At 43.4% G+C, this 288,358-nt stretch overlaps 2 protein-coding genes across 5 annotated transcripts in view; one reads left to right on the top strand and one right to left on the bottom strand.

Annotated features, from left to right (window-relative positions):
• Positions 1–49,515, bottom strand: part of slc25a26 (solute carrier family 25 member 26) — an 82,948-nt gene extending 33,433 nt beyond the window's left edge. For all 4 annotated transcript variants that reach the window (XR_013935288.1, XR_013935289.1, XR_013935290.1 and 1 more), the window contains exons 1-5: positions 49,360–49,515; positions 46,812–46,968; positions 44,662–44,786; positions 37,414–37,518; positions 36,053–36,100 (exon numbers count right to left, since the gene is read on the bottom strand). Coding sequence is in view for 1 of the 4 variants with exons in the window: in XM_080461677.1 (XP_080317803.1) it covers positions 36,053–36,100; positions 37,414–37,518; positions 44,662–44,786; positions 46,812–46,968; positions 49,360–49,392 (468 nt within the window). In the remaining 3 variants the exon portion in view is untranslated. The remainder of the gene's footprint in view (positions 1–36,052; positions 36,101–37,413; positions 37,519–44,661; positions 44,787–46,811; positions 46,969–49,359) is intronic.
• Positions 49,516–106,440: 56,925 nt separating this feature from the next.
• On the top strand, positions 106,441–273,388 carry magi1b (membrane associated guanylate kinase, WW and PDZ domain containing 1b). The gene is given in 24 exon segments (XM_080461088.1): positions 106,441–107,265; positions 182,084–182,200; positions 214,346–214,465; positions 217,554–217,796; positions 220,870–221,095; positions 224,139–224,221; positions 225,035–225,070; positions 228,880–228,937; positions 229,896–230,011; positions 232,865–232,984; positions 235,498–235,683; positions 236,118–236,777; positions 248,883–248,914; positions 249,313–249,354; positions 251,213–251,307; positions 251,309–251,460; positions 255,288–255,379; positions 257,434–257,626; positions 260,173–260,550; positions 263,208–263,411; positions 266,265–266,358; positions 267,788–267,878; positions 268,567–268,710; positions 271,464–273,388. Coding segments are annotated over 24 exon segments (3,969 nt in total). The 5' UTR covers positions 106,441–106,967; the 3' UTR covers positions 271,653–273,388.
• Positions 273,389–288,358: the final 14,970 nt, after the last annotated feature.

Here is a 288,358-nt window from a genome sequence, read left to right as displayed (position 1 = left end):
TTTCTTTATGGAACATATTGGAAATGTTTCAGTGCTGATCAAAGACGGATTTTTTATTTTTTTTTTATTAACTGAAAGCGTTTAAAGGTGATGGAAATGCAGCAAACAGATTCTGTGGGATTTTTAGATTTTGCACGAATGAGCAAAGGTTATATTTCTTCTCCCCAAAAACGACAATGAGCGCAAAAGAGAAAGACAGATGGCTTCAGGAGAAGATCTGGAAAGAATGATCTGCCAGTGATTTATGGCCGACTCTGACACCTCTGGCACACGTGTGTGTGTGTGTGTGTGTGTGTGTGTGTGTGTGTGTGTGTGTGTGTGTGTGTGTGTGTGTGTGTGTGTGTGTGTGTGTGTGTGTGTGTGTGTGTGTGTGTGTGTGTGTGTGTGTGTGTGTGTGTGTGTGTGTGTGTGTGTGTGTGTGACAGATTGATTAAATAGATGAGACATTTCTCGTTAAGGTAATACTGAGAGCAAAAGTACCTCCGAACAAGACTCTCTTCGACATGCTGCAACACGCGATTGTTTATTTGAGCTTCAGAATCACTCACACAGAGGTGGAGAGTGAGCGACTTAATGACGGCAGTGCTGCAGCGTTGGTTTTTCCAGTGCTAGAAATGCAGTCTGCTCATCTCGTCGACCTCACAATGTAGTGCTTTGATCGGATGCTGGTGTAACGATGGGAGGAGATGACAGAGGGGATAAATCTCGGGGCTGAATGAGAAACGACGAGGACTGGACCGGTAATCCGTCGCTGCTGTGAACGTCCGAATCAAAAACCCGAACATACGGATTTTGATAAAGCTTGGCAGTGTGTGAACGTCCAACAGCAAGTGATGCGTCACTGCCACTGGCAAGCACCAACAACATAAGACAGGACTCCTCTAAACTGCTCAGAGCGATGGGCTCGTTTCCACCTTTTGTGTTTGGGCCGGTGTAATCATGGAAACAAAACATGTGCATCGCCTCTGCAATGTGTTGATCGCACTCCTTCAAACACGAGTGGAGAATCTCAGAGCAGCAGTTCCAGTGGGATTCCACCTCTATGGACATAATATAGCAGCATGACGACATTTGTGTGCATGAGATGTCTGCAAGTGTGTCTGTGATGATAGTGTGTAAACACATGTGAGTGTTGTGCAAAGCAAAACTTACTCATATGTGTATCTGCACTCCTATTTTGCATATGTAATGTGTTTGATTTGCACATATTGAGTTTTGTGCATATGGGTCACAAACGGCTTCGAGAACTTCTTTTTCACTATGTTTGGACAGCAAGTTCTTTTGGTTTGCTTTCATATAGGATCACTCACTGGTTACAAATATAATATGACAGACCCTATATAGAATTTGACCTGCCAGAAATGAGCCTGCAAGGCAAGACAAGGGGGCAAAAACAATACCCAATGAAATAAAATCCAGTTTGACAAGTCCGGCTGACTGAGAGGATTGTCTGGAGTGGCGGTGAAGACAGCGATTTACAGGTACACACAGATCTCAGTACACACAAATTCAGATCTCATTTGAGGCAAATAAAATATACACACAAAACGAAGATGCAGATACACAACTCTCCACATGTTACTCTCCTTCCATGTCGGCACCTTCACACACCGAGTACGACACCATGTTGAATATGATAGTACCAAACTGGGAAATAAAGTGGTACAATAAATGAGTAGAAGCCTTGTGTTGAGTAAGATAAAGGTTTGGTGTTCCCCCTGGATGCCTTTAAGGAGCGCTCTACTTGTAAATTGTTGCAGGTGCTGAACTGAAAGTTACCAGGAGACACTTTTTTTTTTTTTAATAAGCGTTGGCCAGCGGGGCAGAAGACTGCCTTGAAAGTTTACACCATGTTCAGACCTCAGCTACGTAATGGACAGACTAACGTCGAGCAACACGGGCAGCCAGGGTCATCCTACGCTGGGCTGGCATGAGGGCGGCCAGGCAGCATGAACCGCACTCGCTGTAAACCGGTGAAAATGTGTCAGCCTCGTGTAACGCCTCAGCGAACATTGGCCCGTTGAGCGCCACGGCGTCGAGGGTTTTTAGAACTTCTGTTAAAACAGGGAAACAGAAGATTTGGTTTCAGACGAGCAAAAGTTTCTCATTAGTTTACAAATACTGCGGCACAGATTCACTACTAAATATACACTGTTAAAATATACTATTTAAATGATCGGTTAGCAGGGGGGAGAGTCTCCCCCTCGGGCCAGAGCAGCGTTCATGTTTATGTTCACTGAAAACGACTGAGGTTTCCCTCTGCCTGCCAAGACTTTCCAAACACACTCCGCTGCAGCTTCAGCCAATCAGCATGCAGCTCCGGCTCCGGATCGCAGCGATAACTGAGGAGACAAACACACCCAGTGTGTTTAACGTGTTGAGGTCCGCAAACACGATCTGCCACTTCACATTGTGAGGGAATTCACATGCTGAACATCGTAAAAGTTACAGAGGCAATCATCTCCGGCACTTGTTCATTGAGTTATTTATTTGTTATTTAGGAAATGCAGTAATTTACCTTCTTTCAAGGAAGTTGCACTAACACAGGAGGCCCAAAATTACATCGTCTCATATTGTTTTGATTGAGCCATATTGTAGGTTTATGGTATTGCCTCATGTCATGTATCATATGCAATCATCTCGAATGTTGTATCATTTTATATTGTGTAATGTCTTATTGTGTCATTCTGTGACATGTATTTTCAAGTTGTATCATATTGTACTGCGTTGTCTCATGCCGCTTCGTTTCATGTCGTATAGAATCATGTTGTATCCTATCTTATTGTGCCACTTCATATCATATTGTGCCTTGTCATACAGTATAAAATCGTGTTGTACAATCAAGCGTATTGTGTTGTATCTCATCGAGTCGGACTGTATTTGGTATGTCCATGTGGCGTTGTGTCTCCTTGTGTCGTGTCCTTTCGTATTGCATTCTTCAATGTCATGACGTGTAACTTTATATTGTGTTTTTTCGCATCCTTTTACCCATCATATCGTATTGTGCCATGTCATAGCCTTTCAAATTGTATCGTATAACGCAGTATCATATCATATTGTATTATGCTGCTTCTTATCATATAGCATTGTTTCATATTGTGCCACATTGTACTGCAACGTGCTGTAACATATATTATATCGTACCATATCGCTTCACATCAAACCATATCACACTGGCAGGTCAGTCCTTTTTCCTTTTGACTCACTATCAAAACTCCATATTCTACTACACTGGCGATGCTCCTGCGCCGCCAGAGTGACTGCTCCCTCTTTGTGACACGGAGCACTCTTTTTGCACGATAAAATAACAACAATTGACGACTTTGTGAAACTGCAGCACAAAGAAAAACAATGTGCTCTGGAGGCTCAGCAGCATCTGCCTCACAAAACATCTGTGTCATCCTCTGTGTCTGTCCTCCGGGGAACGGATTCCACTGCTGGGAAACACACAGCTCTCACACAAACCTGCTCTGTGTCATGTGTACGCCTCCTGTTTTTTGTATAAATATATTGGCGTGCTTAATAGCGTTCCCACTGGTGTGTGTGTGTGTGTGTGTGTGTGTGTGTGTGTGTGTGTGTGTGTGTGTGTGTGTGTGTGTGTGTGTGAGCATGAAGAGTGGCATTTAATCCCTCGCTGGCTGTCGTGTTTTGCAAATGATCGGAGGTGACAGCGCCACTTGCAGTGACTGTCAGGTGGAGTATTATACGAATATGGGGAATAAGTCTGCTGTGTCATTCTGCTGACAGTGCTCGTGTGTGTGTGTGTGTGTGTGTGTGTGTGTGTGTGTGTGTGTGTGTGTGTTCCTGCCAACTGTATTAGTGCTAACTTTATTAGTATTCAGAGAGGCTCCGGGCTGTCACAGGTCCTTAGGCACTCAGTGGAGGGCAGGAAAAACACATGTCAAAATATATTCATATTGAGCCTGATTGCAGGCAGGCCAGTTGGCTGCAATTTGACAAATGACTTTTAATAGGTCAGACTGTAGCCTCTGCATACTGATGAGCGTGCAGGAGGGAAATGGAGAAGGAGATGGATATCAAGAGACAAGCAGACAAATATTTGAATGGTTGAAATAACAGAATGAGGGGTAAAAAAAAAAAAGATCCTCTTTTCCACTGGAATCCTGTCTGGGGAAAAAGGAAAAAGTACCTATTTGCTCAATTTTCAAATGTTTTTCAACAAAGTATTCAGCTTCTGTATGCGAGAAATCCAAAAAACACAGCAAAAACCTGCCAAAGCATGTACTCAATCAAACACACTGCCAAAAATATCCTATATATTTATATAGCAAATGTTTAACTTCTACTTAATAGTGACATGTGCAATAGAAAATCTCACTTAAACCACGGCCAAAAAACTAAACGCCACAATGGGACATTAAATTAGCTATTCAACACATTTTCAAGTGCAAATTGATTAAACCAAAAGAAAGTTGGCAAAAAAGCCATCGCCAACACAGAACTTACTACGTCATAGTCTGACAGGGCAATCGCTTCCTCAATAGATGTCTGTGAAAGACCCCTGATTAACTCCATCTTCTTCTTTGCACGACAAATATGTCATTTTATGACTGACGAGTAGCATAGTGGTTGTGTCATAAAGTCAACTGCTCTATTACAATGTGCACAGTTTCCGACCTGAAGGAAGAGACACTTTTCAAAAGCTTAATGACTTTCATACATTTATAAAAATCAGTTTGGAACAAACGGGAAGTAAAATGTGAGCAACCAAATATGGTAATCTGCCCTATAAAGCAGGGGTGTCAAACAGCCTGCAAAAGGCTCTAATCCAGGCGCCAGACCGCCAAGCAAAATTGTAAAGAATTCAAAGAAAATATAGATTTTTAAACAAATTTCTTCAGAGTAGCAGACACAACACAACACTGAGAGCTGAGCTGAGATATCGGTATGAACGCCATCTACCTTGTTGCTATCACACTCGCCTCAAAGCCATTTTGTCACGGTGAGTTTGTAAAAATGTGCCTAATGCAACAGCTACTTTTTGACATTTCACTGTATTTTGCACAAGAAGGCCTCATTAAAATGGATTTTATGTTGCAATTGTAGTCAGTTTTGGAAGTAATTGTTTGTTTTTTGCAAAAATACTGACATTTTCATCACATTTATACAAAAAAAAACCTTAAAGTTTAAAACTAAAGGTTATTATGACACTATTTTACCAATCTGGCCCACTGAAGATGAAGTTGGGATGAATGTTACCCCTGAACTAAAACACACCTCCTATAAAGGGTTAAAACATAAAGCCCACAGGCCAAAATGGGCCCATTCGAGGTTCCTATCCAATCAGGGAGAAAAAACATGTGAAATGTAAAGTATTCTTAGGTAAACATTAGTTAGAAAATTATAATAAATGCAGCTGATGGAATACAATATGAATGTTTTCACACTGTGTTATGAGGAGAAGGGAACATAACTGAACAGAAGACGGGAACGCCGTTGAGTGCTCCACACTTTGTGGAGCGTAAAGCCGCAGAAACTTAATCAAGAGCAGCTTTTTGTGATGCACTCAAACATATTCAGACAAACTAGCACAATTCTCTAGTTTATTAGGTAATTTTGGTTTTCATTTTTCTCTTCATCCTGCATTGCTTGTTTGTCCTTTTTGAGGTGGGGAGATTTATAAGGTATGCAGTTTGTTTGACTGTAAAAGGGGGGTTTATGACCGTCACCCTAAAAATATAGGAAAACTTTACAAAATTGAATTTTTCCTGCATTAATGCAGTACTTCTATAAATGATAAATTTCTATCCATCCGTCTTCTTTCCCTTCTGGGGGGGGGGGGGGCTCAAGCTGCTCCCAGAACTTTTTAGTCTTTTAGAGTTTAAACTTTGGTTCCCTCGACATTACTCATTAATAGATACTTCAAACATTCCAAAATCGAGAATAGATTTGATGATTTCATTTAGTCATTACCAAGGCAGTAAAAAAAAAAAAAAAAAAAAAGAACCTCCAGAAACACTTTCAGGATTATAATATGACACTTTAGACACAAACAACCGCTGCGGGTAAAGGAAGTGTGGCGCAATCCTGCATAAGTCACCAGATGTGGAGAAAGAGAGCAAAAGTTTAATGAGTCAGAGAAGTACGCCAGATCCTCGCTCAGTACTCGATGCTCAATGATCATTTCAAACCTATTCGACAGAAATCTCTAAAAATCTGTGATTTTAATGGTTGTAAATGTACCGTTTCTAAACTGACTTCATGCGCATCCACTTCAATTCCATTTATACACAAATTAAAATCAACCATGGCTCCTTTTGAACCTTCATTTTTGAGAAATAGTGAGTCACTTTGGAGTTGTGATTGGAGGAGGAAAGAGAAGCAGATGGTCGTCAGATGGTGAAGCAATCAGCAGAGAAGAATCACTATTGGCCGAACAAGACACACACACACACACACACACACCAGAAAAATATAAAAGTCAGCAGAGCAAAGCCTGCAGTCTAAGTCCACATTTATTACCTGCTAATGCAACAGAGCTGCGCACTGAATTCACTTTCCAAAGTCGCACGCACGCACGCACGCACGCACGCACGCACGCACGCACGCACGCACGCACGCACGCACGCACGCACGCACGCACGCACGCACGCACGCACGCACGCACGCACGCACGCACACACACACACACACACACACACACACACACACACACACACACACACACACACACACACACACACACACACACACACACACACACACCCACATTCCTTCTGCCTTGTGTCACCAAAGTATGACGGAGAGGAGAGAGCGGTGACACGCTGATAACAAAAAGATCAGCTTTTTAATATGCTGCGAGTCAACGGGGTCATAAATCATGTCAGGGAGGAAGGTGGAGGTGAGCGCTTCTCCTCGCACCTGTGCCAAGGCTTTTGGGCAAGAAAAATAAAACTCCAGAAGACGCCGGACCTGTTGGGATCGTCTGTGCAGATACGTGAGAACGAGATGAGCGTGCCAGAGAAAATGACAAAACAATCAATACATAGTGGCACAAGTGGATCAACATAACACACACACACACACACACACACACACACACACACACACACACACACACACACACACACACACACACACACACACACACACACACACACACACACACACACACACACAATTTCTACTGAAGTATAACTGATGGTTGCTGTGTTTTGCAACACTTTAATTAAACAAAGGGCAGCAATTACCTCCAGAAGATAATTCCAGAGTGTGTGTGTGTGTGTGTGTGTGTGTGTGTGTGTGTGTGTGTGTGTGTGTGTGTGTGTGTGTGTGTGTGTAAAGGTACACACACCTCACTGCACCCTTTAATCTTAGAATTAATTTACCAGTACATTTGCTTTTAACACGAGAGATTTCACATGCGACAGATGAAATACATTTGATAAAAGGCGACAATGAAATGTCGTTTTATCGTCTATAGTCCGCAACTGTTGGGTCTGTCACTCTGTATATGTGTCATTTATAATGTGTTCATTATTGCAAGATATTCACTTTTGAAACTGTGTTTTAATTAGATAAATAACACTAATACGATTCACTAGTTTTATTTCATGGCTTGTTTTTAGGCTATGGAATGTCGTCCCCCAGACCAACAGATTATGCAGTTCGTCACTTTAAAAACCACAAAGGCCCCATTTTCAAGTGAAAACACAAAGCTTTTGTTGCATATTGGGTGTCTGTTTACACGACAACGGTGCTAGAAGCCACTGAAAACGGAGCATTTTGAAAACACCTCCCAAATGTATTGTTCGCCCCCTGGTGGTTGTTCAAAGTATAATGCAAAAAAAATTCAGACTAAACCACAAACAAACGTTACTAACAAAAGTAGGTAATTCTATAAAGCCGATTGTTGTGTGAGATAGTTTCCCCTCCCTTTGTTTGGTCAACTAAAGTGGTTAAAATCAAACTCACTTCTTCTAATTTCATGTTGTGCGTTACATATTGTAATATCATAAGTCCAAGGCTTTGTGTTTTAGTTATTTTCCTTATCATTCCATTTTATCCTGTTTTAGTAATATTTAATGAGTATAATATTAAATATTCCGCGCTTTTTTTCCCAAGAAAAAGATTGTATTCAAATTGTATAGCAACGTGCCAATTTAAACTTAGAAGACTTATACAATATGTAACAATCTTTGTATTGACTAAACCAGATTTAAGAGAAAATTACCTTTCGTCACGTCATTCATCGATTTATTTGCTCACATCTTGTTTTGTTCTGCTGTGTTGGGCGTGCCCATCTTACATGAGGACTAATAATTATATGACTTTGTGTATCTATCTTTGTATGAGCATGGGTGTGTGTGTGTGAACACTGTATAGACATGCGATGGGAGTGTGTGTATTTAAAAAAATTTTTTTTGATATTTCTTCTGAAGCCCTTTTGATTGCATCAAAAATGGGCCTCAAACATAAGGTCTGTGGGCCAAGTGTGGTCTGATCTGACCTGTGAGGGTGACACCGTTTGAAGGCGTCTGAAACCTAAAGCTGAACAGTGGATGGCCGTTGATCTGTTGTTTTGCAGCAGTGGAAGTGAGCGACCCGCGAGTTGGACTAAATTGGCCTGAAACTCATAATATCTGGTTTTAATTGGAGAAAATATGCTGAAGGATGCAGAAATCATGCACCCAAAGAAGCAAAATGCAAGTGGTTATCAACTAAACATCCGCCGTTGGTGAATGTTTCTATTGAAATATTTTTATCATCTTTTTTTTCATCATCTTTTTCCCGCTCCAAACCAAGAAAGATTAAACAGGGTTGTATGCGAGATAAAATGAGTTTGATGGATTAACTGATTGATTGTCGCAGCAAACGATTGCAATGCTCTGGCCAAAGATCAGATCTGAGTCACACTTCCTCATGTATCACCCACAACCAGTTTAACAGTATGTGACAAACAAAAACCAGACAGACTGGAAATGGTAAGATAATGGTAAGATTAATTAGCATATGCTCCCTTCTAGCCCTTTTCAAGCATGTTAAGCCTTTTTTGTATTGTTTGTGTTTTTTTGTCTGTAGAAATATAGTATTCACTCGTTCATTCAACCATTCAATAGGCCCCATATGCACGAGTTTCAAGAAAAATGCTGTGTTTTCGTATTAGAAGTTTTGCGTTCTGCATTATTTTTGGAATAGTTTCTTTTACTAGTACAACAAATTAGTGTGGTTTTACAACCTTGTCCATTGATTGCTAAATTCAGGGTTCCCAGTGCCTCTGTTGCTTTAACCGCCGTACAGAAGGATATCACTTTTACTTCCTTACCAGCGAGACGTGGTCTATTGTACTGGAAATCGGCTAAATATCCATCAATGTCACAACAGCTTAGAAACACAATGTTCTTTCTAAATCTTGAGAAAATTAAATATAGTGTTAGAGGGTGTGCTAACACGTGGTTCCACAAATGGTATCCATTTATTTGTTGTTTCAAAGGTTTGCAGATGCTTCCCAATTCCAGGACTTGATAAGAAACATTAACAATGGCGGGTACAGGGACAGACGATGAAGTAGGGTTGCTATCACAGTGAATCAACTATAAAACAATTCCAGGACAATATGGACTGGGGGTCATGACACTCTGGAGCAAAACATTGTTCTTACTGTCTGTCTACTTGCGCGTGTGTACAAGATCACTTTACTACCGCTGTGGTGCTTATGCACAGTTGCAACGTTTCAGAAAAGTTCCGTTCCCCCCCCCCCGTTTCCACAGAGACTGAATTGGAGCGTTTTCTAAAAGTTCCACCTTGGAAGCTGTTTTCAAAAAGTTCCACCTTGGAAGCTGTTTTCAAAAAGTTGCGTTTTGAGTGACTCCGAGCACCGTTGTCATGTAAACAGACCCCCAAAACACAGCGAAAGTTTTACGTTTTCACTTGAAAATGTTGTCGTTTAAACAGGGCCAAAGTTATATCAGAAGATTTTACTTGGCAGCAGTTTTTGTTTTTTTGTAGAAAATATGGCTGCAACCAACATCATTATGTAACCCAATTGTATGTGTACCTATTTTACTGTCTGTATTTTTACCTTACCTTTTATTTTTTAATAAGCATATTTCTTCTTCTTGTGTTTGAAACTGTGCTATGCATAAGTTTATTGATCGTCTTCTCGTACTTGTTGGTGGAGGTGTGACTTAGGAAATGAATGTACACGGTCTCTATTCAAATTGTGTTTCCTGTTATGTATATTTGAAATATAGAACTAAAACCAAGGGACTAAAAATAAACTGCCATGAACACACCCAACACTGTTTACTGTGAATGAGGCTGGATTGAGGTGGTGACGCACGATGTGAGTGTGTGAGTGTGTGTGTGTGTGTGTGTGTGTGTGTGTGTGTGTGTGTGTGTGTGTGTGTGTGTGTGTGTGTGTGTGTGTGTGTGTGTGTGTGTGTGTGTGTGTGTGTGTGTGTGTGTGTGTGTGTGTGTGTGTGTGTTTTGGAGGAGCACACCTCTCGGACAGAGAAACTCAGATCCTTTTAAATAAATACACAGACAAGTAAAAAAGGTAATTGATGGAGGGAGCCTGATCCTCCTGTGTATGGCCTCATCGGGGAGGCCTTTGTGAGAGAGTGTGAGCGAGTGTGATTGCGCCGCCCCCCGCCGAGTGCTCTCACAGTCGAAGCAAACGCACACCTATCCAGCCTAAACCTACACGGCGTACTTCCCCCCGTGCTCATCTCAGCACCACAAAATCTAAATTTGTCACAGATTAGGTGAGAGCTGGAGGCCATGTGCTTTGTTTACGTCCTCCTGTCCCTTTAAGGCCCGTACGGTGGAAGCATGAGGAGCGTTCGGCCCTGAGCGACTCGCAATCACTCATCCAAACATCTCCAGCTCGCTCAGCGAGGAGCTGTAAAAACCGGCGCGAGTATGACTGCACTTGCTGAAGAATTCCACCTGACAGATTTGAATGCCAAGGGCGGCGAGGACTCTGTGTGTGTGTGTGTGTGTGTGTGTGTGTGTGTGTGTGTGTGTGTGTGTGTGTGTGTGTGTGTGTGTGTGTGTGTGTGTGTGTGTGTGTGTGTGTGTGTGTGTGTGTGTGTGTGTGTGTGTGTGTGTGTGTGTGTTTAGACAAGCCAAAATAGGGTGAGGTTTGAGCCCCGGCACATCCTCCACCAGCCAATAGAATCACAGCTGGCCCCCGGTTCCCATAGGCAGACGCAGCCCGCCGAATCTCGGCACAGGGCAGCGCTACTCCAGACAAATTAAGACTTGTTCTGCAGTGAAGGGGGGCGGACAAGGAGCAGGAGAGGAAAAGCCTGAAGGTGGTGTTGGTGGTGGATGAGAGAGAGAGAGAGAGAAAGAGAGAGAGAGAGAGAGAAACAGTGCGCTGGCAGAGATTCAAGTCAGCAATTCCATCGACATGAGAGAAATAATTCCCAGAAACTCTGGATAATATTTATGTTGTGCCAGAGGTTTTTTTTTTCTTTTTTTTCTTCCTCCCACCTGTGTGCAGCTCGTTGCTCCGAGCTGGACTCGAACAGGCCAGAACACAAAGGGAAAGCAGACACCTAACGCTACTCTTTCCCTTAACAATCCAGCATGCTTCTTAATGAGCACGAGGAGCCATCAGGCCCAACGCAGAACGTAATAACAGTATTTCAAGGCATGTAAGCAAAGATTATGATTTGTGTGACAGAACAAAAGACCACATATGAAAAAAAAAGAGTGTATTCTTTCACCGAGTTTCAACCATGACGGGCTGATGTGTCACAGCCACTGATGGATGACGGAGGCGTCAGAGTGCATATTAGCCAGTGAATGGTGATGTGGTGCGATACAGGATGCCCCGAGGGTCAACCAATTAGCTGTTGACAGGAAGAGAGATGTATAGCGGCCTCAGGATGTGTCTGAAGCCGCGAGTCAGACGTGGGAGAGTGGACTGAGGGAAAACATGCTGGTGCTGAGGGCTGAGGCACCGAGGAGGAGGAGGAGGAGGAGGAGGAGATAGATTGTGGCGGCTACAGAGCAGCTTGGGAAAATGTGAAAATAATGGGGATAATTGTGTAAAATTCTGAATTGTAATGATTTCAAGTTAGCTTAGAATAATTACAAATTCACGCAATTATATTACTTCAATGATCAAGTTGCATACATACATACATACATACATACATACATACATACATACATACATACATACATACATACATACATACATACATACATACATACATACATACATACATACATACATACATACATACATACATACATACATACATACATACATACATACATACATACATACATGAAAACAGGGTCTTATCAGTTACAAGCTCTCTGGCTCCAGTTCTTCAGGCAGGATAAGGTCCCATCTACACAACAACGTTTCAAGTGAAAAGGCATTGCTTTTGCGTTTACACAGCAATGTCTTATAAAAGATGTTCATTTCCACAGAAACACTGAAACAGATGTAGTTTTCCTGTAGCACCACTAGTGAGTGCTGTTGGTTGTTTTTGTAATGAAACCACACACTCGGGGAACAGTGAACTAAAAACATTAACAATGGGGAGTACAAGGAGATTTGAATGGAAGTTGGACTGTTATTCCAGGTGACTCGCAACTATAAAACCACCAAGTCCCAGGACTGGGAGCCATGTCACTCTGGAGGCCGCCATTGTTGTTATTGTCCATCTACTCACTACTAGTAAAATTTCATGAAGATTTGCATTTTCAACCGTGTCCACGGCGACGGAGTGAGGAGCTGTTTTCAAAACTTTTCTTCAGGGGCTTTGAGCACTGCTGTCGTGTAAACAAGGCCGAACAGTTCCCCAACAAACGCAGCAAAACTCTGAAACCTGGGAGTGAGCAGGCAATATTAGGAAGCTGTTACACAGAAAGCTTGTGAAATTCCATTACGATCAGTGTGAGTATTTCTAAAAACGTGCACACTGACGAGTGCAGAAACAGCGACGCTGCAGAAGCGACACACTTTTGCCATCATTTACCTTATGAGAATCACTGGGGCAAAGTTAATCTCAAATGTTTAAAAAAGGCAAATATTGTTTTATTTCCCAATAGGTGCATTAACATTTTCAGAATGTAGTCAAACTTCGTTGCACTAAAAGTTGTGAAAAGCTTTTAGAGTAATATTACTTGTGCTTTTCGCTTTGCTGGTCGTGCCTAATCGAGTTTACACTCGCCTGTTTTGGACATCTAAACTGGAGCCTGCTCCCCTGCAGAGAGCACATAATCTTTTGGAGAAAAGTATTTGCATCATAAGCTTTAAACCATGTTCTGAGATCATTCAAATAAAATCCTTTGAGGTTGAACTGACAGACACAGCTCTTGGGGTTTTTATGACTGTCAGCATCGCAGTAAAAGAAAAGCCAGTTCAAGCATTGAACTGCGTAATGCAAAACTGTGTTTGCACTTTGGTCAACTGAAGTATTTTATGCTCATAATGTACTAGGGTGCCATCAACAAATACCAGTTATCCCGAGGTTCAGAGGAAGGGAAAGCAGCAAGATTTTACAGTACGTGTCAGTGTCTAAGATGGAAGTATGTTATACAGAAATATACAGTTAAACAACCTCGGCAATGTCGTTAAAAAGAAAGGAAGCAAACTGGAATAAATAAGGCACATGGTAGAGGTGCAGACACACACACACACACTCCAAGTTTTCTGGGAGCAGAGCCCAAGGCAATAAAATGCAGACCAGAGTCATTCCAGTTAACCAATCGCAGCCTGAAACCCAGGTGAAAAGTTTCTCTTCTTGTTCTTTACCAACAGACACGCGCACATAGGCATGCACGCACTAAGACACACATACGTGAACACCTTATCATTTGGGAATCAGACAAGCACAGCTAGAGAAGTTGGGAGTAACAGAATCTCCAGAAAAGTGTTGACTGGCAATGACGCAACAAGTCTGGACACACACACAGACACAGACAGAGACACACACAGACACACACACACACACACGCACACACACGTACGTAACAGTCAGACCACACCATGTATGGACCCGATCAATCCGTTACATGCCTGGACAAAAGGCAGATCATCATAAGGCCCGGCTGCACCATCATTAAGTGGAAATCATTTCCAACACTTCGAACAGTCTTCACTGTGATAGCTTTTCACTATGTCAGTGCTTCTTTTCAACAGAAACAAAAACTAGAGGCTGAAGAACCCTTGACATTTACAAGAGGTGTCAAACTCACTTTGGTTAGAGGGTGCAAACACGGACCACTTTAGTGTCCACTGGCCAGGCTAGTAAACCAGGAAAACAATACCATAATATCCTTAAAGTACAGTCGAGTCCAAAGCTTTAACATAAAGGTATCAGTATATAATGAAAAGGTTTGTGTTTATTGAACTTAAAAAAATAAAAAAGATCTGAAGATCCCTTTAATGGGACTGGGTGTCTATTGACCGTGAACCAGATAAAGTGGTCACTTCATTCAAATTGAAAATTCCTATTATTATTGCAATACTCAACAAGATTATTGAACAGCTATAAAGGAAATATATAATTTATTGGACCTCAGTTCAGTTTTTTGCCAGATATTTGCTGAAAATGTCGACGTGTCATGATGAAGATGAATTTGCTATTTTTGCAGCCCAACTTGAGAAAAGTGTCAGTTTTTTACTGCAGGTTTTCATGGAAAGCTGGCAGCTGAGATTCTAAATGCCACTACTTATATTGATGAATCTCAAATATGGCTTGATACTGTTCTTAGCAATAGCTGATGACAAGTTTGAAGAACTGCTTTAATTGCAGCTCAGATATTCAAGGGTTCAAGGGTATAATGTGGATTTGGATACTCATTCAAATATCTAAAAGAACTCATGATTAATACAGTTGGATGGAATACAATTGAATGGTAAACATCCTGTTATAGCATTTGCCAGGTTATTTACCGTCAATGACAAGTTGAAGCTTATGGGAAACTTACCAGATCACCAAAGTCCGTCGGCCTCTAAACCATTTAATATCTAATAGAATGGCATATAAACTATTCTAGTCTGGGCAGAACTAGTTACTTCAACAGAAATAAAAGCTTTCTTGTTATGGTTACGCCATCTACTTATTTAACTATAAAGATCCGTAAATGGCAAATCCATCATGGATTGGACATTGACCTTAAGAACATTGGAGCACATCAAGAACCCATTTCAGCTAAACTGCTGGCTCCCATACGGAGCAGCTTCATCTAACCATAAGGGTAGATGAGTGTTGAATTATGAATTGGTTTGAACTCCTGACCTCTTCAGCGGTTGAATGAGGTAAATGCTTGTGGTTTAGGTGACACTTTATACCCCCCCCCCCCCCCCCCCCCCCCCCCCCGATAGACATTCAGCAGTGACATCACGACGTAACCTCTGACATTCAGGTGGTCTGTTCCAGATGCTTGTGGGTCGTAAGCTCCTCTGCTATAGCATGATAATGGTTGTGGCTCTGGAAACAGGGGCAGACACATTGCTGGTGGGGCAGGAGTAAGTCATGGGAGCAGGTGTCGTTTCTGGATAGTCTCATATGACTGTCAGGGTGGGAGGAAAAAGGGCAGACATTGAAACGGCAAGCTACAAAACTGCAGGACACATGGGAATGTGATAGAAAAATGCCATTCGCTGGCAGCTGACGTAACAAGCGATCATATGTTTTGAATTTTGAATTGAATGCTAATGTAAATCCACAGGAATTTCAGAGGCCATGTTTTTTTTAGGAGGATGAGGGTAAAAACGACAAGGAAGTTCATCTTTGGGTCTTGTTATGAAAAATAGTGGTGCTGGTAAAAGAAAAGTGAGGTTAACCTCTAATTACCCTGCGCTTCCTCGTGTGTCTTTTGCTCGGCACTGATCCCCCCCCAAACTCTTAATCTTTCCTGTCATTGCAGGATAAAGTAAAAAGAAGGCATCCATCAGTCTTTTTCACACAGGGTTGTGTTGGTAGTATAAAGTAGACAAGCCATAACATTGTGATCCTTCGCTACTTTTTCAAGCTCATCTGAGGGGTGAGGAAGCCATTCGACGCCAAACTACGAGATATCAACTCTCCAGAAGGACCTTGGTTGAGATCACTGTCCTCGTCCCAGTTGGCCATACCCAGTAGGAAACACTGTGGCTCAGTTGGAAGTGTGTTCTCTTCCAATGCCATGACTAGAAGATTGATCCTCTCCATGTTTAAGTGTCTTTGGGCAAGACAGTGAACCTTGCACTTTGCATGGTGGCTGTCGCCATTAGTGTATAAGAGTGTTCATGAATGGGTGAATGTGGTGCATCATGGTAAATGGGTTGAGGCACAATGTGCTAGGGACGTGACCTGAAGACGTCCTAGTCTGATACCTGAATCAATTCGACGAGCTTTCAATGTGGAGGATTGAATTCCTCCAAGATGACTGACAAATCAATTTCCGAGACAATAAAAAAAAAGAGGTTTATTTTAGCCACTAACTTTTTCAGTCATGACACAAAGAGCCTCTGTGACGTGACTGAAAAAAAAAAAAAAAGACTTTGCCTTTTGGTTCATCTCCCACATCACAGTCTGGCACATCAACCACATTACTGCTGCTACCTAAGACACTTCTCTGCTGATTCAGAGTGAGTCTGATTGAAAGGGTACTTCGTGTAAAGGTCTCCTGTTTGATGCTGTGACTTTCTAATAGTCTGGCTGACTGAGATGGGTGTTACGGTAATTGGGCAGTTAAAGTATTATGTCACTTTAATAGCTGCTAAAATCAAGCAGAACAGGCATCCAATTCAAACTAAATCTGCATCGCAAGTATGGCCGCCGGGGGAATAATGCATCACTCTTGATTTCTCCTACCAACACCAACGTGCAGGAGCACACTCCTGACACTCATTTCCTTCCACATGACATCCAAAACATAGCTGTCCCTTTCCTTCGTTCCAAACTCGAGACACACACACACACACACACACACACACACACACACACACACACACACACACACACACACACACACACACACACACACACACACACACACACACACACACACACACACACACACACACACACACACACACACACACACACACACACACACACACACACACACACACACACACACACACACACACACACACACACACAGTTCCTTGCCAAGCTGTCGGAGCTGCGTGTTATTAAAAACACATGTGGTGCACCAAAGGTTTTCTGCTTGGATTGAGACAAACATGCATAAAGTTGTGGGAAGCAAACACAGCCCCGGGACTCAGAGAGACAGGCAGACTAACAAGGCCACCGTGGTCATGTCTGCAGCACTCACGCAGACACACATGCAGCGAAAGGAAAGAGAACATGAAAACAACTCGGGCTGTCAGAGTCTACTGGGTCATTTTCCTAATAAAACAAATGTCTGGCATTAGACCGTGGTAATAAGTCTTTACACGAAAAATGCTGAAATGCATGGAGAATCCCTGCATTATGAATTACACTCCCAAATGATAGATTTGAGTGGATTGAAGTGTTCAACGGGGACAAACGTGCTTAACTTCTGTGTGTGATCCATGGGTCTCAGTGGCACCAGGTTCCAATGCATCATTCTGTGAACGGAGGAAAGCACAGAAAGCCGTGCACTGTTCCTCAGCCAAGTCCGCACTGAGCAAAAAGCACACGCGATGGTCTGACAGCATGGCAGCCCACTCCTTAAGCCCATCTGACTGCAGAAGCCATCAATGGGACCGCATGTTGATCTAAGGAAGGTCACTGAGGGTTAGTCAGATTTGCAGCAGACATCCCGTTGCCAAGATGCACGTCAGGGGGACTGGATATATAAGGTGCCTTGGTGGGTGGGTGGGGATTAGCAATACTCCAGATGCAAACCAGCATGGATGTATGAGGAATCATAGAAGAAGAAAAATGCAAAGATGCAATTATATTCACACAAGCGCCCTAATGTGAATGACAGGTGCATCCAGGCACTGAGACAGAATCCCATTCATCTGTCGTCTGTAGTGGCGGTGGGAGTAGAACCATTAATCCCTGGAGTGGCGTCTGTGATCAAGTGATATGAATCATCCAGTGACGAAGAGGGAGCCTGAGAGGGTCATCACTCTTCTAACAAGGGTCGTCTCGACCTGCAAACAACTCGGATCGGGGCAGCGCTCGAAAACGATATTCCATAACTCAAGCAGGTAGACCAAGAGGAAAAAGACGCATAACATTTGGACGGACAGAATGGACAAACAAATAAGGCTCTGGGCTCTTTATGGCTGGAGGCAGCTGGAGTCTGCGTTTGAAAGCCTAGAGTCAATGGGGCAGGTCTCTGTGTGCCTACATCCATATATCTATATCCACATACCTGCGCTGTCTTTAAATTTTTAAACTTTAAATCGCCTACACCTTTGAATGTTCGTGTAGATGTGTGTGTTTCAGGTTACCTCTGTGATTGGGCTGGCAATAGGTCTCGAATGGAGCCCGAATTCTTTGTAATCCCCTGATCTGGTACGTTTTAGCCAATCATGATTATCAATTGGTTTCTTTTTTTTAAATAATTGTAAGGTTGTAGGATAAGGACCCAGATAAAATGCACCTCAGCCTTCTAGAATACCAAGACTCAGGTAAAACAGTAAAGGACAAAGTCTGAGATCAGGACAGTATTTCTGTCGAAGTTTACTTTTTTTTAGCAAAGGCTGTGTAAGTTTTCTTCAGGTACTCCAACTTCCTCCACCAAATCTAAAGACATAATTCTTAGGATACTTGTTGAAAATGCCCATAGGTGTGAGCATTAGTGGGACTGATTGTGTTCCTTTTTTTTCTCAACCCATCTGCCATTCACTCAGGGCTATAAGTGGGGAATAGTTAGATGGATCGATGGATGGTCACTAGCTGTCACTTCTACTTTTAAATCTGTTCAATCAAAAGTGTAAACTAATATCAATCTTTATGTTGGTCTTATTAGGCTGAAACACCTCACCCGATCACATTAAACCTTGTGCTCATCAGCAACCTTCAACACTCAAAGAGAAATTAGACCCCACTGAACAGGGTTTTAACAAAAAGGCATTTATACAGGGGATTGAACCCACAACATTGAGATTAGAAGACAATCTAAAAGCTGTGCCACATCCACCCAATGGTCACAACTGCTCACAATATTTCTCCATATTTTGGGCTGCTCACGCTTCATTTTGATTAAAGATGATCGCTCAGTAGCTTAGTAGTGGACACTGCTGCTTGATTGTGAAAAGGTTGTTGGGGTCAGCGTGTGATCAGAATATGCAAATTACCCTAGTGGTAGGCTACCGGAAGGTTCTACCCTGTCAGAGGTAATTTACATATAAACGAATCGCCAAACAGAAGTAAATTGTTATTTACGGGTTGACAATTACTGATCACTAGCGGTAGGCCACCAAAGTAATGGATTACTGGAGTAATAGATTACTAAGGTAATGTACCAAGTGTAAGTTATGCAAAGCTATAAAGGTTGATTGGAGTAAATAGTCAGTTATCGGCCAACAGCTTTGAGCTAAAAAGGGTCGCCTGACGGGAGGAACCTCCACGGGGTCCAATCGCGAAGGCGGTCCACCAGTGGCACGACCGGTCAACAGGCGTGACGGGTCACTCCTTTGTTGACAACTGCGGGTCAGTGGCGTGACCTACCGAAGCGCCTGTGGACCCACAGGAGGCGACTCGCTGGAGTAACCGGGGAAAAGCTCAAGCTGCGAAGGCGTCACAAATGGCTATTGACCTATCAATGAACAACGGTACTTGATTACGAGTGATGATTAAATTACGGAGAGCAACCTATGATTCAAGTTATCAATGAAACAAACCTGCGATTTGTAAGTCAATAACTGAGGGGAGGCTGAATTACTTCGGTGGAGTGGACCACCGAAGGTGATCTGCAAGTAATTTAGAATGGATTGTTAATCAAACAAGTTTGGTTATTTATCTAATAACAATCGGGAGTAATCAAGGAGGAGTTGGAATTAATTAAGTAAAGTCGGGGTTTACTAATTAAATACAATGAGTTATTTGAATGAGCTAAACCATTGAAATTGAATTAAATGCAGTTAGGATTATTAATTGGATAAACTTGCGCTTTATGAATTAATAATACTGGATAATTGGATGCTGAGATGCACGAAAACCACTTAAAAATGATTAAAAGCACTCTTGAGTATTAATTGAATAAATTGACTAATTTATTAATTAATAAAGCATACAAATTATCTATCTGCAACAAAAATAAATGAACAATAGCTTAGAGACAATTCAAGTTGTGATTAGGTTAACTGGGTAACAGATCAATCAATAATAGTGCGGGTAATTAACCACAGAAAATGCGATGGAACACTTAAAATTATTTAAAAGCAATGCGGGTTATTCCCGTGGAAAACCTGCATTCATTCGCCAACGCCTCCTAGGTGTGTTAAATTACCCAAAGCGTTAAAATCATTGAAATTGATTTAAACCATTCAAACTATTAATCAATTGAATATTACCGTTACTTAATCAAAGTCGGGGCACCAGCTGAAGTTAGGGTCTTAAACGAAACATCAGTCTTAAAAAAGAAAGTTCAATTAAAATGTTTAAATTATTATTTCTGATTGAAATGATAATCGCAATTTAACTGAAGCGGGAAAGGAAGGCTGTAAATCCGAGCACTGACTGTTACAACCAGCAGTTGTCGCTGAAAAGCACACAAAAACCACCAAGAATCGTTCAATTCAACTATTAAGTGTTTATTAACAAACGTCTATTCCTAAATCATCAATCTATGAATCACATCTAATCAATAAACATCAAGCAAGATCTCATAAAACAACACAATACAAAACAAAGCCAGCTAATAAAGTGTGTGTGTGTGTGTGTGAGTGTGTGTGTGTGTGTGTGTGTGTGTTCGAGTGTGGGGGAGCGATGTGTGTGAGTGGGTGTGTGTGTGTTCGAGTGTGGGGAGCGATGTGTGTGTGTGTGTGTGCGGGTTTGTGGAGCGAAAGGGGCGTGACTTGGTGAGAGGGTAATGACCACGAACGTCCACCAGAGGGAGGTAGACGTCGGCGGTCCGGTGTAATCACCCGATCTGGCCACTAGGTGCGCGTCGGCGCGCGGGGCAGTTGTGATGACTTAATGCAACCACCAGATGGCGGTACGAGCGGTTGCAATTACCCACGCGACTACCAGAGGGCGCCAAACGGCTCGGCGACCCGGCGAGGAAATCGATGTGATTACCCACCCGGTCACCAGAGGCGCTCGGCGTGCTCTGCCTGGGATAGCGTGACGTCACTGAGCTCCGCACGGGCCGTAGCCGTCGGGAGCGCGCCGGATTCCTTGTGGCCGAGAAATCCGAGCCGCAGTGAACTACACACGGTCCCAGGGACGCACTGAAAGGAGGCGCTTGGAGGCAGCGGCGGCCGTACCGTGCGCTGGTTAGTGAACAGGGAAACAGAGGAGAAGAGGAGAGAGAGAGAGGAGAGAGGAGGGGGTGTCTGACTGTGTACACTGACGCGACCGCCTCAGCTTACACGTACAGAGTCCAAAAACGGCTGTTCAGGCAGATATGGACTCTGGGAGCAGAAGCGTGAGCTGAGGATGAGGAGGCTCGCGCGTGCGTGCGATGATTCGCGTGGATGGCCGTCCACGCGTAGACACAAAAGTACTCAGAAACAGGGATCGGCGTCCCAAAGTTACAAGTACCAACAATAAACACACAGCAATAATAATATCACGTTATTCTAATTCCTGCCCAGACTCTAAGCCTTACTTGGTTGGACGAGGGGGAAACGTGCTTCCGTGGCCAGGTGAAATCCGTCGATTTGTGGCCGCGGGCGGTTCTCTGGCGTCCCAGAAAATAGAGACCTGACGTGGACTACGGAGGGGAAACCCGTAGTGTGATCCGAGGGGCGATCAGCAGCTTCTTGCGATGAGGGGGGGAGTGAAGAAGCGATGCTCAGGTCGGTCTGCAGACGAGCGTGCGGTTGCAGCGCGCGCTCGGGGTCCGGAGGATGCAAACAAAAAAAAGGAAGAAAAAAAAAGAAGGGGAAACCAAAAATAAAGGGAATTCCCGCTTTTCTTGAGCTCGTCCAGCGAGGTGAAGAAAATTCAGGCCCGGTCCAGGTGCGTTAACACGAGGCGCTTTGTCTCCTTACGAAAAGGTGCGTCTGGGTTGACGCGATTTCGTTTTGGAAGAGGCTGGATCTCTTCCCGGGCCTGAATTTATACCGTTATGATGTCTTCCGGGCTCCCCGCGGCGTTGGCCGTGGTTCAGCCAATCCACGCGGGGTTGGCTTGCGCGTCACCGGGCCGGTGACCCGGTGATGACGGGATTTTGGGTCCCCCTGCCGTCGAGCTGCAGTGCCGCAGCTAGAGGAGGGGGGACCCGGGGGCCCCCCAGGGGGGGGTCATGTGATCAATGGCGAATTTTCCAGGGTTGAGCACATGGTTTCTTTGTTCTCAAAGAAACGTGGCTCACCCCCCTCCTCGCCCCCCCCCCCCTTCCTCATGAGGGTGAGTGAACAAAGGATTTTGGCTCCAACATCCCCCCTTTGTTCCGAAGAGTGGGATGCAGGTCACAGTCTTTGGAGCAAACCTGGGCCGAACAATCCATAGAATCTGTGAACGTCCCCATGTCCTGTGAAACATACTGTCCTTCTCTGTCCACCAGTTCACATGTGAGGTTATTTCCTGAGCAGGCTGGGCTAGTCTGGGCAGGCTAAGGCTAGTCTGGGCAGACTTACTATTTCTATTCTAACTATCTAAGCACACATACATTTCATTTCTTAAGGGTCGTCACCAGTGAACATGAAAGAGGTAGGAAAGGGACAGGAGAGTGAGAAATAGGAAGGGAACGGGTGGTTAGGAAAAGGGTTAGTAGGCCGTGCCTTCACCTCTTGGTTGGGTGAGGGCTGGCCTATTGTGTGTTTGTGGATGGGCCCACAAAACGTGGCGAGACCAGGGTCAGGGAATCCAGTCGGGCCTGTAGTTTCTGGATGTACTTGTACATCGCGTACGCCACTACGGCCGTGATGATCCAGCCACTGAGCAACATTCCGAGCGCTGCCATGCTGATGGGATGGTCTTGGTATGGGTGTCCACCTGCCCGCCTAGGGAAAGTGGCTGAGAGCCCTGTGGGCTTTAAATTGAATTTAATCAATTTGGTTCCCTCAGCCAGAAGCTGGCTTTGGAGGGTGGCATCAATTGTGAAATTGTGCCCGACGAATGCATCCATCATCTCAATCTCCACCTCGTGTCGGTCGGCATCGAGATGATGGAGGATTATGTCGTCAATGTGTACTGTAGCCCCTGGTGGGACATTGAGGAATATTGTTTGATTGGGCAGGGTGAGCTTGGTGGCTATATCATGGCGGTCGTAGGACATGGTCGCTTCAGAATGAGGTGTGTTGACGAGCCATCGACTACCTGCTCTCTCTACTCTGGTCTCGGTTCCTTCATCTTTGATGGACAAACTACCTTGACATTTCTGCTCCGGGGCGTCTGCCCTCAGCCCACATAGATAGTTGGTGACATCTCTAATGAAAGGGTTGCTGGGACAGATCCAGTGAATGTCTTTGGTGTTTGTGCACATGCTGAGATTGGGGACCAGGTAGAGTGAGGGGTTGTCGTCGTGGTAGGCGAGTGTGGGTGGCGTTCGGAGGTGTACGTGTGTGTTACCCTCCCAGAATCCCACATTCAATACGGTTTTTAAACGGTACACATTCTGCTTTTCAATGATTGGTAGGTTTAGGATAAATCCTAACTCTAGGTTCTGTGGGTTCACAGAGATCGGAATAGCACTGCCGAGACTATATGCCAGATGTACCTGTGAAGGTTGTACAACAGTGGTGGTAGTGGTCTTGAGAATCTGTTCAACCAGTGTTAGTGGAACTAAGTACGTGGGGATCTTCCCGGTACTGAGGCTACTCACGGAGGAACTGACTTCTCTAAGGAGATCTTGCATAAGATCCCTGACTATTCGCACATACGTTATGTCCTCACTGACGATACTTGACAAGGTTGTTAAGGCATGCAAGGTGTTATTGATTAAAGCAGAATGCAAGTTTACAGTGAGTATGGTTCCCTGAACCGTTTTGGTCAAGCCTTGTAACTGTTCACTCTGTATTAGGAGTCTCTGTTGGATTTCCGGCATTTCTTCTTCGAGTTCCCCGACATGTCTCTGAAGGGCCTTCAGGCTGACCGAGTTGGCTGCGGAGAGGCCAATCGAGAACAGCGAGCCGATGCCTGCTGCTGCGGAGAGCAGTGCACCGAGGAACCGCTTGGGTCGCTTACCGTCGCTGAGGTCTTTCTCAGTGACCATGAATTTGTCCAACTGTTCAAGCATGTGAACCGTTGCCTGTTTCGCATGCTCGATGGTGTCGGTGGTCTGGATTCCGCTTAGCCTTCCCTCAGTCAGCTGGGGGGGCTTGCGGATGTGGTTGCGGTATACATCCCAGGGGTCTAGGCGCACGTAGAACCTCTGGGTGTATAAGCCGCACCGGGTGATGAGAAGTCCAGGCGACCCCTGAAGGATGATGCCCGTTGGGGGGCCTGGTTCAACTATCACCATGGATGAGGTGACTCGGAGGCTGAGCAGGATGCCAAAAAAATCCAAGGGAGATCCATCCTGGAACAGATGAAGCGGAGAGATGTGATCACTATTGGGGAGTGGATGGTGGTGGCAGGGTTAGTGCATGCAGGGTGTTATTTGCATGCAAGTTGCCAGGCCCTACTAGTGAGCTTGTTATTGGTCTTGGCCGAGAAGTTCTCCCCCCTCGCTTGGAGGGGTTTCAACCTCTCGGCCCGGGAGACTGAATGGCTTGAATGGTTTGATCTGATTTGCATGGACCCATTTGTATACCGGGGGTTGTCTTGGCTTTGGGATCCTGATCCGGTAAGCCACCGGTGACAGTTTCCCCACGATTTCAAACGGGCCCGACCACCTCGGGAGGAACTTCCTTGAGGTCCCTGCGGGATGAGCATATTTGAAGTAGAACACCTTGTCGCCCACCTGGTACTCCTTTGGGGATGCAGCGCGATCATAGTAGGCCTTTGCCCCCTGAGCGCTGGCTTCCAAGTTTCCTTGGGCCCAGGAGAAGGTGGTTTTAAGGTGTTCCCGCAAATCGGTCACGTATTGATGTGCAGTGTAGGCTGTGGCCACACTGACATCTTCGGGGTGGTACAACAAGTGGAGTGGAAGGGTCATTTCCCTGCCGGTCATCATCTCAAAGGGAGTGACTCCTGTGGAGCGGTGCGGGGTGGACCGAATGGCCATGAGCACCAGGGGGAGTTTCACGTCCCAATCCTTACCATTGCTGCTGACATACTTCCTGAGCATGTGCGTGATGGTACGGTTGGCCCGTTCAACTTGACCAGATGACTGGGGGTGGTATGCCAGATGGAATTTTACCTCCACTCCTAAGATGTGGTACAGGTTTGTCATGACTTGGGACGTGAAGTGAGTACCTCTGTCGGAGTCGATGGAAAGGGGAAGTCCCCAGCGGCTGAACACGTGGTTCAGAAGGAGCACAGCGGTCGTGGTGGCTGTGTCGTTGGGTGCTGGGAGGCACTCGACCCACTTGGTGAAGGAGCAAGTGACTGTGAGGAGGTATTTGTTACCTCTGGCGGACTTGGGGACAGGTCCGACCCAGTCTACTTGCAGGTGCGACCACGGGAAAGTGACCCCCCTCCTTTGGAGTGGGGCTCGGTTCAGTGGTTGTGACGGTTGGAACTGGCAGCAAACTAGGCAGCTCTGGACGTATAGTTTGGTGTCATGGGCCATGGTGGGCCAGTATGCCACCTGCTGGAGGGTTTGGAGGGTTGCGTGGGAGCCGCGGTGGCCACCCACCGGTAAATCATGTGCGTGTGCTAACATGATTCCCCTGTGGTCGGTGGGAACCACCCAACGGGTGGGACCCTGGCCTTTAGTGTGAACCAACAAGCCCTTCTCTAGCGTCAGGTGTGGCAGCTCGCGGAAGAAGGCTTTCAGTTCGGTTGGGCTGCCCGCTGGAGCTTGTGGGGTCCCGTCCGTGTACAGGTCCTCCACCAGCTGTCGGACAATCACGAGCACGGGGTCTTGTTCCTGCATCGCGATCAGGTCTGCATCACTTGGCTTGCGTCCGAGGTGAAGTGTCTGTGCGTCAGCGTCGGCACCCTCTTGCCTCTCTCGCGCTTGCCTGCGGGTGATAGCGTTGACCCCACACGGTTGAGGAGGGAGCCACTCGTGTCGGAATTCCCAAGGCCTACCCTGTTCTGCCCCCAGCTTGGCTAAGCGATCAGCCTCATCATTCCCAGCTTTGTCGGGTCCTTCAACTTGGGAATGACCCTTGACCTTTTTCCAGTACACAGTCATTCCCTTGTCAGTGACGAGCTGGTCACATGTCAAAAACAGCTCGGCGTGTTTGACGTCTTTGTTCCGGGCATTCTTCATGCCATTCGCTTTCCACGTGGGGAAGTGCGAAATGAAGCTATGGCGGGCATAGTTCGAATCAGAACAAATCACCAGTTGTCTGATGGATTGCCCAGCTGCTTGCTGGAGGGCGATGACCACTGCTGCGATTTCGGCGTACTGACTGGTTTTCGGACCCAGCTGGAAGTGATCAGGCACCTCGCTTCTGCCGACCCAAACAATGCCCACGCCTGCCCTCATTTGGCTGTCGTGGTGGAAAGAGCAACCATCGACATAGACTTTCGGCATGCCGTCACAGATGTTTTCATCATGGTAATGATGATTGGAAGGGAGGGTCTGTGTCTTGACTTGGAGAGGTTGGATGTTGGACTGTCCCTCACAGTCACAATGTTGGCACGCAGCCAGACCTTGGCCCAAAGCCATTTTGTGGTTTTGTGCGTATTTAACCTCGATGTCATAACCTTGGAGTGCCATCATCCAGGCCGCGATGCGGCTGTTGGACACGCGTCCTTCCCTGAGACGTTGGCTGTTCAGGAAAGAGACTGGTTGATGGCAGGTTTCGATTGTCACCTTCTGACCCCCAATGTAGCTGCGGAAGTGCTCCACAGCCCAGACGGTGGCGAGGAGAGATTTCTCACAGTCGGAGAACTTAATCTCTACACTGCTAAGAGGTCGGCTGGCGTAGGCCACGACTCTCTTGTCTGTGTCGTACTTCTGTGCCAGAGCCGCGCTCAGGCATTGAGCAGAGAACCCTGCCTCAAGGAGGAACTCTTTGTCCTTATCTGGGTACGCCAGACAGGGTGCCACGCAGAGTTTCTCCTTCATGAGGCGGAAGGATTGTTCTTGGGGGGCTCCCCACTCAAAGGCCTTGTCTTTGCGGAGGAGTTCTGTGAGGGGTCTGGCAATGTCCGCATAATCCTCGATGAATTGACGGGAGTAGTTGCAGACCCCAAGAAAGCTCCTCAGTTCTGACACATTAGTTGGGGCTTTGATGTCTTGGATGGCGCGAATCCTCCCCGCTTGGGGTTCGATTCCGTCAGCGCCAACTGTTAACCCCACGTATTCAACCCTGGTACGGCACCACTGACCTTTGCGAAGTGCCAGTTTGGCGCCTGCCGCCAGGAGCTGGTTCAAGACGTGTCTTATCTCGGCTAAATGCTCCTCAAAGGTGCAGCTTCTCATGAGGATGTCATCCACATAGATGAGGTTGCCTCGGGCGGCGGCGTCACTCATCGCTTTGTGGAGGAAGATGTTGAACTCAGATGGTGAGTTTGAGTAGCCGAATGGGCACCGGTTCCAGGTGTACTGGCGGTTGCCAAAGGAAAAAGCAAGTTTGTACTGGTCAGATGGATCCACTTTCATGGTCCAAAATCCATTTGCCACGTCGACTGTGGAAAAGAAACGAGCACCTTTTACTTTGGCCAGCTCCTGATCCAGGTGGATCATGGGCCAGCGAGAAAGAGGAACCTGTTTGTTCAGCGGGCGATAGTCGATGGTAAGCCGCCATTTACCAGTGGGTTTTAATACTGGCCAGATTGGCGAGTTGTACGTCGAGTTGCACTCTCGGATAATGTTCTTCTCTCGCAGTTTGTCAAGGATCTCCTGGATGGATTCATAGGCAGCCAGCGGGATTCTGTACTGGCGTACGAAGGATGGTGGCGCCATTGGGTCGGTAGGAATGCGCACTAGGTGAAGGTCTGTAACCCCACAATCATGTGCATCCCTAGCAAAGATCGCTTGAAATTCGCGGAAAACATTTCTGAGTGCTTCTCGTTGTTCCCGTGTCGTGAGAGCATCTGCTTTTTCAAGTTGCTGCTCAATCTCTGACTCAAAACCAGAGTACGGTTCCTCCGGTGCAGACCCTGGCTGCCCACCGGGGTTCTCAGCACTTTCTGGTTGAGTCGCCAGCGCGTACACTATCATGTCACCTTCGGTGCTGAGGGTTGAACCACAGATTGCCTCCTGTGCGAGGGCTTCGTGACGAGCAATGGTGATCATGCGGGTGGGGAACGTGTACAACACCTTGTCGAGTGTCTCGTCCCTGATGAGGGATGGAGGTAGGTCGCCAATGACGGGCACCCTGAGCTCGAAGTCGTGAAATGAGCTGTCGACCAAGACGCCTAGTGGTTTTCCCGCATTCACCTGAACCGGATTGTGGGTCAGGTTCTGGACTAGCAGGTAGGCTGAGCGGTTGGTTAGCTCTAGAAGGGGTGTGCCACAAATTGTCAGGCAAAGGTCAGAAAAGCACGGTAAGGGTTGAAAGAATGCTTGTGGGCCAAGCATCCTCTGCCCCTTGAGCAGTGCGAGACGGATTGGGAACCCGGCTGTCCGTGCTGGAATTGTGGCTTCCAACTCACTAGCAGCGTGACACGCCTGCGGGATCGTCTGACCGGATGCCATTTGCTCCGGCTCGGTCGTCAGATGCTGCGTGTCCGCGCTCGCCAGTGACCACAAAACCTGGTTCACGGCGTCCAGCTGGACTCCAAGCCTGACAAGGAGATCCGCTCCTATGTGACAAGGAGGGCGGAGCTGCGGGACGACACTCATATAGTGCATGGCTTTCTTCTGCCCTATCTGCACGGAGAGGGCACATACACCAGTTGCTTTGATTAGTGTCTGCGGCGACCCTGCAGCAAGCAGGCGATGGCTGTGCTGCACTTGGACAAGGAGTGCGTTGTGTTGGCACAGATCCTTTAGAAGATCGGCATCAATGGCAGATTTCTCTGACCACAGAGCCAAGAGTGTCTCTGGGACCAAGGTCCCATTCAGGTGTACCCCCCCCACGATGTGGGGATTGTATAGTGGAGATCCATCGTTCGCCAGTGCGCATAGGAATGATGGATGCTCTCTCAGAGACTGATAGCTCCTAGACTGCCGCGACTGCTGGCCGTCAGGGAGCATGACAAGAGGGGTGTTTGAGCCAGATTCTTTGGAAGGCGTACACATGGGATTAGAACTTCTGGACTCGATGGCAGCGTTCATGCTGTCAGAAGAGGGAGGGTCCATGTCTGGACCGATTCGAGTCGGGTTGCGTACTTGGGCCCAAAGGTACCCGCGACGGCAATCGATCAGTGGGGCTAATCGGTTAAGGAGATCTTGGCCAATGAGTAATGGTTCTGTGTCCAGCGTGGTGACATAGATGGGATGCACCAAAGACATCTCTTGGAAAGTGACATCCACCCAGACGCGTTGGGTGATGGGTGAAGTGTCCTGAGTGAAGCTTCTGATGTTAATGCTGCAAGCTTCGACCTGCAGTGGCTTTCCAAGAGACAGCAGAGCTCTCGCAAGCTCGGCGAAGGTGGCTGAACACATTAGGCTTATTTCGGACCCGGAATCTAACAGCGCGAGGGCGTTTACACATCCTCCCACCACCACGGATGTGTAGATGCGGTTGGCGTTCTCTCGGTGCACGAGATTGCCTAAGAAAGTCAGGAACGGCAAATCGGTGGACTGGGAAGCTGTCGTTCTTGAACGTTCTCCCGCCTCACCTGTTTCTCCCCCCCACCCGACAGGTCTTGAATTCATTCCCACAAACTTTTACTTTGAGGATTTTTACCTTTTAATCAGAGCATGCCGAGATAAGCTTACAGGTTTTCTTTGATCCGCACAGCAGAGGAACCTTAAATCAGTGAAACACCAGAGACGTCGCAACAAGTAAAGCTCACAAAGGTCACACAGAGAACTCAGTTAAATTAGGAGCTTTTGAAAATGTCCTTGACAAAATCAGGAGGTAACCATATAATCATTTGGCAGAAACACAAGGTCTTTCTTTGAACTCACTGCCGATTCAAACACACAAACACTCCTCTCTGGGTCAAGTTATGTCAAGGATCAGCTCTACGGAGGTCAATGGACAACAGGTTCTCTCATCCATCTTCAACTACTCATTGATCACTGAGTCAACAGATAAGGTAGCACCAGTAGCCCGCACTCTTCAAAACACAGGATGGCATATCAAAAGGCAAGCCATGCCGAGCCTTTATAGATATTTTTGATTAATTAAAAAGTAGTTCTTGTAAGACTGTAGCTGAAAACTGCAACGCAAAGTCACTCCAGTCCTCCAGCCTGTGGGTATTCCACTCCAGTTTCAACCAACAGCCTTATATTTTCTTTGGTTCCCAGTGCAGTCTTGTAATATTTTCCATTTTATTGAATTTATTCTTGTTAAGCTGTTCTCGGTGTTAAATTTATTTAAAAGAGTTATTTTACTGTCTGGCTGGAGGAGACTAATGGCAGCTGCTCTGACAGGGGCCAACTTGAAAACACAAAGCAGGAGGAAGCCGTCATTCGTTTACACGTGTCACACAAATCCTGCCTTTACGTACGCAGGAGAAAATAAACAGCCTTTGCTTCCCCTGCCTTTCTTTCCTCTCCCACCCCCTTTCTATTCCGTCTGTCGTATGAGGGTGTTTAAACCTGAGCCTCCATGGATCAGCGCACACTGAGGCAGGATATTAGAGTGATTCCCCTCACCTCTCTCTTTGAAACCTGCATCAGCAACAGTTGAAGGGAAAAAAAAAGAAACTCCTTTCTAGATAAAGGGCTATGCAGGGGTCACCTCTGCTCTGCTGCATGCCAGCTGAGGGGGGGGGGGGGGGGGGGGGGGGGGTTGTTTCCCCTTCAGCATTGCAGCAGCAGCAGAAACCCCTCACTGCTGTGTATGGGCCGTGATGGTCATAACTCAATGTACGGTCCAACGGCAACTGAGCTGAGAGTAAACATTGATCCACAAACACTGTGTGCAGAACCACACACAGCTTCTCTTGTTCAGAAAGTAATAAATAAGAGACACCCAGTGAGTCAGAGAGATGAACCGACACCGACTGTGTCCATACTTGTAGCGCTGTTTTTTTTTTTTCTAATTAAAATTGAAGCTGATAATAGAAAACAAAACAATCTCACTCTGATCACAGGTTGCTTTACTCTCACACTCGATTTTTAAACATAATACAAGCATAATGGTTCTACAGAAAGTCTCCCTCTCTAAGTCTGCAGGTGTTTTTGTCTTTCCATCATCACCTATTATTGCTTGTTTAAATGTTGGGTGTTTCTCGGTAAAGGAGCCCTGAAGATGATGATATTTGTTTAAAAAAAACTGAACTGAATGGGAAAATGAAGGGACAAAGGTAATCATGACCGATACTACTGACTTTCAATCCACCCAAAGGTTGTTTTTTTAGCATTCTTCAATACAAAGCATCTTTGAGTTATCGAAAACCTGCTCGATAATTACATTTTTAAAAGTATTATTATTATTGTTATTATTAGAGAGAGCAATGCAGTGGTGTGTTGGCTACTCTGCCTTCACCCATCATTACCTGGAATCAGCTCTGTCCTTCAAGAATTGGATGAAATGGCATTGATGACTGATGTATGGATTAATGGAGTTATTATGGACAAGACATTAAACCCAAGATGAATAGAATATTTTTTAAAGAAGGCAAAACTAGTCAAAAACATAACATAATATAAGTTGTAAACTTCATAGTAACTTTGTCCTGTGAATGAAGAACACACTCAAACAGACAACTTTTTTTTTTTTTTTTAATTGATTCGCACATTACTATTTGATAACTTCTGCATCGGTGATGTCTGCCAGACTGAATGTAATAAGGTGGCGTTTTTGTAAACATCTCAGAAGCCAATCACAAAGCTCAAAAAATGTAAAAATGGGTCAAAGAAAAAAAAAGAAAAGAAACTCTTCTGTTGCATTCATCAATTATGATTTTCTCTTCTGAACGAGACTACGTGCTGCGTTAAGACTTCAACTGCCAGCACACCAGCGCTCGGATTGAAGGTGGACCAAGACTGAGTTTATACGCAATCCAGGTCTGCTGTTTGTTGTGCATCACAGTTTGGATGTTGGTTTGTTTGCGATTCCACAAATGGGCCGTAAGCGCTGACCGCTTACTCATGGAAAGACTTTAATGACAGTTGTGAGCGCACCTTCAACTCATATTTCTGTCCTGTCAACAGTGACAAACACTGACACATGCATTTCTCATAACTATAACTCAGGAGACTGTTTGTATAATATAAATCAAAAGTTATTTGCCAAGTTTGCAAAGCTGGTCCTTAAAATTCGTACATTTTTACATCTCAAATCTTGTTGGCCGCCGCTCTTATGACAAATGTTAGCTTAAGAACTTCTCACTTGAAACGTTGTCATGTAAAGAACACATCATTGAGTGTATGTTTCAGAAAAGTTTCGCATTTACACGCAACGTTTTGAAAATGATGTCTGTTTACAAGGAAACGGCACAAACGCAGAAAACTATATAGTTAGCATGTCGGGCTACCAGTGGGTACTGTTTGGTTTTTTTGGGGACTGGGAGTCATGACACTCTGGAGGCCGCCATTGTTGTTATTGTCCGTCTACTTGTGGGTGCGTGGAAGAACTATTTACGACGGCTGTGATGTGCACACGCAGTCGCGTCATTTCAAAAAGTTTGGCTTGGGTGTGTTTTCAAAAAATTCTACCTTGGGAGCCATTTTCAGAAAGTTGCATTTTAAGTGGCACTGAGCACTGTTGTTGTGGAAACAGACATCCAAAACACAATGAAAGTTTTCTATTATTACTTGAAAATGTTGTTGAGTAAACAGACTTGGACTGCAGTTTCTGCAGCGTTTAGCGTCCCCGTGCTATTTGATTAGCAATAAAGGAGCTTGGTTTCCGTGTTACATCTGGGACTGAAACCATTGCTGCAATACCTGGAGGAACAGCATGATCTTTGATTAAAAGATGGTAGTTAATGACTTCTTTGTTATTTCAGCTCAAGTACTAAAGTATTGAACCTTCTTGCCTCGAGTCAACAACTATTCATTGCCAAATCCAGTCATTGGAGGGTAAACAAGTGGCTTTAGGTAAGTTGGCGATGCACTTATCACTTGTTTAGAATGTCTAAGAAGGTAGTAAACACGAAATGTAGAACTAGAATAGAAAATGATCGGATGTTCAGAAATCAATTTAATTTCAGACCAACTCAAACTGAGTGAGACAAGGTTTTCTTTAGTCTAGACCCCCAAAACAAAAGTTTCCAGAGTGAAAGAAACTGCAGCTGAGGTCGACCGGGAGGATTATGGTGAAAAACCTGACAAAGACACTCTGTAGTTCATCTCGTCTTCCTCTTGTCAGCCGTCTCTGAGTCAAAGTGGAAACATTTCCAAAAGGAACCACAGCTGTGGAAACGTCAGAGTCCGTGATGTGTCATCTGAACCGCCGGTATCAGTTTAAGACCTGAGTTAGCGGCTCTTTCCTCGGGCCCGAACGATCTGATGGAGGAAGCTGAGAGGGGGATCAGCGGGGGGATTGTGGAGGAGACGGATAAAGGGGAAACAGGGGCACGGTGAGGGAGGAGCTTGGATGGAGAGGTGTTTCATAAGCCCTGCAGCCAGATCCTGGACCTCGGCAAGAAACTTTGAGATCAGATTAAGGAAACTATATGCAGCACTGGAACTGCAAAGACAGCCTAATATTGAACTTCACTCTTGCTTTGCTGACTCAATTACCTTCATTGTCTGTGTGCTTCTCGAGTTAAATGTTCAAAAACGGGGAGGAAGTGGCTTCGGGACTGTGTGTGTGGGATATCTGTGTTATAGTCAATTAGACAATGCTCAAGGTGCCTGAGCCGACGCTGTCGGCTTCACTTACACTCGTCATTCCTACAACCCTCATACCACCTCGCTGCTTAAATTACTATCTAATAACCCAACGCAGGCTCATTACTTCGGCTCAAATTGTAGCAGTTTGGATCAAATTTGTGATCACCTCACAGCTCTTTAGAGCAGGAAAAATAAAGGGCCTGCCATAAAAAACTCACTAACTGCAGTGCATAAATGTCATAAGGCTGGATTGGTAATGATGAGAGAGGGAGAGGGAGAGAGAGAGAGCGAGAGAGAGAGTAAGAGAGAGAGAGAGAGAGAGAGAGAGAGAGCAAGAGTGCTAATCTTAGCACGCCATCTAGTGCCAACACTGAGTACAATCCACAATGAAGAGGAGAGGAAAAAGACGATGTCACACAACTAGAGTCACGATCACAATGGGATGATAATCCTGCGTGTTTTCATGAGGTGATCACATATCACCAGTCTCATATGTGAGACCTCAATGCGTTACTAAAAGTGCAAAACAAATTCTGACTGGGGTTAATTACCAGTACTTAGTTGTTGGTTTTTTTCAAGCGTAGGATAAAGTCATTTTTCACTGCACAATTTTCCTCAACCCAATCTGAATCTCATCGATTTCTCGCTCCGTTCAGCTGGAACCCGAAAGATGCCGACTCAGCAGACGACTTGACAGGTTCTTTTAAAGAAAGGCTTCACCGCGATCAAGATTAATGTGGTGCAAAAGCAAAAAGAGTTTAATGCCTATTAGTGGATGGGTTTAGAGAAGTGTTTTCAGGTACAACTTAAGGCCCCCGGTGGGCAAACCTGTGAAAGGTGCACTCTTCCCTCAAACTTTTCCCCACATGGATCCTCACACATCCTCCACTAATGTGACACCGGGAACACCTTCTAACAGCTGTATGATGAATATATAGCATGGAAAAGGAGGATCCCAATTAGTGAGGCGGCAGGAGAGGGGCACCACGTAAACAAACTTATCTTGACAGAGTCTGCTGGCCGAAGGAAGGCGATGGGCGGAAAGCGACGGAGGCCGGGAGAAAATGAATTACCTTCCTGACACACGTCAAAGCCAATCACCGCCGAGCATCCTTCGCCGTTCCCCCGTACCCAAACCCCTGCCTCCGCCGCCGCTGCCGCCGCCGTGTTTCATCTGCCGGTGTTAGTATGCACACGAGACGCGCGCCAGCCTCCAAATGTATTCATTTATTCAGAGCCCCTCGGAGAAATCACAGTGTCTTGTTGTCCTTTTTTTCCCCGGCTGTCCAGATGGAATTTGCGTGAATAACATCAGTTTAGTGAGGCAGAAAATAAGTACAGGCTAGCACAGCAGAGGGGGACTAGATTACGCCCTAGCACCCCCCCATCCCACCCCACAAAAAAAAAAGAAAGAAAAAAAAAAAAAAGAATGGTGTCACCTTCATATACTTCTATTTCGCTTTCCCTGTTATCTTTCCCAGAACTATTAAAACTTAGCGGGTGAGGAAAGCTGAGAGAGCGCCACGATTATTTTGTGTTATCATGCACTGCAGGTGCAATTAAACAAGGGAGGGATCATGAATCAAAGAACTAAAGCAGCTTTTCCATTACAAAAAGGTGAGCAGGCCATCAAGGGAGTGCAGTCATTTGCTCATTTATCCCCGTTTTGTTTTGCATTTATAACGCAACTAATTGCATTAATTAATCAGATGTACTTCTAAGAGGAGCCGGTGCATCTCCAACAAGTAATTGACTGAGATGGAAAGAGAGCGAGGAGAAAAAAAAACTGTAAATCAATATTCCCAACTTCAATAAACCCCAAGAGAAATTAAAATGTCTTCAATCAGATGAGTGGAAAGGCTCGATATCAATCCAAGAAAAGAAAAAAAAAAAAGATCAAAAGACGGCTTTTATTGGATGAATTGCTGTTTCTAGTATAAACTACTGAAATGGATTTTAGGGGGAATTTGTAAGATGCACTTTGCAATTACCTGAAACAGTTGTGAGATCTGCTTTAGTGCAAGAATTATAGGAAGTCATCACTTTCGCTGCTGGATGACACAGAAACAAAGAAATGAAGAAGGAATTAAAGGCAGAGAGGGGAAACACTCACCTCTCTGAGGACTGTGCTGCCGTATCCTCTGTACAAGCCTCGAACTCCCTGCACCAAAACACATTCATCACAGATACATTCAGGAGCTCATTCAGGTTGATTAATTCAGTAAATGTCGGTTTGCCTCAGTTTAAAAAAGGATAAAACGAGAATTAAATTTACGGCAAAAACACAAAGAACGCAAAAACAAATATTTCTGAAGATCCAATACTTCATTGCAACAAATGACCAGAGAGAAATTCAAGTTTAATAAATCTGGTTATTCTCGTGAGTTCAGCCTTCATTGCCTCCAATGGCGTCCTGCATTCAAATTAGTCCTGATAGCTTTGCAGAGTTGTATTTAAGAAAAAAAAAAAAGAATGTATACTTCTCCAACAATAAACCTCTAATGTGTCAAACCTTTTAAATTTAGGTTACATCTTAATATCCTTCTGATGGCGGGATTGACTGGATTTATTTGTATTTTTCATCTGTAAAATTGTCCAAAAAATGCCCAGTGAGTGAGTGTTTCTGCAACATTCACCCACATAAAGTCATTGCTCACACATTAGTATTAGTTTTTCAACTGTGCACGTCGTCTGTGATTGGCTGGTGGTGCTGCAGAAGTCATGATGAGTTCATGTATGTAAAGGTCTATTTGTCATCCTCCGGTTAGTTTTTGAATTTACTACATGATACAAGCTGTCTGGAAGTTATTATGATATGCATGCATGCATGCCAGAACTTGACCGCAGGTTAAATAGGAGCTTGTTTAACAGTTAGATTCTAAAGGTTAAATCAAAGAGGGGATTAAGTTGGGGAGTAGGGTCAGTAGTAAAGAGTTATAGTAAGAACAAGTCGAAAGCAACTTCTGCACATTGATGAAATCAACAAATCAACATTTGCTGTTGACAGTTAAAATGTGACTGCTGCATGTTAATGCTACAGCACAAACAATTATTCAAGCAGCATCTGGTTTCAATAAGTATTTTAGAAATTCTTTGTGACAAATTGGACTCATACTTCCAATAAATACATAACAAATGAAAAAATGACCAAGTTAATACAAAGAGAGAGACAGCATGTCTCTCTCACATTCTTTCTTTTTGTTCTAATTACTCTTACTGCCACATTAGCAGTGTTTCATAGGTGGACCATTACTTTTTTAAACAGCCAACATCACCTGTGCCATCAGAAATTGCTTGAGTGTGTGAACTCCTGTAATGTGCCTGCATGTTCTATTTTAAGGCTGAATTTATTTAAAACCTGGGTGATCGTCAACTACAAACTGCCTTCTGGCTGATCAGTTAGACTCGGAGTGTGTAATAATATCAATAACCATGAAGAAAGCTAAAAGTGTCATTTGGCTTGTCACCACACACCTCCTCTCTGAGTGTAGCCAGCAGCATGTTGTAGGTGGAGGATGAGGGACAGGCTTGTGTCCTCTGTTTGACCACCTCCGTGGGCACCCGGATCAGACACGCCACCTGTAGGACGAAGGCAACACAATCGGATGAAAAAAGAAAGACAGGTAACACAATGTCTCGTTTAATTTGCTTTTAATATACTTGTATTGTTATGAGAAATTGAAAAATATGGGGAATTGTCACACAGCGTAAACACCTTATATGCACATGCACGCACTAGAATTTACAGATTTTCCTTCTGCAGCACTTCTATGTTTGTCTCCACGGAGGAGACAAGCAATTATATCGCATGTGTAAGTAACCACAACAGCAACACACACACACACACACGACTTTCCCTTTGGCATCCTCTCACTGTACATGACATCACCTTCTGTATGTTTTCACTGCGTGGCAGCCGGCCATGATATGGCACCGTGTGAGGAGAGCAATTACATCAAGCTGGCAGGCTAATGGCTGCTTTGGTTTGGTTGCAATAGAGCCAATTAAAGTGGGACGCAGAGTGGGCTCGTCGCGAGAGCAACAGTTGTCGCGTCTGTAAAAGGTCACCGGGCCGACTGTATCAGTGTCCCGGACTCAGTGCTTCCATCGAAGGCAACTGATGGATCCCGGCACACATGCACACCTCAGCAGCCACACTCCCTGCTCAAGTTGCAGCCCATCCGCCATATGTCAACAAAAATATGGACTGCCAACAGCTAGTGAAGATAGACATGAATATTTATGCTTCATAACTCCCATCGTCCTACAGGCAGACAGGCGGGCAGGCACAGCTGCCCACCTGGCGACTTGATTTCCCATTTATCCTGCATCGGAGTGGAAACGCCGGCTAACGGCAAGCAATCTTGCAGAGCGATTGGTGAGCCGCCTCCCCCTGCTGTGACTCCCCTCAGTCACACAGATGCCAGTCTGCCAGTGCCACCCTCGCTACGGTGCCGCTGCGCAGGGTGGGACGCAAAGGAAGAAAGAGTGATGGAGGCACTTGCAATAGAGATGAAATGCATCCTTTTCCCTTTTCCATACTGATGCAGAGTTTGGGCAAAGAAGTTGTGGCGGCGGTGGGGGGGGGGGGGGGGGGGGGACACCTCTTGCTTCTCTCCAACATGCTCAGCCGGGCTGGGCAATGTGGAATCTTCAAACTTTTTTGCCTCTAAAAAAACAACAGAATATTTAGGGTTTTAGACCTTCACTCTAGACTTTCACCAATTCTCAGTCCTTCGACAATTATTACATCAACCTCAATGTCAGTGTTGAAGAACAAAACCAAAACAACTTGACTGAGTTTCTATGAGACGTTCACTGATTTGAGATCAGAATGACAGCGGTCCACTCTGACCGAATCGTGGTGCAACACTACCACCAAGTGGAGACGCTGGCACCTCCTCCAACTACGTCTATGTGTGAGATCTCATTTCAGTGGACTTATCATTGACTACACAGTGTGCGTCGTATTTGCCCCCAAAACAATCCTCCAAAGGGCCGGTTTAGGCAGCTAAATGGAAAGAAAGTGGCTATGACAAGTAATTACGGACGTAATTGGATGGGAGACTGGGCGTTAAAACGGCCTTTCCTCCACTGTCACGGCAGCGGGAAGGTTGGGACGAGAGGAAGATTATGCCAAATAAATTAGAGACATTGTTTTTAGAGGAGTAATTTCAGCAGCATGAGGTGGAAAAAAAGAACTCTGTGATCTCATGTTTAGAAGAGAGCTATGGGAAGACAGACATCTGTCTCCTCACCTACTTTGTCCTTGATTCGCATTGCCTTCCTCTGGCATGGAAACATATTATGAATCCATTGGCAGTCTTTTGAAATTCCTGTTTCCATTTATCTTTATTTACAAGCTGTTGGATTCGTCAAGCAGCCTTCATTAGGAGGCCGCCTGCTTGTGATTGAAGCCTTTCAGATTCCGGCAGCCCGTTGTCGTTAATCCAAATGTCTGAGCGTGTTTTCAATTTCTGGCGCCGGACCGCATGAAAAACAAGGTACGGGGCCGACGCTCAATCATGGGGCAAACCGCGGGAAGGAATGGGAAATTAGCGGAGACTCACAGCACATTATGGGCATAGCCAGTGAATCAATCCACAGGCGGGACTCATTAAATCCCCAAACTTCTTCTCCCCTCATCCACACTTTCAGTGCTCATGGCCATCAAAACACAGTGGTCAGTCAGGACCAGCATTTCCATTTGGCACCAAGACAATAACAACAAGTTAGAAAAGCACACAGGCTTCAACTATTTGGTTTTATTTGTAATTACGAGTGGCTGAGAATTGGGAAAATGTTGGGAAATGAGCAGACTCTACCTCCACCCCCCCTTTTGATGAGCACAAGGTCAAATTTGTTATTCCAATTCAAAAGTTAACAAGCAAGACAAGCGCAGAACCGCGGGGTTTAGATTTTGACGCTCAGGATGCGACAGCGCGCCAAGAAGCCTGAAATAAAAGAGACGACGAGAGATAAAGGACGGAAGAAAAGGTCATGGAGAAAAAGGGAAGGGATGAGGACACTGCATGTCTCCAACTCTGAAACAACAGCCAATAAATCACCGAGCGTGTCGCCACTCGATGGCGATGCATGGATTATTTCTCAGTGCCAAGTTAAGTGGCTGCCAGTTTCTCCCCCCCCCAAACACCAACGTCACCCAAAGAAAAGTCCTCCCTTGTGCACGCTCTTTCTTACTGTCCCCCTATCTTGTCATGTCACACTGTATTTTCCAGTACATCCTCCCGTAGACGAGTGGCGTTGAAGACGGGAGGAGGGGGGGCGATAGGGGGGGGTGTTGTAGATGCGAGAAAAGCCCGCCGCCTGGCCTTGACAAATGAGCTTTCAGGGCAGACGTCGAGCGAATGGGAATGAAGATAAATCTGATCTAATGGCTGGATAACAGCCTGCTAGAGCCTGACAGACGCCATCAGCTTACACATTCTTTATGGGAGCGTCCTGCCACTGCAGTCGCACAAACACCGTGACACTCGGCCTGTTGGGGCGGGCGGGAGGATTTCTCTCATTGTCTCAACCCTCGTCGGTCCTTTCTCTCTGTACAACTTCTGACCCGCCCCCCCCCCGTGCTGTCCTTCTTTCTGTCTGTCCTGCTTTTCTTTCAAAGTGTGGCCATGCATGCATGAAGTAGGTTAATACAGAAGTGGGATTAATTATGACGTTTGAAAAACAAGTTTCTGAGGTACGTCCACCTGCGATCCAGAATTCTAATGGAGGATTTAATTAGTTCTTGGTATTTAAATTTAAAAAAAAAAAATTTCAAAGCAATTAATTCCTGTATGTTGTAATTCTCAAAAGCATTTCGTATAGGGATGAGCACTGTGATGGGGCTTGAATGCTTTGTGGCCCCACTGAAGAACATCTGCTCAACAGTAGACTTGACTCTAAAGATAAAAACTGCTTCGACTTAAGACTTCGCTTCTTTGGATTCCTTTTTCAAACTTTACGCAGACTCAAATGTGAGCCACGTCTCCCTCTGGCAGAACCAGAGCAGACGTCCACTGAAGTCCACATCTTGTAAGTTAGTGCCAAGTCGTCCACAGAGGGAGGCCCCCCTGATGAAATTAGCAAAGCAGTTAGTCGCATAAAGCTTCTGCTGCGGAGTGGAAACAGTTGGTAAAACACAACTAAATGGACTCTTGAGGAATGGATCATGAGTCGGGGACCAGATAAGAAGTTGCTGACTTGTGAGTGGGAGTCTGACCACACCGTGAGAGAAAGACAAGCTGGTAAACGACTCCAACACAAACCGAGCCGACGCAGATCAATGTGAAAAATAATGCTGATGAAATTCTCCTTTATTGAACGTTCACGATTTGCTTCGGACAATGAGAGTCAGGCCCCATTTACAAGATAACGTGAAAACTGATCATTTTTGCATTTTGGTTTCAGAAAAATTTCACATTTACACACCGACATTTTCACAACGATGCTCTTTTACACATCAATGGAAGAATCGCTGAAAACTATATAGTTAGCATGTAGGGCCACGTGTTGGTCCAGTTGTTTGCTTTTTTAATGAAAGACACACACATGTGCACAGAGAACAATACACTATACACATCGACAATGCCAAATACAAGGACATTCTTATTGACAGACGATTAAGTTGGATTCTTATTACAGTGACTCTCAACTATAAAACTACCAAGTCCCAAGAGAAAATGGACTGGAAGCCGTGACACTCTTGGGGCCGCCATTGCTCTTATTGTCCATCCACTGATATGTAGAAGAACTATTTACTGATGCGCAGTAGCCGCGTATCAGAAAGCTTTTGTTTTCCCCGACCCTCAAAAAGCAATGGAAGTTTTCCCTTTTCACTTGAAAGTGTTGTTGTACAAACGGGGCCTTAGTCAGAAGTGAGAGATGAGGTAATCTAATCCTCTATTGATGACTTGCAGGATGAACAATTATTACTTCTCCTTCTCGATGCTAAAAGAGGTTCCAGCAAATGCAGTTAACTGCAAATTTACACCGACACATCGAGCTTGCGTTTCCCCCTGAAGCGCTGCCGCACATTTGAGACACATCCCACCAGCAGCTGGCTGCACTGCAGACATACACACCAAACTGAGGAAATCAAGTAAAACACAAAGCGCTCAGACAAGACGCACAGAAAAGAACGTGCTTACTTTCGAAACTAAATGTCACATGTTGACGAGGGATTGAATTCCTCTTCATAAATTCTTCATCACGTTATAGCTAAAGGCAGAACAAGCCAGAAGTCAAGAGGCACAAATGCATAAAAACCACATAAAACTGAACACAAACAAAGTGATGCCCAGCAGTCACTGAAGACATTGGCCCCTAATTTTACTCTAATTACCCTCACAAATACCCATGCATGCCCTCAGCTGTTTCTGAATGTAATATAAAAAAATATGAAGCCCACTAATGAAAGATTTAATGGTATAAACACTGAAAACAACTTGGACTGGTCTGTAATAACATAACGTTTAGTATACAATCGTGCATGTTGCAACGTGACGATCAGACAATGTGAATGAGGACAAGATCACCCAAACGTTTTATAGATGACCGAAAGAATGAGAAATAATGATTGGATTATGTTTTTGCAGACAAAACTGTCATTTAAATATAGCCTAATATCAAACATGTCAAAGCCAACAGGTTTGAAGAGGAGAAGGAGGAAGACTAAGGTTATGAAAATCAACACCATCCAGAACTCCATAACCTTGGAAAAGGAAGCCCTTCTTTTAGCTGTCGAGTCAGATGTCTACTGATGGTGGTTCTGAAAAAGATGTGTGGGCAAGAACTGCTCAAACTAGATCTGCTTTTCTTTTGCTAAGACCGATATGGAGATCCACAAACTCAAGTCTTAAAATCAAGCTGAAGATTGTCAATAGCGACATAAAAGCCGTCAAGAGCTGAAGGGTAACCAGAAACACCAGATTAACTCAAGATCGTTTGGAGTGGCACATTTTTGTGGATACCCTTCGTTCCTCTCAGGAGCGATGGGGTGAAGTAAGTAGTAATAATAAAGCAAAAAACCAAAAGCAAGATACTGACACAATAAACTCCAGCACTCAATCCAGTAAATTCAAAAACTGTAAAATCATCCCACATTTTACCAGAGGCATAGGTGGTGGGTCAGAAAACCAGGACAATTGGAAAATAAACCTGCACCTCAATGTTGTTATTATCGTCACTTAATCATTCAGAGCAAGCAACAAAACAATAGCTTCTCATTTCCGCTGTGCTTTAGGCAGTTTGGCTTGGTCATAGTACAAGGAACTTCACCTCATTATGTCATCAAAAATGGTAGATTGGTATTAAACTACAGCGTAAAGACACTGACACAGACAAAGGTCTCGAACGGTGTGTTATTGTCTGTAGCATCTGACAGAAACAGTCAACTTTATTATAATGCAACAGGCTCAACAGTAAACTATTCTGGATTTGACTCATTTTCTGTGTACTCACCAACAAGTTAAACAAATGTCCATTGCAGCTGAAGCTTCCGCCACTATTCTGATGCAATACGTTTTAATTGAAAGTCGTTCACAGTGACTGAGGAGAACCCGCCTCGTATGTGGCAGCTCTTGCATCACGGCGCAAACGTTCAGGCTCTGCATACGACTCGGGGCATGGCGAGGGTAGGCCTTTCAAGGCTAAGCCTCAGGATTACTGTCTTTGAACAAGACGCACCCAGATGCCAGAATGTGGGGGGAGTGGGGGGGGTTGGGCGCCGCCCCGGCTCTGCTCAGCTCCGCTCGGAGGATTTGGGCCTTTGATGTACTCAAATCCAGAACGGGGTTAAAGGTAGTCGCAACCTCTGCCTGACCTTTCACATCCATGTGCACCATGTCAGCGATGAGGAGCTTCACAAAAAAAACTGCTCTGATTGTTAAGTGCTATCTGGATCGACTAATGCGGGAAGGAGGCTTGAAACAATATGGGACACCTTCTGAATGCGAGCTTGTCTGTGGGGTTCGAAGGCGTGGAATAATCCCCTTCCATAAACATGCAAAACTTGGCCAGATTACATCTCTCCAAAAAGTCATGAATACTGAAGACCGAGCATTTCGCAGACAGCCTGGGGTACAGCGGGAGGGGTCCCCTTCTTTCCATAAACTGCCACTTCTCTGCGGCTCCCCTTCGTGCCACTGTGAATACCCATCGGCCCCCATGTGGCTGGAATGACTATGGGATGCACGGCCAATGACGGGGGAAGGGGAGGTGGGGGGGGAGGGATGGGCTGAGGAAATTGCGCTGCTCCTTGTTGGTTTCGAGCCCAAATTCCCCGGACTAAATTGGCAGAGTCTGGGGGTCTGAGCTGGGAAAGTAGATGAGTCAATAGGCAGTAATGAGGTCTTATTTACCCAGCTGGTGGGGTGCTGGGGGGGTGGGGGTTTAGGGACAGGCCCGAGGAAGCCCCCTTAACTCACCCAGCTGGACCCTGAGGCCAACAGCCAAAACCACATACTCACCTCCCCACAACCTCCCCTTCAAAAAGTGGCCTGTGAAATATAAAAGGCAATAACATTAAGAGGCACATCGTTTGGGGACAAACAGTGGTGGGAAAGAAACAACAAGGGCAGGAAGACAGGGAAGTAATAACAAGTGCTTAAGACAGCTGGGGCTGCTGAAGATGGAAAGAAAACACGCAAACAGAAACTCTTCCAAACTCGTGTGAGAAGAGATGGGATGCTGGGAGGGACGAGGCACGGGAACACTCACGATTTCTCCCAGGGAGGCGGCCAGCATGTGAGTGACAGGTGCCGCGTGGTGCGCCGTCGCCGCCACGGCTCCGCCGCTGCCGAGGAGGGACTTGGTGCATTCGTAGGTGACAAAGAAAGCAGCGGCTGAAACCAAGCAGAACCACAGCCATTTAAGGCCCATTAGTCAACCAGCATAGAGCAATTAATATCCCTCACTACCACTGACAGGGGGGAAGCCGAGGCGTGTCTGTGTGTGTGTGTGTGTGTGTGTGTGTGTGTGTGTGTGTGTGTGTGTGTGTGTGTGTGTGCACTTATAGTAGATGTAAAAGCAAAGAAAGTGAAGTGTGTGTGTGTCATGAAAAAAGAGTTTCCAACTTGGACTAAAAATGATTACTGTCGACTTTAAATTGACTGTAGATCTTTGTGTCTCACCTACATTACGTTTTTGTAAATATTCTTTCATTCATGGATACGAATGACAGAAGGACTTTTTGAGTCACTGTGTTTTAATTGAAGCTCTGGTGCAGAGTCCAACCTGTAAACCAGGAGTATCAAACATGGCGAATAGGCTAAACTGGCCGGCAAGAGGCTCTAATCTGGTCCGCCAAGCCACCAAGAAAATGGTAAAAAAAAAATATAAAATTTCAAAGAAATCATTGATTTGATTTTTGCCGGTTTTGGTCAATCAGCTTAATGTTTGACACCCCTGCTCTCCACAGTCACTCCAAACAAATACATTTAGACAAACACACAAATCATAAGTTCATGACTAAAATGCTCTAAACTGCTCAAAAAAATGAATCTTCAAAATCAAAAGTGCATTAAACCATCAAAAATAAGTCAAACAGATCGCTTCATACGCATCTAAACCTCAAGACTGTTTATTAAAACCGCTCTAAAATAAGATCAGAATATTTGTGTAAAAACCTCCCATACTGATGTCTTGAAATTGTGATTTATGTCTGAGAAAAGAAATATTTGGGTCACAGTATTATTATTAAAAAAATAAATAAAAAAATAGCCAAATGTCAGCACACCTGAGGAGCTGGAGCACGACAGTGTTTTGATATTTTTTTCTTCTCCGGTGGCTGATTAATATTCTGTGACGAACAAATCAAAGCATTGGAGTTTGGTTTTAGCTCGAAATGACAAAGGAACGTTTTCTGTCAAAGCTGGAAAAGAAAAATGCACACGCACACACAATTCCTTTACAGACTTGTTGTGGTTGTTTAATCGTTTGTTGTTAAGAGTTTGAAGTGAATTCAGGTTTTGTGGTTATAAGATAACAGTGTGTTTTTGTTGGATAGTTTTTGGGATCAGAATTGACTTACTGGTTTTGTAAACCAGTGAGCAGGTTATCAAATATTATGCAGGTAAATCTGGGATGTTGTGGGCGGACATGAGCTCTAATTCTTGCTTATAAAGAGAATCAATTTCAATAAATGATCTCTGCAGACCTTCTACATCTAAATCATGTTTATTCAGAATAACTGATTTCAGATTAAAGAACGTGTTGATTTCTTCGAGAAATATCATAATAAGTATTTATTTTTCACTTTAAGAGAGCTTCTTAGTTGACATGTTGACGTCACAGTTTATCAAACATAGAGTCTTACTGTCAAAAGTTGTTGTTTTTGATACACCTGAGCGATTAAAGTGGTTAAGCGTTGATCTGAAGCACCTTATTTTCTAAATTCATGTATATGAAGATTTAATGTTTCCCTATTAGACATGATTGAGTTGTGATTTTCTGAACATATTTCAATCATGAAAATTGATTTCAGTCGTAAGTTGTTTTGTATTTTGCCTGTTTATGTCGACATTTATGAAACGTTTTAATGAGAAATGACTTTTATGGATCACAAACAAGCAGACATTTTAATCAGGTCTGCTTATTTGGTCACATGATTGCAAAACGATGAAGAAATAACTCCAATTTGTGCGAACTTGTGTTGAAATTTGGACTTTAACTCCTTAATTGGTGTGAAGAAAATGACTCCATATGGTCGAGCTACAAAAACAACAACATTTGACGCGAGAGTTATTCTGAAAATATTACAACGAGCAGAGTACAAACTCCTCATTGGCGATCTGGGCTGTCTGCTCTGCACCTCTGGGAGCAGCAGTTAGCAGTGGAAGTGTATTCGAGTACTGCGCTGACGGGCTTACCGTTGGGGAAGGAGCCGACAGCGGCAGATGGGACTCCGGCGTAGATGCCCCTAAAGCCCCCAGCCTTGTAGAAGCCCTGCTGACTCTGAAGTCTGGTCTTAATGGTGTCCAGGGGGAACAGGGTCAGATCCACACACATCCCCGCGCAGCCCCCAGCCTGGAGAGAGACACACACTCTGTGAGACACCTCCATACAATATACACCTGTGTATGTACCATATGCACCAGAGCTCTGCTCTTTCATATACACTGAACAAAAATATAAACCCAACACTTTTGTTTTTGCTCCCAGTTTTCATGAGCTGAACTCAAAGATGTAAAATATTTTCTATATACACAAAAGACCTATTTCTCTCAAATATTTTCGACAAATCTGTCTAAGTCTGTGTTAGTGAGCCGAGATAATCCATCCCTTCTCACTGGTGCAGCATATCAAGATGCTGATTAGACAGCATGAATATTGCACGGGTGTGCCTTAGGGTGGCCACAATAAAAGGATAAAACTCTTTAGAAGACAGATGAACCGGAACCAGAACAAAAACAAGAACTAGGATATATTATTTTAACATTGTTATGCAGCCAACCCTAAAATGGTCTCCCTATGTGCCATATATATATTCAGACAAATGACATAAAATAGATGTGTTGAGCTCTTACACATTAATCATGATGTAAGCTATAAAAACAAAGACAACTTGTTTCTTTCAGTCAAAACAGCAGACACACAAAAATGTGTTGTCATAATGAGCCAACAATGTGTCTGTAATTATGGACTCCAACCTCAAATTCAACAACCACATTAAGACAAAAACAAAATCAGCTTACTACCATCTGAAAAATATTTCAAAGATTAAAGGATTTCTGACCAAACACGATTCAGAGAAACTTGTTCATGCAATTATTTTCATTAATCTAGATTATTTTAACAGTGTGTTAACAGGTCTCAATGGAAAAAAAAGAAAAGATCTGTCAGACATCTGCAGAAAATGTTTCATATTCTATTGGTAAATCTGAGATGTATTGAGGCCTCTCTGTGTTGGTGATGACCAGTGACGTGCGGTGAGGTTCATGGCTGGTGAGGCACTGACTTCATCACAGTCAGATTTACAAACATATGAACCCTAAAGAGTATCTTATTCACCATTTGATTGGCAGCAGTTAACGGGTTATGTTTAAAAGCTCATACCAGCATTCTTTACACATACGAACTGTAGCACACAAAAAAGCACATTTAATAAAAAAAAAAGTTATTATGGTCTTACCTTTACTTATAAATGAAGTCGAGAGGAAAAAATAAACGATCGCTGCCGCTGCACTTGACTTGCTAACTGTAGCTTGTTGTCACTTATTCTGCAGCCGAGGAGTCGCAAGAAGGATCCCTGGGATCACTAGCGCCCTCTACCATGAGGCAGGAGAACTGCGTGCCTCACCCAGTGCGTCTTCGCAGCCGTTTTATGATTGCTCAGCACAAGAAACACGTTACACACATACAGTTGTTGACAAAACACACTGTACATTATATACCTCAGTTAACTAAACTATGGAAATTTATAATATAATTCATATAGCAAAAGTGTTTGAACATTTTAATTGCGACATACAGAGAGATAGCAATACGGTCTCACTGCACAGCAGGCCAGCAGTTAGCCGAGTCATTGCGCAATCCATGGTGAGGCTCAGCTGGCTGCTGCCTCACCGCAAGTCTCTTCTCAGTATTTGAACGGTAAATGTGAAAATTCAGCGATTTTGAATAAAAATAATCTAAAACTGGTGAAGTTAAATGGAAAATAACTTTATAGTATAATCACTGGATACATATAACAATTTAATTAATTTTTTTTCTTTTTACATTTTTTTTCTTTCCATGATGGCAGGTGAGGCACTGCCTCACCTGCCTCCCCTGACTGCACGTCACTGGTGATGACTCTGGCTGCCTGTGCGTAAATTCAAAGTCTTACTTCATGTGTATAAACATTTGAATGGTCTCAGGCCTCAATACAGCTCAGATTTACCAAAAGAATATGAAACATTTTCTGAGGTCCTCATAAAAGAGATTCACTAAGTGTTCCGAGAGGCAGAAACAAACAAGGTGAAGCAGCTTTTAGTTCCTACACTCCTCACCTGTGAAACAAACTTCCTGATCAACTGAAGATTGTTGACACACTGATGCTTTTCAGTAAACAATAGATTGCACTTACTTTATTACCGTCATTTTGATAAAGTTTTTGCTTTTATTCGCTATTTATGCCTTTCTTAATCACTTTGTTTTCACGGATTTATTTAATGTCCTGTAAAGCACTGTGAATTCCCATTCTAAATGACGCAATATAAATAAATTTGGGAGCTCTCTTTTGCTAGCACATAATTATGTCACATAATTCGCAACAAAGGCAACCTCTGCATCCCTAAACATAGTTTGCTGTAAAAACTGTGGACATCTACAAGAAAGGATCACAGGTGCTGCACACACAGTATAAGATGATCAGAGGTTGATGTGCTGACTCTGTTTAAAGCACGACTCTGAGGTGAAGAGAAACCTCCTGCTTACCACAAGTGACGCGACGAACTCCTGTCTGTCCATGTTCCTCTCACAAATGTTCCCTCTCGATCTTGTATCCCGTAAAAAAGCAGCTGTTGTTCATGTCTGACACTTCACAGGAACCAAAACATGCCTGTCAAGGGCGCCGCCATCTTGGTACGTCGCTTCCGCATGACGTCACCGTGCGTGACAAGAGCGGCGCAACGTCTGAAGTTTGTTTAAAAAGTGAAAACTTTTTACTTTTAGCAGTGCAGAAACTCTCGGGCAGAGTATAAGGCAGAATTATCATATAGAAATACTTTCAAATATACATTCTAAAATACACATCATTTATGACTCACACATGTGAACTGATGTGAGTAAAGGTGAATAATAAAAACATATATTTTGAAGTCCTTACAGTTTTTATGGAGTAAGAAATGTTCTTATTGCATTAAAGGTATTTGTAATTTTCATCATATTTTTGCATGTACTCATTAGTATTGTGGTCAGAACCACCTGGGACCGAGTCAGGACCAAGACCTGAGCATCCCAAGACCAAGATAAGACCAAGCAGCGGAGTCTCCTGACCAATCTCAAATACTACAACACACGAACATAAAGCATGACACTCCCTCTCACCATTTAAATGAACTTCAAACAACATTTGCAGCTTTAAAGCTTGATAATAATAATTATAACATTTAGTAGATAACAAGATAGAACAAATGTGTATGCAGCGTGATTACATTTTTTTTATATGCGGTTGTTTTTTGTTTCTTTTTGTCACGTGAATGCTGATAGCTGGAAAACGGGATCTTGCCAACTGATGATTATTCCAGTTCCCAGCTGGAGGAGTGCAGCATGAGGTATCTTCTTTATGAACTGTTGAAATAACTAATTAAATGCCAGAGGGGACTTGATGCTGATCTGTGAATTTGTTTTGAATAGAGACTTTAAAATATGGGCTCCTATTGATAAATTCAGAGTGAAATGTATGTTGAAGATGTATGACTTTTCATGGGATGAGATGCAGACATCCAGTATAAGCATCATAAGAATTAAATCCCACTGGAATACAAGACACACATGTACGTGACACTCCAAAAGGTCTTAGTGCAAACTCACAAAACTAATAAATCAAAACAACAAAGTCCTTCAAATAAAATATACAAAGCTAAAAGCATTTAATGTGCAAACATTGAAAATACAAATGAGGTTTTTATACAGACTTCAGCCACTGAAGTTCCCAACATCTCACACTGAAATGAGACTGAGGGGCAGCTCCGTGAGGTGAACTCATGTCGACATCTTCAGAATCCCATCAGGGATCGAAATGTCCTCTGGGCACACAAGTAGGTCTAGTGATGCAAGTAATCATGCATGAAAACAACCAAACCAAACAGATAACAAGCTGTATTTTTATGCTAATGTAGACCTTTTTATGTTTTGACATTTTTACACAAACTTGTGCATGGATGCAGAACAGTGGAGCCAAGATCGACATGAAGTATTCTCCTCATGTCTGTGGTTACCACCAGCTCCAGTAAAGAGAGTGACTATCCTTCTCTGACTTCACAGGTTCATCCAACTGGTGTAGTCTGTGTTGTGTGTGAAAGGAGCGTCCATTTTTGTCTTAGGAGACATTCATCCTGACACGATGAAAAGAGAATCCTACATTAGTATTTAACATTAACTACAACCCAAACATAAATATAATAACACAGGCTTACACAATACAAGCATAATATATAGAAATAAATCTGAAGAATAGAATAGAATAGAATAGAATAGAATAGAATAGAATAGAATAGAATAATCCCAGGGAGAAATTCTTTATTTCTTTGACACTATTGCCTGTAACACTGTAACAATACAAAACTGTGCAAAACAATCACACAAGCACAAAATACACATGTATCACTGCTGGTTTTTACTAAAAGCAAGAGTTTATCATTATTGCGCTTTTTGTTGCTGCGAGCATGCTCTCAAAGCTAGTCGACACAACCAATCTTGCTCTCATTTTCGGGCAAGTTCATGAAAAATAGGACTTTAATAAACATATTAGTGGCATGCGACAGGGATTTCACACTTGCTCAGATGGATGGAAGATATAAACATTGACTCTTTAAAGGCATAACAACATACTGTCTCATTTCTGATAAAGGTATACTGGATTCATTCCAGAGTATTAAAGGCAAATACAATCTAGAAACAAAATACTTCTTTAGATACCTCCAACTCAGAACATACTTCAATAAACATATACAATTCATTTCTAATAATAATATAAAATATAATAATAATAATAACACTAAATAAATAAATAAATAAATAAATAAATAAATAAATAAATAAATAAACAATAAAAAAAACGGTAAAGGATAAAGAATGTCCGATAACTACATGGATATACGTACATCAATTCATGCAGATTATTAAGACATGGTAAAAAGATGAACACTTAAAAGCAATGCACAAGTTAGTAACCAAGAACTTCTGCAAGACAGAACTTCCTTTCCACGGCAGCACAATTGCGCTGCACGGGCACCTGCTAAGGAAAAGGAAGCACGTGGTGGCGCGTGACAACGATGAGGAGGGACCATCGTCTCGGTAAGCTAACTGGCTAGTTAGCTGCTAATATTAGCGTAAACAAAGAGCTTATTTACTATTTACTCATAAAGCTGTAAACGTAAACTGTTGTGGGCGCTGAGCACAAAATGCACTTTTGTTATATTTGAGTCAGTGAGACCAAAACTTTTAATAATTCCTTAGTTACAGGTGTCTACCTTATTGTTGCTGTTTGATGCCAAAGACAAATTAAGGAAAGAAAAAAACCTAAAAAATAAATTAAGTATTTATTTTTGTGTTGTTTAGGCAAGTGCCTTTTCCTTACTTTACTTTAACTGTTGCTCCAAGCATATTTCAATAAAGGTTTAATGAACTATCATCTTAATTGTCTTTATTTTTGGTTAGCATATACCTTAAACACTTCAAGCTCAAAACTAATAATGGTTCTATAAGAGCAGCTTCATGCTCGTGCGATAAGCTCTATGTTTTACATTCATTTCACGTATGATCCGATTAGTCGACTAATCAAAATAAATAATCAGTGATTAGTCGACTATCAAAATAATGGTTTGTGGCAGCCCTAATAGTGACTTATATACGTGTGCACATCTACAGTATCTAATCCAACATGCCTGAAAACGAGTAGGAAGGAGTACAACCTGAAATAAAATGTATGTTTTTAGACTGGGACAAAATCAGATCACCTGGGAAAAAAGCCAAACCCGCACAGGGAGACCATGTAAACTCCACCGAAGGCCTACAAGCCTGGACTCGAGTTCTTTCTCATATGATGTTTGTTAAAGCTCAATTAAATGTTATCTTGTTTCCATCGCATTGAGTCCATTGACAATAGCCGAGGCAGTCTGCTGTCTGAATCTGCAGCGCTGTGGCTGGAACACTGGATCACAGAGGGGCTGAGAGTTGATTTACAGTCCAAAAGATTCTCTTACAAGACTCACTCATCACCAGTCTTGTCGTCATCGTCAGATTCATCTGACGAGGACTCATTATCCCGTCCCTGAGTGGATGACTGGCCTACAGGTTCCCCCTTCTCCGCTGATGAAAAGAAAATAAATTGCTGAGCTCCCCGAGAACGCCCCCTCTCTCTGTCTCATCAATGACAAAACCCGAGGTGGAAAGGACACCTAATTTAATGTAACCTATTACAGTGCGAAAGGGCAGCATAAATTCTACTTGATCTTTTTATTAGACCACCAAAATGTGCGAAAGATTAAATAATAAGCTGCCTTTCTGTTTCCAACCTTCACAGGCTGCCGCTGTCATCCGTAAGTGTGCAGCCTGATATTCCCGCGCCTCACCTCTCCCTGGTGAGGCCTTTGAGTTAGCGTGCTCAGGTGAGTGTGTTCTTTTCCAGTGACGGGCCGACTGGGTTATTTATGGGCTGCTGTCAGCCAGGCAGCGCCTCCTATTAGGGAGGAGCAGACGAGGGGCCACCACCTCTTTATTCAGCCCGGACCCAATGATGTCTGGGCTGAGTGCGCCCAGTTTGAAGCTCGGTGCCCGCCATCCATCTTGTTGAAGCGGGTCTCACAGGGTTTCCCGAGCCTCAGCTGGTTTGGGAGCAGGATTCTGTCTCCTTCTGAACGCGGCCAATAGCATCACTTTACCTTTCTGCAGCTTTTATTGTCTCCATGCAGCACTTCATAAGACACAGCCTAGAGGATGATTGTGGGAGGATTTTTTTCGGGGGGGGGGGTTTGCTTTGTTAGCTTCTTTTATCATTCTTTTTTACCCTGCTGAGCATTTCTAATGGTTATTCATGGTGCAAGTGATGTTACATTACAGCCCCCCCTGACGGGGCAGATTTAAGCTCACTCGGTGCAGCACATTAATTCTATGCCATACCTGAAATTGATTTTTTTTCTACCCTCTTTGCATTGTTGTGGAGAAGTTTGCAGTGTTCAGAGTCCTGTCTGTTCCATCATGTGAAGCCATTTATCACCCTGTCACAGCCCGCCCTTGGTTATTGGGATTTTTGTCATTTGTGGTCTAAATGCAGTATATGTTTAAGTCTCAATGGAGGGTAGTGCACCTTTAAAAAATGTACAAGTGATTGAACAGTACATGAACCATGAATAGTAGTTTACTGTGAAGTTGGTTTTTTTTCCCACTGACTCTTGCAACTGAATTGTGTATTTTTAGGACAGATGTGGCTTTTCGCTCATTTGTTGTCCCCACTGGGTTACCCTGGCATCAATAATTGAAATTTATCAATCCAGTGGGTTTTAAAGTGGAGGTCAAGAATAATTGGAACAATGAGATTAGACACGATTATGTGCAATTTTGGCCAACATGACTCCATTGTTCAATCTACCAACAGTTTGGATACAGAGTGGATGTTCACAGGCTCCTTTTACGCGATAATGCTTTCAAGTGAAAATGACCACTGTGAAACAACTTTTTGAAAACATTCCGACTCCGTCTCTGTGTAAGTAAGGGAATGGGAAATGCTACTTTTCTAAAATGCTGCACCTGTGCATGCGCACCACGGCCGTACCAAATAGTTGTTCTCATGCAGGAGTAAATGCACAATAACAACAATGGCGGCCTCCAGAGTGGCATGATTCCCGGTCCATATCCTTAAAGTGCATTGTTCTTTGCACACATGTGCATTTTAAGCAGATCACACAGGTATTTAGAAGTGCGTCAAAAATGTAGTAATGTCCATGAATGCACCATTGGAGTTGGTTTGAGTGGTTGTGCTTAAACAGTAAACAGTTTAAAGTGCTATTTAATGTTAACTCGCTCCTTTGCTTCATGGTATCATTCCACCTTTTATTTGTCTTTTCTCTTGCTGCTCGTTAACTTCATTCATTGTGTCTCTGGAGGACTTGGTGCTCGTCTTGATGCACGCCAGTGGGGCCTCGAGTTTGAAGTCAAGAAAAACTTGGTAATGGAGCAGAAACAGTTCCGCTCCGACACGATCCATGACTTTTTGATGAAAGCCCAGCGAGTATCTTTGGAGTTTATCCGCGGAAGAGAACGTAAAAGCCAGCTGGATGAGAGTAGGAGTGCTCGGTTACCCCTGTGTGAGGTCAATGAGAAGCACCCAGAGTCTGGGCAGATTTGCAGGGAGCACCATTGATCTTGACCCACTCAGAGTATGATCTCAGAGATAAAAGGCAGGAGACGAGAGGGGGAACTTATTCACTGTCAGCCACGAGTCAGCAAAGGGCAATTCTAGCCTGCAGGCTGTCTTTGAAAAACTGAAGGGCGAAAGCGCGGAGGATTAAGCCACGAGGTGGGGAGGGAGAGAAATGCAAGCAGCCATGAGGTTTATTGTAATAACACAGAGCTGGATTGCTTCGCCTCGCCGTCAGAGGCATGTAGGTGACAGTCAGAATAAACTCCTGAGTCAAAAGGTCATGTGACTTGAACAGGCGGGAGGGTGTTTGGAGTTCCACCCGAAGTTTCCGTACACTTTCACCGCCTCATTGCACTTGTACACCTGCGCCTTTTCAGACAGGGCAGATTGCTTTTTGTTTTAATTGTTTGATTTAATTTTCCTTCGCGGGGCCCTGGTTGCTTTCTTTGGACACAGTTACAGGACAGCAGTTGTCACTTTTTCTTCCCCTCGCTTGTAGTTTGAGGAAAACACCATCTGTAATGGCCGTTGTGTGAGAGCCGAGAGAAACGCGCATCTTGACTGTGACACGACACTATTATTCATGAGACAGGGTGGTCGAACATAGCTCCTGCTCATTAGCCGGCCTAACATTTGCATCATTAGGACACCGCAACAGCAGGGGTAAGGGGGGAAACGCAACTAAGCACCTTTCAGGAAACTCTTTGCTTCTGCTCTCGGGATGATAGGCTGCACAAGTCTGTGACAGGGCGGCGAAATGAAGAGGAGGGAGCGGGTGACAAGTGTGAGCGGAATGAGGAAGGTGTGTTGAAGGGAGTAGAGGAGAATGGAAAGGTTAGGGTGGGAAAGAGGAGAATAAAAGAACATTCATTATAAATTCACTGAATCGACAAGCTGTCAGGCTGCGCCGCCGTCCATGTTACATCCAAGCCTCTGCTGCACTATTGACTTCTACGTCACACACAAAAACTTCGCCACCCTGTTTCGGCGGCATCCAGATCACCTGCATCGGTTTTGTATGTTCTCCCAGTTGACTCCTAAGAGCCCACTCATCCCTACCGGACCACCAGTGAAACCCGAGCGATTGATCACCGGGGCTAAAGATTGATAGATCCCAGAGAGGCTGAAGAGGCCTCATGTCTCTTCTTCTTGCTCGCAGTGCCAACACCGAGGCCGATTTGCAATTGATCGCTCTGATTTATTTTACAGCGACTCCTACTCTGAGATCAGTGTGAGCCTGCTGTGAGTGCAGGTGAGCCGAGCGAAGGGCGACCGTCACACACCGCCTTTCAATTGTCCGGGAGGCCTGTCATCACCTCCGTGTTCTAGCTGTCCAGCGACCACAACACAGAGTCAGTCTCTAACAAGAAAATCAATGGAGAAATGAGGTCAAAGGTTGACTACTGATCCTGACACAAGATCTACAAGATGTTCTAACGTACATAGACAGGTTGAGTCCAGCACCAATACAGCACCGTGCATCCCTCAATGATATTTTTATTCTTTATTATGTCACTTTGTGGTACTGATAACAAAGATGTTGTTGTTGTTTTTGTTGTTGTTTCTTTTGCCATAATCAGCCTTAGAAGTTCTGATCCTTAAAAAATGCAAATGAGACCAATTGTGATCTCAGACAGAATCAAACCACCTGAAACCAGAGTGAAGCTTTTCTGAAGAAAAGTGCTGAGTTCCATAAAAGCCGCTTAAACAAAATTACCTCAAAGGAGCTGTGGCATCTATTTATCACAACTAGTGCGGCTGACTTTCTCCCTCTGCCGGCGTTCACTGACTGGCTTTTTTGCTGCTTTGGCTCCATAGTCACAGATGACACTTGCATTTGTCACGGCCTTAGAGCTAAGGAGGAGAAGGTGAGCGCATCCGGGCTACCACGCTACACAAAGAGAGAGAGATTTGTTTTGCAGCATCCTGTACTCTTTGATAAATCACTATGCTGGGTTTCACTTTATTTTTTTTTCTAGATTTCATCATATTGCTTCTTTTTGCATTTTCTGTTGAGAAACATGTTACTACCCCAGGAGAGGTGATCCCTGCATGGGGACATTTACTTTTCTTTATAAAGACAGAACTTGAAATTACAAACAAAGCTCATTTTCATCAGCTCCTTTGTTTTACATGACTTAAACAATTACAGGTGTGTTTTCATGGCTGTGTTGACAGAGATCCTCTGGCACCTTGCAGGAGTGCTTTATCTCATGCTGTGAAACAGAAACCGTTTAAAAGCTTCGCCTGGGTGAAAAAAGCTCCAACGCACTCATCTCTCCTCCCATGAGGCCGGAGTTTGAGAACACACAGGAGTTGAGATGTTGTGCCTCTCCCACTGGTGAAGGTGACCAACAATGAGGCTCAGTAAACCAAAGACGGGGTGACCCCCTGCAATGTGTTTAGATTTTATTTAAAGATGCAGTGTGTCAGATTTAGTTATTGTCTTTTATGTGCACTAGGTGGCAGCAGTGAGTCACACTAGTAAACCAGTTTAGTCCAGTCCTGCCTCTTTAATGAGTAGCTTCTCTTGTGGCTCTTAAAAGAAACCAGGAGTTCTTTAACTTGAGGATCTGGACACATACAAATGTTTTTTTTTTTTTTTTTTTAATCTCTTGCTTACCAAGAATCTGATGCACTTTAAATCTGTCGCTACACTTTTCAATACAAAGATCTAAAAAACTTCCCCCGCTGTCGACGTGCGGCCTGCTAACCGGCCACGCCGCCGCTCCAGGCCTCCGCAGCCCGGAGACCAAGCGGGAACAAGTAGATTGCATCATTGCTGGCAGTCGTGCCCTTCAGGGGGCTGCAGATGGATCAATAAAAGCTGGTCCCTCATCTCAGCCAGAATGAGAAGGCTCTGAGTAGCTGCCGTGGCAAATGCATGTCCAGGACTCTTCGCTTTGCGTGGATCGATTCAGGACATCAAATAGGCACACACACACACTCTTATACACACTTGGAAAGCGTTGCTTGTGGGAATCGCTGGTTAGCATCGAGCAATCTTAGAACAGGAGTGTAAAACACTTTATAGTTCAGGGGCCACATACGGCCACATTAGTACTAACTAATAGTCCTCTGTGGAGGCTGAGAAGGATGAGATGGACAGAGGAGTCAAGTCGGCTTTCTTTATTGCCCCCAACAACATGACAATTCACCTGTCAAACATTTCCACTCTCCTGTGTCACCGCACTTCCTCTTTTAACCTCCCCCAGTAAGCTGTTTAGAGTGTGAACAGGAAGGGCCCTAGAACAGTGCCTTGTTGAGCACCAGTGCTGCTCCTGACCATCCCGGTGATAGCGCTCCCCAGCCTGACACACTGAGGTCGCTCTGTTAGTAGTCTGTCATCCAGGAGGTCAGGAGGCGATCTCCTCCCATCTCCTCCAACTTGTTTTTTAGTATGAGGGGCCGGATGGTATTGAATGCACTGGAGAAGTTAAAGAAGAGGATTCTCACACAACATCCCGGCTCCTCCAGGTGTAGACCCGATGCAGCAGGTACAGGATCGCATCCTCAACTCCCAGATGCTCCTGATAAGCAAACTGGAGTGCGTCCGTTGCCGCCGTGATTTCTGACTTTAGGAAACGAAGGACCAAGCATTCCAGTGTCTTCATTATGTGAGATGTTGGTGCCGCAGGTCTGTAGTCACTTAACTCTGCAGGGTGGCTCCACCTTGGGCACCGCTACCAGACAGCTCTGGTACTCTGCCTGTTTGAAGACTCCCGTTGAAGGTCCACTGGAGGGGCTCTCCCTGTTTTAGATAGCCTGCTACTACATTTGTCCTCTTGTCCTGCTTCACATGGAAAGTAATGTTTTTCTTACTGTACTTGAGTAGTTTTCCATTCTTCAAACTGGCTCGTTTCTAGTTGTAACCTCTGTGAGCGCGATCCAGAGTCACAGAGGAAAGATTGAAGCTGAGGGAAGGGATTATTGAACAGTGATCGAGCCCCATCAATAATGGCTGAATTACAAAAGTTCCAAAAGTCCTGAAATATTTAAATAGAATTCAGTATTTTATAGAAAGTTTGTCCATTTGGTTACTTGATTTCTATATTTAAAAATTAATCTAGTCTCCAAATAATTACATAAAAAAAGTTGAGCTGGTGAATAACAGTCATAATGTGTGTGTTTGCATGTATAAATAAATATAAATAAATAATGACTCTCTTACCCAACACTACCAGGAAAACATTAAAGAAGGGTTAAAAATGCATTGTGTGTAGTGAAGGTTAAATTTCATTTTGAATTTGCATGTTTTTGATTGAGTCCATTTCAGAATCTGTCGTGTTTTACTTTCGGGACTTGATTCTTTTAGTGTATATATCCAAATCCAGTTGGTACTGAGGCTGCTAAGCACTTTGCTAACACAAAACAGATGACGACCATGCTATATAGTCTGTGTTTACCAACAGATCCAACAGCTGGATTGCACTTCTGCTCCATACTGCAAATATTAGGTTTTTCTTGCTTGGATTTTATGACACTGACATAATATAAACTTCCTGTTAATGCATGTAAAAATGCCACCACAGGAAGTGTTACGGATTTCACATTCAAGTATGAGTGTGAATCTAAAAAAAAAACATATTTTCCCCCTGCATGTGTTTTGCACGTCTTTGTGGCTAAAGTGACAACTTTAATCCCACAACCAGAGTCAGTTGTACTACTCTGATTTTGATATCTAAACCTTTTTGTTTTTTAAAGACATTTGTGGTAAAGATGATTTCAACAGTTTCATTGAGGCATAAAAGACATGTTGGATAAAAGGAACAAACAAACATAAAGCTACAGGGTCCGTGACCGACCATGGACCCTACAACCTTTTGTTGCATTACTGCATTAGTTCTGACTGAGACAAAAATCTCATTTAGATGCTGCAACCAAAACTAACTGGAGATCAGCTTCACCTCTACAACCAACCCAACATAAATCCTCATAGAAAGGTCAACTTCATCATCGTCAAAGGTTTTGTCTGAATGTGGCTTCTAAATTCATATTACAACTGTTAATGGAACTAATTGTAACCACCATGTATGAAATCTGTTTCTGTAGCTATTTTACAGTCTTTTTGTTTGAGCTGACAGCAGCATTTTACCAACAAACACAACCTAAACCTTTGGGAATATAATCTTTTAGGGGTTTTTTTTACCACGTTTTCTCTGTGGTAAACATTTTCATTAGAATTATAACAGAAATGCGTCTTGGGAGAACGCAGGACCGCTGCACATGTTAAATACACTGTGTGACGCATGCTGTGTGCATACAAAGACTAACGTTTATAAAATATAATACTCGCCCACCAAGGCCTGTTTAGTGCCTCGATTCCAAAACATTGTGACTATAACTTTCTGAACATGAACATGTTGACTGCAGCAATCTCCAAGATAAATACTGTATATACCATAAAATGTAAGCATGTTTAATGAAACCCATATTTTTAGAATATCGCTTGTGGTTACATCGTTTTCAAAATGTGTGAATCGTTCTATCTAATTGATTTAATGCACTCATAAACATGGTTGACCAATGTATTTCAAGAGCATGTGCCATCCATCTGTCCATCCATCCAGATTTTTCTGAAACCACTCAGATTTCCTTGTCATGTTCAACTAAATACATGCGAGTGGAGTAAAGGAGGTGATCACATGATGCAGTTTGACCACAGATCCCAGTGAAACAGCACAAACACAGCAAACAATTCACAACCACCAACAGGTCTCTTGATAGTTTCATTCCTGTTGATTTTTCCATTATCTGGTGTTTTGCCTGTATCAGAAAAAGTTTTTTTTTTAGTTTTTTTTAATGACTTCTGCACCACAACAAAGAAACATCAGTATATGTTCAAATTCAAAGGTTTTTATGGCATCTTGAGTGGTTCGACTTAAATCAGGCGGCAAGTGGTCCCTGAAGTAAAATGTACTTTACACTCCTGTTGTCAGGATTGCGCTATCTGTGTGTGTGTGTGTGTGTGTGTGTGTGTGTGTGTGTGTGTGTGTGTGTGTGTGTGTGTGTGTGTGTGTGTGTGTGTGTGTGTGTGTGTGTGTGTGTGTGTGTGTGTGTGTCACCTCCTTTGTAAGTCAATGAAGACAGAAGAGCTGCATTACAGTAAAATATGCACAAACATGCTTGTCAATACAGTCCTGTCTGTTCTGTGTGTGAGGCCTGACACAAATATGGATCAGTTGTCATACGACTCCTGTCATGCTGATATTAGATTCACCCCTTCATGGGCTCATATTACAGTCCCGATCTGAAACACACAAAGAAACAAAAACCTTGTAGTGAAATTGTCGTGCTGCCGAGGGACTAGTAAAAGGGGGGGGGGGGCGATTATCTGAGCACGACAGGAGAGATGACACTTCAGCATTAGCGTGGCCCTCTCTTTTCTCCACATTCACCTTCAGCTCACACTGGAGGACCCTGCCAGGGCCTGGAAATTAGAGCATCATCCACACTGTGATAGTGATCAACTCCTCGCCCCTGTTGCAGCTGATGATTATGATTCAGCAACATAAATGTTACATCAGACTGTCCTCTGCTTGCAAATGATGACCTTTAAATAGCAAAGAGTGAGCGCAGAGGGAGAAACTAACCTTTAAATTTGAATAACATCTGGGCTGCTTGGCTCGCTTTATCGTGGTATCATACTGCCACCTGGTGGTCAAATCATGCACCGTACTGTTGCCTCTCGTCTGCAACCTGTGTAGTCTGATCGCTCAGTCTCCAGAGTGCATCTGTAATCTGCCTTTGTTTTACCCTCCCAAATAATAGCATCATTCAGAAAAAGGTAAACACATCTGCACAACATGAAATCCAAACTCTGCCGTGAAACATGTCGAATGTAATTGAGACACCTTCATCAAGTCAAAATATCATGCCGCTCCATTATCTCTGCATGTTTTATTCATATTGCTTGGAATTATCAGCTGTCAGGCATTATGTATGGCGCCTTTCTCCTCTTCAACACATGGGAGTGCTCCAATCAAAACTGTGATAGGAGGAATGTCTTATGGGACTGCTGTACTGGATTGTGTGATAATAACCAATTAACATGCTAATTTCACTATGCATCTTTGCAGTAATTGCCCCCATCAATGTAAGTGGACCGCGGCAGCCTTCATTTGCAGAACATAGTCTTGGATTGTTTCCTTTATGTAGGAGTATTATGGCTCATGGTGGGTGGTATACAGTGGTGGACCTGGCTGGTGTTCCACCCTGGGCAGCTGCTCACTTCGTTCATAGGAACCCCCCCCCCCCCCCCCCCCCCCCCCCCCCCCCCCCCCACACACACACACACACACACACAAGACCCTTACCAAGACCCTCAGCCCCCCCCCCCCAGCTCACCAGGACACACTTGAAAAAGAGATTTTTAATCTCATTGTGGTTCTCCTGGCGAAATAAAGTCTAAATACACACTTAACATTTGGGAACAAAAAACATTTTTCTCTGTTTCTGGAAAAAACTGTTTATATCACTCAGCAGTCAGTAACTCGCTCTATATTCTTCCTCCCTTCCTTAATAATGGACATATGAAGCTGGTTTACATCATAAAGTAGTTTTTCTTAAAGGGACAAAGTTGCAAAATATGTGGGGAATTATTCTTTTCTTTTTCTGATCACCATAAATGTAGAGAAATATTTTTTTCAGCTCAGATAATTAACCACACGCAATAATCTGATTACTTACAATGTAACTCATCATTAGTGTTTTTAAAAGCAGGCTCAAAACCCTCTTTCTTAATTTAGCTTTTATTAAGTTGACTATTATACTTACTTGTTATTCTTTTTCTAATGTAGTCAATGTTTTAGCGTTATCCTTTATATTTCATTTAGGAATTCATTTTATAAGCTCCTATTTATTTATTTTCGGTCTATTTTTGCCTTTTCTTTGAGTTTTTTTAATCAACCATCCAGCCACAATGCCTTCTGCGCCCATCTCTCTCTCTCTCTCTCTCTCCCTTCAGCCCGGACTGAGAACTACCACAACCTGCAGGTCAGATAAGTGGATTAAATTTTTAGGATTTGAAGAATTAGATTTGAGTAATTGCCTGGAAATACAACTTATAACTGGTATATCAGGTCTCGGCAGAACGTAGGCGAGTATTACCGTAATTCCAAGTATAGACTTCGACTATTAGCCTCGCCCCGTCACGTTCGACATTCCCACGGGTCGAGGTCTTGCAGATAAAGGACAGAAAAGTGTGGATATAGTGGTGATATCAAGCATTATGAAGACTACCGTAGATGCTACCGCCATCTTGGTCAGGTTGCCCGCTCAGCTCAGTCATATGTATTTGACACACACACACACACACACACACACACACACACACACACACACACACACACACACACACACACACACACACACACACACACACGATGGAGAAGCTGAAGCAGATGGTGCACCACACAGATATTTGAATAACTTAAAAAATAATATGAATACATTAAAAACCCACATGTAAGATACAAGACAATATTCAAGTCTTTTTTTATTTTTCATTAATTCATTTCAGGCATATGGCACATCACTTGTGCACAATCACATACTTAAACCAATATCCGTATAGTCTACATATAGTAGCAGTAGTCTATATATACACATACAAATCCAAATATATATATATATATATATATATTATATCTATACACCCTTTCATGATATTATAAATAAACCATAGCTTGTGAAAAGATATTCAGAGAAAATAGATGATCTATATTTAAATATACTCGCACACAGGAAGTAAAACCTTTCAGATTCTACCCCTTATCCAATATTCGATAGTTCTACCTTATGATGAATATCTTTCTGTATTACAAATATAGTATTATATATGGAAATATATGCAGTAAGAATACTATGTAATATAATGACATATACAGTATATTAATTCCAGCCTGTAATCAAAACCCCCTTTCTATTAGTAAAATATGATGATGATGATTTGTTGACGTTGCCCCAAACTTCCACCCAGTAATTCAAATCTGGAAGTATTAATGAAAAGTATAGGCTCTGCAGTGCTTTAGATGGATAGAAATCCTCAAAGAAAAGTACATTTTCAAGTTAAACACAGGAACATGACACCACTAAACCTCTTTCTAATGTAATGTAATGTAATAGATTATATCACACATGTTTTCAGATGGCCATGGCAAACAACATGAGTGCGACACATCCTTTTTCAGCCTGGTCTTCCTGTCATCTTCTCTCCAGCAGATCCAGCTGCATCTTGTTCTTGTTCAAACAATAATAATGTTCCATCTTACCTTTGAAAAGTAATCTGCTTTCTACAGTCAGACCATTTTTCCAGAAACACTCCACACTGGGGTCTTGGATTCTCTGCTGCTGCAGTTTGTGTTTACTGGTTTGACGAATGGACCAAGATGGCCACCGTATTTCCTGCGCTGTGGCAGCCTAAGCGGCATCTACTCTTTATTATGTCCATGGGTGATATATTTGGTCAGGAGAAATCCCACTTCACATTCGTGGTGCTTTTGTTGTGGAGATGATCAAACTTGCCACAGACAGAAAACCATGCCAAAAGACTGAATACCTTGCCTTTCCAGATTAAATGTCTATTCTTGGTCTTGGATTTGGTGAAATGAATTTCCAAGTAAATCTTTATGACACATTTTTTGACTGATGTGAGGTACACTTTGTACCAACTTATAGAAATAAGTTATAAATCCTCTAATACGTCAAGCTCCAACATTTAATGTATCAATTGTAATATTTCTTATAATTAGCTGTAAGGTCTGTTAATACAGAAAAGTATTAGGGCCACTCAAGAAAAAAAATACAGAAGGTAAAAAAAAAATCTCTTCTCGCTCAAAAAAACACGTCTCAACATTGTATTTTCAATATTTTTCTCCAAGCGCACGATGAAAAAATATCAACCTCCTATGTTTTGTCCCTCTCATGAGTCCTAATGGTCCTAATGCTCTGTACACTTCTCTAGAGGAGACTTCATTATATTATGACTTAAGGAACAAACCAAACATTTATTTCAAATTTGTTTCATTTTCATTTTTTGTTTTTTGCGTCCATTGAGTGTGTATTGTGTCTTTCTGTTGCCTCCACGGGGAATAACCAGCGGGGCTTTGCGGTCTCCACCCCGGAGGAGCGTCCTCAACATGTCGGCAAAGGATGTTCAGCTATAAACATCTCAAAATGCCTGGAAGCCCGGCTTGAAGAGGCAGAGCCCTGCGCTCGATCCTGAAGTGGAGAACATAGAGGTATTCACAAGAGAAACACACTAATATTCCTGAATACAAGGTGTTTAATGAAAGAGCTTCATCCACAATAGGCCAAAACAAATGACTCCTCATCAGACAACCATCATGTCTGATAGAGCACATTAACATTATGTTTACATGATGACTTAATAATCTGATAACTCCAGGAATCACATAATGACTGGGTGTGCATGTAAGCAAGCTAATTGATTAATGATCTCAGTTATCAACCATTTTATTTCTAATTGATTTCCTCCCAGGAGCTCCTCAGGAAAGTGCGGGGCATCCTAAACAAAACGACGCCGGAGACATTCGACCCTCTGATGAGGCAGGTGACCGGTCTGCAGATAAACAGCGAGGAGAGACTGAAAGGTGTGGTCCTCCTGGTCTTTCAGAAGGCCGTCGCCGAGCCCAGCTTCAGCCATGATTTATGGGAAGATGTGCTGCTGCCTTGCCACTGTAAGCATGATTTATTCATTTTTGGCTGAGGTGACAGGAAATTCATTGAAGAAATGCACATGCTGCTGTTGGTCTGCTCACTTTCTTTGTCCACTATGAAAGAAAAAATACTGTTTTAGACCAGCTGTCTGGAATCGCCACCTTGAACAGGCTAAGAAAATTACTGCTTTAAGAAACGTGTTCAACTGCGAGGATGAAGCAAATGAATCCATAATAAAAGCCCTGATTGTGTGAATCCGATGTTTTGACCAGCCAACGTGATTAATCCTCTCAGAAAAACTTTTGTCTTAAGAGTACTTTTAAATGGTATGAAGGTCAGAATCTCTTCCTCTAAAAAAGAAGATGGATGACTGAAAGAGTTCTCTAAATGTAGATATGCTTTGTGCCACCCTGCAGAGAACGGCACTCTAAACACCCGTGTGGTGGGGGATTCAATATTAAACGCCATTGAGCGGTCCGCTTCTTCTCCCAACCTCAACCTCTGTCTGTGGGTCACAGTTAAACGTCCCAATGACGGAAGATCCAATCAGCACGGTGAGATTTGGCAGCCTGCTGTTGAGGTGCTGCGGGGAGGAATCCCAGAAAGAGGTGGAGGTAGAGGTGGAGTTTGAGAGGCAGCAGAAGGAGCTGGACTCTGCTGCATCGGGATGCATGGATTAAACTTCACATTTTTAATACAACTCTTGCAAAGATATGTCTGAGTAACTTACTGAGGCTAATATTAATATTTAATTAATGTACATTTTTGCTCGTCTTGTTTTCTCTAGTCAACGGAGCGCAAACGGGTTGAGGAGGAGCTGGAAGAAGCTCAAGCCAAGGCCCGGAGGTGCTCCGTCGGCAAGATCAAGTTAATCGGCGAGCTGTTCCAAGCTCAACATGTTGTCGGAGGCCGTCATGATCAACTGTTTGGACAAGCTGCTGAAGGACCACGATGAAGAGTCACTGGAATGTCTTTGCAAGCTGCTGACGACCATCGGCAGGGACATCGACTCTGAGAAAGCCACGGTGAGACTGAAAAAGCCGATTTATGGATTCGGCACAGTTTGCAGAGACGTTAGTGAGGGTTCCTGTTGATCCGCTGTTTGTTGTTTTGAACCAGAGAAACAAAAATAAAACTATGTCTCACCGTCTCTGTGCTTTTTCCGTCAGCCTCAAATGGATCATTATTACACCGAGATTACAAAGATCATCCACAAGCAAAAGACTTCCTCTCGGATAAGGTTCCTGCTCCAGGAAGTCACAGACCTGAGATCGGTGAGTGTTTGGTTAAGATGTTTGCTCGAGTCTGAAGTCCTGCAAAGCTCACGCTTTACCTACATTGATTCATTTTCTTGTTTTCTTTAACGTCCCGAAACACAATATATGTGTACTGCTCACATTCTGGTTGCCCATCTACTTCAAGTCTAAGTAATGATTAATTCATTTTAGGGAAAAACAGTTTGTTTGAAGTCAATGCAATGTAAAACAAAAAGAAACCCAAACAGTCTTTTTGCGATATTACAGTTAGAAATATGGACATTTTCAGTCCTTAGAATACAAATGTATGATTTCAATAGAGACGTCTGTGCTGTCAAATACCTGAGCGCCCCCTTTAGTCTCAGCCAACACAAGCTGAATGTGCTTTGGTTCTCTGAGTTGAAACTGTAGAACACGACACAACTCATTGATTGACATTAATAAAAAACATTTGTTTTTTCTCAGAACAACTGGGTCTCTAGAAGATCTGGCCAGGGTCCGAAAACAAATTCATCAGATCCGCCAGGAGGCTCAGATTGAAGAGCAGCAAAATCTGAAAGAAGTGCACCAGCAGCTGCTTTCCAAGGACAGAGAGAGAGCAGCGAGAGAGCAGCGAGAGATCAGAGAGAGCAGCCAGAGATCAGAGAGAGCAGCGAGAGATCAGAAAGAGCAGAGAGAGAGAGCAGAGACAGAGAGAGCAGCGAGAGAACAGTGAGAGATCAGAGAGAGCAGCGAGAGATCAGAGAGAGCAGAGACAGAGAGAGAGAGCAGTAAGAGAGCAGAGACAGAGAGAGAGCAGCGATAGAATGCAGAGAGAGCAGTGAGAGAGGGAGCAGTGAGAGAGAGAGCAGAGAGAAGAGCCCTGCCACACGGAGCTGATGACAGAGAGCAGCAGGTCCATGGAGCCCAGCAAAGAGCCAACGAGCTCCAAGCTGAGACTCACAGCAGGAGGAGCTTCTCCTCTCAGTCAAATCAGCAGCAGCAGGATGGAAACTAAAGACTTGACTCCTCGGGACACTGACCTCCTCCTAAATGTATTTTACAAAAGCTTTTCACACTTTACAAACATTGTATAGACGCTACCAACATTAGTTAGAAATAGCAAATCCATATTAAATTTCTTTATTTTGTTTGTGACAAAAGATAGAACATTTTAGGTCAGAGGGGGCGGGCCATAAAAACCTGACCGTGGGCCTTGATTGGCTCCAGACCCCGACTTTGGACACGCCTGATCTAAACAAACCAACTGATATGAGGCTCCTGCTCCTGCTGCATCTCCTCTGTGTTCATCACATTAGTCACTTCTCTCATCTCATCTCCCACTGACACTCCAGTTGATTGAGCTGAACAGCTCCGGCTCCGCCACGGCGTCGTCTAACAAGATGTTGTCTCCTGAGGAGCTGAGCTGCTGGACAACCTCCTCCTGGACGACACGGCCAGTGACCAGCAGGTCTTTGACTGGGTCGACGTATGGAAATTAACCTTTCATGTATCTCATAAAAAAAGCTTCAGAGATGATATTTTATTGATTGTTTGTTATGATTTGTTGCTGATCCGGCCAGTAATTCACTCAGCAGATGACGATGATGATGATGATGATGATGATGATGATGATGATGATGCAGATTATAATTTCTAATTTATATTTACATCTATACATATATAATGCTTTAAGCCTCTTTGTTTTAAAGGACGTCTGTACTGACCAGTGCTCTTTCTCTCGGCTCTGTTTATCAGACGAACCTGGATGAAGGTCAGAGGAGGTCGCCATCCTTCCTGAGTGCTCTGAGGACTGCCGGTCAGCAGTGTTAGGTCAGCTCGCCACCACCTGGAGGAGACGCCGGTCCTGCTGGAATCCCTGGACTCAGACACTGAGCGACCGCTGCAAGCTCTTTATGCTCTTCGGGTGCTGGACGTTGCCCTCGGTCCTCCTCCATGTAAATGCTGCATCCCAGGGTACTTCCTCTATTGACACGTAGAGATAGTTTTCTTTTCTTTTCTTTTTTTTTTTTATAAAAATAGAGACTAAACAGCAGTTACAAGAAGTTTTAAAACCTTTCAACACAACATTTGAGGAAAATCAAAGTCTACTGCACGTTCAAATGCACATTCCGAGCCTGAAACTGAATTTTACGACTGGATACTTAAATACCACTGTTGGTTATGACACCGAATTGATAAATAAAAGATGGTGGGGAAAAAAATAGTAATGACAATATCAGAATGTGTCAAAGTTGTAAAGACAAGCTTTTGTCCTTCTTATTTCGATGAAACTGTAGATTAAGTTCACTTGTACATTCATGTGAAAAGTAAAAGCTGGAGCACCACATGGGTTAATCTCTCCAGATCATTACATTAGTTTCATGAGCACCATTGATACTTGCAGTGAATTCACTCAGCAGTTTCTAAATACTTGTATAAAGTATGATTTAGCGTATAAAATATCAAATGTGGGAGAAACGATTTTCCTCCATTTGTTTATTTTCTTGTTTTTATTTTATTGGAGAATAAGACATGATATTTGAGTGGTAAAACCTGGAGAAAAGAAAAGCAATGAAATTCAGTTTAATCCTGAGTAGTTGCATTATCCTCACAGTGTTTTGAATTAGTCGTGCAGAATGTGTCAGTGAAATATTAACCTTGCATTAAAAAGGCTCGGTCTTTGACATGAAACCGGCTCGTTAAACATTAGAAATGGGATTAGACACAAACAAAAGTATTTTCAGAAGCAGCAAACTGACATTGTTCTCCTCTCCAGATCTCCTCCAGTACTTCTTTGTCCGGCTGGCTGATGAAGACGTGATGTCAGACCAGACTTTCAACAAGTGGCAGATGAGCAAAGACCCTGAGGAGCAGCAGGAGGCCGGGTCGGAGCCAGAGGACTGCTGAGAAAGGAGCTCGCCAGGCGGTGGGGCGTCGTCGGACACTTTTCAAAATGAAAACACCTTTGTGATTTGGAGCTAAAATAAAGCTTTGATATATCAAAAACTCATTTCTTCTCTCCATCAGTGGAAATGTGGGTTTTTTTTCTGATAAAGTGAGGTGGTGTTTGTGATTGGGACATTCTTGTCAAACGTACAGTTTCATTATTCTCCCCAGCAGTGGCGGCTGGTCAATAGAGGGCGCTCAGTCTTCTAATTTACCGTTTGAAAAGGAGAAATTTGGCTGAAAAGCTGCAGTTATCGCATTATCTCCTGGAAGTCTGGGATCATAGAGTCTTTCCTGCCGTCTCCAGCCTTCAGAGTGCCCTCTTTTTTTTTTTTTTTTAATGAATACATCCAACATTAACGCAGACGGAACAGGCCTCATTAGACAACAGCCTCCTGCTCATCGCTGCTTCGACAAGTCATCCGGGGTTTCGTTAAATAAATAAATAAGTGTTCACGTCAGTTACAGGGGGAAACTTTGACTTTAATCTCAGACAACTCGGAATATCAAAGTCGGCTTTATGCTTGCTGTGCATCCGGGACTTTAAATGTTGCAACTTCTGCCGCTGTAATGAAATACCCAGCCGACGCTTTTATTAAGCAGATTGATTTTCCCTTAAAACACACGAAGAGACGAGTGCCCGTTAGTGACGGATACATCAAAGTGTGAAGTCACGACTGGGCATTCGCGGTCTCACAAAGCTTTCTGAATGACAGGGCCAGTATAGGATATGAGTCAAAAACACATGAAAAAAACCCCACATGCCGTCCCACAATATTGAAACTGATCGAAGCGTGTTACCCCTAAAGACAAGCAGGCATCAATGAAGGCTGCGGGGTCTGCCAGGTTAGAAAAACATCAAGCAGTGTCAGCCATGAGCCACAGACCTTTACAGACTAATATCAGGAGAAGTGGGTCCCAACCTTTTTTCTTGTGGGATTTCATTCTTATTTCTTTCTTCACCATTGTAAATATAGGCGACCCCCCACAATTTAAAGAACCTCATAACACATTTTTTCATTCGATTTTTTTTTTTAAACAAATAATATACATACGACGCTGAAACTAGTAGTTTTGCGATGTAATATAATTAAATACTGAGTTCAAGTAAGGGAAAACAGCAATAGCTTTATCGTTGTGTGTATGACCGTGTTTTAGAGAGAGAGAAAGAGGACAATATGTATGTGTAATAATTACAGTAATACTTAAAAAGTATCAATAAAGTACCAGTGATCGTGAAAAAGTATCAAAAAACTACCAGTAATAGTTAAAAAGTAGCAAGAAAATAGCATTAATAGTTCAAATCTATCGATAAAGTACGAGTAATAGTGGAAAAGTATCAATGGACTTGTATCATTAACTTGTATTATATTGTGTTATCAGTTTATTCTATTGTGTTTTTAAGGTACTATATTTGGCTCGTTAATATGAAATTTAATCTGATCTGAAGAACAAGAGCAACCAAACTTATCCCAGAATTTCGAGCCAAACACCGCATAAAATGCATAAAATACTGGCATATTATTTCTCACTACATGTATGAATTCCATGCAATTAACTGTCAGTATCAAACAGTACTGAACTTCTTTCTGTATTTCGAAGTGATGCTCATAGAAGAGCCAGTTGTCATCACTTTCACAAATTCTCATGACCTGACTTAAGATTCATTTATCTCAAAGTATAGTGCAACGATTCTATGTATCATGTACTGAGTGATTAACATAGAAATGTCCGTTTGGAAAAAAATGTGAGGAAATTAGAAAAAATGACCGAGTATGATCGTTTGATTAAGGATTACATGAAACACTGCAAATTTGGGCTCGGTCCCCGATGATCAAACTTTGTTTAGGATGTTCAAATGTTCTTTAGATACATATCAAACATTGATTTACAGCTTGAAAATCAGTCAAATTAGTCCATATATCTAGTATGAGGGATGAAGAGAACATGTGAACGACTGTCTTTGTTAAATGTTCGTTGCTCTCGTTTTCCAGTTCCAGTGTAGGAGAACTGATGTCACGTGGGAAACCCTCCGAACAGAGAGCAGAGAGGAAGGTTGAAGGAGCAGCTCCCCCGAGGTCCTGAAAGCTGCTCAAGAGCTTAACGGGCCTGAAAGCCTGGATCCATCAACACGCTGGATTGTAGTCTCCAAGGAGGAGCGCAAAATGAAGATACATGGGCTACAACACAGGTACATGATGGAGCTGCACTATATCAATCACCCCCAATCCACTCGCAGAGAGCCGGACCGACTTGTGGTTCAGGTGACCTCACGGAACTTCCCTGACATATTGTATATGGTCTATGCATCCCATTCTCATTGCATATAGGATATTTTACTATTTCTAATACTGCTTCTAATTAAGTAGGATTTGTAATGAAGGGATTTTACGTCTATAGCAGTGAGCAAAGGCCACATTATGGTAAAGTCTGAGCTTGTAATCACATTTTATTACAGGGGTCGCACATAGCCCAATTTCATCTTGGGTGGGCCAGAGTGGTAAAATAGTGCCATGATAACCATTTTAAATTTAAACTTTAAAGCTTTTCTTTGTTGTGGCACAGAGGATACATGATGAAAATGTCTATTTTTCAGTGAAAAAAATAAATAATTTTAATAATCACTACTGAGAATTACTACAATACAGTACATAAAGCCAATTTGAATGAATACTACTAGTGCAAAAGACTGTGAAATGTCCACATATGCATGTTTTGTACAATCTCCCCATGACAGCACGGCCTTGAGGCTGGTCTGACAGCAACCAGATAGTGAGTTTTCATGGCAGCATCACCCATATATCAGCTTGAGTATCAGCATGTCCACTACCTTTAATCAATTAGTGACTCCAGTTTGCAGGACTGTGTGTGTCTTTGCCCATTTTTCTCTGCATTACTCTGTATAATAGTCAAGCAACCCGTCTGTGGTGTCCCCTGCCTTGGTTCCATGTCAGATCTGATCGTACCCCAGCTCCTTTGGGCCGATGAAACTGGTATAAAAGATTCCTAGAGTGAACGAGGACAGCTATCAGTAGGAGGCCCAAAAAGAACATTTAGAATAAGGTTTCCTTGTCTCGGTTGTGTCTGGCCTCCGTCCAAAGTCAGCTGAGATCTGCTCTTTCCCTTCATGACTCCAAGCTGGATAAAGCAGTGTAGAAGACAGGTTGGCTATTAGGTTGACTGTAGTGAAATAACATGCGGATACATAATGCGATCTGATGTATGCAGGATATAATCATACACAGATTTGATAAGGTTAGGTGTTAATACAACGATATGAATTGGGTGTATTGGGCCACATATGTGGTTTGTTGTCTCTTTGTATTGGTTTTATCAGTTCGTTCTGCTCTGAAGGAATGTCTGTACGGTATGTTCTTCATAACCCTGTTTGTCCTGTTTGTCTCAGTTTGTCTCTCTGTAAAAAGGTAGTAGTGGAGTACTTTGTGTTTAGGTCCTCTGAAGGCACAACATTACGTTCATTCAGATAATTCATCAACCTTCCTGGACGACATGCTGAATAACTGACCGTTTTACCTTCCAGACACTCACTTCTCAGTCCCATTATTGATTCCAGCGGCGTGAAACGGTGACTCCAGGTCGTGATTCAGTTTGCTGAATAGTGCATGTAATTGCACTGCAATAGTATTGTTAACTCTGGAGAACAAGGCAAAGCCCCATTACCTTAAACAGCTTGTTTGCAAGCATCACAAATTAGTGTTAATGGTTTGGACGGTAAACATGGCTAATTACACTTTACCAGGACATTTCTTTTAATGGTTTTCTTCTCTTTTTGTTTTTTTTATCTGAGGGAGTGCCATGTGTCTTACAGTCCTAATTGGTGCCCTCATCATCACTCATCTTTGGAAACGGCTGCCACGTAATTGTCCCAATCGTAATGTTCCCAGATGCCTGCGGGCCCACTGAAAATGACTCCCATCATGTCTCCGGTGATTACTGACTACGTTATGCTCTCTGCCTCGGGCGGGGCACGACAATCAGCACAAGACATGGAAACAGATCGAGTACATTTTTTGTTTGAGACGGCAAGAGAGCAGCTTTTTCCCCCGGTTGAAGGGTCCACCTGAGCAGAACATACAGGTGACATTGCAGAGGAAAACCAGTGTAGCTTTTCTAGCAACCATGAATCAAAAAGACTGCCATGGATGTAATAGTTTTGGCCATTTTGAATGTAATAAAGTCAATAACGTAAAACCTTTTAAATAAAATAGTGAAAGATTTGTGTAGGATTACAGTGTGTATTCTATACGAATGAATATGACACCTGTACCACCCACTATACATATTTATTAAGACAAACCTGCAAGAAATATAGTCCTAATCCTGCATTAATCCATTAATGACAGCTTCTTGTTCTTAAATGCTACTCCTTAATGTAATACCTTATTAGGTTATTGCAAAATTATCATCACAATAAAGGATCAAATATCCTATTTCACTATCAGCAAGTTATTATATCATGAGCTTTTTATTTATTTATTTTTTTTATCGTTGGCAGGTATTACATCATTGGCCATTATATTATTTACTGCTGAATTACTTTAAACAGCTACAAAAGCTAAAAGCAGTAAAAAAATAGAAAAGAAGACAGGGAAAACAGAAAGAACGGCATCCAGATGACATAAAACATCCAAGATGTCGAAACAAACCAAAAACTGCTAAAGCAGCTTTAAAACCAAGAAAATCCTGGCATAGAATGTAAAACCAGATTTATTTATTTATTTGTAACAGGCCAGCAATGTATTAGATCTTATCAAAGGAGGACTGCAGACATTCAAAGACCAGAACAATGCCGTTAATGTGAGAGTATAAAAGTGTCAGCATAGAAACGTAATAATGCATTCTGACCCTCCTCATTAATATACATATTGAAGAGAGTTTGGTTCTAAACCTGAACCCTGAGGCACACCTTTAGGAATTCTCCACAATCAGAATCCTAAGAATACGTCATTGATTGCTTATGTTATCGGTGCTCATAGTAGGATAGATATTCAGTCTATCAAAATTCAAATGTGTGACAGTGCACTGAGGTGGCATGAGTCTCTGACTGCAGCTCTACGCTGTCATTAAATTGGAAGTCTTTCACCAGTATAACACATCGCTTGGGAAAATCATACGCCAATCAGAATTCAGCTCCATGACGAGTGTGAGATTATTTAATTGTTCATTGTGTTTCTTCTACCTTTCCTATCTAAACTTCAGTTACATGACAGCGGTCTGCAGCCATAATGACCAAAAGAGCTCTTTTCATGATTTTGCTCCAAATAAAATTTGTAATATCAGTGGAGTCCATTTAGCAAATAAAATTTGTCTTGAGCTGCAAAATATGCTAATTACCTAGCATTTATGGAGTGTTGGTTTTTTGTTGATTTTCCAGCTTTAGTCATTGAATCTTGACTATTTCAACCTCTTTTAGCTATTTTAACTGTTTTCTAATTTTTGCTGTGCGCTTAGGGAGAAAGGTTTGAGCTGTACTACTACTTATTTCCTTATTTTCTTTTCCTATTCCTTTATTTTTCTTTTATCAACCATTTTTTTTCTTTTTCTCTTATTTTATTCATAATTTTTTCTCTTTTTTCCTCTCCCACCAAAAAAGCTGTACCAGCATTTTCACTCATTTTAGTCTGACCATTTCCCAAGTATTTTTCCTATTTAAAATTGTTTGTTTTTTTTCTTTTTCTTTTTTTTTTAGCAATTCAAGTTATTCCGATCGTTTTTGCTGTTTTGCCTCATTTAGCAGTTTTTAGCCTGGAGATTAGAACGTTTTTTTCGCAGTGTGGAATGCACATGAAATACAAATGACATCAAAATGATATATTTACATTACATATTCTGAAAGCTTCATGGAGCCTCTACAGAGGAGCTGAAGAGCCACATGTGGCTCCAGAGCAGCAGGTTGCAGAACCCTGATTTAGGGCATGTATACAGTGAGAACGTGTTGCGTAGAAATTGCATTACCAAAACCTACCACCAGAGGGAGCCCATGCCATTCTTTCCAGGCGTCGAGTCTGTGTTGAGATATTTGACTGCAGGCTACAGTGATACAGGTTTTTCTTCAGGCTGTTGATCCACTTGACAGCCGGGCACCATTACCCTGCAAGCCGGGAGATCTCTCTGATCTTGCAGAGTCCCTGAAAAACACCTGCAGTAGAACATAAACCATGATCAGATTTCCATCTGGCCCTGAGTTGATCCCGTTCCATCAAAGCAGACCCGAAACTCCGTGTCGGCCATTTAATTTCCTTGAGCAGTGGGAAAAGAGAAGATGGTGTTTCTGGGTGAGGAGAGGAGAACTTTCTGACCTGAAGTCACACGGGGCGATGGGAAACGAGGAAATGGGAAATCAGATTTGAGGATTTAAAGCCTTGTGCCAGAATCAGTAGTTGGCGTGAGGATAGAAGATGATATCATAATCCCAGAGTTGACCCATGTGCGCGGGAATTCAAAGGTTCAACTATGTCAGGGAGGGTAACGTGAGAATTTTCATGAGAAAAGAAAACAATAAAAGCAATAAAAACCTGAGGTGAAAACAAGATGGCATTTCTCAACAGCTGCTGCAGGAGGAGGATGACGGAGAAATTTGGCATAAAGTTGTGAAGGATGGGAAGACGATTCCTCATGCCAGCGCCCTGTGGCTAATGAAGTCAGATAATGGCTGGTCCCTGCTTTCATTCTAGCTCCAGGTTGTTTAATTAGATCAAAAGCTGATAAATGAGTCTTGACTTTCAAATGAGCTTCTGAAAAGGTTGGAGGTGGAGAGATCCTTCCCCACGCTGATACCAACGTTGGCCAGAGTAGTCTGCGATCCGTCGGGGATTCTGTACATGTTTACGTACACAACATGGGTTTTAAGCCACACACACACACACACACACACACACACACACACACACACACACACACACACACACACACACACACACACACACACACACACACACACACACACACACACACACACACACACACACACACTCAAAATGTCCTGAAGTGTGTTGTTTCAAAATTGAAGATGTGGTCATAAATCAAGCCAACAGTGCAATGAATACTGTATGTCGAATCGCATGTGGTGACAAACATTTCCAAAGTGTAAAAGCTTCATGAAACATTCCTTAAAAAAAAATAAAATAAATGCATCTCTTTATCTTTTCACTTCCTCTGGAGGCCTGAGCATTACCTCATAATACCAACAGCATTTAATCTGTCTCTCTTACTCTGCTCACCTTCCCATCTCTGCTCGTCTCACTGCCACCGCTCTAATCCTCCGTGACTAATAGGCTGGATATGAGGATTTCTTTTTTTTTTCCACCTGCAAAAGACAGAGTGAAAGAGAGACACAGGCAGAGATGAATGGATATGTAAAAAAGCTGATCTCTTAACGGGATGACAGAGCTGTCACCATCCGGCTCTCCGACTTTGAAAGTCAGTTTGAGCTGAAATAAAGTCTGAAAACCATGATGGTTTTCATGTTCTGCCAAAAAGAAAGGTTTCTTGCCTGATGCTAGAATTTCTGCACATGACTTGAAGGGACTGACTCAAGCTGCACTCGCAGCATGAAGACACTTCTTCTTTCTTTTTTTCTCCTTTTTTTCGTTTCAGTGTATGAAGAGATTAATTGCAGCGATCTCTGATCCACTTTCCTCTGAGGGTTTCTGCTCAGTGTAAAGGATCTTAAATACTTACTTTAAAAAACATTTTTTATACCTATGTGCTTCTGGTTTTAAGAAAGACAGGCAGGATGTGCTAAAAGCATCTCTGAGCCAATTTAAAAATACACAAATACTGAAAAACCTCAAGACAAAACATGAGCATTGACAGAAATCCACACCAGAAAAAATGCATGGGTATCAAATGACATGCACGATGTAGATAATAACACACTGAAAGTCAAAATATTAAGTGTTGTCTAGGGTTTTAGAAGAAAACTGAAAACAACTGTGCTTATTTTGTCAGATACTATTTATTCTTAAAGGCGCTGGAGTAATAATAGTACTAATACTCTAATTCACGATAATATGTATTGTTGTTATATTGTAAATCAAGTCGCCCATCTGTCACTTTGCAAATAAGTTGAGTTTTCCTCCATCTACACAAAGATGGTGCATTTTTTCGATAAGTTCCACCATTGGAGCCAGTTTCAAAAGAACTGACTTTATAAGTATGGACTTTATTATGCATACTTACTTGTAGAAAGGTTCAGGTCCTCTCTGAGTTGACTGCCATATCATATTTATCTTGTAGCTTTCTCCCTAATTACTTCTCTTCTCCTCCTTCATTCTCTCGTCTCGAGACATTTCCATTACTCTCCCTTCCTCTTAAAGATAATATATCACTGGAATTTTCTTTACTTTATTGTGCACAGATAGCATCCATCTGTCCAATTACGTCACAGTACAAAATACTGTGGATGTGCTGGAAGACGTCATCCACGTTTGCTAATTTGCTTGAGAGAAGTTCCGCAGGTATAAAGTTGGGGAAGTGCGGACAGAATCACTGACGAGATTATAATTTGAAATCAAAGGATACATTGACATCAATGTAAAATATAAAAATGACAGCCCATCCAAAAATATTCCCAGTCATTCCACTGGCAGGGATGAACGTGTTTGTAAACTTGGTCCACAGAGAGTGTCTAAAAGATTATTCACAACTGTGGTTACATGTAGTAAAGAATTTTGCCATCGTTCATACTGTACGTAGTTTTTTTTTGTTCTTTTTGAGATTGTGTCTCTAGTTTCAGTCTCCTTGACTTCCCCTCCCTGTGTCTGATCGCTGTTCCCTGCCCTGATGTGTTTCACCTATGCCTGACTGATTGATTTCGTCACCTGGTGGCTGTGCTATATGTTGGGTGTCCAATGCCCAATACATACTGTCAGATTTTCGGCCATCTTGGCCTTGCTCTGGCCTCTAAATTAGTGGTCCTACATCACACTGTCAGACAGTTTCAAGGGCAGCCATTGTCATGGTCTTGCAACCAAAGATGATCTGCTATAAAATTCTGATTGTCAGAAATGTGGGGTGATCATGACAGCTGCTGCGACCGACATCAACGAACTAACCAATTGAAATGATGTACGAAATGACGTACTGATCAGCGCAGCACTATCGCGAAACCCAAATAGATGCTTTGTGGCTCCAAAGGCAAAATGCATCAAAAAATGTCAGTTGTACAAAAAAAACTTCTGTCCAAACACATAAATTCCACAGGCGAGGGCCCTGTTCCTATCTCGCTAGTTTCTTGTTTCGTGAATCGACGTCTCATGCTGTCGACGTTTTATTCTTGCACAATCATGTCGACTCACGTACAGCATAGGCTGCGCTTCAGCTTGCCTTGCACACAGCAGACTTCATGCCGTGCCCAAAGGTCATAAGATTCATGTCATACGATGTGGCCAGCTGTGAACTTACAGTTTAAACGACAACGTCAGAAGTGAAAATGCATCGTTTTTACTTGTTTTTTTTTTTCATTTCAGAAAATGTTCACAATTGAAAATGACAGAAATATGCAGTCACAATGGCGAGTACATGGACATTCGTATGGACAGACAACCGAGTTGGATTGCTATCATGGGTGACTCTCAACTAGAGTCCCAGGAGGATATGGACACTCTGGAGGCCGCCATTGTTGTTGATGTCCACCAGCTCTCGCAGGTGCGGGAGAACTATTTACCACGGCCGTCTTGCACAGTAGCAATAGCCACGTTTCCACTGTCTCCATGGGATTTTCAGAAAGTTGTGTTTTCCCCTGTTTGGATGGAGATGGAGCTGAGGTGTTATCAAAAACGTCCACCTTGGGAGCTGTTCTCAAAAAAGTTGTGTCTTCAGTGTCTCCGAGCAATGTTGCCATGTAAACAGACACCCAAAAATGCGACTAAAGTCTTATGTTTTCAATTGAATATGTTGTTGTGTAAACGGGGCCTCAGTCTGCGTTCTGCATATTTGGACTTTCCAGCGTCTCTTCTTAAACTCCTGTGATCTCAAGGCCTTTGTTATTTTGGTCATTTTGGATTTCTTGTTGTTGTTGTTGGGAATGAACTTGAGCTCCTGTTCAACCAACGACAGCGTCTGAGTCCTCCTCGGAGCCAAACTTATAGAATTCCTCACAGAAAACAACAGCTCATTTCAAAAACTCCAAGAACTCATTTGGGTATTTAAAGCCAAGAAAGCATGTTGCAGAAAAGATTCTCATGCTCTCTCACCGTATGGTTCACTCCTTCAATTTGAAGACCTTTGGCGGGTTAAGACAGAATCGGTGGATAATCAGATTGTGCAAAGAATGAGCCAGTAAAGCTTTATGTCTCAGACCAACAGGATACAATAACCTTAATCTTATTAACCAACTTCTATAGTAAATATATGCAGTGATCCTCCCCGGACTGGTTCACGATGTAATCCCATCAAAAGGCTTTTGACAAAGAAGGGAATGTGCTCCTCTTTCAGCAGTCTGACAAGCTGCATTGTCCCAAACAGTCTCACTAATGTATTTCCACTTGAAAGAATGCTGTTGGGATTTGGGAAAACTTGTCCTCGAAATAAAGCCTCATAATGGCTACAGGAATGGAGTGTTATCCACTCAGACCTGATTGGAGAAACTTGATGAGTTGCATGAGTGGTTTCACATTGTGCAGCAGATGGTAACGCGTTCAATTTGTACTTTTCAGACTACATCAAGTTTGAATTTGCATGACGACCAAGATTGGAACAACCATCTACACCTGAAATCATAACTAATGTGTGCATTGGTTTTTTTTTTTTTACATCTGTTACAATGGTCTGATATAAAAGTGTTTTGCATAATCACAACTTCACATCATCAACTCTCCAAGTTAGTATCAGAGGAGCTGGATTCTATACCAACCTTCATGGAACACATGGCAAGCACACCCAAAGTAATTCATATCTGTGGCCAATATAAAATGATCCCTCACTAAACATGTGGTATTTTTAAGCTAGAATACTTGTATAAAAGTATAGGCTCTGGAACAGCATGCAAACTCCACTTAGATCGGCCATGGCCTTGATAAGACACTCAACCTTCCCCTCTGAGGCGAGAATGCTGATGACTAATTCATATTTTTGTGGTTTTCCATCATTTTTCTCCCATATATAATTTCCCTTTGTGGCACATTTGAGTGTGGGGGATCTCCGTTGAATCGAGCTTGTGGCTGGACCGATATCCAGGGTACAAAACTGAGAATTTGTTTGAGGCCAAAGTCAAAGGTTGTATCAAGTCCATTAATCTCTCCAGTTATCTTCTAAACCTTTTTGTTTTCCAACTGAAGAGCAAGCCCTCGGACTGAACAACCTTTACAACAATGACAAGTGGCTTCCACCTCTTCTGTGGCCAGGTGGATGTGCTTGGCTTCCTGCCTCCAGAGGACGTAAAGAAAGGCATGGCTCATCTGCGCTCAAAGTGAGAAATACACATCCTGTCCAGACCAGAGGAAACAGTAACAAAACAGTTTGGCATTTAAGCAACAGATGTTGGGAAAGTTTCCTCTGGGACACCTGGCTTGTGGTGGTGAAGCACTCATAGTATAATTTCCTTAACATCATGAAGTACCATTTAACAAACGTTGGATTGTTCACAAACCTAATAGTGGGCTGGGTTTAGATCATCATGAGATTTCGGTTAGATTGGATCCTACCCATGTGTTGTTGCAATTGTAACCCTGTTGTGCAGACTGCCCCCATCTCCCAGTCAGGTGAATCCTGTAGAAGCTATGTGAGAAGCCCAGACACAGAGAGACAGACAAACACGCTCACTTAAATTCACATCTAAGGGCAATTTAGATTCACCAATTAAACTCACAAACATGTTTTTGGATTGTTCAAAGGAAACCCACGCACACATGGAGAACATTCAAACTCCACATAGAAAGGCCTGGATGGTATGTGAAATCATGATATTGTCGCAGTGAGGCGAGAACGCGAATCACTGCGCCACTCTTCACAAGTCCTCAAGATAAAGATAGTATCTAGTAGATGATCTTTTCTCTCAGATTCTGTCTCAAAGATGCATGACATTCATCTTGATGACACTTTGTCTGTCTATAGTTTAACCATGCAGATTGTCCATGTTGAACGTATTCTATGTATAATAGGTCGATACACATTATGTACATCATTTGGTTTCTGTTTTTTACATCCTGCAAAAATGAACCCTTTTTCCTTTTTTTGATTTCACTGTAGTGAAATCCAATTAAAACTGCTAATATTTGGCACCAGGCTCAGTCTGAATCTCTGAACAGCCAATGCAAATTGCCTGCTTATGGGAACAAATGAACACCATGGAGCAAGAGTGTCCGCAGAAAGCAAAAGATCCTGCAGTCATTACCATTTCCACATGACAATCTGAAGATAGTACTCTGTCTGACCCCGAGTAATAACATAGTTTCCCAGTCACAGAGGAATTTCACAGCACTACGAGCATCCACATAGATGTCCAGTCTCACAGTAAACTCTGTCCTCTGGGATCTAATTTACTCAGCTTCTCGAGGGTTTTTTCAATAACTCCTGGGAATATCAATTGCTTTTGCACCTCCCGGCCGCCTCTGTGACACACACACCTGCCACCTAGTAATAGTTCAAATGAATGCACAGCCCGCACAGTGCTCTGTTTACTTGTTCGACCTGTCAGGTCGCCTCTGAGTGCAAAGGTTCTTTTCATTTTTTTTAATTACTTGGAAGTACAAATATAAAAACACACATTAAACCTGTTTAAAATCTAATGGTCAACGAGGCCACAAGTACACAAACACTCTTATCCACTCATGGTTCTATCTAGTCAGACTGTCATGATGGAGCAACACAGTGCTCATAAAGCCTTTTACACACACCTATTACAGGCTGGTTGTTTGTTCCCTGCTGCCTCCGCCCAGCAGTGTGTTCACTCAAGGGTGGAGCGCCTGTGATTACATGGTAGCGCATGTCCCCGACAGAAAGTGTGTGACACCGAGATTAATATCAGACATTGCAACAAAAAGCATTTATTTGCCCACATGTTGAAAGTTTATTTTATAGTCGAAGGTAGGAGGAAGAAGAAAAAGCTTTAAATCAAGGGGAAGGTCGTTTTGGGATGTGAGCATTGGCCACTCATGTGGAGAGAAAGAGGGATGGAGGAAAGATGTTCCTAAGATGAGAAGTTATTAGATAAACCACAAATTCTACGGTCACAGCCCCGGCAGCACAATGTATGCCTCGAGGTAAAGAAGCGTTAAAGCCAGTTTATGAGCACTCTTATGGAGATTGGTAAGTGTAAGATCCAGAGACGGGGAGTGAGTGTGAAACCGGGAAAGGCACTTGATGATACACGAATAGAAATACATAAATGAAGTGATCAGTTTCAGTCCTTTCTTTTGTTGAAAAAGTGGTTTTGGGTTTTCGGATTTTTGGCTTCACAATCACCACAAATTTTCACTTCATAAATGCTCAATAACAAGAAGACATGTCCTCTGCACATCTTCGGTATGGACAATGAAAACAATGTTTGCCTCCAGAGTGCCATGACTCCCAGTCCATGTTCTCCTGGCAATTGGTAGTTTTATAGTTGAAAGTCACTTTTAACACTTGGTCGTCTGTCCGTATGATTGTCTGTGCACCCGTGGCGGCTGGTGATACATTTCTTAGGGAAGGCTAATGTAACTAAATGTTGACTTATTTGTATCTCTTTGCACCAACAGATTTTTTTTTTATTCAAAACCTGGAAGAGACGTCTTAAATTCACAGTTTTGTAAGACAATTTCAATCCTGGCCATTTATCCAATAGTCCAAAATCTTATAGCAACAGGAGCCAGTTTCTTCCGTTTAGTAGGTAAATGCTTTTTAAGAATCAATTTAGGGTTTCCCTAAGATGTTATATAGGTCCTGTGTCATTATTTATTCATTTCCCAACCTTTATTTATACAGTGAGTCCCTTGAGACACGCTGTCTGATCTACAAGAGAGACCTGTCTTCCAGTCAGAGCAGAGTTTTCCTGATTGCAGCGCTGATGCTGATGAGGTGGAAATGGTGCAGGAACATACTGACTCTGAAGAGGAGGCGTCTGTCTCTATTAACCCAGTTTTGACGGGTTCAAGGAAACCCAAGAAACACCACTGCATGTACTGTGGACAAGTAGCTCAGACAAATGTCAAGACAAATGTCTCATGAACAGTGATAACCATAACCATATATTTGATGTTTGCCAAAGTACTATGTTCTCCAAAGACCACAAACGAGAGGCATCTGCAAATAGAGTTCAGCCGAAGTCAGGGGAGCCATGATCATAACGTTTACATTTTGGAGTGGCGGAGAGTAAAGCTTGTCGTTTTTAAGCAACAAAAAAGACTGAAGGACAAGAATGTATGCGTTGTGTGCACTACTATGGATTGTTTAAAAGAAGACATTTTCAGGTCTGCAATTTCAAGCCTCAGGACAGGACTTCCAAGCCAGGTAGAGCAAGAGTCCAAGCATTGTGTGTTTTGACTGAACCAGCTCCAAGTGGATTTAGCGATGCATACTGGACGTTTACAGTAAAGACAGACCACTGCCTCCTCGAGTCTGGTTACAGACTGTTGAAGAAGAACTTGGCAGACTTGCGTGTACTCGGATCACCAAAAGTTATACCTGTGAAGAATGTCAAAGACCTCATAAAGCCTAGAATTCAAGATAATGTTGTCACTGCTGAAACTGCAATACCGATGTCCATCTCATGATTGTAAAGTTGGGCTGATTTTCTTGGGCTAAACATTGACGTCCAAGAAATCACTACCACCTCAAAAAGATCCTTCTCCAACTGACCAAATTGAGCAAAGTTCTCCCGGCATTGGAACAGGGACAGCTTGGAGAATATAAAGAAGAGTTCACATTGATCTAAATGGTCCATTTACATTTTAATGTAGGAAAAAGTGAAAAAGGAATAGTCTTTGTTTGAATTACCTTGAACTATTCAACAATATAAGCATTTGACCTTAATTAACACTATGATGAAGATGGTGAATTTATAGACAATATACTGTATAGTTATAGCTTGACTGTGAATGACTTTTTTTTTATAGATATAAATTGGTATTGGATAAGGAACTAGGACCTACTGACCTTTGTAAACACACAAATATTCAATGAAATTTTTAAATTCAGCAATTGAAAACTGTCAGATCATATATTTATTTGCACAAGTATATGGACAACAACAACAACAATGTGTGCCTCCAGAATGTCCATATCCTCCTGGGACTTGGTAATTTTAGAATTGAGAGTTATCTGGAATAGCAATCCAACTTGGTCATCTGTCCAAGTTGGATTTTTATGTTTATAATGTATTGTTCTCTGTATTTTGCACAAGGAATTTCAATAGAAATTCAATTCAATAGAAATTACATTATGAATTGCTAGTTCATGTTTTGTAAAAAGATAATGTAATTAAATGTTGACTTATTTGTACATCTTTTCAGCAACACAAAAGGAAGAATTTAATGCTGTTATTGTACCGTGTGTGCCCCCCCCCCCCCCCCCCCCTGGGCTGAAATGAGTTTGACACCCCTGAGTTATGGGGAGAAGTCACTGCCTGGCATTAATTTCTTGTCAACTCACCCCAACCCTCATCCTGGGCTTATCCAATAACCATAGCCTCATTGAATAATATCTTCACCTCAACTTTGATCGATTTGGTTAATGAGGACCTCCATTTTGTTGGCCTCAGGTTGATTTAGTCCCTGTGGGTTAGTGTGCAAATAGGTTTAGGTTCTCACTACTGTAGAAGAACAAGAACACACACACACACACACACACACACACACACACACACACACACACACACACACACACACACACACACACACACACACACACACACACACACAGTGCACATGCCTGAGTCAGTGCAGCAGCAGTGCCACTTCAGATCAAAACAAAACGCAGTTGAAGACCTGCAGTTTGTGAGCCCGTGGCGGAGCCTCGGTCTCGGAGCAAGGCAGCTTCCTGCTGAGGACAGTGAGCGCACAGTGTGACCGAGCAGACGATCCCCGCTCGGCACAGAGAACAAACCGAGTCCTCCCAGCCCACAGAGGAGCTCACGCTTTCCCGCCTGCTCACTGAATCGCATCACTTTGTTTCCGCAGCCGTACACAGAGAAAGGCATGACAGGGAGGCGGCCGGTGTTACACATCCAAACACACGTCCCCGGTCGGAGTGCATTTCAGTGCAGCATAAACTTTAACGCTTTCGAAAATAGCAGAGTATAAAATATTCACACACCATGTGGACATAAATGGGTTCGGAGCCCCTTTGTGGTGGTGTTGTTAAACTAGGTCATCTACTATTAGACAAGAACACCAAGTCTGAATTTTTCACTTGCACACACTCTTCTAACTAATTCTGATGAGATGTTCTCTGTCAGTACAGCTTTCCTTTTAACCATCTTTATTTAAACTTTCAAACAGCGACAGATTATATGATGCAAATCAAATCACAGTTTAACTTTGCTGCTTTATGCTAAACAAAAGAAAGACAAAAACACAATTAGCTTGCTGCTTGTTAGAACGAGTGGCAATCCAAACTAAATGAAGCAGTGATTGATAATAAAGATACATTCAGAAGAAAACAACGCTCAGAACTGCAGAAACGATTCCCACACCTCCAAAATTAAAAATAAAATCAATCAATAGGTAGATGACAGAGATACAGTGTAAAAAAAACAACCTAATTCAATCATTTCCTTTATGAATGAGATCTAAATCACTAACGTAGTTATTAGTCAGTACTCAATAACTCCAAACTCTGCTGTTTGTGTTGTTGACATCATTTGCCTTATCCATTGTTGAGCAGTTAGTCTATAATTTCATCTTTTAATTCTCCTGTTTTGCCACATACAATGGAACACCAGCTGCGTTTACATGGTCACTTTTCAGATTGAATTCTTTCAGATTAAAGGATAAGATTGGCCCGTTTACATGAACACTAAATAAAGCAATCGGAATACTGTACCAGTTTATATGTACCAAGATGTGATCTGAAATATTTCACTGAATCAATCCCATAATGCTTTGCACTGTGACGTTTGCGGTTTATGACATGCGCACAGAATCCCACCACCAGCTTTACCCTGAAGTCCGTCAATATGAAAAATACAATTAATCAGCATTATTACACTTGTGGCCCTTCTTTTTGTCATTATTTTTGAAACTGCAAAATGAAAGAAACCTTCTCTTGGTGCAAAGTATAATCAGGAAGAGACGCTTTTTTGCATGATGTGGCACGGATTACTCCGCTTCCTGTCCAACCTCCCAAACGTTTGTATTTTTTCAAAACAGAGGCGTGTGTACGTGGGCTTGTCATGACGCATGACCTGGGGTGAACTGACATCACAGACATGCGCAGAGAGGTCCGACTGTAGGGAACAACAGGATGTACTGGTTACATGATACCACCTCCTCCGATCCGATCTGAATTGTACTCAGACGGTATCGGATCGGATTAATTTTGGTCGATGTAACTCCAGCTAATATCCCAGTTTCCCTTTTAATAAAATAGTTGCATGTCAAATGTTTTTATTTTTAATGAGTATTAATACCCATCGATAGCAGCCACACAGAGCTCAGGGAACCCTGGTGCATGAACCAGAGTAGCCAGAGGAAATGCACACACAGGGAGAACATGCAAACTCCACACGGAAAAGCCCCGGCTGGTATTTGAACTGGGAACTTCCCACTGTGAGACGAGAGCACTAACCACTGTCCCACCATGCATCCCAAAATGTTTCTATACCATAGTAATAACCTCTTAACTTTGGTTTCACTCTTTATGAAGCACAGACCTGTAATGAAATCATATCAATCAACTTGTGTCCAGACACAGTGTATCTACAATATATTTACATTTCTGTGTGTCATGTCTTTACATTTTCCACAGTCGACAGATAAATGATAGCGTTTTAAATTCAACACATCTGAAGGCCTTCTTTTGTTGCAGCTCTGTTTTGAATTATTGTTCACTTCCTGACTGCACACTTCCCCACGGTCGAATGCTCTCCCAGGCATGTGAAAATCTGTCCAGCTTTCACATGCGCAACCTTCGCACAGTAACAAGCAGGCATTCCCGGGTCTCCTGGCCCTCGCCCCGGCAACCTTACGGGCGTGCTCTTGGGACGTGGAGGAAGAAGGCAGCTTCGCTCTAATCTGACCTCAACATCTCCTGGACTTTTGCCAAGCTGCCATTCAACAATAGGGGACAGCAGAAGAAGCAAGCCCTCAGTGTGGAAAGCCTTGAGAGAAGCTCAACTTCAGAAGCTGCACTGGCGTAATTTCATGTTCGCGGTGCTTGAAATGCTGTAGGATCTGCTGGGTTTGGCTCTGGAGAGGACTCATAACGCCAGACACTGCAGTTGGTGGAACAAAACCCTCATCTCTGTTTCAAAAAGGCAAAACCAAGAAGTCCAAAAGTCCCCCAACAGAGAAAACCTGGAGCTAAAGGAAGCACAGACGTCACAGGAGACAACGTAGAAATGCAGCCAACGCAGGAAAACAGACGGGCCGACAACCAGAACATGCACGAGATGCCCAATATAAACCACAGGTGGAGACAATCACACACTCAGGCACAGGTGAAACACATCAGTGTGGGGAACAGCAATCAGACGTTAGGGGGAGACGTCAAGGAGATTGAGACCAAGTTTACGGACGTTTCAAGTGAAAACCCAACGTTTATGCGTTTTTGAGTCATGAGACAAAACCATGACATGAACCATGACAGGCTCTTGCTCACAGCGTTATCAGATCCAGCATGTTTGTATTTAATCCACCGGCATGCCAAACAACGTTCTGATTATCCACTGGCTGCAGTGATGCATTAAGCACATATTTTTCTTACGTTTCATTCAAAACTCAACCGAGATAACTCTTCTTGTGGCTAAAAACCGCACTGCAAAGCTCGTGTTTCCCATCGTCTGCCAAATACGGACATCAAAAGCTTTCAGCTAGCAAAGCGACGACTCCACAGACTATAAAAGAATATTATTGTACTCAATGGATTGTTTGTTTAGGAGCTTGGCTCGCCTTGGGCTGGTCACATTACCAATGCATTTTTGTAATTAATTATAAATGGAATAGTCAATGCATATTTATCTTTATGAAGTAGAGGTTTTTTTTTAATGTTTTATTATTATTGAAAGCATGTGGTGGAGCTTCTTCTGCTACCATCCAAACTATTGGTGGAAGTAAAGCATTTTCCAAAAAGCAATCGTAAGGTGTTTAATTTGCCTTCCAGTGTCATTACAAGGAAGTTTTTAATTCAGCCTTCTCAACAGAAGCTAGACATGAAAAAAATCTTCCCACTGTAACAGTAAGATCATCCGCAGATTGTCTGAAACATTAGAAACGACTGTTATGTGGGCTCCGTGTCTCTGTGGACTCTGGTATTATGTAACACTGATCAAAACTCCTCTTCAGAGATTACACCACATACTTTCGCTTCATAATCATCAACAACACTCCATGCCCCAGACAGTGAACCCGTGACAACAGCTTTTTCTCTGTAATCAGCACTCTGCTTGGTCACAAAGCCCGGCTCTGTGCTGCAGTGCAGACACAGGGTGGTTGGAGAGCCTGGCGCTGCTGCAGGCAGGTCAGCCAGCTGTGTGCAGAGCCGGGGTCGTGGTGGTCAGGCCATGCATTCGCTCGTTTGTGTCAATTACTCACCACGTGGATACATTTCTTTGCGAGGCGAAGCAGCGGGTTTTCCATTGTGAGTCTCTGTATTCGGAGTAAGGAATTTGGGAATCTCGATGTCTGTCTGAGCATCAATATTGGACAATCACATGCGCATAACAGTGCATTTTTGGTCTTTGCAGTGAGGTGTGGTCAGATGCATTGGTAGAACAGTGAAGTGGAATGTAATGGAAAGGGACTGCATCATTAGTTAGGTAGTCAATAGATCTGGATGTGTGTTCTAAGGTCAAAGTATGTGGACCTGAACACATGATGGAGCTATATAGATAGTTTGGGAACTGATAGTAGAAGTCAGCAGACTGTCTTTACAGCAGGGAAGTGTGTGTTTACTTCCTGATTCCCAGACAGGAGGACAGGATGTTCTGGACCTGATATCATGAATATTTCTGCATTCCCAAAACAAGAAGAGCTGTTAAGATTAATTCATTTCACTTGTTGGCTATGCAGGTCTGCACTAATATTAGCAAAGTGAAAGTGTATATAGCTCTTGAAAAGAATAAGAGGGAACTCATCTTTTTGAAAATGCCTCCACTCCATCTCCTTGTAGACGGACGAAAATGCAACTTTTCTGAAATGCTGCTACTGCACATGTTAACAATGGCCATAATAAATAGTTCTACTGCACATGTGTGAGTAGATGGACAATAACAACAATGGCGGCCTCCAGAGTGTCATGACTCCCACTCAGTATTGTGCTTGGACTTGGTAGTTTTACGGTTGAGTCACTCGTAATAACAATCCAATTCGGTCGTCTGTCCATACAATATTCCGTGTACTCGCCATTGTTAATGTTAATTGCATATTGTTCTCTGCACACGTGTGCGGTTTCATTACAAAGGGCGGAAAACCAGCCAGACGCCACTGGCACCGACTAGCAACCCTAACATGTTAACTACATTATTTTCAGCGTTTCTGCCATTTTCAAAACGTTGGCGTGAAAAGCGAAACGTTTCTGGAACAAATGCAAAAAAGATCCATTTTCACTTGAAATGTTGTCGTGTGAATGGAGCCTTAAACGCTCCTGTTTGGTCCTGATGTCACTCATGGTTCTCTTCTCAATACCACACCTGCAAAACGCACACAAGATGAAATCTATTTACATGAGTGTGCAATAGGGTTCATACAGGTTATTACTAAATCATGCCCACTGTCGTCTAAAAATATTTTTTTATTCTAAAATGAACAGTTTTATTCAACAATATCTTCATATCATGGTCATCAAGTTCATCAATCACACCGACATGAGGCTCTACTGTGATACCTGGTTGTTTCCAGCTGTTGAAGCTTTAAGAAAAACACTGCTTTACACCAATTTCTTCTCCATCAAAGCTAAAATATGAGATATAGGTCATGCGTGACATCACTTTTTCATCAAATTGCTTCCACGTTACATAACTTCGTTCAGTTTCAAGTTCTTTATACACCCATCAAGCACACATGTGTTGTCATATTATCAGACTAACCCAACATCTCGCAGGCATGATGAATCCTCGATTTATTTAGTAGTGCACAGAGCAGATGTAGCTTTTCTGAGTTGGTTTCCGCTGCAGTGGAACAAAGCTTTATTTATTTTTATTTTATTTTTTTGCAGTTTGTTGGAGTGAATCCATTCTGCTTGAGTGAGCAGGAGAGAAACCACCTGCATGCTGACTCGAGGGCTCACATGCTTCCTCCATTAGAGTTTAGTACGCGCTCAGGAAAATCTTCTTTTGTTCCCAAACTGAATTCATGCCAACTTAGGAACCTTTATAACCAGAACAAATGTTTTCATTTGCCCTTCTGTCTGTCCAACTATGTCACTCAAAGTTATTACCTGGTTGTTTTACCTCCGCTTGCGAGGACCACCTTGAAAAGTCTGATTTAGGACGACCTACTGGAAAAGATCGTGACCAACAAACTGAAATTGTATAGCGCTTTTCTCTTTTAGTGTGCTTTGGACTCCATCCAGAGTCCACTGGATTCCCCCGCTAAGTCTGCGGGGACACAGCAAATATTTTGTGTATTTGAAAATGGTCTGTAGCTGGGTGAAAGAGATGACCATAGGACAGCTCTGACAATGTGACATTTACACACTTGTGAAAGAAAACAGAACATTGTAATTACAAGTTTAAATGACTGATTTCATTTTGCAAGCCGATACCAAAAAGTGAACAGTGCAGCTTGAAATGTAAAATCAGCAGAGCACTTCTGCCACCTTTTAACTATATAGAGGAAGTTTACATAGGTCCAAATAGTTTTTTAAATGCCACTCATTGTAATCCCGGCTTTCTGGGGGAAGTTTCCCACCAAATCCAAACAGAGCTGCCCTGGGGGATGCAGTCATGCCTGATGTGGTGAGGAATTCACCAAGGTCACCAGTATCCACCCTGGGCTCCGGTCTTTTGTCATGCCAAGTGGTCCGGCCTGGGTCAAGCAAACAAAGCAGCACCTGGACACAATAGCCGCCTTGTATGACAGCATGACAGGTATTTCAAGGCCGACACTGAGAGCAGGCGGGATGAGAGCTGCTTTTTTAGATATGGACACTGTTTGTGGCCCTGGGAGAAATGCAGGTAGAGTACAGTGGACTCAGCTGTCAAGCAAGCATAATAGTGTATATTTAACTCCCAATGCCATGTGCGAGCAGCACAGGTCTTTGGCATGGGCAGTGAGCTGGAAAGCTTTTTTGTTCTGGCCTTGTGAGGCTGTTTTGAGTCAATTCTTGGCTGTTGACCAAAGGTGATGTCAAATGTGGCCATGATGTGAGCATCAATCTCTTAAAGGACATGGGAACACAATTTAACTGTATAGTTTGTACAAATAGATGGGAAATCCTGGCTCTGGCTCACATCAAATACCTCATCGTACCAGAGACTCATCAATCCGCCTACAATATAGGATTTATTTAACATAGGGTTGCAGATCTTTCAGAGAATCCCAACCCACTAAAGGTATGTTTAAAGGGGAGCTAACATATCGTTAGCAGATGGAGTAATACCACTGATGACCTGTGGGGGCAGTGTTGTGCGGAATAGCTCATCTGAGACCAAGAAAAGGAGCAAAGACTAAAAAACGTAGAGGAAAACTGAAATAATGATCTATGGCATTAGTTGTCATGCAAATAGCATAGATGGGCCTAATGACCCACAAATGCAGTGAAATGTCATCAATCCATCACAAAGCCAACATCAGCCATTTTGACTCTGACTGAGACACCCAATACAGCAGCAGCAATGGGCCTGCCTGTAGTTCAGTGGAAGTGTGAGTTTTCTTTCCTCTCCGTTGGTTTGAGAGGACACAGTTGGACGACAAATCTAAAGGTCTGGGGGATGCTATTTTCCATCATGATGTTTTAGGGGAAAGGTAGAGCTGACTGTCATCCTCATAGCAGTAAAATAGTATATTGTATTTACAGAAAAGATGGCCATTGTTAATGTTTATAGCACATTGCTCTCTGTGCACATGTTTCATTACAAAAACACATAGACATTACAAATATGGAGCCTAAGACAGAAGTGAGGGTGACAGAGAGGTATGATTTGAACCAGTCCAGAGGTGCGTTCGATATTCCTTTGGATGCTAATCTGTGGAGGAGGATAAAGTGGGAGATGATGTCAAACACTGCACTCAGGTCGAGGAAGAGGAGGAGGAGGAGGAGGAGGAGGAGGATGGATTAAAGTCAGCAATCCGGAGGTCGTCAGTGACTTTCATTAGGACTGTTTCTGTGCTGTGATGAGGATGGAATCCAGAAACTCTTCATAGAGGTTTTTGCTCGAGAGGTGACAGTTTTTCCCAGAATCTTTGACAGAAATAACAAATTAGAAGTAGAACAAAAGTAATATGCAGAGAAATAATTCCCATAAGGTAATTAATGAAGTACGGTTTCTCATTCATGAGAGTGATCACATTTGCTGACTATATATGTAGAACCACCAGAATCCAAGTTAAAGGTCTCTGCACAAAAAGACTTTTATTACCTCGGGGCCTTAATTGTCTTTAAGAGTTGGGGGGCTTTGAGAACTTTGTTTGAGAACTGCTTTTGCATCGGAAGCAGAGTCACTCGACAGGAACTTTCAAAGGTTGGTCAGACTCTGCTCAGGAGTTAAGACCAGTGTGAGAGATGTCGACAATTCAACAATTTAAACAATAAGACACAGAGATGAGATCCATATCGAGGCTAGTTGACATGATTGTCGGAGACACAGTCTTACACAACAGAAATTCAGATTTACACAGCAGAGGCACAGTTTTATAGCTGAATTAAGTTTTATGGAGTAGAAATAGTTTCTCACAGCAGAAGCAATGTTATTCAGCATAAAAGAAAAGTGTTATCCAGTAGAAACACATTTTTACCACAAGAAATAGTTTTATACTGCCAAAATAAAGGCATATACCACAGAAACAGAATTTTATATGAAAATGACATGAAAACAGGACAAAGTGGTTTGGAGTGTAATAACTACCCAATTTAAAAGGCATTTGAGAGAATATATGTCAGTTTTCAGATTATTACCATCCTCGTCACCAATGTGATAACCTCCCCACCAGGAGGGAGAAGATCTGAACCCTGTCACTGTGAAACATGTCTAAAGCCGGTGGCGTGCAGAGTCAGACCTGCTTTCAATAGTGTGAAAGCAGCATAAGAAAAATACCAGAGGCCAAATTGCATCTGCACAGGGGGAACATGCAAACCTCGAGTCAAACTGGGGGTCTTCCTGCTATGAAGCAACCAAAATGTAGTTTTGTCATTTTGCAGAAGCTAATTTGAAATCGGAATAAAAGAGATGCTCTGGCTGACCAGACCATCGCCGATCCTTCAACATAAGAACACCAAAATGAGGATTGAACCCAAATGAGAGTTAATCCACAGGACAACCTTAAGGAAGTCAAAACTGGTGGGTTATTTTATTCTTGGCTTTGAAAATCAAAGAAGAGCACTTTGAAATTCATATGAGTTAAGTATACCTAGAAGCAAGACTGAAATTGTCATGGTTCACGTTACATTTCTTGAGTTCTTTTGTTTTTTGTTTTTTTTGAGATTCTGACTCAATCTCGTGTTTCAGGCTCTTTGACTTCCCGTCGTTGTGTCTGATTGCTCTTCCCTGCCCTGATGTGCTTCACGTGTGCCTGAGTGTGTGATTGTCTTCACCCGGTGACTGTGGTATATGTTGGATGTCTTCTCTGTGTTCTAGTTGTTGCTTTGTCTTTGTGGCTTCTTCATTGTCTCTTAATTATCTCGTTATTGTGTTTGTTTAAATTTTTGGGTCTTGATTTTTTTGGTCCTCCAAATAAAATGATCTCCTACTGCAACAATAAAGTTTTCTGGTGTCCTGAGTCCTCCTCATCAAACCATAATGTAAATTTGACAACATTACCATTTTGATTGGGTTTCTGCAAGCTTTTACATTTCCTGTAAAGCATTTTGCGTTTAATGAACTGACACTGCGTAACCCTCAAGAAAACATCGCTTTATGTTAGCCTTGTAGGAGGTCAGTTATTTCCAACTTGCAGTGTTTTCTCGGCAGTGATCATTAGTAAAGAAAGAAAGCAGAGAAACAGACAGAGGTGGAGGAGCCATCTCATGTGGCCTGGTCAAGCATCTTCAAGTAATCACATCTGAAATTGGGAGGAAACACAAAGCGCTCGCTCAAGGCAAGGAGAGCGCAGAGGGCGAGGGCGAGGGCGAGCTCAGCAGCTCGCATAGTCTGAGCATGAGCTACAAATCTGTGAATCCTGCACTTTAATCCCATTTTTCTTTAAAAATAAAATCCCCATCTCTTGTGGGTTCATGTATTTGCAGAGAATTGATGGGTGAAGACAGACACAGTTAGAATAGAAGCAGTAAGGCTCTCATGTATATGACAGCAGTATAGCTTGTACTTCTCAGCTCGTCCCTTAGGTATTCCTCCTTACGCCACACATGAAGCAGAACACATGGACAGCAGAGCGCATGAGGAGTGGGGATTTAAACCCAAATTTTTCATTTGACTGTATATTTTCTTTATCCCGGTGTGGTTGTGGCGTGGTTGTGGGAGTCGGTAGTAGATATTGTGTTGAGCTGCTTTGAATTATTCAGTTTAACGTGACCTGACCCCGTCATTTCCCGCAAATCATCTCGTATTATCATCATATATCTCTCTGTTTCTCACTGCTCTTTCCTCAGATTGCCCAAGCTTTTTTTCCCCCTTACTTTTTAAATTCATTGCTGTCGGGAAATAATTTCTGTAGTGGTTTGTTGGTCAGGCCAACATGGTAACAGCTCACATTTAGTCATAATTGAATTTCTAATGTGGAAATGTAATGTGAAATGTATTGATTTTTATTGTTGGTTTGGATGAAAAGTCAATTATTATATGTTGACATTTATTGAGATGTACAAACATTAGCATTCATGGTCCCACTGCTCATTGTAGTTTGACCTTGAGCCATTGATTAAATCAAGCTTGAAAAAATAATGATGCAGAATGGCAGAGATACTGAAAATGGTGCAGTTAGTATGCCAGGCAAATAGTGGGAATTGTTGTTTCATTTTGTAATGAAACAAAAGAAACATGCACATGGAGAACAATACGCTGTCAGCATTAACAATGGGAGCACACGGATTGCTATTCCGGGTGATACTATAAAACTATTAAACTACCAAGTCCCACAAGAATATGGACTTGGAGTCATGACACCCTGGAAGCAAACATTGTTCTTATTTTCCATCTACTCACACGTTTGCAGAAGAACTATTTACTATAGGTGTGGTGCAGATGTGCAGTACCAACATTACAGAAAACGTAGGTTTGTCCCCTGTTTACACGGAGATAGAGTTGAAGCGTTTTCATTGGCTCCGAGAATCATTGTTGTGTGAACAGACGCCCAAAAATGAAAGTTTTCTGTTTTCTCTTGAAAATGCTCTCTCACATTGCTATCCAGGTTTGAAACACTTATCAGCTTTGTGTCCAAAGAACCAGAGTAATGCTAAGTTCAAGCTCATTGTTTCTACCCTCGCTTGCTGGGAAATTGGCATTTGTTTTCTGTTTATTACGTACAATTCGCTTTACAGCATTAATGCTCCGAACAATTACCTGTAATGTTACAGTCTGGTAAAATAAAACCATGAACTTGAGCTTCTGTAGCATTAGCAGAGCTGAAATTCACATGATAATTCATTGCTCGTTCATCACTAAAGCAACAGTTTCTACATCAAAAGTCATTACAAGTAAACCTTGTGTTGCTTTATCTCTTTCTATTAGAATATCCTTATCATGTCATGTAGCTGTTATTGTGGTGTTGCTGCAACGCCGACTGCAAGCGCTCATCGAGGGAAACAGCATTTTTGCCTGCCGCGCAGAACTTGGCATAACACTGTGGTCCGGAAAAACATTCTTCCCATTATTCCCAGCGCCATTAAATATAATACAAGGTTTTTCATTTTAAGTGCTTCATGTCGATCCAACTCGGTTTTTATTCATTTCATCAGCTATCGACAACAACACAGAGCCTGTAGAAAAGTTTCATTTCGATCGCAGTCAAAAGCTGAGCGTCCATTTTTTTTATGCAAAGCGGCACGTTATTAATGCAACTGCATGCAGTGTCGGTGTTCATCAATATTTCATGCCTACATAATAACATTTTAATGTATGTAGCACAGAGCAATACAATCATATAGCCATCGGCAATGATTATCTATTATCCCTTTTCCTATATGAGAAAATTCAATTCATTTCAATTGAATTCAACTTTAGTTATACAGCACTAAATACAACACAGTCATTTCTAGGTGCTTTCAGCAGAGAAACTGAACAATCAAATCCACATGAGCAAGCAGAGCGATCAAAAAGGAATAAGCAACACTTCCTCTATGTTATATAAATGGGACAAATGAATGCTCGTCTTCAACTAAATACAGTGAATCTGCTCCCGAAAGCTTTGAAATACAGAGAAAATAAGCGATGATCCTCTCTCCGCTGGCGGGCGGAGGATTGGAGGGCGACACCGAGCGCTCCTGACACATTGACCCACATGTCAGACAACTGAGAGCATCATCGGAGCCGGTGTGTGTGACAGGGATGAAAAACAGGCTTGTTGACATTATTTCCAACCACGTGCTCATGATTGATTGGGATCGTTGTTGTAGCGACAAAGCGAACCCACCATCCTCCTGATTCGTCCATAGTTTACACGCTCAACACTTATCTTTAATGGGCTGCAACCTGGCCCTGCAGAAGGGCACATGTTCAGAGTCAAATATATGGATGCGCTGCATTCTTGCTTCTTTGGTTCCCAAAGCCAAAAGAGGAAGAAGAGCAGCGCTGAGCTGGACGTCCTGTTCTGTCCTGTATCAACATTTTGCGTGAGCCAAACGTTCGCAGCAGCCCCATCCAGCTGATGTTTTATTGCTTGGGATCGCATCCAGCTCTGAGAATGTGCTGACTCCAGTTTAGGCTCCTAAATATGCTGAATAATGTGCATAACTCATTCAAAGTCCCGCTCCTGCCTCCGTCGCTCCGCTCCTTCTCCCGATCTCCAACCTTGAATATAGAAAGTTGAGTTTAGAGTGAAAGAGCCGTAACTATGCCAAGTGCCTCATTATTTCCTGGTTCAACCCCCCCCCGGCTGCCCCGATGCCCTCCTGCCCATGTCACAGGGTTGGATATGACAGCTCTCCGTGGCCCAGTCCCATAATCTGATGGCCTTTTTGTGCTTAGCCATTCATCCTTAATCTTCCAGGCCAACACGGAGCTTTACAGCACTGCTTTAGTTAACAGTAGGATTTCTCTCGCTCTCCCTCTCTCAGTCTTCCTCTCTCTCTGGATAATGTGATAAATGAAGCATTATCAAGCCACGGAGGTAGAACCGATTAAAGTGACATGAAAAGCAGAAATAAAGATCCGCCTCTTGTTAAGTGGTGATGGCCGACACGACTGCCGCTTGTTAAACAATGCAGGGGAAACCGAGGTGGGCTGGGAGGAGGAGGGGCTGAGCGATGGTGTGCCAATGGGCTTCTAATGACTTATGAATGATGCAGATGCTTCTTCACAGATGTGCAAAACACCGCATCAGTACGGTGTCACGCCAAATATGGAGAAAGGTCATGAGTGGCCTGCAGGTTTTCATGTGCACCACAGCACACGGCGCCGTTTCTTTTCCCACTCGCGCAAACATCAACTGAAGAGGACGATGCAACCGCAGCTCTCAGAACCCCCTCATCCAGCTCCAGCTAACTTATCCAAAGTCACGTTTACACCACAACGTTGAGAAGTTTTGTGTTTACACGGCAACGTTTCGAGAACGATGTCCATTTAGGTGGAAATGGTAGAAAAGCTGAAAACAATGCAGTCGGCATGACACTTGTCGATGCTGTTGATTGTTTTTGTAATGAGAAAACACACACATGCGCACAGATAACAACACACAATAAACACTCTGGAGGCCGCCATTGTTGTTATTGTCCATCTACTCATGCATGTACAGGAGAACTATTTACTATGGCTGTTGCGCGCGTGCACGGTAGCAGCATTTCTGCCATCTTGAAGCTCGAGCATTTTCAAAAAGTGTTTTTTTTTCAGTGGCTCTGAGCAGCATTGTCGCCACCCAAAACACAATGAAAGTTTTGCGTTTTCACTTTATAACATTGTCGTATACACAGGTAATTCTGGGAGGAAACTAGATCATCTCAAGGAAATACACCTAAGGTAACCAAACCTACAGACAGACTTAAATCAGACATGTCCCGCAAATTCAAATCATAATGAAATATAGAGTTGCCTCAAACATTTTAAACAAGTTCCCTCACCGTAGTTCAATCCACACAAATTCAACAAAAATCAATAAAGACTGAGCTGTGATCTGTCAGAAGGAGCATTTCCAAAGCGAAGGGAGCTCTGAGGTACGAGAGGTCGTTTCCAGGGCGGACATGACGAAAGGTCAAGTGTTGTCACGTTATACAGATCACGTTGTCTCTGCGTCTGTGACAGCAGCTTCTGATGCTGGGATTTTTTTCATTAACTTCAATCTCACTCGCTGCCGGTTCTTCTTCTACCTCTGTTTGCTCTTCCTTGCTTCATTTTTAAAGTCGCTCGTCTATTTATAGTGTGATATGAGCTGTAACACACAGCGGCACAGTGCTGTCCACATCCAAACGTCTGCTACGGCTCACCAGGTCTCAACTTTACACAACAGCTCAGTTCAATTAATTCACATGTAAAATTATTTGCTGAATACAATTTTTTTTTTTTGCCTTTTAAGCCACTGTTTTTATTTCTTACCTGCACCTATTGAGGACAAATATTCAGTTTGTCCTTGTGCTTTTTTTTTATTTATTTATTTTTTAACATGTAAAATAATGTTGCATCAGAATGCATGACAACTCTTCGTGGCACCAATAAGTGGGAAGTTTCCAACAGGCAAAATGGGGGGAAAAAAGTATATATACACATGTATTTTTTTCTTGAGATATTTGGAGCGATCCATCGTTTTCTAACATAAAATACACATTATGGTGAATTTCAGAGTAATATGTAAATAGATTTTTTTTTTCAATGTTTAGTTGGACATTAAATAAACATTTTATGACATACTATCACTTGATCCTGGTTTATTTATTTTTTTATTTCATTTTGGCTGTATTTTTGATATCAATTTGGCTAGCGAGCCATTTCACATGCAGTGAAAATGACATAGAATTCTTGGCTTGTACGTTTCCGGTGATTACTACAAATCAAACCACTTTCAAACGCTCTAAACTTCAGGGTCTTGGCTGTCTGTACGGCTACTGCCTTTATGCAGAAGATTTAACATAAGGGAGTGAAAAGTAAAATCCAGTCTGCTTACAAATGTTGGACTCTACTGGAAAGTCTAAAATTGCCTGGCATTTTGCGATTGCGATCACGGTGTCTAGCAGGAAGACGTTTGCATCGTCCATCATCTTTGTTTGGGTCAAAAGTGAAAACGTTCATCAACAAGAGTATGAGGAGTTTCCTGTGGATTTGGAGGCCAAGGAAATTCTATAATGAGGAGCTCTGGAAAGAAACGGGGCAGCGGCTGACGGAAGAGGAGATCAAACAATGAGCGCAGGGTTGGATTGGTCAGAAGGACACGTGGTCAAGAGGGTCCTTGAAGTGGAACCCAGGAGACCCCGACACTCCTGGAGACACAGGAGAACATCAGAGTTGGAGAAGAGAGAGCTTACTGGATGTGGGATGAGGCAAAAGATACTGCACAATATTGGGTCAAATGGCGAGTGCTAGTGGAAGATCTATGTTCCATCAGGAACGGAGGGGAAAAAGTACGAATCACTGTGAGAAATCTACTTACACAGGAGATTTGAACCGTTTTTCACTTCATAAGATGTCATTGTTGTTGACTGTTGAGATTTACAGGCATTAAAATGTAATCAAGTTGAATCGTTCTCCCATGTCTCCCCTCCCCTGTGTGTGGTGGGCGGAGTCTGTGGATCAACTCTCCGGCTGAGCTGCACACCTGAGATTCATCTTCATCAACTCCGGCTCGTCCTCCTCTCATTTCCAGACTGTCCGTTTTACTGCCTGTGGTCTTTTGCATCTTCGGATCGATGGAGTTATTTTCCCTGCGACTCGTCAAACTTGTCCACTATTTCCTTGCGCTCAACTTTTGCTTTCACTGCAGCTCAGTCTCCTGGTTGGATCTCTGTGGTGGAAGAGTCAACTATCTTCAGCTCCAGCTCTTCACTCCCTTGGATCCCTTTGAACCGGCTTTCTCCTCACCGTCATCCACCCTCCATCAGATTCTCAAAACCCCAATTAGAAACCTTTCTTTCACCTCCCCTCGTCTCTCAATCAGCTTTTGGGTCCAAAGTGCACTACCCCCATTACTTTATGATTTCTAACAAAAAAAATTGTTTAATCAAATAATATACAGTTTTGTCATAACATAAGGCATCCCCCTAAGCAGTGGATTTTTCCTGCTGGTGAACCAACCCCGAAACCCCCCCTCCCCTAGGAAGAAAGGTGCAGACCAAGGCTCCATGTCTGAAGGCCTCATTCTGTGCAATGACTCTACGACTGCATATTATTTCTACAAAGTCAGGGGTAGCTGCCTAAAATACTACATGCACCCTTAAAAGACTTGTTTATTCCTCCACATGTGAATGCGTTGCGTTGATTCCCACGATCCCGGCGGACCTTTCGGATACCTTACACTCCACGAGTTGAAATCAGAAGCGATTAAACCCGCTAACATTCTGAGGTGTCAGACACGACGGCTGCAGTTTCACTGTCGGCCATTAAGTTCAATCTGTCATTACTTGTCAGCAGCAGCAGCAGCAGCAGCAGCAGCAGCAGCAGCGAGCGCAGTTAATGGAAGTGCTGGATAATAATACTTTATGATAAACAAAGTGTCCTCGTCCAGGTCGTCTTCGAAAGACTACGATGATGTGAAAGTGCTGCTTTGAAACGAGATCTCCATGACGAGCTCCCAAACTATTCAAGATCAACTCTGGCATTCATTACAGATTCTGCGCAGGCGAGTTTATTATGTAAATCCTGACACGTCGTGCAGAATTACATGTTTTGACATGGGATATGTTATATAAGAGACATCTTTGGATTTAATGGTAACTTTATTCTGAAGGCAATAAAGGTTTCCGACCAAGACGTGACTGTGTTATGCTTGTTTGCTTCTTGCAGGAGCTCAAGTGCACATATTCACCATATCAGCGCCAACGATTTGCATTTATCAGAGTGTTTCATAGAGTGAAAGACAGACAGAAGACGACAGTGAAATATGGAGAGGCCAGCAGGGAGACGTTGACATGCCCACACTGATGGATGTGCTGGAAAGGGAAGGAGGAGGTTTGGGGGCCCCGTGGCGGTGTGTCTGCCTCTGTCGATCTGATTTGGGTGACACGGTGTGACAGGAAGCTGGCGGAGGAGCCGACTGACCCGCCCTGACTGGAGGTCACCATAGAAGTTACTGGCAAGGAAAAAAAACGCACACGCGTCCAGGCACAAACACTCATCACACACAGAGTACCATCCTCAAACTTTCTCTGCCCGGGCCGCTGAGCTCAGCGTTGGTAAACACCGTTAAGCTATCTAACCAGTGATGAAACAAAATGGAAAAAGTCATTTTTATCAACAATTAATGGACAAAGAAGAAGTCATAGAAAGGTTTGGTATCTTAGATTGAAACTGCTTCACCACCTATTGTATAGGGGAAGGATGAAACAATAATCTGTACTGTACAAAATGAATCAAAGCATGAATATCATAGCAAGAATATCTTCACCAGCCTCACAGCTTTCACTATGACTGTGTGTGGATAACAATGTTGGGGTCAGTGTGTCTCGTGTGTTGAGGCACCATTTGGCCAGTAGTATATCCAAATCAAGGTAAATAACAAATTCAATGTCAAAAAAGTGGATCTTTCTCAGGATTGTGCACAAAGTCACTTCGATCCTGGTGGTGGATAAAACTATCAAGAGAAGGTTGAGAAGCTGATCCTGATTGAACCACTGTTGATCCACACGTTTTCTATACCGCTTTAGCCAACTACAGTGCCGTACAGGGCTGGAATGAGTGAAGGCGGGAAACAAACTGTACAGAGGTTGGCAGAGCCGTCTTTCAATCGGAAGGTTGCAGGTTTGATCCCCCATCTCTCCACACGTCAAAGTGTCCTTAAGAAAGGCACTGTACCCCAAATTGCTCCCATTGGATGGACTGAACACCTTGCATGGCAGCCTCCTCTATTGGTGTGTGAATGTGACTAACTGTAGAGCGCTTTGGGGCCGCTCAAGCAGTGGAAAAGAGTTACATAGCTGAATTCCTCTCTCCCACAGGGGGAACATGCAGACTGCATGCAGAAAGGCCTAATAGTAATACTAGTAATAGTAATATGTTACCGCCAAGCTTTTTAGTAGTCACCCTAATGAGATTTTAAGTAACAACTTCAGCCATCCCACCGTCCATCTTCCACATCGTTTTATCTAACTCAGGGTCAAGGGTCATTGGAGCCCAATCCCATCGGACTGGGTGTGAAAGCAGAATGCACACTGTGTAGGTTTCCAGTCCATCACAGGACTTTTAGACTCAACAAACATCTACCCCAAACATATGTTGTTAGATAACAGGAGGAAACTGGAAAAATGAGAGAGGAACCAACAATGCACCAGGAGGGCAAAGTCTCCCAACTGGACTTGAATTGGGAATATTTTCACTGTGAGATCAGGACAATAACCACGAGCCCACCGTTCAGTCCAGATAATGGTCTATTGGTTGACATAATATATGATAGTATCTTTCATAATGCACTGTGATTCCGTTTTTTTTATCTGATGTCAGTCTTCACATAATGATGTGCAAAATGTTCATATTATCCATCAATGTGATAATGATGATGATGATGATGATGATGATGATGATGATGATGATGATGATGATGATGATGCATCAACATATACTTTGATATTAAACTTACCAGAAAAAACAATAATTAGTGCTTTGTTGGTTATTTCTTTGTTATGCTTCCTGTGTGATAAAAAGGTGATTTTATGTATATTTTACATGGTCCCACAGTCATAAGGAACATGCATTTGTGGGATGAGCATGGGATGAGCCTGTGGCTTGAAAAATGAAGAATTTGTGGAATCTTTTCAACCAATGGTATATGAATGATTACCAAAAAATCAGACAAAGCATTGTTAAAACAATGAAAAACTCTACTGTGCTTATTTGAAGTTACTGTGTTTAAGTGTGACACAAACTCACTTTTTGTTTGAAGGAATTTGCTGTGGCGGCATTATGATTTCTCTAACTCTCTAATTTTCACTTAAAATGACCACAAACAAACTATCATGACTGATTTTTCATCAAATAGTGCCTTTGACTGATATGTTAACCGTCCTCTCTCAAAGTTTTACCAGGTAAGGTAAAGGCTTTTTTAATTTTTTGTTGGCTATACTGCTTAATAGTGCACCTCAGGTTATTGTATTTTATTTTACTTTTATAGTGTAATGCAATTTTAGGGTTGTTCAGTTAAATGGTGCTCTGCAGATGAATGCCGGTGTTTATAATTCCTGACATTTGCATTGTGTAAGAAATACTTTTACATAATAATGTTTATTGCTCTTGCAGAGAAATCTCTCCACAGATGAAGAGGCACAAACATTAATCGAGCTGTTTCTGCATGAGCAGCTGATAATAAGGGAGAAGGTGTAAGGTTTAGGATTAAAGTGCACTTAGTATTTCCTGTCCCATCGGACCGAGACTACTTTTCTTGTTGTTTTTAGGTTAAGAAAAGCTCCACGGTGGGTGAGAGGCCCAGCCCACCGGATCCATCCAAACAGTTCATCTGGCCCGCCTGTCTATCAGTCTGATTGAACCCTGCTTCAACACTTCTTAGTCTCAGAGATAAATATACATTATGTAATGTTAATGGAAACACCAGAAAGCAAACCAACAAAGAAACAAGCTTCTTAGCCTGTGACGACCCAAATTCCAGAGACATTAACGTGCCCGGTGCGTTTGGTAATGTGTAATCAGAGATGGGAGGTTTCCAGTGAGCATGAAAAACACAAAGAAAGCACCACCCATCAAACCTGAAATGCAGGAATCCTGATCGGCAGGATCATGGGGTTAAACAATAACTGTGGTCAGGAGCACATGAAGCCGAGAGAGAGAGCGAGAGATACAAATATGTATTCTTTTTTTATCAGGTCAAGTATTTGATAATCATCCTAACACATCGAGCGAGGAGTACATGTTAAAATGTATTCATATTTGAAAGAAATTAGTTTATTACACACATATTGTATGATGTTAACTCGAGCAGATTTAACTTTAAACAGTCTGGACCAAGAGAAATACATAAACTGACACCAGGCCCTGATTTAGAGACGCCACAAGCTCATTTGACGTAAATGACACACCCAACAGAGACCCTTTTAGCCTCAAGCGGCGCGCATGCGCTCCTTTATGATGCTGCTGCCTTCACGTGCTGTTTGGACAGTACACAATCTATCCCAGCTGACCGACAGTAACCATGTGCACGGATACTTTCAGGCAGTAAAACTACAAATAAAAGAAAAAGAAAGAAAGAAAAAAAAAGAGTTTGTTTAGCAGGATACTGTTTGAGGAATCAGTGAAGTGATGCTCTGGTTGTGCAGAATCTCTTACCAGGGAGAACATGCAGACTACAAGGGATTCAAACACACAGCTTTCTCACAAACATGCAAGGATGCTAACCATTGCGTCACAGTGCATACCCTCAAGTGGCAGTGTTTTGGAATACTAGTACTTTGATGAGTAGTATTTCAAAGTCTGGAATTTTACTCATTACTTCAATACTTTTAGAATTGTACAATTCTGTCGAGTAAAAGCTCACTTTGAAATAATATCATGTCCTTTTGATTTGTAAGTTGGTGGCCAGTCATATAATCCCTTTAATAGATAAAAGTAATGCTTAAATCCAACATTTTTCAAACAATCCTCCATTATTTCAGAAATGTAAATTGAATCCTATACCTGTGGTAAAGCAGATTTTGAGTAAAGCAGATTGCACTTTTCTATGACTTTATTTTTTTCTATTTTTGATGAATACAAAAGTATATTTTTTACATATTTAGTATTATTATTGTAAATCTTTATTGTGGTTTTTAACGTCAAGCACTTTGTAACCATGTTTCAGAAAAGTGCTATATGAATAAAGTTTTTACTCTTATTATTTTATCAAAAAATGTACATCTAAATTATGATGGTATATGTATGTATTTCAATGAGTGGCATTTTGTGACATTGGACAATTAAAAGGGCTTTTATTTACTGACTAATCGGTTGTTTGATGTTGAAACTTTCAGCGCGAGTTAGGTTCCGACAGTCCCTGAACGCAGCGCGGCCAGCAGCCTGGCGGAGTCCAGAGAGTCTGAGCGCAGCGGAGAGAGAGAGAGACGTACCTGGTTTGAGGAGCCCAGGACGCAGCCGATCCCCGGATAAAGTCAGAGGGCTCACCCGGAGACAAGAGAGCACAGTCACTTTTAACTGTGCCCAAAGGAAAAAACGCCATTCAAAGTGAGTTTTTTTTTCCGAAGAACCGAGAGAATTTATTCAGAGTGGAGACGCGCGGGTCGTGAGTGGGACCGTGGCGGATGTAAGATGACATCGGTAAAGGAGGATTAAACTGCAGGGTTGAAATGATGAGAACAATATCCACTCAGTAAGGAGTCACTTCAGGGACGATAGGAATGGCTTGATTTTTTTTATTTTTCTATTTTTTGCCCCCCTAATCGGTCGGACCATACAGCCAGAGGCACTCATGTTTCAGAAGAAGAGAGAGAAAGTTTGCTGCGCGTCGCTCGGATACAACTTGTGAGACGCACCGCTGCCCGTGACCCGTCACCGACACCCAGTTTGAGGTGTCGGCGTGTAACTATTAACAATGTCCAAACCCGTGCTGAAGAAGAACCACTGGACCTCCAGGGTGAACGAGTGCTCCGTCGCCAAAGATGCCCGCGGTGACTTCAACGTGCCGTTGCGCGGCGGCGCGGAGAACGGCGAGTTCGCCTACATCGGACCACTTTACGCGGATCCGGTGACTTACCAAAGTGGAACATTAAACGAGGGAGAGCTGCTGCTGGAGGTGGAGAACCTCTCCATCTCAGGATTACCCTTATACGACATACAGACCGTGATCAAGAACTGCAGAGGTCCCGTCAGGTTGAAAACTGTCAGGCAAGGTAAGAGCTGGCCAAACTCCATCCAAACTTCTTCTGTTTAAGTGTGTTCGCTCCATTAAGTGTGGAAGGGGTGGGAGGAAATGTACCAAATTTTCCATATTGGTACATACGCGTCCCATCTTTAGTGCGGCTCACAGCAAATTATACAATACAGTTACACATTTTTCAAAACACAAAGTTTTGACCGTGCGCAACTGTACGAGGTGAAATGACTGAGTTTTTGGTGGGGAAAAAAGTATCTAACTTTTTGTCCTAAAACATGCAAGTTGAATTTGGCTTGTTTAAAAGTCAAACTATCCTGACAACTTTATAGACGGAGAACATTTTACTTGTGCACAATAATGCGAGCATGCGATATTTAAGTCTTATGGATGCTCAACCTGTCATGATTAACCAGATCAGTCAAAATATGTGATATCAGAGGTAGTGGGAAAATTACCAAACATGCAAATCCACTGGAGAAGCCTGTTCTGATATCAACAGATTAACAGTTTATTCAATCCGAGTCTTAACAGAGCACATGGAGAAATGTAAAGTAGTTGTTGACATCTTGAGGACTTAGTGACATTTTCCACGTGGTCACTCTTCTTTCTGCCCACTGCCAGGTGAACATGGGCTCCACATTGCTTGGTCAGCTTTGTTGGCTCAGCTCCTCCCAACCCTTAGAAATGTAAAAAACATAAAATAAATCATTTGTATGCCCGTGCTGACTAGACACCTACAGACTGTACCTGAAATATTTCATCCTTAGAGGATTGACTCTTCCCTAGACTTGAATTTAGGTTATCCTCATTAAGCTCAACCTGGTCTCAATATGGAGGCCTGCAGGAATGTCAGGTGAAACTGATTAAGAGAGATCAGTTTACAGCTCAAACACAAGCAGACACTCATTCAGAACAGAAAGTATAAATCTCGTGGGCAGATCTCTTCAAAGAAGCAAGGTTTTTTTTTCCAGCAGTTAGCCAGAGCAGGAGCGTCAGACGGCGAATGGAAAGGCCAACATCCGGCCAGTGCGGCTGGTCTGGCCAGTTCGTGGTCAGCTTGACTCAGCGGGGCCATACGGTTTGACACTGACCGGCTCTGACAGGCTCTCAGCATGGACACAAAGACTGCTGAGGGGATGCTCACAGCCGAGTTAACTTACTGTAGGGGCTGGGAAAAGAGCAGCAACTCTTCAAGGGCGGCTTCACATATGTAGAACCTGTGATCGCCCCAAAGCTTTATTAGCTGGAACTTCAGAAAGGTGCAGGATTTGATATGTGAACGGGTTCTTTGTGAGAAAGTGACAGAGAAAAGCCTTTAAGAAACATCCAAGTGTCTTGTGCATGCAGTTCAAGTAACTACATTAAACAAATTCTTCAGCCTTATAAGCAGTCTGATCACATGCTGTAGACTTCTGGTACAACCAAGGCTTCCAGGTTTGGAGTCGTCCAGAGAACTGATGGTAATCATGTTCCCCCCCCCCCCACACACACACACACTTATTGGCTAATTAGACTTTGCTGGTAGGCGGGACTTCATCTTCTATTGTGTAACGTTACCAAACTCATCCTGCCTGTTCGCGCAGCAGGAGTTTCAAGCTGTCATAACAGGTTGAGCTCATCAAGCGTCAAATTAACCAGTGAAGGCATGGAAGTACATGCGTTACCTTTTGTATCGTTTCAAAAGAGCTCAGCAGCGACGGTTCACTTCCACACCGCAATTATACACATCCTCTGTGTACCTACTGCATTGTTTTCTGTTAACTTATCCAGCAATTATTAAAACTGCCCGTGTTTTTCTTTGTAGGGTCATTTTAGTTGAGCAGCCTCATTCAGCCGAGTTTGATATTAATGGGGCCTGAGTAGCAACAAGAATGGCCTAATGTTGTTTCACGAAGCAATAAAATAGCTTTCACCTCTGCATAGTTTTCAGTTATGGGTCTCTGTTTTGTTTTATGTTTCTCAGAGTAGGAAAAAAAAATGGAATAGTTCTGCTGGCCAGTTTTATTTCATCGTTCCTTATGTTGGGAGTTCAATAGTTTACAAAATTGAGATTTTATTAGTTGTGAGAATCGTTTTTGTCCTTGTGTATGAGAACAGGTGAGGTTTTTTTCTTTTCTTTTTTAAATTCGTGCCATGTTGAGTAACATTAGATCCACTTCCTGTAGCTCTCTGAAACCTCCCACTTTAACGTTTTCATATGTCTCTATAGGAAGTGGGATATTCCCCACCTCAGAGCTACCGTGACAGGCATTTACATGAAAGCCACAGGTATAGGTTCTTCCATCTTGAAAAGTAAATAGTTGGAAAGAAGTTGATTGCCTTCTATGATCAACTGGGAAATTCCCACTTGGAGTTTGTAAAAGTCAGCCCAACACAAATATACATTGAGAAGACAACACCACATTGTCATCAAACATAAAAACCATCGCATGAGTGAAAAAAAAAAAAAAAAAAAAAAAAAGCTTATGAAGTTGAACTCATTGATAAATTTCACAAACCAGCACAGAAGGAAGTCCTGAGTCTGACAACATGAAAATGTATGTTTCCCACTTTGCACTTCCCAGGCTCTCATGAACACATCGTAGACGGATATTTGACATGACGGGAGCTGCAGGGTGGAGGTCTGGGTTTAGTTTGCATACACAGTGGTTTGATAATCAAAGATGCAAAGTAGTAAAAATGATTGCTGAAGCTGTCAACTGGCAATGATGAAGGACTAAGGATGGAAATTAGCCGTTGGCTATAATCTTGTATATTTACATGTATATTTACATGTGTATATGCATACTATGTATATTAATATGTGTTGTCCCTGTTTTAAAGAAACTCAAGTGAAATGTGTCCTGACACAGCTGCTATGAGTCAATCTTTTTGTGATTATGGACAAACTTTTGCAGTTTCTTTAAATACATGTTGATGTTTATAGCTGGAGGCAGAAAGAACATGCCAACATTTGTGTTTATTTATACAGTTGCATCCTTGGAAGTCCCTTCAAATCTCGACATGGCAGCACTGCTCTTGGTGTCATCTTGAGTCGAGGAATTGAAATGGGACGGAGTTATTTTCTCTTTTTATAGTGTGTGATTATGTTGTTGTGAAATTTATGAAAATGTCACTATTTGTGTTTGTTCATCCGCTTGATTGGAACTGGAGTTGGTAGTTGGTGCTGAGGCTCCGGAACTTCTCCCATTCAACTGTATTCACCATTTTGTAGAAGAAACGGTACATAACTCTTTGTAGTGGATCGTCTACAGATGGTAAACCCCCCCACTACACCCCCGACCTCGACCACGTGAACTCCTGCCTCGTAGTGTTTGTGAACTTTGTAATAACTTCAAACAATAGAAGGAAACTCGCTGCTCACTTTGGGCCAATCAGGCGTTTCGGGCCCCACGCCCTGTTTTTTTCTGTCGTCCTCTCTCTCCGCAGCCATCTGGGAATGTCGGGTGTCGCTGCTTTACAACGTCACGTGACCAGATTCCATTTCAAGTTTTTAATAATTCACACTGTCTGGGAATTTCCCTCCCTAATCAGCCTTAATTGGGAAAATATGCTCGGCAACAAGGGCCATCTGTAAAATCTGAGCGACCTAATTTTTACCCTGCGCTTGTGCCACTTTCTCACTTTAATCAAGAGATGTGAGGAGAGGTATCGCTGCAGTGAAGTCACCGGTGTGCAGAAGCTAAACACACACACACACACACACACACACACACACACACACACACACACACACACACACACACACACACACACACACACACACACACACACACACACACACACACACACACACACACACACACACACACACACACACACACACACACACACACACACACAAGTCCTTCTAGTCCAAGCTGATAAGAAGGCTTGAACCAGTTGCATTGCAGAGATTGTAATGTTTGCTTTGGGTATCCGTGGAAAAGGACAATACACACATGCCGACGACACACCCTTCCTGAGCTGCGCCGAGCTCTGGGCCGTGAGGAGTCCATGTGCAGAAGCTGTGGGAAAAATAACAGGATTATGTAATTAGGAAGCGCCACATACAAACACTGACATGAGCTCTCACTCCTCGGCCTTTAGAAACAAGCTGCCGCCAACCTCACACGCCACAGTTTTAATGCTCTTTCGGTATTTCACACAAGCACAAATATGCAGTGTAACAACGCAAACAGCTCCTCTGTGTTTGCAAACAAGTGTTCACATTATGGTTTAGAACACGCCAATCTCATAAAAGCTTGAACTTGTGGATGGATAATCTTCATACGGAGCTGACCTCCTGCTCCAAATATGCAAACACTCTATGGATAATACACACAGAACCACAACAGAGATGTTTCAGATTGAGAGCAGATTAGTGTCACGCTCAAGCTGGTGTGAGAACGCATGCTGGGTCTGTTAATAATATATGCCAGCCCGTGAGCCGGTATGATTTTACAGGGCCTATTACGGTCTAGATTTATGATTAGCATTTTAATGAAGTTAAGGTTAAAGAGGGTAAGCACGTGTGTGCTACTAATGACAGTGCTACTCGAACTGGAGATTATACCCGTTACATTAGACTCTGAGGATATGAGATGATTTAATAAAAGACACGCCCACTTTAGCTTCTGAGTCGCATCGTAAACTTTGCGCAGCTTCAAGAATATGTAAGCATGGACGGTGTTCTATTGTTGTTTTTACCGCACTTAGAAGGTTTTTCTTTTTGACTATCGCAGTTTTCTGTAACTGCAGAGTTGCCCGTGTGTAGGAAGTTATTTTGTTGTCGTGAGTGAAAGGCAGTGTCATGTTTAGTTTTACTCTCAAAGGGTATTGGCAAACGTAGAACTTTATCTGACACATTTGGACTGTTTTCTGATTTTCTGATTGCAGTGTTTCGCCAAACTGGACACTTTTCTGAGGAAGTGACGTCAATCTAAGGCCGACTTTGTGAAAATGGTCGTGAAAATGGGAAAACCTTTATTGCGTCTTGGGTGTCTGTCTGTTTACACAAACCATGAGGCTCAGGGCCACCGAAGAGGAAGCTGTTGTAAACGCGAAACAAAAACAATGTGTTGTAATGGAAAGATGACTCAGAGCTTTTGGAACTGGCGTGACTTATGTTACATTCACGGTAAACCGCATTCCAAAAAGCTTCTTCTCAACAACCCAAAGGAAAAGGCATCCCCCATGACCGTATTGTATATCCCACTGGCGTCTCCTCAAAGCTCTCTGGCACCCCCAGTGGGAGGCCTGCGCGCCACACTTTTCTAGAAAGAAAAGCACTGTTGTAGAGAAATGTCCGACATTTTTGTCTGTGTGCGAGCAGGAATAAAACAGCCCAGAGTTCATGGGTTTTCCCAGTTAGTTGGTTTGCAGCACGTGACTGACTCTCTCTCTCTCTCTCTCTCTCTCTCTCTCTCTCTCTCTCTCTCTCTCTCTCTCTCTCTCTCTCTCTCTCTCTCTCTCTCTCTCTCTCTCTCTCTCTCTCTCTCTCTCCCCCCCCCCCCCCCCCCCTCCAAACCACCCATCCCTCTCCCTTCCCAATCAGGAAACCACTGTGCCACAGCTCCGACTGCGTGTATTTCTTTCCAAACTGCCTTTCCATGAAGCGGCCGGCGTGATGAACGAGGCCTCGCTACGCTATAAATTTCTGGCCGCAGAAAATATCCTCCCTCTCTTATCGTGTGGGGAGTTGCTAACTAGATCCCCTCCCGCTCAAATTTACAGCACCACGTCAGTGCGTTTACTCCGGCTCTGTGTGTGTGTGCGTAAGTGTGCCGGGCAGGAATTGCATATGGAAGTGTTTATTTCCTCTCTCCCAGCAGGAAGTTGGACGCCCCCCCCCTCCTCCTCCTCCACCTCGGCCCAGCACCTTCTTCCACCTTTGTATTTTTCTGACAGCGTTGGGACGACTTCACTTCCTCCCTTACAGCCAACTTTCGGAGAGATTTCTGGCTTTAATCTGCGCGCGCCTGTGTGTTTATAACTAAGTGTGTGTGTGCACGGGGTGGGCGCGATATGTAGGGAGAGAGCTCAGTCACATGTGTACAGTGTAAGCACACCGCCTCCTCTCAGCTGAAAGTGTGTGTTTATGTGTGTCGGTGCTGAGCTTAAGCTCCGTATTTAAATACACTGGAGGGACACTCAGTTACCAGCCAAATAGACCATGAAATGCTGTCTCACTAATGCAGCGCTTTCTGTAATCCCACTAAGAAAGAGCATACGCACATGTGTGCAGTCTCCGGCTCTTGTTTTGCCGAAGAATAGTCTTTCTCTTCCTAATGACTCGGCGTGTGGGCCGTTGCATTGAGTGTGAATCGGAGTCGGTCACACTTGGCACTCGCAGTTACACACTCTGTCAGACGGAGAGAAAGGCCAACTAATTTGCGATCGTGAGTTTAGTGGGGCGGGGGAGGCGAGCGAGGCAGTTTCCCTTTTGAAGATTCGCCCGCTCGCCTCAAATTGTGCGCTTGTACAGGAGAGGGATGTGCATTTTGAGGAACGTGTACAGCATTGCTCCGGAATTTGTTCCGAAAAAGAGTTCTGACGACTGAGAGACATCAAGACTTCCAGATCACTATAAACACGGCAGAAATAAAAAGTTTTACTCACACTTCTGAAGTAGCAGTTTGCTTAAATTAGGTGTTTGTCAACACATAGAACAGGTTCTTTGTCCCACTCCGTGTTCCACAGCCAGTGAGAAAATCTGAATCTGAATGAAAGTAGGTGTGTATGATGCTTCAAAATATAACGGCTTTATGGTGAGGAAAAAAAGAACTTGATGGATTCAGACACAAAATGTACTGTGTGATATGATGGCACTGGGTAGACTTTAATAGAACTTATGGCTTGGCCCATTGCAATAACACTGATTTTTGATGTGGCCCTCTTGTAAAAATGCATTCCCCACCCCTGACTCTTTTGTCAGTTTCATTCAGTAGCACACAAAGTTTAGACCAGCTCCTCGCTATTTGCGAACCCTTGTTTACACAACTTTTTGGTGAAAATGCATTGTTTTTGCATGGTCATTTCAAAAAAATGTTCACCGCAACATTTTGAAAATGTCGTCCATTAACATGGGAATTGCAGAAACGTTGAAAATGATGTAGTTAGCATGCCCGGCCACAGGTTGACGCTGTTGTTTGTTTTTGTAATGAAACCACACGCACATGCGCACAGCAAGGAATACACTATAAACATTAACAATGGCGAGCACGCAGACATTTGTATGGACAGATGACAAAGTTGCATTACTATTCCTGGTGACACTCTACTATAAAACTGGGAGTCAAGACACCCTGGAGGACACCATTGTTGTTATTGTCCATCGACTTGCAGATGTGCAGAAGAACTATTTACTACGGCTATAGTGCGCATGTACGGTAGCAGCATTTCAAAAAGTTGCATTTCCCCCGTTTACACAGAGACGGTGTTGGGACATTTTCAAAAAGTTGCATTTTCAGTGGGTCCAAGCATTGTTGTGTCAACAGAACCTGAAAACGCAATGAAAGTTTTCCATTGTCACCTGAAAACGTTGTTGTGTAAACAGGGCATTAAAGAGGATTTTACCCTTTATTCATTTGGAGACGATTTACGTGAATGGTGAATGTGAAAAAGAATAAGCTTCCAATACGAGATGCAATTGTACTTGTATTTGTTATTTATTGTACATTATTCATTATCCAAATAAGAGTGACCTTGGCTGGCAAACCTTTTTGTTTTTAGTCGTTCTGCACAATATATTGCAAACATATTAATTATCATGACGACAGCAAAATTCGCACCGTGAAAGAATTCCTGAACTGAGATAGATTACTTCCATCCACTGTGTTTGGCCGAACTTGAAAAACAAAGAGAAAAGCTTGGTGCCTTTAATTCACAAAGTCTATCCCAAAAATGAATCGGCCCAAAAATCAACCAATAAAAGGGCCCGTCGATGTCATCAAACAGCTCTGCTTTTGAAATGTTGCTCAGAGAGAACTTCAGACACAGATGTGCTGGGGGGGAGGGATCAACCCAAAATTACAGGGCTCACAGCTGAAGTAAATTGGGGATGAGAGAGAGAGAGAGAGAGAGAGAGCACTGTTGTTGTGATCATGTTTAACAGCGCTGAAGTCTTTGATAAAGACCCCCAGTGACCCTCGACCCTGGGGTGGCAGCCGCCCTTTCCCCCCTTCAACCTCCACCAATGAGTTGACTCCCCTCAAACCCCAGAAATCTCTCAGCATCAGGAGAGACTTCTTGAGGATTTACCCGCCTTCTCCTTTTCTTTCCCTCTGCCAGATCCCAAGATGATGAGCTCTTGATGAGTCCAAAGGTTCAAACTTAAAAGCGTTGTGCTTTGGTTCAGTAAACCAAACACAAGCAGAGTTTAGGATGAGCTGACAGATGAAGCCAGAAGGTGCTTGACATATTACCACTCTGCCAATCACATTGTCTGCTTAGCATAATCCACCTGCTAGGAGTTTTTTTTATTTTTTTATTTATTTTTTTACTCAAATTAGCCTCCACCCGCAGAACTGGTGAACGTCTTAAGCAATTTTTCCACGATTTTAGCACCTCTAACCTTGTCTTCATAAAATAAGAATATAAGAAACAAATGAAAAAGAAATGATTTGGACTTTAAGAAATATTACGTTGAGTTTGCCTCAACAAGTTTTTACTACAGCTGACTGAACTAACTTGTGACCACACTTGAATAAAGCACTTTTGATGGATGGATGAATGAGTTAGTCGATATTTGATGTGAACTGTTGCACCTTCTGTTAGTCAAATCCTGCATTTTGTTCTTTGAAATTCTTTTACAGTATAATTTTGAAAAATTTGAAAGGCAATGACAGTTTTGACTGTTTATACCACACATGTTTTCACAACAAACATAGGACATATGTAGCTTGTGTGTGGGGTGTGTGTGGGGTGTGTGGTGTGTGTGTGATATCAGTTTGTTTAATTGAACCAGTTATGAATTCGTTCTTGCTTTTCCTGGATATTCCCCACCACACTATTGTACTGGGAGCACCTCGTACTCAGGATTAAATTAATTTCCTTCATTATATGAGATGATATGAGTGCATTTTTTTACACGTTTCGTGTGTTTAATCGAGACGCTCTCGAAGTTCTCTCCAGTTGGGTCGGGACGACTGTGGAGCCACTGAATGGAGACGCCGAGCGGCAGCCACATCGCTTCTGTTCTCCCTCTCCTGCTCAGCCAGGAAGTGGATCATATGCATGCTTGCAGATAGCGGTCGTGAGTGTGCGCGCCCGCTCACACTTCATGTGCCCATCTGCGAGTGTGCGTGCCAGACGGGCTGACGTGGCCATGGCTCTCTGTCGGCTCGGCTGCTGTTAAACTCACATGAGATGTGGTTGCGCCTTCGGCGGGCACGACCGGGAAGCAAAGTGAGGAGATGGGTAGTGGCTGAGGGCAACACTAATATGGCTGAGGCTGAACCCAGACGCTCTTGAGGCGCTAAAGAACAATGCCACTCCTGAGAAAGTTGATGGTTTGTTAAAGTTCGACTTTACACCTACATGGAGAAGAATGAAGTGCTTTCCTAACTTTCCTTGACTTCTCCAAATACATGATAGTTAAAAGACACTTAGTGGCTCATATGGACTTAACTCGTTGCCGGTAAAGCTAATCATTAGCTTGTTATCTCGCTGGTTGTGGTTGCGCCCAGAAACTCAGTCCTTTATCTCTCAGGCTCCTTCAGAATGTATAAAAAGCCCCTTTCCGGCAGTCTGCTTCCTCCTTTTCTTTACCTTTTAATTGCATTCTGTTTGAGGCGGTAGGGTGTGTTTACACAAATCCCCCCCGTCATGTGAAATCTTCAGGAAGCTTACTCGTGCACATTCACATGCACACTCAGACAAAACAAGGGGGTATCTGCAGGTTTTAGAGCGGAGTCCAGCCCTGATTAAGAGGATTTAGACATGTCTGTCTGTTGGGCCACAACAGCAAACAGGCTCTCCCGCTCACAAAGACCCCCGAAGCTCCCAGACTCTTCTCGCTTCTGCAGCTCAGCCAGTCCTCCTCCGCTTGCTCATCTTTCTCGCTCCATTCAATCGCTGCCTTAATCTTTCCTTCATGCCTATTGTCATCTGACTGCATGAATTGTGATGGCTCTTATTGAGGGCCAGCCAGTCTATTCTGAGTGAGACCCCCCCCCGCCCAACCATCCACCCTCTCTGTCCCTTTTTCCTCCTCGAATCTCTGAATGAAAAGATTGGTCGAGCAGGTCATCTCACAGCAGTTATGTATGGCAGTGTGTGGCAAAAATAATGAAGACTGCTTCATGTGGGTGGCAGTCACTGTGAAGGGGGGAGGAAGCTTTGAAAGACATGACATCAGGGAGACAGATTGGAAACATGTGTCAACATCTGTGGTTTTGTAAATACGCTCTGACTTGACGAATTAACAATAGTTCTTTTAGTAGCTGCTGCATATTTAGTCACTGAGGCGTTTACTGCATTTACTTTCCAGCTGAAAGTTAGATAAAAGGTTTTGTGTTGAGTTCCGGACATATATATATATAACATGTATTTTTTTTTTTCAAATTCAGATGTCTCACACTTCTCCCCCATCTAGAAATATATATGATGGTGGCCAAGCTCCACTGCAAGAACACATTGAGGCTACAATTAGTTGAAAAGCATCAGGACACCAAGCAGCTTCAGTAATCTCACATGATTTCAGGGTAGATGTGATTGTGTCTGCAGCTTTGTAGGTGGTCTCTCAGCTCTTATTGTTCAGTAATAACCAGGCAGCTATCAAAAGCACTTAGCAACTGAAGGGCAAGCTGTCTTACAGCCATCACACAGATCTGATGTCTCTTTACACCGTCTCCAAGCTGGATGCTCACTGAATGACTCAATCACCATAGAGTCTCTTGTCACTTGCATTAAGCGTACTATTTTTGACGGTACACAGTTATACACAAGAAAAGCACACAGGTCGATTGTGAAAGAAACGTCCATCTCTTTGCTGCCTTGTGCTAGTGAGGCTCGCCAAGAGCTGGAGGAAGAGTACAACCAGATACCATTTTATCAATGCCTTTTTCTTCATTGTGTCATTGCAAATTTGTCATGAGCACTTTAAACTTCTGGCCACGGTTACCTATAGGGACATCCAACAAAATCATCCTGACTCACTTAAACTTGATGAGCTCAGATGAAACTCCATGCTCCTTGGCTTAGGATTACTCCTCTGGTCTCTTATAGCAAATAAGGGCCTCATTATTTTGAAGTAGCTATATTGAGTTTTGAGATTAAGTATAATTTTGGCTTGTTTACTTCGACTGCACAACGCCAGCTAGAAAAAAGAAGCAGCAAGTCCTGAACATGTGCAGTCATGATGGCATCGGGTTTTTAGGGTCGAAACACTGGAGACAGAAGCACAGCTGATACTTTATCTTCCCTCTCTTAATGACCGGTAATGTGTGAAAGGAGATTCATTACATTTTTTTTCTCTAAAGAAATTCTCTCATCCTCGAGTCGTGGCACCTGAGAAGGCACATTATAATGGCCTTGCAAAAATGAATGCAATTTATTAGCAAATTATGTCCAGTCTTCTCCATGCCGCCGCCTCCCAAGTTGTAGTTCACGTCTGAAACAGGTTGGCACTAGATCCGTGTTCGAATCTCTCTGCATCATGGCTGCAGAGTTTCATTGTCCATTGTTTTTATGAGTGTGATCCAGAAAGGTCAGTCTGCATATGGTATTTGGAAGGTCAGTGCACACACAACAAATAGTTTGTTCTTATTTTTCTCCCTTTGGTAGACAGCGCACGCACTTGCCCTTTGACTCCATTAAACTACTAGAGTGAATAAACTATAGCAGCTTACTGATGGTATCTTAATGGGACAAGCAGAGACTAATCAGCAAAGACAATAGAAGGACTGAATCTTGGGAGCTCACGGATTCGAATCAACGGTAGAAATCGAGGGATGTTGATGGCTGGATGACTCCAGTCTACATTTAAGACCATAGCAGAAGTGCAATTTCAAGTGGAGTGTTGAACATCGATAGGACACCAACTGACTAAGGCCCTGTCTACATGAAGTGTAAACGCATCGTTTTGGCATTTTCAGTTGAGTAAAGTTCTGCGTTTACACAGTAACGTTTTGAAAACAATGTCTGTTTACATGGAAATGGAAGTAATGCTGGAAATGATTTTGGTAGCATGCCAGGCCATGAGTTGGTGCTTTTGTTTGTTTTTGTAATAAAACTGCGCACTCGCGCACAGAACGCTATGCTATAAACATTAACAGTGTCGAGTACGCAGACATTCATATGGACAGACGACGAAGTTGGATTGCTATTACGGGTGACTGTCCATCACGAAGCTACCAGGTCCCAGGAGAATGAGGACTGGGAGGCATGACACTCTGGAGGCCGCCATTGGTTTTGTTGTGCATTGACTCCGAGCATTTTTAAAAAGTTCCACCTTGGGAGCCGTTTTGAAAAAGTTGCGTTTTCAGTGGCTCCGAGAACCGTTGTTGTGTAAACAGACACCCCAAAAAAAGTTTCAATTGGGGCTAATATTTGTGGTACAGACGAGTTAAGGGGCAGACATTAAAGCATATATTTGACGGTTCGCATACATCTCTGCACCTTACCCAACATCTAAAAGTAGGAAGTCAGTGGGCCATTTCCTATGTCTGCTTTTTAAAAGTGTCTGATTCTGGTTTTCTTTGCCTGGGAACCCGACCCCCATGGTCCAGCTTAGGAACAACTGCTCTCTACGCTGCATCTCCACCTGCAGCAAGACTGTTCCTCTTTTCCAAGTTAAAAGCTGATTTTTCCCATCAAGTACTTTGTGCTGTGGTCATTGCTTTGCTCCTTTTCAAAATGTAAATGTGCCCGATGGTAGATGTTAGAATTAAAAGATTACGGCTCATATTATCGCACTTTATATGTAAAATTTTGCTCTGCGATTCTTCCCACAGTTATGATAATCCTCTTCTTCAAAGGAGAAGAGACGGCGCAGCTCCGGCTTGTGTGAAGTTTGACGTAAAGTTAAATCCACATTTATTTATTTTTTTACCCCTCCTTCCAGCAGCATGCGTAAAACAGACTCCGTGCTCTGTGCTCGGATGCAGCCTGAGCTTACCAACACAGTGTAATACTCAGTTCCAATCTGTTGCAGTGGCACAATGTTATACCTACGAGCCTTCCATACAGGGTTGGTTTAATATCGACTTGTGTTGTTTTGAAACACAAATTACACTTTAACTTGTGAGGACCACATTTACGAAAACTTGAAAACACAGAATACTGGTGGGGTTTTTTTTTTTAACTTAAAAGTCTGTGAAACAATGTCTTGAGTGATTTGAATTTTCAATATGAATCTTTTCCCGTGAAAGCTCATTGACTTGGATGTTTTCCAAATCTGAGACATTTTCAGAAGCTATTTATACCGAATGGGACATAAACACTCCCAAGTCGAAGTTAATAGAGGCGAGGCATCAGAGTTCAACCAAAAACATAACAATTACATGCACAAGTAGGACGAAACTGTATTTATTAGATGATTTTCATGAGTAATTGTTTGGGTTTACAAACATATTGACATTTTAATCACATATGTTCTACACCAACAAAGACAAACTTTAAAGTTTTAATTTAAAGGTTATTATGGCACTGCTTTACCAATCCAACCCACTTGAGATGACATTGGGCTGTATGTGGCTCCTGAATTAAAAATCAAAAGGTATTTGTCACCCCTGGTTTATAGGATAAAACACAGAGAAGTATTTCATCTTTTGTGGGAAAATGCTCGATTAATTGATTATCATTTAGCACAGAACAAGAGATAAAGCCATTGACGGTATGCATTAGGGGAAACGAAAAAGTTTATACCTTCTGACATTGATACTTGGTTTATTATTCCATTTTGAATTCTTCCTGTATATTACAAATCAGACACTGGACTTTGTAGCTGCAATAACAATAAAACACAGGACTCACAAGATAACAATTGTACCTGTACACAGTTTTTTTATTTTTTATTTTTTTAAATTCATTAAATCTGTGCTATCATACTGAGGCAGCTGTGTGTGTTTCCTGCCTAAACACTGAGATCTCCCCCTTCCCACAGTGTGAATCATTTAGTCTTCAGACCGCAGAGAAAGCGCCATGTGGCAGAGCCATGTGTCACTTCTGGCAACCCTAATCGGATACTCACATGTAAATAGTGCCATACAGCAAGGTTATGACTCGACACACACCCGCCAGGCTTTGTCATCGTGCCTGTACTCTGACTTTATTTAATGACTGCCCAGCAAGCTTGACGAGGGGCTTTGTTATTGTCTGTTTGCGAGGTCCTTTGTGTGTAGATTTGTGTCGTCCACGGCGGATGTGAGACTATCGCACACCCGGAGGCAGACCCTCAGTCTTTCAGTTAGACGATGTTATCGGGATAAAAATGCAGGTTGAAGCCATGCAGATGCGGGTTTTTTTCGGTATTTGCATGGTATGTTGTTTTTACTTGAACTTCAACGTTTCATTGTGTTTTGAGTTTCCGTTTACACGACGACGGTGTCAGAGCCACTGAAAATGCAACTTTTTGAAAACTTACACACACACACACACACACACACACACACACACACACACACACACACACACACACACACACACACACACACACACACACACACACACACACACACACACACACACACACACACACACACACACACACACACACACACACACACACACACACACACCCACAACACAGTGTCTCCCAGCAGCCTGCTCTGAGCAGGAATGCAGTGTTTACATAGCTGCGCCTGGCCCACATCAATATTTTGGTGTCTCAGGTTGTCTGCTGTGTGTCACTGGCAGTTATTTTCTAGGCCTCCGGTCTGCACCCGCACTCCTGCACCTTGCCCAAATATCACCTTTCAGCTGGATTTATAAGAGGACGCTCTGGAGAAGGCTTTGCACATTGAGTGAAAATACATCTCTGAATTCATGTAATGGTATTTGAGATGAATCGTTGCTGAATTTCTTCGATGTTTCATGTGGTCTGACTTGCACTCTTACATAAAGTCTCTTTTTTCAGTGAGACACTAGAGCGGATGTTGGCAAGCATCGGCGTGCCTTATAAGAATGGCTCACTCTATGTCTCGGACCTCTGCCCACCCCTCCTCTCTCCCTCTCTCTCTCTCTCTGATGTTCCCGCTCGGTGCCCCCCTGCTGTGAAATGACACCCCGCATACTGGTGATGTATTGCACCAATCTGTTTAACAAATAGACACTCGCCTATTTGCTTAGAAAAACTCGAGATTGCTGGTGAACACAAATGTCCCCTCCACATCCTCCTCGTGCTCTGCTGGGCTCCGGAGCTCATAAATTAGAGGAGAAATCTAATTTCCCTGTGGGGCTCTTAGGCTCCGACTGCACGCAGACTCACTGTTTCTCTTCAGGGGCAGTTGATTTCTATTCTTTTTGATGTAAATGGGCTGATAAGAAGACACTTGGAACTGGATTGTGGTTTATTTGCTTGCTGACTCACTGTGGATAACACACTAATTCAGCTCTTTTGTTTTTGCAGTGCACATGACGGGCCTGTGTCGGAGTTGTCTCCTTACAATAGGGTGCAGTGTTTCTGAAAGTGGAGGCTTTGAATTGAGCTGGCCTCAACACTCTGGCAAAAAACACAACCCCACATACACGTTTGAACAATGTTATCACAGAAAACAGCTGGACCAACCAGTCTGGGAATGACGCTGATAAGCATGAGAGTCGCCATATTTGCCCTTTTTGTCATAGTTTATGTGGGGGATTTTTTTTTCTTTTCTTTTTTTGATTAATTTTAAGCATCTCTTTCTGTCTCCCTTCTCTCCACCTTTGTTCTGGAGACTCTCCTGGCATCTTTTGCTCCGTCATGCGGATGGCACTCTTGTGAATGTGACGACCCGCTGAGCAGCCTGAAGAGTCTCGGTGCAGCGAAACATTTGTCGGGGGCGTGTGTTGTAAGTTGTGCTTTGCAAACACAAAGGAGCCAATCAGAAGGGTGAATCACCTGCTGACGGGCTAACTGGCAGTTATGTAGCTGTCATCTGCAGATTTGACTCGTCGCGTCACTTCGTTTGCTGTCGATCACGCAGCGATGTGAGTCATTGATTTGTTAGCGATTGCACTTCTCTTTTACCTTTAAACCACGTCGGGAGCTCAAGGTGGTGTAATGGCTTGTGAGAATGTTGAAGATTTGTGTTTTGGGATGGGCTTGTAGGCCACGGCACCATTTTTAAGTGAGAACACTGTTTTTGGAAAACGGCTTCCACATAAAAATGTTAGGATTTATCAATAAGCTTCGTGTCATATTTGGATATTTGTTGATATGACTGAACATATTTTACATGATTAGCATTAGAAATGCATGCAAAATGTTGTTATAATTAATATTCAATCAAGTTTGATCCCAATCCTGATCTTTCTCCAGTTTGTTTTTCCCTCCTTTTTTTTTAAACAAAAACAAATAAATCTTAATGACCGGTAGCTGTCAAGTCTGATAGTTTTATAACTCGAATACCATGAGAAAGTCTAACACACCCTCTTTTACATGTAGTTACTCAACTGTAATGCTATCAAAAGATGTGTGCATAACCGCTTGAAATGCCGAAAAGTTTTTGTATTATCTTTATTTACTTATTTATTGAAAGATCGTGAAATAATTTGCTTAGCCGGCTTCATCAGCATACATTCGATTTAAACAATTCATAAAAGATGGCCTGTATTCACTCCTCGTACAAACACTTGACCCATCAAACTGTAACCATCACACACACACATCAACATTAAACAGTTAATCAGATAAACCTGCAGTCAGCTGTTGGCCACACTAATGTCAATACATATAGATTATTATGAAAATAACATTTGATATGTTTGGAGGAAGAGAGAAAAGTGATTGTTCAAGAGTCAGAGTAAAAAACAGTGTTTCAAAACTAAATACACAAACATTATGAGGCCAAGTACTATTGTCTTAGCAAATTTGCCTGACAAATTAACCAATATTGGAGATTTTAAAATATTTTATAAATGTTCAAAATCATTATTTTTAGTGGTAGACTTTACAGAAGCCTGTCTGTGTTTTCCTAGAAGATAAGAAATGTGTCTATATTAATCGGGACGACCACGATATTTACTTTTTAGATGATGTATAAAAATACACTTTGGTAATGTACTCTATTAGTTACATCGCACTGGCTGACATATACACTGATACCACTATCTGGAAAATGCAGGTAATATCCGAGCCTGGTTTATACAATGCTTGAATATTAATGGGAAACAAGAGACTCCAGAAACATTTAAAACTCCAAATCTAATCCCTACGCTGCCTCTTTCAGATAGCATTCTTTTATCTGCACTCAAAACAGCCAAAAACAATGTAAACTCCTTTTTTTTTTTTTTTTTCCTGTTTTGTAACCTGTGTAGAGTCCGCCTCGGCTTCACGCTGAGTGACGTGTTTATTAGCTTCACGGGGCACCAGCCGGTTCATTGTCCTTCTGGTAGGAATGGTTGGAATCCGACACAGCCAGTCGGGCCCGTTTCACTGTTTATCATCACAACGTCTCCAGTTTGCTGTCAGTTGACGGCGTAACGACTTGTCTGCGTCACACATTCTTTGAGTCACAACAGGTTCAAGACGGTTAGAAAAATGGATGAACAGATTTCAATTCGTTTTTAACTCGGTCATTTCAAGGCTGTTTTACAGAGAAAACCCCAACAATTCTGGATGAGCAATGTAGGCGACGGTGGAAATGACAGATTTTAGTAAGGGAATCAAACCCAGGTTCTGGTAGGGAATCAAACCCTGGTTCCTGTATAAGGTAGGGGAAAATAAAGAGGCATGACTTGTCTGACCTCTTTTGGATAGCCATTGCTTTATCAAATCTGAAGGTTGAGAAGATAATTTGCAGTTTGTAAGCAGTTCCTGAGCAAAGTTCACTTGAGTTTAGTCTTTTCCTGATTTGAAAGCGGTTAGAATTTCTCGGTGTCCCGGGGGAGTGTTTGGTGTGAGTTGCCATTGTTCCCATAGCTCAGCCTGTCGGACAGGTTGGGGTGAAACTGCAGCATACTTGCGCTCCACCTGTCAGCAGGAGTTCTGGGCGGCACTTCGGTTTGAATCGTGGGAGCGGACAAAGGTTGTGGTCCAGATGCTTCCTGCCACACCGTTTCCACTGTGCCCATGTTTCCTTGCTCGCTTGATCCAAATGCTTACGTGGGGCAGCCAGACCTCGCTGGACCTCACATTTGAAGCTCCTCACTAAACCTGATTGGAGCACGGTGGATGGACCGCGGAGGAGATTGATCAGCTCCTCACGGTTTAAATACCACGCTCGATCCCTCCCCTCTCGCATCCCTTCTGTTCATCTGGACAGTGTAAACATGACATCCGAGGTGATTGGTCTCAGATGACCTTTTGGTTGCCACAGCGACGGGGTCCTAAATCCCAAGGCGCCGGTCAGCTCCAGGGGCATGGCTGGTTACTAAATAAAGTCTTCCCACTCACGCAGACACAGACTTGGAAAGCAGTGGACAAACAGCGGTGGAGAGAAGAGAAGCTTTCAATCTCATGATGATGCAGGCAGATAACTTTGTTTAGCTGTCTGATGATGGACAGACCGCATTCCTGCCGCCTCTCTGCACAGACGGCAAGGTACAACAGCCTGGTGGTACTCCTCTGATTCAGTCTCGGCCAGTATTTGTTTGTGATACTCACATTTTATGGGAAAGTGTTAATACTGCCTCGGTAGCCAGTGAATTCACACAAGATGTGCGATTTGATAGTTTCCGTCAGATAATCTCTACATTGTGGTGAGTTAACCACCTCAGTACAGTTTTTAGGGATGTCCTGATCGGACCGGGGCTGAGTTTAGTGTCTTTTTCATTGATCTTCACCGAAATGAGGCGATCAGATTAGCCTACTGTAAACTGAAGACCACTTCTGGCCATGTAACAACCCCACTGCGGCATAATCAGCGAATCAGAGGCAAGGAGAAAGTGAAAATGGTCCAATGGGCACTTGTAATACGAGGTGTTTCAAGAGGTGGAAGCATTCAAATTTTGTTTTTACAACCAATTTCAGGCGACATCTAAAAAAGTAAACGCCCTCTAGACTTGAAGGCACTTGGATAAGGGACGTAGGACTGATATCATTTTACCTGATGCAATGGCTTTGAGAAGAAAAAAACAAGAAAAAACGCAGCGAAGGTTTCTTATCTGAGCACAATGTGGTTGTGCCATTGTGAAAACAAAACTAAAGTCTGGGTCACAGCGGTACTATAAAGTACATGACAACATGGAAGATCATAAAAAAAAGAAGTGATCACTGTTAGTTTTACTGCATGTCAGTGCTGAGCCTCAACGTGCACTGGAGGAAATCTCAAACGTTTCAGTTAAATCCAGCAGTTGCACATGCTCGCCACTTTTGTTGGGTCTCATTTTAATTCAGGAATAAACACAGAGCACGTTCATGACATTTTGTCCCATCGCAGCTACTTCAGATATGTTCCACATCATTTAACACCAAAGAGCTTGATCGATCGATCCGTCCATCCGTCCATCCGTCCATCCGTCCATCCATCCATAAACATGGTTGCATGGGACTGTAGCCAATCCGATAAAGGCCGGTGAGACTCTGGTCACCAGTCCATCACGGGGCTCTAAAAGATGTGTAAATATTCCCAAAAAAGCTAGTCTTACTGCATGTGAGCTGCTCAAAGGAAACACAATTGCAACAATGTTGAGTTCATTTAGAAGGTTTGCAGACCGGCCGGGAGCAGCGTTGGAGTTTCCACAGGAAACATTTGCTGGGGAGTTACTTGTGTTTGAATACATATTCAAACAAGTGATGTCAGAGCTCTGCTCGCCATTGTAAAGGCAAGCAGAGGAAAATGTGCTGCTTTGTGCTGCAAGTGCCCAGGCATTTGATGTGTGTGTGTGTGTCTGGGGGGGGGGGGGGGGGGGGGGGGGACTGTGACTGTGCTCTTGTGTGTGGTCTAAATACAGATCTTTAATGTTGCCGAAATCATTGTGTGCCAAAAGGCACAAACAAGGTCATAAAAGTGACTTTGTTTTGGCGCTCTAAACATAGCATGGCTCTCTATTTTCATCCCAGTTTTTCTAAAGGGGATTGTGTGTTTGTTGGATGTGAGTCAACGTTGCGTCTGTATGCAGCTACTGTTTGCGCATAAAAATGTGAACTTCAGGCCATGTTTTTGTCATTTACACGTTGGCCTTTTGCCACAGAATATTGTTCACAGTGGAGAGTCATTGCAGGGGATTTTGAAGTGTTTGAAGATAAGGAATTACCGTATTAAGTTGTATGTATAAGTCGTTATATATGTTTGCAACTCGTATTAAGAAACTACTTGTATATCAAAATTTACCAAGACTTATTGGTTGATTGATCGTTCAGTTAATGTCTGGATGTGAAACATTTCTATAGTTTTTCCACTTACAGGAAATATGTAATAAATGAGTAAAACAAAAAAGTTTTGGGCTGTAATTATATCATTATTATTTATCAAGATTTATTCTCAGAAATCAAAAGGAAAAAGTCCTGCTGGGAAAAAGCGACCTCCCGACCCTCTAATCTGTGCGGTTTCAACAGCACCCACTAGTGGCCTGAAAGGAAAACAGCATAGTTTTCAGGATTTCTGCCATAGTCGTGTAAATGGAGATAGTTTTCAAATCATTGCAGTGTAAATGCTAAACTTTTCTGGAATGATAACGCAAAAACGATGTATTTTGGCTTGAAATGTGTAAACAGCCTAAATTATTTGACACTAGGGGCTGCCGAGCATGGCTAAACCAGAATTTCAAATGATCAATAACAACAGAGTGGTGAAATGCTTCAGACAGTGTTTGTCTTTAACTGAAATGTTATTGCTAACATCATAATTGACAACATCATCACATAACTTATCACATGTGTGATAATGTGAAACCCTCCGCATGTGTGTGTCCCATAAATGTGGGGGATGTTGCCCGTCCAGACCGTGATCCTTGTTTAACCTCGGCTCCGTTATGTCGGCAGCTTGAAGGCACAAGCACATCAACCCCGCTCCGCATCTGCCTGACACTCGGATGAATTAGAGCAGACACACAAAGAGAGGCTAGATCTGAGTTTTTTTTTTTTTTAATATCTATTTACTTATTTATTCTACTCTGCGTTGGTGTGTGTTTGTGTGTGTGTCCCTGCTCATCTGGTCTGTTTCTCAGGCTTGTTTTCTGCTCCGCTAAGTGCCAGCTGTACAGGAAGGTATTTCAGGCTACCTGGCGCTCTTTCGCTCAGCCTAGGTTAACCACCGCGCTTGTCGATCTATTTATAGTGAAATGAATGACAGCCAGAGGACAGTCGAGGGCCGATCGAGGAGGATAATTAGAATATGTCCTTTTACATTCAACTACACATTGTCGCTGATTGACTGATTTGAAGCTTTTTGTTTAGATCAGGCCCTTCTTTCTGAAATACTCTTCTGTAGAAAGAAATAAGCACAGCTTCCACAGACGGGCAATTGTATTATGAACTTCAGCTTCTGCTGTGAGTGTATAGTATGTGGTGATCTGCTCACCTGGAAAATTTGACTGAGTCCAGCTGCTCCAAATGCAAACTGGCAGCATCCGGTCCCCATATTGTTGAGTGTATACATTGTGCTTTCAGCTCCGTCTTCATGCTTGGCTGCTGTTGCAAGGAGTGAATCCATCAACTCCAGTGATGCTACAATGCGCAAGTTACTGAAATTGAGTACTTAATTACTAGTGTTGCATGACTCCAGATCATTGTCAAGACCACATTTTGAAAGTCTTTGTCTTGTCTTGGTCCTGGGTTAGGTGGTCTTGACTACAACACAAAACTTTATTAAAGAGCCTATTAGCCGTTCTTGACTGACAACAAGAAGCAGCAGCTGAACGAGCTGGTCGCTTCTAGAAAGGTATGTTTAATGTTTATTTTAGGTTGATAATGCATCTGAACTCCTGTGGATACAGGCTCATGGTAATGCTACCTTCAATCGCACCTTGTTTGTTTTGCTGTCGGGCGGATTGAAGCCGTTCGGGTTTAAAAAGACTCTCCTCCTCTGGTAAACATTTTAGTAAAATAGTCACATTAATAACATAACACCTTTGACTAACAGTAAAGCTAAGCGGGAGATTTTCAAGTGTATCATTAGAACAAGCTCACTCAAACTGAATTGTAACTATAAAAGTATTCAATCACTTGTGCAGTACATAACAAGTTCCTTTTTAATGGAGTATTCTCAACACTGCTCCTCACAGGAGCTTCGCCTTCTGCAATTCTAGTTTGCATGAATGTAAAGTCTCAACGTCTCAAAGCCACAAGTCTTGGGAACTATACAAATGAGAGATTACGTCATTGTTGTCTCATTACAATTGTAGTTCACACCCTTCTTCACTTAATTTCCCTCCGTCTCTCGTGGGATCTCTCTCTCTCTGCCACTGATTGAAAAGAACACATATGGGTCATAAAATGTGGGCATGTATGGTTGGTTTAGGCAGGCGGGTTTCTCTTGACGCAGCCTCACCGAACCCTAACGTGGTGAAGCGGTAATCGAAGGGGTTTTTCCATGGCCTGAGTCCACCCCCCCCCCCCCCCCCCCCTCCCCCGAGAGTCATTCCAGCATTGAAAGTGAAATCAATCCTCCTCCTTCTGTCACCTCCTCCTCTCCTCTATCGCTCTCCCCAAGCCCATATTGCCAGGAATCCAATTACATCACGTGAGAGTGTAACCCCACCGCTTCAATCCTTTCCTCCCATGAACAATCTCGTTCATTCTTCTCCTTGCACTGGATAAAGATGAAGATTCGTCACCCTCCCTTCCTGTGAGCATTTGGCCCGCATTGTGTCATTCTGTCCTGGGTCATTGTCACCTCCTGACTCCCCCTCCTCCTCCTCCACCTCCTCATCCTCCTCCTCTTGTGGTCCCTGGGTGTCTGGTGTTCTCCGCGTTCCCACACTAAACAGTAGCTGTGTTGACACTGTTCTGGTGGTGCCATCACGTTTTCCTGACATGCAGCAGGTGAACCATGAGTGGGAACAAGGCCGCTGTCGGGACATGGATGGGTGCATGTTGGCTGTGATCAAGCGGGGGGGAGGAGTTCAGGGAGATGAGACCAGGACACAGGACTTGAGTGTTTGGATTTGTCTGTGAGAATGTTCTGAGAAGCAGGTGCAACAATTACATCAGTGCTACTTTTTATGTACAGAAAACCACTTTATAAATAAACTTTACTTACTTACAAAAATATCCAACCTCGCCCTCAAAGTAGCCCAAACATTGTTAGAAAGTACTTTTTTGTGGCTGAATGGGGTAATTTATGCTCCATGGTGTCCGGTCTTTGTTTGCCATCGCTGACTGAATCATTAAGCTGTCTGGATGCACCGACAGAAGGCAGCAGATATTACCTCCATATTTCATGTCAGGAGGACCAGCAGTGTCCAGTTGCCCCCCTCTATCTTGTCTAATCAGCCTGAAGTGGACTGTCGATGTTCTGCAACCACAAATCTCAGTGATTTCCTCTCGCAGTGTCAAATGTGTTGTTCAGCGGCATTCTTTTTCTCACAAATTCTACCTTTTAAGTCCCGAGCAGGTATTTTGTAGCATGCTCACTGCGACAGTGTGCCTTTTCTACAGAGCATACTCTTTGTGCTATAGGTCATAGATTATTCTTATGTGTATGTTGAGATGTGCTTACTCCCATTCACTTGCAAATATGTAATGATAATTGATGTTAATCCATCCACAGTACATGTATTTTTAGTATTGTATCCAAGTTTCTGTTTTGATTGCTTTTAATTGCTTTAAAACTTTAAGCAAACGTGAGGTTGCTCACACCTGCTATGCAGAATTGGTCAGGCCACCATTAAAGCCTGTTTTTATTACACCTGTCTGCGTTTTGAAGCCTAATTTCAGTCCTTCGGAAACTGTTTAATTGCAAACCGTTGTGGTTTCGACAAACCAGCTGTCAAAGAATGCCTCTGAGGTCTTTGTTTAAAGAATAAAGAAGTGTGCTAACATACAGCTTCACATGGAAAGAAGCAGCGTCCACTCTGACAGCAGGGTGTGGGTCGAAACGGGTTCTGTGCTTTCTATCACAGTTTGGTTTAAATGTGGCGGCTGTCTGAAAACCACACTTGACATCTTCTGGTCACTCAGGAGGAAATGAGATGCAACAAACTTTCCTCGCCATGGATATTATACAAAACACCTTTCAAAAGAATTGAAGGAAATCCTAATAGAAGCCGCTCTTCTTAAGGCAGAACCAGCGAGGTGTCCAACATCTAAATTGGATGGGCTTCACTGATTTTGATATGGACCGACTCGTAGCATTTTTTTGAAATACTTACATATGATGCATTGAGACTTTGGAAGGTGCCTGCTGATATTGGGGTTGCAAGGATATAAGAACCCCAGCAATTGTTGTTAAAGCTGAGTTTAACACTCATTTCCCAAGAGGCCGTTTGGGTTCATCAGCAGCAGCACACTGGTCTAGTGGTTAGCATTTGAGTCTGGCTTGTGCTTGGAGGCTTCTCTATATAGAGAAGTCGGTCTGAATGCGAGAGTTTCTCACTGTGTTTTTGCACTCTGGTGGACTGGTGACCTGTCTGATGCCTCTCAGTTGGGTTAAATGGTGTAAAAGACAGTCGGACAAACGGATGGATGCGTCACCACCAAGAGAGAAATAATTTAAATAATCGTGATTTACATGCAACCTGTTTTGCATGACTTTTTCTTTAAAACGAGTTAGAACTCTTATTGTGCATATACTTCACCATGGAAAGACAAATGCACTTTTTCCCCTCGAAACCGGATGTATGAAGAGGGAGATGTGGAATGGTACAGGTATCCGGGTGAAGCAATACAGTGAAACGTAATAATACCATCAGTCCTGTAACACAGTAAACATCACAGATGCATGAAATGCACTTCACACTCTCTGAGATGAAGTCGTTGTTCCGATTTCATTGTTTGAGTCTGTATTTGTGTGCTCGTATGATGGATACGCTGCATGCTCAAGCCTGTCAGATGCGGGTGCTTGTGTGTAATGACTCCCCCCCCCCCTCCACAAGGAGGAGTGCAAACAAAGTCAAAGAAAAATACTTTTTTTCCCCTCCTCGTCTCCCTCCGTGTCCTCATCCATCTCTATCCTTCTGTTCTTTTTCTCCTCTTCTATTGGACCCGTCTGCTATAACGAAATTAAAGTTGGGACAGAGACTTCATGTGCTCTCGTCTCATTTTATCTTCAAAGTCATTGGTGTAAAGCCTTCATCGGTACTCCTGTATCTGGGTTTCTCTTTCTGAATTGTTTTTCTTTGAGTACAACAAGCATCTATGCTGGCTTCCTTTACTGGCATAACTGGGATTCAAAATAGTTAAGGTCCAGATTAATCCTAATACAACACCACTATTTCTATGTTGACTATAATGATTAGCAAGTGAAATTTATTAATTCAGAAGCAGTAATTCCACCAGTATGAAAACACAAGGATTGCAAATATCCGAATCAAAGTTCACGAAATGATCAAATTTGTTGTAGAGAAAGCCAAAGTGCTACAGGTGCTACAGAAGCAGTACAAACTATTTTTGTTCCATTTGGACAATGTGGGGGTCTGCGTGACGTCATCATCTCATAATAAACTAGTTATATATGTAAAACATCATAATCCCTTTATTAATCCCTGGGGAAATTCTTCAGCACAAACAGCAGTGTTTCCAGCACTAACGATTTTCATTGTTTTGAACCCGCTATCAGCGCGGTTCTCGGCGAGCTGGCGTTTTAAAACGGTACACCTCGCTGCAGAGACCACCTCATTGTACAACGGCTTTGCAGACCTTGCACATTGCTGTTGCTTTGCGGTGTTTTGAGCGTAAAATATGTCCAAACAGCAACATGTTGTCATGAAAAGTTGGATAGCACAGTGCTGCTATGCTAGCCTGCTCGCTGGCTGCAAACTGCGGACTGGATTTCCTGACTCATTACTCCACGTTTCATTGAGACCCGCCGCCCTTCAGGAAATCCAGTCCACAGTTTGCAGCCAGCCAGCGAGCAGAGCAGCCGGCAGGGTAAACTTGTGGAGTCATTTCAACAGACAGTCAAGCACAGATGTGGATCGGAAATTTACGATCTGTGAATTACGTTGATATCAGAACCATATACACTGGATTGGATTGGCCCCATTCCTAAATCCAACTTGGTTGTCTATCCATACAAATGTCCGTGAACTCGCTATTGTTAATGTTGATAGCATATTGTTCTCTGTGGGCATCTGTGTGTGGTTTCAGTTAAAAAAAAAACAGCACCCACTAGTGGCCCTACAGGGAAACTACATAATTTTCAGCACTTGTGATGTTTTCGTATAAATGAACATCATTTTCAAAATGTCGCTGTGTAAACGAGAGATTTTTCTGGAACACAAACATAATGTGTTTTCACTTAAAATGTTGCCAATAAACAGGGTCTAAAAGTCTACCATCTGACCAATGAATATAGAATTTCTTGACTATGGACCAGCTTTATATCATTGCTTTAAATGTGCAAACACATCAGCATTCATCTAAAAAAGACATGAGACATGACGCATTGTGTCACATGTGAGTTTCGATTAAATTGGGGGAGTGTTGCTTTGTGAAGTAGATATGTACACTCATTTAAGGTAGAGCCATACTTTCGTACTGTTTATTTTGTCCATACTTCTGTCTATCTTCTATCTGAACAATGTAGCAGTACTACCAGTTTTGAGGTTAGAAGTGAATAAGATATAGAGGAAGTTTTTTTCATTAGTGTGTTTAACAACTTTTCCTGCAACAGTATGTCATGTGGACGTAGTGCTACTTCCTGCCATTGTAGTTCTTGTTGACATCCTCAAGAAGCTTGCTGTTCTTCTTGGTAATTGGCCAATACGTTCATTTGGAGAAGCACACTCTGGTGGATCGAATGCCAAATGCTCTGTCCGATGCATTGGAAACGTGGAACAATGAAGGCAGAAACATTCACACTCTTTACGAAGAAGACATATCTGTTTTCTTGTGTATGGAGAACAGAAATGAACCTTCCTGTGGTTCAGCTCAAGGGGGAGTACATGCCCCGGACGAGGGGACATCCCCCCCTATCTTGCTTGGCCAGTCACATCCTGATTACAAGGTTGAAGACATTTTATGTTGCATATAAAACATACTTGCGTAAATCACATATTTGTCATTCATTGCTTAAACAAATTACACATTACCATGATTTACTGGCACGTATGCAAATTAGTTCCATCTGTAACAAAACAGTGAAAGCCAAACGCTGCTCATTTGTGAAGAACGCACACTTATGTGAGGGAAATGGTTGCCAAAGGATAAACTAGTTCTCTGCATCAGACAGGTAGAAAAATAGAGTCTCGCTTCATATGTCAGCGTTAAGTCCGGCCTTCTGTAAACTGCGAGCGTAGCAGTTCTGAGCACAGTGACTGGCACAGCTCCTCATAAAGCTCCTCGGCCCCCATAGGCAGCATGCTAATGTAAACGCTGGGCTCGGGCCCTGTGTTAATCACAACCATATGCCTCGCATTCCTCCTCCACTCCCTTCTCCCCTACCTGGACCCTGCTTAGAGTCAGCTTGTATTATGACAGCTCCTCTGTTAGCGCTGATTTGCTTGGCTGAAAGGCCTCATATAGGTGGACCGCTTGGTAAAATATTGTATTTCAGAGTTCATATCACACCTGAGGAGGCAGCAGCTCAGCCGTCGTGAGAACAGACTTGTGGTTGGACTGTCAGAAGTGGCTGGAAAGTTGCGGAAGCTATACCTCGGAGGCCCGTGTGACTGTGAGAAATCTTCTATTAAATTGGAAAAGCAGATTTAGAAACTCCTGAAGTTAAAATGAACATCTCGCAGTGATCCGTGGCTGGCCGCTGAGCAGTGGCCTCGTCTATTCTAACTTCAGCAGGCTCACATATGACAACATTCGGGTTCTTTTTGATCAGACTTGATGGACTTTTTGGCTCGATGTTTAGTTAGATTCCTGAAATAAGTTCACATGTGCTCAATAGATTTCTGTAGCATGAATTAAATCAGTAAATACCTCTTACATTCCCTATAAAAAACTGAATAGCAATATGTGTTTAAAATATGGAGGGTCTGTGGAGATCCTATAAAATCTGTATAAATAACATTTTGGTTGGATTTATTGTGTCTTAAAACTTCCTTTAAAAACTCCTTTAAACTCCCTCCAACACAAAGTAAGTACGGAAATTAGTTTTGAACCTAATTTAAAGTAAATTTTATGTTTGTTATCGATTTCTTGACTCATTCAAGAATCATCCACACTGTAACTGAGCGTCTGAAATGAAAGAGTGCTAAATGATCAATTGATGCAAGGCAATATAAGATGGATCTCAAAATAATTAGGACTGCAGCTGCTGTTATTCAGAGGAATCATGTAGTCATGGTAGTGCCTGGATTTAGCTTAGCAATGCAATAGTATTCACTGTTGTGTTCAATGCAGTCAAACTACTGCTCTGACCTTCTCCTGACATGATTTGACTGAAGGATTTTTAATGCCCCCCCCCCCCCCCCCCCCCCCCCCCCCCGGGGCTTCCATATATTGTTAGATTGTGGTCAGATCGCTCAAAGAGCTTTTATGTACCAGGTGAAACGGGGTGTGCTGCAGTATCCTCGAGGCTACGCTGAAGTCGGGAGCATAGAGTATTTGATGCAGAGTCATTGTTTTACATCGGTATGGGACATGGCCAGAAATATTGTTGGCAAGAAACAATTACTCAGCAAGAAAGTATCCAGAGTGATGTTTATTTGCATCCTTAGCAAATCACTTGATGGCTGAGCGCTGTTGCCCTGACAGAACCTCAATTTCTGGGACCCCCCCCTTTTTTTGAAGCATCGCTGAGTAAGAGCAAATCTCTGTTCTCGTTACATATTTAGAGGAATAACTGCTCCAGATGTTAAGCCGATGTGTTCTTCTCTAGTGGAAGTGGCGTTTTGTCTTGTTTTGTGCAGGACTGATGATGGCTTGATAAATTGTCGTCCCATAAGGCCCGAGTGCGCTGCTCAATTAGAGCAGGAGGTTATGTGAGGACTCTCCACCACTGCTGCCGGCAGATGGGGACTTTGTGTGTGTTTGTCTCTTTTGACACTACCTGCATCTTTTGCATAATTATACTCTCCTCTCCCCTCCCATCTGTCTTTCTTCATTATCTACGCCCGCATCCTGGTTGGTCTTGTCTCTTGTTGTCCAGTCAGTTGCATTTGTTGTCTGTCTGGCGTTCCACACTTTATTCCTGGTTTGTCTTCTGGGGTTGTGATTGATTACTTATACCTGGCTGATAAAGTTACATTCATCACGCCGCCAGACTGACTTTTTTTCCTTAATCTGTTAGTTTTAGTTTAGTTCTGTTTTGTTTGTTTTGTACGTCTGTTCGACTTGAATAAAGAACAACGATATCTGAAAAATGCTCCTTTGTCTAAGCCCTTGGTGGGGCTACAAGGGGTAGTTTCTTCTTTCATATAAAAGGTCCAGTTTAACAGAGTAAAATCCAGCGGATGACAGTGGAACACAACACTTCGGCGAATGTGATATATGTGGTTGGACCTGCTCAGTCGGATTGCGGGTGGTCTGATGTCATCATTTACACATGCGGCGAGTTTCTGCCTCCCTGCTGCGTGTCCCGGCTTCAGTTTCAGTGTTCATACAAGCATTTCAGCTCCCTATCTGCCGATTCTTTGATCTTCCATCACATCTACTGGTAAGAGCGCCTTCAAAGCGCCCGTGCTCTTTCACTCCTTGGGACTCTGGAAAAAGAATAGCCATACAAACAACAGATGTGCGCTCTGATCCCGGGCCACCACTTCCATTTGCAAAGAATGGTATGTTCCCAACCCTGGACGTGATTTAGCAAAGAAGATATGTTCAAAGAACATAACTATCCCCTGTTTATGCAGGGAAAGCTCAGCCCAGCTTCGCTGTTGACCCTTCAGGTTGAGATTGCTCCTGTGGCCGTGGTGTTTTAATGCCGGCGTTGATAAGCACCGAGCCCGGAGCCCTTCCCGCCGACGCCCTCTGACAGACGAGCACGCGTGTTTATGTGTGCATGCTTGTATACACTCACAGCAAGTGTCCCGTACAGGTTCAGTCACAGCAGACTTGCTGAGAAGACAGGAAAATCTCCCGATATCTGCCTAAATTCCCACACTGCACTGATCCAGTCTCTGGACAAGATCGGGTGAAGGTAAGATCGGTTTTCCCACAAAAGTGCCTCCTCAGCTTGATGAGAACTCTTAAGAGGTATTTAGAAGGGTTTTTTTCTTGGACCATCTGAGTTTTTATAGCTGGCCTCAGGTAGAGTATGTTTTTTTTTCCAACTTTCTGCTTGTGGGACTTTCGTAATATAGTGCAGGAACAAGCTTTACTCAAATATAAGTTGTATTGTCAATCTGTGATTATTACAGATTTCTTGTCGGGTTGGGAACAGTTCAGGAATAAAGGCTGCACTGTAATATGTTATTTATGAGAGCTTTATTGCCAGCCATAACATTGAAGTTGATGTAATTGTTGTGGAGGGCTGAGAGTTAGACAAAGGCACGCTTCACCTTCCTGTATTTATGTTGACAATAACAGATGTTTTTGTTCAAATGTGGGCATCACAAAGGGCAGCTCGTGTACTACTGCTAGTCACTCAATATATTTCTACATCCATCATGCTTTCATGTACATACCTTAAACCAGGCCAGGTGAGTCCAGTCTCTCCAAAAGCACAACAAAAGTTTTTCATTTTCACTTGGGTTGGTGCCTGTTTGCACGACGACGATGCCCGGAGCCACTGAAAACAGCTTCAAAGGTGGAAACTTTTAAAAAAACTCTGTATTCCTCTCCATTGGAACGGGAGACAACGCTGCTACTGCCCATGCACACCACAGCTGTAATGAATAGTTCACCATTTTCAGTCTTTCTGCCATTTCCATGTAAACAAATGTTGTTTTCAAAATGTTGCCGTGTAAACACGAAACCTTTCCGAAATAACAACGCAAAAACAAAGTGTTTCCACTTTGCATTTGGCTCCAGAATCTCTGGTTGGTGGGTAATGTGAGTGGTTCTGTGTTTCCCTGTGATGTCCAACCTGCCTTCACCCGTACCATGGATTACTGGGGATTTTCAAGATATGAAAGAGAATTTTCTGAAATTCAACACGCATTGCAAATGTAACAAACGGTTCTATCCATTGAGGATGTCCAGTATTGGCCCAGCGGCTCGGCTCCACTCTTTACTCTGATAAAGAAACACAATGATGGGAACTGGTAGCCTCCATCTCACAGCAGCGGAATTTTGTTGCGCTTGTAAACTCGGACCACATTTCCCTCATAAAGCCGGCAGCCTTTCTTTTTGTGAAGAGGATGTTGCAAGTTGCTCCTTTCCATTCTAACTTTTATTGTAGAACAGCAAGAAGAAAGACTGTTTTCATGAACAGAATTGTCAGTACTGTATTGGGACGAGCGACTAAAACCAAGGATGGGTGAGGTGAAGGTTCAACTTAAAGTACTGTGTTTACCATTATCACTGACATCATAGTACTTGATCGGAGTGATTCGCTTACGACTCAAGCCCGACTGGTTGAAGTCCCATCTCCTTTTGTACAGGACAATTGATGTGATCTCTCATACAGGCCAGAAAAAAAAATCTCTTCAGCTTAGTTTTCTCGTGCTTTACTTCTCCCGATAAATCACTCCACTTTCTTAAAGACAATCAAAGTGCTTATTACTACATGTAGGAAGTCTTCTGTCAGTAGTGGGGGCGGCAGAGGGTGGCCAGCTGGTTTTTCCCCTGCGGTCGCAGCCACAGCATGCAGCCATATGCTGTACAGTTCTTCCCAGAATCAGAGAGTCGGCGGACATGTCGGTGTAATGTTTCTGTCGGTTCTGCTTTAGATCACCCGGACCTGTCACCCAGACTGCAACGGAGACGAGCTTAAACACTCGTGTCTTGCACACAGCATATTTTTGTTCATGACAGTTTGTTGGACTTTTACTTTGTACTGCCTCCGTTCATTCTTTTTGATGACTGTGATTGGCCTTTTATTGCAGCTGCAGAGCTGGCAGCCACTCGGTGCACTTAGTCAGGCTGGGGTCAGGAGCCGGTCAGCATGGCCGTGTGTAAAACTCCAAGTCGGGTGGATTCGTAAGGCAATGCAGTAATTGATCCACTTCTCCTTTTTTCTTGATGGAGAAGTGATTACTCCAGAGCCTCTCGAGCACAGTGATGTACTGCGAAAAGATCATAAAGAAGGCCGATTGTGTCCGAATGAGTGTTGACATTGCATTAACACGGCGCACTTTTGTATGTTGATGAATGAATGAGTGCATCGGTGTTGCATCACAAGTAGGTAGTCTATCATTATGAATGTGTGATGGTGGCACCATCACACGGGCAGTAGGACAAAGGGACACTGAAGGACAAGAAGAATGTCTTGTCTGTCACTCTGGATTGTCTTCCTGCTTGTGTGTTTTTCTCAGGGATGCTAAAAACACAACTTTTTGAAAATGCTCCGAATCTGTCTCCATGTAAAAGTGGAAAAATGCAACTTTTCGGAAACGCTGCCACTGTCCATTTTTTCTACACATGGGAGAGTAGATGGACAATAACAATGGTGGCCTCTACAATGGTATGTCTCCCAGTCCATATTCTTCTGGGACTTCGTAGTTTAACAGTTGACAGTCACCGTAATAACAATCCAACTTGTTCATCTATCCATGTCTTCCCATTGCTAATATTTCTAGCATCTTGTTCTCTGCGTGTGCATGTGTTTTTTTTTTTATTATAAAAAGAGAGAACAGCACCCACTAGTGCACACACATGAAAACTACATCATTTTCAGGGTTTGCCGCTATTCACATTGAAACGGACATCTTTCTCAAAACATTGGCATGTAAACGCGAAGCATTTCCAAAATGAAAACTCCAAAACGATGCCTTTTCACTTGAAACATTGTTGTGTAAACAAGGCCTAAATGGCTTGTATGTTTATGTAGTGTAAAGAACCCTTGCAGCAGGCATAGCCAGTCTTTGTACCAGGAAGTAATCTACCATAGCCTTGTAACTACATCTCAAATCTTTCTACATAACCTCTGGTAAGCAAACCACACCAAAAAAATACCGATGAACATGTCGGCCTTTTTAATTAAAACCTAATTTGGAATTTTGTAGGTGCTTAGTTATTTTCTTTCTTTTGGGTACAAATGAGTTCAAACAAATTAAACTCGCACAAAAATCCCTGAAAAGCATTAATTTCATCTACAGCCAAATGAAAAAAAAAAAAAAAAAAGAACTGTCTCCATCCTTCATCGCCCACAGCAGTGGTTCCTGACCTCCTTTTTTGTTTTGTTTTTCACGCCTGAAGCCCCAAAAGATTGCCCTTGAAAAGAAAGGATGCAGATCCACCATCTTTTGGTCTTTATAAACTTCATAGTGACTTCCAGTCCCAAGCAAAATCCTCCTCCAAAAAAAAAAAAAAGAAAAAGCTTTGTCCAGTTTAAAAGTGATTTGGAAAGACTCTTGTAGTACAAATAAACACTAATCAATAATCTGATCTTTTTCACATCTGTTTCCTCGTCATTTTGTTTGTGAGAACATTTATTAGCAACTCTTCACAATGTATTTAAAAAACACCAGTTGACTTTGAAACGTTATCACCTAAATCATGCATAATTAGCGGAGTGCGGGCAAAAGAACACTTTCTTTGTTGTGATTGTAGATTATTTCATTGACCAGAGGAACACAAACGGCTGCAAATCTGGGCGTAATTTGCACAAGTATTCGTGCCGTCTGCATTTTTTTTGCCAATGCAAAAAAAAAAAATTAAACATCCAAGTCTTCACGTTTTACATTTAATTGCATTTTTATGCAAAGAGTTTGTCTTTTCTTTTCTTTTTTTTTTTTTAAACCATTTCTTCTGCTGTCCTGTGTGCCATTTCTATTGCAGCTGCATCGTAGCGGCGGCAGAGAGGAAGCCTTCCTCTGAAATGTAATTAAAAGATTGGGGTGGGTTAGCAGAAATGTCATACTATTGATCAGAGTGAGTGGGGGCATAAAAGCACCGGCCGGTCCCCCTGCGTTTAACGACTAATTAAAGAGCCTCATTAGGGGGGGGCAGAGGCCGCGGTGGATTGTCTGCGGGGCAGAGATGGTCCAGCTTCCGTCATCTGGCCCAAAGCGTGCTGAGCTGCAGTCATTTGTGGTATGCCACCGATTTACATAGAGGCCAGTAAGCATGTTGGCTGCCGGGTATGGGTGGAAATCTGTGGTCAGCAGCAGGTTCATTTATACAGAAAAGATTTCTGCTGTGTTTATGCTTGCATGTTTTCAAAGTTTTAATCAACTTTGGCTCATTTGTGAGCAGCCGTTTGTCCTCAGCAGAGCAGTCATCTTCTGTTTATTTTGTGCAGTTTCTGCTCAACACTCTCACCTTGACATGAGTTCTGCTTTCCTGCCGTTGTTGGCTGTGGTTTCCGGACCATTCTGTGTTTACATGTATTGTTCATATTCAGATCATGTGACTGTTCATCTGACTCAGCCTCTCTCCTCGGTGTATTGAGATTTCCCAGAGATTGCAACACCGGGAAGCAGTTTGTGTAGTAGTTTGTTTATTGGATCTTATCTCCTCTCTTACTGTAGCCCAGCCAAACACAAATGGATTCCTATTGTCTGTTTGTAGAATCTATATAATAAACAGAAGAATACAGTAGTTCCTTCCAGAGCACTGAAGTAGAGTCTGAAAAGCTGCTGCTTTTAATGTTTTTTTAAAAGTCTGAATGGCCTTTGCCTTCTTATGTTACAGATTTACTTTTCTCTTAGGAACTATTGCAAACCCTCAGGTCCTCCGGCACCGGCCTTTTAATCATTCCAACGAGAGCCTACAGCGAGGCTGCTATCCAGTTTATGGACCAGCCTGCTGGAGAACCTGAGGGCTGCAGAGCATGTTTGTGTTTTTAAAAGCAGGCTCAAGAAGACTTTCCTTTTTAATAAGGCTTTTATGTAATTTCCCCTTTTACCTGTTTAATTTTACCTGTTTAATTATTTATCTTTAATTTTGATAGTTACCCTCATTAACTCTTTTCCAGTTAGCTTTTAGTTTACAATGTGAGTGTGTATACAGTAGAAGAGGGTGGGCAGATGGACGGGTATCACTCTGTTTTATTTTGTTTTTACCCTGTAAAGCACTTTGGGCTGTTTTTTTATTGTGAAGAGAATGCTATAACTATAAATCCTAAAAAAAAAAATGGAATGATCTTTCAGGAAAAACAATAACCGTCCTCCATCTGTGCATTCTTTGATACTCTTTATATCATTAATAGAACCAAATGGTTTGAGTTTTTGGAAGATTCCATGACGTGAGAATGAGGTTCCATCCATCTTCTATACCACTTTGTCCAACATAGGCCACTTTGCAAAGTACCAGGGACCTTTGCTTGCAGGTACTTGTCCTCAAAGTAGTCATACGGTTCCTGTGTTTAGCGTTGCTTGAGTTTCCACCGTGGCCTCCAGTCCTGGGAGCATTATGTCAGGATGAATGTAAACACACTCTAGCTTCTGATAAAAGGACCAAAGTTCAACACTAACAATGCCATAAAAGAGAAGGATGGCTTAGTATCTTTGTTTAATGCAGTGTAAACATCGTGGAGGTATGTGATGGTGCTTTGTTCCTTTGTGAATTAATTGAGACGGCATTGGAAAGAAGACAAGCACGTTTATCAAGGTGAATCCAAGACACCAGAAATGCTTGAGTTCTCCATTCGATCAAAGCATAATGGAGATAAGAGAAGAAAGACTTTGCACACAGCTGCTGAGTAAGACACAGTGAGAAATCATCCAGTCAGATATGTGCGTCACTGAGGACCCCACTCCCAAACGTTTTGAACCTTTTGAAAGTACTACCAGGGACTCTTTGGAGGTAAAACTCATACTCCACAACACATTTTTGCCTATGGTTTCCAGCAGTTTCTGTGACAGTTCCTTGTATTTGGAGGAAGTTACTGTTGGTGGAAATGGTGCTTCAGACTCCAGAAGGAACTTGCGCTGATCTGAACAGTGAGCAAAAAAACAGGCTTCACCCTAGACTGGCAACTATTACATCAAATGGCAAAACAGCTATACTGTACATTCACTTCTCAATCCCAGTTTAGAGTTGCTGGAGCCAACTCCAGGAAAGACCCCAATCAAGGGCCCGAGAATCAGCTGGGAAACCTTTTAGAATCGTAGTGGAGATATTCTCACCAACTCTGTCACGCATAAAGAGTGGTGGGATGCTCACTTCGTCCCAGTTTGGTGCCTCTCATCCATTTTTGTTTTTTTTAAATGAGCTTCTCACATGAGCGAATTATGAGTAACCATCAAAGTGATTTTAATAAACAAGCCCTCTGTTACGTAGTCGTTTATTATTGATATCAACATGCAGAAGGGTGCTAGCAGCACTCAACAGCAGCTCTTTATGAGTACATTGTCTTTTTAATACCAAGACATTAGTTCTTTATTATTTTAGTGGGGCGTATTGTTCTTCTGAAGTGTTGCTCCCTTTCAGAATGAGACGTCAGTGTGATGAATGTTGTTGAAGTGGCACTTGAGTTACTGCTCTCCGCACTCCCTCGGTCTTGAACTTTTCTGTTCGCCCATCTGTCTCCAAAGCCGTTTGTGGTTCAGACTCCTGGCTCGCTGGACACAAATCAAGGCGAACTTTATTTACTGCCCTGCTTTCTAACTCAGTCAGTTTGTGCTTATGGCTGCCCGGTGTTCCAGGCGGCCGGAGGTATTTTAATGGCATCACCAGCACCTAGAAATGAGCGTTTACAGCACACGTTTTTATAATCTGATTCTGCTCCTTAAAGAGGTCCAACTTTTTTTTATAGTTACATGCACTCAAAAGCTGGTCAGCCTGCATGGCCATCCAAGTGAAGAGGGTTCATCTAGAGGAGGCCGCATGAGACGTACGTATCACATGAGGAGTTTGTACATTCTGCTTTGGATACAAGAGCAGTGAAGAAAAGCTGAAAAATGAACGAGTCAGTGACCCTGAACAAAAATGCATCTCGTTCAGATTTCCCAGATGCAGCTCAGTCTCCTGCCTTTTTTGGGCCAGATATTACTCACTAACAAGCACGAGTCATGGCAGTGCGGCTCTGCAGATGCACACACACACACACACACACACACACACACACACACACACACACACACACACACACACACACACACACACACACACACACACACACACACACACACACACACACACACACACACACACACACACACAATGTTGCGCGAGGGCCTCGTGGCTCCAGGCTGACTTTGAAGCTAATTCAATAGCGTGCTCTCCTCGGCTCTGGTGCATAATGAGATTGGAACACAGACATTTGGTCCTTTTGATTAAAGTGTCCTATCAAATGGAGGTTATCGGGAGACGGATTCTTCCAGCACCGACTGTAATGGAGAGCGTTATCGCCGTCTTTGTCATGATCGTTTCCTTAATTGCAAATGATGCCGGCGTTCGCTTTGGTAGACCTCTCGGAGCATCCCAAATAATGGGGTGTGAGAGCACTGATCGGAGCAACTTGCGAATACTAATTAAATAGCCTAGTGTTTCTTGTCTTTCCACTTTTTTGGGAGTTTAGCGGTGAAATAACTTTTCATTGAGCAAAAGCGTGGCCATTTTAGGAGCGAGGAATGAATGGATTTGCTCGCATTCGGTAAGGCGACAGGTTGCCAGCGACGTCCTCCTCCTCCTCGCCAAGCCGTAATTTAAGACAAGATTTATCTTGTGTTTGTGCGAAAACACCTACAGTGCCATTGGTATAATGTGATGAAAATATTACTGAAGTACTAGATTTCCAAACTTTGATTCAACTATTTAAGAGTTAAGCCTGGCACACACTACAGGATTTAAAAAATCTTATGTATATATAAACTCCAGAGCAGAGACTAAAACCTCCGTCTCCTGACCAATCGGATCTCTTGGAAAATGACCTGCCTATTTATAGAATATCTTGATTGGTGTGTGGATTGTATCGCCCATGTGGGATACTCAGAGTGCAGCGGAGCGGAGACAAGAGTGTTTGGAGCAATTTTTTTGGACATATTACGCCGAGGCTTTGGAGGATGTTTTTGTTCTTGTTCTTGACTTGTTCCCAAGTCTGTTTAGCTCCACGAGGGTTGATCTGCACTAATGAGGTTAATAATACTGTGACATGTCAATCTTTGCAGATTCCAGAGGAATTACTATGTTCAACCATGCTCTCAATCGACTTCCATACGGAAATTTTCATGCTACAACCGCAGCTTGATTCTCTATTTGCTTTATTTACTTCCAGAAGGCACCCGTGGCGTATGGAGATGGAAACAGGATAACGTTGTTGTTCTTGTGTACTGAAGTGTATTGTTTGCAGTCTTAAGCCCTGAATTACTAGAGAGTGACTTTGTGCTGTCAAATCATCACTCCCATCCATCCCGCTTCTATACCGCTTTATTCTCTTCAGGGTGGCAGGATGCTGGAGCCAATCCCAGCTCACTACGGGCGAGGGCATGATACACCTGGACAGGTCGCCAGTTTGTCACAGGGCAAACACACACAGACACACAACCACACACACTCATATTCACAACTCGGAGCGCTTTAGTATCACTACATGCACAATGTTAGACTGTGGGTGGAAATCGGAGTACCAGGAAGAAACCCACACACAAATAGAGAAAACATGTAAACCTGACAAATCTTTGTCATGAAACATCATATTAAATAAACTGTAGAGGGTAAAACTATGAATTATTTGATTTGAAGTTATATTACCTGTGGATCCCTACTGTTATTAATTTTATGATGTAGAAAACACAAGATGTTGGGCATTCAACCAAACTTTACTACTTATGATGCATGAGGGTCGGTGGATTAAGTTATATGTGAAGAGAAGGCTTGTGCTCGTACACTTTGGAGAACTTCTGGTATAAACGACTTCATTTCTTCTGGGTAAACTGATTAAATAGTTACAAATCATTACAAATGCAAAAAGCAGTTATTTAATTTCCTAAAGTTTAATATTTTTAGATTGCATAGTTTTCTGTCATCTGTTCCTGATTCAACAAGTGTTTTTTTGTTATGATTACATTTTGTCTTAAAGAGACAGGTCTAACTCTGACTTGCAAACTCTGCATTTGGAACTCCAGTGCCGACATACCAAGGGAGTGACTGTAGCTCATGCTGTAAAAAAAAAAAATTAGGAATGACCACCTTAAGCATAAACTTTTAACATGGTGGAATTTTTCATTAAAATGAGATTGAAATAGTTTGAAGTTTTACAGTCTCCTGGGCTGGAGATTTACATGGCGCAGAGAGCGTAACGTAGCTGTTATGGTATGCATTGTCCAGTACACATCCAAACAATGACCACACGCTCTGCCCTCCCTTTGTATACACTATATGATTCTGCTTCAATCTAATCTTGTAGAGCATCTGTGTGCCAGGCTTTCATTACAATTTCTTTTTCCATGTCGGTATTTGTAAAAAATTCCGCTTGAGCGCAAGGGTTTTTGGTTCACGTCTGTCTTGAGGAAAATGTAAACCTGATCCCAGAAAGCAATCAAATCATCCCTCAAATATATATTTATTTTAACTCCGGTATCAGCGTCTTTTTACAATTCAATAACCATTACACTACATTTGTGAGTGAGCCGGAACTCTCCTTGCAGAATGAGGAATGGGTGTACAATCCTTCACTTTAACAGCGACTCCCCTTTGCCAGAACCTCTCCAGCACGCGTCAGCTGGTACTTTCCTTTTTTCTGTCTTTTCATTTCGTGGAACTTCTCTTAAGAGCTCAGAGACGTGAGGATGACATCAGCAGCGGCTCGTGCTCAGACAGCAGCGGCGTCTGGTTTGTATATTACACTGGAAAAGTTGTATTGGTGTTGTTAGAAAAAAGGGACTTCACAAACTATTTTGAGCCAGTGTGTAAGACGTCTGCTTATTAGCGCGGTGTCAGACCAGCGAGAACTGAAATGCCATTTATGGAGTGTTTTTGTTTACCAGATGCTCAGACACTGCACAATAACTTTTTTAACCTCACAAACAAGATAGGACAACTTGGGAATGCGATGATGACTGCAACTTGGAAATAATATTATTAAACCAGTGTGCACACTCAGGCTTGTTGCACCCCCCCCCCCGCTGTAACTCTGGACTTTCTCCTCGTTCATCAATGCAGACTGCATTCTCACATGATCACAGTGTTTAGTAAACATGTTGTGCAAACTACATTTTATGAATAATTAGGTTTAACTATTTTATCTGTTTTATCACTTTTTAGACAGGAGATATAGTCCTTTAGGAATAGTCTGGTGCTCAAACTAAGAATGTGGGGAGCAGTTTCCAATTCTAGATTTTTGTGTTGTCTTTCATTTTGACCCGTAGTCTGTAGAATTGTTATTAAAGTTTTATGTCTTTCGATAAATTCAGTCAATGGTGGAAAGTTTCTACTTTGCGTGACCTCTGTCTGAAATGTCTCACACCCATTTTAGTTTCTCCGTGGTGCGATCCCCTTTGGCCTCTGCCTCCCCTCAGACTCTGCCACACCCATCCTCCACTGCCCCATCCCTTCACAGAACACCGCTTCATCTTCAGTCCTTCCACCTCACTGGTTTTCTCAGGAATCTGGAGGTTAAAGAGGTGGGGAAAGGGCACACAGGTCAGGCAGTGCTGATGCTATGTGAATGCAGCCTGGTGAACCGCTCATGGAACTCCTGCAAGCTCTTATCGCGTCAACAGCGCCTTGTTAATTCATTTATCCGTTTGCCTTTGTGCCACTGGGCTGTTTGCTGCTTTTTTGACTGTCAAGCATCTCCTTTGTTACACAAGCACACTTAAACATCTTGAGCATTGTCCTCATGTTTCACTGCTCGATCTTCACACCCGCTTTGGACGACAGCAGTTTCATTGACACCGAATACGTCAAAAACTGAGATCTGGTCTTTTCTCTGCTTCCTCGCAGTGGCTTTACTTGCTTGCAGGTGCAGGTTATTTGTCCACCACCCAACCCTCAATAAAGAGGGTCACTCAATGTTCTGCACTCTTCAATCTGTTGCACCTGGGTGAGCCTACCAGGAGCATGATACTGCAGTCAATGTAGCTCCAGGGGTCAGAGAGACTCCCAAACCATCTCGGCACAGTGAGGTTGCGATCCGACCGTGATAGGAACTGTCAAGCACCTCCAGATTGAGTATCTGTCCGTTCAATGACTCATTTACATAATTACAGACTTTGTACAAGGGTAGAGTTAAATGATCATTAATAGCATCAATGAGCTTCAAATGACTTGACGTTAAGGAGCTTTGAAAAATGCCATGAAGGGTAAGTGCACTGTATGAGGAGATGAACATGGGACACTTTATATCAGCTTGAATAATCAACTCCAGCTTACTACACACCCATCAGGATTGGGTGTGAGTGAGGTCATTCAAAAATGCACCAAATCTTCATCCAGTTTATGGCAATGAGGTGAAGTTGGTCTCAGCCACCCCACTTTCATTGTGATTACAGCTATTCCACACATTCCAGTGGACACTCCCTCATATTTCGTCGGAGATTTCTTGAGGGACAACGGCTCAGAGAAATACCGCCTTAGGGCTGGACACATTGGCTTGATAATCCCTGCAAATGTACTACAGCGATGGTTCTGTTGAAAGTTGACCATATGTTCTCGATCTAGCACATGTATGAAATTTGAAACTGTCAGACTGGAAGTAAAGAAATACAATTTTCTGTATATGTGGAACTCATTAAAAAAAGAACTACTCCCAATTATTGTGGGGATTTGTAATTATTCACAATTAATTGCATTCTAATCAGATCTCCGTATTTTACAGGAAGCAACATTATACGATCACTCTGATTGCTGATTATGCAAATTCCTTGTGGCTTATTTTGCACACACAACAAGGATATTATCAATTTTTCCTTCCCAGTTTTTTTAAACTTAAACTTACACCAACCAACAACAAACAGCACAAACCCGAGGCCTGGCGTGCTAACATTTTTAACGTTTCTGCCGTTTGCGTGGAAACGGGCATCGTTTTCAAAATGTTGCAGTGAATGCAAAACTTTTGTATGTCATGGGTCATTCAGTATATCCAGTCACAAAGTTATTTGAAGATCTGTTTGTAGTTCAGTCGCGTGGTATACAGACTTGACCACGGGGGGAGAGAACCTAGTGGGAAGTAGGATGTAATCATGAGTGTGTGGGGGGGTTTGGATAAGGGAGTGCAGCTGACTAATTGTAGTAATATGGTCTAACGGTGCTCGACCCTCACTCTGTCACTCTGCGTCAGCTCGCCTCAGAGTGCTTCTCTCCTCACTCGTGTGGAATGCACACTCCACCATGCATGCATGCATGCACAAATGAGCGAGACCGAATGATCCTCACACACTCACAGATGCTCACACACACACACATACACACACACACACACACACACACACACACACACACACACACACACACACACACACACACACACACACACACACACACACACACACACACACACACACACACACACACACACACACACACACACACACACACACACACACATTTTCACCTCCTTCATATCCCAAAGGACCCGTAGCCAAATCGTTAAGTCTACCCGCTGCTTCTCGGTGTTTGTTTGTCCAACATTTATGTCATCAGGGGTGATTTCCCCTCAGAGTTCCCCACTGTCTTCCACTGAAAAGCCCCGCCGTTGAATCCAGCCCTGGTTAGCCCTAATGGGGGGCTGCATGCTGGGACGTTCTCCTCTCCTTGGGCATGTCCCATGGTCCTGCATGGCTCAGTGAGAAGAAATGGTGAGAACCTTTGTGATGTTTTGGTCGGCTGACTCTCTCTTGGGCTCTTGTAATGAAAAATGGAGTCTTATGCCATGGCTCAACATGCTGCTCTTGAAAATTTGCCTTTTCTGTGAATATCTACTTAATATGAACAATACTGGTATCTCATTATACAATGTATTCTATGGTTGCTGAAAATCCTCCGAGTCATTTATGTGTCTGAAAAGTGGTTTATCCAACAATGCTACCAAATCATGTTGAAACTTTTATGCGTATGGTGTGTAATTTCTGCTTTCTCTTTTGAAATCCAAGTGATTTATCTGCTTTTGTTTAGTCACGCTACGTGATCACTGCAGACCAATGATCGGTCCTCGACCTGTTTGGGTTGCCAGATATATCAGTGGCCCAAGACTTTGTCTACTCTGAAGTTGGCAGAGTTGGATTGGACATTTTCTCTAATGTAAAGCAGACCTGGGAGCTGCCCATTGGTTTTGCTGTACATTAACAAAAGTGGGAGTGTCTACCAATGTTTGGCTTCACTATGATGTTTTGACCAAATGAGCGATCGTAGAGATGGTCCACAGCCTTGCTTGGAGGCAAACTGGAGGTTCTCCAGCAATAAAAAAGGTTGAGAACCAATGCTATTGTTCATCATGTTGCCGTGTGAGTTTCTCACTCTTGTTTTCTTTATTTCTCCAGTTCCTACATATGAGGTGAAGATCGTGTCTGTTGGAGTGAGATTTGAGTTTCTCTCTATAGTCAACACACTCGGCCATCCTGAATACTCTAAATACTTTAGTATTCTTCAAATGCTTCATGGTAATTTAAGTTAGCTGATGGAAATGTTTCATTTTATTTTAATCGGTAATTAGTGGTGCCCTGGGTCATCTCTTATGCAGCATACATTGAAGGCTTATGTAAATGTGCAGGTCCCGGGGAATCAGTGCCTGATTGATCAGACTTTTGTTGTAGTGGGCTGCTGTTTGTTGACTCTAACAAAAAAAAAGCTACAATGCAATGCAGCTCTTTTATTCATACCAGACTTTCCTTTCAACAATCTCATTTCCCTGTGAGGTTGTAAACTCTTGTTTATTCCGATCCATCATTGTAGAAATATGTGTTTTACGAAGCACATATTTCTCATGGATTCAGTGTGAAATAGTTGGTAGGTCTTTTAATTATGGAAAAGAGCAAGTTTCTTGAGTATTTAGTTTTCTCATCTGACTTCTTTACACAACAACCTTTTCAAGTAAAAATGGAAAAGTTTTGTTGAATTTGGGTGTCCGTTTACACGACAATGGTGCTTTGAGCCACTGGAAATGTAACTTTTCTGAAACGATGTATTTCCCAGCTAAGAATTCGTGTTTTGCTATGTTTCTATGTTTGTATTATTTTCTCAACTTAACACTCAATTTGTGTGTGCTCAAAAAAAAAAGAAGAAATACTGGAGAGAACAAAATCCAGTATTTGCAGTTACATAGCAGCTGAAAAGCAAAACATGTTTTACCAGAAGAACACCTTAAACAAAATCCAGACTTGCAGGTAGGGGACAGTGAAGGAAAACTTGATAGAACAGAACGCTATGAACAAATAAACAGTGTGAAATAAGACAACATGCTTGACATGTTTTGAGTCAGAAGTACAGCTCATGAACTTGCAGCTTTGTTTTCAGGAATCATGCAAAACTGCAGAGAAAAGAGAGAGAGCACTGATCACATACATTTTGCATGCGAAATGAAGAAAGGAAAGAAAGGAGCCTTCCTCGCAGATCAAACGTATGGCAGCTTAACTAAGGCCCTGTTTACACGACAACGTTTCATGTGACAACACCTAATCCGCAAAAAAAAAAATTGTGCTTTTACGCTGCAGCAGCGGACACAGAGACAATGATGTAGTTAGTATGCCGGGCCACTGGAGGGTGCTGTTGCTTGATTTTGTAATGAAACTACACAGACGTGTGTGCAGAGAACAATACGCTATAAACGTGAGGAAAATGGAGAGAACCAGACATCCGCATGGACTGATGATGCATCGGATGCTATCAGGGGTGAGTCTCAACTATTAAACTACTGATCTGGACAATAAAACTAGAATATAGACCGCGGGTCGTACCACTACGGCCGCCATGTTTGTTTACAACTGAATGAGCAGGAGGGAGGGGGAGAGATGTGCATGCGCAGTAACAGGCTCTGTTGCCTCCGGCAGTCTCTGCAGGAGGGATTTGCGCCGTGAAAGAATCTTTCCACCTTGGGAGCCGGATTAGAAACTTTGCGGATACAGTGCATCCGCAAACTGGTGTTGTGTAAACGGACCCCCCAAAAGTGAAGGAAGTTTTGCGGATACACTCGAATTCGTTGTCGTGTAAACGGGGCCTATGTAAATGCTTCAAGGTGACCTGAGTCACATCTCATATCGCGACACTGACCAGAATAAAGCAGTATTGAAGACGGATGAATGGATTTGTAATCATTATAAACAACAACAAAAATATCAAACTTGTCAAAACAAAAGCTGTGATTGTATCTTTTGTTCCTTGAGACCCAGTTGAAGCAATTTGATCGCCTCGTCACTTGTTCATTGATTTCCTTCTCATTGGCACATTGATGCAGCTCGTCACGTGGCTTCATGTTCTCTCTCCTGTTAATGCTTTCAGCAGGAACTTCTAACACAAGTGGCAGGAACTATACCAGGCAAACCAGACACAACTTGTTGCCCTCCATCTGTACACATAGCGGTAAACAAGTTCCGAGAGTGGAAACCAAAAGCTGCAATGATGAGCAATATTTGTTTGAAAGCGATTACCACCGCAGGATTTCTTTTACAAACACAACCAGTAATGGAACCTCTCACCGCATGCCTCTAAATCTAGTGCATTCACGTCATTTTGTTGTATATTTTACTTTCACTCAAAACGAAAGAGCCAAAAGCTGAAACATCACAGCCATTTATCCCAAAACGCTAACAAACTGACCACGATCTCTCACTGTGATGCGTGCATGGCCTCGTGTATTTCAAACTTTACAAGTGGACTCATGCGTTCATATCCACGAACCTTTATTCTGACGGCTATCCCCCAAACCCTGTGATTTTCCTCTGCCGCTGCGAGGGAGCGCTCGCTCTGTCGGCGTGCTCTCCGCTTCACCTCTCTTCCCTCGCACGGCCACCTCCTCCACGGTTTGGAAGAGGAAGAGGTTCTCCGGTGGATTCCAGGGTGAGCCACACCTCGCCGCGTACACCCTTTCCACTGAGCTGCCACTGATTGAACTCATTAGCATATAAATGGACGTCTAATTCTCTCCTCCTTAACAGTGCTCGCTGGAAAGATTTCGCCACAAAGGAAAACAGCTTCTTTTTTTTTGAAAGAGCATCTTCACATTTGACCTCAAATGAAAGACTTATTCTCGAGAGAAACTTAATACAATCCTCTCATGTAGGATGTATTCTCACGCATTATAGTAGATATTTCAGAGAGAGACAGTTCAGGCCAGCCTTGCTAGTTTGTAGTACTTTAACTGAGATAGATAGATAGATAGATAGATAGATAGATAGATAGACTTTATTATCTGCCCCAAGCAGTGACAGAAATCTTTCTTTGACAAACAATAAAATACAACACATATTTAAAACACACTTAAGACACAAGTAAGACATAAAGGACATGTTAAATGGAAACAGGAAAGAGTAGCCGATGAGAAAAAATAAGGATATGTATAAGTATGTGCAGTTTAGAGTGGCGATTGCATTTGGAATGAAGGATCTTTTGTAAATGTTTTTGTGGTCCAGAGGGACTTTGAAGCCTCTGGCTGATGGGAGTAAATGGAAGGAGTGATGAAGGGGGTGAGAGGAGTCCTCTGTGATCAGAGTGACGTTCCTGATCACAGAGCGGTTGTACAGTTCAGGGATCTGAGTTTGTGGTGAACCAATGATTTTGCTGGCCCGTTTAACAATACGGGACAGTTGTGTTTTGTGTTTAGTCGAGAGGAAGCCATACCAGGATGAGATATTGAATGTAATGATAGATTCAACAAGTGAGGTTTAAACTAAGGTGAAAATGCCTCTGCTGACATTAAAAGCCCTCAGTTTCCTCAGCAGGTGGAGGCACTGTTGGGCTTTTTTTTATAAAGAAAGTCAGTGTGGTTTGCAAACGACAGGCTGGTGTCTATCTGTGTTCCTAAATGCTTAAAAACCTCAACGTGCTCGACAGACTCACCCTGGAGAGTGAGCGGTGTAAAAGGGGTGTAAGAGAGTTACCTCTGTTTAGTCACGTGTTTATTAGTTTTTCAATATGCGACTCGAAAACCACACCACCCTTTGGTGTCACTATTTCTTGTGTGACATTGGAAAATATAAAATACTGTTCTTTTATGGCTTTTTCAAAATAATTTTACACAACTGATCGTGCTTTGTTTGAAAAAGATAACTATAAAAAATGGTATTGATGGTATTGCACATTAACTGTCCTGTGAGTTCATAGTGTCCAGGTGTCCTGAAAGGCATAATCCTGTTCTCTTTTCTCTTCTTACGAGTGATATAATTTCAGCTACAACTGGGTGTCAAATGTATCATTATGCTGATGATACCATGGTGTATGTTTCACGCTATATCCAGAAGTTACACAACACCAAGTCTCGTTTGGATAATCTCATTATCACGACCAAAAGTGACACCGGTATTAATCGAGTCTTGCTATAACACCTCATTGGTATTTGGATTTATGAAAACTTCTTTGACCGATCATGTAACCAAAAAGATTTGCTAGTTTTTCATGAATACATTTTTACTTTTAACTTCTTTGTGGAATGGATTATCCTGACATTTTATGCAGAAAAACTCCATTATCCTGCATAACAACTCTGGTCTCAGGTTTATTTCGGATGACGTCTGTAATCCTATACACAAAAGGTCTGAAAAAGAAGGGTCACCTCACATTTGCGCTCTCATATTCAGCTCAGCTGGTTTTAAAGCAAAATCTTGTGAATAATTGCACAATGCTGCGCTACAAGTGCTGGACGTTGTTGTTTACAAGCGGTTAGATAGCTTTGAAATGCTTTGGATGGCATACTTCAGCCAAATCATAGAGACAGGTGGTCTGTGGGATGATGCTGGAGACTGTCAATAAAACTGTAAGGAACCTGGAAATATCTGAGGAGTTTGGCAAAAGTTGCACTGTCAACATACTGTATATGGAATAAGGGTTGTTGGTACATAAGAGGCCAGAACCTCTCAAACTCTCTGCACCCCCACTTATTTTGGGTTGTGGTTCCTGTGCTTCACAGACGTCTTCAGCCCGCCCCGAATGCTCTTATTGGTTGAGACAATCCCAAGCGCTTCTCCAAATCCCGCCCCTCCTGTGTGCCCGTCGTTTGTGCCCGTGTGTTTATTCAGAGCCAATGAGCAAGGTGTTAATGTGCAATAAAGTAATTGTCCACAATGAATTATCTGTTTTTTCCTGCCCTGAATGATATTTCCATTTAATTAAAGACGTTTAATACCTTTTCCATAAGGGCCGCCCTCTTCGTCTCACTACAGTTTCTACTGTGGGTGTTTTACCTCTCCTCTCCTCTCCTCTCCTCTCCTCTCCTCTCCTCTCCTCTCCTCTCCTCTCCTCTCCTCTCCTCTCCTCTCCTCTCCTCTCCTCTCCTCTCCTCTCCTCTCCACCCTTTCCTTCCTCCCTTCCTATCTGACTCACATCCTCTCTGCATTCCTTCTCCTCCCCCCTCCTCTTCTTCTTCACGCACTATCCTCTGGGTCCCATCCAGACAGTTTTAGCTTCTTAGTCTCGTAAACAACCCTGCGAGTTGTTTATCTCTATGGTAATACAGTGGCTGTTTATCACCATTTTGCTCTGCGGTGACGGACTTTCAGACCCTGGCATTTTAACTTGTGTATTACTGTGACGGATGGCAGAAAGTCGCACATATATCAGCTCCTTTCGGGTAGAAGCCATGCCAGCTGATATTAAATCTCTCAAAATGCTCCATGGTTATAAGTTTTGTACTGATATTTCACTCATAAGTCCTTTTAAACCTCTTCGCGTAAACCAAAAGAGCACAATTAGTCGGCACTTAAATCCCAAGCACTTTCATATGAGGATCTGGTGATTACCTGATAGATTGTTAGTTTAATCCAGTGTAAAAAATCCACAAGGTAAAATCTATGGGGTAACTTTATCCTTCATTTTAACATTGATTGCAGTAAATTTCTGCAAAGAAGATTGGTAAAGGAAAAATCTGCATTTATGTAACTACACCAGAAAATAACTGCTTTTGTAAAACACCAGCAGACATAAAAGTGTGAAGCTGCAGAACTAAATTTGACAACGTGTTGTATTTTACAGGTATTTATATCCATATCATTCATTCGCTGTAGGGTCTATGAAAGATGTGATCGTCATGTTTTAAATAATGTTGCATATGGGAGAAAATGTCAAAGGGTGCAAGTCAGGGTCCATTTTGCCATTGAATATAAAGAAATAAATGATTGTGAGGATTTTCTGGAGAAATTCATCATCCAATCTTCAGGACTATTTACCTTGGCAATGTTGTGAGGTGTAATTATTAGGGTGCATAAGTAAAGTCAAATAATGACAGGACTTTTTGTGGCTATACTAAAGCTCCCGTTTGTCTGATTGCTGCTGTGTTATTACAGCAAGAAGCAGACACCATGTGGATGAAGTCCACTCTGCCCTCTCCTGTCAGGCCCAGCTGCGAACCTACAATAGCCCCCCGCCCGCTTCCCACACACTCTTCAAACACACTGCTGCAACAACTCATCTCTACCTCAGTTTTTGCTGTATCAGCAAGGAAAAAGAAGGGAATAAGTGTGTGTGTATCTGTGTGTGTATCTGTTGTTACTGTGCTGTAGAGTTTGACCTGTGTGTGATGGCCGTGGAGGTGAACCGAGGACACTCCCACAGCTCACATTTCCACCGTAACAGAGGCAACAGACTGTTTAATGGCGCATTTATGTAAACTGATGCCGTGTTTAGACAACAAGGTTTCAAGTGAAAACACTTCCTTTTTGCGCTCTCGTTTCAGAATAGTTTTGCATTGACACCACAATGTTTTGAAAACGATGCCCGTTCACACAGAAATGGCAGAAATGGGGAAAATGATGTTGTTTTCATATTGGGCCACTAGTGGGTGCTATTGTTTGTTTGTGTAATGAATATACACATACACACGCACAGAGAACAATAAGCTACAAACATCAACGATGGCGAGTCCATGGACATTCGTATGGAGAGTCAACCAAGTTCGATTGCTTTTAATGTTTCCTCTCATCTATAAAACTACTACTGTATTTACCACGGCCATGGTGCACCTACGCAGTAGTGGCGTTTCCCTTTTCACTTGAAAATCGTATAAATGGGGCCTGAGCAGTACTCTTCCTTCTCAATCCAGTCTAATGATAAAGTTCCAGACCTTGATTGACATCTGTGGCAGATAGTCGAGGGAAAGTGTATCACGCTGACCTTTCTGGTCGTGCCTCATCTTTCTCTTCGTCGCTCTCTCCGACTTCTTAATGAATCCCGTCATATTAGTTTGTCACCGTCAGCCCTCCTCCTTCTCCTCTCCTCCTGTTGTTGTTTCTCATCACCTTCCCGCATCATTATTTGAGTCTCACCTGCCCGCAGTCGGTGGAAGCTTCAGTTTTTCTTGCAGCAGGAGATTGCTTTTCCTTTCCAAAACAATGATTAATGATGCACCTTTTCCAAGTAGGCAGAGGAGGTACGCACGCCCCGGGTTTTGAAGAATATTAATTGCACCAACGAGCGTTCGCTCCCAAACACTCATTAAAACTCTCTTCCTCAACGACGCGCTCACCTTTTTTTTTTTTTTACCCCGTCGTCTGTGTGCTCTTTGTTATTTTCTCCAAAGTGGATGTGGCGTGTCAGTGTGTTTATTTTGTTTTCGGAGTGACAGATTGAGCTTTCCATTCAAAGAAAGCAAAGTGTAAAATCTTAAGCATCTTACAAATTGTTTTATAATCTCAGGTGTTTTGCGTTGAAACTTATGTTCCTGTTGGCAGCTGACATTATTAAAAATCAATATGTAACCACGATGTTTGTGCAACGGAAAGATGCTTCTTTGCTCCTTTGGAGTCTGTAGAATATAACATTTCTGAAGTGCTACACTTCCTGAACTAACATCCACCTTACAAATCTCCGTCCTATAAACTCACCAAAAAAAAAAAAAAGACGCGCAGTTGTTTTAGTGTCTCTAACTTCTAAGGCTCCATTTTGGCTGTCCCTGTTCGGAAGATCCTCAGTACAGACAGACGAGTTGAGAATCAACTATCAAATCAAAATAGACAGAGGGTTTACTCATGTTACTTACACACTGGTTCTATTTATTGGACCAAATGCTACAAGTGTGAGACTTGACATTATGTTATGTTGTGTTTAATCAGGACCTCAGAAAGAGGAGTTTGAATTGCTCCGTATAACAATCTCCATAATGGCACAAAAGGTCTGCAAACCACGTGACTGTGATCCTTTTAAAGCTTTTGTGTCTGCAGTATGTCCTTCCGACGTTATGTTTCGGACACCGCTTTAACACGTGAATCAAATGTGGGATAACTCAGAACAAGAAGTCACCGCTAATAGTTTTAATAAAGACATTTGAAGTGCTTATGTCAGTGAAAATGGGGGTTTTGTGTTTGGAGTTAGTCACTGGTCACGATCACACAGTTTGAAACTTTAGTTGTTACTTTTGTCGTACATGAACGAGATTTGTGTTTGCACGGCAGCATTTTGAAACTCTGAACACAATGTAGTTTTCCTGTAGGGCCTTGAGTTAGTGCTGTTGGTTGTTTTTGTCATGAAACCACACGCATGCGTGCGGCGAACAAAATGTTCCAAACATTAACAATGGCGAGCAACAACAGATGACGAATTTGGATTCCTATTACAGGTGATTCAACTTTAAAACTACCAAGTACGAGGAGAATATGGACTGGGAGCCGTGATGCTCTGGAGGCACACGTTGTTGTTTATTGTCCATCGGCCCGCACACGTGAAAGAGAACTATTTACCTCTACCATGGTGCACATATGCACAATCTGCGTTTCAGGAGAGTCTTTTCCCCCAGTTTACACGGAGATGGCGTCGGAGCGTTTTCAAAAAGTTGATTTTTCAGTGTCTCCGAGCACCCTCGTCATGTACTGACATCCAAAACGCAATGCAAGTTTTCCATTTTCAGTTGAAAACATTATCGTGTAAACGGGGCTTAAGCTAAACTTTATATGAAGCTTTTTTTTTCCCCCCGCAAAGAGCAGCTCTGTTATCATTTCACTAAATGTCTGATGATGGGAAGAGAAACAAAAAATGTACACACGGGGAGATATGGCCAAAAAACATCCAACCGTACTGCATCACTGTTCTTCCCAGTGAGCTGAGACTAATGCAAGAGTTCTTTTTCCATGTGACGTGCTGCTGTTTATATGGAGTAACTAGTAAAAGGCCGATTACCTTTCACCCAAGTTTAACTGTAGTGAGTCACAAATCTTCAGTAAGTCGCATAACACCTCTAAACATAGAAAGGCTGTTTTTGTATTTTCTTTAATAATATATATATATATATATATACTATGTAGCAGCTTGCATTTCTTTCATCTCCAAAGTATATGCACACCGCAATCTAAAATACACCTGTCTAGTTGTATTTTTTTCCACGAGAGTCTTCATGTGGCTTTAAGTCTTGCTGTGTCGCTCCGTTTTATTGGGGCTGCTGAGTCTCTGGGTCCGTCTTTAGATTTTATGAGTCGAAAGCGTTGCTGAGTTGTAACTATCCACTTGCCCGGCGCGCCTCCCTATGTAAACACGCCCATAAGCCTCCGCAGCCTTCGCTCTGTGTAATGTTGGCTTTGGGCCTGCACATTGCTCTAGTTAACCATAATGCTCCTGACTGCGCCCGGGGACTTAACGTGAGCGCTAACGTCAACACCGCAAGCCCAAGCCCCCCCCCCCCAATCACCACCACCACCACCTAATTAAAACAAAGTCAATTTCCACCGTGACCCATATCTTCATGTGTGATTCCCGGGCTTGCTGGGACCTGCGGTGATGGCGTGTTGTGATTGTCCTTTAGTTTAGTTTTTTGTCTTGGGTTACCTCATCTAGATTTCCTTCCACTCAGAAGGCTTGTAACGGGATCTTAATCACTGACACCCCCTTTCAAATCTGCTCGAGCTAATACTCTCTACCATCTCGGCCCAACATCGCTACGAAAAGTTTAACTGTACTCATGTGTGACACCCTTTGTTTGGTTTCTGTCCATCGAGTGAAACTGACTCAATGTGGTGTTCGTGACAGCAGTAGCCTGGTGTCAGTCGGAGAAGTGCTGGTTTTGGCAATATGACAGCCGTTTGTGCTGATTCACTCTGCTCTTATCCACATTCTGATTCTTTAATTGTTCTGGAGATGTTGTATTTTTATGTGCCAACAGGACGTGCGTTTCATGAGGAAACACTCCGGCCGTTTAAGAGATTAAATAACTTGTTGCAAACATTTCTTGTGGGCTTTTGACTCGTGTTGTTCCAGCGTTTTGTCAGGAGCTCATTCAAGCTGAAAAACCCCTGTCTTGTTTCTGCTGTTCCAAAGAGCTTAAATAATGTGACCGTGGATGAGATTAAATTACATAAATAAACACGTTTATAAACCAACCTCCATCTTTTCTTACTGGGAAGACTTTTCTCTGCTCTGTTGTGGTATATCGGTTGGTGATTTTGGGACCATTTCTGCCATATTTACGATATTTGTGACAAAAATAAAAATTTGACTTGTGATTTAGCCCGGGTTTACACAATGTTTTGAGTGAAAGCGCATGGTTTTCACGTTTTCATTTCCAAAAAGCTTTGCGTTTACACGCAACGTTTTGAAAATGATTTCCGATTGCACAGAAACACAAAAGGGCTCTGGCCTGGACTCTGAGCCGTTTTATTTTAGTACGAAAAGGATAATCACTACACCTCTAAGCTGTCTTGTAAAGAGATTTCAGTTCTTGACCGCATCATATGAATTGTTACACTTTTAAAATCTTGTGAGCCACATGTGATCCTAACATTCATGTCCTCTCCTTGTTTCTCTTTCTCTTTCATTGGCCTGGTTTCCTTGGTTTTGCTCGACTCCACCTCCTCCTCCTCCTCCTCAATCACTCCATCAGGTAAGAAAAACACGTCCTGGTGCTGATGTACTTTGATGAATGCATTGTTTCACGGCAAAGCACGCTTCCCTTCATGCACCTGCTGTGACGGGAATAAATAAAGGCAGCGATTCCATCATTCCCTGAATCGTAGACAGGAGAGCGGAAGGACGTTCTGAAGATGAGGAATGAGGCAGATGTTTCCTTTCTGCTCAGTGTTCCGGGGGGGGGGGGGGTGTAGAAATAATATTTAGACAGCAAATTGACTGTCTGTCTGCATACCAGAGTCCTGATGACGGTGGTAGGCGCAATACAATAAGGTGTTGAGGATGACTGCGTTGGGCAGGTGGAGAGAAGACTGAAGGCCTTCAAACAATAATCTGTCCATTCCTATTATTTAGCCCAAGTAAAAATGACCATTTTTATTGCCCTTCTTGTTCGGTGGCAAATGTTCGTCGTTCTTCCAAAGGCCACGATTCAAAAGTTGAAACACAAATGTAAAAAGCTACAAGACAATTTGAACAGCAACACACTCGAATGCAAAGTTTCAACTCAAAGCCAAGGCCCCGTTTGCACAACGCTTTCAAGTGAAAACTGAAAACTTTTGTTGCGTTGAGCGTTAGTTTACACAACACATTGCTGGAAGCTACTGAGAATGCAGCTTTTTGAAAACTGCTCCATCGAGGGAATTTTTTTGTAAACTCGGGGAAAAACGCAACTTTTGGAAAAGACTCTGACTCGATCTCTGGAAATGGAGGGAGATGCAATTTCTTCTGAAATGCTGCTTCTGCGCTTGTGAACGACGGCTGTAGTGAATCGTTCTTCTGCACAGGTGCAAATAGAGGGACAATAACAACAACGACGCCCTCCAGAGTGTCATGACCCCTGGTCCATATTCTCCTGGGGCTTGGTGGTTTTAGAGTTGAGTCACCCGGAATGACAATCCAACTCCATTATCTGTCCGCGTATTCCCATTAATGATGTTTATAGTGGATTGTTCTTTGTACACTTGTGTGTGTGCTTTCATTATAAAAACTAGAACATGCACTCGACACATATGGATGCTAACTAGCCTGTCAGGTAGCATTTTTTTTTTTCAAAGTTTTGGGGGGATTTATTTGAAGACGGTTTGCTGTTAACGTCCCAAAATCGAATCAGTTGGTCCCTGGAGGATGACAATTCATCCCTGAAGATTTTATGCATCTCGGGTGGAATCCATAGCCAAAGTGAGCGTTCAGTTAAGAACTTTAGAGGACTCTTAAAGTGTCACAGCAGCATGCCACAGACAAAATCGTTCTTCAAAAAAAAAGATGCTTTTATTTAAAAATTCACAGATATACACATCTGAAGTAACTTGGGTACATACGCACATCTTTGTGTAGGAAAGATCCCAGGGCACCACCTCCCATCTCCATTCAGAGGAGATCAGACAACACAATTTGTAAAGCCCTCTTATGAAGCGCTTACATTACTTGCCTGTGATGTGTGTGCAGAGTTTCAGGAGGCATTGTAACCAGTTTTGGTTGTGCTTTAATACACAGCAGCAGCAGTTGTCAGCACTGTCACAGTAATTCCTTATGCAACAAAAGGAGGATCAGATCCTTCCCTTGACGCAGTTCTATATTGTTGTTCTTTGGTAATATGGTGTGATCGGTATTGTGCTGATTCAGTGGGGTAACCTTGTCCTCCGTGTCACCAGCCCCTCTTTGGTATGAAGTGTTTTGCAGTTAAAGAAACAACAACCTTCAGTCAAAACCTGACGTTTCCTGTAGCAGAACTTGGTGCCATCTGTCAGGTGAAGTGCGATGCTGCGACTGATGTCTGGGTGGAGAGCCTGGGTGGTCCCGTCTAGTTTACTGGGTGGTGACGATGGTGAAATGAGATCTGCTGGAGTTTTTGCATGTTTCGGGGTGCGTTGGGTGTTCCTGTCCACTCATATCACACCCTCCCCCTCTTTAAGTGGTGAGGGGCACATCTGTGACATACTTCTGGCCCTGGCATCCTTCCAGACTCCCCCCCCCCCCCCCCATCATCCACCTTCTTCCCCTCTCCTCTGATTTTGCGAGTCCCTCTCTTTTTTGTGGCAGTTCCTTACTTTGTTTTCTTTTTTTTTTTCCCCTCCTGTGTCCTATTTCTGTCTAATTCTCTCCCAGCACTAATGCCATCCTCTTGGGCACCAGAAATATCCCTGCCTACAAATCTTTTGCTTGCTCTTGCTTACTCCTCACTTTTCATTAGAAAATGAGTAGCGTCTGAGCTCAAACCGGTGTGACAGTCTTCAGGGAGCAACGGCACACGACTGTGTCACATGCTGAGCTGTACTCTGATGAACAGTCGATGGATCTCAGTTTAAAGCCTACGTTAATGCTTTATGACTTCCCCAGTTAGAAATACAGAGGGCTTGGTTCCCATTTCCTTGGAATCCAGACTTGAGTCCAGTTGTCTGTTGCAACCAAAAGTCAAGCTACAGATTCAGAAGTGACTTGAAGTTATTTCAGTTATGTAACCTTATGATCGCTGCAATGGCCACGATTAGGAGTGTTGTTAAAATTTGTCATAAATATTCAAAAAGTACTTCCTAACACTAAAATCATTTTCCATCCATCCATCCATCCATCCATCCATCCATCCATCCATCCATCCATCCATCCATCCATCCATCCATCCATCCATCCATCCATCCATCCATCCATCCTCATGAAAACAAACAACCAAAACGCAACGAAACTGAAAACGTTGCGTAAACAGGGCCTTCGATCCACTACTCTAAGCAAAAATTATTGTTGCAATATTGCCTCTTCAATACAACTACTTTATTTGAGTTTTATTCAATTACAAGCAAACCATCAGTCATTAAAAATACTATTGCCCTGTTTCCTAAAGAGTAGCCAAAGTATTAGTTACATTCCTTTGTGTTTATTTGCATAGTCAATAGCAGATATCTCATTCAATTTATTGGTATAAAACGTCTATTGTCATCATTTCTAGAGAAACAAAGTGCATTACTTCTACGTGATAGCAAAGAAGTGATGTTATGCAGGTTTATTCTCTGTTGAAATAAAAAAAGATTAAAATTGAGGGCGTACTCAGTTTCATACCTGCATGGAAGTAAAAATACACTTACTCCAAAATATGACATAATTAAGGTAATTCGAGTATTTTTCAAAGATAACGTCCTCTTCAGCGTACTGTTATATTTTTCAGCAATTTTGGGGACGAAAACATCATTCAGCATTTCTCTCTCTGAATTTGTCGCAATTCCATTCGCACCTGTTAAAAAAGCCCAAAACAAAACATAAAACTGGGAAATGATGAGTATCCATGCCAGTTATGGTGCTTGAAAGGTTTATATCACCTATTTATGTTTACATTTGAATATCAGCAATGAAATTGCTTGATTTGAGACTCTTCGTTCAGTAGCCTGGTGAGAGCCGAGCTGAGCAGAGCAGAGCAGAGCAGAGCAGAGCAGAGCAGAGCCGAGCTGAGCAGAGCAGTGTGGCTCAGAGCCACTCAGGGAGATTTTGGGCCGAGGCTGAGGCTGAGAGTGGAGCAGGGCAGGTCTGCACTCCAGACAGACGGGCAGCTCAGGGATTCAGCTGGCTGGGAACCAGCAGGCGGTAATCACAGTCGGCAGCCCACACTGTACACCATCATGTCTTTTCAGCACAGCAGTGTCCATTTAACCACACCGGTACAAAGTTAACGGCCCGATCGTTCTCAGTGATAACTCTAACTCAGCAGGACGATATGTATCGAGTGAATGTTGTTCACTGCTTGAAAACAGAAGCACGCCTCCCTACGGAGAGGTTTTTGTGTGTGAAGTCAACTCTTTAGTCAGTTTTCTTCTCTCCTGTTTGCCTTCTGGACCTATCCACCCAAACTCATTAGAGACTATGACCCTGTTTACACAACAATGCTTTCAAGAGAAATGGAAAACTATATATATAAAAAAAAAAAAATCAATTTGAAAAAGACTCTCAAGGTGGAACTTATTGAAAACACTCCGTAGAAATGGGGAAAATGCAACTTTTCCGAAACACCGCTACTGCACATGCGCACCACAGGTGTAGTAAAAACATCTGCCATTTCCATATATACGCAAAACTTTTCTGCAACAAAGAACTTTGAATACTGTCATGTAGACCTGGCCTATAACACTTTGTGGGGGGGGGGGGGTGACCTTTTCAGGGCTGAGACCAAATTGGAGCTTTTCAAATATAGTATACTGAGTTGGAGCATTTATAAAAAGTTGGAGCTTGGGAGCTATTCTCAATAAGTTACATTTTCAGTGTCTCCGAGTACTGTCGTCTTGTAAACAGACATCCAAAACGCAATGGGTGTTTTGTGTTTTCACTCGAAAACACTGTCGTGTAAACAGGGCCTTATATAGTCCCTAGTCAAGTTATAAGACGGTAGGTCTTATTATACAAACAATTAAAAAGTTCTAAATACTACATAACATAGCTAAATAATGGACATTTTGAAACCAGAAACCATATAAAATACATTACGTTTGATATAAAATCACTTAAATTGTCCAAGAAGGAAAATCACTTCAGAGCTCCTGCTATTTGCATGTTGTGTTGCTCATCTTTGGCTCCATTGAAGCAGCGACTCGTCCCAGGAGCAGGGACACAATCCAGAGAGAGAGAGAGAGAGAGAGAGAGAGAGAGGTGTGTCCATCCGTCAGCGTGTCGTCACCACAGTTTGGATGTGGACCCCTCGCTCTGGATTAAGGCTGCGAGCTGGGCTCCCTCCAGTTATGAGCTCTCGCAGTAATACGCTGGCGTCGTGTGCGCGAGCAGATCGCTCAGCCGCCGTGTGCGTAGGATGGGTGTGTTCGTTTGTAACGACCTTATATAGAAACAAGAGGAACAACCCAGTTACTCATAAAACTACGGCGCTACAGCCCCCTTCTTGCAGACACTTACACGCGGCTCTTTACACGGTTCGTTGAGCTTCATCTCGCTCGCCGTGCTCTTGAGTGCGAGGACGTTTCAGCAGAGCGCATGCAGCGATGCGCACATATGGCCTCACATGGACATATGAGCGTGCGGGGCTGGAATGCAAAGACAGGAGTATGTCCTGGGGCAACTGATGCATGAGATTGTCTCTGTGTGGGCACTCAAGCTGTTTCCAGGTTCATCAAGTGTGTGCATGTGTGTTAAGAGGTTTACGACTTGCAATTCTGGCTTCTGGTAGACTTTATTCATAGGTCACCCGTACTGTTTATGGTAGTCGGATGTTTTCTTGTTTGGGTGCTATTGTTTACGTTTTTCAATTTCAGTCGGATTATGGTTGTTTGTGCAGTATTTTGCTGTTATGGCTTGTTCAGTTGCTGATACCAGAAGCACAGAGCGTTCTAACTTCACCCCGCCAGTCTCTGTGTGTATCTGTTGCTGGCCTGGAGTCAGCTGTGAAGGCATGTGGGGCTGGATGAGCGATGCCTGATGCTGACCCAGAAATGACTGTAGACGTAACCAGCAGTGACTGCTGCCCCATTAGCCCACAACCCTAAAATGTCCTAATGTGTGTGTTGGTGTTGACTGAAAACGGAGTGCGCACAGATTTGTGTGACCTGCACGCTTTGCATCGAGGGACATCAACACGATTACATAGTGACCGGTGAGGAGTTGGATCATCTCGGGACAAAACCAATGAAATCCGGCATCTTTTAGGGTTGATTCAGTTCAGTTCTATTTATACAGTTCTATTCACTACATAGAAGTATGATGACTCTTTTCTAGAGGCTTCCCGAAACGGTCATGGTGGAAATTGAAAACCTCCTTTTACCATGAAGAATCCTCTACAGGACCAGACTCGGGGGTTCGTGGTTCCAGTTGGGGAAATAAAATGTAAAGAGATAGAAACGGAGGGCTCATCCAGACCCTGCCAACTCGATGAGGGCAAGACGCACAGATCACAGACTTCTAGTCCCTCTGTCAGACATTCTGTCCGAAGGTACTGTATAGAGAGACTGAGAGTGAAGAGAGGACAGGTTTGTGGTTAGGGTCAGGTTAGGAATCAGACCAAATGGAGTTAACTTGAGTCTGTAACAAATTAAAGCACGTCAATGCAGCGTCCCCCAAAATGCATGAAATCGAACTGAATAGGTTCAGCTGTGGGTTTAAGATCAAGCATACAATATTGCCTGGGTACGGCCAGTTTGGGAAAAAAGCAATTGTGAAGGGCTTCTCAATTCGGCGCGTGCACATTTCTGTGAATGGATGACATTTCAACAAAAAAAAGCAACACACTTGCCGACAGAGGTTCTCAAAAAGTGCCGATCAATGTGGCGTTTCTCACACATTTTCCAGGAAGACGCACCTTCAAGTGTTTACTTCCTTGCATCTCCGCTTGTTCCCGTGTGTCTGTTCTCGTCCCGTTTTCTAAAATTAGCTCAGCGGAGCCGATGCGGCGTGTTTCAGCGTCGCTCTCGTATGCATGTGTTGCCAAACGTATTCATCCGCTGGAGCCGCGCTGCGCGGCCTGTGTGTGCGCATCCACACAACATCTTGCACGCGTCTTGAGTCAGCATTGTGACGGGGGTGACAGCGGAGGGAAAGTGGGTCAGACGTGCTCTCTTCAGGCGTAAGGGATGGATGGATGTCAGAGGTCATGACTCAGAGATTAAAATGGGTGTGGGATTATTTAAAGAATCGCATAAAAGAAGAAGAGACTAAATTGAAAAGATTTTGTGTCAGCAGTTCAGTCCAGGAGTTGCCAATCTCATTTTAGTTCAGGCGCCAGTATTCATTTCATCCTAAGTGTTCCCGTATTGGCAACAAAGTGAAATAATCACCTTTAGATTTAAAGTTTAAATATTTTCTTTGTTGTGGTGGTTGAGTATATATGATGAAAAAGTCTATATTTTCAAAAAAAACAAAGAATTACCACCAAGCATTGAGACTAATGCTGGTTTGCACGTTCACGATGAGGTAGCAAGCTGTAATGGTAGCATCACTGATAGCTCAGCTCGGCTCTCGGTGTTGAGTCTGCTCCTCTTAATACATTCATTCAAAAACAATCTCTGTTTTCTTTGAAACTTTGACTATTTGCTTGGTGGCTTATGCGGGCTGGGTTGGAGCGTCTTGGTGTCGGTTTTGGCCCAAGGGCCCTATGTTTGACACCCCTGGCTTGTCTGTGGAGAACATTCCTATACAGGAGGCTCGTAAAGCCTTTAAACACGGAAGCTGAAATCGGTGTCATGTGATGCTTATCGATACAAACAGGTAATGCATCGACTCACAACAATGACTTCCGCTGTTTTTCCTCCAGGTTTAATTGATAGCAGGGTGCTCTCATAACAGACTGTGCTGATGAGTCAATAAAGGCAGCCATGTTAATCATTGTGGTTATACTAAATGCCCACACACATTTCACTGAAAGCATCGGGGGATTCACCAAACAATCGGAGCACATGTCCTCCTGCATACACACACACACACACACACTCACTGTCCCTCACACTTAATGATCCTGAGTGGCATGTGCCCCCTGGTGGCAGAGTTAATGAGCTTACCCAGGGCCCCGAGGTGAGGCCGGCCATGGCAGACCCCGGCTTAATCATAGAGGATAACCCACTCTTCCCCCGTGTGGCCAATTAGAGGTCGGGAAATCAGCGATGAAGAGGCAGAGTCCCAACAGCTGCTCCTGCAGGAGGAACGTGCCTCCTTTTCGTCTCCTTTGTCCTCCTTTTCTTTATTGCCTGATGTTTTCTGGTCCTGTTCTCTATTTGCTTTGGATGTGATTTCTTCATGTTTCCTAGTGTGTGTGCCCCCCCCCCCAGCCTTCCCTCCCCTCCCCAGCTGTGACCGGCGGTGGGTCTGTTAGAGCAGCGTTCACCCGCCGAGGGCCCGGGGTGACTTAGCACTCCGCCTCTGATTACACCCCAGCAGTCGCCCATTTATCTTGCTGTGAAGTGGAATAGGGGCGGAGAGAGGCCAGAACATATTATGGTAATACGTCTCACTGATGGAGGGGCCTAATAAACTGGGAAACTTTCCGCTTAGTCATATGTTCGCGTGGTCGTTCGTCTGTAGTGATTTTCTGGTCGAAGCTTTTCATTTGTGTCACAATGTGACATTTCTGCTTTGAATTGCTTTTGTCTTTAAGTTGTTTTATCACAGAATAAACAATTTCAAAGATCATGAAACACTTTTCCTCAGTCGGCATAATTACGTCAATTTACTTTATTACTTTATTTTTATTTACTATGACATGAGGAAAACAAGTGTGACTCGCTTGGAGGAGTCGTCGTCGTCTCGCAATCGGAAGGTTTCGGGTTTGATTCCTCGTCTCCACCTGTCTACATGTTGAAGTGTCCTTTGGGCAAGACACTGAACCACAAAATGCTCTCCATGGATGGATTGAGAACCTTGCATGGCAGCCGCCTCTGTTGGCGTGCAAATGTGTGTGTGTGTGAAGGGGTAAAGCCCTTTGGGGACTGCTCATGAGGTGGAACAGCGCTGTATAAGTGAAATCCATTTGCCATTACCGTGTTTTTAGCTTGAGGGAAAACGCAACTCCTGCCAATGTTGTGGTTTACAAACTTTTGCAATAGGTGAGACTATAACGTGATCAGTGCTTTAGCATTTTCAGTGTTGTTAAGTCTAAATTAGTTTCAAAACATACCTTTCATTATTTTGGGTAATGCCTCAGACCGGGGAAATATTTCTGTTGTGTGGCACAATTAATAAAAGTCCATTTACTGAGAGTAAACTCTGAAGTTTTGAGGCGCTCCCGTTTCAACACTGCTATAACGCTGTTCTTGTGAATGAATTGTACCTATTTTCAATAAGAACTGGAACAAAATCAGTTTTACTGGAAGCAAACAATTTAGCTTTTTTTCCCAAACTTTGAATGCTGTGATTAAGTTGAAAACCAATTTTTTTTTTGTGTGTGTTTTTTTTTAAGGAAAATACCTCATTTCAGGTCAGGACCAAGTTAACCTCAATGCAGAGTAACCAGATTATTAGTTCTCTGGCCTACTTGATATGATAGTTGGTGTAGTAGAGACACAATAGAGCCAAATTAAATGCTGTGAGTGATTAATTACAGCTAAAACGGCACACATGAATCTGTCACCAATGCATGATTCTTTGTGTTTGACGGTTTGTGTTATGGGATTTTACTATGCAGTAATAATAAAATCAAAGATACATTTTTCTAAATCGATCTGATTCTTGTATAACTGATGTACAGACTTCTTGTCTATTAGGATGGATCTTTTAAAGATGGATTTTTATTGTCATCGACATTCTTCTTTGCTTCTATTTGAACATGAAAAGCAGGTTTAAGTTGGCCGTCTCCCCCACTTATCGGTGTGACGCTACATTTCCAAGTCTTTTTCATCCGTTATTTTGGGTCTCTATATATCTCAAATGCTGGTTTGGATTTGTATCCAGGATACAGTTTGAGGATGGGAGCCAATCAGCTGGCTTGCCACCGGAGGTGGATCCTCCTATTTCTTTCTCTTTTCTCTTTACAAACAGACAGAAAGTATACATGAAGGAAACTTTGAATTCACTCTGCTTATTTATGTATTTTTAGTTCAGCAGAGATCCTCATGAGGTTCTCATGGCTGCTCCTCATCCTCTGTGTCAGGAGACGATTGATCCTCTCCGGAGAGATCGCCGATTGAAGGGCCTTCTACCGCGTGTAGCTCTCATCACAAGTATATTAATAACGCAGAAGTTACTGCCTGCGAATCAGCAGCCGCATAAATCACCAGGCGGGCGCCGCACGATTGTTTATAGTGTCCAAGTCCTTGGCTCGCGGATGCGGATGTTTGTCACATCAGACAGATGCTCGTGTTGGGTAAATAATGGCCACACAAATACCAACTCTACATCACTCACACGCGTGTGGCAGGCACACACGCATGTATACAGCCAGCGCAATAAAGAGTCACGGGTGCTTTTTTTTTTCTTCTTCTTGTCATCTACTGTCAGATAGCAGAAGGGAAAATGACACCTCGACTGCGGCCCTATTTTTTTTCCTTCCCTGTGTGCGGAAATAAATCCTCTGAGGATTTTCTTTTTCCTCCCCGTGTGGAGCGCTCCGATCAATGAAAGCAATCTGGAACGTGGTAAACAGGGGAGCAGCTCCGGGGAGACACAACCATATAGACAGGGATTGAAAATCTGTCAGATTTAACCCCGGTTGCGTTGGATCTGCTGTTTTCTCTCTCCTTTTTTTTTTTTTTTTTTTTTCCTGGACAAGGTGCAAATGTCAAAGGAGAGGAATCAGTTTTTGCTGTTCCATACGGTCAGGTTGATAAATCTGTGGACTTGGACACAATGCTTCACATTAAGGTACAAATCACTCAAGCCCCTTATTAGTGCAGACTCCTTTATTTGTGGCTGTTTACAACCAAATGATTATGAATCACTCCACCTTTAGTGTGTGCATCCACCTTTTTAAGCCTCCAAAATATAATTGGACTTCTCTGCTGATCCATGGCCGGGTGCATTATTCCCCCATTCTTTAATTTCCAAAGAGCAGTTAAGAGGTTTTTAAGTTTGATATTGGTGTTTTTTTTTTAATTTTGGTAAATCTCAATATCATGTGAAGTGGTGCAGCTTTAATGAGGCTAAAAAAGCAAAACAAAAGCACCAGAGAGAGCGCGAAAACTTCAGGTGTGGTCATGTCAACTGTTTGGATTATTCTTCAAATGAAAGAGTACACTGGTGTGCCCAGCAGTTCCAAAAGATTTATAAGACCTTTGAAAATAAGTGTGATCAATGACACAGAAAACCCGAACTTGGTCAAGGAAAAAAAAAACCTTCACATGAAGAATACGCTCCAGTACAAAATACTATTGCAACTGTATCCTCGCAAAACAAAGCTTTGGAATTTCTATGTATGCATGTATGTATATCTCAAACGGTGAGAGATAGGACTCATGCACTGTGCTTGTGTGCTCTCCAAGTCAGTTTGTTTGGCCAATCAGATTGTGTCTTGTTGCCCTGGATGCACATCCACAAGGTAGTATTGTGATCAATCGATCAGCCTTTCTTTATAGAGCACTTCTTGTGCAATGAAATGCAACACAAAGTGCTCCACGTGTTAGTTAAATTGTGTTTATCGTTCTAAATACATATGTTATGGACTCTTTTTTTAACGACATGTAAATGCAGGAAGTTCGGTGGAATCCCCCCCCCCCCCCCCCCTAAAAAACAAACAAAAACACAACACCTCATCAGTGAAACCACACACAAATCTCCCAATAGTTGCTCGTACACCCTAAAGACAAAATAGACCCGGAAAACAAATGCAACGTAATATATGAAATCCCATGTAAATCATGTCACAAAACATAGATTAATGAAACAGGCAGATCCTTTAATATAAAAAAGAAAGAACATCAAACAGAGTGTGAAAAAGAAACAGCAGGACGACTCACAAGATCAAAAAAAAAAGACACAGCGGAACAAGAAAATGCTCAATCAGCCATTACCGACCACTGCAGAAGAAACAACCACATCATGAAGTGGAAATGAGGGGAAGGGTCATTACATCGGAGGAAAACAAGCTCAAACGGTGGATAAAGGAGGCCATCAAGATCAGGAAGTGGGAGACCATAAACCGGGACGAAGGATCCTACAACCTCCCACACACCTGAGATTCTATCCTCCAGAGACCGTTACCGGTCGTTAAAAGAAGAGTCCATAACATCTACTTTACATGTTGAAGTCAGACACTGTCCCAATGTGACAGAAACACAAATGGAAAGACGACTGGAGAAAGAAACATGTCTGAGTTGTATCTCGGGCGGAAGACAAAGATCACTGTTATTGGGAAGAACACTTCTTAAATCGCATCATCAGTGTGACTGCAAGTCGGACCATTATACTGGACAACAATATTGCTTCTCACATGTTAGGAAAACACTTCACCAGGTTGAATACAGAGAATCCAACACAAGATGGTGCAAACCCTATGTACAATTATCTGTGCATCCGTGCACGTCTAACGTCCTGGACAGATTCAACATATATGCCATCATACCCGACGAGTTAGCACGGCAGATTGTGAGGAGGAGGATTTCTTGCCCATGATTGCGTACGTCTAGCCCATTAGGCCTGGGTGAAACAACAATCCTGTTGAGAGAAGACTTTCTTCTGAGAAAATACACCATTTTGGTATTCTGAGAAAGTCATATCCAGCCACGTCATTATCTGAGTGACTCGACTCCTCATTGCAAGCACGTTGCTCGTTCCTCCAAAGGCAAATAGAAAACATTCATTCATATGTGCGTTTGTGAGAAGTTACGTGCACGCGTCCAGTACAGCTTATTGCCGTCGCAATATTGCGGGGCCACTTGAAATTCCGCCTGGCTTGCAGCGGTGTGAGGAAGTCATCGCACACGTCTGCATGCAGGAGGAACGACTCGCACTTCAGAGCACCGAAGGCCATCCCTGAACTTTTCACTTCCCGTAGTCACTGTATTAGATTTGACGTGGAGCTCGATGCATCTCCGACACCAACACTTGATACAAACACTGAATACAAGCCAGTGCACATTTTATATGTAAACAAGTTTGGTTTTGTAATAATTTCATTGTGCATTTTATTTAAATTTTTGGCTGTTTCCTTACATTTAGTGTGAGTTTAACTTTTCCACACATTTAGTCAGATTGGACCCAGTTACATGTTTCCTAAGATACCTGATCAAATATTATACAAACGTATCATTACAATTCTCTAAATGATTTTGGCTTAATGTTGTCATTTTAAGTGATTAGATTCCCTGGAGGCTTTGTCTGCTCATAATTGAATGCACATTCCTGTCTTTTTGAGTCGTTATCTAACTCTTGAGTTCATGCAACAATTTAAATCCTACATTACTGTTCACCGAGATATACATGTGTATTCATGTCTTTATAAATTTGGTAAAATACAAGTTACCTTTAATCTATTTGTGTCAGGCTCCGTGCTTTGTTTTTGTAAAACCTCCAATGTCCAGAAGGGGGCAGCAGATTATGCCTGGTTGTGACCCATCAGCACCTTCACTACAGTCAGAGCTCATCTGGCAGCTGTTGCTATGGATACAGAGCCCGGCCATTGCTGTGATGCAATCCACATCTACAGGGGACACACACACACACACACACACACACACACACACACACACACACACACACACACACACACACACACACACACACACACACACACACACACACACACACACACACACACACACACACACACAATCTGACATTTCTTCAATGTGCTTTTGGACTTTGACTTCCAATTGAAAGAGCACTTCTTTGGTGTTACTGCTCACATGTTCTTCAAAATAACTTTATTTTGGTCAATTTCATTCAAACCATGTGATCTCTGCCGGCGTCTGCTGGATTTCAAGGCCCAGCAGAAGTCATTGTTCAGGGGTCAGGCTCGGCTCCCTCCGACTTTCCCGCATATTCCTTAATCATTCTGACATATGCTTAAGCTCCGATCAGCAGCGATGGAAACATTAACTGTAGATCACTGCTGCTGGATAAATCAATTAAAACGCTGATTAGCCTTGATTATCTGATTAAGTAGAGCTGCTGTGGATGGACCGCTCACTTAGGAGATGATTATTTAAGACACGACAATGGACAGCTTGTGTATACAGCTAAATTTAGCTTGTAGGAGGTCAGGTTAGAGAGACACAAATCCCTTTAAGTTACAAGACTGCTCTCTTTACTACGCCCCACTTAGGAGGAACTAAATTTAACAGTAAGCATCACAGAAAAGACAGTTCAGCTCTACTCATATCTTCTGCCTGGCAACATGCCTCTTGATGTCCAAAAGACAATTCAAGAGAGGAATAAAAATGGTTTGTTTCCTTGTCTGCCAGACTATTTGTGTATTCTACATTGATACCACACTCAGTGCTCAGCCAGACATGGCGGCTCTGCCAAATCGGACTTGGCGAAGTGTAAAACAGGCTGGCACCCCGGCATATGACTGTGTTTTTTTTTTTCCTTTTCGCTTTGTCACTTAGACTGTTGCTTTGTGTTAAGAGGGTGAGTGTGTATTGCCCACTGTGATGACTGAAGCTACGATCTGTACTTTTCAAATGCCTGTGCAGAAAGGCCTTTTTAGACGGTGCTGCCCTTGTGCTGGAAAGACTGTATGGGAGTTAGAATAATGCCAACCTCTTGTCCTGACATGACAGGGTGCGAACATTTGCTGCTACTCAGGCCCAGTTCGCACAAGAACATTTCAGGTGAAAACGCATCGCATTTTTGTTTTAAAAAAAAGATGCCACTGATAGAGAATCGCGGATTTCCCTGTTGGAATATTGTTGCCCAGTAAAAGGTTTGCAGTTCTGTACATTTTACGGGAAAATAGACGACCATCAATCCTTGCAGAGGAGGTAAAGAAAGCCACCGAGACTTATCCTCCATGAGTGTGACACAGACTGTCAATTCAAGTGTACTTGAGAGTTTTGATGACAAAACCAATAATATTCTGTCGAAGTGTCACCACAGACACTTTGTTTCCTCGACATTTAAATCAGATTCCGTCTTTCCTTTCAATCTTCCAATCAAATATTCAAACATTGTGGAATATTAGCTTTGTGCTCATTGGAGATAATTGCTGCTTTCCCCCCCTTTTAATGATGCCAGCAGATTTCTCTGTAAATTTGACACCTTGCCGCACTTGAAGCGATTCTCAGCCATTATCCACTCTGTCAAAAATCTGCTCCATGTCTGTTTTTGATGGAAATGGTGTCAGACAGCACAGAGGTAATCCGGCCTCATACAGGAAGCCAATCGTGATACCGGTGACTCTCGGGATAAAATGTCTCATGTTGACAACCGATCTTCAGTGATAAAGCATTACGCAGTGGCAACAAGCCAGAAGTCACAGGTCACTAAAGTACAGACATTCAGAAAAAATAACCAAAAACAACACTGGTTAAACCTGTGGTAATCCGCATCAGCTATTGAACACTTTTTCATCTTTGTCCTGTGGCTCCATGTAAATTAAGTTAGGTGTTTACTCATATTATCGTGTCATTTGAGCAAGAATTGCGCTCCTCTGGATGCTCGTAAGTGTATGCATCATTAGTGTAAGTGTGGACTTTGAGGCTAATTTGAGTTACTGGGGCTCTCTACGCCGCGCCAATAGTCCACTTCGCCGCAGAAATTGGTCAAACCTCTCCTTTCCTGCTCCGTCTGCACTGCAGGCAGGAGGATCGAGTTTCAGTGTGAAGTTTGGTTTTTCCATGCTGTGAATACAGATGTCAACTGCCAGCGGAGGGCCTCGCTGGTGCCATGTCTGGCTATGCATGTCTGAGCAAGGCCTTGGCTGGCTGATCAGAGCTGAGGGGTGTAGGGGTGAGCTCAAAGGGAGATGCCTGGAAAGTAGTGGGGCTTTCCACATTTCAGCTGTGTCTAAAACACTTTTGATGTTTTGTCTGGCTTACTCTGATGTTCTGGTTTTGTGTGACAGTCCCCCCCCCCCCCCCCCCCCCTCCATCTTTCATATAAACCCCCCCTTCTCCCTCACCTCTCTTCTGTCATGGATTTGCGTGTCTCCTTTTGAAAATCTTGCTTGTTTTGGGGGCCTTATGGAAAATCCATACCAGGCGGGGTGTGTTTGAAGGATCTGTCATTTGTAATTATCTGTTTGCAGCAGGATTTGGGTGGGTGGCCATTCGGCCAAATGGTCTCCAGGCCCCTCTCTACTGCTTTACTGCTATGTTCTCATGTGTGTTAAGTTAAAAAAAAAAAAAAAAAAGTTTGGTAACCGGTTTATACTGAAACTGTACAACAGTGACTGTTCAAATTGTACACAGCAATGTTTTAAAAACGATGTCAGATTACGTGGCTCCAGCAGAAACACTGAAAACACTGTCGTTGGCATGCTGAGCACGTATTGCTGCTGTTGGATGTTTTTGTAATGAAACCGCCCACACATGCGCGCAGTGGTATTGTCCATCTACTCATGCATGTGCAGAAGAACTATCTACTTCGGCCGTGGTGTGAGTGGGCAGTAGCAGCATTTCAAAAAGTTGGGTTTTCCACCAACTTTTTTGTGAAACGTTGCATTGTCAGTGGCTCTGAGCGCCGTTGTCATGTGAACGGACACCCAAGATGCAACGGAAAGTTTTTTGGTTTCACTCCAAAAATGTAAATTGGGCCTAAACGATAAGTATCCCTCTAAATGAAAGGTCTCGTCGCTGGTAATCAGTATTCCATTTTCCAAAACAAAAATTAGATGAAAATCCAAGAAAATTTTATGAAAGGTTTTTCAAAAAGTGAAAATGGAGGGACGGACGGAAAGTAACTGAATCTGTTAACGGATTTCACTTATCTCCAGTTGAGGTTCAAAGAGTATAGTCCAACTCATGAGCCGCCTGGAACCAGCCTCACAAGCGGTTCCTGTGAAGGAGTTAAAAGTTTCAGTTGCTGAGATAGAAAGAAGAGCATGTTGATGAAGGCCTGGATGAGGAGGTACTTCAGATGGGTTTGGAAGATCCACAGTTCATCACCTTCACCAGAACAAGTTGCCCCTCAGACCCCAAACACTACACAGCATCCCCATGGTGAATCATGCTTTAGGGATGCTTATGGATTGCATGATATGTGTGTTACAAAAATATGTAAACATCCTGGAAGATTATCTTGGTTCAGCGAGAGAACAAAATCTCGGGGGAGTATATTGATTTAGCAAGACAATCACCTTTAGCATCAAGACGTCAAGACACTTTTGAATATGTAGCAGACCTTGAGAAAAATCTCTCAATCCATACACGGTCTGACCAACCTCAAGCAGAAGTACAACTTCAGTGTTCACATTTCAAATATCCATTGAAATTCTGCAAATGTCTGTGTTTTACTTCATACTGGATGTTTTTGACCATCGGCACTACTTCATTATGGTCTCTTCGAAACTTTAGAGCCGCTAAATCACATACTTCTCAAGGGAGTATAATCTCTTTAAACAGCTTCAAATGATACACAAACAAGCTATTGGAGTCCGTGTCCTTTGTTTACCGTCAGTATCAGACACTACCAAAACAGACGGAGGCTATACAGTATCAGTTAATGGGCTTATGGTGTTAACACATGCTTGGTATTGGTTTTAAGGCGCTGACTAGCTGTCTTAAAGGCTAAAAGGGGGGGTAAGACATGACTTTGTGAACCTTCCTTCACATCTGATGGGTGACAGATTCCTAATCCAGCACACACACAGTATTGATCTTGAACACTGTGGACTGTGTGCGTTGTACAGTCGGACCCGGCCGTAATCTATTCAGAGCCAAAAGGCTGAAAACCCACCCGCTGTGGGAGCACCTAAGGAGGGTGGTTTTAAAGTAGTTGGCTGCTGAGTTCAGTATTGGACAAAAAAAGAGAAAGGAAATGTGGTCGAATGGTATTTGACCTCATACCAGAAACGACACATTAAGTAGTGTTGCCGCAAAAAAAGCCTCGGTTAACTGTTGGCTCTCATGCGTACTTTGGCTCCAGTCAGATCCTCAAGGAAAAAAGTTGTGGCGACTTATCCTTAGTGAAAGTATTGAGAGCAATCTTCTAGGCTGAGTGCATTCCTGTCCAATCAGCATATATTTAAGAGAGGGGAGCAGGAAATTTGAGTATTTCAATATGTTGGCAAGACGATAGAGAGCTTGGTTTCACTTAAACCGCCCATTATGTTCACACTGATATATTGTAATTATTTCGATCAGTCGCTTGTGTTATTGTGGCCCATGCAGGTAGTCGACATCGGTTTAGGTTTGTTTTTTTTGTCACCATGCTTGCAATAAATGCAATGAATTGACACCAGATGCTGATCATCAGACACCCAGATGTTCTTTGTCAAAGCCCGATAACAACAAAGTGCCCGGAGACAGAAGGGCGACAGATCGCGCTATCTACTTAATCAACACATCTCCACCTAATTACCTTCACCTCATCTATCAGCCATGAAGTCATTCAGGGTCTTGTTATTTATCCTGCCATCCCTTTGAAGGATGTCTACCCGTTTTTTGAAGGTATTGTTGTTACATCAAGATAAGAGAGCACAAAGAGAGAATTAAGAGCGGATGTAACTGGATTAAAGTTTATGTAATCGCTCCTTCAGGTGAATAGAGGGTTTGAGTGTGTGTGTGTTTTTGTTTTTTTTTATACTGAAATTTCAGTGATATGAACCAACCAAACTGATATATGGTGTTTGGAAGGCATTGCTAATTTGGATCGGCATTAGTTCCAAGTTTAGTAGGAGTTTCATCTTTATACATTTTTGGAGCTTGCGATTAGAAGCGTTTTAATTTAGTTTATAGCAAATCATCCAAATTTCAATTAATTGTTGAATTTATCCAGAAAAATTGGGATATTCTACACAAGGCTGAGTTTATTTTGGTTTGATACAGCTTACAGTTGATAGTAAAGGCAACAATGTCCAAAAACCATAATTGATCTTTTTATAATGTTAAATCCTAAAGTGCTGGTTCACATAGAGAGCGTTGTCTGACCTTGTTATCTAGTTGTGTGCAAGAGCAGTGCTTGTGTGTCAGGCTCTTTTTGGATTCGAAGTGTTGTGATCGGTTGTGAAAGTTAGACTAAAGTGATATGTCGGGATAGATTCGAGTAGCATTTAATCCCAGTGAGCGGTTTGATGGTGAGGTGAAAAATCGACCACTAACTAAGCTGGTAGCTTAAAGGACATGTCTGTTAGCTGTGAAAACAGACCCCCAAGTTACGTACTCATCCATTTAAGAGGTTTCAAGGCGTGAAGTTTGTTAAAGTTGGTCATGAATAATTTTTTGTCAAGTTTTTCTGCACACATTTACTTCTATCATTATCTGATCAGGTTGTAAACTTTAAGAACTTTTTTTAAATGTCCAAACTATTCTCTAAATGCGATCATTCATGGAGGTTTGCATTGTGGCAAATCTGCTCAGGCTCCACTGACACGACGATTCATTTTTGCGTTTTAGTTTCCGAAAACTTTTGCATTTACACGACAATGATTTGAAAATGGCAGAAACACTTGAAAATGATAGTTAGAATATTGGACTACAAATCTGTGCTGTTGTTTGCATTTGTACTGAAACTACTAAAGTTCACAGAAAACAATATGCTATAAATATTAACCGTATAAGGCCGGAAGCCGAGAGGGGTTTTTGTTTAATATCTGACACAGTGCTAAATCTGTGCAATATCAGTTATAAAGATAAAGCCAATGCTGTTTTATACCTTCAGAGCAGGTAAAGGCTCGTGTCCCTGTTTGGTCTCTCATGCCCCTTCAATGGAGTCGCAGACCCTCCGATCTTAATGGTTTTCCTTGGATTATTCATGAAGCTTCATAAAATAAAAGGATAGTACAATTAAAATGCTAACCACACACAGTATAAATGCAGAGCCTTCGTGCACAGAGGTGATCCGGCATGGAGATAAGCCTGACAAAAATGTGTACCTTCTTTCAAAAAACAACAACAAAAAACACAGTTAAATTCACTTAATTGCTTTTTAGGTGTTGGCATCTTTTAAATCCCTGCTTCGAGTTTTCCTTCTACCCACCCTGATAATCCTGCTATGAATGCTTTTCTATCATTGCACACTTGAAGAGGTGTTCAGTGAAGTTGATTGTTATTGAGAGATTTGTTTTCGTGCAGTCTGTGATGTTTATGTTGAAAAGATTAAAAAACAAAATTATCCTAATAAGAATTCTACAATATGACTGACACAATCATCCAAAGGACCGATTAGCTGTCTGACCATAGTTCCTTTTTTTTGTCCACTTTTAAAGCATTTATGTGTATTTATAGCAATGACAGACCAAGCCGTATGTCACATGAGAACAAAACATTGTGGGATCATATCTGTGGGACGTGCCCGTTGTGCTTGAATTATATTTTTGATTATGTGAACCCACAATCATTCTGCCAGCCAGTGCAGAAAGCTGCTCTGTACCACGCTAACAATCTCAATCATCTTATTAAACACACACACACACACACACACACACACACACACACACACACACACACACACACACACACACACACACACACACACACACACACACACACACACACACACACACACACACACACACAGTTTCCATGGAAACAGGAACTAGGGCCTTTTATGAGTGCTTGTTTGCCCAAGACAACCAAAAATGGTCTCCGCAGCCATGCAAAGATGGGAGATAAATCATTTGTACAATAAATAACGGGACAATCACCAATATCTAGTCTGATGAGATGTTTTTGTTGCGTGAAACGCCTCCGTTTTGAATTCAGATGAAGACATTGTCATGTCCATTAGGTAGTCTAATTTCCCCAGTTGTGTGACGGGACGTATCCCCATTCTTTGTGTCATGTTTGCACATGCACGCCACCGTCACCTAACATGGAACCCCCCCCCCCCAAACAGCCACGCTCAGAAGCAAACACACAAACAAAGCAGACATGTTCCAGCCTCCCTGCCCTTCAGTAGCCTAATGTGTGTCTGAGGTCCAGATGGCGTGGTGGCAGGAGGGCTGCTACGTGGTGTTAGCCATGACGCTAGCAGTCTTGAGTTTGGCTTGCCCGATCTTGTTGCAGAAAGAGTCCGCAGCCAGCTTCCCCTCTGAGTGACAATGGCAAGTGTACAATTCACAGCGAAGCACTCGGCGTTAAGCTTTGTTGTAGCAAGGAAGAGCTTGTGTAGTTTTTCATTGAAGCCAAGCTTTGCAGCCATCTGACATGTCACGACGAGATAAACAGTGTACTTTTGGCTGTTGTGATGTTTTCACGCACTAAACCCTAATGTTTGTTTGTTTTGTGTGCGTGCGTGTGTGTGTTCCCAATGACAGGAAGCAAGCTGAACAAGGACCTGAAGCATTATTTGAGCCAGCGCTTCCAGAAGTCGTCGCCCGACCACGAACTGCAGCAGACCATCCGAGACAACCTTTACCGCCACGCCGTGCCTTGTGAGTTCATGACACTTCATTCTGCCACTTCCTTCTCATGTCGTTCATCCTCTGGTGTGCTGTCTTCCCCGGTCCCCTGGCATTTACACAAGCCGTTCTTGAAAATCCTGTGGCTTTGTGCGTGTCAATTCAGTGAGGTATTAGGTTTTGGCTCTAAAGGGCGGCATTTGTTTAGTGAGCGCCCAGTCGAAACCTAAACAGCCCGAGGTTAGGTAGGTTGGAGCCACTGTCTGAGCTGATTAGTTTAAAGGCTCCTGCAGACTGTGTGAGTTTAGCTATCTTGTAAAGGCTCATTCACACAGCTATGTATGCATCAAAATGTATAAAGCCTTTATACTTTCATGCATCCAATGTATGGGCATGAGCATCTAGCATTTAATCTTGCAGGAAGCGCAGCTCGATAACAGCGATGACGATACAAGTAGAAAGCGCTCATGTTGGTATTGAGAAGGGGAGAATCAAGGCACTGTGGTAGGAAGTGGTCTTAAGCCCCCGTTTACACGACGGCATTCCAAGTGAAAATGCATAATTTTTGCATTGTTATTGTAAAATTGTTTTGCGTTTAAGACTACAACGTTTTGAAGAAAATGTCGGTAAACCTCAGAAACACTAAAAACAATGCAGTTTTCCTGCCGGGCCACTAATGGGTGTTATTTTTATGTGATAAATCTGTCTACCCATCCACACAGAGAACAGTGCGCTGTAAGTATAGACGCTCCTTTAAACTGTCTTTCTTTGCCGTTTTGTAAAAAGGGTCTCCCCATTTGTTCCAGACGATGGTGTGGTAAATCTACAATGTATTGGTGAAGTGCTGTTACATTCAAGCATGAAGAGCACACATTACATTCATTGTTATGAATGAATCCTTTTCTTGCATGCACAGAACAACTCATTATGACCGTAGCGCGCAGGCGGAGCAGCGTTTTGGGAAAATTGCTTGGAGACGGTGTTGGAGCGTTTTCAAAATGTTCCACTTTCTGTGGCTCCCAGCACCGTTGCTGTGTTAACGGACACCCGAAATGGAATAAAAACTTCACGTTTACACTTGAAAACGTAATGTAAATGGGGTCTGAGACCAGTAAACACTTCAAAGTGTCACTCTGCAGCTCTTCAAACTCCTCCGCCATTTGTTATTCGCATCTGATTTCAACACTGCCCCCGCACACCTATTGGTGGTACTACTCCCTTGGTACATACAGACGAAACACAATTTGGGGCGAAATGTAGAGCACAAATGCATAAATAAACCTTTACTTTATTACTTGCTACACTATGCTACATAGATTTCATAAACTTTGGTATGGAAGTTTGTTTGACTGTACAAATTGGTTTCGACAAATACTAGAAGGTACTTTAATATGTAAGAATTAGGGATGTCCCGATCCGATCGGTAGATATCACCCCGCCGATCTAAAAAAACAAAAAAAAAAAAACGCGGTCCGCAACGTCACGGACTACAAGCTCCGGTCGAGCTGCAGAAGCTAGAAGCAGGTGGAGCGGGGCCATAGACCTATAAAACTAGAGTTATATATAGTTGTTTAAATGCAGAAGTCTACTTCCAAATTTCTATGTGGTTTGTCTTCTTCTGCTTTTTTATTGTGTTTGGTGAGTCACAGCGCCCCTAAAGGCCTGGCACGTGTACTACATGCCCTGAAGCCTCGTGTTGAGCCGTGTTCATAGTGAGGTGTGGACGGTTTTTTGGGAGAAGGCCAGGGAGAACAAAAGATTGTTTTTTCGTCGTGTGGATGTACCCTCAGTTTACAACAACAACTAAAGAGAGAAGAATTTTGATTCAATAAGTGAGTTTTACAATAATTTCTAGCTAAACAAAGCTTCTGCCAATAGTGCTTTTAGCTTCAGACATCTTAGTTGCTCCAAAAATAGACTATTGAGTATATTTGCAATAGCAATGTAAGTATCGCATCGGGAAAGTATCGGTATCGGCCATGAAAAGATTATTAAATGAAAGTCATTTAATAAAACCATTGCTCAAGCAGCTTTTATTTCCTTTTATAAAAAAAAAAAGTTAGCCATAGAAGTGGACTATGTTTGGTGACATGATCCAGTGTTTTATCTCTGTGTGAATCTGAATGACGATTTGGATGATGTGCCAGGTTTGCAACAATGGTTTAGATATCTTTCTGCTGCTATTCCCTTGGTATTGGGTAGCTGACTGAAAGAGCAGAGCTCGTACTGGGCAGTGTGGCGACACATTGTTTTGGAACTTTCTGATGCTTCCAGAAAGGAATCCCATGCTATCCATGGTTGAAAGAACTTGACAACAGCCATTTGCGGACCCCGCTCACTGTGAAATCTCTGTTTGTCCCCTTTTAACTTCATGTAATGTTTTTCTTGCCTTCACAGACTCGACACTGCATTTCATTCTGCGTGATAGTTTCAGACTATTTTGACATGGGTACATTTATCTTTTCAGTAGTGAACATATTGGTGGGGAGTCTAATCACCTCATTCACTGCTTGGCATAAAACACTGCGGTGTGTCTTAATCTTAGAACTAGATCATAGATGTATTTTGCAAAAAAGTCAGTGTTGTCATCTCAACTATCACATAAACTGTGTTAGCTTTTGCTCGTGCTCTTTACAGTGAGGGCAAGGGCTGCATCATATCGTTGCATATTGGATGTAAGCATGCGATATGCAAATATAAGTAGTGATAATATGATTTGCTATAGATACAAACACTTACATAGATGATGTTAATGTATTTGAGATTTGTTCCTACTGATAACAAGGCTCTTTCCCATCACATGTATACATCGGCAGTTTGTTGACTTTGGTTTATTTAGTAATTGTTTTCATTGACTTTGTGCTTCTACAATTTTCGTGAAATAATCGTGATGTATGACCCTTCTTTTTCAAATGTCAATTTGTGATATATTGTTCAGCCGTAACAATTACTATCTCATTTCCAAAGAAAGCTAAAAACCTGCAAATATGACATCTGCGGTAACTGTGCTGCCAGACATGGCTGTGCAATCTAGGGTTGCAGTCGTTATTTCCTCCCAACTGTCGATAAAGCACAGATCTAAGAGCACATTTGTTTTCTGATGCTGCGTGCTTCTTCTTTTGCTGCTGCTGCACAAAAGCTGAAGTATCTGTTTGAAGTTTCATTCTTCCCCGCTATAAAAAACAGCCCTTGAAGACCGCACTAGAGTGAAGGATATGGCCCTGTTGCATTAACACAATAATAGCACAGTGATAAACGCAATAACTGTGCAACTCCCTCTGTGGAGGGATGGATAAAACACCACGAGAGACAGTTGGATTGATGAAACTATGCTGCATGATGCCAGTTTAGTCTTATCCCTGATTTGCATGTTGTGCTGAAATCGGTGGCTTCGGACCAATCAGAGGACGCTTCATCATTATCATGAAACGGGAGTTTGAATTCCCTGCTGACTGCGGTCACAGCCAGTCTCACTTCTGAAGATGGAGAAGGAGGAACAAAAGAGGGAAGGGAAGAACATTGCAGTGATGACTGATGTGTACGCAGATTGAATTTATACAGCTGTGAGTTCTTGTGACTTTGCCTGTGGGTTTAGTGGGGAAGTGGACCGCACTGGAGACCTGTGGGTCGCAGGTATGATCCCTGCTGTCGTCTTGAGTCTCGGCGTGATACTGGCATCTGTAGATCCATTACAAGAAAAGTTATTTTCAAGATGTTGGCAGCAAGTTTTCATAGTATAGATTGAGCATACCTCATTAAAAAGAGCAAATTCCTATATTTTCGGGTATTGACATTCTCTGTCTCTGCACCGTTTCTAAAGCCTTAGCATATTGGATTGTTCTTCCTCACCAACCTGAAAAGGATCCGGTCTCATCTCCACAAACCTATCATGCCTCTCTTCTGCTGGCTTTTCAATTAGTTTATTCATGGCCCTCTCACACAAATTACTATCTGTATTCAAGAGGCTTGTTTAAGGGACTTTATCTGCATTACCTCCAACGCCATATGTCAGCCAGACACTGCTAGTGGGTGGGGGTCTGTCCATAATGGCCTTTTTAATCACTGAGTGGTCTCAGGCACACCAGTAAAAAACCCTGGTGGTGTTAACAGTAAACAAAGCATGAAGGTGTTCCCTTGGCCACGTGTTTTATGGGACTGTAAATGTTGTGTTGTCATGCGCTTGTGGAGGAGAGCGATTCCCCCCCTGGAATTTACAAATCTTCTGCCATAGCTTATTTTTTTTCCTTTGTGTTATGGGAGGGAAAGTTATGTTGGGTACAGTCCATAAATATATGCTCCCCTATGTCCTTCACACTCGTAATGTAATGTGAGACAAAAGCAATTGTACGTTAACAAAGTTGTTCCTGTTGCCCCTCCCCCGCCCCTCAGTGGATAACACTGGTTTAATGCACATGAACCAAAAGCACATTTTAGTGAAATCCCCTCCGATTGTGTGAGGTCAGTGTGTGTCCATGTTAACATATGTCCAAAGGTTGTTCAGTTTCCATCTGCAAGCGTATGTGGGATCGGAGGAAACTAACCAGGTGGGGAAACAGATGGAGATGTGTGTCTTGCCCACCCAAAATGTAAATCATCCCAACTAACTCTTCTATAGTACTGTCGGTGAACCCTTTACTTCTTTGAGAAATTCAAAACCAACCTATGAAGACTGACAATACTTGTTGATTTGCTTTTGATTGAGACGACAGGACGCCAGCGTTACATGTTGGATCTGTACAGATGGTGTTCTGGGCTGTGATATAGGATCTTAGTTATCTTTCAGGGAGCCACTTTCCCAGTACTTGAGAACAATATCAATAAATCTCTCGCCTACAAAAGTAAGGCACCAACTGTTGAGCGACACAATCACATCAATGTTATGAAATGATAAAGCGACGTCTTTTTTGATCATTTAGACTGTCAGTTTGTCTGTTTGACTGTGAGAGTTACGTTTTGGTTAAATTGTTGTGTTTTTTTGGTGGTGTGTTGTCCAGTGTCATGGAATATGTGGAGATTCCCCAAATGCTGTCACAAGTACACCATCTTCTCCAGAAGAGCACATATTGTGTCAGTTAGGTAAACAAATCTTTGGTTTTTAAGTATAAACCACAGCAAATTCTTCTCATCGCCTACTCAGCTCAGGCTGATTCTGAACTCTTACATTCGAAATGAGTCGGGGGAGATTGGTTAAAGAAAGCATGGCTCCATCACTGGCTCAACACTGGACATCCAGAATAACTTTTCTAGTTAGGTAGGAGAGGAGCGCAGGGCCACATTGTGCTAGTGTAGATGTTGTTTTCTTAAGAAATACTGAATATATTGCACTGAAACAATGCAAAGTTGAGTCAAGTTAAACCGTACCATATATCTAAAAACGTTGCTTGAAAAAAATCCCTATTTGACCACTAATCCATAAGCCTTAAGTAGTAATAATAAAAAAAAGCCTACAATTTGCAAGCGAAGGAATATAAAAACTATGGAAGTGGGTGGGATGGTCATTGGGGCTTCTGTGTATTGAGCAGTGGGTTTGATTTATGCCTAGATGGACTTTTACTTCATATTATCTCCTTCTGTTTCTCCCTTTATTTCTGTTCCATCATTTCTTTCGCCTTTCACCCAAAGTGCTAAATAACATTCCACCATCACTATATGGATAATGTGCTCCTTCTACTGATCAAGATTCTACCCCAGATGAACTTACATTTGAAAGAGCACGGCTGTCATGAATAGTCCTATACTTTTGACAAGAGTTCATATTCTTGGTGGTAGGAGACTGATTGCAGCTGAATTCAATATCTGAAAGCTAAATGGGAGAATCGCTGTCTTTTTTTTTAAGACAAACATGTTCAGCAAAGTTGATTGTGAAGATAAACAAGTTTCTCTCCTCAAAGGTCCAAAAAGTCAGCTCTTCCAATAACCCTCTTAAAAAATTTAAAGCACAGCAATCCCACCCTCCCCCCATCTGCTGAGGCATTTGTCTGCTTCCCTTGTGGTCACCCCGTCCGCACATTCAGCATTCCCAGTCTCCCATTATCCACTCCCCTCATTTCTGACCCCCCCAAACTCACGACTCCACTGCCTCACGTCCTCCCTGCTGCTGCTGCTGCTGCTGCTGCTGCTGCTGCTCCCTTTCTCCCTCTGTGTCAGTCTTTTGTCTTCCTCTCTTCCTCTCTTATTTTTTGTTTCGCTGCCAGTTGTCAACGATCGGAGCAGCAGCAGCAGGAGGAAGAGAGGACTGCTCTGTTGGGTTTACACCTGGCTTTCTAAAGCTCACCACTCTGTGTCGGCGAGCCTTGAAAAAGGGAGCTCTGGACTCTCCTGCATCAAGGCAAGTGGCAGTGTCGTCTGCTGTGGTTGTTGTGATGCGGCTGGCGAGGGGATCGCCTCTCAAATGAACCGGGTTCGACGGCGCCGGCGTTCACGTGCGTGTGTGTGGTGAACTGCGGGGCGAGCGGCGCAGGCGATTGGACGCCTCATATATAGGCTAAGAGGACGGCTTGGAGGGAAGGGGGGGGGTGGGACTGAAGCCGCGAGGATCGAGATGGGGGTGGGGTGGGGGTTTGGGTGTGGGAGGGGGGCAAGGAGGGGGGATGGGCGGCGAGAGAGGAAATAAAAGGAGGCAAAAAAAAAACCTCACACTCAAATCAGTGTTGAATGTAGCTGGCTGACCAAACTAACATAAACGTGTGATCACTTATGACTTGTGGTGGGGTCACACTGAACTGTGCCGTCTGATAAGGGCGTGTTTCTGTCTGTGTCCAGAATGTCAACTCAAGGAGCCTCTCTGGTGCTGGTTTGTTGGTGTTACAGATTGCAGCCACACAAGCAATCACATTGTGATACCTGAACAAAAGAAAGGCTCTCACTCTGAGAATGACTGTGCTTCTCTCGGGCAGCAAAGGAGACAAAGCAAGGAGAGTAAGAGAAGGTGAGCAGACGACTCACAAGCATTGCAAGCGGGAGATGACCACAAGTCACAAATTGTTGCTGTTGGATAATTTCTCCAATCAATTACTTTGCCACACTGTTTTGCAGGGGACATCCCCAAAGTACTGAACTCCTGAAAAGGACATATACATTTTGTGTAAAACTTGCAAAAAGTTCAATAAGTGCAGTCGGTCAACCCAAGCTGTGCTCAAAAGTTAAAATTAAAGATGATATCCTCTGAGCTCTGCAGATATAAGTGCACACTTGTTTCCGTTTGTCAATTTATAATAATGCATTTTCTTTATAGGCGCCTTTCAAAGCACTTGGTCACTTTTATGTCATTATATGTGATGACAATTGACATTTCTGTGCTTCTTTGATAGCCTTTCATACTTTAATTTAACAACACAGCCGTTTTAAAATCACACTAAAGTATATTTGCTTTTCTCCTTATAGCCTGAATTTTAGAAAAGTATTTCTGAATACCATTGACTGCTACAGATTGACTTATTCAGCCTGAAAACTTTTTTTCCGGGGTCCCACCGTGTCCACTTGTCACAGTCTCACAATAACATGTGGAAGCCGCGGAACCTTGTTATATCTCATTTATAGGTGGAGCTTCTTGAGAAGTGTATAAAGCTATGGAGCCAGGGGACAGTTGTTAAAGCACAAGACTGGAAACACAAGGAAACTGCAGTTCTGGCTTTATTAGATATAACTGCATTCACGTTCCACCTTCTGTTCAGTCTTTTAAACTCAGTCGTTTGTGTGCGAAGCTGCTCGCTTAACTTATTTACCATGCACACACTGATTTCGTCTTCATTTTATTGGCATTCCTCCACATCCTTCGCATTTTTAAACCACTATATTGGGCTCTGGCTCACAGCACATGTCAGTTTGATGACAATTGCGGTTCCCAGTAGGCTGCAGGTATCAGACAAATATTGTGAAGGGAACAATAGGAGCTGCATTGACGCTGGCGGGGAAGTTTTTTTTTTTTTTTTTTGGTGCAGCTTACACCATTAGCAAGAGTCAAAGGACTGCTGTCAAACACAAAGTGAATGATGGGAGGAGTCCTCTGGATTCATCGCCCCCCGCCCCAACTGCTCCACCCACACATGCATTGTGTGGGCAGACTCAATGATCGACACGGTTGCATAGGCGTACAGGATGAAGGCTAACGGGGAGTAACTCTGGCGGTATAGGATGGTTGGTTATTTGTGCCTGTGTCTCTGAGCCATTGTTTGTAACATGTTGATGGTAATGTTGATGGTACGTAAAATTGTACTCGAAATCTCTAGAGTGCTCCTGAGAATGGCTGTGGACCCCCACAAAGTGAGCGATTCACCAATGTATTTAAGTAAGGCAAATCCTGGCCACTTCCTCAAACAGAACATTTTATCGACAGTAGATTCAAGCAACTGAAGTTTTAGTATGTATACATTGAATTTTGACAACCTCAGAGCATGAAAAGTCTTGTGATTTCTGCTGCAGTCTTAAACTGGGTCCAGACCCCATGTTGGGAAATCGCTGCTTTCAGGAGTCAGATTATGTGGTAGAAGGAGCTGTATGCACCCTTATGCAAATTATGCAAATTATTCAGACTCAAACAAATATATACTCGCTAAGCCTGGGAGATATTGTTAGGTATTCCAAGAGCTAACAAGGTTTTTCAAAGTGAAATTGGAAATTGTTTTTGTGTTTTGGGTCTCTATTGACATGACAATGTTGCTCGGAGCCACTGAAAATGCAACTTTTTGAAAATGGCTGCCAAGGTAGAAATATTTTAAAATGCCATGACTCTGTCTCTGTGAAACAGAGTAAAACTTGACTTTTTTTGAAACGCTGCTACTTCGCATGCGCACCATGGCTGTAGCAAATAGTTCCTCTGCACATGCATGAGTAAATGGACAATAACAACAATGGTGACATGTTCTTCAGAGTGTCATGACTCCCAGTCCATATTCTCCCGGGACTTGGTGATTTTATATTAGAGTCACCCAGAATGGCAGTCCCACTTTGTTACCTGTCCATACGAATGTCTGTCTACTCGCCATTGTTGATGTTTGTAGCGTGTTGTTCTCTGTGTGCATGTGTGCGTGGGTTCATTATAAAAACAACCGACATCACAAACTCGGGTCCTGGCATGCTAACTACAATGTTTTCAGCGTTTCTGCCATTTCAGTGTAAGTGGACATGTTTTTCAAAATGTTGCAGTGTAAACGCAAACCTTTACTGAGACTAAAATGCAGAAGCAATGTGTTTTCACTTGAAACGTTGTCATGTAAATGGAACCTTGATAGATGCAGTCGTTCAGATTTGGTCCAGTTGTTATGTGTTGTAAACCTCCTCATCATGTGGACTATACGACTGTGTAGCATTGTTTGTCCTGCTGCTTCTTTAAGTGACTCAGTACACCACCTTTTGGTACAAACTTGTACTGCAAGGCTAAACGGGCTGAGACAAGTTGAAAAGCTGCTTTTGAAAGCTTTGGAAAAAAGCAAGACATTGACCATGTTTTTGCATTGCTGTAGTTGCCCGTCCATGTTCCATAATCCCTTTTAAGTTTCTCCAGTTGGGAATTACTCCCCCATCACTTATCGAAATTGATCTTAAAAATAATGCTATCCATCCACACCACATTTAGAAAGTGAAGCAACTGGAGAGTGTAACCAAACATCTTTGAGCTCAACCATTGACCCTTCTACCGCTATGATCTTGGTAGAACTTTTTTCAGCCCCCCGGTTTTGTCCTGACCGCAGAATAAGACAACTGAATGTTAATCACACTAGATTTTCTTAAGCCAGGACGTCAATAGATTTGCACTAATCATTTAGTCTGACTTTGCATAATTGGGTTTGCCTTGGTGATTTATTCAATTTTAAACGTGTATCCATTCTCTGACGTCCCTGCTGCTTTGTCATGTTTCCTTCCACATGTGCCTAGTTGAGTAGTGCCACCTGTAAAAAGAAAAACGGAAAAAATAGGAATTGTATTTCACTGTCCAGCTCACTTCTTTGCCTTTTGACATGTAAATGTCTGCAACCCCCATTAGGTCCATCCCGTCTCGCACAACTGTTGTCCCCATCTTTTATTCCAGAGCTTCGGCGTCCCCTCCCTCGACTCCTGTCCTCTTCACATGTTGGTCAAGGATGACTTGTCAGGAACTTGTTCAACAGCCAGAGCATGTGTATGAGTTTGCAAGTGTGTGTGTAAGCCATCAGTGGCTGGGGAGGGACAAGAAGAAGAAACTTGAGGTGCTGTCGGGATCTTGGGAACAAGGAGGACTCAGGGTAAACGGCCAGGAAGGGGGGGGGGGGGGGGGGGGGGGTTGTTTGGGGGTAGGGAGGGCGTGAGTGAGAGAGAGAAAAAGAGAGAGGGGGGAGGAGGTGGGCGGGTGCATGTGGATGCCTGTGAGACGGGAAACAGCGGGGCTCAGTCAGTGAGAGAGACAGAAGCCTAGCATTGGTGTCTGTGTGGGTATGAGACGGAGCGCATTATAAGCCAATGTGTGGATGCTGCTTAGCTTAGCTCCCATTAGCTTAGCATCACAAAGCCCAAGCTGGACAGAGGACAGACGCACGGGAAGAGGAAGGTGGACAGAGGACTGTGATTTTTTTTTTTACATTTTTTCTGACACTCATCTGCACCTGATTGGATTTTTCTTCCTGCTCCTGTCGACAGTGGTGTTGTTCTGTTGGACTGAGAGGGGGGTGGGAAGGAAGCCCCCCTCTTACAGCCTCCCTTGATTGAGGTATTTTGGTTTTTGTTGTTTGATTTGCAGAAGGGGCTGCCGTGATTTAATGTTTGGGAGGGAGGGTGGCGGGGTGGGGTGGGGGTGGGGGGGGGGGGGGGGGGGGGTTGGGATGGGATGGGATGGGAGAGAGATGGAGAGGCAGGCGGCGGGGATGGCTGTGCATCAGGCGGAAGGCATCAGGAGCAGAGCGAGGGAGACGGAGGCACATCGCTGGCAGTAATGGAGGCTGATGTGTTGTGGTCAAACGGAAGCTGTGTGTGTCTGTGGTCTGTCTGTCTCAGGTATACGCTGGCGTCTGTGCATGTTTGTCCGTTGCCCGGTTTACTGCCTGTGTACGAGTGTGTGTGTGTGTGTGTGTGTGTGTGTGTGTTTGTGTGTGTGTGCAAAGTGTCACCTCTCCTGTGTGCATGCACAGTATGTGTGTGTAGCTCTCCATCCCGGTGATGGCTGTATTAAGGGGCCGTGTGATCTGTTGACATGTGTGATCATGTTGGAAGCCATTACCTTCCAGCAGTTGCCTGTCTGTCTGGGGCTTCCAGGATGCTAAAGGTTAGCTCCTGCCTCTCTCTTTCTAGCTTTTCTTTCGGTCCCCCCCCCCCCCCCCCCCCCCCCCTCTCCTCCTTTCTTTCACCCATTTTTCAGTCCATCTCATGTCTGGATGACCCCCCCCCCTCCCTCCCTCCTCCTCCTTCCTTCCTTTCCTTCCTTCTCATTGCTATCCCTCCATCCCCACTCCCTCCCCGCCCCTCAAAATGGATCGTTTTAAAGCCTTTCTTTTCCATTTCCATGTTGCTGTAGGTAGTAGCTAGCCCATGGTGCTTTTTTTCTGGGTGGAAGAGAAAGACAAAGGCCGGCTGTGAGTGTGTGTGTGGGGGGCATTTTCAGTCAGCTTTCTGGCTGATTTAGCTTCACACTATACTGCTGCTGGCCCTTTCAATTTTTTTGGTTCTTTTTTTTTTTTTTTTTCTTTCTTTTTTTTTTTTTTCTCCTAGTCCAATCTCTCTTCCTTGTCTTCAGACACCCACCTCCCCACATCTCTTGTATTGGAATAATTTAAACGTGAGCGACCGGAGCTTGCCACAGGTCCAGAGAAAGGCCTGTTTTGATCTCATTGTGGTGTGTTTTTGTGGGAGTGTGTCGCCTCTTCTTACCGAGCCTCTTTCAGCCAGCCCGAGCAGTGAAAACAGCCCCCTCCGACTCAAAACACTCCATCTCAAATGAGAAGCGTCCGTGTACCAATCACTGAAAAGCCGCCTTCCACATTTGATGCCCTGTCACTACCACATGAGCAGATTTTCGGGAGAGGTTTGAAGATTCAGTTGGGACCGTAAGGGTGTCACGAGTCTGGGTTATAGACTGTAACACAATCTTTGGGTTCCTTTTCCTCTTAGAAAAAGGCAAAACAAAATTGATAGCCAGAATGTAGGCAGAAATTTTGGGGCTGGAACATGCTGGAATGTGTGGCCTGTGCTTTTGGTTGGATTAACCCTTTACTGGGACAGATGGCTCCATCCCCCTGCCGAGCTGACAAACCCCAGTCAGATCATCACCCCTCCTGCATTTTGGTGTGTGTGTGTGTGTGTGTGTGTGTGTGTGTGTGTGTGTGTGTGTGTGTGTGTGTGTGTGTGTGTGTGTGTGTGTGTGTGTGTGTGTGTGTGTGTGTGTGTGTGTGTGTGTGTGTGTGTGTGTGTGTGTGTGTGTGTGTGTGTGTGTGTGTGTGTGTGTGTGTGTGTGTGTGTTGGTTAAAAAAAAAAAAAGAAAAAAGGCACTGGCAGGCTTGCTCTGGCCAAGATGGTGGATGGATCTGTTTTGGTTTTGGAATATGACGACAGTCTGCTGGCCCTCCCCTCGTGTTTGTGTGCGTGCACGTGCATGCAGTGCCGTGCGTCTTGAAAATCATCCACCAGGACATGCCTCAACTATCTTTCTTGGAGAATGTAGTCTAGCTTGACATGAGAGCGTGTTTATTGTGGAGATTTAGAGAAATGCTTCTGTAATAGCTTCTGCACAACAGTTGGGTGTAAGACTCCTGCCAGATTTTCAAGGCAGGCCAATAATCCACACTGCCTCATTATGATCATCCACCAGCTACACGCAGCACCCTTGTAGCCGGGCAGGTGCTCTATTTGATCACCGTAAAGCAAGAAGTCATCTGTATACCCGTTTTTACCACTAAAAATGACACAGTCATGGTTTGTGTCCTCACGATTAACTTTACTATATTCCATAGATTATTAATCTAGCATAACCTGAATCAATAGCATGATGATGATGATAAAGCTGGAATTGCTGTGTACAATTGGGTGAAGTGGGGGAGAGTCTATCAAATTAATCCTATCCGTGCTGACATACAGTACCCACTGAATATAATACACTCAACACAAATTGTTACCCACCTCACCCTGCTATCAAAGTAGGCATTGCTCTTCTAGACTTGTATAGCCAACCTCTATTACAGGGGGATATTTGAGTTACTTTGAGCTTCCCGTGTTGTCAGTTAAGTATGAACAGGACACTCACACTCTGGTGGGGACCAAAATAGCAGTGACACCGACCCGAAGACGGGGGCTTGTTCTTTGAGGGGCACCGAGTATCCATAATTGATAGAAAACTCTGCAAGTTTGAGTCAAAAAGGCTCTCGTAGTCCGAACTGTGTGTCGCTGCATTTTTCTGGGAGCGCCATTGCACATGATCCAACATGGTGGAGTAAAATGCAGACATGCACTGACAAACCTGGAGGCAAACTAAAACTGTCAACTCGTAACAGTGCTTCGTTTGTTTGGTTTTTTTTGCCTCACAGAGAAATATTTCAGTAGCTCTGTGAAACTGTGCCAGTTAAAAGACAAAAAACTTGTAGAACGCATCCACTTCTTCACTTGACCAAAACACCAGTTGTTGCCATGTAAACATGTTGAGGGACTTAGCAGTGATGGGAATGCGATGGTCCATCAGTTAAGTAGATTGGCAAAAGTAAGGTCCTGTCAACACAGAGACTGGTTTACGTTTATTTGTATACTTTTTTTATTACTTAGAACATTTTCAGAGGAAAAAACTGCTGTTTTTTTGTATTTGTCTCAAACTGGATAAATCTGAAATCAATCTCTTGGCTTCATGCTGTCGTCTTCTCTATTTTATTTTTTATTTTTTTGTTTGTGGCAGTGTTACAGCACCATTACAGGCCTGATATAAATACCACTCCGTTTTTACCATTTCGACTTGTTTTATGCTGAAAGAAATGTTTCTTGTGTCTATAATAAACCTTTTCCGTAAACTGACGTATTTTTATCGGTATCCAACTGTGAACGCAATTTGTACTAAACCACAATAAATCAATTTTACAGTACACCAAATATGCACCCCGGTGCAGGTGTGGATACACCCAAATAATGCGAGTGAAAGAAGTACCGTATTTTCACGACTATAAGGCGCACATAAAAGTCTTAGATTTTCTTCAAAATGTGCGGCGCGCCCTATGGTGCAGTGCGCCCTATGTGTGTGTTGTTGTTGTAAAGCGGACGTAGTAGTGAACACCATGAGAACGTTAAAGGGGGAAGTGTGGGCGTGGATTGTATATAAATGAACGGGTATGTGCGTTATGCAGAACATCGTTGTTTTAACAACCCTGAAAATGGCGAAGAGACACCGGTCAATTAAAGCTAAAAATGAAACCATTGAAACTCTTAGTTTAATATACTATGTTTTCTGTACACTTCTAGTGTACAGGAATGACAGAACGTTCATTTTCCGTAACGTACATTAATGTGGTTCATTCATTGGCGTGCTGTATAGACAAAATCTGGGTTTGCTCTTGATTTAGATGAAAAATATGGCGCATTGTGTTTGTACAAAGCCCTGTATCATGCAGCCTGTGTAGCTGTAGTAGACTGCATATGTGCAAGGAGTTTTGACTTGAAAGTAAAGTGATTAGACTCTCTGAAAGACATACAACCGGCTAATTCAATCTGCCGCTGGGTCTGCCTTTAATGTAAAGCAGTCATCACATTTCATTTCAAAGCGATTCAGTGCACAAGGCAGTTATTATTATTTTTTTTATTTAGTTAATACAGGCCAAGAACAAGGAAAAGATTTCTGTATGTTGCGGTTAGCTATCTTTAAAAAAAATCTTTATTAAAGCCAGCGCTCAAAGCTTTCCGTCTGTACTCCAGTGTCTTGTGTGAGATGTGCACAGGAGATTCTGTAAATGATAGAGCAGCAATGTTACTAAGAGCATTCCTCAGACTTATGCGAGAGGAGAACGCATCATAAGAATCTTGTTGACTTGAGCGTTGCTCAATAAGGAATATCTTTTGATAAAAAGCAGGAAATCATGATTAAAGTTTCTCACTTCAATAAGTAAATAAACACTATAAAAAGTAACATATGGCTTATCTATGATTGTTTTTTGTTCCCACTGTGAAACTAATCTTGCGAGGTAGCAATTGCTAGCTCTGATAGCCAAGGTGCTAGATTCAACCAATAAATAATGTTATAACGGCAAATCATTTTCATTTTAAATGTAATAAGCCAATGATACAGTAATTTTCATGTGATTCATGTTTGCTGAGGTCTTATGATGCCCAGATCTGCTGTAAAGGGAAACTTCAGCCATTAAACCAATAGGAGGGAGGGTTAGATTGTTTCATTGAAGCACAACATTTACATGCATAAGCAGTATGCTTATGCATGTAAATGCATAAGCATACCCCCCTGCCACACGCACACACTTACAGATAAAAAATAAAACGTATGAAAACACACCAGTAAAAACTCTCCTGTACAGACATGTTTTAATGTGTCACAATCTCCTATCTCATCTGCTTGGAGGCTTTCACTGCAGGTCATAAATGTTGAGTTTCTAAGCTCGGCGCTCCTGTAAACCAACCAAGATGTAGGATTCCAGACGAGATGTTTTGGTGAAAGTACGTTTAATTCAGTGTGGACAGGCTGATTTTATTTTACTGACGATGATGATGCCAGATTACAAGTGTTTCTGAGAAATGAAGTGAGTGCATCAATCAGCATCGAATCCACAATAAATGGTCAGGCCGTACAGCGGTGTCAGGGTAAGCACACTTGCTTCATAGATTAGAGGTTCATGGGTTTGCGTTCAGGCTGGGCCTTTCTGTGGGGAATGTGTATGTTGTCAGTGTGCATGCATGTGTGTACTATGGTTTCCTCCCACAGTCAAAAAAACATGGACATAAAGACAATTGGTGGCCCTCGTGCCTTTTATAATTAAGTGTATATGTATATGAGGGGGTCCAGTGTGTATCCTCCCTTCATCCATAGTTACTACTAGTGTTGTCACGATACCACCATGTAGTTCGATACTTTCGATACTTTTCCAAATAAAAAGAGAACACAGAAAATGTCATTAGATACAGCCTGTCTTAAGTAGGACCAATGTCTTTAAATAGTATGTTACTATGCAGTAATCTTTATAACATTAAATGGCTAAAAATAAAATATTTTCATATTATATTCTTTTATATTATTTATTATATTTATAATACTAATATTTATAATGGCTTACATTTTTTTCCAGAGCTATTTTTTCATGGGTATATAAGTTATTACCTGTCGTTCTTTGAACTCCTTATGCAGGTCTGGGTGCTTTTCCTTCAGGTGTTTAGCCAAGTTAGTAGTGTTTCCAGCCTTGGTCAGACATGTTCTCAAACACCGTTTGCACAGTGGTGCTTCGGTGTTTTATGGCGACACCGTGCTCATTTGTTTCATAGCCAAAGTACTTCCATATAGCACTTCCAGCACCAGTTTTTTCTACAAGTTACGGCCTTGTGGCTTTATCAGCTCTCCCCCTCTCTCTCTCGCTCTCTCTCGCTCCATTAGTGATGCACTCTATTTCTTTTTACGGAGTTTCCACGGGTCGTTTGAGTCAGTTACGCATGCGCACTCTCACATGGACGCAAACGCCATGCCATTTACGCATTTGCGCATCCGGTAGTCTTTTCAAAGTACAAGCTCGGCTGGGAGAAGATTGTTTTGAAAATACGTTGTTTTGACTTTTATTATGAAGTTGTGTAGGTCGAGTATGAAGCGCTTAATCAGTTGCGGATCTCGGGTCGGAGCGCGGGAGCGCTCGCGCATTCCGTCTCGGAGAAACCGGAGTGCAAAAGAAAAAGAAACCAGAGTGCAAAAGAAAAGAAACCAGAGTGTAAAAGAAAAGAAACCGAAGTGCAAAAGAAAAGAAACTTGAGCGCTGTTTTCCGCACTTTGGATTGTCCAAAACAAGTCAGAAGGCGGAGCAGCCCGCCGACGCTTCCCCCAAAGAGAGACTGACGACTCTCCTCGGTGCAAATCACAACACAGTGACGCTCCGCAGCGACTTAAAAAAAATTTAAATAAAAAATACCGGTACCAGCCAGGCCCAGTATAGTATTGTTTTAAAGGTGTCAGTACCACAATACCAATACAGTACCGGTATACCGAACAACCCTAGTTACGACTCAGCTGTAGAAAATAGTTTTGAAGATATATGGAATGATGATTGAATATTTCATTTTCTTTTATTTCAGTAGGAGGAAAATAGTCTTAATGTATGTAATCTATGATTGCATAGTGGTAGCCTTTTTGTATTTAAAAAAAAAAAAAGCAACTTGCAACCTTATTAGATCCCATCAAAATGGTTGGAGGTATTGCTGCTCGGGTTTCAGGTCTTGCAGTTGGAAAGTACTCATGATCTTGTTGTGTGGAGTTGAAGTAAATTGAACATACTGCTGCAGGGTCTAGACTTTATTGGCAAGCGTCAATACTTATGCCATTAACCAAATTGTTGGTAATCTTGTTGTGAGTAGGACTTTGAAGGCTTAGACATAATATTCGTCCAATCACAATTCACAAGTCGGTTCTTTTGTTTAAGCATCGTCATGATCTTTCACATCTGGACTTTACAATCGATGCTCATATGAATAGAAACTTCAATGACAAAAAAATCGGTGACATTTTTTGACTGAATTACATGACATCAGTACAAGAGCAGAAACAATTAGTTCATACAAAAACAGTTTCTCTCAGTAAAAACTGAAAGCCTGCACAGATCCGTCTGGCCACCCAAGCAGTCGTCACCACTGCCAAACCCAGACGCAGACAGAGGAAGCACAAATTAGCGGATCAGAGAAGTTTGTGGGATCCACTTTCTTAATATTCTTAGTATGAAAGTGGAGATGAATGGCAGCCTAAAGACTAAAAAGAGAGTCGCTTGCAGTATGTGGTGAAGTGGAACAAACCAAAGGGCTCATTGGGCAAACAAATGAGACAATGGCAGAAAGGAAATAACGAACTGGAGGAGGTATAGGAAGAAAAAAGAGCGATGAAGGGAGAAAGAGCAAGTTCTTTTGTAGGGTCCTCTGGGTCATGTGAGTGAAAGTTTTAATCAACCTATGCAGACACCAGCTTCCCCTCTAATCTGCTGCACATACATATACATTTACAGGCATGGTTCAGTCCGTGTGTTTAATTGGATCCATTGGAAGAAGACAAAAGAATTCCCCCATACATTGTCAGAGTCGGGGCTTGCTTTGTCTGCTCGTCACTGGCAGACCACTTGAAAATTGCACTCTTTCAAATCACTCCTGTCCTGACTGACCCGAATGCCAGCACGCAGGCCGCATAAGAATAGCCCACTCTAATAATAGAACTATTATGATAATGACTCATTGCCAAACACATTTATGATGGCCTACTTTTCACCCGTGGCTCTGATCACTTTGCCATGATGAAAATGTGGGAGACAACTCGCGCTGTTTATGTTGCTGTTGTTTGTTCCCTGTACTCCTGCGTTGGGAATAACCTTAGAAATGAACCCCCCCCCCCCCGCCCGCGAGCTGTGAATGACGGGGTTTTCCACCTCACCGTGCTGTTTCTCTGAACCTTCTGACTTTTGTAGACAGTCTGTATCTGGGTCATAGTGTAGTGTGTGTATCTGTTGGTGGAGTGTGTGGCTAATCTAAGTGTCTTTTTTCAAATACGCACATGGATTTTGATGGACTGTTGTTTTCAGAACAAATGAGTTCGGGGTGCAAATAATCTGCAAAAGTTTTATCATATATACTCTTCTTGTTTCACGACGGATACCCTTCTGTTTGTGCAAGTGTGTTTTCTTGGAACCCTGACGGACCCGTTGGGTGAGTGCAAGGTTTCCTACCCCTTGTTGAATAAGCTTCTCCTGCTTATGTGACGCTCTACCTGTACGGTTGACCTGGTACAGATTTCACAGCAGTCATTTGAATAGCTCCAGGAATTTTCTGAAAGCATACACCCAGTCCCACACACTCTAACACTGGACCATTGCTATTAAAAAACAAGTGCAGACATGGGGAAATAGTGCACACAGTGTTACTAACTAGAACCACAAAGCGTGAGAGCTGGGTTTTTGTGTGCATTAACTCAATTGGTCATCTAGCAGATGTAAGTTATGTCACAAGCAATGACACAACAGCTCATGTGAAAGGCTGTCTTGTGGGATTGATGGAGTATAAATCCGTGAAGCGCAGACAGTTTCACACACATGTCCAAACCTCTGCATCCTGAGGCTGGACTGGAGGGAAATACCACAGACCCCAGTCCATGTATCTCCGTTCTGTTACAAGTTCTGATTGTGATAGGGATCAAATTAATCTCATCTTCAGAGCAATTTAAACTACTTCACCAGCAGTCCAAACAAACTAATACAAAAAGTCTTAAATTAGAAGAAAAGCTGCCGACTCAGACACCGATGAATCCTATGGGAGGGTTTTACTAGTCAGCCAGATACACATTCAACTACTGGGCTTCTTGAATTAATGGTTCTGTAAGGAAGCTTACCTTATAATAGCAAATTGTCTCCAATACATTCATCTAACATTCAATTCAAAAACCAAATTCAAGCCTTTTTTTAACCCTAATTTCAAAAATTACACAGCATAAAAACACCTCCTCTGGGATAGTCACAAACTGCACCCTGGTCTCATTACTTCAATCCAAATCCAAGCATTACAAATGATTTAACACATCTACAGTATACGTGTGTTGTCACTTCTATGAATACTCGTGTTGTAGGAGCCCCGGGGTTACAAATGGGACGCCTCCTAGTTTGTTCAGTAAATACAGTTTTGCAAATATTTTCAACTTCAATACACATCAGAGGAACAATTCATAGAAACCAACCTGCATGGATTACTCTTTTAGTCCGATGTTTTCATCCCAGAAGGACAGTAGCTATGTCTGAAATAACTGTGCTTTCTGGAGTTTTGACGAGCTTAAAGAGTGACCTTCAATTCTTTTTGGACACTTTGACCTGGACACTTGTTTGGATTCAGTAGCGCCAGCATCTAGTTATGTTCTCTTTTCTCCCTCTGGAGCTTTGTGGATGTTTTGGAGGACACAAAAGGAGACAAAATCCCAGCAAAGATATGAAAGCGCCACTGGACTCTGGTTCCCTCGCCCCTTTCAAAAGCAAGAAATCTGTGAGATTCCAGCAAGATGACGACGAACCAACGGAAAGCGCTGAAGTGCGCAGTGAAAAGGGATCTAATGAAGATGTCAAGCAAGATGACTCGTCAGCTCCCAGCGATGACGCCAATGTCGTCCAAGGAGTCAAGCCCAACGTTGTCCTTGTGGAGGGAATCAAATGTAGGTCACTGATAAAATGCAAGGCCAGGCCTGGGGGGGGGGGGGTGCTCAGGGTACTCTGTTGCTCCCAGGGAATGCAAGTGGAAGGAAATAAACAGATTTTTCACACATTGTTATTTTTAGAAGACGGGTTGTGGCTGCGTGCATACTTGTACAGCCTTCTTTTGCATTCTTCATGTGTTTTGATGCCATTGTGATGGGGAGGGGAGAAAACGCTGGCTAATTTTAATCTCATCTGTCGTTTATATGCGGCCGTTGCTAAGCTGAGCTACTTCCTTCTCTCCCTGCTGGCATTTCTGTCCTGGCTTGCCACATGATTTCACATGGTTGAAGTGATGCTGATTTACCTCTCAGTCCTTCAGTGATTGTGGACCTTTTTTTTTTTTTTTTTCCTGGCGCATATCAGAATCGCGTCATTTTTGCCCTTCTTATGATATTATTGTATTCTCAAATCTAATCGTGGGGTCGTCCCCACAAATGTCAGCAACCTTAGTCGGAGTCCATCGCGCCACTGGAAGGGCAGACACTCCCTTAAAATAGTCTGCTATCAATTAAATATAGATGAGCTGCTTGGATTTGTCTGCCAGTGAGTGTTAGTTACGCTCAAAGAGGAAAGAGGTGAAGATTTTCTTTGTATATTAAAGCGGTCCATTTTGTCGTACAGTTTTGAAATCTATTTTCAAGACGTGCACGACTGGTTTGCTCTTTTATCTCTAATTTATTCCCGTAAAGGTAACGTAAGAGGCTCATTGTTTGTTCAACACTTACTCCAGACGTGGCTCACTGAATGCAATGGGAAGAGTGGTGAAGCTCGGGACAGATGCTTACAGGTCTCTGTCACAAAGTTGTCCTGCTATTACTATTCCTGTTAAGTACAATACTGGATTTAATAGTTACAAGCCATAGAGTTTTCTACAGCTGTTCAATAAAGAGGTCCACTTCATCTTGTTCTACTTGAACTGAGACGCAAACCTTGATCGTCACGGTTCACCTGGTTCAGTTGGTGACGGGAAGATGACATAAGGGAGACAAGTTGAGATCGATGCTCGTGTAATTCCAGTGACACTGTAGACAAACTGGGAAGGCCCAAGGTCAAACTGAGGGTTGTGGCCAACTGCTGTCATGTATCGATTGTCGTTTTGAAAGATATTGCGGCGTAACGGGATGCCCCCCGTCGTTGATGAGCCCGAATCTGAGATATGAAAGTGGAAAACCTGAGGTCAGGGGATCACCAAAGTGGTCACTATTGGTCCTGCAAACTGGAACAACATTGGCTAGTTATCAGTACTTCACACATAATGGGAGCTAAACAGCTACAAGCAATATTTACCTTTGCATTGGACCAGTATAGGAACAGAACATAACAAACTCGTTTTATTATCGTGTTTTCAGTGGAACAATTGCATTTTCTTTCCATTTGTAGACATAGAAAGTGGCTTAATGTTGCAGTGCTCATGCTAAAAAGGGCATTCTTGGTTGAAAATCTACCTGAATTAAAAGTTCGATAAGTTAACTTTTCAACTCCTTTAGTTTTTTTGTTTTTCATATGAACCTTTTTATTTTAAGGGTCTAACACGGTGGTAATGCTGGACTGTAGTACTGTCTAAAAACACATTTTCCTATTTTGTATTTGTCCTTTTTGGAGCAACAATTCACCAATGGGCACATCACATGCAAAGTCTTTGACTTCACTCCTGAATAAATGTGAACCCAGCCATATGAAATAGGATGTTGCATTGGTCAGTTTTAAACGAGACACTACTCCAGAGCTGACATAATTTTATCAAACAGTCATGGCACATTGCATTTTGGCTCTAATTGCCTCTTATTGACTGGGGCAAGGGATGTGAAGGGAAAAGAGAGTGGAAGTGGGGAGGTTGGACATATTAGGCAATGATCTCTTTTGACTGTGGGGTTATCGAGTTCATGACAGCCTGGTCATCCAGTTTTTCAGGTTGAGGCGCAAAAACCTCTCATCCTTATTGAGTGTTTAGGCTCAATGGTTGGAGGTTTGCGAGTGAGGGGGTTATCTTTGGTATGAATTTTATCCAAGAATAGGTCCATTGAATGTAAAAATCCACATCTGTAATACTACGTCTGCTAACGTGTATATATATATATATATATATATATATATGATCTTAAAAAACTGCCAGGGAGAGAACGAGGCACTTTACACAACTGTTTGTATTGTTCTCTGCATGCAGGTGTGTGTGTTGTTTTGTTACAAAAACAACCAATAGCGCCAACTCGCGGCCAGGCGTGCATCATATGATTTTGCTGCATTTGCACATTAGTTTCAAAGGCCCTTGTACAGAATACCTACTATATCTCACTTTGGTTTAAATGATCTCAGAAGCACAAAATACGCTGTGTGTATGAGCTTCTCATCCTGGATGTGTACTGTTTGTTGTAAAATAATGTTAAAAGAATGGCAGTGAAATAAAGGGGACTTTAACTCTTCAACAAAAAAGAGAAATGTGAGTGATTGCGTTCAGTGCTGTGGCGTTTGAGGCATTGTTGCACCCATCTTGATGTAGTTACTCGGTACATTTTCTTTGCGCCTCTGTATATATATATATATATATATATATATATATATAAAATACAGATAAGATCATGGTTAGAATGTCAACAGAACTGCCGACAGTCAAGTTTCTGAGCTGGAGTTAACGGCTCGGTTCATCTGTTCCTGATTCCTTAAGCCCTTATGTGTGGGTCATTGTCATGTTGGACCGTGTGGAAGTTGTCTACTAATGATGAAAACACCCTTTTCTGTACAGCGTGAATAACAATGATCAGGCTGCACATCCCCATTGCTCAGGTCGGCATTGGTGGTACTGCCAGCCTTCCCATGGCTGTAGATGTAGTTTTTGGACTGTTTGGGACTTCATATTTCAGTTCCCTTTGCTCTAAGCACTTCATAACGAGTGCGGAGAAAAGCACAAGGCTGGAATTGTTTTAGCTTCTTTCGGCACCAGAATAATAGCAGCCGCTTTTACATGAACACCTGCGACACAGCGGTTATTAAAGATGTCTGTCAAAGCAATGAGGAGTCGGTACACTATGTCCCTGAAAGTTCAACCCCGTATGCTCTGTGGTCCTGTTCCTCTAATTGGTGTCTTACACAGACCTACTCCAGAACCCAGAAGTGTGCCTGTAAATATTAACATACCAGGTAGAGCACTGTACTGTGCGTGCTCACTTTTTCCTCTCAGACTTTGCTGCTGTGCAAACTTTTCTGCAGTCTCGCCTGAAGGGAATCAGCCAGACCATGTGGGGATGTTTGACAAGCTTTGAAACTGAACTTCCAGGCTTATATTTACAATATCTTTGTTTGAGAGGTGGAAATACAACAAATGATGACCATATGAAAGTGGTTATTAGTTTCACTTCTCTGGCTATCCATCGGCATACTCCCTCATTTCGGAATATTCTCACACTCCTATTTTTCTCCTTTTTTATGTGTTTTTAAGCCCACTTGGTGAAACATGATTTACTTAATTCCAATCCTGGACAACATAAAATGCAGAAGAGCTAAACATTAAGTTGCTTTCCTCTTTGTAGGGGGTCTAATCTGGTCACTGTAGGTGGTACGCAGCATCGTTTGTGGAGCTGTAATGGTAATGAAACTCCATTTATGTCTGAATGTGTGTCACAATGGAGATGGGTGCATAAAGCCCCATTAAGTGATTACCCTCTGGCCAACAGCCACCTTTTAGCCCCAGATCATGCCATTTGGTGGCACCTCCTCCCTCCCCCCCCCCCCCCACTGTGTGTATGTGTGTGTATGTGTGCAGATGACCATATGTATGCGTTGGCTGGCGGAGGGGGCTGGAGCAGCTGCTGATTGTGACAGGAAGTGTACAGGACAACATGTGTGCACTTGCATGTTTTTGGCTCACACATAGAAGACCTGAGACCGCTTGTAACTGAGTCAACCTTCCGCTTGATTGCCCGAGGGAAAAGGTGGCTCAGCTTTCTCTCCCGTCTCATCTATGTGAAGGTACAGACAGGGGGTATAGACAGAGGGGGAGAAAGGGTCAGGACACTGAAAGGTGATGCAGAGCCATGTGTTCACACAAGGTCTTATTGATGCGTTCATGTCCTGCGTGCATCCCATACTGTAACCGCCACAGTTTTTAGACCACCGGCAGTTGACTAGTATCTCACTGTAAAGCAATTTTAAGGCCTAAATATGCTTCCTTTGTGTAGATAAATTGCTAGATGTGTCATGCATCACTGCGTTTATTCTTCTATGGGTCCCTTATGTCGACGTGGTTGTTAATCACAACATCCAATATGTTGGTGATTTGATGTGGAACATTTCTAATCCAAACATCGATGAAACTAGTTCAAAACGGCTAAAATAAGTATTTATGTCCTCAGTAGTAGTTCCATTTTGCTCTGTGGGGGTCATTTGTTGCCTTATGTTAACGTTGTTAGTGTAGACATTTATGAACTGTTCACACAAGTCATTTGAAGCTTCTTTACCCTGATGTCCAGGCCAGGCAACGTCGTACACATTCCGTCTTTCCGAGAATGGATCATCATTTCTGTTGTCGTCTTTGTTCCTTTTGCTTCGCACACATGAGTTGTCCTGCACAATACTTCCCCCACAGGTCTTCTGTGGTATTACTTTGCTTGCTACACATCCATAAACTCCCTGGAAATGTACGAAATTACGCACGTAATGACGGGCAGGAGGCTGTATCGGTGTGCGTATTTAGTGTTGAGCAAATGTGGGCCTTTACTCTCATATGGTCGAGGGAGAAGGTGCCCCCCACACAGACTTTGTACCACATTACTCCCCACCCCCAACAAGTAGAACTCTGGAATTATGAGTGCACTATTTATTTGCCATGACTTTTGTCAGCGTTGCTAAGGGAACAACACTATGTGTTCATCCCATTACTTGCTCATATATGATTGGCTCGCCACTGGAAGTGCATAATTCAATTAAATTTCATTTCTGTAGCGCCAATTGCAACACAGTCAGTCATCTCCCGGCACTTTTACTGAGGAAATCCCAAGAATTCCACATGAGCAAGCATATTTATATGCTAGATTTTCTGTCTGTGCCATTTTCACAAAACTCACAGTATTGGACCCGATACTGGGATCGTTGCACAGCAATGACCTGTGCTACACAGTGAATTACTATAGCTTTCATGATCATATTTTACTAAGTCAACGTAGGACTGGGCAAAAACTAAATTTATATTTTGGGATTGGTTATATGCATTTTTAGCACCGAGGACAATCACAGCAATAAAGTTGCACTTTTGACAATATATCTGATGTCTGCAGTCATTTTTAAGTGTGTTGAGAACATTTTTTTTAAAATTTAATCGAAACTCAAGATTTTTTAGGCCCAAGTCAACGTTAGATTGTTGTGTTTGAGCCTCTTGCTGTTTCAACAAGCAGACTATTTTCTGGTGCTTCATGACGGGGTCCCAACCAGCACCATCCTTTGCCTTAAGTTTCAGACTGCAGCTTGACCATGGTTTTCATCTCTTGACTGTTTAAATATCCCAAATTAGTATGCCTGGAACAAGACATTTTCACAAAATGTTATGCACGCTGTCTCCCAACTGCCCCTCCACAGAAACTCAAATAATGTTTGGCTAATTGGCTTTTGAGTTAACATTTGCAGCTGCACTGACGGCATACGCTTGGAATATTTTTGCTGTACTGTTTCTCCTTAAAATGTTTGAAAACAACTTTATCTATAATGCTCTGTGTGTTGTTTGTTGAGGTGTGTACTTACACTCTCCTTAATACGATTCTTAGACCCAAAGACATCCATAACTTCAAGCACAACACAGAAAAAAAAATAAATCATCTATTAGAGATTTCAGGAATAATGAAAAATGTAGTGTGTGAAGCTCATACTTGATAAAACACACTAAATGTAACATAAAGCCCCTTTTCCACTATTTGTTGTGTTCTTCTCACTCATGGTAAAATGATTGTGTATTCTTCATTAATAGATGTATAACAGTAGAAATTGAATATGTCCTAATAGCATTTCAAAAATAGTGAAACGTCTCTAACTTTGAAGTTATGTTCATTTTTTTTGAAGTTTCATTATTTTAAGTCCAATTTAAAATATTTCTATGAAAATATTGCTCAGAGGTGCTCTGTGTGGATTTTGTTTTCAATGATTGGAGGATAAAATGACACTTATAGATGCTGTAAACCTTATATTGGCCACATTGTGAATGTCACTGCAGTGTAAATGTTCACGTCTGGCTCAGGCCCTGATTTAGGCCCCGTTTACGCGTTGTTAAGCGAAAAGGGAAGTTTTGGGGGTCCGTTTACATGACAACGGTGCTTGACGCCACTGAAAAGAAAAAAAGAACTTTTTAAAAACGATCTATCTCTGTGGAAACGGGGGAAAATGCAACTTTTCTAAAACGCTTTGAGCGTGCACTACGGTTGTACTACATAGTTCTTGTGTACATGAGCGAGTAGATAGACAACAACAACAGTGGCAGCCTCCAGAGTGTCATGATTCCATCTCCTTAATCTTTCTCAGACTTGGTAGTTTCGTAGTCGAGTCACCCGTAATAGCAATCCCACTTTGTCGTCTGTATATACAAATGTCTGTGTACTTGCCATTGTTAAGGTTTCTAGCTTATTGTTCTCCATGCACATGTGTGTGGTTTCATTACAAATCTCATGATATGATGAGAAAGAAGCAGTTGGTTTTTTTTTTTTTTAATGTTGGTATGCTCAGAGTGATAGTCTGACCTTTTGTCGTGTCACATGACTATATTACTATATTTGCTATATTACATTCTTCACTGAATAAAATTACTGAAACAATAAAGCAAACAAGCATGTTTCATTAGCCTTACAGTGTTAACATATGATTGCTTGGAAGCACAAAGTGTGGCTTCATTTTAACAAACTCGGCTGTTAAATGATCTGACTCAGACACGGTTAAAGAAAAAAAGATTGGAATATGCCAGTAAAAACATACATTTTCTGCTGATCCCAGTAACGAATGGTTACAATCAATTAAGTCAAATTTCTAATTTATTCAGTGGCGGCAGAGAAATATCGTAACGTCAACCTGGTCAATATACACATGGCAAAAGACTGAATTGTGATGAACTGTGTTTCTATGGACTGTTAATTCATGCCATGCTAATTGAAAATGACCTGATAATGTGCAGCCCTGATTACAGGTTCTTATATTTCTCACATGCTTAGTCCTGCGTGCATTTACACCCAGATAGAGCAGGCTCTCACTTTAGGACTCTTTATTAATACTGTAGCAGTATTTAGGAGAAACTTTTCACATTCCCCAATAATGACACCCTGAACGGTCTGATCGCTTGAGAAAAATGTATAATCTAAGTTTGAAACAAGGAGAAGAGCTGCCATTTTCGGTTTGCGATCACTCTATCACCTGGACACCTTTGAAAAGGCAGTTGTGGAATAGGAAACTATATGAAGGCCAACAGAATGGTATTTTTGTCATTATTCAATTATTCTTTCTGCAAAAGCAGAAACCCAGAGGCATTCTACTTAAAGAGACATATACTACATGTATGTTTTCCTACTTTTACTTTGTGTCCTACCCCCTTCCAAGTCTTTTATCATTTCCTGCTGTGTACATAAGAATTTCTTGTTGGCGGGAGTTTTGATGCTGCAGTCGTCGTGAGCTCCCTACGCTGCACTATGACTGGCAGTATCTCAACATTGGTCGCCTTGATCATCTTCCTGAAATGCTAATGATGGATTTGTTTTGAACACCACCCACCCACCCACCCAGCCATCTCAGCCGGTGAAGATACTGAAGCTGTTCAGCCACAAGCCAGCCAGCGTTAGATCGACGCCCTCCCCAACAAAATCTCTCAGGCCCTCATTGTGCGCGCCAGTAGCTGGATTATGCTAACTCCTAGCTTTGAGAGTCCTACTCCTCCCGATTCCCCTGCATTTCAGAAGTCGGCATCCGGAGGAGCTGTCGTCGGGCTCGTCCAATCTCGACTCCACGCGGAAGGCTTAATGCACAAGTCTCAACCTGCCTTCCCCCCACAGCTCGGTCAATGGAGCTTTTGTGGGGAATGTGGGGAAGGGGTTTGGAATTAATTAGGCCTATAGCGATAACAGTGTCTTAACCCTGGGTGTGAGCCAATGCCGAGCTTTTCTGCCCCTTTTGATATACTGGTCACAATTCCACTTCCTATTTGGTTTTCTAAGAGCAACAGTGTCTCAATGGAGTCCAATCAATGAGCGCTATTGTTTGGGAAGTCAACTGATAGTCTGCCGAATATTCCGGCCTGGAGGACAACCGACCAAGGTTGACATTTGGTTAACGACCTGGTGTCAAGGGAAAGTGCTTTTAGAATAATTTGATTGGCTTTAAATCCATTTCCACTCAGTTGTTGAGATATTAGCTATGAATTACAGGGTTGCAGGATAAGATATTTCCCTAAATGTGCGGGGCCAGAATGAGCCCAAAGAAAACATGTAATATCATGCAGGCTATTGTAAACTAATTCATGTTGAATATCTTGCATGTGAAAGGTTTGTGTTCTGACATGAATACCATGCTTTTCTCACGATGTGTATGGCATGCTTGTATGAGGGTAACGTGCTCGTTTCATCCGAGGGTGTGCACATGGGTGATTTATCACCGGTGTCACAGAACGTGGCTTCTATGGGAACCTCTCCCCGTATCCCCACGCAGCTATTTTTACCAGCTTATTGCTTACCAGCCCACAGGTGACAAAGTGATTGGGAGATAAGACAGATCATGAGATAGAAGTGAAGAGAAAGGAAAGTGAGCCAAGAAGAAGGGAAAGCCCCTCTATCATCATCAAAAAGAAATATTTTGACATGAGCGCCGTCTCAATGCTTGTTTTTGTTAAATCCATGTTTCATTTTAGTAGTTGGACACAATAATTCCAACAGAAGGGGATATAACTCCGAAGAGAACTTTATATCAACCTAACAATTGAATGGAGCTGAGCATGCGGAAGGCGAAGATCAAAATGAATGATGAGAGCACAGAAAGTACAGTGAAATATTATCTTTAAGAGACACATTCATCATCACTGAAATCCACAGTTGCAGCTCTTCCAACACATGGCCCCAGCCTGATTCAACTCTTTTCACTTTTTGCACAAGCTTGCTTTCTCGATTTTAATTTCCTGCACAGATAGCCTGTCAATGTCGCTGGTCTTCAAGGCAACGTCATATAGAATCATCTTATCGCCATCTTGATCGTGCTCTACCAAACAGGAAGATCTGCATCTTGCTGGCTTCTTGTGAAAATATTGCATTTTGCAGGGTACGATCACCTGACAAGTTGGTTTTCTGTTGGATTTGGGCATTTGATTTTGAAATTGTATCCTGAAATCAAGAAGGCACAACTTCCATCCATCCATTTACCTAACCATCCAACCATCATCTATACCTACATCAGGTCAAATGCATTGTACACTTTGCACAGTTCACAATTCCATCACGACAAGAGACAACTACCCACACATTCAGTGTAGAGACACAATTTAATATATTATGCATGGCTTTGGACTAAAGGGGGACATCACAGGTTCTGGAGATAGCCCGGCTGGTGATAGTCCGCCTGGATCTATGCAAATCCACAACAGAATCGCCCCTCAACCCTGGAATGGAGTAAGACCCTGTTGACGTGATGTTTTCAAACGAAAACGGGACAACTTAAGTTGCGTTTTGGGTGTCTGTTTATGTGACAAAACGGAGCTCGGAGCCACTGAAAAAGCAACTCTTCGAGAAAGAGCTCCCAAGGTGAAGCTTTTCAAAAGCGCTCCGACTCGTCTCCATGGAAACAAGGGGAAAATGCAACTTTTCAGTAGTGCTGCTACTGCACCGGCCCGCCACGGCTGCAGTAAACCGTTCTTCTGCACGAGTAGATAGACGATAGCAGCAATGGCGGCCCCCAGAGTGCCATGACTCCCAGTTCATATTTGTTTGGGGCTTTGTAGTTTTATTTTCCAGAGTTTCCATAATAACAGTCTTAAGTTTGTCATTTGTTCATACGAATGTCCGCATACTCGCTTATTGTTAATGTTTATAGCATATTTTTCTCTGTGCTCATATGTGCATGGTTTCATTACACAAATTAACAGAGCCAACTCGTGGCCGAGCAGCGTTTCTGCTATTTCCGTGTTTTCAAAACATTCCCATGTAAACGGGAAAGAATTCTCAACCGATGTGTTTTCACTTCAAACGTTGTATAATCAAGGCCGACGCTTCTTCGATTCAGCTTCTTCTTTTCAGACGCAAAACACAACCTTGTTTATAAACAGTACATTTAGTAGTAGACTGTAGATGCTTCAAATAAAGCCGCATGCCTCATTGAAAAGTTACTTTATTGATCTCTAACAACGATGGGTCCATGTCGGACGTGTCGTGTTAGACATTTGCTTTGTCACTTGCTCTACGTATAATTGATCAGCTTTTTCCTGGTGGAATCCTAAGGAAGGCAGGTCGAGTTGAGTGGGGCCATGTGGTGAATAAGAAGCATTATCATGTCACATTTGCTTCAGCTGTGAATCTGTTGTTTACCATTGCTGCCACCCCGACCAACTGTTAGCAGCCATTAAAGGCAAGTGTTACAAGCTCACTGGCTACCTGCCAGAACACACCCACACCCACACCCACACACACACACACACACAGACACACACACACACACACACACACACACACACACACACACACACACACACACACACACACACACACACACACACACACACACACACACACACACACACACACACACACACACACACGCACGCCAAACATATGGCAGGATCTCACAAAGGTGCTACTGCTAGACCTCACACAACACCGGTGTGAAGGAGCAAAAACAAACAAGTCTACAAATACTTCTTTTCTCCATCAGTAATTATACCGATTCAGTGTCGGAAATACTAAGCCAGTCAAGGCCACATATTGGGATAGTGGTTAGCACTTCTGCTTCATTGTAGGGATGTTGTGGCTTCTACGTTATGGGTTCGATTCCGGGCTAGGTCTGTGCAGATTTAGTGTATTTCCACTGTGCCTGCATGGATCCTAGTTTGAGGTGTGAATCATTGGCGATCTATATGGAGTGTTGCCGGCTTTGACCCATTCTTATCTGGGATTGGCTCCAGTCCCCCTCACTAACCTGCATTGGACAATGTCTGAGGATATAAGGTGGCTCGATGGATAACCAGAAGCACAAAACAGAAAAATGTAGGGCAGGAGGTTGATGGGAAACGATCTGCAATATCGGTCAAGCCCAGAATCTGAATTGCATTATGCTCAAACAATCACAAGTGTTGGTAAATATGTGACTTTCAGATGTTTAAAAATCATCTCAAACACTTTTGAGTGAACTTCAGTTGCCTTCATTTGCAAAGTAAGAGCAAAGAGAAAAATCAGGTTTCCAACTCAAGCTGCTTCTGTATTTTTTCCGTGAGTTGTTGCACAACGTTAGTGTAGCAAGACAGTAGCATTTGCTAAAAAAAACACTGACGTTACCTGATGATCATTGTGTGAATCTCAAGCAAGGGATTGTGCAAAGGTTTGGATGAAACCTGGCTCAGACCATAGCCGAACTCCAGGCTGAATTATTGCAAGTACAACGAAATTCCAAATGAAAGTTAATCCTTATTATTGTATTTTCTAAAATATATGTGTTTCCAACTACTTGTTCGTTGCCACAGATCATTTTGCAAAGTAACCATTAGACCATCGGAGGAATGAAATGTCACATAACAAAACATCTTTCTTCTTTAGTCTACGTTTCAGTCACAAAAATCTGAAAGCCAACAGAAAATTCTTCAACTAATCTTTACTGTCTCCCATTTTGTGTTCAGGTACTACCCGCGCCCCACGTGAAGGAGAAGTTCCTGGCGTGGATTACAATTTCCTCTCAGTAGAGGACTTTCTGGAGTTGGAGAAGAGTGGGACCTTGTTGGAAATAGGAACGTATGAAGGTAAGTTAGAAATTCAGGTTTCCAATTGGTTAACAGCCTTCACTAAACACACATTCTATACTGCTTTATGTATATTAATTTAGCTTGTTGAGTAGGATCCGGCAGGGCATTTGATGGCGCCACAGGTGAGGCTGGACTCGTTACTATAGTGTTCCTTTCAGTGAGGCTGAACATCTCACTCCCATCCTTCATTGCTACAAGAGTCAGCCAGCAAGCTTTGGACTCTGAAACTGTGTGCTGCATTATCAGCGAGCTGTGTTTTGCAGTACGGATTGAATCCGAGGTCGACTTTGTTGCCTTGGGGGGATGATCAGGAGAGATTTTTAGAAACATAAGGTAGGACTCATATAGCTTGCATCAGGAGGCCGAGGGTCATCATATAACCTCCAGCATAAAAGAGCCTTGAAGATCATAGGATGCTGGAGCCCATCCCACCTGAATATGGCCCTAGGGCAAGGCAAGTTCTGGTGACCAGTGAACCTCCAATGCATGTTTTCCCAAACTACTTGCACAGGGAGAACATGCAACTGCGACCTCACCACCTCACCACCTTTCTGGTCCCTCCAGTTGTCTCATATCAGTCTACGTTTTCTCATCTAAACAGATGAGAAAAGAAACTTAATACAGGAGTCATATGTTAGAGTAGTGGATAACCACATCACTTTAAGCACACCACCTTCTGGCAATGGCTGTGCATTTTATCATTCTTATGAATAACTGACCTGGCATAGAGGCCGTGACACTATACTCACATCCTGACATTGTAGCTTCAAGGGAGTTTGGAGCAATCACTTCTGTGCACGACATGCATTACCGACTGTTTCGGACCCCTGACACATTCTTCTTCGGTTTTTTCTCGTTCGGCGAACGTGCCGAAATAGCATTTAACCTCATTCAGGACAGGTGTGGCAGATATCGCCACGTCTCTCAGTACCGCCGGCCGACACTTCACCCTCGCCCACTCACTGCACAGCCTCAGCAACGAGGCACGTAGGTCCCTCATCCAGGCCAATTCGCTCCACTTGTGGACAGGTACACCTGCTGGCACAGCGGGGAAGAAAGCATGTCCACCGCTCTGCCTCCAGCCAGCACTCCAGAACACGGCCGCCCACACCACAGCCGGGTTTTGTTGTCCACGCCAAAGACCGCACCGCTCCCTCTTTGTAGCAGCATTCAACTTTCACCCCTCTGCAGCATCACATCCGCACAATGCAGTAAGAAGGTGTACGCACGGAGAAGGTCTTTTCCTCAAGTGAGGAGATTTTAGTTTGGTCATTCTTGGCATGCTGCACTCCTGCACTCACTTTATCTACTACTTAGTGGAGGTCAGAAAGCAACATGATCCGCGCCGTTCTGCAGAGCTGTGGAAAGTATCTTTTGAGGCATATTGGAAAATAGCAGGCAATGAGGGTGAGAAAAGGTTTCAGCGCAGCCAATAAAAAGTCTGATTTTGTGCAGGCGTGTAAGGACATGATATGAACACGTCTTCCATATGTGTGTGTGCATGTAATGTAAATGCACCAGAGTGGACAGATTTGTGCATTTATTTTGTCATATTCCTTATTTTCTAATCTTTTTTTCCTTCATAATCAGCATTCACAGTAAACATATCACACACTGCTGACTGAACTGCAATAAATGAGGATTCCATGCACAGTGCATTCATGATCTGCATGTCAACAAATTTGGCCAATCAGACGGAGCCCTACGGCCCTAGATGTTGTTTCTGAAGGGTTGTATTTCACTTCATTATTTCAAACTTGCATCAATCCCCTTTTGAAATGCTTCTGGTGGAAACAAACGTGTGAAAACGATGCATTTGAGCCTGAATTGTCATGTTAAGAAGGCTGCCTCATCCTGGGAAGACGTGGGAAGTTGACTTATTTTATGCAACTGTTTGAAATACAGAAGCATTCCCTCGGTTACCAGCGACTGCATATCACTATCGTCATCACTATTTAAAAAAATGCGTGATAATTGTGCATGTGATCCAAAAAAGTATTGTCTTTACAAGGATTTTCAACGAGAGGAATTGTCTTGTCACAGAAAACATTTTGAAATTATACAATCAACAACAACTTGGACTTCAATTTGATGAGATAACGTTTAATAGAGTACACGGTTAATATTGTACTTAGTGTTATGTTTTAATTTAGTGTTAAGCTGTTTTAAGACTCCAGACATAATATTTAACCATGGTTATTAAGCCTTTCAGTGAAATTATGAGTAAACTCTTTGTAAGTTTCAAATAATCGCCGACGTTAATCAAGTAAAAGCCTTTTAATGATTGTTTCTCAAGCATGTTTTCACTGCCTTTGTGGAAAAACGACATTTACAAAGTACTTTCCTTTTGCCTCTTTATCTTGAAATTAAACTTTCTCCATCGGATCTGCACCAGAACAAATTCTGTCTTTTCACAGGAAGAGAAAAAAAGTTGATCTATTGGATGCTGATGCTTTATTAGCTCATTGGGACAGTTTTTCAGATTGCACAGTCTCTAAACGTCTGCCTGAGTTCCTCTTTGGATGATCATGACTTGGTTACTGGATGTATTCGCTCCTTTTAGTTGAACCAAAACTGCAACTCTGGCACAAGAAAAGAGTGCGACTGTAAATCGCTTCAATTGAAAAAAATCTTCGCTGAAAAGAAAACAGGCTCTGTATTTACGTGTTTGCTCAGTTTTATTTTTTATTTTTTTTTTTATATGGAAATATTTTTTTTTTAGAATAAGAAAAAGAACTGCATAAGCTGTAACTTTATTAAGCTTAAAAGTGTTGGAAAATCATTGTGGGGAGTCTCCCTAAAAGTTTTGAGCTGGAACAAGACGAAAACTGTAGCTTTAAATGTGAGATTTAACATTCCCCCACAGACCAACTCAGTATTTACATACAAAGGCCGTGGCTAAACCCTCCTCCAAAACACACACACACACACACACACACACACACACACACACACACACACACACACACACACACACACACACACACACACACACACACACACACACAAAGCTTTTGACCCCTCCTCTCATGCCCTCCTTCTACACCCCCCCCATCTTTACCCCACCTCCTTCTCCGTTGCCTAGGTAACTATTATGGGACCCCCAAGCCGCCCGTGCAGCCCCCCAGTGGGAAAGTGATTAGCAGTAGCGGTAGCGGCGGTGATGCCCCACTGCCAGACGGGCTCAGCGGTAGCCTGCCGGGCTCGCAGCACTCCACTCCTCGACGCAGCAAGTCCTACAATGACATGCACAATGCTGGAATAGGGCCTGGAGAGCCGCCGCAGGAGGACGACGAGGACCTCCCTGACATGAACAGCAGCTTTACAGGTATGTCAAAAAGCACATCAGAGCAGACCTTCACATGAAAGTGCCTGAGCGGCCTGCATGAAGTCATTCAGAGACTAACTGAAATGTAAAGCAAATTATTTGATTTGTGTAATTTGTACTTAAAATGACCCACTTTCACTGTGTTAGCTATCAACTGTTATCCCCCCCCCAAACTTTCAACTGTTTTCGTTTTACAAAATGGAAATGCTTTTTAATTATTTGTTGATATTTAAACACTTATTTAGTTGTGGACACCTACACATTGCAAACCTGATTGCGATTTAAAGCCATACTCTCTACAAAACTATCATGTTTTCATTTACAATCTTTATAAAAATGGTAATTGCTCCTTTTTTTAATTTTGCACTTTGCACAAAATGTTAGAGCAGCGGTGGCAAGTACATATTAGTTCAGGGGCCACATAGCGCCTAATTTCATCTCTAGTGGGCCGGACCAGTAAAATAGTCCCATAGTAATCTTTAACTTTAAAGTTTTTCTTTGTCGTGGCGCCGAGTATATGTGATGAAAATTCTTCTATTTTCAAAAAACTACAATCTCAACTTAAAGCCAATTTAATGAAACCTGTTGACATGTTTTTATAACATCACTTTGAGCAACGAGGGCAGCATCACTGATATCTATGCTCGGATCTCAGTGTTGCGTTGTGTCTGCTATTCTTAAAAACCTTTTTCATGTGGTTTTTTTTTTTGGTAAATCTGTGTTTTCTTTGAATTTTTGACTGTTTTTCTTGCTCTGGATTGGAGCCTCTTGCGGCCCAGATTTGGCCCAGTGTGTACTCGCTGTCCTTTAAAAAGTTTTTCTCATGGTTTTAGGAATTTCAGCCTTTTTTAGCTGTTTTATCAATTTGAGTCATTTTAATTCTTAACTACGCCTTTTTTTTTAATTTGTTGATTTATTTTATTGTTAAATTTTTTTCTCCTGGGTTAAGTTGTATCAGCCGATTGACCTCTTTTTAACCAGGAGATAAGAGTAATTTTGAAAGAAAGTCAGACTTGCACTTGTGAGTTGAGTTAGAAAATCTTCCTTTAGATATAATTTAGTGAAACCTTCAAGGGATCCCTAGCAAGGGGCTAAAACCCCCAACCCTAGAGTATTCTTATAAACACCGATGTACAGGAGCTGAGGCTCTGCAGTTGTCTTCTCTGGCAGTCTCCTCTGCACAGATGTGCGTTTTCCCCGCTTGGTAGCTTCGCATGGCGGGTAGGAAGGCGGCGTCCAATAACAAGTGTTCACTCAAGACACATTTAAAGCGCATTCTGAAGCCAGGCGTTAACAGCATTTGGTCTCCAATCGATTCAGATGCAATTTTCATTCATTTGGACACAAAATCCGGGGCGGGAACGGGGCCTCCAAAGCTGCCAGCACTCTCCAGACTAAATTAAATTTGGCGTCTTCACACAGGCGACATCCAAAAATGAAGCATCGCAGTTGTTATTGATATTTTTTTTTCCTAGACAGTTTTTTGCACCTTTGCAGAATTTGCCTGCAGCCAATCAATGGCTGCAGTTGTTGGTGTTCTTTTTGAAACTCCTCCTCACGTCTTGAGACTTTCACAGCTGATTGAGGACACCTTTAAGCAAACAGCGAGTTTACAGGCAGATCTGTCGTCAACAGCAGCCCGAGGACGCGCCGCGCTGGATTCAGTTTAGAGGATCAGACCGGGATGGGATCCAGCTCGCGGCACATTGTGTTTGGGCTCCTCGGAATAACAGGGTGTGATGGAGACAGTGGGAGAGAGGAATGGAAGTAAGGAGAAGGTAACAGGAAATAACAGCGAGCAGGGGTGGGGGGTGGGGGGTCAGGGTGGGATTGGACAGAGAAGCAGGGAGAGAAGCAAAAGAGGTTTGCATGTTGTGAAGGAGGATAAGCTCAGAGAAAAGAAGGAGTAGGAGAACGAACAAAGCGAGAGAGAGAGGAAGAGAGGACTTTGGTGTGGCTGCAGCACACAAGAGCTTCTTTGATTGGTGAGTAAGTGGAATCTGGGTTTGAGTGCATCCAAAAATGTAAAATAGTGCCACCTGGCTGCCAGCAGAAGAGGGTGGCGGGCTGAGCAACGTCTTAAAGTTTGAGACGTTTGTTTGAAGCATCCTGCTGCTTCTAAAGCATCAACAGCCCCGTTTCTATCCTGCTTGTGTGTTAGTAGGCCAGGAGGCTTTGTAAGGAGGTGGACTCGGCCCGGATGAAAGCTGTTCCCACCATGTGTTTTATTTCTTCTTTCCTTCCCAAGGTGGAACCAAAAGTTGTTTGCTTGCCATCTGCGATTGTGCGAGCTCTGAGGGTGCCAGTCAAGTGTGAGTGTGAAAAGGAGATAACAGGAAGCGAGGTGATAGCACTTCAGAGGCCACGAGTCGAGGTGTGAACTGCCCACTCAGCAGGCCTCACGTGTCTTTATAAATGTAGGAGGCAGTTTTGGATAAACGCTTCCACTCCATGTTGGAGCTGGTGGTTTTTACTCCATGTTGGAGCTTTGGAAAGACTTTACATAGATCCGGATTTCTCAAAAATACTTAAATAATGGACGTGTGTGCACTCTTTTGTGGTGTGGAATTTGAAAAGCGCCCAAACTTTATATTCCCCATGCTGTGTTTGGGTTCCTGTCACTTGCTCAGCTTACTTAGGTGAAACAAGAAAAGAGCATTCTCATGCAACAATGCAATTCAAAGTGCTTTATGTTAACGAACAAGGGGGAGAAACTAAAGGAGTTAAAGACACAGTGCAACATAAAACGCGAAAACTAGTTTTACTGAAAGACCGCAGCAAACAGAAGTGTCTTCAGCATCCTGCAGTTTTCAGGGACTTTGTTCCAAATATTTGGTGAATTAAAAACTAAAAGCAGCTTCTGCGTGTTTGCTTCTGACTGGAACAGACTGAGGTTTGATCCAGATAATGTGAGAATTTAAAATTACATTTTGGGCTCAAACCCACTTGTGATTGATGGTTTGCGGTTTCTTCCTGTGGCATTCGGATTCATTTGGTCCCAGTAAGTATGTTGGGCCCCGAACAGTCGTTAAATTAAAAGCTGGTTTCTTTTCTTCTCTCTTAATCCCTCCAGGAGACTCCAGTGAATTAGACGAGATTCCTCACCCGGTGCGCCCCTACGTCCCCCGCCAGAGTGACCCGTCCTACGCTGGGACAACCCCCTCACCAACGGCCACCACGGAGAGCACACAGCAAACACACTCTCACCTGAGCCATCCTCCCCCGGAGGACCCGCTGGGACCTCTGCCTGACAACTGGGAGATGGCCTACACCGAGAACGGAGAGGTCTACTTTATAGAGTAAGTAACCCAAGGAAAAAAAGCGCTGGAACTGTTCTCGCTTATTGTGTTCATTCGGTTTTAATCTACCATCTTCTGTGTCATTGTGTCAGCTTAATATAGCCTGTGTTCAGAAATCTTGGAGTGCTTCATGCTCAAATTGAGCCACATTTGCCACGATTTAATCGAACTGAATCGTCAAATCACGAGCGATTTGTGTGTAGATTTTGTCGCCGCTTCCTTCACACAAGACATCATTACTTGTTTCTTTCTGTCCAGCTTGTGGCGAAACAATCAACTCATTTATTTGAACACAGCCTGAACCGAGATCCCAACAAATTCCTCCAGAATCCAAACGTCTCTTATGATGCTTCTCATGTTCGCCTTTCATTGAAACGTTTGTCGGTTGGACAATTAAGCAGATATTGTCAACTAAACAATGGGACGCATTTTCACCTTGAACTCGTTTTCGCTGACATTCATCAGACTTGAATAGACTGCAAATGCTGGAGAGAAAAAAACAGTTCTCTATTGAACATGTAACATTACTTTCTGTTTTTTAAGGCCAAACTTGTCTTTGTGTAATATTATACCGTTATTATCCAAAACATTTCCCTCATGAGATCACCTTGACTTCTCTCACCGTTGTAAACAAATGCTGACGGCCTGGATTGGACTATCGTCTTCCGTCTTCCAGACACTAATGGACCATCAAAAGTGAAACGCCGTTTCTGGGTTGTTTCCGGTTCAATCAAAGTATCTCAAAGTGGATTTTAATGGCTCTGCTGCTTATCGACGGCCGGACTTGGATCCGATCATCACGAGCTCACGTCCGCAGATTTATTTTTATCGTTATGTGCTCGTTCATTCATTCTTCGACTCCAATGAGTTCATGTCACCAATGTATAAAACGTTGACGACCCTGTTCACCGTAATTACGTCCACGGTATTCCTTGAGAAAACCTTTGTAGTGTCGTCTTCTTTTTCTGTGTGGCTTTAATGCCCACAATGAAAACCATCAGGGGGGAGTTTTAAAGACACTCAGCCCCCCCCCCCCCCCCCCCCCCCCCCCCCCAGTGTTCCTCACCTCACTTTCTCATTCTTTCCAGTCTTTTAAGTTGAGTGTAGTTTAGGACAGGAGTGTGGACCGATAGGTGATATAACGGAGATATCAGCCAAACGTGTGATACACAATGATCTTTCACACTTTCTGACCTCGGACCTTCACATATATCCAGCGGGTTTGTATCTTGTGCTCGTTGATATTGCGATAAATTTCTCGACATATTGGGCAGCTTCACTTCTTTTTTTAACCAAAAACTTTATCTGCTCCCTCTATTCCAAAGAACATATGCGATACTGTTTGGTACATAGACTGACGCTTTGATTCATTTGACTTTTCAAATCAGGGCCATTGTCTGGGTTGGAGAGCAGAAATAATGGAAGACCTACCTTCCTTTTTAATCAATATTTAAAAAAACACACACGATGCAGCTTCGAGGACCCTGAGTTTCACTTACTCTTTCCAAGGTGGCTGTGCACAGTGTGACGTATTAGAATAAAGAGTGTTTTAATGTTGTTTGTCGCTGCATGTAGAAATGTTGTGAGTGTTTTAATGGCTCATTGTAACGACGGCTCAGCTCCAGTGTTTCCAGTGCATATGAAGTTAATTAAATCCGTCCGAATTTTTATCATTTATACTCAAAAAGAGTAAGCACAAGAGCTATCCCGGATGCATTCATACATCGTCTGACTTGTGATGTTGCGCTGAACTCGCTGCTCCAGCGTGGCATTTCTGAGCAGCTGACGTCATTGGAAATATGCTTTCCATGGCAGCCGCTTCACACATGCCAATGAATAAGAGCAGCGCGTGGTAAAAGGACCGGAGCAATGGTGAGAAAAAATAACAGGATGCTCCACAAAAAAATAGCGGCTTCCACACATCGTGACCTTCTGACCTCGAATGAACCTCAAAGATTCATCGAGGGAAAAAAAAAAAAATGCCAATCTGAAGTCACAACTTTCACAAAGCCCCTGATTCAGGTCAAGAGCAACTTGTAAATCCACGTTAATGCCAACAAAACCCCACATTTCTGACGGATCTCCCACAGATAATTTTCAGGAAAATGTTTGAAAGCTTTCAGGGGCACTAAATATAGTTTAGTTCTGGGGCCACATTCAGCCCAGTTACATCTTGAAAGGGCTGGACCGGGCAAATAGTGCCATAATAACCTCTAAATTTCAACTTAGTATAGTTGTATAAATAGAGTATACATGATGAAAATGTGTATTTCCAGAAAACCAAACAATTACTGGCGAAAATGACTACAATCACAACATGCAGCCAATTTCAATGAAACCTGCAAAATGCAGTGAAACGTCAAAAGAATTTCTCTTCTCGCTGTTGTAGGTTTTTAGAAACTCGCAGCATGGCTTTGAGGCCAGTGTGACTGCTACAAGGCAGCCAGCTTTCATGGCAGCATCACTGATATCTCAGTTCATGTCTCGGTGTTGTCTTGTGTTCACTACTCTTAAGAAATTTGTTAAAAAAAAAATTAAATTTTTTACAATACAGCGATCTGGTGGGCCGGATTGCAGCTTCCTGCTGGTTGGTGTTTGCACACGGCCCTTACGTTTGACACTTGTTCTAGTCCACCTACAGAGGGACTGTGGATCAGACGTTAAAGCATCTCCTAATCCAATTCCAAATAGTAGTTTTGTCTCCACTTCACCCTGTCCATGTGTCAAAATGTGTTTGGGAGAGACACTAAATCCAAAGTTTCTTCACCATATAGATAATATCTACTAGTGTTCATCATATAACGGATTCATCCCATGTAACAGACGCACCCTTTCTATGATCTGTGAGTGGGTCAATAAACTGATCCTTAAAACGATGACTGATCCACGCTTCAACAAGTACATACAAGTACATACAGTACATACATAGAAAGTAGAATGTTTTGAGATCTCTCCCTGTACATAGCTGATATGACTATGTGAAGACGTCCTTATATATAATCACGTACTTCTAATTAATCATTTTGCTGTGTGTCTTGTTTAGCCACAACACAAAGACCACCTCGTGGATAGACCCTCGGTGCCTGGACAAACCTCAGAAACCCCTGGAAGAATGTGAAGATGATGGTACGTTCTTGTCAGACCGACAATTGATCCAAACATGTTTAGATACAATTTGTGTCATCGATCTTTTTAGTTTCAGCCCTCGTGTCAGAAATGATTCAGGCAAATATGTTAAGTTGATGATCCTCTGTCTGATTCTGTGACGTCTTGATGTCGAGTGTTAAATCGTTCAATGACTGATTTCTCAATAATACTTGGGCTTGAGGAGGAGAGTGGAGTTTCCCTTGGTAGCCCTTAGGTGTCAGTGTTGGGTCACAGAAGACGGTGAGCGCAGCAGCATTAGGGTGGCATTGCTTCTACTCCAGACTCCCTATTTTTTCTTTTTTGGGATCAGAATTTGAAACCCCATAGCTTCAATCAAATGACTGTATCATTTGTGCCATCCTGCACAAACAGGTTACACCAGATTTAATTGAATCTATTAAAGTGCCATGTTCAAAGATGTTTACCTCTAGTACATAATGTACACACTCATATATACAGTATTAATAAGCAGTTACACACACCAACATATTGCTTAATTAAATAATGGTTTATGATTCAAGCCTGAAAAACAATTTTTCCAGCTTTCCGTTTGTTCCAAACCACAGACCTCATTTCAGTCATCTGAAGGAAAATCATGCAGTGTGATTATTGTAAACCTGGGTGGTCACTGTCACTGGGTGACGAGCAGGCTTTGATTGAATCTTGCCACCAAGTGGCCAGATGTTGCTATTACACCCAGCTGACCCACAGATATTTGTCTTTTTCTCCTTTTCTGCCCCTTCCTGTTCTTTCCCCCATGCTGCTGCTGCTACTGCTGATCCTGCTGAGCAGAAGGGGTACACACAGAGGAGCTGGACAATGACCTCGGTAGGAACAGCACGTCTTTGACACTATTCGTATTGCTTCAAGAAAATGTGGTCACTCTGTTGTCCCTTTTGCACATAATTCCGTCTTCACCTAAATCTTTTGTTTATGCTGGATGAGGGTTGTCTCACTTGTACAATGGAGGACATTTCTAGCTCACACTCCGAATAATAACACAATAATGTTGTGTTTTGTCTCCTTTTTGTATTAAAGAATCACAAATGCACCAGTGTCACCAGTGAAAATATGTAAAAATAGTCCCTCTTTTTAAATATACACCCAGTGTGTTAACTGAATGTTGGAGTTGGGATGTTTTCATACTATAATATAGGACATAGATACAAAATACTGGACTGGGTCACTATTTTCTTTAAATAATTGGGAGAAATTGATCTGCCACGCAGCCACTGCTGAGCAATGAATAGTATAAAAATGCGTTTTGAACTTTCAAATTGATTTCTATCACATCATTTGCTACATACTGTAATGTAATAAGTTTCCCAAGAAAGGGTTAAAGAAATAGTTTGGATGGAATAAACAAAAAAATAAGCAAATACAGTCGGGACAATACCTCGTGCACATTTCCATAATGCCGTGCGCCAGCGGTGGCTTGTACAGTGTCACTGGAAGTGTTGTCTGGTGGTGACTGTAACTCCCATCATTTAGAAATGAGACATTATGCTTGCGAAACACTTCACATTTACCCAGCCTCCCCTTCAGTGTGTGACTCTCGGGTCAAACACACTCTGCATGTGGCCTTGAACAGCATTGTAAAAACTCAGCCGCGCGCTTCCCAACACGTTCGCAGAAAACTCTCCCACATCAGCGGATCGTCATTTCACACATAAGAGGGCGAGGCGGATCCGAGGGGGATTGTTACGCCGATGATTTTCCTAATGTGTGTCTGAGCCAGACGGCAACGGGCCCCGGTTCTGTTCCCCGATGCCCATCAGCACACTAACTAGCCTATCAGACAGAGCAGTGAGGGCTCTTGTTACACGATAAATGGTGTCTGGAGACGGTGTTACGCTCTGGTAATGAATGATGTCATTCCATTTGAGGAGATATCAGAGTAATGATTGTTGCAGGTCTTTGTCATTTCAATCATCATCATCATCACTATCATAATCATGCTTTGACACAGACTGGAGGTGCACCGACGTACAGAAGACGAGATCACATCAGAAATGCCAACATAAGTGTAATTGTGTGATTTATCTATGCATTACTACTGCTTAAGAAGTAGAAAAGTTTTAGTTTATTTCTAAAAAAAAAAAGTTGTAGCCCAAGGATTAGGGACCATATTCAAGCATCAGAGCTGAGAAGAGGATTTCATCCTCCTTTAAACCCTCCATAAGTCGATATTTTCCTTTATTAACTGAGCAAATTTACCAAACGTAATATGAACGAGGTCAGCAGCAGAGAAACATCTACCAAGTCTCCTTGTAGATTGTCTCTGCCATCTCCTCAGCCAAAATATATTAAAGGATAAAACATCCATTGATTTGATGGGCCGGTTCTTCATCAGCTGCCATTGTTGAGCTTTTTAAATTATGTGCGTTGAAAACCGGCAGATCAGACGAGTTCCCCGTCCATTAGACAACTGGATGAACGTGCTCGATAATTATCGATCAGCACAATCCAGTACAGGTGAGCCAAAGAAACCCAATTAACTGCAGCTCTCCGAGGAGAAGCAGACAAAAGCATTTCATGTGTGCCGCCACACACACACATACACACACACGCACACACAAACAAATTCTCACACACAGAGCTCCTCTCAGCGGCTCAAAGTTACTCAGGAGAAATCAATCACAGCACTGTATCAAGAGAATGAGATGCAGACATGTAATTCATCACGGCTGACTCCCGCCATGAATTCACAGTATGTTTTAGAAAATGGGATGTGGGAAGAGGGACACGGGGCGGAAAGAAAAACACTGCCTAATGAGTGACAGGCTTATTTCTCCGCTTGTCTTTCTATTTTGGGCTTACACACATCAAAAGGGTGTGTTGCACTTTAAAGGAAGGTTGCAGATTCGAACGTCCTCTGCTGCTGCTGTCTTTGCACTCTGCGTACACACACACACACACACACACACACACACACACACACACACACACACACACACACACACACACTAACACACACACACACACACACACACACACACACTAACACACACACACAGGTGCTCCTCCTGCGGCGGAACTAGCGCACTGTGAAATCATGTGGGTGATTAAAATTTTGCGTGAGGTGAGGCGGTACTGCATCCCATTTAGCGTTCCAGTTCAAAACATCTGAATGGTAATTCACCAAGCTGGCTTTGGTGGCTCACCTCTGCCACCGCACACTGCTGTAACCTTGTATTCCTTCTCCACTCGCCCACTTTTATTTATTTTCTTTTCATCGGTAACTGCATTCACCTGCCGTGGAAAGTACAATAATGATAAGCAGGGTTCACGTTCACGAAATAGTTGCGTCCGCCTTTGGCTGCTTGACTTATCTGAATGGCTTTTCTCTGACTAATCTGTAAGCTGTGGTGGTGTGCTCAGACCACTTAAACATCCTCAATTTACTGCATCTGCTCCTGACTCCACTCCAGCCAAAGATCCTCCTTATTAGAAAGCAGAAGGGGGGGGGGGGGGGGGCTCTCCAAGTTGGATGATTGGAATTACCATCTATTCGCACACAGGGCAAAGGCAGAATTGGGCCAGGGCAATAATATGTAAACCTTATACATCGCAGGGGAGGGAGATTGGACAATCTGTGTTTGCAGCCAATTAGAAGCTTCTGACATTATCTGCATGGAGGCCGGCCAATAGCCAGCGCCGCTGTAATCAGGCTTTGGATGTGAATCAGAGGCAATGGCTGCGCTGTCTCTGGCAACAAGGAGTCAACTCTAGAAGGCACAGCAAAAATCTTACTGCATGCTGGTGTGGTGAATTTGGTTGCATCAAATAGTAACTGATTACTATTGTAACTTAGTTACAGCTATGGAATTTCTTTGAGCCCAACTTTCACTTGCAGAGCTACTGCATGTTGAGATTGTCGCCATTTTCAGTAGTTTCACCTGTTTTCAGCAACATGCACAACACGGACTGATACCCAATTTCTTCTCTTGTGAATGTGCAGTTAAACGTGAGTCTTTCTGAGCAGGCAGCTTCTTTGGATGCAGTCTCTGCTCGGGTGAAATTCTCATTCAGATGCAAACTGGGTCGACAAAGCAGGAGGAAGGGTTGGGTGAAGTCAGGGCCGCAGCAGATTCACTCTGTCACATGTAGACGGGTGTGCAACAACAACAAAAAAAAGAGGCACAACATTAGATCTGTAAGGTTTTCAATTATTAATGGAGACTATGAGGAGAATCAAAGGTTAAAAAAAAAAAAAAGAAGATTTTCTTGATCCATCCAGCCAGGCTTGTTCCACTTCCCTCCTGTCCTTTATAAACACCTGTCACTTCTGACTCCATTCCACTTCCCCTCCCAGCGACCCCTTCACCTTTTCCTTCACTCCTTTCATCTCCTCTCACTCTCCATTCATCCCTCCATCTTTTCCCGGGGAGGGGGGGGTGGGGGGGGGGGGGTGGCCTTGCTCTGTTCTTGTCTGACGTGTGGAAATGTCAGCAGTGTGAGGGGACAGAGGTGTGGACAGGCGGTCGAGGCCATGGGGCCACTCCGGCCCTGGAGCCTGACTGACAGGCACACACACACAATGGAGAGACACAAGCGCTCTCCTGCAACTTCACAAGCTTGGAGTATTTCTTTATTTCCTGTGACTCACTTGCTCTCTCTCTTTTTTTTTTTTACAGAACTCCCCCCTGGATGGGAGAAAATAGACGACCCAGTATACGGGGTCTACTATGTTGAGTAAGTGACATGCCTGCATGCTGACACAAAAAAAAAAAAACGACATAAATACAATCTACAGTTTTACTGCGACACACAGCTCTTAACCGGAGTGTAAATCCGAGCCGCTCCTGAGTGTTTACAGTTCTGCTCTGACATCACAGCCAGACTTCGCTCCCGTTTTATTTTTGGTCCTGAAAATGTAGGCCATTTTGTTTTCATCATCACCACTGGGGAAAATATTGTGCGTGCGTGCGTTTTGTGCATGTGCATATGTGTGCGGATCTCATCTTATGTGACGCCCGTGGGCTTCAGCATTATTACAAATATGTTTCATGTGTTTTGATGTTGTTCAAAGCAGCACCTGGGGGCTCAGAGCTGTGGCATTTCTTCTTCTTCTTTTTTTTTTTTTTTGTCTCTGAAATACTTTCCCTACATACATTATTCACAGTTTTGTTCATTGGCTGTATGCTGTGGATCTTTCAGCTTTAATTTCTCAGCTCTGGTTGAGTTAGCAGGAGAGCTGGCGGTGCTGGGCGTGTGATATGAAAGGTGCCTGTGCTTGCTGTGAATTAAGCCATCATTGCTGAAGGGGTTTATTTGATGTGATTTGCGGACGTGACTGTGCCGTGCACTTTTCAAAGAGCTAGTTTCTGTGAAAGGCTGAGCGCGTGTGTCTCGTGTCACAATTAATCGAAGCTTATCGCCGTATGCCTCCTCTTCTCCCTTCATTTTTTTGACCTGCTCTTCTTCCCTCCCTCCTCTATTACCTTATCCTCTCCTTCCCTCCTTTCTTGACCTGATCTTTCTCTCCCTCCCTCCTCTATTACCCTATCCTCTCTTCCATGTCTGACTCCCCTCCCCTCCCCGCTGATCTCTACATCCTGTCGTCTATTCTCGCGCCCTATTCATCTTCTATAATTCATTCCTTCTGTGCTGTCTCCCCATCCACTCACCCCTCTTCTCCGCCGTCCCAAAGTCACATCAACAGGAAGACCCAGTATGAGAATCCACTGCTGGAGGCAAAGAGGCGCAGGCAGCTGGAGCAGCAGCCGCCTCAGCAGCCTCAGCCCCAAAGCCAGCAGCCACCTGAAGGTGAGCGCTACATCCGAGGTTCGTTCACAAGCCCCCACCAAGGGCGTCATTTCCTTTCTTTTTATTCATGTGTGTGAATGAGTCGACTGCGTACGCGTCTGTATGTGTGAGAGTGCCTGTATCTGTTTGTGCCGGGGGTTTTCGATGTGTGGGGAGAAAGAACCGCCGAGCGCCCAAGTTTCTGAGTTTGTTTCACACCAAGTGCTAATTTATGGTAGATTGCTCGATTATAACACCATCTATAATCCAAAAAATAAAAAAAAGCTTCATGTGCTACTTAGATGTTTTCAATTTGAAATTGATGGTCCCTCTCTTTATGTCAGGGCTGCACAATCTATCACAAATGTATCGTTATCAAAATATCAACATGCACATGATCTGAAAATTGAAAATCCATTGACGGCCTTATTGTTTTTTTTTTCTTTCACCTGGTGGCCACGGAAAGAATGTCGGAAGCATTAAGATCCAGAAAAAAAAGACCAAAAAGAACAGATTCACATGGAACAATACAAATCTGAAAGCATATAAACATTACCATCATAAACATGATATTTGTATTAATCACAAATCATAAAAGCGACACCAGGACACACTTGTAAAATAGATCATTAATCTCAGTGTGGTTCCCCTGGCGAAATAAAGGCTAAATTCAAAAAAAAAATAAGAGTATTGCAATACTTAACATTGCCCTACTTAATATATAGTTTGCAACTTAATTTTCTCATTTTGTTTGGTCTTTATAACACTTATAACGAAAAGAAATCGGTGGATAATCTGTATTTTTTTCAATGAATTAAATGTTATTTTTACTGTCCACTCATTTGTTTGTGGCATTATGTTTTCCACAAAATCTAAAAGGAACTATTCATGCTGGGAAAAGGCATCCCCACGACCCTCCTAATGCTCAGTGGTGCTCCCGTCTTCTCCCACACTCTGAATGCTTCTGGTTTATATCAAATATTGCTACTGTGCTACTTGATGTTGCCTGCTATTGCCTTATGATTTGCTAAGTGCTCTCCCATAAAGGCATAACTATTATTTGCGGCTGCACAACGCAGCCTTTTTGAAGTTAATTTATTTTTTCCGCGCTACCTTTTGGATGCTCGTTTGTGGTAATAACTTGAAAGCTTTTTTCCCCCTCCTAAGGCAATGACAGGTAAGTTTGACTTCTGCTGAAAACGATCTGCCTGCTAAAGAGAGTCTACCCTCCTAATTTGTGTCACTTAATAAAGCTCTAAGTGCTTCCAGTAATATCACTACTAACACGGCGAAGCGCTTCGTCTTGAACAGCTGCCAGAGCTCAACAAATACGTGAAATTAGGTTACTCGTGTTTCCTGTCTTAAACTTTAGGCATTCATAGAAACCCCCACAGTGAAATTATTTGTGAATGCGAGCCGGCCCACGAGGGAATTCATGCTCCCCCTTCTGCTCATTCAGCAGAAAACATCAGATTCACCTCGAATTACCTGCTGACTTTTAGCCCATCTGAAAACACACTCTCCAAATAACAAAAAAAAAAACAGCTCATTTTGTGCCGAGTTTCTCCTTTTTCCTCCTTGTCTGCATTGATTCTGCTTCACTGCTGAGAATCTTAATGAAGGTTGCAGTCTGATCTGCGCCATGACGCTGTAACAAGGTGATTCATCAACGATGGTCGCCAGAATAAAGAAATCGGTGGCTCTGTTTCTCACACACACCTGTGAGAAAAGTGAGACTTGTATTAAGTGTCCTGTCATATAGGTGAGATATGAAACTGTAGTCAAAGTTTCACAAGGTGAAATACTGTATTTGTTTGCTGTTGCCTCACATGTTAGCCGTTCAGAGCATTTTCACAGCAATGGAAAGTGAGATGTGGAAAAGAACAATAACGTAACACCCCAATTAAGAATTCAAAACTGGCACAATATAAGAGCTATTACAGAGACAGTGATACCACTTTTTTTTAAAGCACAAGAACAAGTACTAACCTTTAGCTACTTGCTTATATCGAGTACCAATACGAGTACTTATTAATTGCCATAAAGCCTGGAAACGATATGTGAAGGCTATGCAAACCACTTTCACACAGCCTCTGCGTCGATGTTACACACACTTCCAACAGTCCTCATGGCTCCAGTATACTACTGCATGTACAGTACACATAGGGCAAATCATAGCGTCAATCTACACAGTGTACTATGTGTACTTTAGACTGAACCAATGGACTGAGCTCACTTGTACTGAGTGTATCAGTCATTTTTTTAATCATGTTTAGCATGTAGCATTGCTGCTGCGTGAGCCCCAGAACTCTTTAGCATGTAACGCGTAGCATGTAGCACAGCTCGGCGAGTGACGTGCTGAGCAATTAAGCTAATGAGCGACATCGGGCGAACTCCTCTGGTGCAAATGTCTCTGGTGATTAAGATGCCGGTGTTGCACCAACTACAGTTTGCCATACATTTTGCGCATTAATATTAAAGAATCTCTAAACCGCTGTCATCACTCAAGTCAAGTAATACTTGCTAATACTTGTATCGGAGATCTTTTATCCGTATGAGTACGCCGTGCAGTATCAAACGCGAATCCCTAGCTAATATGCATACAGAATAAGCTTTAATTCAAAACTAAAAGCAGCACCTCCATATTTAGTTTTACTGTGCACACGGAAAGCTTGATCCAGGTCACTATAATATAACCCAACAGTTCAGTTGGATACACTTTTAAAAGCAATTCCCTTCAGCTTCACAAACTTTGTCCCAAACTCACAGGTCCATCCTGTCCATAGCCCCTCAGCTCCAGTTTCCTCTCCAAGTAGGGCATCTTTGCACCTGTCTGGCCTCTATCTAGAGACCATGTACCTCTTTTTGTCACAGAATGGATCGAGGACTCCACGCTGGCTGGGGCCCCGTTGGCCAGCTACGCTGCCAACCACCAGGAGACCTACAGGGACCCCCAGACAGGACCCCCGGTGACCAATGCCATGGGACAGAAAAGTAAGTTGCCACGTGTGGAGGGGAAGTGTGAAACCTGGTGGGAAAAAAAGGAGTTGCTCATTACCTTCCTGCTTCTCGGCTGCATTACCCCAGAGCGACTTATTATGAGCTTAACAGAATTCAGCTCCGACTTTGTGGTTTGTTTACCTGTGCCGATGCCTCGGGCCATGTTTGAGTTTTCATGATGGAGGACCGGTTATGAACTGACACTGCTCTTTGAATCAGTCGTATCGTATATTCTGAATAAGTAACGCTCAACCCATCTGGTATGTACAGCGGGCCGTGTTTGATCCTGGTGGTTTTTCTGTACGTGAGGACAGAACGACGGAGGATCTGCCACCTACTGCTGCGCCTGTGCTACCCCCCGTGTTTATCGGGGCCGTGTGTACATCCTCCTCTGTAATGCGGTTCCTTTTTACTTGGATCAAATAATGGCCCGATTTCACACACTATTTAGCAATGCGCACACCGACAAACACCACGTCTCGCCGATACTGTGGGCTTTCCTTCTCCTGGTTGCCAGCTCCTTTCATAGCAGCCTCCCACCAGCAGCTTGTCTAATTAGCAGAGCCACGGCGGAGAATTAACAGCCTCACCCCGCCTCTTTTCCGCTCTCTCTTTCTCTGTCATCCACCTTTTCCCACCTCGATCTCTTTATTATAGATCACGCTGATTTTTTTTCCCTCTCCCTCTTTTTCAGTGGTTGGTTCTGTCCATCTTCCTCTCTCTTTTCCTGCCCCGCCCGCCCCTCAGTCTCTGACTCCAGCCGACTCCAGCTGCTCCAGCCCCCTTGATATTCCTCCAGAGAAAGACGTCATTTGAAATCTCTTTATCAAACAGCCTCGCTTTCATGTTTTCTTTCCTGCTTCCTGGTCTGCTCTTACATCTACCAATCCCTTGCGGATGAAGCCACCGTATCAGCTTGCAGTTTCGTTACATCTCGCCTGTTTCTGAGGGGGGAAAAAAAGCCATTCAGAGGCACTAACACACACAAAACACGACAAACATGAGGACACAAACTAACTCCAAGGGTAATGCATTTTTCATTGAATGGATGAGTTGTGGAGCCGACATGACCTAATGTCATACCTGGGGGTCGCTAAACACACATTTCTTATGATCCTCGTTCTTTAATGTGCACTCCCTTCATCCTCTTCCTTTCCCTCACCTCTGCCAGCATCTCCTCATCCCTCCCCGTGACGTAGGTGCAGCAATGGGCAGGAGGCACTTTTATTTCACGTGGAGCCTTTCGTATTTTAATAGGCAATTTGGGTGCCTGTTTTCCGGCTGTTGTTTTCAGTGGTGTCGACGGCGAACGCTGCATTTTTTTATTCAGCCTGAGACACAAAAATGTCTATGTTTTCATTCCTAATGCCAGATAATGAGGTCGCAAAAACAAGAAGAAAGAAATTACAGGGAATATTTGGTTCGGTTCTTAGCATTTAAGCGTTTCTTCATTTCTTAAGGCCGCTTTGAAATGTGTTTTGGAGAGATTCTTACGTTGATTAAAACCTTCCTAACCGGCGTTGAATGATGCAGATGTCCTGCTGGCAGACGAGGTTTCGGTGGCTGTTTACCGAGGCAGAGCCCTTTCCAATGCAAACATGTTTGCTGTGTGACCTTCAGCCAGCGAGGACCGGGTACTTGATATCACGGCTTACAAATCATTCGCCTCTCAGTTACATCCTCAAATCCAAAAACCACCAGTCAAGCTGAAAAAGGCTCTGCGTATTAGCGCATGAATACAGTGAAATGGCGTCATTCAATTTGCACCGTTTGATATTCAGAAGTAGTTTTTACGTTGCCTGAACAGATTTGGGAACCATTACAAGCATTGAAGCTCAGTGTGCTCAGTGTACCCCCTCAAAGTATGACACAGCATCTTTTAAAGTACATTTTCAGCCTTTTTAGCCTATGTATAGTGTTTGAATAAGAAAAAGTATCGGCTGAAGCATACATGATGAAAACCTAGCAGGAAAACGATTGCGTTGAGTCCCATTTAACCTAATAGGTGTTTGTTGTAGTAGTTCATTTTTCTCCTCTTAATACGATCTACAAACAAAGCCTAATTGTTATTCTAATTACTTATCAACAAGCAGTATCGACAATAATTGGTTTTAAAGTAATGTGTTACTGTAATGCCTCTATTTTTGACGGTAACACCACTAACTGAATGCAATCGGACAAATATTCCCACAATTAGAACGGATGAAATTTCTGTGAGTTCTGTCACACATTAAAACTGGTAGAAGGCTGCTGAGCTGCTCGCTCTCTGTTTTGCTCGTTGGGACAACGATTAGCATTACCTTGTTTTGTTGTCGTCCAACACATCCACTTTTAAGGTCTCGTTTCCACAACGTTTCAATGTGAAAATGAAAAACATCCTTTGTGTTTTGGGTGTCCGTTTACACGACAGTGGTGCTCGGACCAACTGAAAATGCAACTCTCTGAAATGGCGTGTGCTGTTCCATTTGTGTAATGAAAAGCTGATTTGGATCTGTTTTTGTGTCCAGGAGGGAAGCCTTTCTTTACTCGGAACCGATCCGAGCTGAAGGGTACTTTCATTAACACCAAACTGAAGAAGAGTCGTCGTGGCTTTGGTTTCACTGTTGTCGGTGGGGACGAGCCGGACGAGTTCCTGCAGATAAAGAGCCTTGTCCTGGATGGACCTGCAGCCCTTGATGGCAAGATGGAGACAGGTAGATGCATATTTATATATCAATATTCTCCGAGAAAATTTACTCCGTAGAGGTTCCCTGTCGCTTTCACCAAATGACATGTAAATAAAGCAATGCCCGCAGTTTGGAGATGACAAATCGAGCACTTTGTTTGAAGAGCGTTTTAATATTTAGCTACTAAGAAATGTCACCTGCCCCGAGTCTTTCACTGCAGGGGATTAATGTTCCGTTTCAGGTCCCAGCCCTCAGTAAGCTCAACATGGATCAATCTAAAAACAGAAAAGTCTCCGTGGGAAATGGAGTTTAATTCATTGTGGCCCGACGGTGGTCTTTGATGGGATGGGGGCAAAAATGGCAGCATCAATCAATTTGTGTTTGCTGATCGTATCTAAATAATGAAGTGTATGGCTTTACTTGAAACTGTTCTAATCTTCTGCTTTCTGTTCACCTCCAAGGCGATGTGATCGTGAGCGTTAATGACACCTGTGTCCTCGGATACACCCACGCCCAAGTGGTGAAGATCTTCCAGTCCATCCCCATCGGCTCCATGGTGAACTTGGAGCTGTGCCGCGGCTACCCACTGCCTTTCGACCCCGATGACCCCAACACCAGCCTGGTTACCTCAGTGGCTATTCTCGACAACAAAGATCCCATCATTGTCAACGGCCAGGAAGCTTCCAACAGCTACGATTCGCCGTCCAGCCACGGCAGTCACAACAACAGCAACGGGCCGACCAACGGGCCCCCGCCCCTCAATGGCCTTCCCCGACCTCACAGCCCCTCCATGGAGGTAGCCTCAGATACCTCTTCCCAGCAAGGCTACCCCAGCGACGTAGTCACCCTGGCCTCGTCCATCGCGACGCAACCAGAGCTCATCACTGTTCACATGGAGAAAGGGGACAAGGGCTTCGGATTCACCATCGCTGACAGTCCCGGGGGCGGAGGGCAGCGGGTGAAGCAGATCGTGGACTACCCGCGCTGCCGCGGCCTCAGGGAGGGCGACATCATCGTGGAGGTGAACAAGAGGAACGTGCAGAGCATGTCCCACAACCAGGTGGTCGACCTGCTCAGCAAGTGTCCCAAAGGCAGCGAGGTCACCATGCTGGTGCAGAGAGGTGAGTGGAGGCTAACACATCCTGTCATTTCTGTCGCAGCCCCTGAGAGCAGACGGTGACCGGAACCAGTGCCAACTCATGTGGCGGCTTGTGATTTACGTGCTCCCAAAACAGAAACCGTTCCCACGTAGGCGTTTGATCCCGCTGAGAAGAAACTAATAGGCCTCTGCCTTACAGGCTGTTCTCGCTTACAGGGAGCCCTTTTTATTCGCACACATATTTATTTATTCATGCAAATAGAGGGTGAAAGCAAAGGGAGATCGGTAAGGAGGCGAGCTAGAGGGATAATTATTTGGAGGAAGTGGACATGGAGCTGCAGAGGAAATTGAAATATCATTTGAGGACGTGGGTGGAAGAGAGAGACGTGTTGACAAGAAGTGACATTAGCAGACTGTCACAGCATTCCTCACAAGTTATCAGTGGAGATGGAGGAGCTCTGAAAGGAACCTGGTGTCTGGTGTTTCAGGTCAAATTGTCTGATGTCCTCTTTTTCTTTTCTCCCAGTCTGTCTCCTCTCTGTCTCTGCCCAGGTTCTTTCACATTCCGTTCACCATTCCGCTGGTTGACAACGTGTCTGGTTTATTTTGGGCTTTATGTGTACTGCCAAGTTGAAGCTTGTCACTTTAAAATATGCCAGCAATTGTGCCGGCAAACCTTTCATCCATCTACCTGGCCAGACGGCCCAGGAAAAGCTGAGCTCATTGACGTTTTGCCCTTACAGTAGATTGTCAGACAGAGAAATGGAATCACAGAGCCGCCGACGCTTTCGCTCACCGCGTGTCATTCGTGCTTTTGTCACGACTTCTGATTGAAAATCACAGTCGCACGGAAGCACTAAACGGAAACAAAGCGACTGTGAATTGAGGATAAAACTAAAACGATTGAATTTCTGTATTTTCCCTCCAATCCTGCTCAGACTCGCTGACCTCTAAAGCTCCGAACGTAATACGAGTAATTGGACCATTTTCTCCTTCGTCCTGTCGCCAGCTTGCTTTGGGGGTTTATTAATTCAACTTACTGTAAGGTTTTGCACGTGTTGGGTGTGTGGTGATGCACGGCGTTCCGACGTGTGTGATCGGTCCTCTGTTCTGTCACTCAGCTTGTCTGGCCTCTCGAAAACACAACCACCCAGCAAAAACACACACACGCGCACACGCACACACACACACACACACACACACACACACACACACACACACACACACACACACACGCACACACACACACACACACACACACACACACACACACACACACACACACACACACACACACACACACACACACACACACACACACACACACACACACCCCAAACAGACTGGCTCACTCCTCTAAAGCTTTTTTATCAATGAGTAGCATTTTCCTCGTTGTGCTCGTGTACACAAGACCGTAAAGTGATGTGGCCTCATCACGAGTGAGGACTTAATGGGTCTGTCAATAAAACAGAGGAAGGTTTCTCAGCTGCAGTAAAAGGAAAAGCAGCATGTTATTTTTATTCTATTTCCAGTACAAAGCAAAAAAATGCATCAGAACCAAACTTATTTGCTCGTCATACTCGGTGCAAATGAATTATAGAACAAACCCCCCCCCCCCCCCCAAGTTGCACATTTAAGCAGCAGTTCCTGGAGATGAAGTTCCGGATGTCTCCAAGATCACACACACACACACACACACACACACACACACACACACACACACACACACACACACACACACACACACACACACACACACACACACACACATTACTTTTATCAGAGTCATTAATGGATAAAAGCACATACTCTGGAGTGCGAGTGCAGTGTGTCTGCTTCTTTACTTGTATGTAGTTTTTTTTAATGCTGATCACAATCCAGCCAGTTTTAAAGTCTATCTTCTAAGTAAGGATTTTCAAGAAACAGGCTTTCTATTCATCAAAACTTGGCTTAGAAAAGTGTCCTTTTCATATCTGTAAAAAAAAAAAGTCCTGCTAAATCAATTTATTATACTCATTGCAAATATTTAAAAGTCCCTCTAATTATGTCAGTATATGGACCTAGATTCTGCGAGAATTTGAATTTAGTATGAATTATTACTCAAACATGTACCAAGATTACGAAAATCTTACGCGCAACGAGGTCATTTACAAACTTTGCACATGTAGCCATTATTCACATGTTTGAGCTGACCGGCGAAACAAAGGAAGTCAATTCCACTCCAAGTGTTTCAACATAAGGCCCGCGGGCCAAAACCTGCCCGCAAGAGGCTGCAATCCGGCAAAAACCACCAAGCAAATTTAAATTTTTTTTAATGAAAACACTGGTTCAACTAATTTCTTAGGAGCGCTACTCAACATTAAAACCCGAGCTGATATATCAGAGATTCTGCCATGAAAGATAGCAAACCAGCATTAGCCTCAAAGCCATACTGTCAGGGAGAGTTTGTAAAAACATGCATAATGCAACAGCTATGGAAGAACATTTTTGGACATTTCACTGTCCACCAGACGATTTCATTAAAATTTACTTTGTGTTGAGATAGTCGGTCGTGATTGTTTGGTTTTGTGATGGACATATTCCCAAAACATGCACTGTGGGTCACTGAGCAAGTCCTTCAGCCGCCACCAGCCCAACTATGAGCGCAGTGCTGTGTGGCTCCCTAGAGATGGGTCAATTTGTAAAGAAATTTAAGTATAATTTAGTAAGTATACAAGTATACTTTGCACCACAACAAAGAAAACCCTTAAAGTTGAAATTTAAAGGTTATTATGGCACCATTTTACCAGTCCAGCCCATTCCAGATGAACGGGGGCTGTATGTTACCCCATGAATTCAAATGTTTGACACCCCCGAATTAGATGCTCTTTCAAAAATTGCTGATTGATTAAACGCACTTGTTTGCAGCCTCCTGTTGATCTTCTGCTGGTTTTTATATAATTAATTAGACATTCTGTTTTTCTATTTTAAATTGGATATGAATGAATTTCACTTCAGTGGACCCCCTTAATGAAAATACTAATTTCTTATCAGGGTCACTTTACACAACAACAGTGTCGGAGCCACTGAAAATGCAACTTTTTAAAGAACGTCTCTCAAGGTAGAACCTTTTGAAAACGCTCCGACTCCGTGGAAAAGCGTTGTTACTACGCATGCACACCACGGCCGTGGTCAGCTCGTCTGCACATGCATGACTAGATGGACAATAACATGTAAACCAAAGTCATTTCCAAAACATTAAGGTGTTAAACGCAAACATTTTCTAAAACGAAAACACAAAAAAGTTGTGTTTTCACTTACAACATTGTCATGTAAATGGCACCTGAGCTGTTTCATCTGTTTAGCTTATATTAACTATTTTATCTAAAACACTGATTAACATCTTGCAGCTTCTTTATGTAGTTTAGCTATTTTACTTTTTGTTTTTGTAGTTGTTTGGCCATTTCTGGCTATTAAAACATTATATCTGTAGATGTTTTAGCCATCTTAGCTGATTTAGCCTGGTTGGCTATTGTAGCAATTGTACCTGTTGTTGCCACCGCAGCTATTTCATGTGTTGTTGTGTTTTATTTTAGGTGTTTTTAGCCATATTTTCTAAGCTCAGGGCGACATGTGGCTCCAGACTCCTGGTTATGCTGATGAGAAATACATATGCTAAATCCTGCCAGGGGTGACGGGATAAGAAAAAAAGCCTCTCAGGTGTCATCTTTCAATCTTTTATTCAACATACAACCCCAACAGATTCAAATTTGATTTAAATGACACCCCCCCCCCCCCCCCCCCCCCCCCCCCCCCCAAAAAAAAATAGAAATCTCATTTGATAAGCTGGGACATGAGTGATTTTTTTCTGATTATTACCTCCTCAACACTGATTCCTCCAGCATGTAAATAAGAGAGAAGGTTACGCTTCCTTCATCAAAGCTTATTGACCCACAGACACACAACGAGCACACCACAGTGGGTTTCTTCCTCCTCCCACTGAATTCCCACACATTTCCCCTCTTTTGGTTTCCTCAAGTCCAACGGTTGATGTTAGGCTTTTTTTTTTTTTTAATCATCCTTCTTTTTAACCTGCTCCACTCGCACTTAATCAACACGCATGTCATGTGTGGCGCACACACACACACACACACACACACACACACACACACACACACACACACACACACACACACACACACACACACACACACACACACACACACACACACACACACACACACACACACACACACACACGCACACACGCACACACACGAGAATATCAGCTGTGGTTCTGGCCGCTGTACTTTAATTACTACCACCAACCCCCCATCCTCTCCTCTGCCGTCTCACTCCAGATCACTCCAACAGTAGCTGCAAAGCACGCTGGCCTCTAATTGGGGTCCTGATGTCAGCTTTGCTTATAATACGCATACATCTTAGTTCTCTCCCGTGCTTCCCTCTGCCCTCACTCTCTCTTCCATCCATCAAACCCCCCCCCACCCCACTCCCTGCGCGTACGCACACGAGTCAACCCCGCACGTGAACATGCAACTATAAATTGCTCGCAGGAGGACTGTAGGCTTTAATTGGTGGAGAGCTACTTGTACTCCCACCCCCCCCCAATGCCAGTATGTAGATTCACACCTGCTCACCCACATGACGACAGGAGCGATTCCCTGTGGACCGGCGTGCACTCGTTAGGGAGGCAGGGTGCAACAGTATGCCTCCCCCCCACTCAGTTTATGAACATACATGCAAACCAGCTAGTGTGAACATGTAAATGTGTGTTTTTGTTCCATGCCAGCCACAGCAGGAGGAATTTTCGTGGGTTACAAAGTGCAAATTACTTCCCAACTCTGTAAGAAAACCTTTTTATTTTTTTTTTTTAGGCGCTTTCATCGACTTCCTCTGAGAAAGTACATGTGACTGATCTTTTTTGGGCTTAATTAATAGGTGCGGGGAGGAGGCATCCACGGGTCAGAGTCGGGTTATGAGACGCTGACAGCGTTTCATAGGTTAAGCACACCAGACACAGCAGTTTAAAACATTCCGCTCTCCGAGAGGTGCTTCCTCTACCCACACAGGAATGATTTATTACTTCAATCAGGTCCGTGTTTCATGATCCACTGTACTTTCATTTGTCTAATTACGCTGCTCTAATGGGCTCATTTTCCCCTGTCGGTCTTCTTCTGCCCTCACCGATGCGCTGACACAATTCATTCCAGCCCCTGAAGTCTTAAGGCTTCCGCAGACCGGATGATTTTAGCGGTCCTCTCGGTTCATTACCGGACTCAATGTGCAACGTGGGTTTTATAAACTCCGAGGCAACACCGTGGATCACCGACTGCGTCATGCATCGATACGCAGTGACCTCATCCTGTATTTCATCCCTGTTCGCTGACAGCACGTCAAGCCAAAGATATGATACTAAAAAAAAAAAAAGGTTTATGTGCATGGAGAGAACTAAGAGACGGCGAGTCTAGACAGTCTTGGCGTGGGAAAAAAAGGCCACCTTGGGATGCAACTCTGCAAAGAATTGTATATCTGACCCAGTCATAAAATTACTGCAGGCCTTTGGTGGTCGAACGACGAAAATGCCAGATATTTGTGGACTGTCCAACTTCTGTTCATTGCTGCTAAAAATCAAGTATGTGGTTGCAGGGATTTTACCTTGTGAATGCTACAAGGTCCTCTGGGATGCATCAGCCGACCGTGGTGAAGCCTTTTGTCTGTGAAAACGTGTTTGGCTATAGAATTTGTGAAACACGGCTTCTCAATAGCCCAACAACTCGAGTCATTAATCAGCCATAGCATAGAAAAACTGGAGCACCTTTATTCAAGTCTTGGGATTTGTCTTTACCTGTTCGTAAGTCCGAGCAGGTGCCACGATAAATGCAAAGTCATTTGCGGGTTGGCTTGTAGCAACCTGGAGAAAAGGGAAAGATAAGAGTGTAGAGGAAAAGAAGGGTAGATGGATGGACTTCAGAGGATTGGAGAAATGATGAAAGACCGGAGCAGAAAACCCCCATGATGCCCCCCCCCCCCCCCCCCCCCCCCCTTCCACACACATACACATCATGACTCATCAATCAGCATTGACATACGAGTCGCTGCTGGGCAATAAGATCCTGCACACCCCTTCTCCCACAATGAGAGCTGCACCTTTCCCTCCCCCGACGTAACCGACAAATGAACGAGCGGCTCAGACGAAAGGTAGTAAACCAGTTTGTAAACACCAGCATGCTTAATGAACCCCTCCACCGTGTGTTTTTTTTTTTTTGTTCCTCGTTATCTTCTTGGAACAAACAGACTAATACTCAAAGACGTACTCCAAGACCTCAGATCATCAGGCTTCTTGAGAGAGCTCTAATAGCATTCATTTGCAAAGCGGCTATAGGGGTAGAACAAGACATCTGTTTGCTTCTTTTGCTTTTAAGTGCTCTTTAGGAGATTTATCACACGCAGTTGTGTTGAAATGTCTCAATATTGTTTTCATTGTGTTTTGGTCGTGCGGCAGAGAAAAAAAGAGAGGTTAAAAACACCAAGTTCCTCATTCCCACACAAGATAGCTCTTATAGGCATAATGGCGAGCAAGTGCACCGGCAGCTTGTAAATGCGTCCTGTCAGAAAGCACTCCACGGATCAGTGTTCTTTGAGGACACCCGCTGATACGCACAAACAACAATTACGTGAACTCGCATAACCCATATAAACAAGCTCGCCGTTTACCGGCACGCTCATCCATAAGGCTCGTTTTACCGTCTTGTACACACACACACACACACACATACACACACACACACACAGGCATTAGAAGGAGATAAATGCTGATGATGGGTCCCCGCGCGGACCATCGCAGGAAATCAATTCACTGTATGGGCAGGAAGCGTCGTGTTTTTACCCAGTTGGCATTAAAAATTCTGCTGACCGAACGGTCCAGCGGCACCAATACGGAATAGTCGTTGCAGTGATGACGGGGGAACCCCCGCCCACATGGCACCCACCCTTCACCTTTGCACGTTTCTTTTTGGCCCCACCGGAGACGGACGCAGGCGAACCTCTGTTGCTGCACAGGTGACGGGGTGAGAACCCTCGCTCGCTCTCTTCTCCCTCCCAACCCATCTTCCATGACTTCACACCTCCATAGCCAGCGGGTGACTCGTAAATCTCGACCATCTTTTGTTTCCATGACAATGCTCTGCAGATAATCTGCTCCCGGTGGATGTGTGCGTTTGTGGGAGGGGTGGAGCTTCACCCCGGCTCTTTCGGAAAAGCCATGGAGGGCGAGCACTGCACGGTTCACATTTTAATAGATAAACGCTGCATTTTTAGCAGAACCCTTTGAAGTCACTGCGAGTTGAAAAATACGCCTTCCCCTCTCTTTCTATCGGCTGATGGAGGGACGATAGATGGCGAGTTAGGTGGTCCGATGGGTTGATGGACCGATGAATGGTCGCAACAACGACACAAATGAGAAGAAAGGCACTATTAAATGTCTTACACTAAAGCAACTCCAACCTTGATACAGTGAGCCCGCAGCTATTCAGTGCGTGAATAACATGAATTCCACAATTGAATTGAATTGCATTGAGGTAACGCCAACCGAGAGTAAAATGTGTAAAGGAAAGATGCCTCATGAGCAGAAAATACCTGAATATGAAGTCCACTATTCACTGTCAGATTCCTCAGCCTGTTATTGTTGGTCTGATGAGCTGCCCGATAATTATTGGGGTATTTCTACATTACACTTCTATTGTATTTTCAAAAGGCGTTCAGTATACTCAACAAAGGTTTGGTATTATTCCTTTCAAACAAGTCAATCAAATCAAGTATTTCCTCCTCATTATTGCCATCTAATTAGTTCCTTCGTGACGTTCGTCTGTCGGAGTACTTCCATTGTTTGCACACACGGAGGAAGCCAAACAAAGCCGCGCGGCGAACACCTGCTTCTCGCCGCCGCGCTATACAGTGCAGGACGGCTCGCCACAACAACCGTTGCTCGGAGACCGTCTGTCAGTTCACCAGGCGCCGTCGCCACGGTGACAGATGGACCCGCCTGTTGGAAGCCATCGCTCCCAGCCGAGATCTAGCAGCTCGCGCACGCACACACGCTTTGTGGACAGACAACATAATCTGCTTAGTAATGGCTTCCGTTTAGTGACTGCTGCGCTGCCAGGTCGGTGCAACAGTTTCTATCTGTTGAAAGGAGCTGAAGGTGCAGCGGCTGGAGTTGCTGCGCATCTGCACCTCCTCCACTTTTTATTGTCAGTGTTTTCTAACATACTCCGCCGTGCACGGTTCTCATACGCCTCAAAACATAAGAATCGAACCAGCTGTGGAGCTGTCACACACACAAAAAATTGTTTTTTTTTCTCTTCCTCAGGCAGTGAAACAAGACTGTTTTTCTGTCAAGCTCAAGTAAAAAATCTCACTGCAGTACTCCGATATACACGATACTTCATTATTCTGCCTTTCTCTGTATTCACATTATTTTGTTGATATAGAATCAATCATAAAAATGGCCTAATATACAGATCGAGTGTCCCGTGGGTCGATTATTCACCGTTAAGCAAGCACATTTTAAGATTTAGTGAGGAGGATAATATGAGGAAGGAGAGCCCCACAGCGGTCCTGCTCCATACTGGAGAGCTGGAGGCGCTTCAGAGCTTTAGCAGAGCTTTCTTACCCCCGGTCTGCGTCTCTCTGTGTCTCACCCCCGGTCTGTGTCTCTCTGTGTCTCACCCCCGGTCTGCCTCTGTGTCTCACCTCCTGTCTGCCTCTGTGTCTCACCCCTGCCTGTCTCTCTCTTTGTCTCACCCCCTGTCTGCCTCTGTGTCTCACCCCCTGTCTGCCTCTGTATCTCTCTTTGTCTCACCCCCTGTCTGCCTCTGTGTCTCACCCCCTGTCTGCCTCTGTGTCTCACACCTGCCTGTCTCTCTCTATGTCTCACCCCCCGTCTGCCTCTCTCTGTGTCTCACCCTCTTTCTGTCTCTGTGTCTCACCCTTGTCTCTACAGTATATGTTTCACCCACTGCCCCTCTCTCTCTCTCTCTCTCTCTCTCTCCCTCTCCCCCCACCCACCTACCTGTTCTAATCCACTGTTTCTCTCTCTTGTATATAATTAAGGCTGGAATTTGGCCCACAACGCTTACAGTAGCTTTTGATCTGAGGGCTACACACACACACACACACACACACACACACACACACACACACACACACACACACACACACACACACACACACACACACACACACACACACACACACACACACACACACACACACACACACACACACACACACACTGTATCATGTTAACTTCGGGGTTGCACTTTGCATTTTCATCCTCGATCACACAGTCAGTTCTTTACTTTAAATGTCTGTAAAATTTCACAAAACAATAAAGTGACCCACCAGCCATGAGAAATAATTCATTATAACACAATATACTTTTGACAGTAACACTTTTGTAACTCATTACATTTATGGAGTGAAACGTAGTGGCATTTAGTTTCAGTGGATTCGTTGTACGTTTGATAAGTGGAGAGCTGCTGTCTCCATTCACATCTGACAAGTTTACGGTTTGTTGTAGCATTAGCTGTTGTTTTAAAAGGATCTATATTATTTTTGAAATAGTCCTCCTGACAGCAACATGGTCTCACTCTGTACCTTTAGCTTGTCATCAGTGCTTATCATTTTCATTAGTTTTCGTTAGTGTAGAGCATCTTCCTACGTAATTGAGTATACTGACCCATCCAGTGCTGACTGCTGTGTGCACCTTATTAAAACTAATCAAAGAGTTACTTCACTGATTAATGACTCCGTTTTATTCACAGTTAAATCTACAGTAACACCATTTCTATGTAGTTGATAATGATTTTGAGTGACTGGCACAATTCTCCTCATCAGGAGATAAAGTGTGTGCAATATTCGGTTCAGCCTCACATTTGAAAAGCTAATAATCAGAAAAACTGTACAGGAAGTTTTAAAACTGCTTTCAGAGTGAGGCATTCAGACATGAAGGTGAAATGGAGAAAAGCCTGAATGAGTCCTCAACTGACCCCAATCTTTTCAGCTGCCTGGGTGTGTCTTCATCTTTCTGTGTCAGTGTGCCTCATTCTGGAGCTGGTTAGTGCAGAGAGACGCTGACATCGTGGACATCAGCAGCCGATCAGCTGCGGCGGATAATCAAACGTTATCCCGGCACTTTGACTGACAGCATCCTTAAGCCGAGTGGGATCGACTGTGGCAGCCTGCGTGCCAGTCTTATTTAATAGCTAGGGTGGGAGGGTGCGTATCGCTATGTGCTCCTGATTGGATGATTCCAATCGATCGAGGGGGGGGAAGAAAAGGTGGGAGGGAGCGAGGGAGGGAGGAGGAAAAATGCAGACGTAACACAGTTGGAGCTGTCAGTTGTGAATGAGCCCAGATTTGTGAGATAGAGAAGACAAGAGGATGCGTTTGTGCGGAAAAGATCTTATCCACTCAGTTTCCCTGAAGGGTTGACACACAATGGTGCCCCATTTTCCTACTCAGGCGCAGGCATGCTTAACGTGTTTCACAACGTGTGTGTGCGTGTGCGCGTGTGTGTGAGACATTTTAAATATGATGGAGGAAATACTGTAAACTCATAGCCTTGCATTTCTCGCGCCTTCTTTCTCCTCTTCTCATTTCCATAACTTCATACTGTTTATTCCAGAAAGATGGTGGAGTGGAGGCAGGGGGAGGGAGGGAGGGGGAGAGGGCAGTGATGTGCTGGAGGAGAGAATTTCCCTAGTTAGATCCAGGCTGTGTTAGCATTTTAGTAATCTGTCAGTCTTTGTGTGTGTGTGTGTGTGTGTGTGTGTGTGTGTGTGTGTGTGTGTGTGTGTGTGTGTGTGTGTGTGTGTGTGTGTGTGTGTGTGTGTGTGTGTGTGTGTGTGTGTGTGTGTGTGTGTGTGTGTGTGTGTGTGTGTGTGTGTGTGTGTGTGTGTGTGTGTGTGTGTGTGTGTGTGTGTGTGTGTGTGTGTGTGTGTGTGTGTGTGTGTGTGTGTGTGTGTGTGTGTGTGTGTATATTCTGTGGTCGCCGCTCAATCACGTGGAACCGTCGCACCTTTAAGCACTCTTTGATTTGTGTCAGGAGAGCAGCACCGAGCCATCTGATGCCTGCCTGAGTGAGTGTGTGTGTGTGTGTGTGCGTGTGTGCGAGTGTGTGTGCAGCTGCGTGGATGTTTACCAGCATGTGGGGGCGGGCGAGAGACTGAGATGGAGCGTAGCGAGGAAGAGGGAGGAGATGGAGGGAGGGAGGTGATGATGCTGAGGGAAGAAGAGGGAGGGAGGACAGTGTGCAGTGAGGTGAGGGAAAGAGAGAGAGCGCGAGAGAGAGAGAGCGAGCGTGAGGGGGAAAAAAAAGGAAAAGGCGTCAGGAAAGGGAGAGACGGGGAGGACGCGCCAACTGCCTATAGATGCTGGAGCCTTCGACAGCGGAGCGCGGCGCTCAGCGGACACAGGAAGATGGTCTCAGTAAGAGGAGAACTGACGGTTGCCTATAATTTAATGTTCAGTATCTTGGACTCCTTCTCCATGGGTAATGCTACGGCCAGCAACTCCAGAGCACCGCTCGCTTTCCTCCTCTCTACTCCTCCTCTCCTCTTTATTCTCCGGCTCAGTTGCTCTCCAGGATTCTGTCCGTTCGGTCTCAACTCTCACTTTTCCTCGCGCGCTCGCTTGCTCACTGACATGCATGCGCCGCCGCCGGGTCGCCAGGCTCCATCGAGCGCTGGGTTAGCCCCCGGGGCTGGCCCCGCTCTCCCGCTGCTGCACCAGTCAAGCCAAACGCTGGCCGCGGCAGTGATGCAGATAGATCGCGCTGCCTCGCGCTCCCCCTCCCGCCGCCTCCTCCCACTTCTCCTCCTCCTCAAACGCCAGCCGCGGATGGGCGAGCGAGCGAGCCGAGCAGGGAAAGAGAGGAGAGGAGGGAGATTGAGACGAGGGCTAGAGGAAGGCTGTTGTGACATTGTTTGGGAGTCCGCGTGATCAGTTCTCACTTTTTTTTTCTTTTTTTTTTTTTTTTTTCTCCTGAACGTGGACTACATGTTATACCACCTTTGGTAATTGTGTTTCTTTCTTTTCCTCCCTCCCTCTCTATCCGGCTTCACAGGAGTGGCACCTGCAAAGAAGAGCCCAAAACTGGTAAGTAGTTCTTTTTCTCATAATGTCCTCCTTCTTTTTTCGTGTTTCCTCTTCCCACATTTCCATGTGTGCATCATTCACTCACCTCCTCTTCCTCCCCTCTGCTCGCTGCAACTTGCGCCGATGTACTACGTCCGTTTGTAGATGTGGGATATACCTTTGCGTGTGCCTTGCAGAGGTGGAAACCCAGTAGCTTCACATCACCCCCCACCCCACCTCTCTTTGTGGCGGGGGATGGGACTTTTGATGCGCTGCGTGCGCTGGCTTGCCAATGCACTGATGATGGCATCGCGCTGGGTGCTAAGTTTGCAGCGTGAGAGTTGAATCTGTGACTGCAGCTGAGGGACGGCCTCGTCCCGAATGAACTGAACTCGACATGCATCTTTCTTGTTTTGCAGGACAATTTTGGGCTGCCTCCTCCGTACAGAGATTACACTAGGGTACGTGATGCAGTTCAGGTGGAGGGGAAACTTTCTGGGAGCAGTGTGTGGTTTTGGTGCGAGGGTTTTAATGGTGGTGGCTTTATTAGATGGTGAGATTATAGCGGCATCAATGCATGATATTCTTCTCGATTATCTTCTGATTGTGTGCGACAAAACCAACGACTAATGGATTCAAGTGTGGCCTGTTTGGTGGCGAAGCCGGACAGAGGCCAGCCCGAGGAAGCAGCAGCAAGGATTTGTTTTCATTGCTCCGCCTCCCCATCCCTCCCACCTCCATCTCCCCGTCTTCAGCCTCCTTAATAAGTTATTGGAGCAGGAGAAACCAATGTATTAGAGCATTCCTGGAGCACAGAAGGGGAACACAATGACTGCAGAAGGTCAAATCTAATAGATCCATCAGGAGGCACAGATTTGTTTTCATTTGAAAGGGGAATAGCATGTAGGACTTTGTGTGCATCAAACTGAGAGAGAAACTCGAAGAAATGCAGCCTTAATGACTGAATGGAGACACCATTTTGTTTAGAAGGAAGAAAACAAAGCCTTAAAAAAAAAAAAAACAATTTTGCAGTTGGAACATGAGCCTGAGCTTTGACTTTTTCTCTTAACAAGGCCTGCGTTTTTGATAATGATATGACTCAATTGGTTTTGGTGTTGCACCTCAGAACCCAGAGAGGTTACATCCACAGCAGCAGCGGAGTACACATTCCAGGCGTCAGTCTTCTTTTATGTCTAACAAGGATGATGAATATAAACATGAATTGCAGAGGTGTGGGAGACTGATTCCGGGAGTAATGAGTCTGAATTTATTGAAGACACGGCCCTGCTTTGAAGGCCAAACACTTTGATTTTTGAGAACAGATGAGCCACTTGCCTTCGCCCCGTCTTCCCGGTGTATTTTTGTCCAGCACATCCAAAGTAACGCAAGGTCACGTGACACCGAGCTGTCATTCTCCCTCACTGTCTTTAAAAATATCCTCCTCTGTTTTTCCTCTGGCTCCCTCTGTATAACCCTTTCACTCGGCTGATTTCTGTTTGAAAACCCTCCCAGTGGTGCAGCTTCTTGCAGACTAGCAGTGAAGGTGTGACTGTAAAGAAAGATCAGGATGATGGGGAGGACTGACGCCTGCACTGTCATTGTACTTGAGCTGCGGCTCGTATGTGCTTTGCCCTGCTCAAACACCTCAAATCCTTGAGCAGGTACTTAAGTGCCCATGTTATTGAGGGGCCAGCTGCAATTTATGAGGAGTTTTACATTTCTGCCTTCCCCAGTAAAATCCTCCCCTCGCCTTTCAAACCCCACGAGTGCCTTCTTCACTGTGAATTTCTCCCCATATGCAGCAGGGGATGCAGTTTCTTGCTAATACATTCCACTCTGTTAAACAAAAGGAATAGGCAATGTGGGCTCATAAGTTGAGCCACAGTGTTTTTCTCCCACAGTCGAATGACTTAATCATGAGAAACCATTCAGTTCTCTTTATTCCCTTCACTTTGTTAGCAAAAAGAAATCTCAGAATTAAACCGTGTGATTATTCTTTGTGCTGAATAAGGTGGCATCGCAACAATGCTTGACATCACACTCTGTCTGCTTCTTTTTTACCCCAAAGAGAGCTCCAGTTTAATCCTTTTGAACTCTCATCCCAAATTCTTCTGTCTTCACATCGTCATCGTCCCTATTTCTCCCTTCTCACAAACCACAACCCCGACTCTCGCTTCATCTCTTTTCCGCTGCCGAGCATGCAACAACCCTTTTATGTTTTTGTCTCCGGCTGTCTGTCGGCTCTGAGTCGGGCTTCCGAGCTCACTCCCGAGCGCTGACTTTAAATAGTCAAATGATATTGATCCACGTTTCCAACAGCAGTTGTCGAGGAAGGACAGCCAGAACAGCTCCCAGCATAGCGTCTCCAGCCATCGGAGCGCCCACACAGACTCGCCCGTGCACTCGTCCCTGGCGCCCCCCCCTCAACGAGAGCAGCGCTCCCCCGGCCCCCTCGCAGCCCCTGCCTGGCCTCCCGCCCCAGGACTCTCCGGCAGACGGGACCATTCAGAGGAAACCAGATCCCTTTAAGATCTGGGCCCAGTCCAGGAGCATGTATGAAAGTAGGCGTAAGTATATAATTTTTTGGTGGCGGTTTGGATGAGGGCTGCATGGGGTGTTGGCTCAGTGGAGACAATAGGTATGTCTTGATGGCTCTCCACATTTTGGGAGCAATATGTGGGATCTTAACTGGACTATTTGTTCAATCTTTGGTGATCTGGTGCAAACGGAAACAACTGCTGGAAACTAATTTCAACTCTTATGGAGTCTTTTGTTGGGGTCACTGTAGATCAGGGGTGTCAATCCCGTTTTTAGTTTAGGGGTCACATACAGTTCAATATCATCTTGAGTGAGCCTAGTCGGTAAAATAGTGTCATAATAACCTTCAAATGTAAACTTTAAAGTTTTAGTTTTTTTTGTGACGCAGAGTATAGGTGATGAAAATGTCTATATATCTTAAAACCAAACAATTACTATGGGAAATGATTACATTGTCAACATGTATCCAATTTTAATGAAACCTTCTCATGCAAAAGACAGTGACATATCCACAAAACCCTGACAGCATGGCTTTGAGGCTTGTTTGAGCTATCTTTCATGGCAGCATCACCAATATCTCGGCGCGGGTTTCAGTGGGTCTGCGACTCTTGAGAAATTGGTAAAAAAAAAAAAAAACAACAATCCTCTCCTTGAAGTTTTTACACGTTGCTTGGTGGTTTGGCGGGCTGGATTAGAGACTGTTGTGGGCGGGTTTTGGCCCACGTGCTTTATGTTTGACACCCATGGCTGATAGATTTACAAAATCGTGAATTCAACGACTTTCAGAATAAGCTGAAATGAGCTAGTTGCTTACTAGGTCTAGCTAACAGAGAGAAGACCTGCAAACTACATCATTTTCCTTCATTTATGTGTTTATTTTCATTTCCGACCAGTATTACCCCCCCCCCCCCCCACACACACACACACACACACACACACACACACACACCCGTCATCACTGACACACTTTTACACCAGACTTCCTTCTAAGAGGCACATGGCATATAATTAGCAGCAATAGTGGAGTGGATGTCAGTAGATTGCATTAATCCCTTCCCTGGTTGCCAAAGCAAAGGGATACCTCTAATTAAAAAAGAATAACCCTCAGATCCATTGTCAAGTCCAGAAAAAAGAGATACAACAGGAGCCTGTGAGGGCAGGAAATCTTTAACATCTAATCACTTTCCCAGGCTCCACTTGTCACGGTTTCTTCATTATTTAGTTTGCTTTTTGAAGAAGAACGTGGAAAATAAAAAAGGCTTGGTTACGGTCTAGTAGTGCACTCACCTGTTGGAGAGCTGCCTTGAATAGCTGAGAGGCCAATAGGTTTTGATTTCAAGAAAAGAGAAATAAAGGGTCAAGATGGAGGATGAAGGCAGCCGGGACCGCAGGGGGAATTAATTCTCCATACCTGTCTTGATGTGATAGAATATCAACAGGGGTTTTCCACATTGCCTCAGACAGATTGCTTTGTAGAAATGGAAAAAGGTTCAATAGATAATGAGGTGGGGATCAATAGAAACTGGAAGTGTTTTTTAATGGCTTCTAAAAGAGAAACATGGGGAGAGACGAGGCGACTGAGATATGGAAAAGTTCTGAGGAACACCCAGAATGTCTGAGAGGACTGTTGACCTGAACCAGCAGGTGTAAATCCTCCACTCGGCTCACACTGCATTGAGCTCTCCCACTAAAATCCTCCGCTATGCGCCCCATAGGGCTCAGGCCTTGGCCACGGAGAGTGAAATTTCTCCACGCAACATTCGCTGTGATAGAAAGTTCTGCTGAAATCAAGGTCTTTAAGCACACTATGTGGTGAACGATTTCCAATTGCAGAGAGGTGGTGGTGGTGGTGGTGGGGGGGGGGGGGGGGGGGGGGGGGGGGGGATCCTTGCAAAGCATTAATTCACTCTGAAGGGGGGAAAAAAAGAACGAGGCAAGGTGTGGTTGGAGACACGCTCATGCTTTATTGGTCCTCATTTTATTTGTTCTTGGGGTTTTAACATGTCCCCGATTTAATTTCCTCGCTGTTTGAGCCGTCCGCGCTCTGTGTTTGCTGTCAGCTCTGCACAGGACCGTCGATCTTGGTAAAATATTGATCCATTCATGCCCAGTTGGCTCACTTATGGATTTATTAGTCGGCGGGGAGCCAGGGTGTGCGTTTGACCCTCCTGAGCGCAGGTGCAGATTGCGACAGTTAGCCTCTGACTCTCTCTGCTCCTCCGGTTCCTCCACAGTAACACTGTGATAGATTGTAAGAGATGGCTTCGCTCCGCGGGGATTTTAACTGTTGACTGAAGGAACAGATTGGAAAGCAGGCTGCTTATGCTTTCTGCCACCCTGCCGCCTCTTAGTGGCTTTAGCGGCCTTGGCAGCGGAGGAGCGAAAGGAAATCTCCTCCGGAGTTTGCTCGCTGGCGCATGTTTGTCTGCACATAGGACACAGCTGCGACCGAACAAACACATGCACATACCTGCATCCGTGATTTGACAGACTTCCAGAAGCTCATGTGTATGCTGGGGAGAGGCCACACACAGGCATGCTCATCCCCTCTCTCCCCAGGCTCCTGCCAGCCCCCCCCCCCCCCCCCCCCCCCCCCACCACCACCATGCTTCCCAGCCTCCGCTTCTCCATGAACCATGAGCTGTCAGTCGCTGCGGTGCAGTGCCTCTCTTATAACACCGCACCTTCCCAGCGACTCGCACACACTCGGCTCCGTCTCTCTGGGGTATGAGTGGACTGTGAACTAACCATGCTCAATAATGTATCGACCATTTCAGCACGTATTGGCACCTCTATTTGGTGGCATGAGAGAGAGTGGAAATGTCGCATGTCACACGTTGCTTTAGAAGAAGAGCGAGCGCCGCCTCTTTCAATATGTCCGGTGTGTGAGAACGCCACTGAGAACAGTGAAAAAGCGAGGAGAGATATTCTATTTCTGACATCTGAAGGGAGTTTTAACCACATCGTTTCTAATTATGGGATCAGTGAATGAAGGGCTGTGGATAATCTTTTTTTCTTTCTCACAGCCTGTCTGGTGTCTATATTTATGCTTCTTACCCCAAATAGATCCTTTGTTATCTTTTGACGGATCACTTCTTTGTTTGTTCCGGCTGCTACATCCGCTACAAAGCATGTTCACACACGCAGGCCGGTGGTTTGATTCCTCGTAAGCAGTGGACTCATCCCTTATAGTAGGGGTGTCAAATACACTTTAGTTCAAGGGCCACGTGCAACCCAATTTGATTTTGAATGGGCCAGACTGGAAAGAATAGTGCCATAATAACTTTTAAATTTATACAAAGTTTTTCTTTGTTGTGAGTATACGTGATGAAAATGTCAAGAATTTTGCAAAAACCAAACAATTACTACCGAAAATGACTGTGACCTCAACAGAAAGCCAATTTTAATGATATTTTATGGTACAAAATACAGTGAAATGTCCAAAAATAAATAAATAAAATTAAATTCTATAGCTGTTGCATTATGCATGTTTTTACAAACTCTCCCTGACAGCATGGCTTTGTAGGATAGTTTGCAACAATGTAGATGATTTTCATGGCAGCATCTCCAATATCTCCGCTCAGGTCTCAGAGTTGTGTTGTGTCCACTACTCTTAAATATATATATATATATTTATATATTTCATTTGACATTTTATCCATTTGCTTGGTGGTTTGGCTGGCCAGATTGGAGTCTCTTGCTGGCCCACGGGCCTTATGTTTGACACCCCTGCCTTATGGACACTCTGACTTTAAATATATCGGACGGTGTGGTGGTACTGAATTCTGTAGGCAAAGGAAGCTCCTGCAGGCTGTTATTGTGCACAAATGTTAATGTATGTTTGCTGATTTGGCAGTTCCAGACTTCCAGGAGCAGGACATCTTCCTGTGGAGGAAGGACACGGGGTTCGGCTTCAGGATCCTCGGCGGCAACGAGCCTGGAGAGCCTGTGAGTCTACCTCTTTAACTTTTTCCCCACCTCCCCAGTTTCACTTTTCTATTCCATGTTTGTGTGAAATGTGTAAAGCACAACTCACAAGATTCTGTAACTTGCATGATAAAAAGGCAGGCTGTCTTCCCAGTATTGGCCAGAGCAGCGTCTGTAGTTTTTCTTCTGCTTTTACTGTTTTTCTGTTTGCCTTCTGAACTTGTGTGTGTTGGACTCGGACGAACTTATATCAGTGATCTCTAAAACCCTTTCTCTCTTTGATCTAGCCACTGTACCATCAGTCTGTTAAAAAAAAAAAACATCTCTCACATACACACAGTTTCTTTTTTTCCTCCCCCTTTTAAAGAGTCTTTCTTGTTTGTTCTCGCTGGCTGGCCCCCACTGTGTGGTTTATTTCTTTCTTGAAGGAAAAAAAAAAAATAATGACATACTTTGGAGTTTGGTTTGGAGAACTACTGGTTCACCCTGGAGATGCGAGTAAAGCTCTGGCTCCAAGGTTTTGCTCGCTGCAAACATGTTGTCCGTGCAACATTTATGGCCGCTGCATTTTTCAACCCAAAAATCCATCTTCTATTCCGATTTGTGCAACTTAGGATGGAACAACTGGAGTCCAGCTTATGATTGGGGAAAGGCAAGTCCCAACGTGGACATGCCACATCTACCACAGGACTCATACAGTCGATTTGACAATGCAAACTCACAGGATGGTCATATTTTTGGAAGAAACCGGAGTAAAACCACAAATAGAGGGGTCGCAGTCACACTATCACCGAGTCTACAAATCCTGGAAATGACCAGGAAATGCTATCATGTGGCGAGGATACTTATATTCACATTCACATTTTTCTCACATGGTAATTAAAACATGTGGGATTCTTTAACTAAAACCAAACAATAGTAAGTAGAAATGATTGATTTCCTCTGTTACACTTCAGTTAGATTTATGTAGCACCAGATGCATCAATATCCTGGCAATTTGTTTTTGTTTTTTGCCGTTTTCTTGAGTGACAAATCGAGTATGTACAACAGCTTCAGTAACAGCACATCAACCTGAATGTCTTTCTTTTTTTTTTTCCTAGAACAAAAGAAATAACACAAGAACATTAACGCAGGGAGTGAGATGTGGTTATTGCTACACACTGTGTATCGTACGAGGGTAGCAGAATCATTTCTGCTACCCTCATTTCTTCCAACATGAAACAAATAGGTCCCTCTTGTAATTTACATCAGCTGTTATGCAAAATGTCCATTGTGAAGTCCATCTATATATTCAGAGTTGGGCTCTCCCATGAATCCAGTCATCCAGTCCATGTAGACTTGATGAATGTAAGAAGCACAGATCATAAACGTCCAGTTTTACTGTCGCAGATCCCGCAGGAAGGGACAGCGAGAGGACAGCGAGTCAGTAACACATAATGGTGACACATGAATTTATGGAGAGTGAAAAAGGAGAGATGGTCTCACTGCAGTCTAAACCTAGAGCAGCTTCACTAGAAAATGGTCCAGCATGAATCGGCCTTAATCGTGAGCTTTTTTAAACGGGAAAGCTTTGGACGTAAAGACAGTCGAGTGGTTGTCTCTCAATTGGAATGTTACAGGTTTGATTCCCCATCTCCCCCTGTCCACATGTCAGTGTCCTTGAGCAAGACACTGACCCGTAAATTGTTCCAAATGGATGGATTCCCTTTGCATGGCAGCCACCTCTGTGGGTGTGTGAATGGGTGAATGTGATTAAGAATGTTAAAAGCTTTGGAGACTGCTCAAACTGTGGAAAAGCACTGAATCAGTGAAATCCATTTGAAAGTAGAGACTGTCAGCCTCTGATGCTGGTTCTACATGAGAGGAGCCTGAAAGCTCTAAATCCAATTCTACTTTTAGAAACATCAGGAAATTCTATATTTTAGGCTTTTGTGATCTTTTTCGAGCTAATAGCCATCAATATATTTAAATTTGAAAAATGCCTCTTTGTTTTTCTGTTCTGAGTTTAGAAATACCTGAACTGAAAGCCAGTCTTTATCCCTTCTTGATCGCCCGCTCATCTCCATGTATTTCAGATCTACATCGGCCACATAGTGAAGTATGGGGCCGCGGACGAGGACGGCCGCCTCCGGTCCGGAGATGAGCTGATATCTGTGGACGGCACGGCAGTGGTGGGCAAGTCACACCAACTGGTGGTGCAGCTGATGCAGCAGGCTGCCAAGCAGGGCCACGTCAACCTCACCGTCCGACGCAAAACCAGCTACGCCGGTAAGAAGCTCAGAGGTCGAGACGAGGAAGCGGTTTTATCCCGTTAGAGGCCTGCTGACTGGTTCAAAAAGAAGGGTTGAATTTATTTCTACCAAACCTGCCGGGTCAGAAACCCGCCTGGGGTTCAAGACTTATGGCAAATTCGTTAAGTACAAGAGGCAACAGCGAGAAAACCTGTGCAATGAAGGACTTAGAGGCTGTAAGTTTTAACGATCCCTGTTCTGGTTGAGTTGGTTAAAGAAAAGGTGATTTAATACGGCTGGTCCCAGAACTATGAGCACAGCAAACAAGTCAAGCAACAGAAGAGCTACAACAGCAGAGCGGCTCATGATGCTCAGCTCATTGTGCAATCACATCATCAAGCATTGTTTTAATGACTAAAATCTTTTTTTGAGGTACCGCAATCCGATGTCAGACTGAACACAGCACATGCCTTTCGTTTTGTTTCATTACAAGAAATCACAAAACCTTCAGTGCTCTATCCTCTTTCTACATTCTGATTAAATAAAACCTTTTAATGTGAACCAGCAGCAGTACACTTTTCAATGTTGCTGTCAGTGACTCAAAACATAATTTAGAGTATGAATCATTGAAGAAAGATTTATGAAAATAGATTCTTTTAAAGTATGAAAAATGTTCCAGAAATTGTTCTTTGACTTTTTCTTTTCTTTTTTTTTTATAAATTTTTTAACTCTGGTCCTCGGTGAACTTTTTTCCAAGAGCAAAATCCATTTTGAATTTCTTTGAAAAGCCAGTTGTGAGCTAGTTTGTCGATACAAATGTGTATCTGTTTGTATTTCCATTACATTGTCACAAGATACACATCCATCAATCCATCTAGCTTCTACATGGGGTGATCATGGGCAGAAGTACCAGGGCCAGAGTAAATAGTTCTTCTGCACATGCACAAGTAGATTGACAATAACAACAATGGCGGCCTCCAGAGTGGCATGACTCCCAGTCCATATTCCCCTGGAACTACATTGTTTTCAAGCCGTTGCCATGTAAACGCTTAACTTCACTGAAACGCGGAACCAATCCGTTTTCCCTTCAAACATATAGAGGACATATTCTGTAAGTCACCATTTGCTTCAAATGCATGTTTACAAGCTGATAGAGGACATTAGAGCACCTGGAGAAATCTACACACAGAACATACGTCTGTCTGTCTGTCTGTCTGTCTGTCTGTCTGTCTGTCTGTCTGTCTGTCTGCCTGTCTGCCTGCCTGCCTGCCTGCCTGCCTGCCTGCCAGCCTGCCTGCCTGCCTGCCTGCCTGTCTGCCTGCCTGCCTGCCCCCGGACTTGAACCGAGGGTCAATATTCTGAATGAGTACTAACCATTTCCCCACTGAACAGTACTCAGTTGAAAGGGTTCTTTCGGGGGTCAGGGGGTTGCTTTTCCCCCCAGCATTATATTTTCCTAAAAAATTTTAAAAAATCACGATGAAAGAGAAATGAGTGAAGGTTAAAACAGTTAATTGCTTTTTGGAAACACATTTATCAAAAAGAAATGATTGTAAGTCTCATAGAAATCAATTAAAAAGAGAAAAGAAGGAAAACTGAAGTGTAGCAGACAGTCGCAGACCTTATTGGAAGACTTATCCGATATTAAAACCACCCTACTATCACAATAGGAGATATCCTTTTTATTGACTATTAATCCCACCAAATCGTTACAATTTAATGTCAAATTCCGTTTCGTCACCAGCCTGATGTTCAGTCCAAAACTTGTGGTTTGCAGCACTAGTGGGATAGCAGCGTGGCTCAGGCATTATGGTGGTGGGCTAATCTCAGGCCCTGTTTACTCTAAATGCAGGGATTCCTCTCTGCTCCTATATGTGGAAGCGATCAGTCATCACTACGAGCCGACTCCCCCCCCACCCCCCTCCACGCCCCGCCGCTCAGCTCCTCAGCAGGCGATAAAGAAAGGCCCATAAATATGATGAAGAGGGTGGTCGACCTTCGGCCCAATGACAGCAGCAGCCAGACATTAGTGCATCGCTGCTCCTCCGTCTCCATCACAATGTGAGGCGCCTCCTCCCAAGCAGCTGGTACAGGAAATGAAATGTGGAATGAAATGTCCAGATACATCTTTTGTTCAGAAACCGATCAGACGGAGAGATTGTTGGAGGAGCTTCTCCTTCCGAGTTGTCTCGCACCATTCCTTTTTGTATTTTATCACAACAACACAAAATAGCTGTCTTTGTTTGTTTACATTTTGAATTTTGAGATTCCACCGATGATGTAACGTTTAGCTGTGTTGTCACATCCTGACAGTCGTATTTTGAAGCCTCGTCTCAGCGATACTCTCCGACTTCGCTCCAACCACATGTATCATTGTCTCCTGAATGCCTTGTGTAGCCGCGCTTGGCCTAATTTACGTCTGCTTGTCTTGATCTTCTGCTGTTGTCTCCTGCTCCATCTCACCTTCCTGTTTGCTCCTTCATTCTTTATTCCCCTCCATAAATCTTGCCCCCCGCCCTTCCTCCCGCTGTTCCCACTCCACAACTCACTCTCTCCGGCTCTCTCCTCCTCTGCCCTCTCCAGTGAAAGCAGAAGGAGACGTGCCCCCGTCGCCGGCGTCCTCGCACCACAGCAGCACCCAGGCGCCCAGCCTGACGGAGGACATCGGGAAGCGGACTCCGCAGGGCAGCCAGAACTCCCTCAACACCGTCAGCTCAGGCAGCGGCTCCACCTCCGGCATCGGCAGCGGCGGAGGAGGCGGAGGGGCGGGCGGCAGCGGCAACGCCGTGGTGGCCGTCACGTCCACCAACACCTCCTCCCAGCCCCCCATCGCCACCCCTGTCGTCTCCTCCTCCTCCACCCTGCAGCCCTACGACGTGGAGATCCGCCGCGGCGAGAACGAGGGGTTTGGCTTCGTCATCGTGTCGTCCGTGTCGCGGCCTGAAGCTGGCACCACCTTCGGTAAGAGTTGCTCCTGTTTTCCAGTCATACACAAAATATTACCCAGAGCAGTTCTACGCAGCAAATCCTCACACACACACACACATACACACACACACACATACACACACACACACACACACACACACACACACACACACACACACACACACACACACACACACACACACACACAACACACCCTATAGCTTTTTCCTTCTCGTCACTGGGACCTTTTATCTTCCTGTCTCCTTTAACGGGATCCCTCCCTATCGCCCATGAGGGCCGCTGAATGCTAAATAGCCCCACAACCTCAACCAGAACCAGATTCCGGCTATTTACAGTCCCACCAGATCAATATCAACACTCTTCAAAGAAGTGGTTCTTCTTTCTCATTTTCATCTGTGCCTGTCAAACATTGAAACCCTTTCTCTTCGCCTACAGCTGCTGCTACACTCTGCACAAAGCTTTCATAATTGATCACAAGTGAAGTGGGTCTTACATAAGGCACTTGTATTATTCAGCTGAACTTAAACGGCTTCTGTCGAGCAGGCTAGCACTAAAAGGCTAATGAGAGCGGAATATATTGTTGGGGGGGGGGTTGTATTTATTTATTTTAAAGAGACAGCATTTGAGAGATTCCATCACTCAAAATCACTGCTTTGGTGTGTTATTTTACTTAGTGACCGAGTTAGAGTTCACAACCATGAGGGTTGGCTCAAAATTAGATTGACACACGTCAGAAGAAAATCATAAGTCCAAAGCCGACCTGACAAACCGCTTCTATGTGTGTTTGCCAGCATTTGGCTTCAGTGTAATCTTTTATCAGAGATGGGGTCCGCAGCCTCTCTGAGAGGCTGGTTTGGAACCGCTTCCTTAGCTGGTCGTAAAATCTCAGTTTCTGTGTCTTTGATATCACACATTCTCAAAATGTTTTCGACCTATCCGAAGCCGACGAAGTCTTTTGAGTGCAGCGTACTCTTCGCCTCATTGTATCGACTCCCACACGAACCTCTGTGACAATCCTCTGTTCTTTGAGCTCTCGTGTCAGTGTGGGTGGACCGAAAAGCAGCGGAAAAGGCTCAGGCTTTACAGGTTTGGCTCACAAACTGGCAGCACTTCTTCCCTTTTCATATGCGAAGCCCAGAGCAGACACCGCAGGCCGGTAGATGAGCTTCACTCCTTTTGACTCGACACAAACAGCCCAAGTGGATACGCGAGTAAAAAAAAAATCTTCTTCTTTCACTGAGCATTCAATATTTTACAGCCCAAAATGGCTCGATTCACGAGGACGGGGAGATTGAGTTTGTTGGGGAATCAAAGAACGGAGTCGGCGGGATGGATAAATGAATAATAATGAAAAGTGAGGTGGATACGGAGAGAGTGAGGAGGTGATTGCATGCATCGGTGTGCAGTGACTCATGTCAGCCTGCACCCAGACAGAGCCAGAGAGAGGCCTCGGGGTAGTTGGGTGAGATGTCTGCTCTGATGTGTGTTTGTGTCTCTAACTTCCTGCAGGTGCAGGTGGTTTTGCGACGCAGGCAACGCAGAACTATTACAGCATTAGCTACTGGCTGCCGAGAAAATACGGTCGCAAATGAAATAATGATGCCTGCTTTGGAAACCCGATGCTGGGGCCGCTTTAAGCTTCAGTGGAGTAAACACCCACATCGGATCTGGTTTATGTTCAGTTCTGAAAGGGGAAAAAAAACAAAACATTTTCAGGCAGTGTTGTTCAAGTTGCTGAAAATTTGTTTTTAGTTTCAGTGAGTTTTAAAAAGTAGTGGAATTTCTGACGGGGTATGAAACGTAACTCATTACCTTTGCTTCCCTCATAATGTGCACATACTTGTACAGATGCTGTCAACTGAAGTGAGATCACTTAGACCACATTTGCACAACAAGGTTTCATTGAAAACAACAAAATTTCGTGTTTACACAGTTTTGTGATGGATTGCTATTCCGGGTGACTCTCAACCATAAAGCTACCAAGTCCCAGGAGACTATGGACTGGGAGTCATGACACTCTGAAGACCGCCATTGTGGTTATTGTCCATCTACTCACGCATGTGCAGCAGCAGCGTATTTGAAAAGTTCCACCATGGGAGCCGTTTTCAAAAATTTGTGTTTTCAGTGGCTTTGAGCACTGTTGTTATTAAAAAAAAAAAACTACACTTTGGCTGCTAATTCAGTTGTTTACATCCAACATCTTTCATGTTGCATGAGCTTGTTTAGGATTAATGAAAAGCCCCTCTAGTAAAACAGGAGGGTAGTGAAATAGTAACCATTAGGACAACAGCTTCAGCTCATGATCAGCAGCTCTTTAGTGCTTTACTGCCTGTATTAACAGAGTTCATTAGAGACACAGTCTCTAAAAACACTGAAAGCTCCAGTTTGATGCATCTTCTGAGTTCTTTGCCGAGCACATTTAAATCTGCCCTCCCTTGCCAATGCTTGCACTTTATCCTGCTGCATTTTGATCTCCTCTGCCACTCTCTGTGACTCTGGCTTGGCTGGCTGTCGGTGAATTCACCCTCAACCCTTCTGATCCAATTTTTCTGCTCCTTTCCCACCCCTTCTCTTTCCCCTTGTATCTATTTCTCCGAACACAATCCCTCGTAACACCCACACATGCACACTTGAATCTCACGCCCCCAACGCGTCAATCGTGACCATAGCTGGAAATGCATGTGTGGCCATGCCCCACAAAATAGGACGCATCATCGAGGGGAGCCCGGCAGACCGCTGCGGGAAGTTGAAAGTGGGCGACCGCATCCTGGCCGTCAACGGATGCTCCATCACCAACAAGTCCCACTCGGACATCGTCAACCTCATCAAGGAGGCCGGGAACACGGTCACGCTACGCATCATTCCCGGAGATGGTGAGTGGCACTCTTCCCAAGCTGGTTTTATCCTTCCCCCCCAAAAAATGTTGTATGTCTTTAAAATCTTCAATTATTTGGTAAAAGTCCTGCAGTGCACTTTCCGGGGTGCACCCGTTTACAATCTCCAGGTGGCAGGGACATTGTGCCTTCGCTTTATGGGACATTTGATGGACGTCAAACAGTACAAGCGTTAGCTATTATTAGCATTTATACTTAGTCATTAGATCCGAGGAGCAGGCCCAGTTGTTACTCTGCAGAGTGGCTGTTAAGTATGTCTGTACGCATTATATAAAGCTGGAAGTTGCTTCCAAAGTGAAGGGAACACCCCTGCAGTGCTGACAGAAGTGCCGCTTTGGGGATATTTGGGGAATCTTCTCATCCTTTGCCTTCCTCCCTTTTGCGTGCCTGCACTTTTAAATTCTACCAGTGTCTTTTAGACGTGCGTCTGTGTGAGATACGACACTTCCCCTGTGTCTCCGGGTGTGTCTTTTCAGTCAAAGTGGTTTTAAGGGAAAAGTTTGTGCCCATTGTGTGGTGTGTTTTGCAGCTGAGAGCTCTCGCTACTTTGTGCTGACAGATCGCCCCGGCATGCTTCACAAATACTGTTTAATTGTGTGTGTGTGTGTGTGTGTGTGTGTGTGTGTGTGTGTGTGTGTGTGTGTGTGTGTGTGTGTGTGTGTGTGAGGGAGGCCGTACTCACTGTCAACCTGCACACTGGTAGAGATTGGAGCTATTTGTCCGCTGCTCGTTGCTTTCCGTCTCACTTCTTATGGATGAGGAGGGTTTTTCTTTTTTTTTCTTTTTTTTTTCCTCCCACCAGAGCAGTTGATGAGAACAGTGAGTCAAAATTGCTCTGCCAGGAAGACATGGAGAGCAAAGAGGAGAGGAATAACTGGATATGCTTTATCGGAAGAGTTCTGCTTGGTGTTTACGTACATGTGTCAAACAAACAAGACGCCCGTCTGACACGACGGCGGCGAGAGCGTCAAAGCAAAAAAGATCACGGCTCGTGTTTCCAAGTCGCGGCTGTTCACCCGCCGCCTGTTTACAAATGGCTGAGCGTGTCTATTTCTGCGCCGATCAGTCCCATCTAAAGTTTCTGATGTGAATAAATACAAGGTGAAATCAGGTTCAGCTCCCTTTTGAGCTCACCTCTCCTCCCCCGAGTGAGAGCACAGATGGAGTTTTGTAGTGACTGATGCTCGATACTTCTGCGGTGACAAGGAAAACTGGAGCGGGAGTCTTCCTGCTGCCGCACACTAATGCATGCACAAGCTGCCGATGCTTTCATCAAAGCCTCTGTCTCTGCAGCACAGGCTGGAGGCACAGACCAAACACACCTCAGTGCTTCTTATAGAGTGAGAGGAGGGAGATAGACTCGCCTGAGGCGATATGATTTTTTTTGTATATATTGGATATTGGATATTGTATAGTACAGACCCGCTTCTCTTATCTCCTCCCCGTTTCTTTCTGTCTGCGATTCTCTCTTTTTTTTTTTTTCTTGAATTTTTTTTGTTTCCACCGTACCTGCTTCTGCTTCGTAACCCTCTCCCAGTATTGAGAGCGCCAGACACAAATCACAGAAAAAGCTCGGTGGCTTTTCTTTGGGCATTTAACCTTATCCTGTTGTCACTGACAGGATTTGGCTTAACGACAGCTCCTCGATAAAAAAAAATACTAGAAAGCAGAGAAATGGAGCGTTGCGGCCATATACATGTCATGGTGGCGGTTTCCGAGGCTTAACTGAACACACAGCCGTGCAATAACAGGAAAGGCACAGGTAATATAAAAAAAAACTGCCTGATATTTTAAGTTATCTTCAAAAAAAAAGGCAGAAATATTCCCTCATTGCACTTTTCTTTTTTTTTGACAATTCTGCCGGCATAAAACCCAAATAAACCCAGTCAATCCAGAGAAGGTTAAAAAGACCGGAGCGATTATCATAAAGAAAGGGAGCACATGAATAGGTGATGAAGGTTCTCAGGGACAAACGAGGCTGTAGCCCCCGCAGGCATGTCGTCCTGCTGAAGAGCCGGCCAGAACGTCAGGGTTTTCCCACTCCGTCCACTCTGCAGCCTGTTTGGTTGCTGGTTCCCCTCTTGGGTCAACAGGCAATCGAAGAGTTAAAACCAACGCGTTTCGGGCAGCGGGCGGGGGTCGTGATTAGACCGGAGGGGAGCTGTCCGTGAGAGGAATAGCGAGCAGCAGACTTAATGTGATCAAATGTAGGATACCTGTAGAGAGAGGGCAGCGAGAGGAGGTTGTTAAGGAGAAGAAAGGTTTCTTTATGCAGCGGGAGTGCTGCTCTAATGATCACCTGTTTTTCTCATCTCGGCGCGCTTCATTGATAAAACGGGCTGATTGGCGGGAAACATGAAAGACGGCAAAACAGGAGCTGATGTGTCTCTGCGGCCTGTGAGCGTGGATTAGTGTCGGCCCCGGAATGAGACGCGCACCTTTCGGAGGTGGTGAAAGGGGGAACGGACGACGAGTGTGTGACAAAATGATTGATGGTACTGACTTCTGTGTCCTGGATCCCAGCTAAGTGGTGGTCGAGCCCTGTAGGTTTGCTGACAGCAGCTGAATGGGCGCTCGTGTACAGGCTGAGCAAAGAAAAATTGCCCGGTGCGTAGAACAGAGGTTTAATTCTATCACACAGGCTTCTGGAATTCCAAACAAGCTCCTGTTGGCTGGTTTTCTTTTCGCCAGTTGAAATATGAGGCCGCCGAGAAAACTCCCGAGTTTTTTTGTTTCTTTTGGATGCGTTGGACGGATCCGCCTCGGCTGAACTCGAACAGGTTCCTCCCACTGTTTCTCACGTCAAGCCTTTCTCGTCCCACCCTTCCTCAGAGTCATCGAACGCGTCACTGCTGACAAACGCAGAGAAGATTGCCACCATAACCACCACTCACACACCTCAGCAACAGGCGGCGCCCGAGGCCAGGTGAGAAGCGTTCTCAACAACCGTTAAAGACAAAAAAAACTATTTTTTCCAAAATAATGTGAGTTAATGTTAATGTGTGCATTCGATCACTGGCCCTTGTTTCAGCTTTAATCTATTCTACTTGCTTGCGGCTTATAAGCGTGTCTTATTAAAGCTGAAAGCATTTAATCTTTTTCCACAGTTCTGCCGGTGAAAATGTGTTTTATATGGTTGCAGGGATTCAAACCGGTAACCAAATTCACTTGACAGGCAGTTCTTCAGAAGGGAGCGCTGGCTAATTGATGATTCACAGGTTAAATGTTGAGTAGACGCTGTAGGAGGGTTACACGCCATCTGGGTGTAGTTTACCTGTTGCACTTCTGGAGTGAAACATTCAACCCTTAGCAGGATTACTATTGCAACACACATCATCAGGAGGGTGAAACTAACCTGTCTCACAGCAGTCTAATCCTCCATATTAGTGGGTGATTATCATGTCAGCTTTTTTTTTCTTTAACCTCTTAAGACCCAAACAAATTTTGTATTGTATTGTGTATCAACAACAGTCTCATCTCTGACATGAGTTCAGTCTGTGATGGTCCGTCAGCTCTGACCTCTGTTTGGGGTTTAAATGAACGCCTCTGTAGGTGAAAGCAACAAAAAACCGTGTCCGGATTCTGACGTCTGACGTTTAAGGATTTTACAAAAAAAAACCACTTGTGTCTTCTGATGAACCCCGAAGAAAGTGAATTATCTTTTATCTTTTATTAGATATAGATTATTATATTTCAAGACCCACTTTTTTCTACATTTGTGACTTTCTAACAGCCGAAGCACAATAATAAAAATAATAATAAATATTTCAGAAATCCATTAAAAAGTGTAAAATTGACCAAAATGACATTCAATTTGTCGATTTACTTAGAAAAAAAAAAAAAAAGTCTTGGCAAAAAAAACCTCCCCTAAAAAAGATTTTACAATCCTGCTGTCTCATTAGAAAAGTAATGCATTCTCTGATTGTTATTAAGTGAGGGTGAGTTTTAAAGAAAGACGGAAAAACCTGGACGTGACTATATGTGATTACTTTCCCTATAAAGGGTTAATGCTAAACTGTAAACACTCACGCACGCACACACACACACACACACACTGAAGGCTATAATAGTGAAGCCATATTAAGTGTCTGCATCTAGTAGAACTGTAACATTTATTATGGTTTTGCGTCATTTAGTGTTGAATACATTTTTGATATCATGTGCAAAAGAATGAAAAGAAATTGATATATTTTGTATATATGTATATATATATATATATATATATATATATATATATGATATATGCTTTTCCTCATTTGTTTATCTTGAGTCAATCTTTTATCCTGATTTAAATAAGGAAAAAGAAAAGCCTCCTCTCTCCTGATTTCATCAGACTGCTTCCCTTCTGTTTGCAGGATCAACACCAAACCAAAACAGGAGTCATTTGAGTTCAACCCCCCGCAGGGTCCTCCTCCGCAGCCCCCCACGCAGACGCTCTCGGCTCAGGTGAGGAACTGCACTCGCCCCATCACCAGTCACATCGTCCACGAGCGTCCGCGCGCCCGCTCGCTCCCCTCTGCCTCCGCGCCTCAGCCACTTCACCCACCCGCCTTCCCCAAGGGCAAACCAAGTGCACTTTTATTTATTTATCTCTTTACTCCTACCTGCTGGCATTATCTCCGTCTGCGCATTAAGAAGAGGCTGTTGGCTTTCAAAGTAGCCCCTCAGTCCACTGTGTTCCGTGCCGCATTAATCTGGTGGTGTGGAGATGGCTCTCGCAGATAGCATTGATCCTTCAGCAGAGGAGATTAGGAGAAGAGAGGAGCTGCTGAGGCTGTCTGACTGTCCTTGTGCTGCTCACAACACCCCTCTCTCTCTCTCTCTCGCTCTCTCTCTCTCTCTCTCTCTCGCTCTCTCTCTCAGCATCAATAATTCATTGTCCTTACACCTGAGCATATGCATCTATATACACACACACACACACACAAAAAGAGAGGCACAACTATTAAGTAGATGTCACTTTCCTGAAGGTGGCATTTGTCCCTCCGGTCCACTGGAATCGGACCCCACGTCAGGGAAGACACACATGACCGCGCCTGGAATCTGAATCACAAACGTGACCTTGATGAGAATGTGTCTTTCTTTGTTCTCTTTCTCTCCCTCTCTATGAACGTGTGTGGTCCGTCTCCGTCAGGATACTGAGTTCTACTCGGTGGACCTGGAGCGAGACAACAAAGGATTTGGCTTCAGCCTTCGGGGAGGCAGAGAGTACAACATGGACCTGTACGTGCTGAGGCTAGCTGAGGATGGAGCGGCTGTACGGAACGGAATGATGAGGGTATGGAGACCAAAAACAAGAGAATTTAATCCTCCCAAAGCCAAGAAGTCCATTTCTTACACTGTGTTTTTCACAGACATTTACTGCTTTGGTATAAAAGCTCTCAGCTTAATTGATAAATGTGCTTCTTTTTTTTTAGTTGTGTGTCTCCTACAGTTTCCACTCACATGTAATATAGAGGTAACCATGGGAAATATTGGATGCGAGTGCACCTCCTGATGGAAGTTTTCCCATAACGGTGTGAATTCAGGCCCACTTTTATTGAAAGCACCCCAAGGTGAAAAGGAGTTTGTCACGTTGTCGTCAAGACCCTCCAACCTGAGACTCAAGACCAGAGCATCTCAGGACCAAGACGTTCAGGGGCCGAGAGGTTACCAATAAGAGCAGTCAGCTTCAAATCTTCTTAGTTTACTTGAACGGAACTCGCAATCAGAGTTTGACCATTTAATCTGAACTGTGATGCAAACATTTGTGATCTTGCTTCTTTTATTGTACAAGAATATAAGTGGACGTGAATATATCCCAGCTTCATCTCCACTCAGTCTCCTGCAGGTTTCAGCATGATGGCAAAGGGGCACTGATAAATCTCTGGACTGCTCCTTTAATGTACTGAACAACTTACATCTGACATTCCCCTATGTACTCACGTGGCCCTTTCCAGTCAGCTCTTCCAGACATAGCTTCAAAATAAAGGCTGCATGCAACTGTGCAGCAGGATTACCTCTGGAAATAAATATTTTTTGTGGAAATATTCCCCTGCCTGCTTCCCTTGGTCTCCATGCTGGACGGTCCCCTCTGCGGGTTTGACTAATTATGCCGTGTTTTTTGGTCCCGTTGGCTTGTGCCTCCGTGGCTCCATGTTCTGTGGAGTCACGATCTGTCGCCAGCCCGCCAGGGGAGTCATCCCTGCAAATGTTAAACACAATGAAGAGGAGTAGGGCCCCATTATTATGGAGGAGCAGGGCGAGAGACATTTCCATGCGTCTCCCAAATGTCAGCCTTTCATACCCATGACAAATTACCTTTTTGTTGTTATTGTACACAATGCAGCAGGGGGGGATTTTTCCTCCGAGGGGATTATCAATTGTGCTTTTTAAAAGTGATGTTTATTTAAATTAAGAATTAGGGGAAATCCGTCTACCTCTGTTAATCTGAAAAATCTGCATGACTGGAGAATCCCGCTAATGTCAACCTCCTGAAGACTGTGGCTGCAGTCAATACATTTTCACTGGACGTTTGTTTTTATAAAAAAATACCTTATTGAAAATATATTTTATTAATATAAATTATTGCAAAATCTCCCACCGATTATTAGGACTTCCACCTTTGAGATTGGCTGGTCATGAAACCACAAATATAAAAGCCCCCCGTCTCTGCGTCTGTGGAAGTGCCTGTTTAGAATATTGCACCTGTCTTAGTTTGTTTTTGCAACGTCTGTGTAGACTAAACTAAAAAAGAGGTGCCACCATTACATGACTAATGACTGTACCCATTGTTGCACGCTGATGTATTATGGTGCGCACTCAAGTCGAGGGGCACTCCAAGGCAGTTGACTGTTTTGATTAGCCGCGGGGGCTGATGACTCCACAGCCATCAGATATCTATCAATGTAATTGCTGGCGTATAATTCACCCTCCAATTACCGCGCGCCGCGCCTCGCCGCATATAAACGCAGTCACCTCGGGGCTCGGCCGCCGTAAACAGTTCGCGTCGCAAGCGCCACGTCAGAACGCAGCACTGAGTGAGCACGGTTTCAAAACAGACAAACGCCGATGAGTCGCGGAGCGCAGCCACGGACTGAGCATGCTCGCCTTTTAATTAATCAATGTTTCACAGCAGAACTGGTGAAAGTGGCTCTCACGTGTGTTTTGAAAGTGTGAGATTTAACCTTTTAAATGCGATTAATTAACAGGAAACTAGTGGCACCTCCCCTGGGCTACAATGGAGGCTTTGTCATGTTGTTTGCATGGTGGATTCTGCAGCATAGGAGGGAATTCTTCATCTATATGTATTAATATGTTGCAGTCAGGAAGTGTGTGTGTGTGTGTGTGTGTGTGTGTGTGTGTGTGTGTGTGTGTGTGTGTGTGTGTGTGTGTGTGTGTGTGTGTGTGTGTGTGTGTGTGTGTGTGTGTGTGTGTGTGTGTGTGTGTGTGTGTGTGTGTGTGTGTGTGTGTGTGTGTGTGTGTGTGTGTGTGTGTGTGTGTGCATGTATTAACACATCAGCACATGCATACATGAATACAGCCGCCTTGTGTTTGCACCCCTTATTAGCAGAGGGGGTATTATTAGCAGCAGATCCGTGAGGCAGAGAGAAAAAAAAAAAAAAGCGTCGGTGAGCGATGCGCACTCTGCAGGAGCAGTATTCCCCCAGTGCCTCTCGCTGACAGATAACCTGAGGAGCGGTTTCAAAGAATCGGGAAGCAAAAACTGTTTCTGCTCATTCTTTATTGGCTCCTTTTTGACGAGACTTGCTCTGTAAATTGTTGATTAAGGAGAGTTCACTACTTGTGATGAATAACTTCTCCTCAATCTGTCCACCCTTCCCTTCCCTTCCCTTCCCTCCCTCTGTCACCGTGTCTCTGTGAACGTTTGTGCCTCTCATCCCTCCTCCTTCCGCTTTGCTGTCCCCCCCCCCTCTCCTTTATCTGGCACTCACTTTTCGCCTCTGGTTCACCTCCTCTCCTTTTCCACCTCTCACCTGTCACTCTGCCTCCCACTGCTCTCCCTCCTCGTCCTCCTCTTCCTCTCCGCAGGTCGGCGACGAAATCCTGGAGATCAACGGCGAGAGCACCAAGGGCATGAAGCACGCGCGGGCCATCGAGCTGATCAAGAACGGAGGGCGACGCGCCCACCTGGTGCTCAAGAGGGGTGACGGCTCAGTGCCTGAATATGGTGGGTCAATCTACGAAAACATTCCCTTCTCCCCCATCTTCACACCCTGAGCCAGGGGGGTGGCGCCCGGCGGACGGTGGTGGGTCGAAGGGGCGAACCGAACTGATCCGCCCTCCCAGGAGCCTTCACCCGTCCCTGGAACGTGCAGCCAGGGCGGGGGAGGGGGAAGCGGCGGGAGGGGGTTGTCTTGCTCGGCTTTGGGGTCTCTCTCTGTGGTGGAGGTCACTCCTGGGCTTTTGGGATTCGGGGTCAGGGAGGAGGTGGCACATCCACCGCCCCCGCCCCACCCCCCACCTCCCCCCTCCTGCTGTCACCTGCTCTCAGCTTCCATGTCATCCCGCTGTCACTTTTCACCTTCTGGCCACTGAGCAAAAGCACTCTGCTGGGACTTGACAGAAAGGTGGTGGGTCGGATTTCAGTGAGGAGGGGGGGGAAGAAAAAAAAAATGTTTACAAGGTTTGAACGAGCTGAGTAGTGAGAGTTTAAAAAAAATAAAATAAAAAAAATCAATATTTCTTGTGGCGAAGAAGTAAAACCGACGGCTCCTCATTAAACGGCGAGTTCGCATTAAGAGGAGGGGAAAGCTTGATCCCTCACATCCCACCTGCGATCAAACAGGACCTCCCACGGCTTCGGTTTAGGATGTGACACAAGCATATTTATGATATTTATTGAAGGTGAATGTAAGCTACTGAACTCTAAAGGGTTTTAAGTGAGAACTGTATCGAGAGAGGGGCGGGGGGGCGAAGAAGACAGTCTGAAGCTGTTTCTTTTTTTTTTTTTTTTTGCTATTTGGAGGAGGAAAATCTCACAATACTGTGCTTGAAATTATTCACTCATCCATGGATTTCTTTTTCTTTGTTTTCTTTGCACCCACTGTTTAATGTCATTGAAAAGCTGTGAAGATAGGAACTCCACCCATTTCCCCCATCTCAAAAAGAAAAACGAGTCGTTCTAATTATAGATGCGTTTTGTACAGTGATAAAAAAAAAGAATAGAGGCATTTTTACAAGTATTTTTGTTCAGTGTACAGATCCATGAAACAAAGCCACATATTAATGGATAAAAAAAAGTCTATTGCTGCATGAACTTGTCTAAAGTGTAAATTGGACCCCCCCCACCACCCCCCCCCCCTCCTTCTATTGTCTATTCTCCATAATATTTATGGAACTCTTTTTTTTCTTTTTTAATTTGCAATTGTATCGACCAGTTTTGTTGACAGTCACGAGTCATTATCAATGTTTTCTTTGACTTTTCGTTGCGTTCTGTTTCTTTTTCGGTGGAGATTCGTTTGTCTTGAAGAGTTCATCTTTGTTCTTTGCGCTCAGAATGTGCTGTGGTAAAACCTGCACCGATATGACATCATGTGAACTTGTACATTATTTCAGATCATTGTTTGTACTTTTTCTTTTCTTTTTTTAGTTGGCGCCGCCTTCGACAGTCTCGCCAGTGTGTTTTTTTCTTTGCTTCTTGTCGGCGATGTAAAACTGCTTCATTCGCTGTTGTGGGTGTGCCGGTCTCACTTATCTTTAATTTTTGTGGGAGGGGGAATTTTCTTTTTTCTGCTGCTTCTATGTTCATATGTCTAGGTGTGCGTGTTTGAGTGAGTGTGTGTATGTGTGTGCGTGTGTGTGTGTGTGCACGCTTGTTCCCAGGATTTTATTTTAATTTTTTCCCTGTAACTGATGATTTCCACTGAACGGGTGATTTCTTTGGGGGGGGGTGGGTGAATTTTCCTGGACTGTCTTTTATTCGATCAAATAAACACGTTTTTTTCATTTAAATCAACAATAATTCTCCTTTTTCTTCCTTCAAGTTGCTTTCCAAGCAATCTAAACTACTGTGCTCTTCTCTTTTTTTTTTTTCTTTTTTTTTTCTTTTTTCTTTTTCCTGTTTTTGTGTATCTTCTCTTCTTGCGCTGGGCTCTTGTCTTCCTTCAGGGATGGTCGCTCCCCATCTCACTGCATGTATGAGAAATGACAAGATGGGGGAGGCCTCTGTCCTCCAAAATCAGACCACGGTTTGTAGTTGTCCTCCACTGTCGTCTGGCTCGTTGTCTCTATCTGTCCCACTCTTCTCTCTCTCTCTCTCTCTCTCTCTCTCTCTCTCCATTCTGATTTGTGTGGTGTGGCCTCAACTCACCCATGCCCGTGCTCCGCTCCGCTCCGCTCCATGCATACAAATCCATTCCCACGTTGTAAGTGTCGCCGCTGCCGAAGCCGTCGTCCAAGATACCTCATTGCATATATGTCTGTTGTTAGCTGCATTGACGTTCTTCAAATCGGCCGAGGAAGGAAGTGCTGCCATGTCACATTTTTTTTGCCAAGAATTCATAGAACGCGGGTGCCGAACTTAAGTTTAGTTCAAGAGCCACGTCCAGCTCTGTTGGATCTCAGTGGGGCTGGACCAGTTAAATGAAAGTCTTTTAAAAAATAAAAAAATGCAGAAAACTCCTAAGTATTCCCAGAAGTCCTGGAAGAGTTCATAACAAAATGTTTTATGAATAGCCAGATAACTCTTGAGGAAACATGGTGCTAAAACCAGTTGCAGCATAAATCTCAGGATCTCTGCATGTTGTCAGAAATCCAAACTCAGTGAGGCTTTAAGTCGTTTTAAAGAAGCGCACTGACCAATCACTGACCAATCTTTCTGCCTCTTTAGTTCCTTATCTCTGCTGCATGATGTCCTTTATTCATATTTAAACAGTGCAATCACCACTGGACAGATGAGGACAAGCCATGTCTGTTAAATAGCAGTTAATGTTTTCTTATTATTTTACACTCTGTGCAAGGTCATCCTGTGGGCCAGTTTTAGTCCGCGGGCCACTTATTTGACCTCACTTTATGATGACAGATTGCCTCAGTGAGTTGCACGTTTGCTTCAAAGAGGACCTATTGTGTTATTATTAGGGTTAGTTTTTTTGTTTTGTTTTTGAACTCCAAAAAGATTATACAGGTTTTTAAGACTTTTTTTTTTTTTTCAGATTGGCCACTTTAACAGCATCACTGTCTCAAATAACTGAGTGATCTTTTTAAAATCAATACAAGAATAATCTCTTCTTACGGCTTACCAAAAGCCCAATTCCACCGACCGCAGTTTTAGAAAGCCGCTCTGTCAACAGCACTGAGCCTGCTGCCGTTTAGCTTTGTAATTTGGCGCCTGCCTCATTGCATGCCTTTAGCAGTTTCCCGAGCTGAGAAAATAAACATATAGTTGATTTGATTATTAAATATTGTATTTCTGTGATAGATAAAATTTGAGACATGCATGTGAAATAACTGATAACTTTGGTTTCTGCCTAGTGAGATTTAAATCATCAACATGTAGCAGTCAATAATGTAAGAATGGCCAATAACATTGTGGCCCATTTTAAATGTAACAAAGGCAATAATGTTATTTGCCGATCGTGTATTAGAATAGTAAAAAGAATGAATATGAAGACCATCCATGGTCATCCACTGTACGAACTTTTGATAATTAACTTATTTTAAAGACATGCAGTCCTATTTATGTCATAGTCCAATATTAGCTGCAGTTATTACATTTTTCCAAGATTATTTTATGCTGCTATTGGCACGTGTTGCATTATTGTTCCTCCACAAAAAAGTGTCACGCAACTTTCAGTCAGTTTGACCAACCTCGCCAACTGTAACACGTTCAGAGCAGTTAACAGTTTCTGGATCCCATTTTGAGCGTTTATTGTACTTTAAAGATTGACAAAGTGTCCAAGGCATCATGGCAGCGCATGAAAGAGCATGGCTAATCAGCACAATCAAGCAGCATCATAAATATGCAACACGATGGCACAGACGGTAACCAACCTCCCGTCCGACCGCCCGGCCAGCCAGGTCCCACTGTGCTTCAAAGACGACCCCAGGTAGACCAGGGAACAGGTTTGTTGTGCCTAACTCGTCTATTCAAACAATGGCTGTGTCACTGCCTTTTTTTTTTTGTGAGTGTGTGTGTGTGTGTGTGTGAGCTACATCAGCTTTTGCTATGCCATCGTTTGGCAGCATTAACATCAGAATGGCTTCCATTGGAAATGTTCTCAGCTTCTTGTCTGAGTGACTCAGCATGGTTAACGTGAGCAAAGATGGACGTTTCTTCTTTAATTCCAGTCTGGATGTATGTTTGACCGCCCTGCCCTGGTTTGTATGTCACGCTTTGTTACAGACGGCGGCACCAGTGACATCATCACAGCCAACTCAGCCCCAGGGTTACAAAACGCTGAGGAAGTGAGCCTCCTGCCCCTAACCAACGCGCCATCAGAGTCCAGTTTCCCACCAGAACCCCGACAACAATCCCGGAGCAAGGAGCCAAGCCGCCCCACCCACGACACTGGCAGGCACCACCATTCCAAACACCGCCACCACTCCCCCTCCAAGAAAACCAGCACAGGAAAATACAAGTCGAAAACATCCAAGGGGAGGCTGGTCAGGAAGAAGGATAAAACTGGAAGTGATGGCCACCGCAACAATTCCAGCGGGCACCACCGGAGTCGCCACCGTTCGCCTGATAAGAAAACCAGCCGGTCGCACAGTGCAGAGAACACCCTGGACAGCCGGCACAAGGGGCACCACCGCGGCCGCTCCCCAGACAGGCGCCACGGTCACCACTCCTCCTCCAACCACCGCCACCGCTCACCCTACCGCTCCCCTTACCGCCACCGCTCACCCCATCGCTCACCCAACCGCCACAGGTCGCCCCACCGTTCCCACCACCACTCCCCCAGACGCCGCACCCACTCCTCCGACCCCTACCGCCGCTACCGCTCCCCAGAGCGACCGAGCTACAGCAATGAAAAGCCCAATGGAGTTGAGGCCGTATTGAAGGAGCCAGACATGTCTCCTGAACTCAGCCTCCCTCTTGAGGACACCATCCTGCGTGAGCCCCCGGCCCTGGACCGCCTCAACCGGGACGTGACGCTTCCGTCGCTGCGCAGGGATGATCGCCTGTTTGGGGAGGACAGCCTGCTGATGAAAGCCTCCACCTTGGATAGGACCTACAAGGGAGACCGCCTCCTGAGGGACGTGGCGTCCGGTGGCCAGAGAGACCTCTTCAGAGACACCACCCTTCCCAGAGTGCGCACCCCCGACTCGGATTCAGCCTTCCAGAAGTACAGTTCCCTGCTGAGAGGGCGTTCGCCCGAGAGGAACACCCCCGAGCCTCTGACCCGAGCCCGCAGCCTGGGACGAGACATCTCCCCAGTCAGGAGCTTCAGGAGGGACGACTCCGAGGACGAAGAGGATGATGACAACTTCATCGCGGAGAAAGTGAGAGAGTACTACAGCGCAGCGAAGACCAACAACCGCTTCTCGTCGCAGCCCACGCTCCCCACGCTCCCCGAGCCCAAGGCCTACAAGGGGAATCCCAAAGACCTGAGCATCTGATTGGACAGTCATCCGCCAATCACTCACAAGACACCTCAAGTACTCACTCTCATCAACACGTGGTTCCACGAAACACACACTCACTTATGTACACACACACACACACACACACACACACACACACACACACACACACACACACACACACACACACACATAAACAAGGTTGAGTTACTAACAAGACAGTGATTCCAAAATGACTTTTGAAAGCAGTTTCTTTTCTTTCTTTTTTTTAATTGTATGGTTTTTTTTTCTCATTTTTGTTGAAGCATTCTGCATTTACAGTAACTCGAGACTTTTCCAGAAAATGGTAAAACCATAAAAAAACAATGATGTGCCTAACAACAGTTCCATGAAAAAGCGAGATTGTCTTTTCTTTGGTTTCCTTTTTTTTTTGGTTTGTGATTTGATATGTGCCGGGCGTTTTGTGCCCCCACTGTCAGATTATGAAATGTACGTACTTTTTCCACGAGGATCCCATGGAAGAACCGCACGCCCGGACCGCCGCAACCGGTGCTCATGATGCTGTGCATGTCTTTACCGGTTTCAATGTCTCTCTCTCTCTCTCTCTCTCTCTCTCTCTCTCTCTTTCTCTCTCTCTCTCTCTCTCGCTCTGCTATCTTTCTCTCTCTCTTTGCTCTCTCTCTTCCCAGTGCCACTGTTTTTTAGACATTTGACCAGACTATAGCACAAGCCTGCATTTGTTTGTATATTTTTGACAGTTTGCAGTATGTGTACATTCAGAGGTGATCATTTTAATGAATGATGGGAAAATTAAAAGTTAACCTATGATGATGATGAAGTTAAAATAAAATAATATATTCAACAAAAGAAAAAAAAAAAGCTGTGTGCATTTGTAATTTTTGGATCTCGTTGGGATAAGACGTGTGTACACCACAACGGGCACAGAGCTGTCTTCCTCTTTGCCAACAAAAAGAGTGAGGAGGACAGCGCCTAAAAGTGTCTTTGAAGGGTGCAGCAGAGAGCTTCCATCCGTTTGACAACATCAAAGCTTGAATAGGACAGTCTGAAAAATGTTCGCTCACTCCTCCTCGATGCTTTGATTTGTGCCTTTTCTGTGGCCTGTCTCATGTCGCCCTCTTCTTCCTCCTCCTCCTGCATTCACTCTATTTGAGTGATTTTGAGAGATTTTTATTTTATTTTTCATTTGATAAGAGAGCGAACAGCAGGGAAGCTGTGTCCCTATTTCAGGACGGTGATAGCAGTAGGTGGGTGATGGTGGGACGACGCTGGGGAGATCAGAGCGAAATAACAGAGAACAAAGTGGTCACTCTCGTGGTGCAGGAAAGTGAAATAACGCTGATTGAGCATTATGCAAGAGGAAAAAGTGGCCGCCTCATCTCTTCCAACTTATTCGACCACATTTTGCAATATTCATCCGTAAACATGCCAACGCCCGTTTAGCTCGCGCTCACCGTCACTGCATCCACATCTAAAGCAACAAAGATTTTCCTATTTCACAAAGTTGCTGCAGCACATGTCAAGGTACTTAATGCCACATGTTCATTAATGTGCATTCAAGATTACCCCGTGGACACAATCTGCACAGCTCATAAGAGGAAATGGGAAGCGGAGATAAAGCATGATGATCAAACAGTAACTTATCAGAGCGGTTTCTGGCCCAGTTTCTCTGCGATTCAAGAGGGCCTCGATTCATTCGGCTCCTTTTGATGCAACGATCTGAAACGTTCTTTTTTCTGACTTGCGTCCGCTCACAGCAGAAACATTGCAACTTATTTATAAAGCTGAGTGCAAAATATAAAATTTGTACAGAAGGTGTTTCAGCTTAAAAAAACATTTCCCATATAGCAAACAAAAGGGAAGATCGGGAGCAGTGGTTACTTGTTGGGCAATATACTTGGAAATATGACCTATGCATTACTTTGCTGTGACGCTTGCATAGCTGAGCGCTCAGCTCTTGCGGATCGGCCCGATGACTGATTCATTAGGTTCAGTTGGAGTTACATCAGTCAGGGGGAAGTGAAATGCTGGTGTACACACTTTGTTATTAATGAAGTCCTGTAGATTTATAGCTAAGCGCTTTACTGCTTTGTCTTCCCAGGAAGGGGGGAACATATAGTCTAGAAAGAAACAGATCAATGAAAAAATTACTAGAACAAACAGATGGTTATTTATCAACTTTAGCTCATTTTCACAAAAAGCAGCCTAATAGTAGTATTAAAAGTTGCCTCACTGAGCACGACAGAGACAGACAGAGGCTTTGCAACAGCTTTTACCTGCAACAGAAGGAACAAACTCAGAGACTATTAGTAATTGGAACTGCATTCATTTCTTTATAGTGATCAGATACTCACACCTACTAAAAGTAGTAGCAACACAGAAACAAGACTTTGACTTAAAGGGGACAAGTCATGCAAAATTCACTTTCTAATGGTTTTCCAGCACTAATGTGTGTCCCCATACCTGGGAATGTCCCTCCAGAAGAGAAGAAAGTCTGTCGTCTCTTCCTCTAGCTTCTTTCATTTTTTCTAAAGTGTGTGCTCCAACGAGCTCCAAGTGAGAAAGCAAACCCTGTGTAGCATCGCTAGGGTTTTTTTAGTCAACCCCAATCCAGGTAGACCTTCCCTTTGACCCACCCACAACCAGGCAGCTCCACGTGCGCTCCGTCCCCCCCCCCCCCCCCCTCGCTGCTGCAGCAGGTAAACAAACATGGCAAAGATACGAGCAAAATGCACCGTTATTAATCGTATCAACGAGCAGAGGAGTCGATTTTTACTGCCTTCGTCTGAGCCTGTGAGGACCCAGTGAATTAATTTTATTTTTAATGGGATTAAAGTTTTATAAGTCGCTCTCAGCACTATATGAAGGAATGTTTTCAGAACACCGGCCAGAACAATGCTGGATTCGCTGCAAACATTTTAAAAATGTATATGCTTTTATGTTACTTTTTGAAACACCAGGCTGGTTAGTTTGTCACACCTGATGCCACGTTTTCTTTTGTTTCTTGTGAGGTGGTGTTCATGTCTGACTGCAGATCAAATGTAGGCTTTGCAGAGTCTGGGGTCTGTGTATGGGCTTGATAATTGTGAGGTGATCTTTTTATTTAATTCTATCATTCAATGGGGGCTCAGGATATTCTCCTGTCCGCTACTAATTATGATCGTTAGTAGAGGATTAAATGAAATTATCCGATCTCAGTGTGGCATGCGCATAGTTAAATAAGTGTATAGTCACTCATTTCTTTGTAAAGAAAATATTCAGTGCAGCTAATTAACATATTCAGACACAATACGTTTTACTAACCTTCTGAAACGTCCCGCTGCAGCAGCAGAGTCGAGACTTCTTCAGGAGCTTCTCCTGGGTCAGATTCTGGTTCATATTGGTTTGGTTGAAAGGCGTTTCTCTGTAACTTAGGGGCGGATAGAACATAAACAATAGCACATGGCTCAAGGAGAAGAAGCACATCCTCCTCTTCCCAAGGTGGGCATGTAGGGCGGAGCCAATCCGGCTCCCTGAAAGCCAGCAGATTCTGAATGTGGCTCGAATGATGGAGTATTCAACTGGCTGAAAATCAAGGACAAGCTGGATTTGGGGTAAAAAAAACTTTGAATGCAATGTTTTTGCACCAATAGGAACCATGTGAAAGTGTTGAAAAGTTGTGTGATAGGACTCCTTTAAAGCCATGTCTTGACTATTAACAATCCAAAACACAACATTGCTCAGTGCACCTGCAGAAGTTCCTTTCAGTTCCCAGTGGGAAGAAAACGGATGTGAAGCCTGAAACTGACCAGGGTGGATTTAAAAAATTCAGTTTCAAAAAAAATCTAGGATTGGATTGTACTGCCACTCTGGGCCATCTTAAGAGGGGAATCGCTGGAGAGCACCTAAAATCAGAGAAGGTTCAAGACCATGCTCAAACACATGTCTTCTTGTAACATACAAGAACTTTTGTTCTCGATGTTCAAGATATTCATAGACGTCACTACTTTTATTTGTCTGTCTTCTTTACCATTTTAACCTGTGCAAGGGTCCTGGAGCGCTGGAGCCAATCACTCTGGCTGACGGCAGGATTCACCCTGGACAAGTCATCAGTCCACCACTGGACAAACACACAGATACAGACATCCACACACACTCACATTCACACCAAGTAACATGAATGTTACCATGGGAGGAAACTCACTCACACACTGGGAGAACATGCAGACTCCATGTAGAAGGGCCCGGTTGGTGTTTGAACCAAAGAAGTTCTCTCTGTGAGACAAGAGCGTGAACCACTGCTCCACCATACGGTCCACTTTTATTAGTGATTGATTAGGCAATGGAGTAATTCTGGCTTGTAACGTCTTCCTTCCTTTCAATCTCTGGACATGTGTAACTGTCTGTCCATCTTCTTTACAGCGATTTTTAGCGGAGCGGGAGCCAAATTCACCAAACAATGTTTGAAGGAAGTGTACAGCCTGGACAGCTCCGTCCATTACAGGCCAGCAACAGAGAGACAGACAGTAACGTTGATGCTCTGGGGCCATTTAGGCCACGTTTACATGAAAACGTTTCAAGTGAAAACACATCATTTTCACAAGCTCCATAGCTGTTGACTGTCTGTGTCATGAAACCACACACACTTGCGCCCAAATAACAATATGCTATTAACATTAACAACGGCGAGTACACGGACATTCATATGGACAGACGATAAAGTTGGATTGTTATTATGGTGATTATCAACTATGAACCGACCAAGTCCCAGGAGAACGTGGACTGAGAGTCATGACACTCTGGAGGCAAACGTTGTTGTTATTGTCCATCTTCTCACATATGCGCAGAAGAACTATTTACTATGGCCGTGGTGCACATGTGCAGTGTTTTCACCGTCTACATGGAGACAGGACCTGACCGTTTTCAGAAAATTGCTGAGTTGGAGCATTTTCAAAAACTTCCTCCTTGGGAGTTGCATTTGCGAAAAGTTGCATTCTTGGAGGCTCTGTACACCGTTGTTGTGCAAACGGACACCCAAAAGACTACAAAAGTTTTGCATTCTTACTTGAAAACTGTTTTCACTTGCTCAGATGTTTGGACTGTGGGAGGAAACCCATCCACACTCAGGAGGAACATGCAAACTACACATATAGATCGATAAGTTCCAACCAAAGTCGCCACTCTGTGAAGACAGTAGCTTAAGATATTGGCAGGACTGTCCCTCGTCTCTTCATGTGTCCATCGCCAGTGATTGTATGTTGATTTAATTTAGCAGGTTGTTGTCACTCCCGTATGATCGGTGTCCTCTTCTTTGTTCGCTTCACAAAGAGACATGGAGGAGGTGTGTTATCCTGCAGACACGTCTACTTTCTTTCCCCTCTCTCTCACCGGAGGGGAAGCAGCTCCTAAATAATGGATGTAATCCACTTCCCAGCACTGAAGCGCTCTCCTCCCCTCTCTTTAAATCTCTCTCTCTCTCTCTCTCTCTCTCTCTCTCTCTCTCTCTCTCTCTCTCTCTCCCCCGTCTTTATCAGGACACACTCCACTCTTCATCAACTGCACGAGCCGAGCCCGGTGTTTTATTGCCTGTGCAACCCCCCAGAAATGATTAACAGCCTGCGTCCGGTGACAATTTATCATGTCGGCGCCGAGCGGGAGGAAGTGGCGGTTAATGAAATGTCCAATAACGCCGTGACCGGGGCCCGGTGCAGCCGCGGCCTGCCCGGGTCAAGCCCGCCACTCTCCTCATCAGCTCGGCTGCAGGTGCTCTCGCTCTGACCCCAGAGATGCTCTGCTGCCCCGTTGCCATGGAAACAGCGATGCAACAAGCTCTCTCCCACAGTTGGCTGGAGCAGATGGGAGCTGCGGATGCGTAAATATGAAGGCTGAGGGGAGGAAAAGAAAAACAAGAGCGCCCGGTTTATTTTTGGCTGTGCGCTCCGAAGAAGCTCTTCACTCAGGAGACGAAGAAAGTTGCCCAAAATCTTGCGAGGACTTTGCTCACAATGGGCTCGGGATTCATGTATAACAAGCCTGTTGTGGCTCCCTGGGCTGCTGTCATGTTATAGACGCGCGCTGTGCTGTCATGCAGCAGCTATCCTCTGTCCTAATATTGTATCTGTCTCATGCTCGGCTGCGCATGGAAATGGGCCTTCTAAGGGAGGAGAGGGATGCGCTGGAGGAGCGTGTTTTGGCTCCTCAAATGGCTTCGTCATGCAGTGTGTGTTTTTCTTATCGAAGGTCGCAATAACAGCACTCACAGGATTTGGACACGTGTACATGTAAGGCTTGAAGGCGGTGGTGGTGTGGGTGGGGGTGGGGGTTATTAAGTTAAAAAAAATGAAAAAAAAATGGCTGCAGCCTCCTCCAGTTGTCACACTAATCAATCAGCAGCTGTTGAAGGAGAAATCTGCACGCTCTCATAAGCTGTGAGGCAGTTTTAATTAAAAGCCGGATGCATTTGGTTTTTTTCGAGTACGTGGAGTTCTTCATCGGGATGACTGAAGCTCTGTGCTGATTCAGTTAAAGATGATTTATCCACGACACCATCACTGCACATTTATACCTCTGTTTGTGTGTACACATCCAGCCATGGATTCTGCGTTGAAAGAGCTTCTTTTTTTTTTTTTACAAACATGGGCTTATCAATCAGCTGGTTGAGGGATTTTCAAACTGTGGAAAATGAACTGGCAACTTAGGCCCATTTACACAACATTTCAAGTAAAAATGCATCGTTTTTGCGTTTTTCATGACAGAAAAGTTTTGGGTTTGCATGTAGGGATGGGAATTGATATGATTTTTCCGATTCCGATTCCATTTTCGATTCTGTTTAACGCTTCAATTCTTTATCGATTCTCTTATCGATTATTATTATTATTATTTTATTATTATTTTTATTTATTTTTTCTATCATTATTATTATTATTATTGTTATTATTTTTAAAAAGGAGAATTAACAGGTAGATTACTCAGGGTGGGAATTGATACGATTTTATCAATTCTTCTAACAATTCCTGAGTATTGTTTTGGAGGGGGAAAGTCGTTTTACAGTCTTCTGCACCAAAAGGAACAATTCAATTTTTTCGTAAGATGAAACTTGAATTATAATTTTTCCCTTAAAAAAGAACAGTCAAATGTGTATTTGCCTTCATTGGATGCCCCCTTGCATTTACACTTTTTCAAATTTTGCGCTGTTGACAAGTTAACCCTCTCAGGGAGGTCGGAGACTGGAGAGGAATGAGGAAGTGACGTAGGAGGAGGAACGCGTTCTCTCGGTCTGCAGGGAATGCTGTTTTCATATTGTGTTGGTGCTTTTTGTGAAGGGATTTTCAACACAGAATTATCTATTACATAGACATACAGTAGTAGTTCTCTACTAGCTTGTGTATGTCTACACAGTAGACATACTCTAGGAGAGCGCTTAATACTGTGATAACCTGGGACTCACACATATTTGAAGATCTACTAGCATATGTCTATGCTGTCGGCTCGTTGGAGCAGGCAATCACTACACGGGACAGATTGACGGCAGAGTTCATTTATTAAAAGTCCCTCATTAGTAGTAGAGAACACGGAGAGAAAACATGAAACCTCCACACAGAAAGGCTCCTGCCGGGATTTGCACCGAGACTTTTTTTTTTTTTTTTTAACTTGGACCTTGTGGCTGTGAGGCGAGAGGCTGTGGACTCTGTGGATTCAGGACGTGGTGAGTGGAACACGTATTACCTTGTATTATATTATTTTGTAGTTTATCGTCTCCCACTTTAGACCCTCTTCCTCTCCATGTTTTCTCCTGGTTGAAGGAGGTCGGCGTCGCACAGTGTGTGACGTAATGCAACGTAGCGCAACGCGATTTCACGTCGTGCTGGGAAATGAATCGTTAAGAAGAATCCAACTCATATAAGGTGTACGATTCCGATGGAATTGATCAATTGGAACCGGTTCTCAGTCAGAACCGGTTTTCGAGTCCCATCCCTATTTGCATGGCAACGTTTTGAAAATGATGTCAATTTCCACGGAAACTGCAGAAATGCTGAAAACGATGGAGTTAACGTGCCAAGTCACGAGTTGGCGCTGCTGATTGTTGTAATGAAACCACACGCATGCGCACAGAATGGTGAGAACACGAACATTTGGTGGAAATGTGCCTACAAAACACAATACTTTCTATATCGAGAATTAACATTAATGCATCGTGTGGTGTAGTGATTTGCAATTTCGCCCCATAGCAAAAAAGTCCCTGGTTCGAGTCCATCGTGTGTTTGGGCCCTTTCTGTTGTGGAGTTTGAATGTTCTCTCAGACCCTGTTCACACAACAACGTATTCAAGTAATCATTGTGTTTGGCTACTACACAACGATAAGTTTTCCAGACTCTGAAAACAGCTGCCAGAGTGCAACATGTCAAAAATCAGCCAGTGCACAGAGACGGCACAATTATTCTTAAATGCGTAGGATTGCTCAGCCACACTATGGGTGGTATCAATAGATATTCTGCACATGCACAGTCGATCGTCAACAATAAAGTCCAGATTGCTGCTTGTTCTATGTCTGTGCTTCTCCACTAAAGTGAACATTTACCACCATTTACTACAGCATATTGGCGCCGGCGCCCTGCTCACCTGAACAGGATATAAGCCATATAGAAGATGAATGACCTGGTGACCTGTCCAGGCTTTATTCCACCTTCAAACACAGTCAACTGGCATCACCTCCAACGCCCCATAGCTCTGAGTTGGATAAAGCACTACTTTTATGCCACAGAAAGTTTTAGAGTCTTTATTTCTCTCTGTTATGTTTACTATAACTTTGTGTTTACAAATGTGGCTTTTTGTAAAATAATGTAGCGCGCTCTCTCCAGGTGTTTTTTCAGCTCCATCACCCTGTAAATAAGAACTAAATAACTATATGAGATAGATTGGGTCAGTTGATAGCACTTTGGAACGGGTGTTGTGGATTGCAAAAGATCTCAACTTGTCCATCACAGCTGTCACCAATCAAACCCAGCAACACCTTCCTGTAGAGAATGAGAAAATCCCCCCCCCCCCGTCCCTCCATCATGACAGTATTGAACACAGAAGGTGTTGAGCCCCATAGATCCCCAAAGAAATACAATACAATACAATGAGCTTCAGGCCACACTGAAGATGTACTTGGCAAATTATTGTCACTTATTTTAATTATTTCATTGGGATCTAGTTTCATGAAGCACAAATCTGCCAATGGCCTCGTACAAGCTTTTTTTTAACCACACACTGACGACTCCGGTTCATGAAGGTTCAGGCTGAATAGATGATTGATTGCAGATGAGGCGTTTTCAGTTGAAGGAGAACACACAGTGAGCAGGTGGGGGGGGGGGAAGAGAGAGAGAGAGAGAGAGAGAGACACGGCTGCAACACCTCAACTGTGCTGCTGCTACCATCTAGAGCTACTTGCCAACCGCTGGAAAAAACTGAAAATGAAGCCTAAATGACCAACGCTTCATGCAAATGATGGCTTGCAGACTGTAATCAGTTCTACTTCTTCCTAAACGGTTATTGTTTTTCACTTAAGGTCTCTAATTGAAGTGTTTTATTGCATGACTTGTAAATTGCCCTTCTAGGATCAATAGAGCGATGAGCTGAATTGAATTCTCGGTTAGTGTAATTATTTATTATTCTTTCAATTGCACATTGATGCATGTTGTAGTGGGCATCACCCGTGTTGTGCAGTGGAACTGATGTTTCTAAAGCCACGTTTACACAACGTTTTCAAGTGAAAAAAGAAAACTTTTATGACAACTGTGGTCGCAGCCACTGAAAACGCAACTTTGTGAAAATATTTTCCAAGGTGGAATTCTTTGAAAATGCGCCAGGGAAAAATTACTTTAATGAAATACTGCTATTGCGCAAATGCACCACGGCTGTAGTAAGTTCTCCCAATAGACTCCCAGTCCATATTCTCCTGGGACTTGGTAGTTCTATAGTCACCGAAATAGGTCGTCTGTCCATACGAATGTCCGTGTACTCGCTATTGTTAATGCTAACAGCATATTGTTGTCTGCGTGTGTGGTTTTATTTCAAAACAACAGACAGCAGCACCAACTAGTGGCCCAAGATGAAAACGACATAATTCTTAACATTTCTGCTAACAGAATGTTTTGTTTTCAAAACATTGCCGTTCAAACACTAAAACAACGTCTTGCCTTAGTTTACGAGTTCTGTGTTGCGTGTGATAAATGTATGAGACTGCTGGATTTGCACAGTCTGAAGGCGGCATTGCCCAGGGACACTTTGACACATGGCCATGCAGAGGCCTTCAAATCGGAGGTTTACCCACTTCACCACCTCAGCAACAGCTGCTTCTATCATCAAAAGGAGCAAAACAAGTCCCAAACGTCTCTGTCCCAAACGACAGTTGATAATGACCGCCATGCCGAAAAGGCCTCAGATATAATGGCTGACCCCTTTCACCTCTCTCATCACCTCTCAGCACCCCCACCATCTGGAGGAGACTCCAGGGAACTGGTGCAAGATCTGCCAGACTTTGCAACAGCTTCTCCCCTGAAGGCATCGGGAGTTCAAACTCCCCGGGGACTCCTGCCTCCCCCATCGAGGGACCCAACAAACTAAAATGCCCACACTACCACAATTCTCCAAGACTTTTTATTCTCTGACACCGTAGACGTGTCTTATGGGTACATCTTCCAGAAAACAACAGGCACTTCCCTTCATTGGCTCTGACATCTGCAAGGATATTTAAAGAGTTTTTCTTTATGCTGATGTGCTTTTTATTATTCTTAATTGGTTGTTTTTGTTTGGTTTTAATGATTCCTACTTCTCTCCGGGTCTTCTCTTTCCAGAGCTGCACATGCTTTATCTCACGTCAAATGGTCAATTTCTTTGGTTAAAAGTCAAACTACATGCTAATATATTATGATTAATTAGCCCATTTTTGGGCTTCTCCCGGGACATTTCCACAATCTGCAGAGTTTGTGTTTATTTGTTGTGAAGTTTGTGTGTGCGTGTAGCATACAATACTGGTTTCTGATGACAAAAGAAATTACACTAACTTTCAATAATTCATTTGGTTGTTGTTAGAATTGTCTTTGCAGCATATAAAGATCCTATACCCTTACCTATTCTTGTAGGTAAGGGTTTCTCGTATGTGATACAGAGTCAGTAAATGAAATTGTTTTCTCCTATTTGTGGCAGAGAGTTCAACTCAGAATGGGATGGCTTTGGTGGAATGAGTCATCTCTCGAATGAAAAAGGTTCATTTGATTTCCCGCCTCCACATGTCAACTTGCTCGTAATGCATTGACGGACCCCTTTTAATAGGAGCTGCAACATTGGTGTCTAAAAGTGTGTGTGAATGAATGAATGAATGGATGTGTGTGTGGTTAACGTAAAGTAAATGGTTAACGCAT

This window comes from Lipophrys pholis (assembly GCF_963383615.2).
Source record: "Lipophrys pholis genome assembly, chromosome: 4".
Taxonomy (NCBI): Eukaryota; Metazoa; Chordata; class Actinopteri; order Blenniiformes; family Blenniidae; genus Lipophrys; species Lipophrys pholis.
The sequence above is the reverse complement of the archived record's forward strand: the minus strand, read 5'-3'. Positions and strand labels throughout refer to the sequence as shown.